The following is a 288,358-nucleotide window of genomic DNA, read 5'->3' on the forward strand; positions in this document are numbered from 1 at the left end:
CCCATGCACCAGTACTGGCTGGGGGCTTTTCTGTGGAGCTCTGCAGAAAAGGACCTGGGGGTTACAGTGGACAATAAGCTGGATATGAGCCAGTAGTGTGACCTTGTTGGCAAGAAGGCTAATGGCATACTGGTCTGCACTGGTAGAAGTGTTGCCAGTAGGTTAAGGGAAGTGATTGTTCCTCTCTATTCAGCACTGCAGAGGCCACATCTGGAGTACTGTGTTCAGTTTTGGGTACCCCACTACAGAAAGGATGTGGACAAATTGGAGAGTCCGGTGAAGGGCAACAAAAACAGTTAGAGGGCTGGGGGACATGACTTATGTGGACAGGCTGAGGGAACTGGACTTATTTAGTCTAGAGAAAAGAAGACTTGGAAGGGAGGGGATTTAATAGCAGCCTTGAACTACCTGAAGCAGGTTTCAAAAGAGGATGGAGCTAGACTGCTTTTAGTGGTGGCAGATGACACAACAAGGAGCAATGGTCTCAAGTTGCAGCAAGGGAAGTTTAGGTTGTATATTAGGAAGAATTTTCTCACTAGGAGGGTAGTAAAACTCTGGAACAGAGTTACCCAGAGAGATGGTGGAAACTCCATCCTTGGATGGTTTCAAAACCCAGCTAGACAAAGCTTTGGTTGGGATGATCTAGTTGGGGTTGGTCCTGCTTTGAGCATGGGTTGGACTAGATGTGACCTCCTGAGGTCCCTTCCATACCTGATTTTCTACGATTCTCTTGATGCTGCGTTCTGCTGGGGTGAGATTGGAGCCCATTCCCTCTGCTCTCAGCTCCTCTGCTGATCCTGCCATATGTGTTGGTGGTTTTGTGATGTCAGGACCAATCCCTTGAGGAATCATGTGGAAATACCACTTGCCTGTGACTTTCAGAGAGTCTGTTCCAAGGAGCCGGCTACCATGATGGCCAAAGTGGAGGGATCACTTCTTTAATGGTAAAAGATACATCCTGGCTGCATCTACACAAGACACTAACTGCACAGTAACCCGTGACTACTGCGCAGTAGTGTCGCGTGGCAGAAAGCACGACATGATGTTACTGCTCAGGAGTTTTGGGCTACTGCGCAGTCAGCATCACAAAAAAGCTGTTCGCTGGTGCTATTGGCAGCAACAATAATTCCAGTTGCTGCACAGTCATTTAGTACTTGTTTGTACAAGTACTAAATGATTGTGGAGTAACAACTGCACAGTCAGCATCTCGTGTAGGCATGGCCCCTGCTCCCCAAGAAGGTTTAAGACTCATGTAATTCAGCAAATTATCAATAGGGCAAAAACATTATTTGTTAGGCTGTTTTCTGAAGCAAAGACAAAGCAAAGATGTTCAGGGCTGTAATGAAGGGCCCTTGAAAAGAAAGAACAACGTAGCTGAAGAAGTTGTAGACCTATGTTCTAGCTCCAGGCCATCTTTTGTTTTGTTTCAGCAATGACAAATAATGAAAGGTTTAACATGGCAGGCAACTAGCATGAATAGTGGGGCTAGAGCAGGGCAGAAACAGGGTTATTTTGCGAGTTGGCACTTTGATTTGAAGCCTTCCAGTGCTCCTTTGGATTCCACTCTTCTCCCGGCTGGAAATGCCCGCATGACTGGACTCTGTCCTGGTTACGCTAGAGACAGGGGCTCGGTTTTATGGAGTCCTGGGCTGACACCGACTGGCCATTCCCCTCTATCTCAAGGACCCTTATAAAATTAAATCAGGCTACCTGATACCCTGTGAGGCAGGTGAAGGATCTAGAGAGATCTAGAACACCCTTCCTGTTCTGCAGGAGTTTCCAAGAGTTCAGGTTTCCTATTTTGCATTAAGACAAACCTAAGACCTTTGGAAGACTTTCTTGTGGATGAGAGATACCAGCCATTGCCTATTCCAGAAGGGTCCCTAGCCAGTGGTATGGGTGCTTCCCTAGCTTGTAGGAGTCCTACATCCAAGACCGTGCTGGGTCACTGAATTTTAACTCTTCTTCACTTAGACTGTGTAAAGTTGGAGCTGCTCCACTTCATAGTAATATATAACTATTCAGTAAAGTAGGGCCTTGAAACTTGGTCTCTCACATCCCAGGGGGATGCCCTAACCAGTGGGTGGTATCCACCCTCTTCTGTCTCTGCCCCAAATGACTATTTAATTATTGATGCAAAGTAGGATATCTCAGAGGAGAAGCACCCTCAGAATAGCACAGTGGTGAAGGCCCACACCTCACAGAGCAGAGAGGGGATCCTGGGTGTCTCATCCTCCAGGTAAATGTCTTGGCTACTGGCTGGACTGGGGTGGATGACAGTCTGTTTCTCTGAGGGCCTTGTTATGCAGTACTTTTAGGTGGCTTCTGGACCTTTGAACCCTTTGATTGGCTGCACATTAACACCTTTTAAATGACTTAAAGCACCTGCTATTAGGCTTAACATTATGTCACTCCAGGGCAGAATTATCTCTAATTTTGCTCTTGTTCCATTAACTTGTGGCCAGTCTCCACAGTTTTTCTGCCCAAGTTGAAGTCCTCCAGCATCCCAGGAGGCAGTGGGTGAGCGAGGATGGTGGGGCACAGTGGGTTGTGCACAGCACCTCACTTCCTAGGGATATCTGGCAGAGCAAATACCACAGCCCAGGAGCACCTGGCACCATGGTGCCTCCCACTGCCACTCTCACCAGCTGTGCTCTTGGCTTTGCTCCCACTGGGAGGAAAGTGAGCCAGTTTGAATGGGGTGAGGTATCACCTCTCTGCCACTGCTCACACTAGCTCTGCTCCCAGCGGAAGCAGAGGGAGCTGATCTGAGCCAGGGGGCAATGCCTGCCCACTGCCACACATACTGGTTCGCCCCCGACCCTGCTCAGACTGGCTCCCTCTGCTCCCAGTGGGAGCAGAGCCAGTGTGAGCGGCAGTGGGAAGGCGGTGCCCCCCTGCTCACACTGGCTTGCTCTGCTCCCAATGTGTGCAGAGCCGGTCCAAGCAGTGGTGGGAGGCACCGCAGCTGCCAGGCACTCCAGGGCAGCAGCACTTGCTCTGCCTGGTGGGAGCAGCAAGTATGTCCTTCCCCTAGCTCTTAGTCCTGCCCCTGCTCACCAAGCCTCTAGTGTCAAGTCACAGTGGTGCAGGTGAGGTGTCAGCATTGCTGACAAGTAGGGAGTGCACGCGGGTGCACATGCAACCCCTGAGATTGTAATGGGCACCAGTGGCCAGGACCACTGTCCTTGTGTCATGGTGGTCCATGTCTTCAAACCTTAATGTTAAAATGACCTGGCTGTTAGAGGTGTGGGATACTGTCAGCTCCCATTAAAGAAGATGGGAGCCCTGAAGGGGTAAAGAATCTCACCAAAGAATGTAACCTGCTGAGTCTCTCAGAGGCACTTAAGGAGCCTGAGGGATGTTTGCAGCCATTATATTTTCTTCCAATGTGTACTGATCACCAAATACCAGCTGGGCTCTACTGGTTTGTGCGGGAGCATCACAGCCTGCATGCAGTGCCCTGGACTGCTCTGAGCTGTGATTCGAACTACAAGGTTCTACTTAATCTCCTGAAATCAAGAGCCAGCCCCACTGGTTGGGGCACTCCCCTGGGATGTGAGAGATGTAGTTTCAAGGCCCCGCTCCAGTGACTAGCTAAATATTTCTATGAAGTGGCATTCTCCTGCCCTTTGCATCTTACTCCTGTGATTTTACAATGAGTCTCACTCACAACAGCTGATGTGTTGGCTCTGATTGCTGGGGCCCTGTGATTTAGTGAAAAATCTCAGTTTACATTTCAAAGAAACCTTTTGGGCTGCTGCTTGCAAACTCAAGCTTGAAAAGGTGATACCGAAAGGCATGTGCACAAATAACATATACTCAATATTTTAAAATCTGCTGAGGTTGGGCCACCATGACCTTCTGGTGCCTTACTCATGATATTTGGACCCCACATGGATAACGCTGCCGGGCATATGAACAGCGCCCCACTCTGATTCCATAGTGCTGTACACTGAGCTTGTGTTGGTGTATATGGGTGTACATCATGCAGGGCCAAGGTGAATGAAACACCAGACTGGCAAAAGAAGTCTGTGAAGCCAGCCCTGACAATGGGCTTCTCATTAGGACCAGCATAAGATTATTGGTGATAATCCATTTCAGGTTATCAGTATCAGAGAAACACATGCACCAGGAAAAAACCTGAAATTGAAGTGAAATACCCAGGAGTGGTATTTTCTTGAGGGCAGCAAGGGACTCCCAGCTGTAGTACTGTGGGAAGTCAAGAACAGGAAGGAGCTTTACCTGCAAGTTCAAAGCATGTGAGAATGCTGCTGCACCAGATGCTCAATTGGGAACTTTCTAGCTCACATGCTGGGTCAGACTGGCAGGGCAGTCAGGCTCTTAGCCATAGGGACTCTCCCCTGGGGAACTGAGCAGGGAGGAAACTGCTTATCTACTGACTTGTGCATGTACCAGAAAAACACAACTTTGATATTAAGGAACACACCATTTAAATTCTGTGCCTTTGAAAACCTACTGAAAACACCTCCCATGACCAAAATACCTCCCACAATGCAACTCTGCCAATACAAGGAAAGTATTATGATCCCATCTATACAAAGGGGAAAAACCGAGGCCCAGAGAAGCCCAATGACTTCCCCACAAATAAGTCTAGGTCCAAATAAAGAATTTAACCCATGTCATAGGCTAGTACCATAACCACTGTGCCTGTGATTCTCAGGTAGGATGATGTTATACCTTGGAGTGCTTTGAGATTTTTACAGGGGTGCCATGAGATGCCATGTAACATTAGCACGGTTAGGTGTGCAAGCATGATTCACAAGAATAAACCCCACATGTTAAAAAATTCTGCCCTGCTGTGGTCTTTCTGAGTTCTTTGCAATAGAAAAATTGCTCTATTACTTTTCCATAATCATAATAAAAGTGAGTGCTATAAATCTAAAAAGGTTGAGAAGCATTATACTATACTGTGCTTTTTCTCTTGTCCACCCCTAGCTCAGCTACTCCACCCTGGTGATGCAAAGTATGAAGAGCAGATGGTCAAAGGAGTCCGTGGCCTTTCCGTACAGCTGGTGTGTGGCGACGTGGTCTCACCCATGGTCGTTTTCTGGAGCTTCACCAAGCAGGGCTCGCTCATCCCCAGGGCTGTTGCTATCAGCAATGGGATAGAATCCAAGGTAGAGAAGGCTTCTGTGGTCCTGGGGCAGGTGAGCCTGAGAAATGGCACCCTGGAGGTGAGGGACCTGCAGACAGCTGCTGAAGGGCACTTCATGTGCCAAGCCATGTATGAGGAAGAAGAAGAGATCAGAGTTGGCTACTTCTACATAGAGCTGGTGGTTTTGGGTAAGTGATGTGGAGACAGCATCCTCTCTGATCCTGCTTGGCCGAATAAGTAGAGGCCCCAGTCAGTCACCAACCAAACCATTAATCACATTGGGCTTCCTTCTATAGTGTTGTGTTCTGATCCCAATAGCCTCATCCTTTGGAAGTGAAGTAGCATCCCCATGGTGCAGACAGGCAAACTGAGGCTGTGGGAGGGGAAGTAGCTCATGCAGGGTTTCAGAGTGGTCAAGACAGGAACAGATTCTGGACTCCAATTCCTAGTCATCTCCTTCAACTGCCTCACACAGCATCCCCACTTGTCTGTCCCTCATATACTTCTCTGGATCCATGCTGCACCTAACAGTGATGGTTTCTTGAAAAAAGTCAGAGATAGAGAAGTGTCATAAGGTCCCAGGTGTCTCAACTGCATTCTTCAGTCTCATTCTCAACACCTCCGAAAACAGAGCTTGCACTGCTGCTTTCTGGAGACTGCTCTCTTAGGTACTCTTAGGGGGTGAAAACTGCAGGGATGATAGCCCCTGCTGAGGCCACAAAGCCTGCCAAGTGTCAAAGTCCTTGCATAATAGTAAAAGTCCTTGCATAATAGGTCGGTGCGAGTAGGGAACTATTCAATTCGGATTTGGATTCAGCCAATTCAGATGCCAGAGATACGATTTGGAGAGCCGAATCATTTTTCTGATTCAATTCAGCCGAATTGCTTCAGAAGGTTCGGAGATTCAGCCATAGAGTATAACGGGGAATCAATGAAATATCTATAACTTTGTTGTCTTTTGGTTGATTCAGATGAAACTTGCAGAGATAATAGCCTCTGCTGAGAGCATGACATGTGCCAAGTTTAAAGATAATAGATGCAGGGATTTCTGGGAAACTACACCTCAAATTCTGAAAGCAAAACTCATGTTGTGTGTAACTCGTAATCTTTTCTGAATCGATTCAGAAAGCCTAAAGCTTCCAGAGATTCAATTCAGATTTATAGATTCAGCTCTAAATCATCTGAATCATCTCTGAATCTGAATTATGATCCAAAGCTTTGCACCGCCCTATTGCGTAATGCTGAACAATCACCTAGAGCAGGCTTGTCCAACATGTGGCCCGCCAAACCATTTTCTGTGGTCCACGGTGCTGCGATGGGAAATGAAGGTAAACACGGTTTACTTTCATTCCCACCCCTTGTTCCTCCTGCAGCCCCTCAGCAACTTCCTAATGGCTTCTGACAGGCTGGGGAAGGGACAAGGTTCCCACACGCACCGCGTCAGCTTGACATTGCCAATGCAGTGCATGTGGGAAGAGGAGTAGCCATGTGCCGCTCGGGACAGGATGAGCCCAGCCGGAGCAGCAGGGGCTCAGCTGCACTGTCCCCCTACCTGCGCCGGTCAGTCCTGAGCAGCACACAGCTCTGCTGCCACTTCTGCTGGCTGGTGCCGACCCGGGTGGGTCTGTCCCATCTGGAGCAGCATGCAGCTGAACCTGGATTCCCACATGCTGCTGGGGATGGGAGGAGCCCGGCTGGGTCTGCACCGGCCAGCAGATTGGTATAACGTGACAAGCCTATGGCTGGGGAGGGGTCAGGCTCCCTAGATCTGAGATCTGATGTGGGCTATGGCACAGAGACTCGCTCTGGAACAACGTGCTAGTAAACTTGTGTCTGTACCTGCCAGGAACCCAAGTAGCAGGTGGTTGATACCTGGTAAGCTCATGTGAGTAAAGACTGCTTATTGCTTTCTGTTTGGCTTCAAAATGTTTTTATCCTACTAAAATATGCCATTCTTTGTGAGAGTCATTGCCTCTGTATGAGAAGCCGAATCATAGCCACTGAACTAAATTGCTGCCCTGTGGGAATAATCACAATTCAGCAAAATGGGTGGGAAGGAAAAGCCGGAGTTCTAGGTGTGCACCCGAAAAGGGCCATGAAAGAGTCAGAAGCACAGCCTTAGAACCGGGACAGCTATCCGGTGATGGCAGTCCAGGAGGCATGATGGGAATCCTCTACTCTCGTGAGATTTAGGAAAGCAAGAGGACATGAGAACAACATGTAGGCAGAGACAGTGTAGGGCCTTGGAGCCATGTTAATAAGTGAGGACAACTGTGTTCCCACTCTGGTCAGTGACTAATTCACTACTTCACTAGCTTCAAGCCACTCAAACCTCCTGCCAGAAAATAAGCCCTTCCTACCCACTTACACTTTACTTGCTCTGAACTGGAAATGAGGCAGTAAGGGCCCTTCTAGGGTGGTCCAAGGACAGTAGAAGCAGATCACACACAGCGAGTGAGAGATGTTCCCAGAGTGTCCTCACCACCACATTTCTCCTGAAAAGCAGGGATATCCTGAGGTTCATTTAATGTTTGTAAAAAGCTTGGAGAGCCCCACATAGATGCACTGCATAGAAATGCAAAATATATTTTTACTTATTTGGCACCTTGGGCTGAGATTTTCAGAGCTGAGTCAAAAAGCCAACTTCCATTAAAATGAACGGGATTTAGAGGGCTCCAAATCTTTTATGACAACTTTGTAACATGCCTATCTACCCCTTTATGCAAATCTCAGCCATAGTTTGGAAGCTCAGCCAAAGAACATAAGAGCATAAAAAGTGCCATGCTTGGTCAGCCTCATGGTCCATCTAGCTCAGTATCCTGTCCCGAACACTGGCAGAGGTGGATGCTATAGAGGGAGAGTTTTGAACTGGTTAGACCTGTTTCATTGTCACTTCCTGCAACTTCATTGGTGTCGAAGGTCACGTGACATCACTTCCTAATGTGATACTGCTTCCTATGAGGTCTTTGAATGTAGCTCACTGGCCCACTGGGTAATAAAAAATTCATGATCCAGCCCCACATTCAAAAAGGTTGGACACCCCTGACCTAGACAAAACTGAAGTGAGACCTTTGGGGCTGGACTGTGTGAAGGAGAGTAAATGAGACTAAAGCAACTCTTGCCTGGCCCTAGCATCTTATGGACAACAGTACAAACTGGCGTTATCAGCTTGGGCCCCTGGGGTTTGCCTTCCTGTATGGGTCTGGCACTGATACTGGTTAGAGACACTGCAAGGGTGAGGACAGCAGGAGAGTCAAGTTCTTCATGGACCTTGCTGTACAGAGTATTGTTACCAGCAGCTGTGTTGCAGTCTGCCTCCATCACACATGCTGGTGCAAAGCAATGCCAGCTGATGATCCTTTCAGTGATATGAGTAGCTATGCTTGGGCCTCCTGACACCCAGGCAGGCCTGCATGCAAACCTCTAATGCTGTACCTGAACCCCTGCATTTCTGCATGTGGGGGTATGGGGGGAGAGTCTGAGCAGGGTTTTCTGCTGCTTCCTGGGGGCTGTGTGTTCTGGCATGTCCCAGGCGCAGCACCTTGTATGCCGCCTGTTTCAGTGTGGGCACCTGCATGCGCTCTGCTGCCTGTATTAGGTTAACTTCAGTTGTCACAATCTTCTTGGTTGCTGGGAGATTATCTTTCTGAAGAATGTGGCTGCACTCATTGTTAGCAAATGCCTGCACTTGGAGTGACTGCTGTGTTCCTGCTCGCCCCGGGTGCACAGCAGCTTGCTGTTATTTCCAGGATTAGCTGCTAGCTCTACCCTGTGGGAAGCGGAGCATGTCACAAATTTACTCCCAGAGTTTAAGGCCCCACATCTCAGGGACCTGAGATCATCTAGTCTGACCTGTGTATCACAGGCTAGTTCCACCAGGTTGCCCCTTAACTGAGCCCAACAGCTTGTACCCATCTTCAAGAAGGGTGCCCACTCCTGATCTGAAAACATTAAGAGAAGGAGAGCCCCCCACTCCCCGTGTTAGTCTGTTCAAGGGTTTAATCACCCCTGTTAAAAACCCATGCCTCATTTATAGTTTGAATTCATCCCACTTTGGCATCCAGCCACTGGTCTTGGTTCTGCCTCCTCCACAAAAGCAAACAGTCCTTCAATAGCAGGTGTCTTTGCGTCACTGTCTTCCAGTTATCTTGTCCCTCTGTAGTATTTCATGAGCTCCTAGTGGAAGGCTGGAAAGTTACAGGCCATATTAGGTGACAAGCCCCCATCCTTGGTGTTTATTCAGACTAAAGTCCAAGTATGCTATAAACACCAGAGAGGTAACAAGGGGGGCCGGGGGGAGGGCTTCAGGTCTAGTAGAGGAGTAGAAGAGAGGAGAAAGTAAAAGTGGAGGTAGCAGTTAGAGCTGGAAAAGTAATGCCTTGTTAGAGACAGATTTGCAATTTGTTCCCTTCTATAGTTTTGGGGATGGTTTATTCATCAGTCAATGGGAAAAATAGACTGCAGGAAGAGCTGGTGGATCTGGCCCTGCTCCAGGAATACTCACATGCAGGGTGCCTGCCCCACAGGAGCTCGCAGAACTTGGCAGCCCTCAGGGAGGGAAGATCCATATCCCTTTTACACAGGGAGAGTTCGAGGCAGCAGGTTACAGCCAAGATTTGCAGAGAGGGGCAGCTCTTGCTGTGGTACCCGGGGGACCCATCGTAGACCAGGGCCCGTTATGCTAGGTGGTGCCAGAACAGAAAAATGGTCCCTCTCTGAGGGAATTTAATATCAAAGTGTTGGACGCAAAACAACAGGGGGATACGGGCTGAGAGAGGACTTAAGTTAGACTGACTTGGTGCATGTGATGGGCAGTGGTCTCAGCTCACCAGCTGCCTTGTACTCATCATGGCAAAGGAGAACTATGGGTGTCTTGAGGACTCTACCTGCAGCTGCCCTCAGCTATGTTTATGAGTGCTGTTGCTCAGCACCTCTGAAACCAGGCCCTGAGCATTGGGAACTGAGGACCTAGAAGCAGAGTCCTTGCCAGCAGGAGTGGCACTTTTCAGCAGAAGGGAGATGCTCATCCTTTCCCCCTTCCACCTACCCACACAAGCACACCTCTGCTTCAACCTTGCTGAGGTTTTCAGTGTGTTGTGGGCACTCAGGCACTGATCGCAGCAGCTGAGTGATGCAAAGCTTGGTCTCAGCACTGGAAAACAGAGGTACCTGTGAGCCTCATGCTTGTGACTGTGTGCAGGGAAGGGCCAGCTGGAGCTGCACCCCATCACAGACACCAGCTTGTGTGATGTGGCGCTTGTAGCCACACTGCAGTTTAAACTAGGTACAGGTACCAGGAGCAGCCAAGCTGCAAACCCTGTCTAAGAAGCTGGGTAAATTTGTCTGGGCTGAGCTCAGTGCTGCCATGGGTAGACTCCTACTGATGCCTGTGCTAGCCAGGTAGTGCTGGCTCAGGAACCCCTATGCTATGCTGAAGTCAGTGCTGTGACATGTGGAGAGTCACTGTCAATGTCATGATATGTGCTTGTATTCTCAGGGTTTTTAGCTCTCAGTACAACCATATTGGGCATACCGACAGCTCCCAGGGACATTCCCTGTAGCCAAGGAATAATGAGAAGTTCTGTGCCACTTTATATCTGCCAGGTTCAGCCCAGCCTAGCAGCGCTGCCATCCATTTGTATTTAACATCCAGTTTCTGGGGCCCCATGACACACATTGCATTTACCTCACAATTAACTTGTCAACTATGTGATAAATTGCAACATGCCACACATGCAAGAAATTTAATGTGGAATATCTTTGTGACTGGTTAGTATTACAGTTTAATTTAAATGTGTAGCATGCAAGCACCTTGGAGCCTGAGCCTGGGGAGCTGTTCCCCTTTCTTAGGCTCCCAGGAGGCTGCCACATTGTTCCAGATAAGGTGTTTCCCCTTGCCTGGGTCCCACTGATCAGCTGATTGGGGGGACTGGCAGGGGGCAGCCCCCAGATCCAGGATGCTGCCACCCGGGGTGCATTGGAAACCTGGTACTGGGATGTGGCTCCATGGGGTGCTGAGCACCCCACTGGCATGTTTAAAAGCAAGCTGGGCAGCCCAGCATCAGGGACTGGTTCCCTGATATGCTTTTGAATGTCTGAGCTCATGGGGAGCCCAACATCAGGGAATGGTTCTCTGATACCAGGATCTCCACACGCTGGCAAATTGAAAGGGTGCTTTGGTTTCTGGTGTGGTGTTTCTCATGGTGCCCTTTGAAGGTCTGGGCATGCACCAGGGATCTGACAAATTTTATCCTGGACCCCATAAATTTTGTGTCCTGCGTGTCTGGCAGGGCAGGACATGTGCATGTTGGGCTCCTGGATAGAATCTGTCAGATCTCAGTCGTGCGATTGAATTAACATCTGCCAGGACCCGAAGTCTCTTGAGGCAAGTTTGCAGGAGTTGCTTCTCAGCTCACAAATGAGGCACTTACTTTTGCTAATGAAGGCTGAGAGTCACATGTTGTCTGACTCCAAGAGCTGGTGCTTTATGAGAAACACCAAATATCACAAGACTGTGAGTGTTGGCAACCCTGCAACCAGACAGTGGGCCCCTAGGATCTTACAAGGACACCAGGATGGTGGCACGTTACCAACAGTCAGTCTTTGTGATGCCAGAGCACAGGGGGATGGGCTGGATGCTAAAAACATCCCTCATGGAGTTCTGTGGTTGAGGGGCTGGGCAGAGCAAAGTCCAGCGAGAGCAAGCACCAACCCTGGATACAGAGCTCTGGGTGCCCTGCAGGAGTCTCACCAGGTGAGGCAAGATGGGATTAGAGTTTGGCTTCCCTGAGGGGGTCAGGGCAAAGCTGTCCCCTACCATACCCCACACAGTCTTTCTCTGCAGTGCTGTAACAACCCCTTCCTGTTGCCCCATCCTCCCTCTCCCCTGCGACCTCCTAAGCCACAGTCTGTTGGGGAGACGGGTTCTTCAGTGGCTGCAGTGTAAAGGGCTTCTCCTATGAGGACCTGAGCTGCGCCTGCCTCCTGTATGCCCCTCCGAACCTTCCTGCCCTTGCTAGCCAGTGTCCTCTCTCTAGCACCTTGTCACATTGTGTAGAGAGGGCCCTATGTGCAAGTAACATCATTATCACTGGTTGGTTTAGAACAGTAAAGGCTAGATTTGAAAAGAATGGACTGGAGAGCCTGGAACGGCCCATCCTGGTGGGTGGCAGAGCAGGCAGGGGCAGGCTGGTCTGGAGTCAAATGGGCTATGAGAATGAAGGGCCTGTGGGCGCAGCAGGATGGGGAGAGGTGGTTTGGTGTGGCAACATGAATAAAGGGGCCACATTTGATGGGTTAAATCACATCTGAACCCTGTTCTTGGTCTCTCCTAGTTCCTGTTTCAAAGCCCTTCCTCCAAATGAACAACTCTACACCAGTAGAAGGTATGGGCATCGTGATGACATGCTCTGTGAAGGAGGGGACACCCCTGCTCAGGTACTCCTGGCACCACTACACCAGTCGGGACAGCACAGGGACTGTGGCTGAAACTGCCAGTGGCCTGCTGAACCTGATGTCAGCCAACCGGACACACATGGGCTGGTACACCTGCACTGCCCACAATGAAATCAACAGCCAGACCAGCGAGCCCATGTATCTTGATGTCATTTGTAAGTTGTCAGCACTGACAGTGTCAACAACCCTCTCCCCACTGTATTTCTGGCAAGATCTCAAATTATCCTTTCTAGGGCCCATTCCTGCAAATTATTTGTAAGTCCTGCTATGGCCTCTGGGTCCAGAGCATGCTCAGGATCTCCCAGAACTGGGAAAATAACCCTGTTATGAAGCAGGCCTCTCCAGCCCTCTCTCCCGCAAGCCCCTCAGTCAGCTTCTGAGGCATGACCCTTTGGGCTGGCTTCCCAGATGCTTCTTGGCACATGGCACTAGCATCATCATGTCAGCCTGAGGCTCTTTGGGCATCTGAGGGGGACTGAGGATTTAGAACAAGAGCAAGAATCTGGCCCACCCACACTAGGCATAACCCCGCCTTGCCCCAGCGCTGCTAGGCCATGCTTTCCAAAGGGTCTCATGAGGAACCCACCGTGTCCCACTCACGGACCACTGCAATCCAGTTAAAAAGCCCAGTTCCTGACCATTCATCTGAGCAGAGCTCCTGCCCTTCCTTGTCCGGGGCCTATTGCTACTGGCCTCCTCCTTTGCTTTTCAGATGGCCCTGATGAACCTGTGATCAGTATTGAGCCATTTGCTATTAACCATAACGGCTTCTCAGCTAACGAGCAGGAGGAGGTGATCATGACCTGCCTGGCCTCTTCTAACCCACCCAGCCACTATCTCTGGTTTTACAACAGCTCTCAGGTCTACTCTGGCCAGAAATATGTGATAGCCAAGATCTCCCGGGCTCAGACAGGCACTTACACTTGCCTGGCCCAAAACATCCACCTCAACACACGCACTCAGACCACCATCATCCTCACCGTCTACTGTAAGTACCGTGTGATTCTCCCAGGGGCCATGCATCCTGCCCACATGTGTTTTCTCCAGAGTGCAGCCACATTCCTGCCTTGTCTCTTTTCCTCTGTCTGCTGCATCTTCCCCCACTCTTGCTTCCTTTCTTTCTGATGCATCTAGCTGGCTATCTGTTAGGTAAGGAGGTACCAGGAGAATGCTGAAGGGATTTAGCAGATGGCATAAAGAGGGCCATCTGTCCTCTTAAATCAAGATATTTCTGTCTGGGGATTTGTTCAGTGAGACACCAGAAAAGTCCCCTTGTGAGAAAAGCCAACAATATTCAAGGTGTAAAGCATGTGGAGAGAGCAGGGGATCCCAGTAGCCCTTTGGCAGTGGTGTTCACTGTGCTGTCTTGCATGTAGGTGAAGGCATTGTTTTTTTCAGGTCAGACTCCTCTAGCCTGCCTGGGGCTGCCTGGCAAGAGCAGAGGGGTTGTGTTGTGAGTGACCCCAGCCGGTCATCTAGCCATTTATCACATGGAAGAGGGAGTATTCAGTGATATTTGCAGCACCTGCAGTGTTGGATAGCTGTGCAGAAGTGTCCACTTGGTTTGTAGCCCAAGTTTTTGCCTGGAAGGGCTCCTTTGATGCATCTCTGGGATGTGCACTGCACTTAGATCCTCACAAATCTAGTCAGATTGTCTAGAGACTGGGGAAAATGTGATCCCTTGTACGTCCTGAGACCCCTTTTCCAGCAGCTTTGTTCTTGGTCTCTTCTTCCTTCACATAGACTGGGCCTCAAACACTCCCCAGCCATGTGAAGGAGCGGATTTTTGGAGAGAGCCCATTGGCACCCTTTTGTGGTACCTACTGGGGAGGCCGGGGGACAGGTTGGGTAGCTGGGGGTGTGGGATGGAAGAATTGTTGTGTACGGATCCTAGGAAATGGGCAGGAAACTCGTCCCAGAGCAGAAAGCTGGAAGGATCAGCCATGGGGACTGGGTGAATGGTAACAGGCAGGGGATCATGAGGGTGAAGAGAGTGGTGTCAGCAGAGGAAGCTGCTGACTGAATATGATACTCACAACTTGTCAACTGCCTGAAGAGCTGCTGTTGGATTACACTGTCAGCAAGTGTCCCTGGAACCATGTGCTGGGCAGAGCAGACCCTTTTTGGGCCGGATGTGCTGTGACAGAGAAGCTCAGGGTGTTGGGTCCAGCTCTCTGCCCCTTGTGTCCTTATGGCAACATTGGGCAGGAAAGCTGCATTGCAGGTGGCCCCCATATTATTATTGGCATTGCTAGCTCCTTTTGCTGTTGATTCAGTGTTTGCCCATGCACAGATCAGCCCCATGGGAAGCCCAGCTGCACTCCATTCCCTGCCTCCAATTTTCAGGACATTGCTCTGCAATGTTTGTGGCCTGGTGGGTTCCCCCCAGTGCAGCTGCGGTGGGTGAAATCCAGCCAGGAAGCAAACACCGGGGTGGCCTACTCCAATGCCACCAGCATCCAGCGAGGCATGGACATCCAGAATGGCAGCATGTACACCTGCCTGGCTTTCCACCCAGGAATCGGGGAGAAGGCTGTCTGCAAGACCACTGTCTGTAAGTACCATCACCCTTTGTACCCAGCTAAGCCCAGGAAAACTGCACTGTGGGTAAAAATAACACCATTGCTACCCAGCCCTGTAATTCCAAAATCACTTTGCTTTTAAGGAGCTCTGTTTGCAAGGTGCTGACAGGCCCCCAAATCCTGTCCAAAACCTGCAGAGGCCCCCTTGCTCTGCATATCACATAGTCATCTTGCACAATGCAATGGTGGCTCTCAGATGTTCTCCATCATGTTGCCACAAGCCAACATGGTGCTAAGAGATAAATACTTGTGGCTTCAGACGAACAGACTGGGTGAAAGGTTCTGTGAGCCAGGCATGTCCTTGGTGTAAGCTGCAGAAGCTGTTATGTGCACCAAGCAGGTACAAGGCCACCAAACTGGGGCTTGGGATCCTCAAAGGACAGCCAGGGGTGTCTCCATGAGTGTGAAATAAAGCTGGTTGGGTTGGGGCCCCTGGCCCTGGGACAGGACACCTAGCTCCTGTGCTGCAAAGCAGGGAACACTGGAAACTTTGGGACCCCAGCTATTTAGAAGTCCTCTGGAGGGACTCTTCTAAAGACACAGGCCTTGGAAGCAGGGCTGGCTTGCTTGTCGGTCTCCCTGATGGTGGTGCAGCACTGCTGTTTCACTGTTTTCAGAATGAAATTGTATCGGGATTTCCCATTCATGGGAAACGTGAAACAGTTTTGGTTCTGAAGAAAATACTGTCTATGAAGCAGATGCCCTGCACTTCAGGAGCACTAGGGACTTTGGGTAGTTTTCCTGCTCCCTTTATCACCAGGCATTGCCGTCATGACAAGATAACTCAAGTCCTGAGGGACTGTGCCATACACTGCCTGTTGAGGCCTGGATCTGTAAGAATCGAGTCCCACATATGTTTGGCTGAGCCTTGGCATCTTGTCTTTGCAGTGGTCTGAGCTTTGGACCCATTTCTACTCTCACAGGGCACTCTGAGCAAGCTCTAGGAGCATTAGGGGCAGCTTGTAAATCAGGGCTGTACATTGTATGGCTCTGCCCTTGTCACCAGAGGTTTTGAGCTGGCTTAGGCCACCAGCTGTCTGGGCTGAGCTGGGGTGAGCAGAAAGCTGGGGGTCCTACCTGCCAGGATGCACAGGGTCTGTTCGGGTCAGATTTGGACATGGTCAGGGATGTTTGTCTCTAAGATACTGTTTGCTCTGCCCCGGCAGGGGCCCCTGGTGGGAACCCCACCTGTTCTGCTATGGCCACCAAGCAGAATGAGTTCCTCATGCTATCCTGCAACTGGCAAGGGGGGATGCCCCGTGTCACACTCTGGTGGAGAGATTGGAGGAACCATGTGCTGGGAGGCTTGAAACAGTCCAGCAACATCTACGTCATGAAGTCCAACAGCAGCCTGGGTGGCAAGGAGTTCACCTGCATCGCAGCCCACCCTCTCCGGGCCAGAGCAATAGAGTGCCGCATCCAGCTGGGTAAGCAGGCCAGCCCCGGTCCAGAGGTGCTCACAAGGAATGATGTGGCATGACAAGTGCTCATGTCTCATTAGTGAAATCACTGGCAAACCACATGCTGAGAGGATGGGGGGAGGCTGGATCATCAGGGAACAGATGAGGACATTAAGGGCAAAGCAGCCAAGGCATGTTCTAGTTGAGTGAGTGGCAGTGTATGTTCACCACAGCACTGAAAATGGAGCCCCCGTGGATCCAGCTCACAGCCTGCGGCATGAAGCCAATGGAGTTTTGGAGAAAGCTCCCTCAAGCTTGAGTGATGCTTATGTGGACCCAGCTCCACATTTATGGCAATGCCAAAACTCACAGGCTCCTGCAAGCCGAGTGAGGGCATGATATGAGATAAACACACAAATTACTGATGCAGAAAATTCATTCCTCCAGTACAAACCACCCTGCCTAGGCCCTGGCTTTCTGGATTCTTTATTTCTGCTTCAAACACATTTCACTGGTGGAGGTGAACCAACTTCCCAGGGCTGATGTGGTGCGCATGTGGGTGGTGTGGACACCGGCAGCAGCAGAGAACAGGGACCCTTTGTAGGAGCATGGAGTTTGGTCCTTCCCTCGTGAGCCAACAAGGATGAAATACAGCACAAGGGAACAAGTAGCTTTTAGGTAGAAACCATGCCATGAAACCAATCAAATTCTTAGGCCAACATTTTTCCCCAGCACTCGGGGCTTGTACTAAGTGTAGCTGCAAAGACAAGTCTTGAGCTGGATGCTGGGGTCACTGTGATACTCATGTAATGGGAGCACTCACTCCTTCCAGCACGTCCATGTGTGCATGCACACGCTGCTGCCCTGTGCTGGAAGCAATCAGGTCTGCTCCCGTGTCAGGAAGTACAGGGCTCTCTAGTGGCTGGAGGCTGCCATGTGAACATAGTACAGCAGGTGGGGGCAGCTTGCCAGCATGCTTGACACCTGTGCATGTGCCGCTGGCTATCTGTCACGTGGCAGAAGGGAGGGTGCATTTGGGCTGAAGTTTTAAGTGAAGCTCTGCTCTATACAGCCACTGTAAGAACAGTTACAAGGCCCTCCACATCAGTTGTCTCTCACCACACTGCAAAAGGGGGTACGCCCATATGCTCTGGCCACAGTCCTGGATCTGCCCATGTCTCTCATTGATTCCCAAATTGTCATGAGGGCTCAGTAGGCCCCTCCTTCCAGTGACCCTTGCTCAGAAAGTGCAGGGGTTGGCATTCGTCCCCTCAACTGGACATTACTGAACAAACCCATTGCTGACTCCAGATCCAGAATTCACCGCAGATCCCTGTCCCCAGGCTAGACTAGCTCTTCAGAGGTCCCAGGGACAGAGGCTAGCCTCTCTCCTTAGCATGAGTTTGCTTTTACAGGGTCATAGGGACAGAACCCAACTTCTTCCCCCAGGCCAGGTTGGCTCTGCAGACCTCATCTCAACCATAAGATAGTACATATGACTTCTGGTTGCTGAAGCTGTCAGCTCTGAGTGACATGCCCTAGTCCCATGTGATAAGCAGGGCCACCTTTACCCCAGCTCTATTCAGACTGAAATGTACTGCCCCAGAGACCCCTTCTCACCAGAGCTGCTCTTCCCTTTCACCCTCTTTTTGTACAGAAGTCCCCAGGCTGGTGGCGGAGAGCACTGAGGTGTCGCTATTTGAAGGTGACGAGGTCCAGCTGGGCTGCATGCTGCAAGGGCCCCATCTGGGCTCTGAAGTTTTCTGGTACAACAACAAGAACCAAGTGATCAGACCAGATGCTCAAAAATATAGGCTGCAGCAGAGTGGCACCTGGTTCAAGCTGACCATCCGGGACACGGAGTGGCCGAGTGACAGTGGCACCTACCGCTGTGCAGCCGTGAATGCTGTGGGCAACACCAGCCTCCCCATCAGCCTCCATGTGAAAAGTAAGAAGTCCCTGGGAAACATAGAGCCATGTCCAATAGCTGGGGCTAGAGGGACAAGGGACAAGAGCAGGCTGGGAGCTGTAGGGAACAGAATGCGGTGAGGGCAGGCAAAGGGGAAGTGTATTGAGGCTCTGGGGCTGGAGAATTGGGTTACATTTGTGCTGGGGACCTGTGAGACAGGATGGAGTCAGGGGACAGAAGGAGCTGTCTTGGCTGGGTTAGTTGCTGGTCTGTTTTGCATGCAGCTTGCTGGAAGTTTGAACAATGACAGCATCCAGCTGCTGGACTCCCCAAGGACTGTGGGGTGATGGGGACTGCAAATCCCAGGGTTTCCTGCTCCATTTGCCCTTTCAGTTTCCATGACAGTGAGTGAAGTCATGGGGGCTCTGGCACTGCCCAGGCTCCAGGGACTAGGCTGAGCCAGGCGCCTCTCACTCTGAAGTCAGTTGGGCAGGTGCAGCATTTTATTGCCTAATCTGCTAATTAGACACTGAACTGAGTAAGTGTGCATGCATGTTGATGAGAGAAAGAGAGACTGAGAAGAAAGAGAGAGCCTGTGAGAAAGCAATAGTGTGTTTGAAATGAAGTGTGCATGCTGTGCACATCTGCATGCCATGTATGTGCAGCTGTGCAGGGTCTGTGTGTGCCTGTACAAATACACGTGTGTGTGTGTGTGTGGCTGTGTGTGTGTGTGTGTGTGTGTGTGTGCATGTCTGTGTATGTAGCCCATGAATGACAGTATAGGGTCTGTGTGGGGATGTTTGTGCAGGGCTGTGAGTATCTGGATGCAAAGCTGATGCCTGGTCTACCTGCAGAGTACCCGGTGCCCCCCAACGTGACAATCAGCAAGCTGATGTACACCCGGCAGCGCACCGAGGTGCAGCTGGAGTGGGTGACGCAGGGTTCAGGGAACCTCACTGGCTTCATGGTCCAGCGGCGAGACACAAAGAGAACCTTCTCAAACTCGTCCAGGTCAGTGGACAGCCTCTGGGAAACTGTGGCCAGCGACATCGAGCCTGACATCCGGGACCACCGGCTGGGCGGCCTGGACCCGGCAATGGTGTATGCCTTCCGCATCCTGGCTGTCAACCACCGCACCACCGGGCACCCCTCCGAGATGAAGACACCAGGTGAAGTGACTAGGGCAGTTTTGGGTCCCTGGACCTTCTGCCAGGGCCCCTACTGCAGCCCTGATCCACAGCCATAGGTCAGGTGTCTAGAACCCCATCCCGTCCCATGGGGCTGGGATACCTGGTGGGGATCCTGTTGGGTGGAGCATGTTGGACTGTGGAGAGTGAGGTTGTGCCTGGAAGCCCTGTTTCTTGTTCCAGTTGGACAGAAAGAAAGAACCTAGCAGGTTTGCATCTGAGCCCTATTTATCTGAACACCCCTCCCCTTCCCTGAGGATCCCTGTCACATCAAGATGAAAGGACAGGAGAGCATACCGCTGTGCCTTCATGTGAATTGCAACAGGTAGGACAGGCTGAATGGGATATCCAGGCCTGGCCTTCTCCCATTACCTGGGAAGTGTTGGGAGCTTGGGGCATGGGCAAAGCAATTGCATTGGTGTGCATGGAGTGGTGTAGCTCAACTGTACAGGTCAGTGTGGTGCAGGGCCTGCTGTAGGTGAAGTGTGGGAACAACCTGATGTGACAGCGCTGATCTGTTCATCAGCCTTGCTACATGTTGTCAGGAACAGGATCCTTTGTGGTGCTGGGTACAACTGCTCACAGACACCAAACGCTTTGGACTTGGAGAATGTCGGGTCCTTGCCAACGCAGCGCAAGGGGTCTGGGAGAAGAGCCTAGGGCTGGAATGACAGGGGCAGCTGTGAATTAGGACTGAGGGATGGCAGTGGATCAGTGAGAGGAGCTCCATGAGTGCAATACCAGGATGCTGTTGGTTAGGACAGGATCCCAGCAGAACATTTAGTCAGATGCCCTGAGGCCTCAGAATGGTACTGAGAAGGCTGGGAAGCCAGGCTCTTCCTGGAGGGTCTTGAGCAGGGCGAGGCGGCTTCTCCTGAGCATTGCTAAGAGGGCTCAGGCCCAGGGCTCTGCCCTCCAGCAGTAATAGCTGCTGGGGAGCAGCACCAAGCAGACTCACCTGGAAGTGGGTAGTTGGACAGGGCGCTACATGGACCTCTAGAAAATGTGCTACCCCAGAAACAAGGGCATGCTACATGAATGTGAGAGCTGGGCTGGCATGTTTCCTGGGTTGAGCACTGATGCCTCATGGAGTTACAGGTCAAGGCTTTTCTCTCAGTTGTGAGGTTCAGTTCAGTACCTGTTTCTTTAGCTCACTCCTAAGTCATGGCTGGATAAGAGGAGATCCAGGGCAATAGGATGCCAGGGCTGGGAAGGAGTCAGGATAACCAGGAAGAACTCCTGCTGCCTTCTCTTCTCTCCAGGCCTCTGCCTTCCACCCTCTGGGCTTCATTCTGCTCTTCTTGCTTCTCCCTCTGCTTTCTGCTTGGCCCAACCTCCCGCTCTCATCCTGTATTGTCCTAACTGCTCCAGATGCATACGAGATCAGGAGTGGATTCTGGTCCCTGGAGCTGTACAGTGTGATCTGGAAGAGAACTTTTATCTGAAGGTTTAATATGATTGTCATTTCTGTTCCCCATCGGTTCATTATCTTAATTGCACGGCAGTTTGGTTAATCTTTCCTGCCAACTATAATCCCTTCCTGGGAAGTGTGCCTCACCCCGCATCTCCAGATATCGTCACCAAGAAATTACTCTGCTTGCTTGTCTGACTTCTGAAAGCCCTGATGCTGGCTGCAATTTGGTTTGGTGTCACTAATGTGCAACATACCATCCCACATGCTGCATTTGCTCTAAGCAGGAAAGAGAACAGGAGAATGCTCTAAGTCACTTTGGCTCAGAGAAAGGTCTGGGCATTTCCTACCACACTTGGCTCCATTATTTAAAGGATTGGTTTAAAGTCCCTTGCAACCCCTGGAGAAGGACAATCGTTTTCAAGTGTAGCTCTGCCCTGAGAAGTGACTATAACATGTTGCCTCCCTGCTTCCTAGAAGTGAGTTCTGTTCCAGATCAAACCCTTGGTGAAAACAAAGAACATGTTGGTTTCTGTCAAACTTTTCCTTAAGTTTTTGGGGAAGGGGTTCATCAAAAAACAAACAAACATTTCTGTTTTGACAAAGAAATGTTGTGCAAATATTGTGCTGGATTTTCACAAAAATACTTAATCTTTGCTGAAAAGCCATTTTAAAATTTTGACGTAAACTTTTCAATTAAGTCACCTCCAAGTATCTTCCCCAGCACCTGCCACTCAAATATGATGGCTGTAGAGACCAAAGAAAGGCCTGAGAAGTGTAACAATTAATATTTGTATTGTGGTAGCACTGAGGAGCGAACAGCCTGACCCCAAAGAGCTGACAGCTCAAGTCAGTGCCCCTGCTAGAGCCAGCTCAGTGCTGGAGAGGGAGCTGCAGCCTGCTCCACAATCATTGCACCAGTGTAAAAAAATGTAGCAGCAAGATTACACTCATGTGGTGTAGAGTGCCTCTTACAGGGTCAAGGGTTAACTCTCCACAGGGCAAATTATACCAGCTTAGGTGTTGTCTGTCTACGTTCATCCTCACATTTCAGGCAGAGTTTGCAGGGAGGGCAGTTAGGGAAACCATCCTCTTACCCATAAACTGAATACAGACCGCTGTGCTGCAGTGTTGACCAAGTCACTTTTCAGGATAGGGACATATTTTCAGATCTTTCTCAGCACCATGACCCTAGGGAGCCTCCAGCAGGGAGCTAGTTTGAATCATAGAATCACAGAAAATGAGGGTTGGAAGGGACTTGGGGAGGTCATCTAGTCCAACCCTCCTCAAAGCAGGGCATCCCCAACTAGATCATCCTAGCTGAGTGCTCATCTTCACCAGTGTATCCTGGAGGTGGAGGATGTGAGCAGGAGAGAGGCTGAAGCAACAGCTCTTTACACAAGAGAAGGAAGAGCAAACCCTTGCTTTGCAGATGGAAAACATAATGATGCTTTGTCCTTCTCTGGTCCCTTTCATGGGCAAGCTTTAAACCAAATGGCTCTCTCCTCCCTGAAGGTAAGAGTCGTTGTGCAGATGGGGACACTGAAACATAGGCCAGGAATTTTACTGGCACTCCAGCCTGCTCTTCTAGTCAGTGGTAGAGCTGGGAATGGAAATCAGAGGTCCTGACAGCTTGGTGCTGTAAGTTCTGGTCAGACCATGCTGAAGCCATGCGAAAAGCCGTGGCTGAGCTCTCCACAAGGACAACAGCTGTGGAAATATGCCTGAGTTCAGCTGGGGACGGCTCATGTAAGGTGCAAAATGAAAATGAAATGCAAAAGAAAACAATGAGTGATTTTTCTGAAAAAACAGCTGATATTGAAACCAGATGGGGCCTCTGCAGCAAGGAGCCCACGGCAGAGCAGAAGGGCCAGGAGCAGCTGCTGAAGAGAGTTTATTTAAAATCGCAGTAATTCTCTCGCAGAGGGATCCTCACTGCAGGGAGGGGACGCAGTGCCTCTGAGATGCTCAATATGCACCATGCAGGACAGTCCTGCCTCAGAGGGCTCCCCAGTCGGAGCAGAGCAGAGCAGGCAGCAGGAGGTCGGGTCACGGGAAGATTCGGTCATCTGTACAGGGCTGCCCGGGGTGCTCCAGGGCAAGAGAACCATGGCTTTGAGTGTAGAGAAAGACCTGAGCCACCACTGTGTCCAGCTGCACCACTAGGCATGGGAGCCATCTACAAATGCCTTCAAAAGGACTTCTCTTGACCATGTAGCTGTGCAGACTGAACCCAGTGTTTCAGTCTGATCTGGCCACTCCCTCATGTTAACAAGAGTTGGAGGAGCTGGGGGAGGTTTGAGTGCTCTGCAGGACCAACCATGCCATCAGAGATGGCTCTTGTTTGAAGAGATATGAGCTACAGTGAAAACTAAACACTCTCTCCTTTGGCTGGTGCTGGGTGTGGTGGCTGCTCACCTGAGTCTGAGATAGAAAAAGAAAGCAGCTGATGATTACTCTTCTCATGGCAGGGGATACAGGGGCAGCTTGCCCTGCACTGCCACCGCTATGTCTGCCAGTCCAATGGCATCACTCCTGCCACTGATACCCTCATCTTTCAGCCAACAGGCCATGTGGGCAGGTGGCACCGCAGAGAGGCAGATGGGCTGGGAATCAGGATACCCATGTTCTCTTTATTCCCCAGCTCATAAAATTGCCTAGCACTAACTTGCAAGCAGCCCTCAGGGAGAAGGAGTGAGTGTCATGCACTGAATTATCTTTGCACAGATCCAACCTGTTGCATTAGGTTTTAATCAAAGAATGGGGCAGGAGCCCATGGTGACCCCAGCTGGCATGAGGAGTGACCTAGCAATTTGAACAAAATACCCACTTTCAATGTTGGGGTGCTCTTTATGCATCTGAGCTCCCACAGGAGGAAATACATGCCCAGAATCTCTTCCATGTTGTGACCTCTGACCAGCGCCCTCAATAGGACTAGCTTCACTCCAGTGGTTGAAGCACAGGTCTAGGGCGGGCTTGATGCCTGGGGTCTGTGCTTTGCCACTGACTCACTAAATGGCCTTTGGCAAGTCTCCTTGCCTCTGTGCTTCAGGCTGAGGAGGAGATTATACCATTTCCTTCATGGAGGGTTTGTGAGGGTTAATTCCTACTGGTGATGTGCTGAGAGGTCCTTGTTCGGGGAGGACATTGCTTCCACTGACACTGCAGCATAGCAAAGCCTGGACAGTGCTGCACGCTGAGCTGGGGGTGCCTCCTGACAGGAGAGCTGGAACAGGAGCTCAGTGAAGCATTACACCAGTGTGTACAACCAACCCCTTTAGCTGGCCTGAGGCATCTGAGGCTGAAGCCGTTTGCAGCAGGGAGCTGTACAGCCTGTGTCATGGCCCTCAGCTGGGCAGTTAAACCACAGCTCTACCACCCTCCCCATTCGCATGGGCTTCTGGCACACCGACCTCCCTTGCGCCGGCTGCACTATGCTGAGCACTAGCCTACTCTCTTCCAGCTGATCCACCTTTCAACGCCTACCCTGCCGTGATTGGGGCCGCGGTGGCAGGGATGATAGTGGCGACAGTTCTCTCTCTTCTGGTGTTTCAGTACATCATCCGGAACCGTGCGAACAACCCAAGTGAGTGGTGGGCTTGGCTGGGGACCCCCCTGCAGCTGGGTGAGGGGCCCTGGCAGCCATCCTGTGGGGCCTGCTTGTGGGCAGAGAGCGATGGGTCAGGGAGGGCAAGTGCAGAGGAGGGCATGGGGCTAGGACAAGGGACATAGCAGGGACTAAGGGCAAGTGCAGCAGAGGGCATGGGGCTAGGACAGGGGACATAGGGGACTAAGCTGTGCAGCTGGACTGGGCCACTAGCCATGGTGTCGCAAGGCCACATTATAAGGCAATTAGACCTTGAGGCTGACCAGAATTTGAATGGACAGGAAGCCAAGTGAAGGTAAATAGGCAGAGGGCTGCTGCTCCCATGACACAGAGCCAAGTGCAGGGGCTGAGGAGGTAAGTAAACTTCCCCATCATATGGCCAAAGAGAGGTGTCAAGGCTTTCATGGCCCAGGACAGGGATGCATGGCCACTAGCCATGGTTTCAAAGGATTGTGCCCTCACTTCCATGGAAGCTTTGACCCCGTGCCAGGCAGGACTCTAGTGCTGACCTCAGGAGTGCGGCCAGGGAGGGGTATGTGGCCAAGGGTCTGTTGTGACCAACAGCTTCTTTCCCTATGTTATTCCCCAGGGCTGCACGACATGCTCCTCCGAATGTAAGTGGCACAGACAGCCCCCACCCCACCCCCCCCCACCCCTCACAGCTGTGCCCAACCTCACTGTGACCCTCTCCCTTCCAGGCCTCCCCCCCCATGCCTCTTCCTTCCCCACCCCATGCAGCCCCTTCCCCTACTGCAGCCCCTCTGCCTCATCGCCCCCTTCCCCACTGTGCTCATGCCCTTGCTCCCACTTAGCCCCTCCCTGCCTTCAAGATACTGCCAGGGTCCGGTTCACTGGCGGTTCCTCCCCTGCCCCATATCCCTCCTCTTGCATGGCTGGAGCGCCAGGAGGGGTTGTTCCAATAGCTGCATATGATCCACTGCTCTCCAGGGCTGGCCTGGAGGTACGTGAGCACATCAGCACACCAGAAGACGCTGAGACTGCATCAGGCGTGGAAGACAGAGGAGGCGAGGGGCTCAGCGGCACAGCAGCCTCTGCTGCCCCTGTGGTAGAGGCATCAGCAGGTAACTGGGGAGCACACATGTGTGAGTGATGCTGATCTGTTTGGAGACAGGGCTGTGCGGGGAGGAGCCTGTCTTTCACACATATCCACGTCTGGATCCTCCTGCTACCAGGACAGCTGCAAATGGTAGGCAAGGAGACTTTGGGTCCTTTGCATGGAGGTAGCTGCGCAAGTTTAGTGCCCTGCCTCCCTGAGGAACCAAGATCAGATGGGACAGGAGACCCAAAAGCAGGGACCAGTTATGGAATAACCTTAGCCCCAGGAAAGTGGCTGATTTGGGCCCTGGAGCAGGAGGGTTAAAGGTGCTTATGCCTGGATGCAATGCATGGTCTAGCCATGGGCTAGCAGAGCACCTGGGCTGCTATAGGAGGGCAATAGGGTATACAGCGATGCCTGCTAACTCCACAGCTCACCAAAGCCCCTGGAGGTGCAGCAGTCTGCTCCTCGAGTGACTCCCTGAGCATGTGTGTTCCTACTTTTTGCAGAGGGCAGTTCAGCACCATCTGCCATGACAAAGGAGACTCCTTCAGCTCCAGAAGTCGCTGCTGAGGATGCCCCAGTTGAAGTTACAATCACCGTGACCACTACTTCGTGAACACTGGTGGGAACCCTGCCAGACCTGCCCAGCAACACCTCCTGGAAGGTGGTCTGCAGTCAGATATGGGGAAGGGGAGCTGGGAGGACCTGAGAGCAGGACTGGGATAACTTGGCTGCTGTAGGAGGAGGAGGGTGAAACAGCCCCATCTTACGGAGATGCTGGCTCTGCCTGGGACACACCACAGGTGGGAACCAAAGCACAGCCTAGAGGTGGAGCTCAATGCATGGAGAAACCGCCAGACAGACACTGTAAGATGCCTTTCTCCCCTCTGATCAGCAGGGCAGCGCCTTCCTGGCAAGCCAACTGCATAGCTCAGCTCACTGTGCAAAGCACCGCAGTGCCTGACCCAGGTCCTGTGCAGAGGGTTTGGAAAGCACCTGCTCCCCTCTGCAGGCTCTTGAGTGATGATGGGAAGCTGCATGTGGACATGCAGACTGAACCTGTAGGGCAACATGGGGCTTCATTGGACAATAAAGCAGGGCCTATCAACTAGAGCCAGGGTGCGTTCCAGCCCCCTGTACTGACAGAGACAAGCACCATTTGGCACCAGTGGCATTTCTGTACCCCCATTACACCAGCAGCTGCTTCCTACTCCAGTTCTTTGCTTTGCAGTCTAGTGCTCTAGGGTCACTGAACAGATCAGAGGAGGGACCATGTGGGCAGGCATCTGGGTCCAGGATGGCAGCAAACCACACCAGCACTCTGTAAAAGCCCTTGAGATTCTGCAGACACCTCCCTCCCTTTAGGCCCTACAGGCTGTCACATGCTTAATGGAAGCTGAGTGGAACCTGTTATAATCTGGACCTGTGAACCTTTCCAGCACAGAGCAGGGGAGATAGGACTGAGAAGGTAGAAGGAGCATGCCCCAAACTCAGCCACATATTGCACGCAGGGCAAGGGTTTTATTCTTGAAAGCACACCTTGCAGATGAGCTGCCACCAGCTCCTGCAGCGTACAGTATGGTCCATCCCTCCATGCTTGACCAGAGCCAGGGTGGGACAGGCGCACTAGGCCTAGCTGGGGATGGGGGGAACAGCCTGTGTATGTTCACAAATCCAGCCACTCACCTAAAGCTGAACTCTTGGAAATCTGCTCCCTGTGCCTGCAGAGCTGTCCTTATTACCTCTGCAGACATCTCAGGAGTCCTTTCTTTCTTAAAGGGCAGAGCTGAGTTCCCATTCTGGGGTCTCCTGTTACATAACCCCTTTCCCCCAGTGTCTGCCATGGGCTTTTGCTTTTTGCCTTAGGAGTCTAGCGGATACAAAATAGCTGCCTCTGCCTTCTCCTCTGGGGAGCTGGCTTTAATTTTCAGTTAATTTTTATTTAACTCTGATGTGTAAGCAACACTTTGGAGAAAGGCAGCAACCCCTTCTCCTTTACCCTACCCAGGCCCAGTTCAGCATATCTGGGCAATGTTGACATTTCTATGGGGAAATGCGAGCAGAGGAAGAAGCATTTCCTTCTCCAGCAGGAAGGAGCCAAAAGGATGCAAGTGAGAGTGGAGGGACCTGGAATACATATTAGTATAGCTGCAAGGCCTGAGGGAGGCTTGCTTGCCTGTCAGTTTGCTGCGGACAGGATACAGAAGCAGAGAGGGAGATTGAAAAGCTCCGTATCATCAACAGATGTGTGCACTGCACCCCCTCCCCTTGCCTCAGAGTGCTAGCAGGGGACCGGGGTCTGGCAACACTCCCACTCCTTGAACAGCGAGCTGGGAAAAGCCTGGGACTGCAGGCAGGCTGGGGGTTTACACTCCTCTATAGTCAGAGCCCTGCTGGGGCCTGGCCATACCCCACTCAGCTCAGCTCTGCAAGGGAAGGGAGGGCTGCTCTAGTGCTCCCCTCCCCTCTGGCTTCCAGCCTGAGCCACTGCAGGCATGTGCCTGAATTTCCTCGGTCCAGAGAGAATGTCTGTATGGTTGGAAACTGGTTCAGCCTAGCCAGGTTAGACTAACCTGCAAAGGTTGAATCAATTCAGGCTCAGGCTTTTTGAGTTTATCCCTAGCCTTACTTAACTTCAGACTAACACAGCTAAATATGGCTCTCAGCCTTGCAAGGCTAGTACAGCAGGAAGCCAACCAGCCCCCTGCTCCTTTCCTAACCACTGCTTATCCCAAGCCCCTAGTGCTGCCAGTGCCATCACAGCCTGGGTCACTCAGGCTGGAGCTGGAGAAGGCAGACAATAACCTTCTGTGGCACTGCCAAAGAGCCACTTGCTTTGTGCTTGTTAACTGCTGACCCAAGTACCGTCCTCCACCACCCAGCTGCTGAGCCGGGGAGGGATGTCCCAGGGGGCTGCCTGCAGCCTGCCAAGCCTTCACAATGCTGGGATCTTCCAGCTGAAGAGGACTCCTGGAAGGGGTTGCTGCCACCAAGTGTGCTATTTCATGCCTTTTACCAAGGTGGGCACTGTTATCTCCATTGAAGGAGTGGCCAGTCTAAAGCTCTGAGAAGCAGTTACAGGCCTGGTGCTCATCCTGACTGTCAGTCTCCACAGGACCCATGTCTCTAAGGAGTGTTTGTGCAAGAGATGCCTGTGTGTTCACCGGACAGGGCTAGGGGCAGCAACCACCCACAGCCAGTATGGCCAGTATCCAGCATGCTCCAAGGTTAACTCAAAGGCATTTAAAACCCATGTGGGAATGAAAAGATATCCAATACTGTAGCACAGTGAATAACAGGGACTAGCTCAGGTTCTTCAGTGCAGAGTGAATCTGCTGAAAGAAAAAGAGTCAAAGATGTGGAAAAAAACTGGAACACAGATAGTGGTCTCATGCTTCAGAGCATTTGCTGGTTGCTTGTAGTGACAAGGAAGGACTTTTCCCCCTTGTGAATGAAGTTGACTTCTGTTGGTTTTATTTTCATTTTATGCTTTGCTCTGAAATTTGGGATGTTGGTCACCGCTTAGGTGGGGATTTGGACTGAGGTGCACCAATGCTCCTGCTGGTACTTAGTAAACTCCAAGTGCTTCCACTCAGGGTCAGTCCGATCACCAAATTTAGGTTCAAGGAGGAATTTTCTCTCCCTAGATTGGACTGACAGTGACTGTGGGGGTTTCACCTGTCTCTGAAGCCTGGGCATGGTCCTCTTCCTAGGATCCTCTGAGCATCTCTGAACCAACAACTTCCCTGCTGGCACAATGGCAGTGCCCTAAGCTCCCTGGAAGGCGTGAGGGTGCTCCTGGTGTTTCGAGTGCTGAGCCTTGAGGTTGTGTGGGAGGTTTGGAGGGGCAACACGGGGGTTCCTTGCATTAGCGATTGCCTCTGAGAAGGGGATTGGACTCTGTGGCCCAGGAGGCCCCGGCCAGTTCTACACTTCTATATTTTGTCCAACCCTGGTTGGCTCAGGCCCCTAAATGGAGGGCAGTTCCTCTGGGCTAGAGGTGGGGAGTGGGAACGGGTCTGCACCTGCATCCTTGTGAACAGCTCAGGCCAGGAGCAAGGCTCCTGAAGGGGGCTGGGTTTCAAGTCCTGATTGTGGGGTGTCTGCTGTTACCCTCCAAGAAGGTGCCAACCCATCTGACACCACACACATCTTTCATTTAGCACTCGGTGACTAATAAACTCCTCCCAGTGTTGCTCTGTCCCACCACACAGCAGCTCAGCTCCACACCGTGCTGGGGAAGCATCTCCAGGCCCTGCCACTAACCGCTCTCCTTCCTCCAGCCATTCTGTAAACTCAGGTGGAGCTGCCCCTGTGTCCATCAGCCAGTGGAGCTGTGCAGTTCTCAAGTTAATTAGAGCCTGGCTTGTGTGGGCACAGAGGGGAGGCTGGGACTGCATCCTCCTGACGAAGGGGCAAGGGGAGTGGGCTGGGTTGATGAGGATGCTGTTTGTTCAGCTCTTTGTTTGAAAGGTTGGAGACAGAGGCTGAGGGGGGATGCAAACAGTGCTGCTGACTGCATCCTGGTAAGTCCTAATGCTCCTAATCCACTGGCCACTGAGCATGGGACTCCAGCAGCCACCTTGCTCTAGGAGACATTCCTTTCATTGTCTCCTACAGACGCGCTGCGGGAACCAACACCCTGCTTGGCTCATCTGCCGAGGAATCTGGGGCCTCCCTCAGTTTCTGTGAACAAGCACAGTCTGATAAAAGACTCAATAAGTAGCTGGAACAAGGAGCCCTGTGAGCAAACAAGACCCTGACCGAAGCTGAGAGCTCCATCATCACTCGGGACTGGGCTGGGGAACAGCGTCCGTCTGCCATGGAGCAATGCACTGTTTTCTGGCTCTAAAGCTTTCCAGTGGGAGTGCAGAGACGTTTGCCATAGCTTTCAGCATGGAGCCCTTCCCCACCTCCCAGCGTGGAGAGCCCATGCGTAGAACTGGTCACTGGGGTATTTACCCAAACAGACAACAGCCTGAATCTGCGGGCAGGGACCCCAAGAGAAGGGGCCCTGCCTGTTAGTTATCCACCAGAAGGAAGCAAGGTGACCAATTCATGTATCAGACAAACACATGCATGCACACTTTGCTTTCCCCTTTACAATTTCAGGACTGGCGACTGAACTTCCCTTTTTTGCAGAAAGTCCCAGTGCCGTGGACTGAGAAATTAGTAAATAAAAATTAATACGAGCAAAGCAGACACAAGGGTTACATTATTTTCCCCTCCTGACTGGCTAAGTGTTCAGATTTGGTTGTCTGCAGGGCACTTGTGCCATGTTGCCCAAGTGCCAAAAACGCCATGTACATACAGGTTGGCGTTCTGTTCCTGGTCATGGAGCCTCCATGTATGGAGGACTGCATGTGAAAATGCAGACACATAGGCCCCTTCTGGACATGTAGTGGCTTTAAATGCCCCAAAACGGAGTCAGTCAAAATTCATGGCTGCTGGGCCTAGACTAGACAGGAAAGGGCTGCACAATTAGGCCTGTGCAAAGCGGCTAGTATTTGCTTTAGATTCGGATTCAGATTTGGCCAATTCAGGGGACAGTGATTCGATTTGGTGAGTCGAATCACTGTCTCGAATCGATTCGGCTGAATCTGATTTGGAGATTTGGCTGCTGCTGAATCAGCCGAATCTCTGAATCGAATGGGCCCCATCCCCCACCCACCCCAGCTCCTGGCTCTTTGAAAAAAAAAAGCCTTGACTCATCGGCTCCTGCCCAGCAGGGGTGTGATCCCTGCTGCCCCCCACTGCCCCATGCTGCATGGGGGGCTCTGCACATGCCCCCAGAAGCCCCGAGGGCACTGCAGAAGCTGGTGAGTTTGGGTATTTTTTTTGGTTTTTTTCTTAAAGGGCGGGGGCTGAGATAGTTGGGGTAGCCATGGGGGGGCTAGAAGGAGGGGGTCAGGGGGTTTGTGTCAGAGCTCCCCATGCAGCATGGGGCAGTGGGGGGCAGCAGGTATCACCCCCCCCCACACGGCAGCAGCCAGTGACTGGGGGCTTTTTTTTAAAGCACCGGGAGCTGGGGCGGGCAGGGCAGCCATGGGGCAGGGGTGCTGGGGGAGCAGGCAGGGGATGGGGCCAGGCAGGGGTCCCCCCATGGTCCCCTCCCCCCTCCATCAGCCCCCCACTTACCAGCTCAGAGTCTAGGTCCAGTTCCCTACTGCAGCGAGCGGGGACTGCCTGAATCTCTGAAGGTCTCCGAATCTTTTCCAAATCAATTCAGAGAGCATTGAATCAAATCGGCCCTTTTAACTAGTCCCCTGATTTGATTCGGAGATTCAGCCACCGAATTGGGCCAAATTTCCTCCAACTTGAATCAGCACCCGAAGCTTCGCACACCCCTACTGCACATCTCCATCTTTCTGCCCCTAGTAGCCCTAGGGCATTCACCTGTGAAGCTGGCGATCCTGGCTGGGTTCTAGGCTCTCCTGGCCAAGGGTGAGAGTGTGAACCTGGGTGTCTCTAACTTCCCAGCACAGCACTGTAACCGCCATGCACAGGACAACTCTTAGTCACTCTCCTCTCTGGCCAGGAAAAGATGGGAGCTCTTTCTACTCCCAGGTGCATATACCCAGTCTGCACTCATACGTAGCTGCCCACACACACAGGACACATGGCCAGGAATAGACATTTACTCAGTATGTAAGCAGTATTTCTGACACTTAGATACTCATGTGCATTGTGTTGTTCACAAAAGACCAAGAAGTTAAGCTTATAGAATGATAAAGCTTGTTTTATTCAGAGAACAGTACCTTGCCTACCGCACTGCTGTTCCCTCCTGCAATCCCCTGGAAAAGTAACAGCTTACACATAACACTCTTAAAGGTATCCACACATCTTCCCTCTTTACATGTGACATATCCTCATATAATACTAACGTGAGCAGTTTAGTTCAACCCATTGTTAAAGCACATTTACAGGTCACTATTAGTCTTTGTGTTGGCTTTTTACCCCTAATGAACTTCTCAGTTTCTCTGCATTCTCAGTCCTTATTGGTTCAGTCCTTGTTTGGTTTCTTTGTTCAGATGTCTCTGCTTCTGTGTCATTGTGAATCTCCTCTGTCATTTCTTGTTGCTTTGATGGTAGCTCTGTTTCCTTTGGTGAATCTCATGATGCTGCTTCTTTTCTCCCCTTTACAAGCTGCAAGTGTCATCTGTTCCTTCTTAACACCTGTCCTTCTAGTGTGACTGCTTTATAGGATCTGGGAGCTACATGATGGGAAACTAATGCTTTTTGTTTCCACGTTCGTCCATCTGAAATAAGCACCATATCTTTGTTGTGCAGTTGTGGAACCCCTGTCATAGTACCATTTGTGTTTTGAGTTTGTTGAATTTTTTTAATGTTTTCACATCTTGCTTTTCATTCTGATGAGCATCATTCACAAGATTTGGTACCATGGTTTTGAGTTTCCTGTTAAACAACATTTCTACTGGGGACAATCCATGTTTCATGCGTGTTGCCCTGTAATTTAAGACTGACAGGTAAACATTAGTATGTGAATCTAGAGCTTTTTTCCACAATTTCTTCACTATTTGTACTCCATTTTCCACCAGACCATTGGATTGTGGGTATTTAGGACTTAATGTGTTGTGACAAAATCCAAAGTTGTTTGCAAACTCTTTAAACTCAAGACACTTGAACTGAGGGCTGTTGTCTGTTCTCACAATTTGGAGAATGCCACATCTAGCAAAAATCAAATTGATGCGAGTTATGATGTGGTTTGCTGTTGTGCTTTGGAGCAATACGGTTTCAGGATGGTGAGAATAATAATCCAGCTCTAATACATATTTTTTCCTGCTTGCATGAATAAGTCAATGCCCACTTGATACCGCAGAGCTACGGGCTCCTCCATGACCCTCATGGGCTCTTTTCTTTGTGCCGATCTGTACTTTAGGCATACTGTACAGGCCTTTACAGCATCTTCTATGTCATTATTTATGTTGGGCCAATATAGAGCACTCCTTGCTCTCCTTTTGCATTTTTCAAGGCCTAGATGCCCCTCACGAATTCTGTTTAACATGTCTTTCTTTAGCACTGCTGGAACAACAAGTTGTGAGCCTTTGAACACAATGCCATCTAGTACTGACACTTTTCCTTGAACTGGGAGTAGGGGCTAGTATATGTTTTCCAGGCCAACCAGCACAAATAACTGTTATCACTTTTTGCAATGTGGTGTCCTGAGCAGTAGCTTCTGCAATTAGTGCCCACATTTTATCTGTGACAGGAATCTCGAATCTGCTAAGTTAGGTAGATATTTCCCTACAAAACTGATCTTTGCACTCCTTTCTTATCTGTCAGGGGGTGGCATGTTTATAATGGCTTTAACCCTTGCAGGATCGATTTGCACACCTTTCTCAGAGACCTTGTGTGTCAAATACACTCGGGCCTCTCTTCATGAGAATTTGTTTATATTCAACTACCTTATTCATACCAGAAATTTACTCTGTGTGAGAAAAATATGATCTTATGTGAAGTCATTTGGCAATGAGCTCCCTGCAGGCTGGCAGAGTTTCATCCTGCAGGGAGCTGGGAGGAAGCAGCAGAAAGGCAGCGAGACGGTGGGTGCCATGTGCATGTACAGTACATGCACGTGGCCCCAAGTAGTCTTGAGGGCAGCTCCGACGGGTAAGTGGATGCAGCTATGACAGAAGAGGGCTTTTGTTGGCTCAGCCTCTGTTGTTTGGGAGGTGGCAGGGCCAGGGTAGTCAGAAAACCCCTCCACTATGATGCATTCCAGGCAGATCTGTGCCAGCACAGCTGTAGTGGCAGAGGCTGCACAGCCTTCAATAGAAAAGCATCCTCCCTCACTCAAATGATTGGTTAGCTGGGACTATCTGAATCACATGAAGTAGCGTGTTGAGCAAGGGAGAGATGTTTCCGAATTCTCCCACGGAACTGGTGTTGGGATCAGTCTAATACCTTCCAGAACAGCGTGGATGGCGCCAGGAGGGGGGGAGAAGACAGCATCACTAAGAAGTTAATCAATAATTTGCAACTGGTCCTTCTGCAACAATGACTACAGAGATATTGTACTGTTCAGATCACCAGCTGCTAGGACGATCTTGGCAGGCAAAGCAGTCATGTGAGACCACAAATCAGAGCGCAGGGCGGGACAATTCTCTGAGAGATTAAACAGGTATATTTTGGCTAGATCACAGCTAAGGAGACATGCGACAAGCCTGCAAATACCTGAATGGCATAAACCTGAATGAATGGAATGAATTCAGTGCAAAGTCTGAGGCAGGGTGTGTGGCATTAGAATACATCAGGTCCTTCTGAAGTGGTCCAGCAGAGAATCATATTGAAACACCATAAATCTAAAGATTTAGGAGCTTAAGAGCTCTACATTAAATGATTTATCAGGTTGTTTCAGAGCAGTGTTCTTTATCCATGGCATCTAGTTTATAAAAACATTCAGCTTGAAGGAGGGTGTTCTCCCCAGACAAGTATAGCCAATGGATATTCTTCTATAGATGTAGACTCCTGCCACCAATATCATGCAAATCCTAGCAGCAGAATAGATGAACTTTTAATTAGTCTATCCAGGGAGAGGTGAGTTAGCAAAGCAAGCCAATTTGCTCTTACAACCGAGCAGTTTTTTTTGTTTAACTTCAAGAAATCCTGAAACCTTGTCTCCCAGGTATTTAGTCCTGACAATCCTATAGAAGACCCCCAGGATTCCCAGTTTAACCTTACATTTCCCACATGCATCGTCATTACCATCCTTATTGCCATACATTCCTTAGCCAAACATTCGATGTGAACATCTGGAATCTCACATGAATGGAAGTGGTTATAGCGTGCTTATATATTTAGCACCAGTCTTGTGACTCATTGGTTGCAATCCTTTTCCTCCTTGATGTAAACTTTCCTTCAGCTTCTCCCTGCAGACTTTTTACGAATAGCTCCTTATTAACTTGATATGATAATGTGACCGTTCTCCATAAAGAAAAGTCAATATTTTAGAGGAATAAACTTGGGGCTGTTACAAATTTGAGGCCTCTCTATCCCATGCCTTATTTGTCAATGCCTATTAATTAAGCATCATTTTGGTATATGCTAAGTTTTCATTGTAGTCTTAAATAATATAAATGTTCCCTCATCACATAACCTGGTTTGTCATAACAAGTTTGGCTTACAGTGATAGATTAATTGTAAGCATTTAAGATTATTGGCAAGCAGCCTAGGAGGAAATTCCTTGGGCTGTTTTAATATGCTTAAACATGACCTGCGAATTTACAAATGAGTGAGCCTGTGTCTGGTTTTGCTTCTTTCGAACTGATAAAGATGGTCTGTAAGGTATATGTAAAATAAACAGATTAGTATTTCTTTTGGCTTTACAGGCCTGGAAGCCTATGGTGACTGGAGGACTAGTGAAATAATGCCACCCAAAAGGTACAAAAGTGAACAGGAGCAACTGGGAAAGGAAATGACTTTAATTTAAACTCTTTAAAACACTTTTTTGTTAAAACCTAACTAAGCTTAATGAACACTTGGGAGAAAGGGTGTCTGTTACAACATAAGTAAGCCACCCTTTTGATTAAGGCATCCATGCTAGCTCACAATGCACATATGCTGCAAGAGACACCCCCTTCCTCCCCCAGAAGACCCGACTTGATATTCCTGCTATATATGAAGTAAAGAAAACAGATTTTAAATGCTCTGCACTGAGACTTCCTGATGGATCAGAAGCAGGATAGAAAGTAGAAACCCACATCCTAAAGAACTTGTGCTACGTGGAGATGTCAATATGGCATAAGGCTTAGTGGAGAACTCAGATGGGTGTCTCAAATCTAACAAAGGGTGACTTGAATGAAAAAAAGTTGAGCACCACTGGTTTAGAAATCCTGTTTTGTACATTCACAAAGCACCAGCAGATCATGAGCAATGGTAAATAAAAAGGATCCTGCTGTGTTCTCTGCTATGCCCCGTTACAGAGGAAGGCAACTCCCCCCTCCCCCCACCCAATCCATACTAATATCTGACCATGAGCTCAAATTCCTTCCTGACCTCAAATATGGTAACTTGTCTGCCCCTGAGTGGAGGCGCAAGACCCTCCAGCCAAGAACCACTGGCTTTGGTCCCAAAAGGAGCACTGGTACCCCCCGTCAAAGTCTCCTGCCTTGCCTGTAGCCAATACACAATGTATCATAGTATCATAGTAGCTAGGGTCAGGAGGGACCTGAACAGATCATCTATCCTGACCCCCTGCCACAGGCAGGAATGAATGCTGGGTTCACAAGACCCCAGACAGGTGATCGTCCAACCTCCTCTTGAATTTGCCCAAGGTAGGGGCGAGGACTGCTTCCCTGGAAAGTTGGTTCCAGATTTTGGCCACCCTAACTATAAAATATTGCCTCCTGATCTCTAACCTAAACCTATTCTCCATCAGCTTATGACCATTGTTCCTCGTCACCCCAGGTGGTGCTGGGGAGAAAAGAGCTCTGCCTATTTGCTGTTGATCTCCCCTGATGAGTTTGTAGGCAGCCACCAGGTCCCCCCTCAGCCTCCTCTTGCCGAGGCTGAACAGGTTCAGGTCCCTCAGTCTCTCCTCGTAGAGCCTGTCCTGCTGCCCTCTCACCAAGCGGGTGGTCCTCCTCTGAACTCTCTCCAGGCTGGCCACATCCCTTTTGAAGTGCGGTGCCCAGTACTGGACGCAGTACTCCAACTGCAGCCTGACCAAAGTCACATAGAGGGGGAGTATCACCTCTCTGGACTGGTTTGAGATGCGCCTTTGGCTGCACGACACGGTATGGCTGGTCTTGCTGGCTGAGGTCTGGCATTGGTGGCTCATGTTCATCATGCAGTCAATAATGACTCCAAGATCCCTTTCCGCCTCTGTGCTTTCAAGAAAGGAACTCCCCAGCCTGTATGTATGCTGTGGATCCCTTCTCCCAAGGTGCAGCACCCTGCATTTGTCTACGTTGAACCCTATCCTATTCTCATCTGCCCACTTTTGTAGTCTGTCTAATTCTAGTTGCAGCCTCTCTCTCCCTTCAAGTGTGTCCACCTCGCCCCCACATCTTAGTGTCATCAGCAAACTTGGACGGCGTGCTTTCCACCTCCTCATCCAAGTCACTGATTAAGATGTTAAACAGTGCGGACCCGAGGATCGAGCCCTGGGGTACCCCACTGCTCACATCTCGCCAGGTTGAGTACAACCCGTCCACCACTACTCTCTGGGTGCACCCCATCAGCCAGTTTTTTACCCATCCAAATGTGCAGGCATCAATGCCACAGTCACTCAATTTATTGATGAGGAAGGGGTGAAAGAGTGTCAAAGGCCTTCTTAAAGTCTAGAAAGACTACGTTCACAGTGACACCATCCAAGGATTTAGTTACTTGGTCATAAAAGGCAATCAGGTTGGTCTGGCAGGACCTGCCTTTGGTGAAGCCATGCTGATTGCCCCTGAGCATAATCTCCCCTGCAGGCCCCCCACAGATGTGCTCCTTGATGATCCTCTCCAAGAGCTTCCCGAGCACCGAGGTGAGGCTTACAGGCCTATAATTACTTGGGTCCTCCTTCCTCCCCTTGCTAAAAATAGGGACCACATTAGCCAGTTTTCAATCCCCCGGCACCTGGCGAGATGACCACGAATGCTCATACAGCCGGGCCAAAGGCTCCGCGAGGACCCCTGCCAGCTTCCTCAACACCCTTGGGTGGAGGGCATCTGGACCTGCAGATTTAAAAATGTCTAGCCCTTCCAGAAGATCCCTAACTATATCTGCACTGACTGAAGGCTTGATAGAGCTATCCCCAAGATTGTCCCTACCTCTGGTAGGTGGGATATCCCGATCCCTGCTCAGGAAAACAGAGGCAAAGAAACTGTTAAAAATATCAGCTCTCTCATCTGGCGTGGCCACTAGATTACCATTTCTGTCTTGCAGGGGCCCTACATTGCCTGGTGCCCTCTTCTTGCTCCCAATGTACTTGAACAAGGATTTTTTGTTGTCCTTAATCCTGGACGCTAGCCTGAGCTCCATTTCTGCCTTGGCCTTCCTAATAGCTCTCCTACGCTCCTGGGCCGAGGAGGAGTACTCCTCCTTGGTGATAATTCCTCCCTTCCACTGGTTGTACGCCCCGCTTTTAGTCCTCAGGCATTGCTGAATGCCCTTGCTGAGCCAAGGGGGTCTTTGAGCGCTCTTACCCCCCTTGCTTCTCTCAGGGACTGTTATCCTTTGGGCCTGGAGGTTCGCCCCCTTAAGGTACGGCCATCCCTCATGGGCTCCCATCTCCTCTACCTTCTGGGCCCTTAGTGCCTCCCCCACTAGTCTCCTAAGCTCATTGAAGTTGGCCCTTCTGAAGTCAAGGGCTTTAGCCTTGGTGTGAGCCCTAGACACCCTGCGTTGGATAGTGAAATCCAGCAGGTGATGATCGCTATTGCCCAGGTGGTCAAGGACCTGCAGTCCCCTCACCAGGTCATCTCCCGTGGCCAGGACCAGGTCCAGCAAGGCGTTACGCCTAGGGGGGCTGCACCTCCTGGATAAGGTGAAGGTCCTGTAATACAGCCAGGAACCTACGCGAGCGGTCAGACCTGGCTGTCTGCTCCTCCCAAAAAATGTCTGGCTAGTTTAGGTCACCCATGATAATAACATCCCTTGACCTAACCACCTCCATAAGCTGACTGGAGAAGTCCTGGTCTAGCTCTTCCCCCTCTATGGGAGGCTTAAAAACACCCTGACACATGCATCAAAAAAGGGGAAGTGAGACAACCAGCAAGGCCCAGGAGGATGGGAAATACCTATGGTACAACATAGGCATAGCTGCACCTAGATCATCCCTGACCAATGGCTGTCCAACCTCTTCTTGAACACCTCCAGTGATGCAGAGTTCACAACTGGCCCAGACTCCAATAAACATTGCACTGCTTCACTATTCTCACAGTAAAAAAGTTCTTCCAGATAGCCAATCTAAATTTACTTGGCTGCAGCTTCTAGCCATTGGTCTATATCCTCCTCTCTGCGGCAAGAGAGAAAAGCTGCCTTCCCTCTATGGCAACCCTTCAAGTATTTGAAGGCAGATATCATCTTGAAGACAGCTTCGTCTCCAGGTCCAGAGCACACAGAGCTAGGACCACTCCTCCCCTGGCTCTGCATAACAGGTATGCTCACTGCACTATGCATGAGGAGACTCCAACAGAGACACCGGAGGAGGAGGTAAGTATTCAGGAGATAAGTATCCCCCCCACTAGGAGGAGATGCTGGGTGGAGGTGGTGGGGGACTCTTTCCTGAGGGGTATGGAAGGACCCTTTATCCTGAGAGGTCTGCTGTCTCCCTGGGCCCACATCCAAGATGTTGCGGAGAAGATCCCCAGGCTCGTCCGTCCCTCTGGCTATTACCCCTCCTCATCCATGTGGGCACGAACGACACAGCCAGTGGTAACCCGGACCGGGTCATGAGTGACTATAGGGCTCGAGTGTTTTTGAAAATGCTAACCAAACAGTTCTCCCACAGCGTCTCAGGAAATTGAGGGTGTCAGTTGGGGGCCTCAGCTGCCTGTACACCAATACCAGGAGCATGGGGAACAAGCAGAAGGAGCTAGCCCTCCTGCTCTCTAGCAGGCAATATGACCTGGTAGGGATCACGGAGACCTGGTGGGACTCCTCGCATGACTGGAGCGTAGCTGTAGAGGGCTACACCCTGCACAGAAGGGACTGAGTAGGGAGAAAAGGCGGAGGGGTATCTCTCTGTGTGAGAGCAGTACACCTCTTTGGAGGCTGACATTGGCTTCAAAGATAAGTAGCTTGTAACCCTCTGGGTCAAGCCATAGGGGGAGGGGCGAGGGAGGAGAAACCTAACTGTGGGCATTTACTACAGGCCACCAAACCAAGGGGAGGACTGGATCTGGAGCTCTCTCGAAAACTGACAGAGGCCACACATGCAAGGGACTTGGTAGTCATGGGTGACTTCAATTACCCAGACATAGACTAGGAGGAACATTTGGCTAGGTCAGATCCTTCATGCAGTTTCCTGACTGTGATCAAGGAGCTCTTCCAGACCCAGCCAACCAGAGGTAATGCTCTCCTAGACTTGGTTTTGGCCAAGGAAGATGATCTGATGTGTGGCTTGAACATCGAGGGTAACCTGGGTGACAGTGACCATGAAATTATCAGGTTCACCGTCTGCCACGAGGTTGACAAATAAACCAGCAGGATTGAAGTCCTGGACTTCAAAAATGCTGACTTCAACAGGCTCAGAGTGTTAGTAGGGGAGACGATGTGGGACCAGGAAGGGAAGGTGAATGGAGTGCGCGAAGAGTGGTCGTTGCTCAAGGATACATATTCATAGATTCATATTCATAGATGTTAGGATCAGAAGGGACCTCAATAGATCATCGAGTCTGACTGCCTGCATAAGCAGGAAAGAGTGCTGGGTCTAGATGACCCCAGCTAGATACTCGTCTAACCTCCTCTTGAAGACCCCCAGGGTAGGGGAGAGCACGACCTCCCTTGGGAGCCCGTTCCAGACCTTGGCCACTCGAACTGTGAAGAAGTTCTTCCTAATGTCCAGTCTAAATCTGCTCTCTGCTAGCTTGTGGCCATTATTTCTTGTAACCCCCGGGGGCACCTTGGTGAATAAATCCTCACCAATTCCCTTCTGTGCCCCCGTGATGAACTTATAGGCAGCCACAAGGTCGCCTCTCAACCTTCTCTTGCGGAGGCTGAAGAGGTCCAGGTGCCCCAGTCTCTCCTCGTAGGGCTTGGTCTGCAGGCCCTTGACCATACGAGTTGCCCTTCTCTGGACCCTCTCCAGGTTATCCGCATCCTTCTTGAAGTGTGGCGCCCAGAATTGCACGCAGTACTCCAACTGCGGTCTGACCAGCGCCCGATAGAGGGGAAGTATCACCTCCTTGGACCTATTCGTCATGCATCTGCTGATGCACGATAAAGTGCCATTGGCTTTTTTGATGGCTTTGTCACACTGCCGACTCATGTTCATCTTGGAGTCCACTAGGACTCCAAGATCCCTTTCCATACGATTCTCAAAGCACAGAAGAAAACCGTTCCTGCAAAGAGGAACGGCAGCAGAAGGGCTGGCAAGCCCTCCTGGCTTAATAGGGACATTGCAGTCCTCGAAAAAAAGAGGTGTACACACAGTGGAAGCTAGGGATGGTCTTCAAGGAGGACTATACAATAGTAGCCAGGACTTGTAGGGAAATGGTCAGGAAAGCCAAGGTGAGGATGGAGTTTAGGTTAGCTCCTCGGGACAGCTGGTCACTGACATTCAGGACAAAACTGAACTCCTGAATGCCCACTTTGCTTTGGTATTTCACCAGACCAAGGGGAAAGTGAAGCGAGATAAGGCTTACAGGGGACATGCCAGGACTGACAGCCTCCCCACTGTACATGCTGAGCGGGTGTAACACCAACTAGAAAAGCTAGACATTTATAAGTCAGCAGGACCGGATGGACTCCATCCAAGAGTGCTGAAGGAGCTGGCTGAGGAAATTGCAGAACCCCTGGAAAAGCTCTTTCAGCATTTGTGGTGCACAGGGGAAATCCCTGAGGATTGAAAGAGGGCCAAGGTTGTGCCCATCTTAAAGAAGGGGAAGAGGGTGGATCCAGGTAACTATAGGCCAATCAGCCTAACCTCTATCCCAGGGAAAATCCTGGAAAAGCTCATTAAAGAATCTGCGTGCTATACGCTCGCGGAAGGTAAGATTCTGAACGACGGCCAGCATGGCTTTGTCACGGGTAGGTCTGGTCTTACTAAACTCATCTTCTACAACCAGGTCTCTTGCCACCTGGTCATGGGAAATGTGGTAGATGTTGTATACCTAGACTTCCAAAAGGCTTTTGATTTAGTATCCCACAATATCCTTATGGGAAAACTGGAAGATTGTGGGCTCAGCTGCTCAATGGTTCAATGGGTGGGAAACTGGCTCCAGGGCAGGACCCAGAGACTTCTCATGAACAGATGTGTCATCCTGGCACGAAGTGGCCAGTGGTGTCCCCTCAGGGGTCCATGCTTGGACCGGTGCTTTTCAACATTTTTCAACATCTTTATGTAGAAATGATTTGGATTGGGGGGGGGGGGGAGGGGGAGAGGGAGTGAAGAGCTCACTGGCCAAGCTCATGGACGACACCAAATTAAGGGGCAGCGTGGCCATGTCAGAAAATAGGTTGCAGATACAGGCAGACCTGAACAGGCTCGAGAGTTGGGCAGAAAGGAACTAGATGAAGTTTAACACTTCCAAGTGTAAGGTGTGCTATCTAGGGGCACGTAACCCTCAACATGTATACAGGCTCGGTGGTGACAGCTTGACTTGCACCATGGCCGAAAAGGACCTAGGGGTAATGATTGACCATCGTATGAGTATGAGCTGTCAGCGTGAGGCGGTGGTCAGCAGGGCAAACAACACGCTGGCATACATCAACCGATGCATCTCATGTAAAACTAAGTGATACTCCTGCTGAACTCGGCTCTGGTGAGACTGCAGTTGGAGCACTGCATCCAGTTCGGGATGCTGCACTTCAATAAGGACGTGGAAAAACCTTGAGGGGGTCCAGAAAAGAGGCACTTGTATGATCAAGGACTTGCAAGACAAGCCATGAGAAAAGGCTGAGGGACCTGGGCCTCCTTAGCCTGAAGAAGAGAAGGTTGAGAGGGGACTTGATAGCAGTTTACTGCTATGTCAGAGGAGTGCATCAGGAGCTCGGTGAACAACTGTTCACCAGGGCACCCCTGGGTAAGACCAGGACCAATGGATATAAACTCCTGGAAGGCTGCTTCAGGCTTAATACCAGGAAAAACTCCTTCACAGTCAGGGTGTCCAGACTGTGGAATAAACTCCATCTGGAGGTTTTCAAGAGGAGACTGGACAGTCACCTCTATGGGGTCACCTGACCCCAGTTGTCTTCCTGCCTAGAGCGGGGGGGGGGGGGGGGGGGGCTGGACCCAATGATCTGCAAGGTCCCTTCCAGCCCCTAAATCTATGAATCATGTCCCCTCTTAAGCACCTGTTGTGCAAGTGGATCATCCCTAGCTCCTTCAGCCTCTCTTCCTACAACTTGCTTTCTAAGCCCTTTATCATTTTTGTTACCTGACACTAAACCCTAACTTCTCCATATCCTTTTTAAAATGTGGAGTCTGAAATTGCATACAGTACTCCAGATGTGGCCTAACCAATGCTGAGGAGAGAGGCACTATCACTTTCATCTTGCACCTAATGCTTCTATTGATGCATCTCAAAACCGTATTTGCCTTTTGTGCAGCTGCAGCACACTGTTGACTTATATTGAGTCTGTGACCTACTAAGTCCTTTTCCATAGTGTTGCCATCCAGCCAGGTGTCACCCATTTTATATGTTTTTGATTATTCCTGCAAAAGGTGTAGCACTTTGCATTTGTCTTTATTGAACTTCAGTTGGCAGAAGTGGATGCTATACAGGGAGAGCATCAAACCATTTATCTAGAAATATCTATCCCTTATTTAATAACCTCCCTGTTAGCGGAAACATCTCCAACCATTCTATTCAGTAACCATCTAATAGAGCTATCATTCATAAATTTATCCAGTCCCTTTCTGAGCTTTGCTATGCTATATGCCTCCAACACCTCCCATGGCAATGAATTCCACAAGTTAACTACATGTTGCATAAAAAAGTACTTACTATCATCAGTTGTAAACCTGTCACCTACTAATTTTAGCAGGTGCCCCTAGTATTCCAGGACTTGGTGAACAGATCCCTGTTCACTTGGTTTATACCCTTCATGATTTTATAAACCTCTTACCATATCCCCCCACCCCCGCTTCAGCCTTCTCCTTTCCAAAGTGAAGAATTTGGACAAGGGGGATCCAGCTGACATAATATATTTGGAATTTCAAGGCATTCAGCAAGGTCCCTCAAAATAGGCTTTTAAAAAAAACTTGCCATAGGATGGGAGAGAAGGTTCCTTTGTGCACTGAGAGCCAGTTAAAAGATAGAAAGCAAAGAGTAGGGCTAAATTGTCATTTTTCAGGGGGGAGGGAGGTCAAAAGTGGGGTCCCATAGGGATCTGTGGTGGACCCTATTTTGTTCAACATTTCCATCAGTGACCTAGAAATAGGGGTGCACGGTGAAATCTCCAAGTTTGCATATGATACTAAATTCTTCTGGTAGTCAAGTCCCAAGCTGGAGAGAAGCTTCAGAAAGATCTAAGTGAGTGGGCAAAAAAAAGTCCACAGCTGTTGGTTAAGGAGAACTCTTACCCGCTACAGATTCAAGATCAGACAATCCGGCAATCACCACATTAGTCACGCTACATAAAGCAGCAGCATTCTCTTTAATATTAATCAAACCACCAAAAAACCTGCAAAAACTACATCATTTAAAAATATGTACAATTTCAAAAGGAATATTACAACTTTCTTTTAGGAAAATATAGCATATTTTTTCTATGTGATACAAAACACATGCATTTAAGTCATTGCTTTCAAAAACACAGGTGAAAGAGCAAAAGGAACATCTTCCTTGGGCAGTACTGGAGCTGAATGGCATTTACAGAGGTATCTGTATCAGGAAGACAATTACTGACTATAGCACGTACCATGAGGAAAGGTATTGAACAAAAGTCTTAATTTTAACTCTTTTTTTCCCTGTAAGGTAAAGATTTGGCAAGTAATTACCAGAGGCTTTGAAGTGCCTTACTGTTTCAGAAGAGAGTGAAAAAAGGGGAGTATGCACATGTCTGACTTAAGTGAGGCCTTTCCAGGTATGGGTAAAATTCAGTGCCTATGGATTCAAAGAGCTAAGCACTGGCTAGAATCAAGTGTGACAAAGGCAGTTACACCAGTTTCCTCCCCTCTGCTGTGGCAGTGCACCTCATTCCCAAGGTGCCAAAACTCTTGCCAGCAAGCCCAGAACTCTAGGGATAGCAGGATCTAGAGAAGCTGATGCACAAAATCTCTGGGCCAACTAGCTTTCAAAGAAAAATAATATAATATGTCCAAACCAAGCTCCTCTAAGAGTGATGCTAAAAGATCCAGCTTGAAAGGCAATGAGGCTGTTATGGGAGCAAGGCCATTCAGTATCTCCTGGGTAGGTGACCTCAGTTAAAGTTTAATGGCGGGAGCTGAATGATTACAAGATCTGGGGATTGCAGCACTCATTGCAGAATTTCTAGAGAGATTCATAATTACGCATCTATAATTGGGAGAACATGTCCCCTAAAAATAAAGGAAAACATATATTTTTATAAATAAAATACAATAACAAGAAAAACACTTAAAACAGTGTCACTCAATATAAATAAAGCAGTCCATGATGAGATTCTGCTAACAAGGCAGATTACAACAGTCTCTTCCTTGAGTAGAAACTCCCCTCCCCACCCATACCCCCAAAGTTGACTCTTTCAAAGCAGTTTATGACTTAAGGGCTCTTACCAACTAACCTATGGATTCCCGATTCAAACTGGCTCCCAACTACTGAACTCTTATACCAAAGTTTCCTAAATCAATGTCAGACAGAGGCACATTTTCAAAACAAACAAGGTTGGACAACATTGCACTCAACAATCACACTAGATCACAGGAATCTGCCTCCCTCTGATGCTTGTGGGCCTAACAAACATGAAGACTAAATCCATCACACATGCATGGACATCAGGAGTAGAGAACTCACATTACAGCATCTAGTAGGGCACCCTCTATCACTCTATAGTCATCGAATGAAAAACTGCATCAACTAATTTCCTACTGAAATAAAACTCTTGCATAGTAACCCAGATCAAACTCAGTAAATTCTCATTAATGTATTTAAAAATATAATATACATATATTATATATAATATTTTCACACACTGTATATACACACACTGCATGTGACATTTGTTGCAATAGTTTGAGAAGTAGGCAGCCTGTTTCTGACACAAATTTTACTATGATATACTGCACCTGTAAGAACCTTCTCACTTATTCCGTAAGGAGTTCGCAATCTTAAATAAGGCAGTTTTGCTTCCCCACCACCCTCCAAAGGGGTGGTTCTGGCTTCAACTAGGAAAATACTTGTTCCATTACAAGGAGCCTGCACATGTATTGCTTCAGGGCAGCTGTAATTGTAATTTATGTGCCTCATTTCTTGGGTTCTTTGCTCTGATTTCTAGACAGGATGCTTTACAAGCACAAGGTTATTTTATTTATTCTGATTAAATTAAAAAAAATGCAGTTAACACTGCAACACCTACATCATGCTCCATCTGTTATTTCTGGAATATGGGCAAGCTTCTTAAAGCTACATACACAGCCATGCCATCAGTTGTGGCATTTTTGACAGCACCTGCAACAGAACTGGATGCAATTTGCTAAGACAGAAAACATTCTAGCTTTACTTAGACAGCCAGAAAGGGGGTCACTGTACAAATGATACTTTTTCCTTTTTTCTCACCCAAGGAGTTAAATAAAATACATTTGAGCCCCCTAATCCCTAGGAAATCCCCTAGAAAGCACTGAAACTTGTTATGTGCAAGTGAACAAAAAAATAGGGATAAAGCATCAGAATCTCTCTTCTCACTTTAATTCTGTAATTGTTTGTTGGGCAGTGTTAAGAGTTTAGGAATAAAGCATCATCTCAGTCCCACCTCTTCTTAATAGTCAATCTTTTGCTGGGAAACATGGGGCTGCCAGCACTATTAGCTAGTGCGCAGATTAATAAAGTACAGACCAACAAAGATTCCAGTTTAGGGCTGCTAGAAATTAAGCCAATGGAATTAACAGCAATTATTTACTAATGAGCTGTAAAGACTGAAGCAGCTGAACCTCATGGAGTAAAGTTTTCTTTGTACTGCCTGTGTTTACTCTCAGCATGTCATTCCCAGCTGCTCTTAAGGAAGGTCTGTGTATAGATAAGCAGGTTTAAGATCTGAAATTAGAAAATTCAATCTAATTTATGTGCAGATAAATTTACATGCACAGAAGGCAAAACAACCAGCTAATCAGAGATGGTCACTGTGAATACTTATTAGCAGTTTAGTCCCTGTCTTTTAAAAAACAATATTTTCAGAGAAGTACCTGCAGTAGAGATTGGATGACTAATTCTCAGACTATGGACTATTCATCTTGATTATTCCTTATTTATGAGAAAGGGGTGGATCCAACAAATCGCTCAGAATTTTTGTTTCTTGACAAGGTAATTGAAATCCTTTTAAAAACAGGAAAAATAGCAACCTTCAATGTGGAAGTCCAAAAAAACGACTATTGCTAGGAAGCATGAGAACGTTGGCCAGTAGACTTTTTTCTGAATACTGGCAAACTACTAAAACCCCAAAGAACCACCAACTGACCTCTGAGCTCAGACTCCACAGTTGGGTTAATTACTATCTAAACAGCTGAACTGGATGAAAAATGGAGCACCTGAAGTTCATTAATTTGCAGAGGTTCGTTTACCAAATATCTTTCCAAATCTCAAGCTCCCTCTAGATAAACTGAAACAAGCTAGAACATATACTCAGGGAAAAACAGCTATAAAAATACTGCAACAAATGCCAGCGATGCAGCAATTCTCTACGGGGTGGCTATAATCTGCCATGAACCTCAGAACCGCTCAGGTCTGACTCGCTCAAAGAAATCTGCATACTAAACATTCAGGTTCCTCTGCAGAAGTGCTTCTTGCGCTGGTAATATCCATGGAAAAAATACTACTTATTTTCAATCATTGTTTTATATTATTACAAAATTTTACACATAACCAGGCTAGTCCACAGAATGTGGAAAAGCTAAAGAAATTTCTCAGGGCATAAATAATATGAAAGAAAGGAAACAATTTACACAAGATACATTCATATGACACTACTACAAAAAATAAATAGCAACTCTCTGTTATAATTAACATCCCTCCATCAGTCCCTTTCAGTGATTCTGCTGTGCAGTTACTGGCTTCAAGTGGGGAAAATGGTCACATCCTCAGGCTTCCTGTATTTGGAGTTGTCGAAAGTCCCCAGAGCTGTTTAAAGTGACACCAGATGAATTCCAACTTGATTTTTCATTACAATCCTTTGAAACAGGCTGCAGAATAAGGGGACTCCAGCTCAAAATGTGATTTGATGTTTCTGAATGTGCACAGTTGTTACCTGCAAATCAAAAGCAGTTCATATTACTGTCTTGCAGCGTCAGCACACAGCACCCCCAAACACTAGCATTCAGATGAACGGACTAGATAAAACTTTCAGCTTCCAGTACCCACAAAGGGTAGATTGAACTCTGCAGGGTGCTATGCCTAGGAAAAGCATTACTAATTCTCTGGGGTAATAGATCAGAATATCCAGGTCTCTCCTATTTTACTGATCACAATGTGTGCAGTGACTTCTGTCTCGGAAGACTCTGGACACAGTGCAGGCAAAGGGACATTTATCCACTAGAGAGAATTCTAGTTTGACTGCATGACACTTCCCTGAAACCAAACAAAATGTACCGATGCCTGCACACTGAATAATACAGAACGCATTTAGATCTAAGCTATGGAAAGTTCAAACAGGCAGAAAGGCAAAGTGTTTGATGTGGAAAGGGACCAACTGGGCCTGTGCTCCATTTTCCCCAATCCCCGCAAAGCACCATGTTGATCCAAGCTGGCTGCTCTAATGGGAAGCTCGAAGTGCCCGCTTTCTAGGACAAGCAGGGGATAGAAATAATGTTATGCTTGTCATTCAGCTTGTGCCAGTGACTGCTTTGAGTCCATGTCCTGCAGTGTCTGGGATTCCCCTAAAGCAGAGGTAAGTAATTATTTGGGCCCGAGGGTCATATGGGAAGTTTTGATGAGCCGTTGAAGGCTGGGTCAGCATCCCCTCCCCCCACAGCAGCAACTCACCAAAACTCCCTATGGGGCTGTGGGCAGGCAGGGAGCAGTGTTCAGGACCAGGAGTGAGCGAGGACGGGGTCACAGGGCTAGGATGGGCTGTGTGTGTGTGCGTGTGTGTGCGCACGTGTGTGTGGTGGGTTGGGGAGATGTAGGCATGTGTGCGCACATGGCTGGGGGGGAGGATGCCTGGGTGCTAGGTCCCAGGAATCTGTTGTAGATGAGGGGAGGGAGTGGGTGGGGAGCACATGCAGCAAAGCTAGCCCAGGTGATGTGGTTCGCACTGCCCCTGTGGTATTTCGCCTGGGGCCGAGTCCTGCTCGTCCGCACTGGGCAGCCCATGCCACACTCCCACGCTCCCCCTGCCACCAGTGGCAGCTCCTGATCTTGCACCTGCCATGCCACGCTGCTCTGGGCAGGTGAGCAGCTTCAGCCAGGTGCCTCCCACCTTGCCACGCAGACTCCTGCTACAGCGCATGGGGCTCTGGCTTCAGCTCCCAACTGCCTTCCAGGGAGCTGGAGCCAGAGTCCTGTGTGTTGGAGCAGAAGCTACCCAGCTGAAGCTGCTCACCTGGAGCAGTGCAATGTGCTGCCAGGGAGCAGAGCAGCCACACTGTGAGCACTGACCAGGTCCATGCTGTGGGCACTGGTAGGAGTCCATCGCAGGCTGCCCTAGCATGAGTGGGTGGGGTTGGCCCCATGTGGGGACAGCTGTGGGCCAGATCCAGTCACCTGGTGGGCCACATCCAGCCCACAAGCTGTATTCTGCCCACCCCTGCCTCTAGAGGTGTCTCATCTGTTATGACTGAATTCTTATCTGTGATCTGATAAGTGAAGTAGATGACGGTTGTTAAAAGAATTAGAAGCATTCAAAATAAATCTGAGGTAAACATCTTGGACAGGTTCTATTTAAAAAACACTCCTGACTTTAAAATTTTAAGCGTTTTGGAATATCTTCACTTCCATTGTTTGAAGCTGGATGTACCAGCTGTTTAGTACTTCTCAGGGTCTGGGCCTTCATTTCTGATCCTATTTACTAGTTTCTGCATGTTGCTTGCAGAAGCCATGTTGCTTGGAAACCAAGAATTTCTCTCTCCCGGAGCAGCATACCTTCTGTGCAATCTGCATTGATCTGATTCATATTTTCTTGACAGCAAGAATGCTGGGGAGATGGTTTCTCCACTTTTTCTTTGCTGTCCTCTTCTATCTCGGCACTGCAGTCTGGAACTGTGGAGGCTAAGCACATGGCTACCATCACATGATTCAATGGTTTCATCTCTAAACTGTCCTGCTGATAAGGTGCCACGACCGGCACTACAGGAAGGGTATTGCTGCTAAAAGTACCATTGGTTTTGGTGAAACATCTGTGAATTGAAAACAAACAAAAAAAGAATCACTTGTAGCCCTGCAACACTAGTTTTTTCTGTTCAATGCACTTAAAGTAATTTGACAAATTAAAGTTTTAAAACACTTTACCAAATAAATCCCAATTACTATTTAGTACAACAAAAACAATCAAGTCGGTTGAACACGTTGCAAATACTGGTTGGGCGAATTTGGACTTTTTGGAAAGTGATAATCACAATGAAATGCTTCCATTGTCTGCCCAGCGCTACAGATGGCTGAAAAACAGTCAGTGAATCATTTATTCCTTGATTCTTCCCTTCCTCTGTGAACTATGTGACTTGCAAATATATTTCTTCATGCAGCCAGCTGGGCAAAACAGTTTTTGAACCACATGAAAAAGATCTTCAGTTACAGTCCAAAGAGTAAATTGTGGTAACTCATGGCAAAACACTCATTGCTAAGACAATTAATATGAATAAGATAATTGCTTCCAACATTTTATTCTAAGCCATTTTAAACAAAACCTTACAGTAACTTTTCAACTTGCTTGTTTCATGAAATAAGATATTCATTTTGGGTTACGCAAGTGAAGTTGAGCTGGGAAGTCCATCCTTACAGCTGAACTACTTAACCTTTGAACAAAAAGATGCTTAAAGCTAAAGCTCTTTATAGATATGCACAGCATTAGCTTACAGGTAGAAAAACATTCCTATAATGCAAAGGCCCCTGACTTTGTGGATTCTGTAGTATTATCAGTTCAATTTGCAACATTCATATTTAACATTAAAGCCCAGGGAAGACATGTCTGGTCTGACGGCATAAGTAATCATAATTGTTACACAGCTAAAAGGTTCACAATTAGAACTGTCAAATAAATTTGGAAACACCAAAAAAAGTGTCCTGAAAAAACTGTTTTGAAATGTAGACTGGAGAGTGATAACAGAGAAAAATCACTGTTCCAGTCCAGATAAATTAACACAGAACTTCACTAAAACTTCAATGCCCGTTATCTTCTTTCTGTGCTCCATTTAAACATTGATCCTAGTGATCAAAATAAACTATTTTTCTACTGTAGCATTCAACAATTAGTGACAGCTTGGATTGTGATATCACAACTCAACAACATCTCTGTATAAACATAATTAACCTTGACCACCAGTGTTTGGGAGTGCCCATGAGAAAATTAAAAACAGACTTGCCTAATATCACATAGAACATATAGTGATGTACTATAAGGACTGAATTGATAGGATGCAGAACTATTTTTACTGCCAATCTAAATAAAACCCTTCCTGTTACATGCACAATGACAGGAACATCCCATCTCATTTCAGACAGTGTTAGTCACTACACTTTCTAGGCACTGACATTCTGGGTTGGCACCAGCAACTGCACATAATTGCATCAAGATTAGAGATACATTTAATTGATTTATATTACAGTGCATTTCATGTGATAAACTATCCTTTCACTGATGGAAAGGCATCAGTTCAGATGAGTCTTTAAGTACTTCTTTCTAAACATAGGAGCATATTTATAAAATTATCTATGTGATCAAAATAACCCAGACCTAGCACACAGACAACTGGAAGCCTGAATTTCACAATGCCAATCACCTCTGGGTTCAACAAGGAACTTCTGAGATGTTAACGTTTTACAAATAAACATATAAAATACAAATTGGAGAACCACTAGTTTGTGATGCATTGAACTGTGGTCATTCAGATGCTCTGTGATTTTTTTGATAATGAAAAAAAAGCATTCTTTGAGTGGCTCTAGCCCAAACCATTTATTTCCACCTGTTTTAAATAAAAATATAAACAAACTATGGATTTAGTATATCCTGCCACACACAGATCTAAGTTGTTTGTATGAGAACTTGCTATATATGGCACTCTGCTCAAAATAACATTTAAGTAAACACAGAAGTCCCTATCTTACCACCTCTAAAGCACTCAAGGCTTTTTGGGGGCAGATTTTAACTAGTAAAGTATTCTTCACGTGCCTAAGAACTAACTTTTCTGTCCTGGCCGAGTCTTTATTTCCTATTTCATTGCATACAGCGGTGACATATGAAGACCGAACTCCACAGGGCACTTGATGTCAGAACAGTTCAATTTTCTTTTAACAATGGAAAATACAAGATGGTCTAACTTGTCTTTCTTAAATACATGCTTCAGCTTAGAGATACTGCTTGTGAAAACTGGCTATAGGTTTCTGCATTATTTGCCACATATGTCAAAGACATTTTATTATTGAGAGCTGACAGTGTGTTCAGAAGTTTAATGCCTATTTTAAGATATCTGTGACCAGATAAAAGAACCTAGGCTGTTTCAATGTTTTCTCTCTTTCCAGAGCCTCCCCCTCTTCCTGAAGAATATGCAGTTCAGAGGAGTGAAATATGTCTATCACATATGGTCTTTATTGATTACTATTGGAAATGGAAGATGACTACACATGCTGTTCTGTGCTAAGGACAGCCTATCTGTATCCAAAAGCTATAACTTGCAGTAACTCATCTTTTATCATGTAAGTATTAAAAGCCCTAAAAAGGAATTATATATATTTAAATTCTCAATGTCTGTGAAGATATTAAACTTGGCAACTGGTTTTTAGCAACAGTTACTCTAGTTTCGATCCTCTAAAACATTTCCGGCTCATTAAAAAGAACATTCTGATTAGCAAATTCATGATGTTTAAACCTAATGTTTATGAGCATTCCTTTTAAAATCTTTGAAATTAAGCCTTTGGCTAAAATAGTTGTAATTCTGCTTTTTAAGCACGGTTCTCTTCCTTGCAAAGCTTATACTCAGCTCTCTCACAATACCAAACCAAGACCAGTATCAATAGGAGTAACCAAAGTCAAGACCATTCAGGGTTAATTTAATATAAATTCATCTTTTGGGACACAGAAGCCAAGAAATGGAGCAGTTGGTATGGAGAGGTACGACTGAATTACGGGTTGGTCAAAACATGGGCTTTGAACACGAGTTGTTTCTATGGATATCCCTAAAACTGGTGTGAAGCAGCCTCAGGGAGATCCCTGCCCAAAGGTTTCCATGACAACAACACCACAGATCCAGAGAACTGCAACGTCTACGTTTTGTCCATCAGCTTACATTAGCTGCCTCCAAATCATTATTTCTCAAGTACTAAAATACTACAAAAGCCACTGAAAGAGGCACATAAAAAAATCTGGTCTTCAGACAAATCCATTTATTAGCTTGCATTGCTTTCAACAGAGGTTGTTTGACTACAATCACTTTTTTTATAAAAAAAAATCCTTAGTGGAACTCATTTAACATGCTTGTTTTTTCCTGCTTTATTTGATTTCCTTTTAAAGACAGGCCAATATCATCCCTGGTATGACTGAACGGGCTTGAATGGACCTGCATAAAATTAACTGGGTTTATTAAATAACATTTATTATGAAATTCTGAATTTAAGATCAAAATGAACTTATCTGTTTAAAACAGCATGTGCAAATGACAGTATAACAACATGTGTCCAGTAAAAAATGCATTTCACACAAAGTCTCAGTGCAAAAAGCCAAAATAAATCCCTAGCCTTTGGGACCTTATTTCTGTGTACTTTAGATTGAGGACTGCATGACTATTGTTTTGCTGGTTCATTCAGAATCCATATTCTGCTAATGAATGTCATCACAAAAATGAAAACACCCTCTTGTTCCAATAGGCAAGGGAAGGCTAGAGTTGAAATTACTAACAAGGGAGCTTGCTATAACATGTTCTGTGCATACAAATGTAAATATCGAAATGTTTAAAAAATCTGGGTGCCCGCTGCAGAACAGATGCATGGTAAATTAAACTGGCACTAGTAGCACACTTTGCAGTCTTACCTCACTGGCCTTATCCACAGTAGCAATGAGAACCCATAGGCCACATCTACACCTGGTTGTATGGCACCTTTGTTACTGTGCCATCATGTAATACTTCCTTCTGGAAGTACTAAAAGATGGCACAGTAACAGCCCATATTGCAGTGTGCTGGCTGTGCACGGTTATTTTTGGCCACTATGGTGCCATAGCAACGTGCTATAATGAGGGACTGCTTTGCTATGGCACCATAGCGTCTTGTGTAGATGTGCCCGTATTTTAGCAACTACTAGCACTGGGGCAACTCCATCAGCTGTAGCAAGAGAGTAAGTATTAGTTTAGATAGAACATCAGAGGTTTCTGTCATTGTATTATGAACACCTGCTTTGAGAAAGCAATTGCTGAAAATACTGTTAGCTGCCTGCCATTAAATATGTTAAATCTTCAACATCTGTTCATTTATATTGGGCCTGAATTTAACCATAGCATTTAAAATCATCAAAAAAACAGCAGAAATTCCAGCCAAGTGTATAGAAGCACGTGAATTCAGGGATCAGTGGCACTGAAGTGATCCATGCAGTGAAACCAGACACAGTCCAGTGCCAATGTACCAGGTGGATTAAGCAGTAAACGCTGTAGGTGTTGTACTTAAACCAACCTTAATCCCTTTCAAACTAGTTTTTGAAGATGGAATTTCCTATGCTTTTACTCAGTATTTACGTATAGTTGGTAGAAGGGAACAGGGGTTCACTGTCACTTGGCAAGGTCTTTACTGCATTACAGCTAGATCAGGCTCTCCGGGTGGGGGCGGGAGAAAAGTCTCATCTGTTCATTTTAGCTTAGCAGGTGGTTCATTTATCCAGGAGCCAGACAACCATGTGATTATGTTTTTACTCACTATTATTAATAAATTGGTACACAAATAACAGCCTCTTGTTTTGCACAAGGTAATGGAAAGGTTGTACAAAGTCATTTTCAGCAGAGACATGAACAGAACTGAGGTCTAACATGGCAGACTGCAGACCCATCCCAATGCCGCTTTTTGGCACAGGTATTATAAATTAGCCCCACATCCTACCCAGGTGCCACTTTGATCCTCTTCCTCTGCCAAAATGCCTGCTCTGCTTTCTGCTCCTAGCTCTGTGCTTCCTACCTGATTTGCTTCTTTGCTTTTTGCTTCCTACCGTATCTACCATTTTGCTACCTGTCCCATCCCTGGCATGCCATACAGATGCTGCCCATAACACCTGTGCTGCAGGTTGGCCACTTAGGTTTTACACTAAAGGAATTTGTAAAACATTTTAATGTTTGTCGTCATAACTAATCAGGTTTGAAAGAGAAGAAGATGGATTGTTTCCGGAGTGGTAGCCATCTTCCCTGGGAAGTATATATGGCTTCAGTTTAAGTTCACAACGGGAAACACTGGTCATCTCAGTCAAGGGAACCCCCTTCCAAATGCTGATTTGGTGGTACATGTGTATCAAGAGATGAACAACTTGAAGTACATTAAATTAAGAAAAGTGGTAGTTATTTTGAGCAATGAAAAACACGAACTGAATGGGAATGGCAGGAGAAATATTAATTATTCATCACCTAACTACAACTAGCTATTTCTAGTGAAAGGGGACAAATAAATAAATATCTGAATTAAGATCCCATTTTTAAACTAAATCAGAGTTCCAAAGCTCTACTTGGAGTGAAAAACTATAGGAGACATTACTGCACCCCTATAAACCAATTATTAGAGAATCTCCTTTCCCATGCTGGAATGAATATCACAAGCAGGAAGAAGCTGGCAACATTTCTAACAAATGTCCTGCCGCACTCTATTCTGTCTTACAAAAAGACGTAATGTGAACCCAACATACCTGTTCAGATTTATAGGTGGCAGAAAATTTGTAACAGAACACAGAATTAGGGCCTTGTTATGCATTACATGCAGCAATTAGCCGGGTGTTCAAGCATTAAAACACGTGTTAAGTGCCATCTTGGTGTAGTAAAGAAGCACCCAGCAAGAAGCATCTCCAGATCATATTATCCAACATACTGAATTAGCATCAGAGGCAGTATGACCATGAGACTCCAGTGTGGTGTGGGGTGGAAGCCCAACAAAGCTGTCAGTCTGGCTCCCAGCCTCCTTACTGCATTGGACCTTGAAGCAGCAAGACTCTGGTCTGGCATGAAGGGGGGGGAGGGAGGGAGTGTTACCTGACAAACAGCTGTTTGTTGGACTCTCACCCCCTGCACTGCACCAGAGCCTGGCCAGCTTGAGGCTCCACTGTGGTGCAGAGGTCAGGAGTGGCACTGGCATGGCACGGAAATTAGTCCCAGCTCCTGCACCACACAGGAGCTGGTTCAAGCCGAGTGATGTGGGGGCTGGGTTGTTAGTGGCATTCCCAGCTCCTTGAACCACACCAGAGCCTTGAACCAGTTATGGTTAGATCCCAGAGCTGAGGCTGAAAGGCAGCTGACTTTTGGTTTCAGCCCTGGGATCACACTGGAGCTAGTTCAAAACTCTGGTGCGGTACTGCAATCTAGACTTAAGGCCTTTGTACATGCCACAAAACTGGCCTTTAAAGCAGCTTAAATACCCTTCTGCACTGCTTTAATGAAGTTACTGTTTGCACACTCAGTAGCGTATTGTGTTTTAAATGACTTTGGTACGTAGCAAGATAAAGCACCTCCAAGGTGTTTTAGTTTGCTACCTAACAAAGTGCAACAGTGCACAGGGCACTGGAAATGGACGTGCTCAGGGCTTGGTGGGCCCAGCGCAGCTCAGGGGCTGTGGGACCTGGTGGCAGCCCATGCAGGCAGGCTCCACTGAAGTAAAAAAAAAAAAAAAAAAAAAAAAAGCAAGCCTGATCTTTTTTTTCCCCCCTCCCTAGAGCCTACCTGCCCACCTGAGCTGTGCAGGGGCCCGGTGCTTCCCTCCACGGCTGCAGTGCCACCCGGGAGTGCCTGGTCCGGGTGCTGCCTGGGGGGCCCCCATGCAGCTCAGGGACCGCTCGGCCCGTTAGCAGCTTGCACCCTCCCCTGCCGCTGAAGAGGCAGGTAAAGATCAGGCCCCCAACCCTTGTGTACACACCCAGGTTTACTTCGGTTTAATTCTCCCTAAATTGAAGTGGTGTTTTTAAAAACCCACCATTTCAATTTAGGGAGAACTAAACTGAATTAAAACCTGTGGTGTGTACAAACAGCCTTAGGTTGTAGGGTTCATTAATGCGTGACTTCTAAGAAAACTTTCCACATCATATTAATGCTTACTATGTTCTAAATATAACACGTGCTTAGTGAAACAAGGTCCTTACCATGAAAATACTATAGGACCAATGAGCCTTTTAACTATTCAATTTGAAATGAGATCTGTAATGTAGCAGAGCACACACTATTGCACAAAACTGAAGGGATCATGGAGGAAAAAGGTCAAAACTGAATGACTCATTTGTCCAAGCCCAACAAAAACAAAGAGGTTTAGGCTAATGATTTGAACAAAAGGAGGTCCAAGAGGCTTAACACCAAGTTTATTTTATCCTATTCATGCTGTGGAGTATGTATGCGAGCTGGCAGTGCGATGCTATAGCCAGTATGCCAAATAATACTCCGGTATGCATCAATCGATGCATCTACAGCAAAGCCAAGGAGGTGATTCTTCCACTCTACTCAGCACTCGTGAGACCACAGCTGGAGTACTGTGTCCTGTTCTGGGCACCACGCTTTAAACAAGGAAGCCTGAAAGAGTCCAAAGAGCCATCTGTATGATCAGAGTCTTAAAAGGCAAACCATACGAGGAAAGGCTGAGGGATCTGGGACTCCTCAGCCTGAGCAAAAGAAGGCTGAGAGGGGACCTGATTGCAGCTTACCACCACACTAGGGGAGTACATCAAGGGCTCGGTGAGCAACTGCTCACCAGGACACCCAAGGGGAAAGCCAGGAGTAATGGCCACAAACTCCTGGAAGATCGATTCAGGCTCAACATTAGGAAAAACTTCTTCAGTCAGGGTGTCCAGACTATCGAATAAGCTCCCTCCAGAGGTGGTGCAATCACCTACCCTGGAAATCTTCAAGAGGAGATTGGACGGTCACCTTGCTGGGGTCACCTGACCCCCAGTTATCTTTCCTGCTTGGTGCAGGGGGCTGGACCCGATGATCTTCTGAGGTGCCTTCCAGCCTTACAATCTATGAATCAATCTACTTCGTTTCTTGTCTCACTTTCAGAGCCATCTGCCAAATGCACACTCTCATGCTGACCTCCTTTGTGTCACTGGCCAAGAATCTACCCAATTCCATTTTCCAATCCGTAAAACAGGATAATGTGCAATTTCCCCTCGCAGACATACTGCGATGGCTGCACTTTGTACAGGTCTCTGAAGATGAGCTCTAAGTTACCTGTTATTGTTCCGACAATTTCGGCAGTTGACGCACTCAGAAGGGTCAACCTGAGGCACTGCTGTGTACATTCCACCACCCTGAAAGAATGAAAAAAGAAAAGCTCAGAAATCAACTGCGACAGGTGTGCAAGATGCACTCTATGATAAATGAACATATAACTAAGTGTATGTTAATCTTCAGGACCTTTCCTTTCAGCTTGAAATCTTAATCACTTTATCAATCTTCTGCATTTTGTGATGTGGCATGGCAATACTGAGCCTGTATTATACACAGTCAAGGTACAGTCTTCTGCCAGCATGCGAGAAAAGTAAATAACTGTAGCTTAGACAAGTATGTAGTAATTTCCCTGGCCTGCTTTTATCCCAATATGCCCACATTTAATTTAATAAACACACTATAAATATGTTTAATACTGATGACAGACATGAAAGCAAATTCCTGTTTGTTAGAGAACTGTGCCTGTTTGGGGAGACAGGGCGTTAAATATGCAGAGCTGATGTCACAACAGAAACCCATCCCACTTTCCTGTCATTACTGCGATTAGATCAGTTTACTTCACTAAACTGATTTTTGAAACATTTTTTATTTTTACAGATGGGGTAATTCCTTAGCCAGCAACGAGCCTGGAGTGAGAGGGATTTTGTGCTGTTGGTTTTGGCTGAGGGGACCCTCTGCAAGTAAGTAAAATGCCCAGATTAACACATACCTCATTGTCAAATACTGGGTGGACACTGATGTGAGAACCATTTGAAAATGGTGCTATACAGTTGTGCTATAATTCTGTATTTTCATAAGGGGAGCAGGTTTGGGAAAACTCATTTGGCCCTTTGAGATCAGAGCTGCTTGGAAAAATGCTTCTTCTCCAGCACTCCTTGTTTTTGCATATCTTTGTAACAGGCACTACTTTTTGCTGACCTGCATGCTCTCATATGTGGACCTTGGAGGCTACTCATTCTGAAGTCTTTCACCTTCCCCCACCAATTTATTTTCTTCACTACTCCAATCACTGAAACAATAATAGAAATTCCAGGGAGTCAGGACACCCAGTTCCCCTGCTACGGCCATGCAAGGAGTTTCTTTTGTTGCGTGGAACTGGATTCAACTACTGATTCCCTTCCTTAGTAGCCATCAACAGCATCTCAGCTGAGGAGACAGTCCTTCAGATATTGGAGATCAAGCGAGCGATTGGAGAAGCACATATTTTTGAATGCTTATCTGAACCAAACTATCATTCTGATGGTCTCCCCATGATTAGGTTGGCTAGTTTTAGAACAAAAAAGTTGGCCTTCAAGGAAAAGCAAAAAACTGCACTTATTAGTTAAGATTGGCACAAAAAGTAAACCATGTGATGAGCTGAATGGTCCAGACTCAAAGCTCAAGTTATCTGAAGTGGCAACTACTGTACAAGTGGCAATTTGTTGTTCAATAAAATGAAGTACTTGTGTTCAATTACCAAAGCAAACAATAGCCCCATTTTTCCCCTCTAGAAACAGCATGTGTTACTGAGACTTTGAACTTTTTCCTTCAGTTTTCTTGGGCAATGTTCACAATTTTGAGTACGACTGGTGACAAAAAAATTAGTAAAATTTGAGTGCAAGCTGCCTGTTTCCATAGACAATATTGAAATCATTATCCTCTCTTGGAAATGGGACACAAATTAAGTACTTTTCCATGACACACAAAGGCTGGATCAGTCTCAGGCCATTTTTTTTTTTTTACTTCAAGAAATTCGTCTGAGTCTCTGAAGTCGCAAACAAGGGACTCAGAAAAGCAGACTTATTATGTTGTCGTATTTCAAGGCCAGAGGCACAGTTTATTTTATGAACTCCCAGCTCTGTGCACACTGTGGTATAATTAAAAGCAGTGCTTAAAGTTACAGATCTGAAACAGGTGGAGGAAAACAGTTGGATAAACAGAGCATAACTGAATCTATTCAACTCAAAGATGAAGTAATACCATACGTACAGTTCAGTATCACAAACTATTATTGCACAATTCCCAACATTTATACACCTCTTGCAAAATCTGAAAAGATGAAACCACAAAGTAAATAAAGTTCTTTTTGTCATCTAGTCATAAGCAGGGATCTGGGTTTTCCGTTTCCCACAGAAAAACAGAGTAAAACGCAGATTTCCCACCCTTATTGGAGTAAAACGCGGATTTCTCATTGTAGCAGAGAAGCCTATAGATTCTGCAGTTTTGCAGCGAGCCCTCTGCAGGCAGGCAGAGTTCCTGCAAGGGGCTGGGGGCAGCAAGAGGAGGGCAGTCAGGCAGGAGGCACCATGTGCATGGACATGCACATGGCTGCCAGGCAGCCTGAAGAGCAGCTCCCACAGGTAAATGGGGTGGAGATACGAGGCCCCCACAGGGAGGGAGGGAGGGAGGGAGGGAGGGAGGGAGGGAGGGAGTTGGGCAGGGCTGTGGCTGGGGCTGTTGCCCAGCTGGGCAGCATGTGGGGTTTGGGACATGGGGCTGCAATGGACCACTGGTGGCTTGTTCGGGGGTGGGGCTGACTCCCTGCTGCTGTACACACTCCTGGGGAGAAGCGGGGGGGACCTGTGGCCCCCCCCCCAATCTGTGCACGAGGTAGGGATGGGGTAGGGTGCACGCTGCAGGCTTGGCTTCCCACCCTGCTGCCTTCCCAAGCCAGTAGGTGTGAACCAGGGCTGCAGGGCAGTATGACCATGTAGGAAAGCTGTTTGCAGCTGTGAGCTCTGCACTGTCCTGGTAATGGGGCCCCTGCACGCACGGGGGCATCATGGGTTGTGCCCCTTGCTGCAGCCCTGCACATAAGGGATTGCCAGGGCAGAGCGCAGCCCGCAGTTGCAAGCCACACTGCCCTGCAGCGCTGGGTCACACCCGCTGGGGCTGCAGGGGCCCCAGGGTAGGACAGGGAGCCAGCGCCTGCAGCATGCACCTGCCCTGTGCACAGATCTGGGGGACATAGGTTTCCCCTGCCTTCCGGGAGTGCGCGCTGCAGCACAGAGCCAGCCCCACTCAGCCAGAGCCCACAGCAGACAGGCAGCAAAGGTGGGAGCTGAGCTAAGCACCGCTGCAGTAGCCACTGCCTTCTGTCAGGGGCACAGGGCTGTGGGCCTGGGTCCCTGGACCTATAGCCCTGGCAGAGCTGTAAAGGCAGGGGGGCCTGTGGGGGGGGGGGAGTGAGGGGCATCAGTAGGGCTCTGGCTTTGGATAGCCTTTAATCTTACTCACGAATTTGGGGGCGGGGGGGGGGGGGGGGGGGGAAGGAAGGGAATCAGAATTCGCAATTTTTTTTTAAATCAGGGAAAACCAGGATCCCTGGTCATAAGTTAATATGAAATCCGGAAGATGAAAACATTAGGAACATCAAAAGCAACTCACCTCAAACGAGACAAAGTTGGTGTAAGGGAGAGTTAACGCTTATTATGGGACTCACTATTGATCTGACTAGCCTAAGTTTCCTTCTACAGCTTTGAATACATTCTAAGGTAAAAACCAGGATGTACATTATCAGTGAAAGGTCTCTTACATTTACTAAATGGTGGGGGTGTTCATAATCCACGTGTGTCCTGGAAAGTGAGTTGGTGTGCCCTGGGTAAAGTCCAGCTCCTCCATTCATGATCCCATTAACTCCATTAGAAACCTTATGATGGATGTGTGGACAGCCATTATTGTGGCTACCATTGCCAATGAAGTTTCCACGTATGCTGCCATTGACACGACTTGTGCCTGGTAATGTAGTATACTCATTCATTTGCCCATTCATATCTGCCCCTTGGTAGAGGTAACTAGGAGGGTCATACTCTGAGAAGAGAGATACAGTGACAATTAGAATACATTGTTAGCAAAATGTTGCTACATATTTAGTATAAGACAAAGAATTATTTTTTTATTTGAAAATTACAAGCAAAGTTGGAAGAGTGTCTCAGGGACAAAGTAAAACCATAAACCCCTTCCAGGCTCTCTATTACCCCCAAGCTGTAGTACTTAATTGTCTATTATCACTGAAGATAGTGATCACTAAAAATACTATTTTAAAATACAGTCATTTGCTTGATCAACAGGTGCACAGTGGAGGCTGTTTAACTTACTCTGTCTAACATTTCACACAAAACAAATTTGGAGTAAATTAAAAACAAAAACAAAAAAACCCTCCCTTCTGCCTTATTCTACAAGAAGTTTTGTACAAGTTTGAGTTGTTGAAGGGAATTAAGAATCGTATTTAAAACTAACTGGAAACTGTAGAAACAAAGCTAGTTAATGTACCAGAAAAGAGGTAATAATTTAATGTACGATTCGGATAGATCAGAGTATTTTTCTGGGAATAGAATTTCGTGTTATCCATTCAGCATTTACAGGAGTCAAGTATTTGAAAGTACTTTACAGAATGTTCCTAGTTGGGAACTGGCAGGTTTTGCTTATTAACTGCCCTCCCACAGCTTTAGAGATCAAACAAAATTTTGCTGGCATGGAGAATACTGGCCAACACTATGGTTATCCTCGGGGGGGGGGGGGGGTTCTTTTTCCCCTTTTTTCCCTCCTTTCTTTTTTCTTCTTTTCTTTGCTTTCATTAATGTGCCACAGGATATCTGTTGTTCCAGAAGAAAGTAAGAGATAGACAAAATATGGGGTTTATGCTTCTATCTAGGAACATGCGTTAATCAAGTGATGAATATTAAGCATGTGAGTACTGCCACTTAAATGTAAGGAGATTGTCCTTGTGCTTAAGGCCAAACATAAGCCTAAGGCTCTTTGCTTGTTCAGGGTATTAATTGATCCACAGAATGGCATCTCTAAAAGTGAAGTAATCCAACAGTGAACAGTAGTTTGTATGAGTCTCAATACAGAGAAACAAAGAACATGATTGTCATAAATAGTCTTCACTGTTTTTCAATAGGAACTGAAACTTCCATTTGCATTCCTAATCAAATCCCAGCTTATCATGAAAGAGGATGAAACGTTCCTCATTTATAGTACTTAAAATCTGAATTCTCTCTAATTTTACTCTGATAATATATCTATATATATATATCTATATATATATATATCTATATATATATATATATATACACACACACACACACACACACACACACACACACACACATTACATTTACAGAAAAGAAAACCAAGAATAACTTACTCTGCATGGTGGCTTGTTGACGATTCTTCCATAGACACATGGCAATGAAAACTATGAGAATAAGGACCATCACACCGAGGACACAGCCCACAATCAGATACAGCATGTCACTGCTCCGAACAGGTCCATTTGACGGACCAGCATTGCTCCCAACACCACGAACAAGAGAATTAGGTGGTGTACTCAGGTCTTTCACTGGATATTCTGAGGCTCCAGGTGTGCGTTTCACTAATTGAAAGAGACATACATTTTCTTATGAACACAACTGGGAACAAGAAGTCTGTGGAAGAGGTATTCCATAGGTTTATATACTTGCAATTAAATCAGATACATTCTGTTCACAAATTTAGAAACACTGGAAATTAGCGCTCCAATATTTTGTAGATAAAAAAAATATCCGACTCAAAATATATTGAATGTTTTCAATATATTTTACACACACTGATGAGGTTGGATATTACAAGCAATTATTTTCCTTGGAAAATGCTGATTATCCACCTACCTAGCATACTCATTTAAGCCATATGACACTTCCAATGAGCAAGTGAACCTAAGCATTACGAGAGACCACCAAATTTCCAACACAGAAAAAATCTCAGCTCCCAACACACACAAACCTTTCCACTTTTGAGGTCAGGAAAAACCACACTGTTCATTTCTACCAACCAGCCATTGCCAGATGACCTACTTTTGTTTGACATGACTGCTGCTAACCTGGTTTCTAAAATGTCATTCTTTAAGAAATTATTAAGAGTCAAATAGAAATCTTACCTGGTTCCAGAAAAGCAGCAGGAAGTCAAAATGATTCCAGTCAAGCAAAAGACACCATCACATCAATTACACACTTAACAGCTACTTAGCACACCACACGCATACTGTATTGCAGCTCGGTCGTACTGTTCAAAGAATCATTGACTTGTAATTATTAATTTTCTAGGACTAAGCTTTTGATCACCAGGTGCTGCCGCCAAGGTTTTAAATGAGCTATCTATATTTAACATCTGCAAAACAGATTCTAGCCTACCAGGTTTAGAAAGAAATATTTAAGAGATAAGGAAACTTATATTACATGGCAATGTAATTCAGTAATTTTCTCTCGGAGATATATAGAGGCACTGCCTCCTCACCTTTAGTTTCACAGATCATCACGTTGCTGTACTCACTCTCACCACCTTCATTATAACACTGCATTTTAATATCATAAGATGTTTCTGGTTGCAGATGGTTTATCAAATGCCATTGCTTTGTACCTAGAAAAAAAAAGAAGGGATTTTAACTGTTTTCTTGTTGGACATAAGACAGAACTAAATGTGTGCAACTGTGTGGCTGTGGCAGTGTACCCTTTAAGTCACAGAAGAAAATACAGCTTCTGGCTCTCTTCTTCTGGCAAAGAAAAAGCATTGGGTTGTTGCAGTTTTGCCTTGTAGTACAGAAGGAATATTATCTTTATAATATTTTACCTGTGCGAAGAATGTGTCAGTTTTGATAAAACGTTGTTTTGGGGAGAAAAATAAAAAGGAGAAAAAGGCTTTAACAAAACTGTAATCTTCCATTTTGACATTTTTTGGAATAGAACGCAGCCATACATGTTTCTGGAAACTTTATTTATGGGAAATTTTAAAATGGCAGAATTTCCCACAAAAATAGAAGCTCCAGCTTCCACAGAGCTTTTCTTTTGAGGATATATTGTTCTTCACATGTTTTACACATTTAGAATTACTGGTATATTTTTTTCCTAAAAGAGTCGAAAACACTTGACAAATTAATGAGATACTATCCATAACATTTCCTTCATCCATCTGATATACACACTGCTGGATTGGAATATGTCATCTGCTTAAAATACAAATTATTACAATGTTTAGAGCAAGCAGTCAGGACAAAAATATCACTGAAACAAGAGGACGAGGTAGGGAAAATGTAATTACTTTCAGTTCAGAATTTGGTCAAAGCACTGTGATACCACCTCAGTTCTTGTAAGAAAACCAAGGTGTCTTCAAAATCTAAAAATGCTGAAGTCCCAATTAAACACATGGCTGTTTTCTATGGAAAGAATGAGCTGAAGCTGATGCTTGGGCTTCTCAGGTAGTAGAAGCCACACGTAGTTTAATATATTTTATTAAATACCCTAGGAAACACCCTTAGATAACAGATCTGCCTTTTTTCATTCTGCTCATCTCAGAGGGCATGGATTCCAATCTAATAAAATGATTTTGTTGACTCTGGCTCCCAGCCAAGGTTTCATTTAGACTCCCTCCTGAAGTACCAAGCACTCCAGTATAAATCACTCTCAGTTTTTACTTTCACAGACTTGTGACAAATTTTAATAAACAGGCCTTTTTGGTGAGTTTAATTAACTGTTTGAGAACTTCTAATCCCTTTTAGAAAATACTACCTTGAACTGTTTCCACTGTTTCTAAGAAACTGTCACACCACCACGATTTAAGCATTAATTAAAAAAAAAAAAAAATAATAAAGTCCACTTGACCAGCAGGGGTGGCACCAAGTTCCATTCTAACTCAACACAATCAAAGTGAAGGTACAAATCCTATGGCTGTATAGCTAAAATACCCTAGAAAAGATAGTGACTTACACTATGACTCAAAGAAAAATCCTTTAAACTGCCTTCTTTTAGAGATTCAGGAGATGAAATACACAACTGAAGTTGAAGATCTCACACACACACTAAATTAAACAGATGGCCCAAATAACAACTTATTTAAATATTGCTTGAAGCTGGAATTGGCCCATCCCTAAAGCACACATTTTTCCAAGGCTTACTCCTGTCTCCTCTCTCCTTCCACCCCCAAACATTCCTTTCAGTAATTACTACACCAGGTTTTAGGTTTCCGCTTTAAACCATTAGTGGAACTGGAATCAGTACGGGCACTTTAACTGTGCTCTCCATGCACCATTAGCAAGGAAAAACATTTAAACAACTGACATCAGACTGAATTTAGGTTTAAAATTCAATCTCCAGGATCCAAGCAACAAGGAAAAAATCTCAGCAGTGAGGATAAGTTTTAGTTTGCTTCTGCTGAAAGGAGAAGACTCTGGAGAGCTGCATGATACAAACAAACATTTTTATAAAATTCATATAGTCTGTGACAATTTTAATAGGGGAAAAACATTCTGTAAGCTTTTGTCTCTCCTCTGAAGACAAGATTTACCAGGAAATGGTAATGAAAGCCTCAGGCAACTAGTTAGCTAACACAAGCATCACAACAGTTTTTTCCCCCTCTACTAGTGACAGAGCCATTACAAGACAAATTCCCCTGTCAAAAATCAGACATCGATTTGAGGGTAACTGAGGGAAGATAAATAAGGGCACATTAGTCATTTGTAATGGGTAGGAGTTAATCCAAAAGACAAAGCATCTAAACTAATGATCATATGTTTCCATCTACATTCTATGTATAAAAAAAAAAAAGCTCATATTTTAATTGAGACTAGGTTTAGCTATTTTAGAGAAAAGCTTAATGTTTAAAGTTTCTACCGTGTAAATTTTAGTTCCAGGCTTTGGCACAACAGACCAGCTGCTAATCATTTCAGACTGCTACAAAGATTTCAGTATGCATAAACGTGAAAATCAGAAATAAGCAAATTTCACAGCACAGAGGAGCCCACTTAACTAACTGCTCAGTGCATAACATTTATAAACACACAAGTTGTGAGTCCCAGAAAGCCAAAATATATTTACAGACAACGCTGCTGAATGCATAAGCTTCTTTTAAGCAATCCTCCCAACACAAACAGTAAACTTTCCTGCTCTATAGTCTGCTAAAGCTTATGTCACCTTGCAATACTGTGCGGTCTATGTCAAGTATGGAGCAATTTTCTAAATAACGTCTTGATCCTGTTACGTTAACAGCAAAAAAACCCCTCAAAAAAACAACTCGCTCACTTCACTTGAACAGAACAAGGCCTCAATTTATTTAGTTCAGACTATTAAAAAGATTTTCCCCTAATTTTTTTGTATAAAAACGTGTAATAACTTCTTCCATAGAAGTTGCAATCTAAAGATTCACAGCCTGATCCAGTGAACCATTTGGTTACCCAGTTAACATGTTTAAAAGGCAAAATATGAATCATGGTAAACTGTCAAACAAGCTAATATTTGAAGGTAGAATATATTCCCTATATTACAAAATAAAAGGCAATTAAGCATCTACAGCAAAGTAACTGGAAAATGTTTTCTAACTTGCAAGCAAAGCTAGAGGGTTTATCTATTTTGGAAAGCTCCAATCCATCCATCTATCCAAAATCCATTTAGTTAAACAATTATAAACACCTAATGGAAATGTACTTAAACTGATTTAAAAGTCATTCATGTTAGCTAACTATGCTTTAGTACAGGGGCTCCCAAACTGTGGTAAGTGTACCCCTGGAGGTATGTGGGAGAAATTGTGTAACGGTGGATTTAATTTTCATTATAATAATTAGCATTTAAGAGGTTAAAATATATAATGCATACTAGTAGGGGTACGCAGGCAGCTGGTAAATATGGAAGAGGGGACGCAATAAAAAAAAAATGTTTCAAAACCTCTGTTTTAGTATACTAATGGATTAACCTGAATTTATACATTTTCATCTGTATCAGATGTTTTCAGTACACAATTCATTGTAGCTACTGGTATAACTAGATAAATGTAAAAGTAAAAATTAAACCCATCAAGTTCCAATATAGTCACGACCTAAAGAAGGAAGAGAAAAAAGCTCATGTGTGGCCAGAATTTGAGGCCAAGTAGTTAAGATATGCAAACAAGTCATTAAAGTGTGCAGTTTGTTAAATAAACAAATAAATAATTTTGGGAAAAGTAAATTTAGATTTATATGCAATGCAGCCATCATGGCTATATGACGTTTTCCTTGAAAAGTAACTAGCGTACGGTCTCTAATCACATGGGATGTTTGTACACGCCAAGGGGATTTAATTTGGTTTAGTTCTCCCTAAATTGAAATGGTGGGTTTTTAAAAACACTGCTTCAACTTAGGGAGAATTACACTGAGCTAAACCCCTGTGACGTGTACACGAGGGTGGGGTCCCAACCCTTACCTGCCTCTTCAGGCTCGCTGCTTTTTTTTTTCCTTTAGTGGAGCCTGCCTGCATGGGCTGCTGTCGGGTCCCACAGCCCGAGCTGCACAGGGCCCATCAAGCCCTGAGCACGTCAGCTTCCAGCAGCCCGTGTTCTGTTGCTCTTTGTCAGGTAGCAAACCAAAACACCTTGGAGGTGTTTTATCTTGCTACGTACCAAAGTCATTTAAAGCAGAATATGCCACCGAATGTGCAAACAGCAACACCATTAAAAATTGGTGCAAAAGGGCATTTAAGCCGCTTTAAAGGCCAATTTTGTGGTGCGTACAAAGGCTTGTGTATACTATGCCATACCTTCCACAATATCCCTCTTGTAATCGCTATCATTGTCGCTGTCCGTTGGGCGGTAATATATATAAAATCCTTGGATGGGCGTGTTGTTGTTACTTGAAGTAATATACTAGAAAAGAGAACCAAAATAATGCATTATAAAATAAACCTGATGCTTTTATGATGATTGAACAATATTAAACATTGAAAGAAATTTTCCTCAGTCAGAAATAGATGCAAAAGACCACAGAAGTTCCTGTTGTATAACGATTTTCATTCTTTTCCCATTTTCCATTCCAAAGTGTTCATAAGTCTCTGAAACTGCCCAATTTGATAGATAATTTTTCTGTGCTAGCCTGTCCAAGGTTGAATTTCCTGGAATCTTTGAACTGAAAGTACAAGAATAATACCTCCTCCCTTCCCTCACTCCCCCCAAAAAGCACAACCTCCCTACCCAACACCTTACCTACCGTAAAAACATTTTTAAATCTTACTTTGAACATCCTTACAACTGAACCAGATGAGGTTTAAAAACTAAAACGACTCTATGTAAATTAAGTGACATCCAGTGCTGGAGAAATATCATACTGGATTTGACAGAGGATTATGAAGCTGGAAAAACACAGAAAAACCTAACAACCCCCCCCACCAAAACCAAAACCAAAACCAACCCTCAGAATGCATAGTAGAATTTTTTCATATAAAAGTTGTACAGAATGAAGTGAAGGAAGATCTACTGCATCTATAGTTGTGGCTAAGGTGAAACAGTAAAACATCCAGTCAAATAAAATGTTGTGAATTGTTAGAGCACATCTTACCCAGTCTCATGTGTACCAAAGAATGAGGAAGGACTTGCAATTCTGAGCTGAACAAAAGAGCCCCATGCTGTGGCACTCATAAGAAGCACAGGAAGGAATGTGGATCTGGTGCCAACTTTATGATTCAGTGGGGAAAGGCACTTTCATGCAATGTCATTTTTAAAAGTGACAACTCAGATAATTTTCAAAAGCACTTGAATCAATAAAGCTAAACCAGAGCCATCATGATAATGAAATCAGTGAGATTAAGAGGAGAAAAAAGTCTTATAAGAGTCGCTGTATTTTGAAAACAGACTGTGGTCATCCTTCCAACAGCTGAATGTAATGCAGAGCTAAATGTGCACATACAACACCAATTTCAGGATTTCACAACTTTTGAATTCAAATCATAAAATTCTGATTAAAATGTTTTTTCTTTGCATTTTACAGCTGGATTTCTTTAGAAAATTGTAGAACTAAAGATTCTGCATTTAAAATTATCCTAAATACCTTGTGTTCTATAATTCACAAACATTGTTATTTTTTGTTTGCATATACTGGATTTCAATAAGGACGTTAAAGTATTTGTTTAAGAAACATGAAATTACAGGAAATGGGGAATTTTTTTGCAAGATGGAATTCGTATTGGCTATATTTCCTCATCAGTTGCAGCTCACAGAAAATTCTCAGTTGAAAATAAGATTTTAAGAATTGGTTAGGACTTCCTGGAGTGTACATATCAATAGCAATCTATCACATAGCACCTTCTGACTCTTTGGAAGAGTTAAGGTTGTTGCTATCAACATCCGTTAGAAGAAAATTCATATTCTACATTTTAAAATGTCAAATATACAGAGAAGAAAGCGGAGTGTTCTTTTCCTGTATCACCCATGATCCTCAAAATAATAAATACTGCTCAGTATTGACTGAAACAATTATTTTGTTAAACTTGAATGCTTTGTTCTTTATCCTGCGTAAGAGTGAATTGCCAAAGCAGCAAGAATCAATCCATAGGTACAAAACGAGCAAAATTAGTTGCACTTACAATCCATTTTAACATGATTTGAGTGTCACTGATTGCCTCAGTGTAGGCAATGTGAGGTCCTGCGACAGGCCGATCTGAGAAACGGTTGGTAAAGCCAGCTACTTGATAAGGTCGAGAAGCTGCACTTCGTGGGCTTTCTCCGTAATTGTTAATAGCGATCACACGAAACTTATACATGACCCCTTCCAAAGACAGAGAGAGAAAATTAGGTGACTTAAATCCCCCACCCACTAAAAAAGGCTTTAAAAGCATTTCAAACATTAACACAGAAAGGCCTCTATTTTCTGAGTTTCTAAAAATTATTTGATAATTAATAGATCTCAGTGGTTTCAGATGCTTAACTATGGTACAACATTCTTTCATTGTGTTCTGAAAGACTGAAAAGGAATTTTCTATCCGAAGGCTAGAACTGGTTATTTTTCTCTTCTAAAGCAGGTATTATCTGTTACAATTTAGGCAAGTGGATCTCACAAAACCATTTGCTTGCAATTCTGTAGACTGTAGACACTTGCCTACTTATAAAAAATCCCTGCACTTCTGTCTAGTTAGTAGTAAATGATGTTATTTTGTACTTTAGCCCAATAGCACTAACCAGCAAACAAAAAATGAACAATGCAGGGAAGCACATTATAATCATTATGTAAATTTAATTGTTACTAGGGTGTACCAATTAAGATTTTCTGGGCTGATACCGATGGCCAATTATTAATTCTGATCTGATTGTTAATATGCAGCCTGGGTGCTTGGAAAACAGCATCCATCTGGTAAGTCTGCTGCGGAGGAAGGGGCATGGAGGCCCCCCATGATGAGGGAGGGTGTAGGGCTGGGACGGGGGCAGATCGCGGGACAGTCACAAGCAGCTCGTTCAGGGAGTGCGGAGGTGGCGTGGGCAGCTCCTGCCACTGTATGCACCCCCAGGGGAGGCATGGGGGCATGTGCCCCCCCCGGATCTGTGTATGGGGTGAGGGCGGGTTGTCTGCTGTGGGCTTGGGACTGGGGACTACACTGGGTTCTTCCTGGTGGGGGGGGGGGGGCTGGGCCAGGTTGGGCAACGGTGTTGCTGGGAGGAGGGCTACAGGGAGGGCTGTAGCCCACCACATAACCGCCACTCCCAGTGCTGCCGCTGCCCGCCCTGAGCGCAGCCCCATTCCAACCCCCTGCAGGGAAAAGGCTGGCACTTCCCCTGGCCCCAGCCTCCAGCAGCAGCCTGCCCTCACCCTGCACGCAGCAGCATGGAGCTGCCCCCCCGCAACCTCCAGATGAGCCACTCAAGGCTCCATCCTGTGACCTACCCAGGCAGTGCCTGCCTCTGCCCCACTCCCTTCCTCACTGTGGGGGCCTTGATTTGCACCCACTCCTGATCATGCCCCTTTCTTTCCCTCACCCCTTCCCAACAGATTTACCAGCCCCATGCCTCTCTCCAAGCTGCTGGGCTGGCCGTGTGCATGCTGCAGCTGTGTACATGCATGCAGCACTTACCAGCGACATTATTGGCCACATCAGTCAAAAAAAGCCGATTGCCAATAATGTCAATTTTCCTTTTAATCGGTATCGATACGACATGGACCAATGTATCAGTGCACCTCTAGTTGTTACTAGAAATGACAATCAATGGAAAAGCTTAAAGCAAGTGTATACCAATCACTAGCAAACCTCAACAAGAAAAATATTGGGGCCAACAGTTTCCTTTTTAAAAAAGCTAAATCAGCTTCAATTTGAGTAACTTGAATTCCCAGCTAAAGGTAAGCCAACTACAGGTTAAAATGTAATCGTTATTACATGATTAGTAATCTTAATCTTAAACAAGTATCACCCGCTGGATTGATATTAAAAAAATTCAGATCAGCTTTTCCTTACAAGAGAATGATCATTAAGGAACAAACTATACTAATGGGAGTGTAAAGAGAGTTTAATACCTGGCTCCAAGTTACGAACTTCCACTGACAATTTAGAGGGAGAGATATTATCAGCTGCAATTAGCCAGTCACTGTTTCGACTCATACGCTTGTACTCTACTTTAAAAGCAGTGATAGGGGAGCCACCATTTGCTCGTGGGATCCAGGTGACATAGACTGATGTTTCAGATGCTGTTGAGATAGTAGGCCTATCTGGAGCCTCAGGAACTGAAACAGGAAATTGAAGAATATTCACACAGGAGTTAGAAAAAACACAAACTTGTTTTCCATGGTGAATATCTACGATTAGTTTAATCAAATGTGAACAACTATGTCAAACATCACAGAGCACAAATCCTTTATTTCCAGACACCATTATACAAAATGAAAGGTACATCTGAAGTTATCCCTTTATAATCCTAAATTTTATATAAAACTTAATAAATGGCAATATGTATGTCCATGTTGATTGCTTTGCAGACCAACAATTAAATTTTGTATAAATAAACATTCTTAAATAGTAGTATGTTACTGGAAAATAGGTGACTTCCATCATTTTGTTGACCAAATATATAAATGGACATGCTAGTATCTGAATCCTTTGCTTGGTACTACAAAAAGATGTACACATGCTAAATTAACAATAACAACTTGATAACAGTAAAAACTTGAAATTTCAAGACTCGGGAAAACATTAAATCAGAAATGGTACTATGGACTGGATTGTTTTTAATATTATTTATAGGTAGCAAGGGAAAAAGCAAAGTGAGAAAGCATGCAACAAGAAATATTAATACTTACTGCACTCACTTGAAGTTACAGACAGCAGTGGGAACAGAGAGAATGGAAAGAGGCGGTGTTAGTATATCTGATCAAAAAGACATTTTTAAGTCTTCACTACACTGGTTGATATATATTGTTAAAACAGCGTGGCAGCAAAAAGGGAGGAATTTAACATGGAACAGAAAGGCAAAAAAGTTTTTCAAGTATTAAATGGACTGAAATTCTTAAGAGCTTATTTGAGTAAAAATTGTAAAAAGTGCCTAAGCCGCCTAGGAGGTTAACCCTCATTTTCAAAAGTGACTTGTATATTTGTGAGAGTTGGACACTTCTAAAGTGCTGTACTTCTTGTGCTCATATTATTTATCATCACTAACAACTCCCCAATAACCAAGTCATGTTCTACTGCAGGGAGCTCAAGATGCATTTAACTGCAAGATATTTACAGGAACACCTTTAACCTCTATATGCCCCTATAAGAAAATGTATGTGTTATGGTTAGAAACCCAACTCGACTATCACTAGTAAACTACAGAGAAGACAGATTTTCAAAAGGGCATTTACTTTCAAAATGACATTCAATTTCTTCTGTTAGAAAACCAGCCAGAGAGCTGAACTGTACAGATGTTCCTCGAGCCCCTTGGATGGAGAGCTTCACAGGCATGCTTTCCAGCCATGGGGTATGAAAGGGCTGCTCTCTGAGCCACCCTCACCTTTAGGGGAGTCCATTAATTGAAAGCCTGTACTCTCCCTTGCCATGGAAAGGAGTAGGCTACCAAGTGGCAACTGGCAGCTGGAGAAAAGCAGGAGAATGCCCCTCCCTTCCTGCCAATCAGATGACTGGCAGGACAAGTCTCCCTGGTGGGAAACCTACTTCTCCCCATCAGAGTAGTTCCCTGGTTGCTCTCCTCTACATCAATAGCAGCAGAGGGAGCACTCAGCATAGTGGCAAGGCTCCAGGTGTCCTGCTTTGCCCCACACTGCTCCATATCAGTTGAGTGGCAGAAGCAGTGACTGAAAAGCCAGCATGGTCAGGAGCTGGGCGTATGGAGGCTTTCTCCAAGCCGGACTCCTGACCCCTCTGGCTTCTAAATTGCCAGCAGGAGGAGGCAAGGGAGAGCTGAGAACAGAGCTTGCTTGGCTGCCAACTGTGTTGGCTTTTGAATCGCTGCCCCTGCTGCTCAGCTGAGTGGCAGGGAAAGGGGAATGGGGAAGCAGGCAGGGTGTAGCACTCTCTTCTATCAGCTCCTGGTGCTTGGCAGCAGAGTAGAAGGAGCAGCACAGCAAAGCCTCTGGCTACTTCTCACATCAGGAACTCTGGGATGAGAAGTAGGCCAGGAGTAGCTGGCAGCTGTTCCTGACCTTCCTTCCTGGTCTATGGGACAGGTTGGAGCAGGTGCCCCCTGCCATTTCTTCTCTAAACCAGTGACCCCAGTCTTGGAAAGGCACAAGAGCCTTTTTCCCAGCTCCACTCCTCCTGCTCCTGAGGGGGAGTTAAGCTATGCGAAAGTGTGCAGACGTTCAGTCTCCTGGGAGAAACTCTCCTAGGAGCAATTTAACCTTGGTTGCTTTGGAGGCTATTTTTCTCCCAGAACAGCCATTTTTGTTCTGTAAGAAAGTTTGAACCTTTGCACACTTCTGTTTTCTACTGGGGGAACAGCAATTCTGGTAAAAACTGAACACCTATATGTAACTTATTTCCCTTGCTCTTATACACGTGGGCTTTTTGCAAGCTAGTTGAGAGAAAACCATAAACACAAAAAAAGGTATCATAGATTATACAAATTACCCATGAAGTATGAAACTAATTAAAAAAAATGAGTTAAAACTAACTGAATTAAAAGTAAATGCCCTTTAAAATGTTCACTGAGTTAAACTCCTGCTTGCTGGCTCCAATGTCAAACTTCTCAGTGGGTGTATCTACATGTACTCTTTACTGCAGAGTAGACTAATTAGCTAAAGCATCATGGTCTACACATGTGCCAGTATTAGGATGCAGTAACCTAATTAACTCTGCCATAAGATAGTGTTGAGGAGAGTACTATCCTATGGCAGAGTAAATAACTGCACTGAAACGCACGTGTAGATGTTGACTGTGTGCATAAATTGTACCGTCAGCCCAGCCATCTGAGGGCTTCACCCAGATTCAAACTGCTGCTGTCCTAGGCACACAAAGATGTTGCGCCTGGGAGCAGTTTACTCTGGCTTAAAGGGCTCCAGGGGTTTTATTGCTTCACCCTAAATGCATGTGTAGATGTTCCCAGTATTTAACAAATTTTTTCATTAGAAATGCACCACATTTTTACAAACTGACTGTTAAATAACAATGACTGGAGACACTTAGGCTGCCTATACATGTGGTCAGGGGTGTGGACATTTTAATTAGAGTAGCTCCCAGATAGCTACTCTAATTAAAACAGCTCACCATCACATGTATTAAGCCTCTGTACATTTTAAAATGGCCATGGGACACTTTATCTAATCTTATCATTCTACAAGAGGTTTAGTTAAAGCACTACACCCGCCGTTTCAAATGTGTAGGGGCTTAATACACGTGACGGTGAGGCAATGCTACAGCGTTCTAATTACAACATGGAACAGACTTGATTAATCTGACCAGGCCCTGGATTAATGGGCTGACTGGGCCCCCGGTTAATCGGGTCTGCTCCAAAGTGTTCTAATTAGAATGTGAACAAGCACATGTATAGGCAGCCCTAGGTAGCTACTTAAAGGGACTCCCTCACTGACTAGGGATGAATTTATTAGTTACTACTCAAAAGCATAAGCCACATGATCTTTTACTCTATAGCTGAACTTTACTAACCATGTTTCAGAAGAGAAAAAACCTGCAGGAGGAAGACAGATCTAAAGAATAAACAGAAATAAAAACAGACTTCTAAAAGTAGAGAACTGTAATATTGGGATTAAGAAGTTTCTTAAATATATCTTGCTTTGCATTATAACATTGAATACATGAATAAGGCACAACCTGTACACTTACCTCCACTATGCCGAGATAGATCTGGAAGGACCACACCAAAGTTACTTGTCCCCTCCTGAATGACAGGATGTTTAGGAATGCCAACTGGTGGAGATGGGGCCTGAGTGTTTTTCGAGGATGGTGCTCTTTCTAATAAATGTTTGATATACAATAAACAAGCTTGGTGATTTGTTAAGACACTGCTAGAAAAAAAACCTAGTCACAGCTTCCTCTCACAGAACACTCACTTTCTGCATTTATACAAGATGTAAATCCTTGACTGGAATACAATAATGGCACCACCTCCCAGTCTCATTTGCCAGGCCAGCTGGGCACTGAGGAGCTCCGCAGAAGTGGACAAGAAAGAAAATCCTCTCACCACTTTAATCCACAGATCTATTCAAGCCTCAGGCCAGAGCAGCCTACATAATTACTGCATATCTGCCTAGCAGCGTATGGTTGTTCCACCTCTATATCTTTGCTTTGTATAATAGGTAAGAAGTTCAATTATTCCTGCATGACTTTCCAGTGATTTATACTGCACTGGAACTGCCAAGTCAGTGAAGAAGGGGGCAGATAAAAGTACTATAGCAACAGAATAGGTCTAACAAAAACCAAAAAATGGTAATTAAAATGGATACTACTGACCACAGATGGCTATGCATCTGGAAATAAATTAAGGATTTTACTGAATTTTCTGTTATTTTGTTTTTTTAAACTATAACATCTAGTTCTTTCATCTTATGGCAAGTCATTTAATCCTTTGCATTAGTAATGTTTTAAGTAGAGTGGAAAATAAACACCTGGACCCAAGTTTAACCCTGAACTTAAAAAAAAAAGTTATTTAAATAGGTTTAGTGTTCACAATTTAATGCGTCTCAGAACTAGCACAACAATTTGTTATGCACATTTCTGCTCAAGAAAGCTAAGGGCTCTTTTAGAGGGAGCTCACAGTTTGAGAAAGAAGTAACTACATTCATTTACACGTGGGCAGCCAGAATAGAATGATCAATCAGGACTGAGTTTCTTTGCAATACTACGAGGTGAAGACCAACTGTTGGCTGGCTGCTTTCTGACTCCAGCTTATCTACTTTCAGCAAAGAAATCAATAAAAAAAAAGAAGCTGCCTTTGCTACAGTTTGTTTCAAAAAATCATCTGGGAACAAGTAGCACAACACAATCAAGACTTCAGTGCGTTTTGCTAAACAACTATGGTGACATACCATCATCTATGTACTAGAATAAATTATTAATAGCCTTCATTGTGATAGATATAAAATTAAATATGAAGTAGAAATTAAATTAAATATGAAAGGAATGGCCTGTTTTCACAAACAGCTTTACCGACTCCCACAGACATTTTAAGCTACAGAAATGTTTGTGTGATAGCTAGGCAAGATTCTTTGGGTAGATGTGATATCTTTTATTAGCTCAATTAAATAGGTGGAAAAAAGGTCTTTGCAAGCTTTTGGGCACAAACACCCTTCGTCAGGCATAGGGAGGCTCTGCTGGTGTCATGTGTTATCCAAAGTAGGAAAGAAGCTAAATTTACAGCAAGCAAGTCTATGAGAAAATGCAAATGAGTGGAAGTTTGTGATAGCTATTATGCATGGAGAGTATAATTGTACCTACCTTTGCTAGTACGAAATGTAAGCATAGCAGGCTGCCCTTCACCAGCAGCACTCCTTGCTACCATTAGAACTTCATAGAGGCTTGAAGGCTCCAATTCTGTGAGACGAAGTTCATTTTCACTTCCTGGGACACGAATTGTATTCCAGCTTCCCATTACATTGTTGCTGTCATCCAGCTAACCGAAACAGAACCACAAGGTGACATGAGAGTCTCTCGAGTTAAATTTTCTGGGAACTCATGCCAAAGCACTGAAGTATGATAAACTAGTTTTACTTAGTTTATGTGCTTTTGACAGCGTCAAGAAGAAGGTCTTTAACCACAGGGCTAGCAGAGCGTAAGCAACAGCTCTGTATACTCCTTCACAATGACTCTTCAATAAACCTGATCTTTGACTTGAAAGAGCAACCCTCTTCCATGTTTAGGCTTGAGAAATTGTCTCCCAATTTGTTCAACCTCTAGCTACTCAGCTGAGACAGCTATCTATGATAATTAGTGCAAATTACACTGGGCATTTACTGTGAATGCCTGTGTAGAAGAAACTAGAATGAGATCAACTGATTTTAAGCAGCATGCCACATAGCCATTAGATGGGAGTGTCTCTTCATAAGACAATATCCTAAATAAGAACGGTCTATGCCCTGAACTATCCCAGCTGTTCATGCATTTAAAGATCTTTAAAATGTTTACTGGATACAACACAACAAAACAATTTTAACTGCTTGATTACTTCCTGAGGTGGAAATCAACAGCAGAAAGGTTAATAATTTAATGTTACATTTGCTTTTGTTTTACAGGGAATTCATCACCTACATCATGCAAAGGAGAGAGAATACTTGACCTTCTGAGAAGGACATTAATTCAAATCCAAGCCAAAGAGAAAGGCTTCAAGTCTATAAAACAGCAAGCTAAACAACATAAAACTTTAACAAAAATATGGAAGGATAATTTAAATATTATTGATTATGAAAGCTGTTCCTGGAGGTCTTGGCTTGCTTACTGACAAGTTCTTTTTCCCCAATTATTTTAGTAAAAAAATCTTGGAAAAAGAGGAAATCAACTAAATTACAACAGAAGAGTGATGTCCTAGAAATCATGATAAAACTTCTTGCTAAGAACTACGTAATTTTAAAAAGTTTTCAGTACGGAAAAGAATTACTAGTGATGGGAAACCCTCCAAAAAGGTCAGATTTGTAAGCCTACAATTTACATAAATCAAATATCTTCGATTAAGATATTATGTAACCAGGTCTTCGCATGCTATTTCCACGATTTGACCAGATCAATATCTTGTGACATTTCCTCTCTAGACTGGGACACAAATGAGAAAAGATTTAAAAACTTTAATTTTCTTTCACCTGCTAGTTCAGTTTTAAAATATTATTTTACATACATAGCAAACACTGACATAATGGTCCAGATTCAGGTATCAAATCTGATTTATAACCAGACCCACCAAGTTCAATATTATTTAGCATCACTAGGGTTGTATATAGGTCATCCAAATTCAATTTCACCCAGAGAATCAGAGACAGGCAGGGCCTGAGGGGACCTCCTAGGTCATCCCAACCCTCTGCCTGAGGCAGCATCCCAACTAGCCTATGGAAATCCATAATCTAAACATTGTGTAAAACTACCATGAACCCCGACACAACGCAAGACATAACACCCTAACCTGCCACAGGTAAAAAGGTGTTAATATATTGCACTCAAGAAATCCCAGGTAGAGGGCCATGCCCCTACTAACGAGGAGGGCAAAAACCCCCATGGTCTGTACTGATCCGACCATGGGCTAATATTAGGGGGGCACCAACAGAGATCTTTGAGGCCAATATCAATTAGAGCTGATTTTTAAGGAGGCATAGTGGCTGATACCGATCCAATTTCCGATACGCAGCCCAGCAGCTTGAAGAGCAGTGTCCAGCTGATAAGTCTGTTGTGGTGGAAGGGGAGGGGGAAGGGACGTATGGGTGGGAGGGCAGATCAAGCCGGAGCAGGGCAGGATGCGGGACAGAGCCACAAGCAACTCGTGGGGTGCGGGGGGGAAGAACGGGGATGTGCAGCTCCTGCCACTGCATGTACCCCCAGAGGACATGGTGGGGTGTGTGCCTCTGGATCTGCCCAGGGCAGGGTGGGCTGCTGTTGTGGGCTGGGGCCAGGGCTGCCCCAGTTGCGCTGCACTTGGGGCAGGCGGTGGCACTGGGAAGGGGAGTTGGGGCAGCCAAAGCGAATTTTGGGGTAGCTGCAGCTCCCTCCCCCCTGGACAAACCATGGCTCCAATCCACACCCACCCTGGCTGGGCAGCCCCTACCCCTGCCTTAATGCCAGCCCCACTCCCTCTCTCACCGCGAGGGCCTTGACTTGCCCCCTCCACCACAACAAACTTACCAGCTGCACACAGCTTTCCAAGCTTTTGGGCTATGCTCCTCACCATCTATGTGCTGCACTACAGCTGCATGCATGCACAAAGCATTTAATGGCCTTAATATCAACCACATCAGATCATTTCCAAGACAGTCGATTTTCTTTATATCACTGCCGATCCAATATCGGACCAATGTATTGGTACACCTCTAGCTAAAATTCCTTCCTGACCCCAAACATGTTGATCAGTGGAGGGGCAAACTCTCTAGACAGGAACCTCTGGCTTTAAGTCCCAGCAGAAGCACTGGCACACCCTAGTCAAAATCCAGGGCCTTGGCTGCAGTCAACACCCAATGCCTCTGAGGAAGGCTTAAAAATACCCTGACAGCAGCAGAAACTGGGGGAGGGGGCAACCAGCGAAGCACAGAAGCATGGGAAATACCCATAGTACGGCCCATGTAATAATCATTAGCCACCTGCCTGTCAAGAATGACTGGGGGGGGCAGGGGGGAGTGGGCAGGGATGGAGCCCTGTGCCACCCCCCTTCCCTCTTGCTGCTTGGGGTCTGGGCCCGCTCCCCCCCTACCGGCCACAGTGGCAGGGGGAGGGGAGGAGTGGGCCCAAGGGTGGGGAGAAGCCGGGTCACTGTGGCCGAGGGCGGGGGGGGGGGGGGGGGGGGGGGGAGAAATGGGCCCAGCAACAGCAGGAGGATGGGAGGAACGGGCTTGGGGCCAATGTGGGGGTGGAGGAGGAGTGGGCCCAGGCCCAAGTGGGGGGGTAGGAGGCCCGTTCCTTCCCTCCCCCCACCGCTGCTGCACTGGGTCAGGGTGGACCTGCTGCTCCCCCCTCCCACCGCCACAGCAGGCTGGCTTCTTCCCCTGCTCGGGCTTGTTCCTCCTCCACGCCCTCTCGCATCAGGCCCAGACCCACTCCTCCCCTCCCCCCACCACTGCCATGGCACACTCACTCCTGCCTCCCCCACTGCCGTGTCAACCCTGCAGGTGGCGCTGATGGAAGGGGGAGGGGCAAGGGGGCCTGAGGCCAGCACCAGTGGCCTTGCCACACCCCCCTCCCCCCTTGCACAGCTACCATCATCTCCAAGGAGCAAGGGGGCGGGGCCCCCAAGGCCATCTCTGGTGGCCTCGCCCCCCCTCCCCTCTATCGTTGCCACCTGCAGGAAGTGGGGGGGGGGGGCAAGGCCAGCACTGCTGGCCTCACCCCCATTCTGTCCACTCCGTTGCCATTGCGTCCAGGGAGCAGGCCAGGGGGTTCAAGGCCAGCTGTGCTGGCCTCACCCCCCCCCCCCACTCAGTCCCGTGTCCCCGCCATCATGGCAGTGCTCTGCCGTGCCACCACCACCTGTTCAAATGCTTATTTGCACTGTGATTGGCTGTTTCAGTCAGCCAATCAGAGCACAAATAAAGCATCATGGACAGACAGACTGATACTGAAATAACAATAACTTGAGTTCTGCTAAGTAAGTTCCGAGTGAATTCAGATAAAGCAAAGTTGCAACCAATGTCAATCCTCCCTGAAGAGACGGTTTGTAGGACCGAAGTAAACCATGTTTCAATTATATTTTCATTTCTTTCTGGCCTGATACCGCTACCTTTTTTCAGAAAACCTAAAAGTAAGAACTGCACCTGCTTTGGATTCTTTATTTGTAAAGGAGCATTACCTTGCGATATTTCACGAAGTAAGCATTGACAGGTAACCCGCCGTCTTTTCCAGAACGCCACACCAAGTTGTACATGTCTGGCTTGAGAGTCTGTGGAGGACTGAGGATAATTGGTGCTTCAGGAGGGGAAGCACCACTAAGACTTTTTTCTGTAATAACTTCATCAAGATGCAGGTTTGTTGGAGGCAAACTCGAAAACCCAGTTTCTGTATCATAATCTCTGCCACCTTCATCACTTTGGGCAGTCTCTGGAGTAGTGATTTCTTCAGCTTTTGTACTAGTTTCAAAAGGAACTGTAGAAGAAAGGTCCTAGTTATTTCTACAAAACAACAACTATTTGCATCACAGAGTACATTAAGGGCATTCTGTTAATGCAATTTAAATGGCTTCAGATGTGAACAATTTTTATCAGTAATAACCATTATAGAGCCAAACAAAGCCCAATCAAGCTCATCTGAAAAAAGAATACTAACAGTAAGGTTAATTTAGAGTCAGTCTGTAGTAAGAAGCAGTATTTCTTAAAAAAAAAAAAAAAAAGCATATGCCCTTCCCATTTTGCAGCTCTCTCTGAAATAAAGAAAGAGCTGAGTAAAGGAAAGCATTAGAGACAAATAGTACTCTCAAGGAACTTGGGTTGACACCGCTTGTCAAAATTCCCAAAAGCAACGGGTTGGCAGGTTAGGTATTGGGAATCCTGAAAGAAATGATGCAGCTTTTTGAGGTTACACACTGCAATTTAAGATTACCAGATGTTCTTAGTCTTGTTCATTCTTTCACAGATTTGTACAGATTTATGTTACTTGCCAGGGTCTGGAAGGGGGAAGGGAATGAGGGGAACTTGGTTTACAAAACAAACAAATTCCTTGGTAATGTAAAGCCTAAGCAATGTTAGCTTGGCTGCCTGAGATTCCTTTAAACCTCCATTAAAATACCAGCAACAAGTGTGGCTGCTATTTTTGGCCACTTCTTGGAAGTGGAGGGGGAGGAAAGGTTTGCTTTCAAATTGAAGACATGTTCTCCAAAAGCATTTGGATTTTTACTTAGGAATGCTACAAAGTTTGGAGACAGAAGCATGAAGCAACACAAGGAGAAAATCTTCAGGGCCAGACCTCAACTTGCTTAAGACAGAAGAAATATTATCTGATATTCTCATTATGAAACACCATCTAGTACAATACATAAAACAGTGAGAAAGGTAATGCATACTACACTTTAATATCAGAGAAACACTATATTTGATTGAAGAATCTGACAGCATATTGTATTGTGATGGGTAATCAGGATTTCTTGGTAGGCACGATATGGTCTGATACCTACTAAAACAAGGAAGTGGACTGTGGTGCATGAGAAAATTACCTGCCGTTTACACTGGTGTGGGTACACCTACAGTCATGACTACTTAGTCCTGAAGCTTCAACTCATAGACAGACAGATACCACAGGATAGCAATTCTTATTAAGGCAATTCTGATCCATGAATTATTTCTGACTTTACACCACACATCACAACACTTAATTTTTCAATTAATTTGTCAAGAATCTGCATCTTACATTTCAGTATGCACAGTAGGGTTCTTTCATTACCTCTTTCACTCTCTTAATCAGATTAACTTTCTCCTCGGCTTTCTAATCACTGCATCTCTATTTTATTCCCTTATCCTATTTTATTCCTAGCATTTAAAGGAAATTAACATGCAATACTAATCATGGTCAATGCTGGATAGCACGAAGGAGGAGAGGGTGTACACTAGTTAAGACTGGTAACATTTCAAAAGTGCTGAAAATGATTTAACTAGATTAATGCCAGGCCTACAATTCAAAGCCTTAACATCATGTCAGCAAGGAGTGTGGGCATAGGGAGAGGGAGAATGCACTCCTTAGCTGACATACTCAAACCCCTGGAGTGAGCAGAGCTATGCCAACAGGAAAACCTAATGCCTTGGATTGAGGACCCTAGGTCACTTGGTATACATTTGATATATCTGCCCAAATAATAGCTTTCTTAAATTCTTTATTTGTAAGCATCTTCTGGCCTTGACTTAATAGTTTTTAGAAACCTTATGATTCAATAGGCAGCAAGGTCCCACAGCCAGAATCAAAATCAATCCCAAAATCTCCATCCAAACACTAATCAGAAACCAGTGCAACAAAATTCAATAAAGAGCAGTATATAAAACATTTAATTTTTTGAACTCACTGGTATAAGATTTTTAAGGCAAAGTCACAGGATTTTTACCACCCCCCCAGGTCGAGTTCTGGAATAAGGTTTAACATTTTGATTTCATGTTTAAAATCCTTTAGTGAATTTAAAAAAAAAAAAATATGGCCCTTAGATACTTAGAAGCCTAAATCCCACTGACTTTCAGTTATATTTTGTTATCCAAGGACAAGTCTTTAGAAACAAATATGGAAGCAAAAGCAGATTAGTGTAACTTTAAACAGAGCCCTTGTTCTGGCTGTTACAACTCTGTTCCTGTTTTTGGAAGCTTGCATATGTCATATTATTACAAACGCATACAATTACAATAAAAGAACAAGATCTCTCTTTACATTGTGCCTTCAGTGCAGGAACAATATTTTCACAATAGCAATTTTTGGGAATAAGGAACCCAGGGTCACTAGATTATGCTTTTTATATATTTTAATTTCTTCCCTCTTCAGCAGGTAGGGGAAGGGGAACATGCCACAGAAGAACAGAGGGCTGCTCTGTTAAACTTCTCTCAGGTAACAACACTATTTCTGCTGTAAACCAAGTGACTTCAGAAGTGCTCCTAAAACCCTGGATCTCTGATAGAAAGCTGGGCTGCTACCATGCTTTATATTAACAGCGGATTCTAATTAAACTTCTTTGCAAGACTGCAGAAATTCTGAAGTGAAAGTTGTGTTTGTGAAAGGTTCTGTATTACCGTTCCTCTAGCTACAGGAAGAGGCTTCTCTATACCAATCTCTTCTTAAATGCATGCCCTTCTACTGACAGAGGCACCATACAGGAGGTGGGGCACTGGTGTAGGCCACAGAGCACCTAAACTAGTTAACTCTGCAGACTAGTTAGCTTGGGTACTGGCACCAGTCTTGCCAACAGCACAGAGCTCAAGGGACGCTCATTTAAAATTAAAATTACATTTATGCCAATTAAGGCACCCTTACACTGGGTGGTGCATCAACACATGTGCTTTACTGAAGAGTTGATTAATTAGTTCAGCTGTGAAATGTCACTGTCTACAGAGGTGGTGCTATTAGGCTACAGTAAAGTACCTCCACTGGAGAACTGCCCAACCTGTGTACTATCCTGTGATGGAGTTATTTAATGTGGTGCAACGCACGTGTAGACAATGACCGAGGCTGGCTGGGACATGAGGGTGCTACAGAGCAAGGGCTGCCTGTCAACTAGCCCTGCACTGCAGCACCCTCACCTCCAGCCAGCCCCTCTGCAGCATGCTGAGCTAGGGTGGAGCAGCTCTGTGCTGGCAGGCTGACCCTGCAGACCCTCTGCCAACCAGGGCTGCACTGCCCTGGCTGATGCATGCAGCACTTCCAGGCGCACATGTAAAGGCTATGCCTGGGAGCAATAAACTCCAGCATGAACTGCACCAGAGTTTATTCAGGCATATTAATAGCACATATAGATGTGCCCACTGTATCATGCTGCAGCATAGACCTATCCTAATTAGTCTTTCCTGTGAGGTGACCAACACCTCAAGTGTGGATAGCTGTTCACTGAGAACTAAGCTAAGGCATTTCATATGTGTCTTGAAACAGCAACCTAATTATCCCAAGCTGAATTTTAATAAACTGACCAATTTGCTAGTAAAGACAAACATTTCACTACAAACCACTTGGCAGAGTATTGAAAATGTTAAGAAGAGCGATGGCAATATTGAAGCCAGCTTACCAACTTTAAGGAATGCGTCTGACAGTGCTGAGCCATGTTCATTTGTTGCTTCACAAGAGTATTTCCCAGCATGCTCTGGAGTAACAGCCTGAATATACAGGGAGCTTGAGCCTGCTCGAGACATAGTGAAGTAGATTGGTTCTGACACGGTGCTACTTATTCTTGCTTGTGAAGATTTTCGTGATTTTGAATGAAGGACCTGGGAAGGGTGGCTGGTAATGAGTCCACGGCTGTTGTACCAACGAATTACTGGAACAGGCAGCCCAGTGGCATTACATGACAACGTAACACCACCACCATCTACTGCACTGGTACTCGCTGGTGGAGAAACTATAACTGGTACTGAACCTTTGCCTATTAAAAATATAAACAATTAATTGTACTATAGAACGTATTGCCTAGAACATGGATGAGTTAGTATGTTAAAAAAGTGGCCCCTTATACAATTCTTTGGTAGTTTGGATACTATTCACACTATTAAGGAACAAGGGCTTGAAAGACTTTAGCAGTTTATTGAAACCTCTGCTCAGGAGAGGCAGATACAATTCTATAAGCAATCTTGTTATTGAATATATAGAACACTGACCCCAAACCTAAAAAACATGAAATCATGCAGCATTGATCATTTCAGATTCTGGGGACAATGGTAACAGATTCATTCTTAGAACAAATTTAGTTATAAGCCAGTTTAACCTCAACATTTAAAGTCAGAGAATCGATGTAATGGAACTATTATCAGGTATATTTGGTGTCCAAATGCTCATCGAAACATAGCTAAAGCTGTCAGAGACACAAAAGTGCACGGAAAACAAGACTTTTTTTGTCTTAAATCCTGAATTCAACTGAAAAAGGTAATATTTCCCAATCTCCCGTTAACCTTCTACCAATGCAGAAAACTTGCTTAATTTGCTGCTTACTGTGGTCAAAAATCAACAGTGTTTCATACCTAAATAAAACAAATTAGCAACAAAACTTAAATACGACTGAAAACTTAGTTTAAGATCCTGAATACTGTAAGCTGTTCCTACCTGTCTGGACAGTAAGTCTCCCAGTGGAATGCATATATCCAATCCCATTGTTTGCAACACACTGATACAAGCCAGAATCCTCCTTGGTAATGCCACTGATTTGCAACTTGTTTCCTGTGGATAGGTGATGTGTAGAGAGATGGATAGGAACTGCATTATGGAACCAGGTGAGATTTGGAACAGGATTTCCATGAATGTCGCATGAAAGGTATACAGTTACACCCAGAGACACTGCCTGGTCCTGCAATCCTTTAGAAATTGAGGCAGATTCTAAAAGAAACAAAGTGAATATGAAATCCTACAAAGTATTCTTTTGCAAAACATGCAGCCCATACACTTCACTGTAATATAACAACTTATACAAAGTTACCATACATATGAAAGCCAAACTTAGTCTTTTCTAGTTCAGTACAGGATTAACTTGTTTCTGTAACATCTTTCAGCACTTATTTTAATGGCATTTTCCTTCCATTCAGAATTATCACTCATTAAAATTACAAGAATCTTTTTCATTTTAAACTAAAAATAGTTGCAATGAAGGACTTCCTTGACAAAAGTTATTTATTTTATAACTTTTGCAGTCATATGCTGAATCTCTACTTTGTTTCTTCTTTTGTTTTTGTTCACTGGTCAGCAAGTTTTTCAGAATATGCACATCTTTAAATTCTATCATGTTTACATTTTAGTGATTGTCATCTCCCTGTGATTTCAATGGGCGAAGCATGGAGCAATAAAGGAGCATCTGAAACTCCTGTAACAGGATATGTATAAAGAAACATAATAATTAATGTTATTATTAACATTAATTTACGGATGATGAACAGCTTGAAATACTGTAACTGGAAGTGTCTGATTAATGAAGACCATGTAAAAAAATCCAGGTCTTTTGCCAGAATTATAATTTCACTTGAAAAGTAAAGAAAGAAAAGTGTGCTATATTCTGAGCATGCTTTCCTAGCTGAGTGTGAAGACTACTTTGGCTGCCTTATATCTTAGGCAAGAGTAGGAATTTAGGAATGGATTTGGAATGAAAAATGATGAAAAGACAATTCTTTCTACGATACCAGGATATGTCCAGGCTCATTAACTTTTACTAACATTAATCAATGCCTGGAAAAATCTGCTACAAAAGGAAAGAGGAATAAGGATAAATTACAATGGCTTAAAGTGGCCAGCTGTGTACCAAAAAGGAAAAATTTTAGTGCCGTCCATTCCAACTAACTTTTTAGTCACTCACTGTAAACCTTAGTAACCTTACAATTACCTTAGTAACATTTGTTACTATCACAGAGAGAAGGAAGAAGACATCATTTATATTGTACCAGAGGTGTACACAGTGCTTTGTAGACAAAAACACCCAATGACCAGCTGTTTTGAGGCATTTATACAATGAAAGAGATCAACAGTAAATGTGGTACTGGACCTGAAAAGACTCTAAACAGTTATCAGGATTATAATCTTGGAGGGTTCATAAAATATGCTCTTTAAATACACATTTTGGTTATTTTAAAATGCATCTTCCCTTGTCTGGATGGAAAGAGCATGAAGGAAGTGCAGGTTAGATAAATATCCATCTGGAACGCACCTGCCTGGAGTAGGGGTTTAGATTAGATTAAATGACTTCTTGAGATCTCCTCCAACTTACTTTTATATGATCCTATGAACTTGTAATAAGTTGCCTGAAATAGCCACTATTATAATCAAACAAAACATGCAAAGAACTTAAAATAATTGCATTCTTTCCTCTTTCTTACCAAGTACATTAAGTGAATAGTTTACACGCTTCACCACTTCAGACTCATTTGCCACTACACAGGAGTAGTTTCCAGAATCTGATGCATCAAGTCTGTCTGTCACAAGATGAGAATGCAGAAGTCTCCACCTGCCTCCAGGCAATACATCCTGCCCATCCTTCAACCAGTGGACATGAGATGCAGGCAACCCACTAACAACACATTCTAGAGTTAGGGGACTGTGCTGAGGTACTGCAAAGGCTTGAGGAACAGTGGGGTGAAGTATATGTATACCCCCAGAGGAGGAACCTGGAATAAGATAAACAGAGATGCAGGAGTCAAACCCCCTTAACAGTTTCAATTGGTTAACTGCATCGTTATTTTTCCTTAGTAATTTCTGCATGTCCCTTTCAAGCCTTGAGATTCTGCATTTTAACAAAATTTAACACATGCATGACACAACCACTTATCGTATAGCTGACTACAGTTCTTTTTGATTGGTATGGCTCCAAAATCAGATGGGATGGTAGCTGCTAGTACCAGGGCATTCCCCATAACCACTACTTTAAAGTATTCTTTATTTTTACAGGGGTTTATCATCTGTCAATATTCTAATCACTGCCATTAACACAGAGAACAAACTGTACGCAGCAGTAATTACTCCTCTTCAACATGGGAGAAAATAAAAATTTCACCACAGACCACAGAGTAGACATCATACACCGGGAGTAGGCAGGACAGGGTAGCACTTTAGAGCAGTGGTTCTCAGCCTTTTTAGAGTCAAGGCAGCTTCCACAACCTGTTTTTGAATTTGCCTGCTCCCCATTTGAGAACCACTGATAAGCTGCCTCAGCTTACCTGGGTGGTTCACAACCAGGTACTGCTGCAGCAGCAAGGTAAAGGTGCCCTTGGTGTTTCATGCACAATCACACTGCAGCACGCTCACGTTCTCTTGCCTCGTTACTAGGGACCTACTTAAATCATGGTTTCGTGTTTCCTGCACTCGCTGCAAAAAATGGTGTTTCCCATGCTCACCACATAAAAGGCGTTTCCTGCAATTTTGCATGGAATTGCCGCCCCAAAATAAAAGCTTACTAAAATACAAAGAAAGCGCAGCAATCCCTGCAGCCGTTATCATGTAGTTTGAGAGAGGCTGAGCTAGTGACAGACTCAGTGGAGACGCTAGTCAGGAAAGTGAAAAGGTTTCAGCGCCATCTTTTAAGAAGCCAAATGCAATGCTGCCGTCTGAACATGCGAGATTGGCCTCTTGGCCAATCAGCAGCAAGGAGCTGGGCCATAGATTTATGGAATGTTAAGAGCTGGAAGGGACCTTGTAGATCATCGGGTCCAGCCCCCTTGCACTGGGCAGGAAAAGACAACTGAGGTCAAGTGACCCCAGCAAGGTGACTGTCCAGTCTCCTTTTGAAGATTTCCAGGGTAGGTGACTGCACCACCTCTGGAGGGAGCTTATTCCACAGTCTGGACACCCTGACTGTGAAGGAGTTTTCCCTCGAATTGAGCCTGAAGTGGCCTTCCAGGAGTTTGTAGCCACTGCCCCCAGGGGTGCCCTGGTGAACAGCTGTTCACCGAGTTCTTGATGTATTCTCCTGATGTAACGGTAAGCTGCTACCAAGTCCCCTCTCACCCTTCTCTTCTGTAAGCTGAAGAGGCCCAAGTCCCTCAGTTTCTCCTTGTATGGCTTGTCTTGCAAGTCCCTAATCATATGGGTGGCTCTTCTCTGGACCCTCTCAAGTTTTTCCATGTCCTTGTTCAAGTGCGGCACCCAGAACTGGACGCAGTACTCCAGCTGCGGTCTCACCAGTGCAAGTACAGCGGGAGTATCACTTCCTTAGTTTTGCATGAGATGCAATGGTTAGTGGATGCCAGCATGTTGTCTGCCCTGCTGGCCACAGCATCGCACTGCCGGTTCATGGTCATGTGATGGTCAATCACTACCCCTAGGTCCCTTTCAGCCGTGGTGCAAGTCAAATTGTAGCCACCGAGCCTGTAGGTATGTTGGGGATTGTTTGTCCCCAGATGGAGCACCTTATACTTCTGAGTGTTGAACTTCAACTTTCAGACCCATCAGGCAATCAGAGGTGGGGAGAGGAGGGGGCCTTGCTGCAAAAAGACCGCAAAATTGGCTCTGCACGCTGAGCAGCCTGCAAAAATCCCTTCATCTCACTGCAATTTAGGTAGGTCCTCCGATAAGCCGACAGCCGGCAGAAGAACCAGCTTGTGCCACAGCCCTACCTGGTCTGGCCCTAGCCAAGCACAATGGGCACTTTTACCTGGTTGCCACAGCAGAAGCAGCACCTGCACTACAGCACTTCTGAGGGTGTCTTACGGCACCCCAGTTGAGAACTACTGTCTTAGAGACTAACTGGTATGTAGAAAGAAAGCATGAAATCAACAACCTATATTTCTAATCTTTGCGACAGACATACTGCCCTGGTAACAAATTACATGTAAACACAAGATAAACTTGACAGAGCTAGAGATTTGTAAAAATACTAGGTAATCATGCTGGTATACTAGGAATCTTGTGAAGAGATTATTTTTCAAAAATTAAAAAAAAAAAAAAAAACACTAGAAAATAAAAAAGTGTTCTGCAACACTGACTACAGATTGTAGAGGACCAGAGTTAGACTTGCAGAACAGTGAGGCTTTAAGATCCAGCCAAGTTTATGAAAAATATTAATTTGAGATGAAGTAATTTATTCTGTAAATCATCCTCTACATACATTAAACACTTACGGCTGACTATAAGCTTATGTCCAATGGGCTCTACTTTGAGATCATGAGTGACTGGGTTATACGCTGCACACTTATAGGACCCTTTGTCTTCTAGAGTTACATTCAAAATCTGCAGGTTTCCAGATGGAAGAATTAGGTAGTTATCTGAGGAAGGGAAGAGGGTTACATTTAAAATACTTCCAAGGACACATTTTCAAAAGATATTATGCAAATTGAGATAGCTCATTTCTCTTAAATTTATCATTAAGCAACACAAAAACTCATTACTATAAAAAAAGAACTACATATAAAAATTAATTAACTAAGCTAGAGGTATCCAAAATTAAATTGTATGATGAGCTTTGCAGTACAAGTATCTCATAGTTATGGCTCCAACAAATATTTGGGACATTAATACTGCTTACTAGCATCATAAAATCTCTCACCGGTTGATTGTTCCAGCCATTTTCCCCGTACTCGAAAGCGAACCTGTGGTTTAGGGTTACTTTCTGGTACCTTGCATCCAATGAAAGCAGAACTTCCTTCTTCTACTGTGACTATACTTTTCACTGAAGTATCAAAATCATCAAGACCTAGAGTTGTTTAGAAAAGTAAAGAGGGGTTGAGAATTTTGGAGGACATGAGATGAAATTCAAATGTTATGGTTTTCCAGGTACTGAATCTAATTATTGCTGGGTTTTTGGTTGTATCTGTATTGGTCTAAGGACATAGGGAGGCGAGGTTTACTGAGTAGATGTGATGTCAACTTTTTTCCAACTGCTCAGCTGAATCTAACTATTGGGAGTTTTCCATGAATCTGTCCCTTTCCCCTTTGCCCTCTGCAACCCCTTCCCCATCTCCTTAATGTCAGACCATGCTCTCCCTGATCACATAGAAATGAGGGGTAAATTTGAAAACAAGTTACTGCAGGTGACCACAGACTTAGTTACCCAGAATAGATACATTTTACCTTTTTTGAAAATGCTGCAAGTTTTAAAAACAGGTACTCCATAAACACACTTTAAAGCAGCATTTTTACCTACTTTTATATAGTACTATGCATTATTAGATTTGGATTGGATTTAACATATAGCTCATTGGGCTGGGCCCCACCAGTCAACAGCGTTTCAAGCCATGGTAAGCCCCAAAGCTCAGCCCTTCTCAGTATATTTGCATACTCCAGATAACCCTCACAAAGAGTCCATATGCTAAAGTTGGGCCCTACTCATGACTGGAACTTGGTCTTGGGACTTTCACGAGCGCTGGGATCCTCCCCAAAATTATATGCAGATGAGCATAATTCGGTTAGTCTATAACAGGGGTAGGCAACGTTTTTTGGCCGGAGTGCCGAAAAACACTACAATGCCTACCTCGGAAGGTGCCGGAGCGCCGGCATGGCAGAAAAACAAAATGATGGCAAGGGGTACATGGCAGGATGCCCTGCTCATGCCCCTTGCCCCCCAACCAAAGCCCCTGCCCCTCAGCCCTGCTACCCCGTGCCCCCCACCCAAAGCCCCTGCCTCACAGCCCAGGCTCTGCGGCTGCCAACAGCTACCCCGGCTCTGGGTAACAGCTGGAGCCTGGGCTGCTCCCAGCACAGCTTGCAGTGTCCCAGCTGCCTGCTGGGAGCAGCCCAGGATCCTGGCTGGCAGCAGCTCCTCGGAGCCAGGGCCAGCTGCAGCCGGGAGGCTCCCCTGCTCCCGGCACGGAGGTGATGAGCCCAGTGCAGCTGTTTCTAGCCTGCCCACTGCAGTTGCCCAGAGCCCGGGCTGGCTACAAACAGCTGTACTGGGCTCATCACCTCCGTGCCAGGAGTGGGAAAGAGATCAGGGCTGTGCTGCCAAGGCGCACCTGCACATGCCAGTGCGGAGCTGATGCCAGAGCCTGGCACAGCTGTTTGGAGCCTCCCGACTGCAGTTGGCCCTGGCTCTGGGGAGCTGCTGCCAGCCGGGATCCCGGGCTGCTCCCAGCAGGCAGCTGGGACACTGCAAGCCCTGCTGGGAGCAGCCTGGGCTCCGTCACTGGCAGCAGCTACCCAGAGCTGGGGCTGGCCATGGCATGCCAAGCAAAATGGCCTCGCGTGCCACGGGGTTGCCGACCCCTGGTCTATAAGGTCCTTCTCTACCTCGCCTTCTACCTAACTTCAGACTAACATAAGACATACAAGTTAATAGATGCCAACAAAGCAAGGAACTGAGATGTCGACAGCAAGCTATTAATGTAATGCAGAAGACAATTTATGATACACAAATAACAAGCAGTTTTGTAATGCTAATTCTTGAAATAGAAAGGAGTTATTTTCAATTACAAAGACAGATTGACAATGAGCCCAGTAGTAAGGAATGCATCAATTGCAGTTTGCTGCCTGTAACAACAGGAGTCAAACTTCAGCCTGCAAGTCGCACCTACTCCTCATTTTGTTAAAACCTGGAAAAACACACACATACAAGGAACAGCAGCAGTATAGTATAGTATAGTATAGTATAGTATAGTATAGTATAGTATAGTATAGTATAGTATAGTATAGTATAGTATAGTATAGTATACAAACTGCCTTTTTTTTTTAATCATCTCTTGCGATGAAGCTTATTACAGCATGTAAACTTTGCTAAGCTGACTACCCTTATAGCTCTCTTGAGAGGGTCTTGCAATGGATCAGCACTTTACCAAAACACTTGTACTTCTCAGTTATGAGAAATTTTCCTCTCATGGGAATTCTGGACATGCTTCATAGAAAAGGCATCTTTATAAAGGAGTTACTCAAACCTTGGCTGACAAAGGCCCACTTCAGTTATTACTCTAATCCAGTACAGCTAAAGCATGCTTATAGAGGAAACAACATTCAGTACTCCCTATGCCTTTCATTATGGACAACTGGGCCCATATCCTCTTTCTTCAAGCCTGGTTTTATTGGGGTTTTTTTCTTTTTTTAATTAGGCAATTTATGGCTCAAGAACCAAAACAACAACAACAAAATATTCAGAAGACTCAGAAAAAGTAAAATAAAAAAATGCAACTAAGAAAAAAAAAAATCAACACCTAGTCAGGTAATTTTGACCAGATAGAAAAGAGCATAGATGACATTTTGCAATTTTTTAAAATGAATTTCTTTTCTCCTCTCCTGCCCTAACTTTCCAACCAGTTCACATGTCCAAGCAAATGTGTATGAAAAGTCTATTAACTGTAGTAAGTAGATTTAAAAAAAAAACCCCTGAAATAAACCACATTTGGGAACTCTATGTGAATATATAAATTACCTGATCACAGTTTCTGTACAAAAGCTAGATTTTATTGTAAAGTAGTCACAATACATAAAAACACTGCAAATATTGGTTTTATTAGTGCTTTCTCCAAAGAATATTTCAAAGTAAAAAGTTACAAAACAGTGATTGCAGACATGAGAATGTTCTAAGATAATAAAAGCCTTCGTCTGTCTGTCTGTAATGCTCCAGGCCAACAGTGCATGTGTTGCTGAGAGGGCGCATGCTGATTGGCTGCGAGGGTCCAGAGTGTTATGGGCAGAGGGGGCGAGGAAGCTGTCCCCCCAACAACAGCCAGCAGGGAGGAGAAGGAGGGAGGGAGGGAGGGAGAGGGGGGTTTCCAGTGGCTGTGCCTCCGTGTTCCCTCTGCTGCAGCCTCCACCCGACCCTGAAGACAACCAGCAGGGCAGGGGAGGTGGTAGGGAGGCGGGGCGGGTAAGTAATGTGAGAGATGATAAATATCCAACTTACCAACTTACTATAATTCTCAAAACACATTAGTTGTGCCAGCGATGTCAGCTTTAACATCAGTCTACTCAGAATACTGCTACTAAAAGCCATGTCCATGGCTCACCACACTCAGACCACATGAATCTCATTTTGATATTCTTCACCTCTGTAGCAAAAGAACCAAGACCTCCTGCCTGCCTGCCTTTGAGGCCTTCATAATTTGACCTTATTTAACCCTTGTTACTTATTATCTATCAATCAGTTAGGTCGCTTTTCACTGGACTAAAGAAGCAGTAGAATTTGGCAGCCCCCTGGGTGACTGAGAAGCCTTATTTAGGATCACACTGCTCACCTCCGTAGTATGAGGAAGGGGCTAGAAAAGGTGTCCTAAACATTGTCTGCTTCACCTCAACCTTGGTCAGCACATCACAGCTGATGGGATCCCACTACAGCATTCAAAGACCACACAAAAAGACAAAAAAGTAAAAGGTGACACCACTCACCATTAGTGCTTGGAATGTGCGCATGCTAATGGACTGTACAAACAGCAGCTAGACCAGAGAGAAGAGCAGCTCTAGGTGGTAGAGAACTGGCCAGGTTCACCAGGCCCCGAGTGAAACTCGCCTAGCTAAAGAAGGACAACCAACTGAAAAGGAGCTGGCTACACACCTTTTTCTGGAGTGCCTGTAGTAAAGGAGAGTAATGTGAAGCTGGTGTTGGGTTTGCTATCAAAACACAGCTAGCCAGCCAGCTTAGAAATCTCCCAAAGGGAGTGAATGACAGACTTAGGCTAATGAGACTTCCACTGCCTGGGAAAAGATGCGCAACTAATATCAGTGCCTATGCACCCACTACGACCAACCCCGATGTAATTAAGGACAAATTTTACAAAGATTTGGAGTCTCTTATCACAGAAGTGCCACAGGCAGATAAGCTCATCATCCTTGGTGACTTTAATGCTAGACTTGGCACAGATCAGTGGCCAGGCATCATCAGAAAAAATGGCCAAGGGAAATGCAACAACAATGGGCTTCTCCTGCTGAGAAAATGCACTGAACATGACTTACTTAACACCAACACAGTCTTCTGTCTGCCAAACCAGAACAAGATGTCTTGGATGTACCCACGCTCCAAGCATTGGCATTTCATTGATTATGTCATCATCAGGAGAAGAGACAGACAGCATGTCAGAGTGACAAAAGAGAGAAGTGCAAAATGCTGGACTGACCACAGGTTCACAGTCTCCAAGCTGAATATTTGGATACATCCGAGTAGACAACCACAAGGCAAAAAAGCATCCAAAAAGTTCGATGTCTTCAAATTGCAACAATAAATGTGAAATAGGCATCTGTTGAAGAACTATGCAGCCAACTAGTAACAACTGATGTAAATTCAAATAATATTGAGGAAAATTGGGCATCCTTCACAGACTGTCTACTCAGCTGCATTCAATACATGTGGTGGGACCAAGAGTAAACATCAAAATTGGTTTGATGAAAACAATACAGACATAGGGAGACTACTGAATGAGAAATATCAGCTTCATAAGGCCTGCTTAGAAGACAGCACTTCAACATCTAAGAAGGTAACCTTCAATAACATCAGGAGGATTGTCCAATGCAAATTCAGAGATGCAAAACTCATGGCTCAGCAACAAGGCAGATAAGATTCAGTCCTATGCAGACAGGAGCAATATGAAGAACTTTTATAACGCTCTGAAGGCGATCTACAGGCCATGGTCATCAGGAACATCTCCAATACTGAATGCTGATGGCACCACATTGCTCATTGATAAAGGAAAGATACTGCAGAGATGGGCAGAACACTTCAACAACATCCTCAATCAAGAGTCATCTATTAGTGAGGAGGCAATCTATCAGTCTCAGGCAGACATCAACATCTCTCTTGCTGATCCTCCAACGCTGACTGAGACTGTGAAAGCAATTAATCTGTTGTCAAATGGTAAAGCACCCAGAACAGATGCTATACCACCAGAGGCCTACAAGGCCAGAGGCACACGCATGGCTTTGAAACTGACTGAACTCTTCCAGTCAATGTGGACTCAAGGTACTACACCCCAGGAATACAAGGGTGCATCGGCACTTGTACAAGCAGAAAGGCAATAGACAATCATCGGGCCATCTCCTTGCTGTCAATAGCCAGTAAAATCCTTTCCAGAATTCTGCTGAATAGCTTTATACAACACATTTAACAAGGGCTCTTACCCTTGGGTAAGGTGTGGTTTCAGGAAAGGATGCGAGACCATAGAGATGGTGTTTGCAGCTTGTCAACTTCAGGAGAAATGCCAGGAACAGAACTCCAACCTATACGTGACTTTCACTGACCTGATAAAAGCATTTGATACATTCAGTTGGGAGGGCCTTGGGAAGATCATGGCAAAATTCAGTTGCCCAGAGAAATTCATCACAATGGTTTGGCAATTCCATGATGGCATGCTTGCTCGCGTTGTAGATGACAGAGTCATCTGAACCATTTCCAGTCATCAATGGAATCAAGCAGGGCTGTGTGTTGGCCCCAACTCTCTTCAGTATGATGTTTTCTGCCATGCTTACAGATGCCTTTCATGACTGTGACACTGGGATTGACATCAGCTACTGGACTGATGGTAAACTCTTCAATTTGAGAAGACTACAGGTGAAGGCAAAAAGTTACAAGAAGTGACTGTTTGTGATCTTCTGTTTCCTGATGACTGTTCCCTGAATGCCAAATCTGAATCTGATATACAACCGAGTATGGACCATTTCTCTTCAGCTTGTGACAACTGTGGTCTCGCAATCAACACTAAGACGACAGAAGTGATGCACCAGTCTGCACCAGGAAAGCCTTACACAGAGCCTACCATGACAGTGAATGGCCAAACCCTCCAGGCAGTGGACAAATTCACCTATCTTGGCAGTACACCATTATGTGCAGTTCACATCAATGATGAAACCAGTGCCAGAATTGCAAAAGCAAGTGTAGCCTTTGGCAGACTACATCCAAATGTGTGGGAGTGCAGGCATCAATCATCAAACAAAACTGAAGGTCTAAAAAGTGATTGTGATGCCAAATCTGATGTATGCATGCAAAACCTGGACACTGTGCAGGTACTATGCTATGAAGCTGAACCACTTTCGCATGGGCTGTCTGAGGAAAGTGATGAAGATAAGATAGCAAGACAAGATCCCAGACACCAAGGTTCTTTAATTGGGCAGGCATCCACATTCTGTTGATGAAATCACAGTTGAGATGGGCAGGCCATGCCACAAGAATATCAGATGAGTGACTGCCAAAGATTTTTTATGGTGAGCTAAAGAAGGGAAAGCGCTCTCAGTGAGGTCAAAAGAAACACTTCAAAGATTCCCTCAAGTCACACCTGAAACATTTCAACATTGACCCAAAGTCCTAGGAAGATCTTGCTCATAGTTATTCCACCTGGCAAAACCTCATCCATATGGGAGCTACCATCTATGAGCAGAGAACTGCTGAGGCAGAGAAGAAGCACGAACAACATAAATCTTGCAACAGCCCCAAAGCAGCATCTCTTGCTCAGTGTGCCATAGACAGTTCAAAACACAAATTGGCCTGATCAGCTATTCACATGTTCACAGAAACCAAACCAAAAAGTGATGTCATGGTCATTTTTGAATTTGAATGACAAACAACAACAGTCTTTACCCTACCCTCCTCCTGTTCTACTGTTTTTGCCATCCCTCAGGATGTTCCCCTAGAAATACCTCCAAGCTTTTTCACAAGCTGTTTCTCATACAAGGGGAATGGGGGGATTTTACCTCCATTAAAATCTGAACTAACTTATTTTCCTTCAAATCCCTCATAATCCCTCTTGCCTTTGCCAAGATGCCTATATAATCCATCCTGCTGATCATAGCTGGATTAGTGACAAATTGCAACTCTTCTCTTATCCCAATTTTATCTTCCTACTTTATTTTTCCACCAAGTAACAACCTGCAAATTACTAAACACTTCTAACTAGGCACTGTCAATTCTTCACTAAAATCTTTTGTTGCTTCAGTGTATTCCTCACAAACCCTAGTCTGGTTGTGTCTAAACTTGTCAGACTTTTGGGCAGGTAGACTCTCTGTATAGTGGCCAGCACAGCAGGGGCCCAATTCTGAATGAGACTTCTGTGCACTACAACAACAGACACCAATACCACCACCAGTCCAATAATTCATTTCTCCCGTAAGTCTGTCCAAGCTACTTTTAATACTAGAATTTTCTTCTCAATCTGGCCCTTCAAACTATGGCATTTAAAGATTGACCATTATCACCACCATCTTACTCAAAAGATCTCCAAAATAAACAAGTCATTAATATTCACCATCACCCTTATTAGTCAGATAAACAATAAGTGAACCCTCAAAATGTGCTCACACTCAAAAGGAGCAAAGGATTTTATTTTTGTAGCCCATCCTTCCTTGCCACATACTTCATATGCCACTCTCGTTAGTTGCATATGATCTAAAATTTATACTGCCCTCTCTTTAGAGCAGAGTTAGTATTTTTCTCCATCTTCCCTGAAGCATGAATGGATGCTAAAATAATGCCCAGTAGTTACTGAAGTCACTTGATGGGTACTCAGGTTTGCCATGGAGTGAGGAATAAAAAACATTAACTTACGGGCTATGGATACTCTTGCAGGCCTGCTCACAATAGCACCAACACTGTTATTGGCAATGCACTGGTACTGCCCAGAATTTGAAGGGCTGAGAGAGAAGATTGTCAAAGATCCTGGATGGACTTCTACTTGCTCCACCCTGCTGTCCAATTTCTCTCCATTAAACAACCAAGAAATGCGAACTGTGGAGGGTTCAGCCAAGCAATGTAGCTTTACAGGCCCACCAGGCTTCTGAACAGTGGACAGGGGCTCAGAAATAAAACGAGGAATCAAATCTAAAAGGAAAGAGACATTAAATGATTTAACATTAACTTAACAGCATTATCTCATTTGAACATTCACTGAAATCTTGTCCAGATAAAGTTAACCTTTGACTTATGAAAGAATGGACCAAGTTTGTTTCATACGACCATAGGACAGTAGGGCTGGAAGCGACCTCATAAGGTTCTAGTCCAGTCCCCTGCTCGAGGCAGGATCATCACTGACTAAATCATCCCAGCCAAGTTTCTGCCTAACTCCTGAAAGTTTCCAAGCCTGAAGAATCCACAGCTTCTCTAGGTAGCCTGTTCCAATGCCTGACCACTCAGACAGGAAGTTCCTCCTCATCTCCAGCCTACTGCAGCTTGATGCCATTGCTCCTAGGTCCATTCCCTACAGCCACAGAGAAAAGCACACCCTGTTCAGCCACAGAAAAAAGCCCACCCTGTTCAGTCCTCTTCAGGCTAAATGACCCTAGTTTTTTCAGTCTTTCCTTGTAAGTCCTGCCTCCCAGGTCCCTATTTTTTGTTGTTCTCTGCTGGACTCATTCCAAATTGTCTACATCTTTCTTGAAGCGTGGGGCCTAAAACAGGACACAACACTCCAAGGGAGGCCTCACCAGTGCTGAATAGAGCAAAAAATCACTTCCCTTGATTTGCAAGCGACATATCTGTTAACACAGCAGAGAATGCTGTTGACGTTTTTTTTCCCCCCCACAACAAGAGCATACTATTGGCTCATATTCAGCTTATGGTCTACTGTAACCCGCAGGTCCTTCTCTGCTGTAATGTAGCCTAGTTGGTCACTCCCCAGTCTATATTTGTGCATATAGTTATTCTGTCTGAAGTGTAGAACTCTGCACTTGCCTTTACTGACTTTCTTCTGGTTGATCACAGACCATTTCTCCAGTCTATCCAGATCATTCTGGATCCTAGCCCTGCCCTCCAGAGTGCCCACAATTCCACCTAATTTAGGGACATCTGCAAAGTTGTGAGCATGCACCTAATCCCATGATCCAAATCCATTAATGAAGATATTGAACAATACTGGATCCAGGACAGAGCTCTGGGGAACCCCACTTGATACCCCCTCTCAACTAGATATTGAGCCACTGCAGACTACTCGCTGAGTGAGATGATCCAACCAGTTACATATCCACCTTACAGTACTTTCATCTAATCTGTATTTCTTTAACTTTTTAATGAGGATATTGTGGAAGACAGTGTCAAAAGCCTTGCAAAAGTCAAGGTATACCATGTCCACTGCTCTCCTTTCATCCACAGAGCTTGTCACTATCACAGAAGGAATCAGATTGGTCAGGCACGACTTGCTCTTGGTGAATCCGTGCTAACTGTTCCCGATCATCTTGTTTTCCTCTAGCTCCTTCACAATGTACTCTTTGAGGACCTGCTCCATGATCTTTCCATGCATAAATGTCAGGCTGACTAGTCTGTAGTTCCCCAGATCCTCCTTCTTCCCCTTCTTAAAGACAGGCACTATATCTACCCCTTTCCAGACATCTGGGAACCCCCTCACCTGACCTCCACAAGTTCTCAAAAAGGAGAGCCAATGGCTCCAAAATTACCTGAGACAGCTCCTCCAGAATCCTTGGGTACATCCTGTCTGGCCCTGCTGACTTTAAAGTATCTAGCTTCCGAGTAATTCCTAATCTGGTCTTCCACTACTCTAGGTTGTTTGTCTCCTTCCTTATCTCTGGTGTCAACTGCAATCACCTACTGCTCGCTGCCCCTATTTGTGAACATGGACATAAAAAGGCATTAAATACTTTAGCCTTCTCTGTATCATCTGTGATTAGACTGCCTTCCACATTCCCTAGAGAGACCTACAGAATTTCTTGTCTTCCTCTTACTTTTGACATACGTATAGAATCCCATTTTACTACCTTATGTCCCTTGCTATGGGTTTCCTAATTTTCTCCCTACATGTCAACGCAGTGCTCTTAAACTTTTACCTAGTACCATGACCAAGTTTCCACTTTTTAGAGGATTTGTTTCGAGTTTCATCTCCTTGAAGAAACTGCTGTCTAGTCAGGATGATTTCCTATTGCACTTGTCATTCTTCTGCCGCACTGGGATAGCTTGTTCCTGCACACTTAAAAAGGGCCTACTTAAAGTACAGCCAGCTTTCCTGGACTCCTCCTCCCATCAGACTTGCCTCCCAGGGATCATGCCCCTCAGGTCCCTGAGTTTGTTAAAGTTTGGTTTTCTGAAGTCCAGTGTCCTTATTCTGGTGCTCTCCTTCCTTCTTCCCCTTAGGAACTTAAACTCTATCATTCCATAGTCATTGTCACCTACGTCACCTTCCACCTTCTTATTCTCAAACAATTCCTCCCCGTTTATGACCAGTAAGTCAAGAAGAGAGAGGATTTCTCCCTCCCCTCCATATTGGCCTCTTTACCATCTGTATCAAAAAGTTATTCCCAACACTTGGGGAACTCTCCAGGAATTTGCTGGACTGCTTGTGTTTCCCTCCCAGCAGATGTCACAATAATTACAGTCCCCCAGGAGGTTCAAGTCCTACGATTTGGAAGCTTCCATCACTTATTTAAAGAAAGCCTCATCCACCTCCTTCTCCTCGTTTGGAGGCCTTGTTGCCCACCATAAGCCCCGCTGCTGTTCTCCCTTATGACCTTTACCCGGAGGCTTTCAATAGGTCTACCTTGCACTTCCTTGTGAATCTATAAAAAAGCACTTCCCTGACATCAGTCAACTATGAAGAGATGCATCTTGGCAAATGCTCACTCTGAAAGCCTAGGCCAGGGTGCACAAACTTGACAAATTCTCTTGTATCTAAGTGCAGTGATTGGTCACACCAGCGTGGTCAGTTTTTTGCAGCCAGAAAATCAAGTACCCACCAAATAACAACCAGTTAAGGGGAGGACAATAAAATTACATATTTTACACAACCTTTAGACTCTGTGGTGGGGTGCAGCAGTGCCAATTCTTTCAGAATACGTGTCTTTAGATAGCAGTAACATGTAATTCTCTCTTTTTCAAACGTTCTCTTGACAGATTTCCAGTACTGGAGATCAAAAAACCTTAGGGAGATCTTTATAACAAAGAACAAAAGCTTGTAGCAGGCAGTCTGCAACAATAAGTTGCATCTACCCAGATATATGTAAAGAGGTAAGATGGCATTCAATTCATGAAAATGGAGAATGCTCTCTGAAATACCGAAATCAAGGAGCTGGAGAGTTTGAGTTCTCAAAGCCCAGGAAGCTTTATTTATTTGTAAATAACAAAATACTAGATTTGACCTCCAGATTGATTCTCAAACATATTGGACTTCTTGAACAGAAGAATGTCTGCAGGGCTCCTGAAGAGACAATCCAGTAACTTGTAGTTGCAGCTGATTTGCCCTATATAAAATGAGTCTTGAAATAACCAAAATACTAAGTCTGCTGAAATACTGAAGAAAGTTGCTGAAGTTGATTTCCAAGGTTCCCTGCTAACAACAGGGAAAGGAAGGAAGAAGCTGTTTTCTTCCACGATGGCTGACTTGCTGGAGAGGGCTTTAAACTAGGTACGTCGGGGGACAAGTGTGCAGGCAGAAATGCAAGCCAGGGGACAGCCAAGCAGAAAGGGCGGTCAGGAAGGTGGTGAGAGGCTGGAACATCGGGGCTGTGAGGAACTGGGACCTTAGGTGTCTATACATAAACAGTAGGAGTATGGGGAATAAAACAGGAGGAACTGGGACTTCTGCTAACCAATAGGGAATATGATCTCATCAGAATAAGAGACCTGGTGGGATGCCATGCATGTCTGGGCTACAGGCTGCACAGAAGGAATCGGGTAGGGAAGAAGGGAGGAGGTGTAACTCTCTATGTAAAGGAATGGTATGCCTCCTTGGAGACCCAAACTGGTTCAAAAGAAGGGCGACTCAAGATCCTGTGGGTCAAGATACAGGAGGAGGGGTGGGGGGATGACTAGAAGCTGGGGACTTGATGGTAGGCACCTACTACAGATTGCCACACCAAGAGGAGGAGCTGGGTCTGGAATTTTCCAGAGAACTAATAGAGGCTGCACATTCAAGGGACATGTTTGTCATGGGTGACATCTGTTGAGAGGAGTACTCTGCCAGATCTGATTGGTCACACAGGTTTTTGACTTGCGTGGAAGAACTTTATTTAGTATAGGAGGTGAACAGGCTGACTAGGGGGCAGGCTTTGTTGGATTTGGTTCTAGCAAAGGGGATGACCTGGTGGGAGATATGAGGATTGAGGGTTATCTGGGAGATAGTGATTGTGGCAGAAGGCCACCTCTGTTTCTCCACAAAAACTCTGCTCTGTGACAATTTGGTTAGGATGGGCCCTGCAGGGGGTACACACCTTACCCTATCTCTTTAGGTAACCTGAGCTGGATACATTCCTGAGGGAGGGGGAAACCTGCTCCCTCTGCCTACATGACAGGCATCACATACCTGGTTGAGGGGCTTGGGCTCCCAGGTGGGCTAGAGACTGCCTGTCTGCCCAGCAACCAGTGATGCATTTCAAACTGGCTGGCTGACAGCCAACAGGTGCTGGCCTCCATTGGACCAAGTAAATGAGGTCATAAGGGCTATATAAAGTTAAGGACTGCCCAGAAGGGAGGCAGCAGCCATGAGGAAAACAGAGCGAGAGAGCGAGCGAAGACTGGACCATCTGAAACTTGCTCTCTCTCAAAACTCATGATCAAGGAATTGCCTGCCTCCAGAGGGAATCTCCACCTGCCTCTGGATACTTGTGAGTAAGCTACCTGAGATCTAACATGATATATAGTTTGCAGTAACTCAGATGTGTGATCAAAGGCTACTCCAACCACCCTGTTTGCTATGTGGGATTTCTCTGATACTACTCAACTCTATACTCTATTCCAACCCTGCTCCTTGTAACCAATAAAGATCTCCTTTGTACCTAGCATGGGAGACTTATTGGGAGCGTGTCTAGATTATGCCTTGGGGTCCCCTTGGTTTGGCTGACTAAGGGAGACCACTACTTGCGCTTCTGACTGAGGGAAGCACCCCAAGTTCTTGAAGTGAGCCAAGTACCCTCAAAGGCTACTATGCCTGTGTTTCCAGGGGGCACAGTGCCAGAATCAAGCCCCGTCCCTGGGTGATGGCAGGCTCTACCCCCAGGTTAGCGGGTGTGCTCCAGGAAGGGGGTCAGCCAGATGCAAGGCACCCCCCGGAAGGCACTCAGAGCCTGGAAGGTGCTCGGGCACAGTGAGGTGGGTGACTCAGCGCAGGAGCACCCCCAAGTGGCCTGCCACAATGATCAGTAGGCCTGTGCAAAAAGGGAAGTATTTGATTCAGATTCGGCCGATTTGGAGGACAGTAATTTGATTCAGAGATTTGGATCACTGTCCTGAATCGATTCAGCCGAATCAGCTTTGGAAGATTCAGCGATTCAATCATAGGCTATAATGTGGAAAACAGTGAAATACCTAGAACTTTGTCATTTTTTTGCAGATTTGGATGAAAACAGCAGGGATGGTAGCCCCTTCTGAGCGCATGTTTGCCAAGTTTCAAGGAGATAGGTGCGGAGGTCTCTAGGAAACTGCACCTCAAACTGCTGAAAGCAAAACTTGTGTCACCTGTGTGTGTTACAGCAGATTTGGATGAAAACAGTAGGGATGATAGCCTGTAACAGGGGGCCTTCCCGGTGCTGGTTAGATCTCTGCCTGCCCACCTGTTTCTGAGCCAGCTGTCTTTTGCTCAGGCAGAAACAGCTCACAAAAGGGACAGAAAGGCTGCAGAAAGAGGCTTATATGCTTTTTCTACATCCCTCCCCCAGAGCACTGTGACTGGAAGGGGACTCAGGAAAAGATCACAGTTACTGGCCAGCTCCAGATGTCAGTCTTTTCCCCCCTGCTTCCCCTCCCTCTTCTCAGTTTCATTCCCCTGAAAGACTGCCTTCTGAATCTCCAAATCTTTTTCTGAATTGATTCAGAGGTTATTTTGGTCTCTTAATTCTATTCAGATTTGGTGATTCGGCCTCTGAATCGAGCCAAATCTTCTCCAAATCCAGTTGGTGACTGAAGCTGATATAGGGAGCAGGAGGAAGACCAAGGGAAATGTGGGGCCCTTGCAGAATGTGACAGGACAACTGATAACAGTTAGGAGAAAGCTGAACTCTGTAACAAATACTCTGTGTTGGTGTTCCTGCATACAAATGGTGGTCACCTGCCTAGTGGGATACTGGATGGATGGTGGGGCGCAGTTGCCAACCAATGGTCAGTGTCGAACTGGTGAGAGAGCGCTTAAGAGCGGCTGAATGCCTTCAAGTCAGCAGGATCAGATGGACTACACCCAACAGTGCTAAGGGAATTCACTGGAGTCACTGTGGGACCACTGTTGAAGGTATTTGAAAACTTGTGGTGCTTGGGAGAGGTCCCAGAACACTGGAAAAGGGCCAATGTGGTGCTAAACTTTAAGAAGGGGAGGAGGGAGGATCCAGAAAACCATAGGCCAATCAGTTTAACTTCAATACTGGGTAAAATTTTGGAAAAAATTATCAAGAAGTTAATTTGTGAGAGGATGGCAGAAGGCATGATGCTGAAGGATAGCCAACATGGTTTTGTTGTGAGCAGGTCATGTCTGATCAACCTTGTCTTCTTCTATGAAGAAGTAACAAACCACTTAGATGTGAGATGCAGTTGACGTCATATACTTGGATTTTAAAAAGGTCTTTGATATGGTCTTCCATGACACACTTATAAAAAACTGGGGGACTGTGGGCCAGCAGAGTCCACGGTCAAGTGAGTTGGGAACTGGCTAAAGGGTCGAATCCAGAGAGTGTTAGTGTACAGGTCCGTATCATCTTGGCAGGAGGTAGCCAGGGGTTCTTGGCCCCATGCTGTTCAACATCTTTATCAACAATTTAGATGAGGTTTTGGAAAGCATGCTGGCCAAGCTTATGGACAATACTAAGTTATGGGGAGAAGCGGTCATGCTAGAGCAGGAATTCTCAACCAGAGCCACATGTACCCCTGGAGGTACTTGAGAAGGCCCTAGCAGGTAGGCACCGGTGGGCAGGGATGGAACACTGCCATGCACGATCTCACGCTGCTGTGCAGGCACTGCCCGCCTGGCTGGACCCAGGGTGGGGAGATGGGAGAAGCTCGCATGCGGCAGCTGCTGCTCCACACCTGGCCATGTGCCACTCTCTAATAATGATTAAGGGCCTGGAGGACAAACCTTATGAGGAAAGACTAAGGGATCTGGGACTGTTCAGCCAGGGGAACAGCAGACTGAGGGGGGTAGCTGTCTATATTTGTGTAAGGGGTAAATATCAGGAGCTAGGAGAAAAAACTGTTCACTAGGGCACCCCAGGGAAGACAAGGAGCAATGGCCATAAAACTGTTAGAGGATGGTTTCAGGTTGGATGCAAGGAAGGTACCCTTCTTTATGATAAGGATAACCAGAATCTGGAATAGACTTCCGAAGGAGGTGGTGCTGTCCCCAACCTTGGAAGTCTTCCAGACGAGACTGGACAGATACCTTGCTGGGATCATTTGATCTCAGCAGTATTCCTGCCCAGAGCAGGGGTATGGACTCAATCTTTTGAGGTCCCTTCCAGCCTTTAATTTCTATGAACACAGTGGTACACAAAAGAATCCTACTGACTTCAGTTCTGTTAGAAATAAAGAGAAAAAAGAAATGTTTGCCAAGCAAACAAAAATGCCAGAGAAAAATGTTTTGTAGCTTGTAAGTGTGCTGTAAATAATTATACTATATAGTATGGTTCATACTGATATTAAGTGACACCTGGATAGAAAGGAAGCTTCCTATGAGTGGTTCCACTCAATACAGTTTCCTTCTAAAATTGGCCCACTCCCACACTGTTAACATAGATCATTTTCAGATGAAAAACTGCAGTTATTTTCACACTGAAAAACTACAATGACTCTACATGTAGTTAGCTTTGAAGTACAAAAATGCTTTATCTAGCCCCCTAGTGCAGCAAATGAGATGGTCTTTGAGAGAAGAGTAATGGTTGTTCTAAGCTGTGAATGTCTACCAGTAAAAGTCTGCCAGCAAATAGTGCCAACACTTAAATCTTTGCAACTCCCTGTCTTTAGCTTCTTCAATTGTACATATTCAAATTGTAGTTAAACATTCAGGAAGGTTGGGGAAGGTTAGATAGAGTTAAAAATGGCCACCCAATCAAAGTAAGTTGGGATGGGGGGATTGCAGGAGCTTGTAGGCAGGGGGGTGGGAAATTGGTCAGCAAGCAGACTCAGGATGGACGAATGGATTACTGATGGGGGCAAGCAGGGTCTATGGAGGGGTTGGGGACTCTCTCCCCTAATCCCCAGGAACAGGAGCGATTTTTAGCTCCCAAACTCCCCCACCCCCAGATGACATCCCCCGGAAAACCAATACCCCTCTCCCGGCGAATGCTGGTAAAAACTGTAACTTGCAGCAGCTTGCAGGACTGGGGGGGAGGGAGGCAGGCTCAGGGGGGTGGCGGGGGGCAGCAGGGGGCTGGCTGATCCATAAGGGGGGTGGTATCCATTTGGGGGTGGTGAAAGGGCCAGGGAGCTAAAAAATAGCCTGGTGCAAGGGGGCTGGGTAGGGAAAGCACAGTCCTGAGACTGGAGGCAATGGCTGGGCTTTCCTAGTCCTGGGACTGCACTGGGAACTGTAGAGAAGTTCAGTTAGATGCGTCTTGCCAGACCCAATCTAAAGTTAGACTACCTTGGAGGTACAGTTAACTTAGATCAGGTCAATAATTTTTAGACCGACCTAACTGCCCTGAACTTCTGTACAGTTTGTACTTAGATGTACCCTTAGAAAACCTTATTTTCAATGTGGATTCATTTGGCACAATTCGCAGCATCAATGATCTGGTAATATCCATTCTACTCTTATACTGCTTCAAGAATGAAATCTCATTCACTCTCATTGAAGTGTATTCGCTGTTCACAGTAAGCTAGTAATTACTTATTCTTTGTTCAGTTAAAGGAAGCTGGCTACACAGAGAACAGATCTGTTGTTTAAAACAATGTTTTGGGTGGGGTTTTTTTGTTTTTTTTTTACTCAACTTCCACTTGATTCATTCATTCATCATAATTTAGTTAGAATACTAAATTGATTTCCCAAAGAAGGAAAGTGATAATCCTAAGTGATCAAATATTTAGCCATGCTAAATATTCACTTAGCCTAACATTTTTAAAAATGACAAGTAATTTGGGTATTCAGATTAAGACATTTTACAGGCACCCGACTTTCAGATGGCAAGTGAGATTTAAAAAGGGATGCATGAATGCATAGGCTTTCATTTCCAAGTTAGTGACCTACTTCAGAATGAAGCCTTACCTGAACTTGTAGTGGAGAAGAGAACTGTAACGGTGAGGAAAAAGAGTGCCTGTATGGGTCCAGGATCCAGATGCATAGTGCCAGATTACAGAAGTTGAAAGCACAGAGCTCCAGACTATGACAAGGCACTGAAACAACTGTAACAGAAAAGAAAGAAAATCTAAAATTTACTGTAGATTTTTTTTTTTCTCCTTGATTTCTTCTTATATAGACAGAAACACGGCTGGAAACTGGAATCAAAGTACATTCACACCTTCAAGACCAGGAGACTTACCATCACTCAGTACATAACAAGACTTTAGGAGAGTACTGCACAGAGACAAATAATAAGTTTATAGACTTAAAAAATATTAATGTATTACAAAGACTACAAAATTATAAAATGGGGGGGGGGGGGGGGGGGAGGAGAACAGGGATGGAGTTTTTGTATTATTTACCAGAGTTATATACAGTATTGCTATTTTACCAACAGAACTGCCAGGACACCCATGGCAAGAAGATACTAAGCAAACAAAAAATATGCAAAGGGGTATGTAAATTCATTTTGAACTCTACACAGTAGAGCTGTGCAAAGCTTTGGGCTCGATTCAATTTGGAGGAGATTCAGCCCAATTCGGTGGCCGAATCCGAATCGAATCAGAGTACCAATTTAAAGGTTCGAATCTATTCAAAGCTCTATGAATCTATGGGAAAGATTCGGACAGCTTTGATGATTCGGGCAGTCCCCAGTGGTCGCAGCAGGGAGCTGGACCTGGACTCGGAGCTGGTAAGTACTAGGGGCAGGGAGGGCTTAGGGGACCATGGGGGACCCCTACCAGCCTCCCCTGCTCCCCCAGCCCCATCAAAGCTGCCTGCCTCCCCCCCTAGTTCCCAGCCCTTTAAAGAAAAGCCCCGGTGCTCACCAGGTGGGTGGGCTATCCCCAATGACCCATGCTCCACAGAAGGCTATGCCATGAGTTCCCTGACCCCCCCCCCCCACACACACACACACACACACACACACACTCTCCTCCAGCCCCCTCACGGGTCCCCCAACTGGGCCAGCTCCACCTCTTTAAGAAAAAAACAAAAAACAAAAACACCAGAGAAAAGCCCCAGGACTCACTGCTCCTGCAGCAGCCTTGGGGCTTTGGGGGGGCTTGTGCAGAGCCCCCCACATGGCATGGTGCAGCAAGGATTGCCCTCCACCAGCAGGAGCGGTGACTGTGGGGGTTCTCTCTTTTTTTTTTTTTCTTAAAGGGTCAGAGCTGGCCCAGGCAGGGCACCCGTGGGGGAGGGAGGGGGGGGGGGCTGGTGGATCAAGTGGGGGTCAGGGGGTTTGTGAAGGCTGCCCAATCAGCATGGGGCAGTAGGGGGCAGCAGGGATCACCCCCCACCTGGCAGCACCCGGTGAGTCAGGGCCTTTTTTTTTTTTTTTTTTTTTTAGTGCCAGGAGCTGGGGCAGGTGGGGCAGCCATTGCCAGGCTCAGGGGATGGGCCTGGCTGATTCAGAGATTTTGCAGCAGCCGAGTCTCTGAATCAGATTTGGCCAAACTGATTGAGGACAGTGATTCGAGTCACTAAATTGAATCACTGTCCCCTGAATCATCCGAATCCAAAGCAAATACTAGCCGCTTTGCACAGGCCTATTACACAGACATAAATGTCTCCCTGGGTGGAGCAGCATATAAGTTTATGGACAACAGCTGCCAAGTCCCAATCATTACATATTCCTACTGCTTAGCTGAATTTTACATTACCTTGTGACTAGCCTCAAATGCTTGGGTTCTGTAATTTCAAATTGTCGAATTTATGAAGTTAACACAAGATTTCTAACGTATTAAATACTTTAGATGCCCCCTTGTATTCCATAAGTACTCACTCTAAATGGTAGGATGTTCTTTTTTGAAGTTTCAGACTTCACAGAGACTAAAAAGTGGGAGGGAGTAGTAGAATATGGAAAATAATTCCGATATAGTTAACTATCTTCAGGTTTTCTTTCCAGCCCAAGGCATCAAAAACTAAAGCTCATTACTGAAGGCATTAGAAAAGGTACTATCAGAATAGAGCCAATATCCTTTACAATGTGGGAAAATAATCTGTAGAAACCCTTTAAGCCAAAATGGACCAGAGATTCAAAGAGGTCTCAGTTTTGTGTTTCACAGTATAATTTATGTGCTGAAGAGATCAACTGAAAACTGCTACAAAAGCTGAAATCTCAACTCTGAAGGGTTTAACGCTTGGGTATCACATAAGGGGGCTGTTTAATCAATTTACAAAAAAATTCAGATCACCTCTCCCCCGAAAAGTCAGGTTTACCTTGTTTTTTAAACAAACATAGACACAGCAACTGTTTGTTTCATTAGAACTATAACTATATTACTCTATCACAGGAAAGCTACTCCAGCATGAACATGTAAAAAAAAAAGTATTAAAAGAGTATCAGAAACAGCTAGAAGCAAATCACTCCACATTTCCAAAATCTATTTACTAAATGCTGTTTGTCCTTGTGTCTCACAATTCACTTCATAGTGCCAATCTGAAAAGCTCATGGAGAATTTACAGGGTTCTGTTAGAAATGATACAAGATTGAATTGCTGGCAACTTCTGAAACCCTCGTACAAGAATTATCCAATAATTCCCAGGGCCTAACTAACATTTTGCCAGTTCCTTTGCAGAATGCTTACAGAGGTTCTCAGTAGCACAGAAATGGCAAACATATTAGCTGTGTAGAAACTGCTTTGGTTTATTTGAATTCTCACTCGGTTCAAGGGCAGGAGATCCACCCCACTAGCAAGCACACAGGACAAAGTAAACACTCAGAGAACTTGTTAACATAAAACACTTTTCCAATGAGGCTGGGGGACAGTGTTTCTTTTTACCAAATCGTTCCTCAACTATTTATTTATAATAAGCAATGAAATGTATATTCTAGGTCAACTTTAACCCCAGCCAGCACATGGGGCTACTGGGTTACGCTGCAGCTGTCTTTTTAAAGGAGGCAAAGCTCATTAGCTTTTAACTAAACCTTATCTTAGGGGATCTCCTTTATCCAGTCTCTGATTTCCTTTGGTTTTAATCTTGCTCTTTCCATGTTCTCAGCAGCCAGTGGCAATAGCTACTCTTCTCTTTTGACCCACCAATCTGGCTCTTAGCAGGCTTGCAGGACAGCAAGACCAATTACAACATACCTTGGATACAGAGAAAACTACATGTGTGAATAAGGATCTTCTGCTGGAAACTTGCAAGTGGGACAACAATTTTAATGAGTCTTCAGTATTTACATATGAAAGCAACATTCATGCTTAGGTACTTGCTTTTAATTTAGTTTTGAGACCGTAGAAATTGATATCCAAATATATTAGCATCTGCTCAGCTCTTGCCATAAGCATTAGCTAAACAGTGCATAACACAAGTGTGAAATTTAAGCTGATGATGCTTCAGAGAAAAATGCAAGACCAATTATAAACAGCTGCTGTATTTCCTTTAGAAAACCAGATTTAAAGCTGGTTTCTTTAAACTTAAGCAGGGGTGCACATACAGAGAAGGATAGATACTAGAAATTCTCCAGAATGTGATATCCATAAATCTGACTCCCATGGAAAATGCTATTTTAAGAAACCTGCTACTTAAAAACCAACACTCTTGGGCGAGGAAAAAAAACAACATTCTGACATAACTGTGAAAACAATTATTATTAAAAGCACCAGAAAGCAGGATCAGAGAAAGATGGTTGATCATCAAGAGTAGCCACACATGACAACAGTAAATTTTTTTTACTGCTCAGCAATAAACTATTATTTAGGGTGTTGGCAAAAGTACCAGTTACCACTTACTTTACCACTTCCTGGTGCAGAGGGCACCTGTGTGAAGTTTATTTGAGATATTATTTTTCTTGGCCATTTCTGTGGCAGGTAGGAACACACTATGAGAAAGAACAGCCGTACAAATGCAGAACTTCTGTATACAAGAGATTAACCTGCAGGTTTTTTTATTTCTACACGGCACAGTGGTTCTAACCCTTTGATTCATGACGCATCTTCAGAAAATTTTTTAATTTGATGGCCTCCTGATTAATAATCACTGTTATGCTGCCTCAGCTTTTGTCAGTGGTCCTCAACCAGGGTGGTGCTGACACAGCCACCTTTGCCACCAGGTAAAAGTTCCCCACGCACCTCGTGGCCTCAGATAGGGAAGTGATACATATGCTCTTGCCTCCATTAGGATTATCTATAGGCTTGGCAGGATTTGATTTTTTAAAAAATCACTAAATGTTGATAAATGCCAATTTCCCCTCACACTCTCAGACTGCCAAAAAATATTTCCAATGTTAATGATCAAAATGTATAGAAAGGGGATGTAAGAAAAAAAATGGCTGATGAATTGTGTGACAACAGGGGAAGAAGTCCTATAGACCCATGCTGACTAGTTTGAACTGAAACTCCCAGAAACCCCAGGGGACCAGAAACAAAGGGGGAGGAAGTAACAAAGCAGACAAGGGAGCAGAGCTGGGACTTCCCCTCCCTAAGTACAGATAACAGAGATAACTACATGAATGAGTACTGAAAAGAGCTGAAGCAAAAGATACACTCCCTGTAGAAGGTGTTTTTGCTAGCCACGGTCACAAGGAAACTAACTCAAAGGTTGAGAAAGCAGAATTTATACTTAACACATGATGATGGTTCCTGGTAGACATTCACTTAATAACATGGTGGGATCTGATCCTGGATCCCAATTCATGCATCCTGGGATAAGAGATAGATCCCATTGTACATCTGATTGCATAGGGAGCCCAGCACTGGGAACTATTCCCCAAAGCTGTGTTTCCTGCAGCACCCTTTCAAATTGTCATTATGGTTGGAGCCCAGGATTGCTGCCCCAGCTTCACACATACCAACATATGTGTTTAAACCCATATACTAGGCAACATATGGAACAGCCTACCACCCCAAAACTCCCTCTTATTTGTGCTGGTTTGTCTTGTATTTTACACAATAAGACTATGAGGTAAAGCTTGTTATTTACCATATGCTACAGGCTTTCCACTGATATAAGACCTCTAAATGCTACTGCAATATAAACATTATAACAGACAGTTACCCCTGCTCACTAACCGTTGTATGCTCAAGTGCTATCACATTTAAGTACTACTTTGACATCTACCTAGGGCGGCCATTGGTCCTGTTTTATACCAGACCATCCTGTTTTTAAACCCTTTGCCCCCTATCTGTTACTGAATGAGGAACGGATTGCAAAAAGTTCTGTTTTTCAGTTCACCGGTGAAAATGCATGTCAATCATTTGTCCTCACAATTCTGTTGGCTGTGCCTAGAGGTAGGACAGTGCACAGCCAGGAGGAAAGGGGTCCCAAGCCAGTCAGGGCAGAAGGGAGGGAGGCGGAGGATCTCAGGGGCTGGTTGCTTTGCACCCATTTGACAAGCTGCAGCTGCAATGCACGTGCAGGCACAGTGAAAACCGGGGCACTGTTGCATGTCTGAGCTCCCTGGCATGTGTGGATGGACCTGGGCCCTGGGGGAGCTGAGCTGCTAGGGCTGGGCAGTTGGTCTGAAACGACACCCCCCTGCACTGCCTTAGCACAAGGTAATGGTTTTGAGAGCAAGCAGGTGGAGCACTGCATTTGTATCTGCTGGAACTCCTGTGGAACTGGGGCAGGTTCTTGTCACCGTCTTTGCACCCACAGAGCAGCCCAGCGAGTCCCTGGGTGTCCTGCTGTGCAGGGAACTGGAGCTCTGAGCAGAGGGGCCCCTGGGTGGCTGGGCCAGCTCTTTAAGCCACTATTTCTCCTGTCTGCCTCCTGGGGAAAGAAAAGAAGGCCCTACTCAGCAGCTGGCAGTACTGCCACAGGCATCCAATGCCCACTGATCCCACTCAGCCCAGCTCTGACCAGTACGTGGTCAGGGCAGATTCCTGGGTGCCCAGTGTCTGTACTGAATACTGACTGGGGGGAGGTGAAGTCCCTGTGCAGCACGTGCCCTGGCTTCCAAGTGTGGAGCTGGGCTGGAGTGAGACCGGATCCCAGTGCAGGGAGGGGGTGCTCAAGCCTCACACCTGCTATGCCCCGTTCTCAAGGCTGGACTGTCTGGAGAAACCAGCAGAGCTGTGGGATATGTGAAACAGTGATATAGGGGGAGTGACGTGAGACTCCCTGCTGGCTGAACTGCAAAGGCTCACAAACTTGCTGCTAATCCTAGCACTTGCTCTCCCACGTTTCACAGGATGCCACACGTTCATTGGCATGGGGTTTATGGACCAAATAGCAATCTTTTTGTGGTGGCTCCTCCCCTTGCTGTTGATTGTCCAAGTGGGCTGGTGGTCCCACCCCTCACCAAGGAGATGTCCTGTACTCTGGAGATGCGTTAGTGGCCACCCTACATCTATCCTGATGGCTGTAATGAAATAACAGAAAAGAGGGAATTTCCACTAGGGATAAAGTATCTATTTTCTTCTCCAGTGTTCTAGTTTGTTATGTTACTTTACTACCCAAGACAAACTTCTCCATGTCATCCATGCTACTTGTAAGAACTGACAGGTACTCCTCTTTAAATAAGATGATGATTTGCTTTTTCTTAGTCCCAAACAAAGCCTCCATACATGTGGGAATGCTAAGGTCAGAAACGACAGCAGAGCCTACTCTTTCACTGTGAATAAACTGGCGTTGAGATTCCAAGGACTTCTGGTTTCTGCCCAGGAATGGCATCTCCCACTTTAAAAACTAAAGTCCAGTATAGATTGCCATATCATATTTTCTATTTTCTCACAGTTGAACTATGTTATGTTTTTCTAGCCCATACAAAGTTTCAGAAATATTGTCTTTTTAATTTGTTCTCTAAAGTTTTCACTGTATCAACACAATAGACCAAATTCAAAAGAAACTGAATTCAAGATTTTCACAAATCAAATCCCCTAAAATCAAACAAAACACTACAGCTGAAGTGTAAGCAAGTTGAGTGGATCATTACATTTCACACTGAGGCATCTTTAAAAAAAAGGAGGGGGAGGTATTGAAGCTGATGGTACTGCAAGAGAAAGTAAGCAGACATTCCTTTGGCAGTCGACTCCTCAGTGATCAGCAGAGCCTTTGATCATTAGCTGTCCTCATGCTGTCCTCCTGGGGTCTGGCAAAATGAGTGTAACAGCTGGCATATACACTTCACTAGCTGCTTTTTATTTGGAGTGTGGTAAGAAACTCAGCAGCAAATGATACTCTGCACATCAGTTTTAACTTCTAACCTCTGGAGTTTATTCTTTTCGTAGCTATGAAATCCCTTGAAGCAGTGTACAAACAACACTGATGAATTCTCATACATACTGTACAACTAATACATTCACTACAGAAATGTACAGGTTTCCCTCGCTTTATGCTGAACACACGTTCCTGGAAAACAGCACAACTTGAATTCACAGAGACAATCCACTTTACAATGCAACAAATAGGGATACGTTCCAAGACCTTGACTGTACTGACCCCCAGAGCCATTTCTACCACTTTTACAAAACAATTTTGGTACTCACCAAAAGCAGACAGTACACACAAGCACAGTACACCCCTATCATAATGGCGATGGCAACTGCAGAAACACGTGTCGCAGACAACGAGTGAGGAGCACAGATCCACACAGGAGGCTATATTGTGGTGCGCATCAAATGCAGCACAAAGCAGCGGGCTGTGGGCTTCCACCACACTGATTGCGTAAGAGTGATTTTACCTCGCATATAATGGATTTTTGGTATAAAAAGGGTCATCACATAAGAGCAAATTCACACAAACAGAACCCACATAAAGTGAGGGAAACCTGTAGCCTGCAAATCTTGGGGAAAAAAAAAATACTGTGGCTGTTCATGGATAACACAGTCAATAGGTTTTATGCTGACAGGAAGGTCTGATGTCGTTGGAAGGGAAATAAGCTTACTTAAGCATCATTTTTAAAGAATGCCCAGTGATCACTCAGTCATTAGCATCAACCTTTAATACACAAATGTACATCTACAGTGTTCATTACCCTTCCTCCTTCTCCTCCAGGGTCTCAATCAAGTCAGCCAAGCATGCAAACTGATCCTGTCGCCAGCAAAAGCATTTCCTTTTACTGTGGTCAGCCAAAACCAGAAGAAGAAAATGGAAGTCACTTGGAATTATGGCACCAAAAAGGCCAGACAAGCAAGGAAATAATCAACTCCACATGAGCCACTTTTAGCCCATAACAATGAAAAGGGCCCACAACTAACCCCAGGAAAGGTCATCAGGACCACGGGGGTCACAAACAGAAAAGGGCAACAGTGAGTGGCTGCCAGCTGTAATAAGAATCACTGTGCTCCTAATTATACTCAGAAGCGAGCTGGAACTCAAAGACAAAATTCTATTATGGTGACTTTTTTTGCAAAAAAAATTTAAGTGCTCCTGTTTTACCCCATTGCAAAGCAGGCACTTCAGCTATAATGTGTGTGTGTTGCTAAATGACAGGAAGTCAAACAATGCAGATAAGAAGTTGGACATCTACATAAATGTGGACAGAAAGAAATAATTCTTTTTTTAAAAAAGATTATTAGACATCTGTGTTTGGAATTATGGAGTTAGGAAAGAGAGGATTTTGACATTACAAATAATGAGATTATATGCACCAAAAACTATTTTTTCAAAGCTGAATCCACCCTATTCTTGAACATTCAATATTTGTTCTAGTTAAATTTTTCAAGTGTGCCTGCATGACTGGGTGAAAACCTGAAAGATGATATGTAACAGTATCCCTCCAGGAACAAAAGCTGTAAAGAGGCAAGAATCCAGTGAAAGTAGAAGCCTGACTACACCTTTAGACAGAAAAAACACCCCACACTGGGCGTGTCAACATGTGCATGAATGTGCTTTTCCTAAAGCACATTAAAAGTTAGTACCTCCAATGTGAGGACTAAATAAATGCGCATTAGGCTGCATTTATTTTTAAGTGATACAATGCACGGTAACCTATTGTAATGCACATTAAAGTAACTGCACGGTTTTTTATGTGATGCTTTAATGCACAGTAATATAGGCTACTCAGGCACAGATCACATGGAAAATCCTTTAAATGTAGAAAATATTTCATGGTTTCAAATTTGTGGTCTTACTAAGAAGTCATTGCAAAAAAAATCTACATTTTCTAAATGCGGATCACCCCAATCACCCAAACGTAAGGGGAAAAGCACAAAACTGTATGAGAGTTAAATTCTTAACATTTTTCCACCCCACTGTCTTTAACTTCACTAAATCCCTTCCACCTTCTTCATTCTCATTCAAAGTAACCAACATTGATCTATTACTTACATCAGGTATTGCTAAATGCTTGTTTTAATGATTAAATACAGGACTGATCTTTGTATATAACGTTTCTGCACAGTTTTGTATGTCAGTGAGGGAAAATATGAAGTTGCAAATTGCTGCAGCCAGACACATTTTCTCTGCAACATTTAAAAGAATCCCTATGAATGTGTGATGCATTACCACAGACAGTTTGAAATTCGGTATTAAATTATGTGCACTGAAATTACATAATTGATCCTTTTGGCACATTGTATTTATGATCAGACTGAAAAGTGTCCTAAGAATAAAAAATGGTAGATGGTGTAAATGCAGTACTGTTAAAAGTGAATAAGAGATGACACTGGTCTGCAGTCTCATGAAGTAATAGTAATAAGCAACATTTTCAAACACCAATGCTTTAGTAAAAACACTGGGCTCTTCACATTTGAAGTTCCCCATAAACTTGATCCTGACATCTTCACTAATATTCATGCACACACTTGGAAGGGGGGGGGGGGGGTTGGAATTTAAAGGTAAAAGTGACTGAAATAAATTTCTGCTATGTTCAACTACAGGTAAGATTTTCAGCAGCACAGAGTGTCATGTAACAAACTATAAGTGGGGAAAAAAAGGACATTTTCCAGCTTCTAAAACAACAAAAATCTGTTGTTTTGACTCAGATTCTTAATCCGACTCACTCCTACTTAATTAGAAATCAGGATAGATTTGCATCTCAGAGATTAACTGAAGTAGATTTTACATAGTACAAGGTTTTGTGAGTTGAAGCTCACCTCACTCACAATTAATCCCATTTAAATTACCTTGGCCATGAAGAAACAGGCCTTTCAACTTCATCTGGTTAACAGCACAGATGTTCATTTAAACTGGGTTGATACAATCATTCCAACACAGCCAACAAGCAAAGATGGCCAAGTACTCTTCCAGGACATAGACCATATTTAGAGGAGCGCAACTGTCATCAGCAGCAACCCCTTGCACTCAAGGATGAGGGTCTTATCTGTGGGTCTGAAGATGGCTGACAAGGCCAATCCGGGATCAATAGGTTCTACTTCCTAATAGGTTCTACTTGTGAAGGAACATCTTGAGAAGCTGGATACCTTCAAGTAAGCCGGCCCTGACAATCTTCACCCCAGGGTACTCAAGGAGCTGGCGAGCATCATAGCCCAGCCTCTAGAGCGGATCTTTGAAAACTCTTGGCGCTCTGGTGTAGTGCCCGAAGACTGGAAGAAGGCCAACGTGGTGCCTATCTTCAAGAAAGGGAGGAAAGTGGATCCGGCTAACTATAAGCCCATCAGCCTGACTTCTATCCCGGGGAAGATCTTCAAAAAGTTTATTAAGGAGGCCATCCTTAATGGACTGGCCGACGCCAACATCTTAAGGGATAGCCAGCACGGGTTTGTTGCGGGTAGGTCTTGCTTGACCAATCTCATTTCCTTCTACGACCAGGTGACCTATCACCTGGACAAGGGAGATGAGATTGATGTCATATATCTTGACTTCAAAAAAGCCTTCGATCTGGTATCCCATGATCGTCTCTTGGAGAAACTGGCCAATTGTCGCCTTGGCTCCACCACGATCCACTGGCTGGAAAATTGGCTCCGTGGTCGGACCCAGAGGGTAGTAATTGATGGAAGTCACTCATCGTGGTGTCCTGTGACCAGTGGGGTCCCCCAGGGCTCTGTCCTTGGACCCATACTGTTCAACATCTTCATTAATGATGTGGACACTGGAGTCAGAAGCGGACTGGCCAAGTTCGCCGATGACACCAAACTTTGGGGCAAAGCATCCACACCAGAAGACAGGCGGATGATCCAGGCTGACCTGGACAGGCTCAGCAAGTGGGCGGATGAGAATCTGATGGTGTTCAATGCCGATAAATGCAAGGTTCTCCACCTTGGGAAAAAAAACCCGCAGCATCCTTATAGGCTCAGCAGTGCTATGTTGGTTAGCACTATGGAAGAAAGAGACTTGGGGGTCATCATTGACCACAAGATGAACATGAGCCTGCAATGCGATGCTGCGGCTAGTAAAGTGACCAAAACGCTGGCTTGCATCCATAGATGCTTCTCAAGCAAATCCCGGGACGTCATTCTCCCCCTGTACTCGGCCTTAGTGAGGCCGCAGCTGGAGTACCGCGTCCAGTTTTGGGCTCCACAATTCAAAAAGGATGTGGAGAAGCTTGAGAGAGTCCAGAGAAGAGCCACGCGCATGATCAGAGGTCAGGGAAGCAGACCCTACGATGACAGGCTGAGAGCCCTGGGGCTCTTTAGCCTGGAAAAGCGCAGGCTCAGGGGTGATCTGATGGCCACCTACAAGTTTATCAGGGGTGACCACCAGTATCTAGGGGAACGTTTGTTCACCAGAGTGCCTCAAGGGATGACGAGGACGAATGGTCACAAACTACTACAAGATCGTTTCAGGCTGGACATAAGGAAGAATTTCTTTACTGACCGAGCCCCCAAGGTCTGGAACAGCCTGCCACCGGAGGTTGTTCAAGCGCCTTCATTGAACACCTTCAAGATGAAACTGGATGCTTATCTTGCTGGGATCCTATGACCCCAGCTGACGTCCTGCCCTTTGGGCGGGGGGCTGGACTCGATGATCTTCCGAGGTCCCTTCCAGTCCCAATGTCTATGAAATCTATGATTCCAGGGCAGGCAAAATACAGCCTACGGGCCGTATCTGTCCCACCAACTGGATGGATCTGACTTGCAGCTGCCCCTGCAGCGCTTCACACAGGGCCGAGCTCCACCTGCTCCCACAAGGGCAGTTTGCGCCTCCACTCCCACCAGCCCTGGCCCCCAGCCAGCGCATAATTTCCAGTGAGGCTGTTCCCAGTCCAGCTGCAGCTGGCTGGATGTTCCTCTTCTCCCCTTCACCTCTAGCAGGAACAGCCAGGCTGAAACTCCCCCCGCCCCAAAACAGCACAGCAGGGGCAGGAGGAGGAGCATCCACTGAAGGCAAAGGTAGCACAGCAGCACCCAGCTGGCTGCAGCCACACCAGGACCAGCCCCACCAGAAGCTGTTGGGGCTGGTGGGACTGTTCTGCTCCCCTTCCTTCCAGCTGTGGCTCCTGCTCCTGCCCCTGCAGCACCACACCGGGTGGCAGGGAAGCTTCAGTGGGAGGTGCATGGAGCTCTTGCTCCAGCTCTCAACCGCCTTCCACCACTCCGCCCACCTGCATGGGTGCTCATCGCGCCTGGCAGGTGGAGCAGATGGAAGGTAGCCAGGAGCTGGAGCTCCATGCACTGGGCACAAGCCACCTGCTTAAGCTTTCCCCTGCCCACCCCAAGTGGCACAGTGTGGCAGGGGCAGCTGCAACAGCCACAGCTGGAAGCAAAGGAAGCAGAACAGCCCAGCCAGCCACAGCCAGTGCACATTGTCTGGCACAGCTGTCATTGTGCTCCCCTCACCTCCCAATAACAGGCACCATTGTACTCCCCTCACGTCCCAATGACAGTGTGAGCCTGGCCAGCTGCAGCTCCACTTGCAACAGCCCTGCCAGAAGCTGTGCACTGGCTGGGGCCGGGGCTAGGGCTGGCATGTGTGGATGGGAACACAGCACGGGCTGCCCCGGGCAAAATTCAGCCTCATGTGTAGCACTGCAGGAACAGCTGCCAACTGGGCAAGCTCTGTGGCACAAGTCCCCTGCATCCCCCTCCCACCCTTCACCCCCAGCTAGCTCCCAGGCAGCCCTCTGCCTCCACCTCCTGCCATCCCCACCACAGAGCAGATCACACCTGTCTCGCTCCTGAACACTGCTCCCCACCAACTGAAAGCCTCATAGGACATTTTGGTGAGTTGTTGCAGGAGACAGGAGTGGAGGGACTTGGGCAGGAGCACTATGGGGCAGAGCCAGCCTGGCCCTGCTTGCTCACAGCACATGAAGCTCGAGGGACTCACACACTCCAGGGGCTCTGAGGACCCTGCCCCCTTCACATATACATACACCCACATCCTCCCACATATCCCATCCCTCACCATCCCCCCAAACACACCTACAGCCTCCCACCCCAACCACATACCCCACACCCACAACCCTCCACACCCACCCCGAGTGCATGCACACACACACCCCTCCCCCCAAAAAATGCAAGAGTAAGAGTGTATTTTGAGCTATGATGCAATTGCTTTTAGATACACTATGCAAACAGACATAAATCAGGACAAAAATATATTTTTAAATAAAATTAAAATAAAAGTTACAGGAGACGTTTGATTTTTTTTTAGTATACATTTAGTTTTTCTCCAGTTTCAAAGTGACAGCATCCTCCCTCCCAAAGAAGTACTTCCAGGGCAAGGGGATGGACTTCCAGTGGCAAAGGTCAGGGGTACAACTTCTAGTCTCAAAATGGCAGCCAGGGGGTGGGGCACCTGTCAAGGGGTAGGGCTACACTTGTGGACCTCAATAGCTCACCAAAACTCACTAAGCAGCCCTCCAGCTGAAATAAAATTGTCCACTCCTGTTTTACTCCAACTCAGGCATGTGTTTCCATGCGGGGTGGGTGGCTCTGGATTCCTGATGTGTTCTAAAACATGCTGTTTCTGCCATTCCCGCTTTTTTGTCTCCTGTTGTCATTGTGAGGTTTCAAAGAACTGAGATCCTTACAGCAGACTCTTCCTTCACTTGGAGCAGTTCTGGACGATAGTTTCCACCGAGTTGATGTTGATTGTTGCAGTTTTTCAAGTTGGCGTTGAGGACGTCCTTGAAGCAATTCCTCTGCCCTCCTCTTGAGCATACGTGTTGACAGAGCTGGGAGAATAAAACTTGCTTTGGTAGTCTGGAGTCAGACATCTGGATGATGTGACCAGCCCAGAGAAGATGATGCTGAAAAATCATTGCCTCAAAATTCATGGCGTTTGCTTGCGAGAAGATGATAACATTAATGCATCTGTCTTCCTACTGGATTTAAAAGATCTTCCATAGGCAGCATCAATGATAGTTCTCCAGCAACTTGAATTGTCTCCTGTCAGCGAGTGAAAGGAGACAGTTCAGGAGGGTTCTCGCAATGATCTTTCCTGTAGTGGACAGCAAGACAATACCTCTGTAACTTCCAGAGTTGGGCCTGTCTCCTTTCTTGAAGATTGTCATGATCATGGTGTTCCTGAGGTCATCTGGCATTTCCTCATCATTCCAGATCCTTAAGATGAAGGTATGGAGCTATGATGTAAGTTTCTCTCCCCACTTTAAGATTCCAGCAGGGATTCCACCTACTCTAGATGCCTTGTCACTCTTCACTCTGTGACAGGGGGCAATCTCCCAGGCCTGGTTACAGTACTGGCTCGCCTGCCAGCCTAGAGCAGTCTGCCCATCTCGCCTGCCATGCCTTTGATGTCAAGTAAACTGGTGTTACAATAAGTTGGAGGCTACCCATTTTAAGACCCTGATGTCTAAGGGTGTACACAAGGCTCCAACCTTCCCTTATGTCCCATGCCTTGCAGATCTCTTCCCTGAGTTGCTGTTTGAGCAAACTCAGCCCTCTGCTAGACCTCATACATTCATCCTATCATTCCACCCCAACAGGCTCCGTTCACACACCCTGTTCTTACTAGGCGTCTAGCACTCCACCCACTCTCACTGGGCCTTTCTTGCCACCCCACACAGGACCACATTTGACCTGCCCTGCTCCCTTCAGTGGCTCCCATAGGCCATGAGGCTTGCTTACTTGCACTCCCTGACTGGCCCTGGTGCAGCCTTTCGGGCATCTCCTGCAGCCCTCATCTGAACAGTGACCAGCCAATTCACCTCACCCTGGGCGGAGTTCTGACTTGAGTCCCTTGCTGGGTAACTCCTCGTTTGCACCCTCTAATTAGGGCCAATTACTCACCCTCTTGGTCTCAGGCCCACTGGTGGCCTCAGGCATCCGAAGACTTACCTGGGTCTAAATGCCCCCTTCCTGGGGCCTCGACACCATACCCTTTTGCCAGGGTAACTACTCCACCCCATCCACTGGGGCCCACACTCTGCCTCCACTATACTAGGGCCTCTGGGTATTACACCCCCCATGGGCTCAGGTGCCTGGCCCCAATATTGACCAGTCAAGGGTCCCTCTGGTCAGGTCTTTGAGCAACTAGCCCACTCCCTCAAACAGGTCCATCTTCTTAGGCCTCTCCAAACACCGGCCTTACACCCCTCGAGTCCCAGACCTCCAATATCAATGCCTGGATCCCTTGCCTGTTCCCTCTACAGGGTAACCCACCAGGTTTTGGGGGCTGGGGTTATAAGGCACCCCTACCCGCCTTTCACTGGGAAGGCAACTAACCTGGCATTTCTGGGGGACTGTCCCACCAAATCATCCTTCCCCAGCAGTGTGCAGTTTCCATACCCAGGACCAAGCAGGTCTACCTCCAGTTCCCACATCATCCACCCATGGCATGCCAACATCTTAGAAATCAAGGTTGCGGGTATTTTTGGCACCCTGCCCAAAAACACTGCTAATACCTGAACTATATGGTAAATCATGAACCTTTTGCCTAATGTACTCTATATAAGTAGGTGCCAAAGTGCCTTTATGGAGTACCTGTGCTAAAACTTGCAACAGTTTTAAAAAAGGTAACATGCATCAATCCTGGATGAACTAAGTCTATGGGTACTATATGCAAATTACTACAGCTTTAATTTCACGGTCAGTGTTTTCAAATTTGCTTCTTAATTTCATGTGCTCAGGGAGAGTAGGATTTGACAGTAAGGAGGGGAAAAAGGGAAAAGGTGGGGGGGAAGCAAAAGGCAAGGTGGATACCTGGCCCTCTTCTCCAGATTTATTTTCCCTGCTGTAGCAATGGGAAGGGGACAAATTCAAGGTCAATCTCCAATGAGATTCTATACCTGGAAAAATTATAAAATTTCCCATATATAAAATCTAATTATTGGGGAATCATCTTGTATTTGAGTAAATATGGTAAAAGAAAGGTAACTAGACTTGCAGGAACCACAAACTAAAATCTTAACCAACAAATGCAAATAACTGAAAAAAGCTTTCAGGAGCCAGATCAGAAAAGGAATTATTTATTTATGTTCTACAGTCCTTTCAAACTTTTTCAGAAGACATATGTGCACCTGCCACAGAAATATAAAGATTTTTTTTGCAGCAGCAGCACCAAAATCCAGGCATGCTTTTTGAAGCATTTTACATACCTTGAATAAATGGAATTATGGTTTGCCTTCAAATTCCAATCATCAGCATTCAAAAATTAGTTGCATCTTAGTGACGAAATTTGATGAGAGAGAGGGGGAATGACAACAATAAGGTCAGCATACTGACACCAACACAATTCACCTAGATTTTTCCCTCAAATCTGTGCATCTGTTAGGGACTAATTAATGTTTACATCATACCTCAGAATACCAAGTTAAACCCAAAAATTGGGCGCAAGAGTACACTTAATCTATCTACAAGGAACTGTGGCAAGAACCATTTTTATTATTGCAAGAGTATTTGGGCATGTTTTGACAAGTGCACATGTGCAGGGGTGCATGTTTCTCATGGGAAAAACAGCGCTCTGGCACATGGCAAATTGCCCCGGGTTGGGGTAGAAGAGGCTGGGGCCAGCACAGGTGCTCACCCCAGCAGCTTTGCCTTGAGTCCTGGGAACCTCCCAGGGCAGCAGTGGCACTATACCAGCCACTTGGAGCCTGGCCAGCAGCCAGGCTTCATTTCTAGTGGCTCATGCTGCTGCCACATGTACCACACCACTTTTTATTTTTTTATTTTTAGCAGTGGGTTATTTTTTACACCAGGATTTCCCAGTGTCAAGAAACCCTACTGTGCTGCAGGTGCGTGTGGATCATGTGCAGTTTGCTGCACTTCAAATGGGTTTGAAGCACTGCAAACCACATGTGCATGCTTGTTGGGACAAGTCTTTTCTGTTCATAATTTTTCAATCCCTTTCTTATCCTCTCTTTCCTTCCCTCCCTATACTCCACTCAATACTCCCGTTTCATGCAAAATCTCACATTTTAAAGGGGGGTGGGGGGGGCGGTGGTGGCTAGCCAGGAAAGTTGTAGAACAAATGCACATAATATTTGCAAACAATTATGCTCCCCAGCTCACAGTGTGGTGGCTCCTTTAATCTTGGAGTTCCCCACATGTCCCCCTTCCCCCTGCTGCTGATTGGCAAATAGGCCCAGTTGGCCACACCGCTTGCTCCTGATGACTGGGAGGGGCAAAAACCGTGGTTTTGAATATGCTGCAGTTTTTGCCTCCCATCTGGTCAGCAGCAAGTGGCAGGTGGCAAAAACCACGACATATTTAAAACTGTGGTTCTTGCCTCCAGGCCATAAGAAGCCAGCAAGCGGTGAGGTCAACTGGGCCCCTCCACCAATCAATGGCGGGGGGGGGGGGGGGGGGAACGGGACTCCAAGATTAAAGGAGCTACCACACTAAACTGTGGGCCCAGCTTGCAAACTAATCCCTACTTATAGCCCTTTCCCCCTACTCTGTTGCATTTGTTCAACATGAACAGGGACTCTGGAAATCTTCAAGAGGAGACTGGATGGTCACCTGGCTAGGGTCACCTGACCCCCAGTTATCTTACCTGCCTGATGCAGAGGGGCTGGACCCAATGATCTTCCAAGATCCCTTCCAGCCTCTTACAGGGAGAAAGTCATAGATTGTATGTCATATGGTTACTAACACAATGGAGCCCCAGCTTTACCCATAAGTAATTTTCTTCGTTGGTGATATTTTTATATAAACAAGAGACTTGCATTGTTTTTCTTGTCATATTTATCATTTCAGCTTACTGCATCTGTTCCTACAGCTCTAACCCCAAAACAGCCCCTAGTCTTCTTTGTTCCAGCAATAAAGCTATGAAGATGCATCTGTGAGATTGTCATTAGTTATCAAGAAAATTTATCTCAAAGCAAGTTAATATTTTCCCTAGAGAAGGATTTTTCATTATAGCTTTACTTCTATTCAACCAAAAATGTGCTTTTCCCCCACTCAACAAGCTGTTCAGTGAAAAGATGCTGTCCACTAGTAACTCCCATGTATCTTTTACATCTACATATCTTGCTCTATAGAACTTGGTTTTGGTTCTCCATTTGAAAGACTTGGAGGGAGAGGAGGAAGGAGGAGGCCAAAAAAGGGGAAAAAAGTAACGTGAAATGATTTCTCAAAAAAATTAGAGTCATTACTTGGTACAATTGGGATTTGCTCCTGAACAGGACAAAATGCACAATGCCACAAGCTATGCTCCTTTCTTCCTTTCACCATCCTCCAACGTACAAAGTACAGGGTTTTTTTATTCTGTCATTCAAATGCTTTTTCTGACAAAAGGATATAGAAGTTAATCTTTGCTATTCTAAGCGGAAGATGACTTAACTTGAGCTCAGGTGGTAGATAAGCATGCAAACCACTTAGGCACACTTAGACCGCTACAAACTAAAGCTAAATGTAGAAAGCAGTTGTCTGTTTTCTTCACAGTGCACACTAAGAGAAATTACTATGAACTGGCTTAGGTAAATCTTCAGGTGATATTTTTAACCAAAGCCCCATGTGACATGGTACCTGCCAGGTTGTGATATTCCAAGTAACAACAGCTGATGGTAAAAGAGCTCAAGCTTACTTGATGTAAACTAGAGGGAAGTTTCTAATGGGCCCTTCAACTTTAGAATAGGTACCTCATCTTGGTCCAATGTAGTCTGAATCTGTAGACCTTCAGGGCATAGAAGATGCTTGTTTTTCCAAGCTTTGGGAAAGGGTATGAAGCCATACTAGACCATACTAGTCTATTTATTCTGTTGGTCTCTAGGGCTGTGTTTTCTAAAACTAATCTGAACTATTTTCTTGCCCTGGACAATTATGTGTGCGGTTTTATTGATGAAAAGACATTAAATGTTAGGAGGTTTATTAAAAAAAGAAAAAAAATTAATATTTTCGGGTCTGGTTGGAGACCAGTCATTTACCATGCCATATTGTCATTTTTCAGTTGTGCATCAGAATTTACTTAAATTTTACTTTTAGGCCCTGTACTTGCAAAGCTTAATATTACCTCATAGTGAAACAGAATCAAAAGGATCATAGAAAATTAGGGCTGGAAGGGACCTGAAGAGGTCATCTAGTCTAACCCCCTGCTCAAAGTAGGACCAGCCCCAACTATCTCAACCCAGTCAAAGCTTTGTCTACCCAGGTCTTAAAGACCTCTAAGGACAGAGAACCCACAACCTCTCTGGGTAGCCTGGTCCAGTGCTTGACTACCCTCCATGTGAGAAAGTTTCTTCCCCAATACGTAACCTCAACCTCCCTTGCTACAACTTGAGATTATATCTAATTGTTGTCATCTACCACCACTGAGAACAGTTTAGCTCTGTCCTCTACATAACCACACTGGAGTAGTTCCATGCTATTAAATCCCTTCTCAGTCTTCTCTTCTCCAGATTAAATAAACCCAGCTCCCTCCGCCTCGCGTCACAAGTCATGTCCCCCAGGCCCCCAACCATTTTTGCTGCCCTCTGGCTGGATTCTCTCCAATTTATCCACATCCTTCTGTGGTGGGGGGCTAAAACTGGACATAGTACTCTGGATGTGGCCTCACCAGCGCCAAATAGAGGAAATAATAACTTCCTTCAATCTACTAGCAACACTCCTACTGATGCAGCCCAGTATGTTGTGAAGAAAGCTAACAGCAAGGGCACATTGTTGGCTCATATTCATCTTATTGTCACTGTAGCCCCCCCAGGTCCTTTTCTGCAGAGCTGCAGCTTAGCCAGTTGGTCCCCAGTCTGTACCAGTGCATGGGATGGTTCCGTCCTAAGTCCAGGACTGTACTTGCTGAACTTCAGGAGATTTCTTTTGGTCCAGTCCTCCATTTGTTTAGGTCCGTCTTAATCCTAGTCCTACCCTCCAGCATATCTGCTACTCCCCCCAGTTTGGTATCATCCACAAACTTTCTGAGGATGAGCTCTACGCCATCTTCCAGATTGCTGAAGAAGATATTGAACAAAGCCAGCCCAAGGACCGACTTCTGGGGCACTCCACTTGATACCAGATGCCAGCTAGAGACAGCCATTAATTACTACCTTTTGAGCCCGACAATCCAGTCGGTTTTCTATCCAGTTTACAGTCCATTCGTGCAACCCACACATCCTTAACTTTCTTGAGAGAATGTTGTGGGAGACACTATCAAAAGCCTTGCTTAAGTCAAGGTACACCACATCCACTGGTCTCCCCACATCCACAGAGCCAGTTATCTTGCTATAGAAGGCAATCAGGGTGGTTAGACATAACTTGCCTTTGGTGAATCCATGATGACTTTTCCTAATCATCTTCAAGTGCTTAGAAATAGATTCTTTGAGGACCTGCTCCATGATTTTATCAGGGACTGAGGTGAGGCTGGCCGGTTTGTAATTCCCCAGATCCTCCTTTTTCCCCCCTTCTTAAACATGGACACTATATTTGCCCTTTTCCAATCATCTGGGACCTCTCCTAATCACCATGAGTTATCAAAGACAATGGCGAGCAGCTCTGCAATCACATCAGCCAAATCCTTTCAGCACCCTTGAGTGCATTACATCTGGTCCCATGGACGTGTGTGTCCAGCTTTTCTAAATAGTCCCTAACCTGTGTTTTTTTGCCACTATTGCCTGCTCACCTCCTCCTCAAACTGTGCTGCCAGTGCAGTAGTCTGGGGGTAGTAGTTCCCCTTGTCCCCTGCTAATATACTCTGCATGGTTCACAGCATCGCAAATTGATCTCATGTTGCCCAACTTTCCAGCCCCAGAAAACAATTAAGGACACAACATTTGCCTTAACATACAGTTTTTCTGGATTACAAGTATTTTTAAATCCCTAAATAACAACTATTTATTTAAATGTGGTTTATAAAAATAGTAATCTGTAAAAACGGATCTTTAGAACACTATCATCTGGATACAGTCACTGGTTTTAGCACTACACTACTGGCTCCATAACAGCGGGTATAAGCCTCAAAATACAAGATTGCCGTCCTCTTTCAAAATTTTAGATAATCTTAAACTGACACATCCTGTTCTCATTTCTTCCTAATACAAAGCTACGAAATGTCCTGGTTTGGCTGTGATACCTTCACCTTGAAAAAAAAAAAGTGCTCTCAGCTTCCTGACAGAGTTTTTTTTAAGGCAGGATTTTGTCTTAGCTTAAACTTCTGTTCCAAAAGACAAGCACCTTTCTATGGTGGTGCCAGGTAGCAGCACCACAGTGACAGGCTGCAATCCCTAATAGGACACTTGCCCTGCTACACTAGGAGCATGTCCACCTTAACATTTCTGTACATGTATCAATAAGCTTTGGCAAGTTCCTCCACAGCCATCTTTGTGCAGCACTGAGCAAACGAGTATTGGCACACACCTGAGGCAGTACTGTCCCAGAGCATATTGTCATCATTTTAGTGGCCCTGTATACACAGCTTAAAGTTTTCCATTTCTTCCACTATTGGTTTTACATCTATCATATGACACTTATACTTAGGGAAGACTGTTTCTTGAATACAAATGCCCTCTCACCTCGTGTCAATCAGTCCTTAAAAATATTACGAGGAATACCATCTTCTCACTAATAATCCCATCTCCACCCTGAACTACTGAGGTGAGCTTTGGAGTATATATACTTTGGTATGGGAATTACATTTGTTAAGCTCCAGGTAAATTTGCAGCAGTATTAAAGCAACTTGTAAATTATTCAACATGAAGCAATCCCCTATTTCTCAAACTACTGTAATTTTGAAGTGGACTTTTTATAAAAAATCCTACAAACAATGCACCCAATTATGAAGCTATATGAAAATGGTCCAAACAAGAACATACTTTTTCACAGTTGAGCTACATTTCCAAAAAGCCAATGATCAAACTGTACATACATGTTACCACAGATTTCAATACAGTGGATAAGGCAGACTGTTTTCAAAGGAGGCCTCATATTTAACTATCAAGGTTAACCTTCTTTGTAACTTTACAGATCCTACCAACAGAATCAATGGAGTAAGTAGAAATGAAAAAAAAGACTGAAATGATCAGCTTAAGGCATCAGAAAAATATTTAGGGATACATCCTCACACATTGGAAGTACATTAATTAGAACTAGCAGAGGGTTTGGCTCTCATGGAATTACCTCTCATGGATCTGAATTTAATGGAAAACTAAATATGAGTTCATGTGGTTGCAAGTGCAAACTACTACAAATACAACAAAACTTGGTCAATTCACTGCAATTTCAGAAAGTAGTTTAATCCTGCGTGTCCACTAACATCTTCCAACAACCCTCACAGGCAAGAGGTATTTTCAACTGGCTTATCAACAGCTTCAGATTGTTCTGTTGCAACTTGTAGTGATCTATTCTACTTGTGATCTATTTGATGGAAGTACAACTATTAAATCCACACCTGCAGCAAAAATGTATAGCAACTCAACCTACTGCTATCTTATGGGTTAGTTGGAGTCTGTAAACTCATGGCTACGGGGGATAGGAGGTTCCCTTGAGCCAGAGTAAAGCTTGAATGCTGAAGCGCAGGTAGGATTCCTGTCTAGATCCTACAGCAATGAATTACACAATTTCACTAAAAACCTTGTGGAAAAAAGGAGCAACTGACCAGTTTGGACTATCACTTTCCCTAAGTGTAAATTTTGCAATCAAACCTCCTTACCAGGCTAAATAATGTCTTTTCATTTTCTTGTTATATTGGGAATCCTGGCAGTCTGTCTTTAATCACCCTTTACTATTCTATTGCTCTTAGTCTAAGGGGAATAAATAACAAAAACATTCAGAAAAATATACTAAAATCACATATAGTAAGCAGTCAAGAAAGCATGAGGTCATGCTGGGCTCATTCTTGCCAATGTCTAAGGGCCATTATTCCCTCTCTGGTTAATGAGATGGCTGCCCGTTCCATTCAGACAAGCTGGTGCAGCAGTGGGGGGGTGGGGCACACACCTCTGTAGTACTTGCCCAGGTACGGCCCACAGACATGTAGCCCAAATGGAGTCCAACCTCCTGCCACTTAGAAGATGGACAGCCCTGTACTAGTGAATGACTGCTAGGTGAATGGCAGTTAGTTGAAAAGAACAGAGTTTATCTTCCAGTTATTTATGCATTTTCAAAGAATTATCATTTGGCTGTACGATAGACTAACAGAAATTGTTTTTATTACTCTCATCTTTCTATTTCTGTCCTACATGCATGTACTGAGGCTGGTTTCAAAATTAGAGATTCTAGCCTCTAAGGGACTACGTACTTGAATAGGTCCCAAAGTAAGCTTTAGTCCAGATGAGACTTTGAGCACTACCTTAATAAAACAAAACAAATAACCTCTTGCTCTCATAAGGTCTAGATAACAGTTATGAGGAAATCATAAAGCTAGCACACATCACAAATATTTAAAGCTAAGCTTTGAAGCATTGATCTGTAAAGCTCTCAGTGGAACAGGACCATGCCATCTCAGAGATAAAACTCCTGTGATTTACCACGGACGCTATCATTACTAGCAAAACAGGGCAACCAAGACCAGTTCAAGGGACATAAAGATTATTAAACAGCAGCATCACAAATATTAATGGAAGTTTTCAATCAAGCTAACTGGATACACAAACTCCTGTTCTGCCCACACAGCCACATCCTATGTTTAAGGGAGCCCAAGTATAGAACATAAGGGACCCCAAATGAGATCCTTCAAAGCAAGTCTAAGTCTCTAGAAGATGCTTTTGCAAAGAAATGACTGAGATTTATCTAGCTGCAATTTCAGGTAAACTGAAAGAAATCAATGATCAACCCACAAATCTTCTGTCCTACACTGCCATGGCCTTTCAAAATACTTACAGAAACCATTTAGAATTTCTTAGAAGTCTTAGTTATACTGTGCACAAAACCTATAGAATATTACATTTTCTTTCAACACATCCACTTAATTATCTTCTTAATGCTGCACCGCTAACCACAGTAAAGGGGTCAGAGTTTCATGGCACTTGAGACCCGAATTAGGCCTCAGCTCCACATAAATGCCAGAAAGGCCCTCTACAAGGAGAGCAAATTTCACCTTATGTGTGTATCAGCCAGCTGCGATGAACAACAAGGTTAAGCAGAAATACTGCTATATGTTTTTGTTTAAATTTGTTAAAGAGGGTGAATGTTTACTTTTGTTTTTAAGGACACCTTGTAGACTGAGACAGTAACAGAGAGGTGAAAACCTTGATATTATATTACTATTGTCAACTACAATCAAAGGCTTACCAGTTCCTGAATAAATAATGACTAACTTATGTTAACCAGGCTAGCATTTACCTTTTGCAGTGTATACATTTCTAGAGTGAAAACAGACAGAGCTTACATTTATAGCTGAGAGTAGGGCTTCACTCCTGTTATGGTTTCAACCTACAACCTATGGGGGGGAGGGAAGGAGGGAGTTAAAAACTTGGCATTTATACATCAGTTCCCTTAGACTTTGCAAGGGAACAGAGGAAAGACCTTTATAGAAAGCTTTCAATCTTCAACTGAACATACTGGCCTTGCTAATGTCTTTCCCACAGTAATTTCAGGATTTTGGACCACAGTGGTTTTTAAAAAAATATAAACTTGTCTTGGTTTGGAATGTCTTATATCCATGCATATAAAGAATACATACATACAAGATGTTCATATCCATAAAATAAGTTTACTTCACATTAATTTCTCCTGCCACAGTAAATAATAATGATAAAAACATATCAAACAGGATACAGGCTAATTTCAAAGTCTAAAAAACAAACCCAAACTGCATTGGCTCATTTTTGCCCTCTAGAAACCCAGATAGTAAGTGTCCAGAACATAGTAAGCTATTGCTAATTTTCCATTACTTGAAAGATTCATTCATTTGCTCTCATATGCTCCAGCAGAGGTGAACTTACAGTGTTAAAGAAACCTGAGACCAATGCCACACTTAACTCTTGGCACTAGACTACCACCACATCATTTAAACTTGCAATCCTAAAATCTACTCTTATTACATCTGGACTGCACAACAATTTGAAAGCACAACTTAAACACAAGAAGCCTTAACCTCAGAATCCATTCCCAGCAAAATCCAACTTCAGAATGATTTAACTGAGCCAAATATTCCTTTATAGACAGGTTTACTAAAAGATCTTTTCACTTCTTCCATTACCACTGTCCTTATTACATGCTTACACAGTACACCTTCCTATTTCATTCTGCAATAAAGATTAGTGCCAAGAACAGAAAACTTCTTTTATTCCAAGAGTCTTGTCTTTTTTTTCTTTTGCTTAGCTTGCATTTTATTAGAGGTAACTCAAACCTCTGTCAAGCTGTGATACATTGTCATTGCAGAATGTTTAGGCAGTAAGCATCTAGAGTGCTAGAATATTTTGAAAAGGTTGTTGAGAAACAAAAGGCTCCCCGAAGTGAATACTAGCATAAAATAGCCACTTAGAAGGAATGGGCTCTAACAAACTTTAGGAGAAGTTTGGCTTACATTTTACTGTGTAATACAGCAGCAGTCTTTCCCTAGTCTCAAAATGAGAACATGTAAAGGACTTTTGAGAGGTTCATCTTATTTAGGACAGAAAAAACACTTCTATTTAGCTTAAATATTTGGCAAGAGTAGATAATTGAATGCGATCTGCAACAGCTGTGAGAAATTATACCAGCATATCTGACGGGACAAAAAACATACTTTCTCCAACCAGACAAAAACAGTATGTATGCATTTTAAAAGGTCTTCTTTGTGTATGACAGGGTACCACAGTTAAACAACTCTCCTGGAGAAGGGGTGCATCCTCCCAAGAAATTTGTTCTTGGGAAAAAGGCATCTACGAGAGAAAAAGCCTTCCAGAAGTCCCTTTTACACACACATGCACCCCCTTGTCTCTAGCGGGTTATGGAATAGAGAAAAGTCCCACACAACTTACTGATTCGTTTGATGCACTGGCTGGGGAAATTTTTAGCTCCTTGCATGATTTCACAATGATTACACACTTAAGTCATACAACACAATTTTATTTTAAAATTCTTTGCTATGCATATAACATTGCTTAGCTTTAAGAAATACCACAAACATTAAGACACATGTAGATACATACACTGTGAATCAATACTATTATTTTTTATAGTATACTTACAATCCTAGAATTCTGAGAAACCAAATCCCCAGGTACACCTTCATTCTTTAGTTATGGTTTTAGGGTTGGTCTCAGCAGTGATAGGAATGAGTCCCCTTCCTTCAAGTGTTTTATCGTGTACGTGTTTGATAGAACAGACTGCAAATCTGTTCTGAAGGGGTAATGCAGTTCTATGCAAGTAGGGGTTGAGCAGCAAGATATTCTTTTGTTGCTCAGCTATTAAAACCAGCCTCCATCTGTTTTATTCTCTTCTTTACTGAAAGACAGGAGTGCATCAAGTACATTCCCCTCCACCTAGAAAAAGAGAAGTGATCTGGAAGTGCAAATGCCAGTATGTAGGATTGAGGAGGGACTTCTTGGACAAACAAATTGCAAAATAATTGCCACAGACATCAAAGGGGTAAGGCTTGGCCATAAGGAAGTGGAGAGGGCAGAAACTTTGAGGAGGACAGGTGACCAAGGAAGAACAGAACTAGGATACATTCAACCCACTAAAGAGCATCTAATCATTAGCAGATAGTCAACCACCTTTGAACTTCACTTTGGAGATATGAAAAAGCCTTCAGGGAATATACCTTAAAGACATCCTTGCAGTATATGCCATTACCAAGAGTTCTTAAAGAAAGTAAGCTATTGTCATTGGTAATTCTATAGTAAGAGGAGCATACAGAGAATTCAGAAAGGCCCACAAAGATAACAAAAGAAACGGACTGCTCCCCATTGTACAAGTGAGATGTAATGACAAAATCTTGTAGAATGCTGAAGTCATCAGTAGGGACCTGTCAGGTGATACTGAACTCTTAAGAGAGTCGATACAAAATTTAGAAAAGCATAAGAGATTTCATTTCTATTCCAAGATCCCAGAAGCAGCAAGTCAATGTAGTCTTCTCCACATCCTTCTATTTCCCATAAATAAGAACACAGAAGAATATTGAAGGGTTAAACATTAGCTACAGACCTGGTATAAATAAGGAAGTTTTGGCTTAACACAGGGTTACTTTCCAGTGACAAAGGGAGCTCTAATACAACAGCATGCAGTAGGGTGGCTAATCTCTGTTGCAGATGAGACTTACCTGAAAGGAGACATTAAGGTAGCAATTCAAGAGGACACTATTCAGAAAACAAATACAGAACAACCCCAAACTCAGACATAGAAACTGAACTTGTATATAGTACATGAAGATAGTCATTTTTCCATGCTTAAAAAACAAACAAACAAAAAAAACAATCCCCCCCCCCAAAAAAACCCCAATACTAGAACTTCCATAACAACCAAGGGAATGCAGAAATTCTCATCTGTGAAAATGTGAACGTGATAGTACTGAAGATGGAAGAACAATTCACATGAAGTATGTTAAAAATTCTAGTTATCATCTGTTTAAGGATGACAGATTGGGCACACAAACTGGAGGGGGAGGTGGTGCACTAAAGAAACCTCCACTTGTTTTAGGGTATTGAAACGCAACAATTTACTGGCAGGGAGGAAGAAAGCAGAGCGGGCAAGAGGGAACCTCACTGAAAGAGGTATAATTTACTATAGTATACCTTCCACTTACTGAAAGGTAACCATATGCAGTGCACATAGGCACTTGCCATGGAGGAGGCAACACATTACATAGGAAAGCCCTCACAGCAGATTAAGGATATGAACATGCAGAGTTATCACTAACTCCAGAAGAGAAAACCTGAAATGTGTGTGGCTCAAAGTACTCAAGTCTTAAGGGTATGAAAAGAAGCCTGTTACAGATTAGGGAGAAAGCATGAGAAGTTACTTCGCTCCCCCACTCCCACCTGCAGTATGTACAAAGAAATAAGGGACATTAATTTGGGGAGACATATACTGGAAGGACAGGCATGCAGTTCATGCCAATCAACATAGTTGTGGAAAACAAAACAATTTATGTCAAACAGCCTGATTTCATTCTTGAAGATGTCGCAACTTTAACTGATAAAAGCAAATGTTTAGACACAACAGACTTTTGTATGGTATCTGAATTTGTACCTTGCAACATTTTCATTAAAAAGTGCGCTATACTACATAAAAAAAAATAGACAATGTTAATCTATTTCCTTATCTCAAAAATTAGTCTAGAAATTAATTAATGGAAAGTCTTTATTGAACAGGGATACAAAGGTTTGAAGGGATATGTATTAGTCCCAATTTTATTCCACATCTTTACACCGACTTCCAGATCATTAATAAAACACATTTTTAAAGGAGCACTCTTGATAATATTTATGGATAATAAAAATCAGTCGAATCATAATTTAAGGCAGTACATACTTGTACAGCAGTCTGAATCCCATCTTTGACTTGACCCAAATCAAAGAAATTCATTTTAACATAGTCAAATCAAAAGTCAAACATCTGGGGGGAAAAGTCACATCTGCAGGCAGTACCATCCAGAAGGACAGACTGTATCCTGGAAGGCAGATTCGGAAAAGGATTTGATGGTTAAAAAAAAACCTCAATATCAAGAGTCATTGGATGCTTTGGTTAAAAATCACTAATGCAAGCTTTGGATAAAAACATAGGGGGATGGCAAATAGAGAAAAGGAGGTCATTTTTATCTTTACAAAGCATCGATGAGACTGATGTTAAGAGGTCTACATACAGTTCTGGTATAGAGGCTTGCACAGGACTATATATTTAATCCCATTTCTAATCCACCCCACAGAAACTTTCTGACTTGTTTCCATCCATGTGTTCCCACACCTCACCCCCGCCCCCCAACCCCCTTGGTATTTTTGTCCTACACCCATCTGCAACTTAAATCCCACTGAATCCTGCACTTAGAACAAACTGCCTGACTTTATTTACTTATTTATACCAATCTGTTTCTGCAAATTCCCACAACCAGAATTTTGCTTCCACCCAACCCAACCAACAGCAAAATGTACTTTCCAGCTCCTGCTAACTTGTTGGTAAGTCCTGTGGGTCCCAGTAATATTATGCTGTTGTTGTAAGGCTCCATTTCCATGTTCCCACTGTTGAAAAATTGGAGATGGTGCAGGAAAGAGCCACAAAATAATTCAAGGGATGGATAAAAATGGCTTACATTGAGCTCCTTAAATCCCACAATCCTTTAAGCTTATCAAAAAGAATACTGATATGTGACTTGATTACAGTGTTTGAGTAAATTCAATGAGGAAAAAAAAGAAGACTTTAATCTAGAAGAGAGGCATAACAAAAACCAAATGACTGGAAACTGAAGTCAGGCAAATTTTCATATTAGAAATTAGGCATATTTTTAACAGTAAAATGAATGACCACTGGAACAAACTACCAAGAAAGTAGTGGCTTCTCCAACTCTTGATTTCTTCAAATCAAGACGCAATGCATTTCTGGAAGGTATGCTTTAAATCAAATGTTACTGAGCTCAATGAAGGAGTAGGCAGGTGAAATGCAATGGTGTGTGACATAAGAGGTCACGTTAAGTGATCAAATGGTCCTGACTGGCCTTAAAAACTATTAAATTTGTTTTACAGTGACAGAACCTGAAGACTTGACAGAGAAAGGATGTACACATATGTATAAAAATAATTCATAAAATCATTTAGAAATGTCAGCACTTCTGCTGCTTTCTCTACTTCACTTCCCACTGGTCATGTAAATCATTTTTCTATTAAGCATCGAAGACTATCAAAGAAATTAAATTTTCTCTACTAGAGAAAACACAGAAATTCTGTTCTTAAGTAGTTGCCTGAGTAAGTTTAGTGGGTTTGGTACTACAAGAGGTCTTATTGAACAAGGAAGGTTGAATCTAAATAAAGCAGAATTCAAGAGTCAGATTACAAGGATTTTATTCCCAGTTTTGGTACTACCTGGCTGTGCTAGTGTTAGTGAACTACAGCCTCTTTCACTTGCATTTTTTCAGTCTATGGAATGGACATTGCTTAATCTGTAAGGGTGTTTTGAGACTCATTGTTTAAAAGCCTCGGATGATTTTAGTTGAATTTACATTACAGCTGCATCTTGATACAGCCTGCCACATCAGGATGAGTCACAGTAGGAGTTATGGATTTACAGCACTTGAGAACAGAAAACCATACCTTTAGAAATTATGTTTACATCACCCCAAAAAAAAAATTGGGTTTTTATGCTAGGCCTACTAAGAAATGTATTTAAACCCCACCTCCACCCCACAAAAGCCTAGCAGCCACTGTTCCTCTGGAATACTGGATTTCACCGCAGTACTGCACAGCGTAAAAGATGGCCACCAGAGGGAGTACACAGTGACTAACACTGTCCCCTAAGAGCATTGATAAGCATGTGTAAGGGCTAGTGTACCAAAAAAGCATAGCTAGTCATTTGTGTTCTAAGAAACAGTGAAAGAAAAAACATGAAGTCCAAAGACTGGAAAATGAGAGGACAAGAAAAGAACCACAAGTTTCTACAAGTCAGTAAAAACAAAAGTAATAGATCCAGGCTATTTTTCAAGAACTTACTTTTCAGTGTCTGTTAAATGTGATTACCAAATTCTGCTAAAGCATCGCAGTGAAGCAGGACGCTCCAACAGCACATAACGCAATCTGAAGGCAACACCCAATGTATACTGCAAGCACATTTTACTAGTACTCAAACATGCTTATTAAAAAAAAAAAAAATCAAATTATGTCATAATTCAAGTAGCATCAATACAGCAGTACTCAGTATAACAGACTTCCTTATTTTCTGGGATAGTTCCAATTTATTACCATCTGCCCCTTAGTTCCACTCTGTTTTTAAGTATAGGTCAATGAGTGTTGTTTTAGTAGTTCTATTTTCACCTCTAGCTTCAAAAGTAAAAGTAAAAATCACTGAACAAAATTTAAGCATTAAGTGACACAAACTTCTGCTTGCTATATCACTTCATAAGTCTACAATGTCCTTTCTGCAATAACTGTGGAATCAAACAGGTGGAAGTCTCCTTTCCTATATCCTCTCCAATGTAAAAAATGCACTTACTGATACAGCAGTATGTGTACGTGTCCTGTTTTGAAACCTGTCCGGGTAGCAACCAGTCTTACTACGCTTTACAAGTCACCTTGGAATCCATTTTAGCCCTTAAAAATACCAACACTCTCCTTATAGTTATTTATACTTTAAAATTTAGCAAACCTTCTGATAGATTTATGCCATAAAAAGTTTAAAAATACTCCTGAAAGGTTCAGCTTGTGAATATCACAGCAATATTAGGAAACAGACTGTGGCCACCATCAACTAAGTTGTCCTATACAAAAACACAGCTTTTCCCTAAAGTTACTTTTTTTAGCAGGAAGTATGGTATTTCTTTGGTGTTCAGTTTATCTTAAAAGTACATTTTCAAACAGTCTGTACAAATGCAGCTTTATATTAAAAGACACAAATATCAAGGTGACCTGTTTTTGTTTGAGTTCATGAACTGAAAACATCTGTAAGGAAACCAGCACACCTGAAAAGGTGCATATACCCACCAAGTAATCCTAATTACAGATGACTGCAAAATGACAATTTAATACATACATTTAAATGATGTGTATAACCATGCCATTCATAGAGTTGTGTGGTTACAAAATTAGACATAAAATACTAAACTGACAGCTTAATTATAAGTATATGCATTTAATGTTATTCTTTATTACTTGTTTCTAAGAATGTAAGAGAAAGCACTTACATAGTAGCTATATGCTTCGCATGATGCAAGCAATATATAAGCAATGCAACTAAAACGCAAGATACCTGGCAAGATGTCAGATTTATAAAATTAACAGCCCTTTGAAGTCATAAGGAAATGACAGAATATGGAAAATTATATTTTGCTTTTCTTACGTGTTCAAATGAAATTTTAAAACTTTCCAGACTTCCTAGTGACATAATGCCTTAAAAAAAAAAAAAAAAAAGCACAGGGAGTGCCATATGTTTAAATGCTTACATTCATATTTCTATTTTTGATCAAATTAAAAGAAAAGAAAAAGAAGAAAAGGAACACTCAGAGATGCAAGAGCGTCCTGTTCTAAGAGCTTAAGGTTGACTGAAATGGTTCCATTAAAATGTATCAGTCATATAGGGGGAAAAAAAGCCATAAAGCTAGTTAGCTAGTATCAATTTTAAATCAAAGAACAAAAAATGACTTTGATAAAAATCTACTTAACTGCATCAAGAAAAGATTAATATAAAATACAAATTTATGAAGTCCCAAAGAGTTTTAAAGCATTAAAGCAGGATTCTCAAAATTATACATTCATATTTTGCTTTAGGGGCTTGGAGGACACTGATCGTGGAGAAAGCTTTATTAGATAAAACAGACATTAAAGCTTCCAGGCAATAAAAATAGTACACAACGTGTTTAAATTCTTCTAGCAGCACACTTTAGACCTATGCAAAACTGAAACAAAAATGTAAAAATTAACATTTGAGATGACAAGTTAACAGAAGATTCAAGTTTCCTTTCATGGTCAGACCACAGTAAACCACCAGATCATTAACAGTTAAATTCAAGGCAAAAGAGCTAACATTTTAAATTGTATTCTAAAGATGCTTTAAAAAAAAACAAACCAAACAAACTCACCCAGTCTGTCACTATGTGCTTGTTTTAATATTTGTTTTCCACCAATCTGTCTTGCAGACTGAATAAAGAATCAGATGGTTTCAAAAAGCAGTGTGGATGAGTTAAGTTTCTGTGCCCAAAATACACCACAGTTCTACTTTAAATATGAATCCCGACTATTAGTGTGCTTTTGGGTTGGGCTTTTCTCTTACAAAGATAAGCTGTTAAGTCATGCCTTGATTTTAGATCTTCCAACATATAGATTCTTCTAATGTATCCTCCCCGCCCACAATCAACTCCGCAATACTACTTTTCTCCCCCCACTATCATCAAAAAAGGCACTGCAGGGCAGACATTCCTCAGGTGCTCGCTAATGGAATTCCCAGGGTCTCTGAGCCGCTTCGGGGATCAAGAGATCTCATAGCCCCTGCTGGGGTAAGGAGCAACGAGTCTGTTCCATTTAATCAAATACAGAATGAATTTTCAGCCCTATTCACTAGGCTGTCTCCAGGGCTCCAAAAAGGCATCAGGGAGCTAGAATCACACTAATGTGGCTCTTTCAGGCAAATATAATTAGTTTGATTTCAAAAAGCCACATTAATAATATCACCTCAGTACTATTATTCAGATCACGAGGGTGATACTGTAGGGATTGAAAAAAGAAATCATGGAACAGGTTTCATTTCCTTGTAAGTTATGACTTTAAGAGTGACAATCCATATCATTCTATACAGGAATGTGCTTTCCTTTTAACTAAGGATAAAAATCCCCTTTAACCCATTCCACTTAGATACAAACAAGCATTACAAATAAAACTGGCAGCAATCCATGCCCCCCACCCCAATTTTAGAATGCATGTTTGAAAAGAAAAAAAAAATCTAGTTACAATATTAAAACATCCATTATAATTTTAAAGATGCTTTTTAATTCTGGAAGTATTGAGACTAATAACAAAGTAACAACTTCATTAGTTTTCAATCATTTTTGTTTACAACTTTGTTTACACCTCGGAGCAGACAATCAGCATTGTTCTACAAGTGTGCTGCTAGAAGGGCATCATTCTGTATTGTAATCCTGACATCCAAACAAGGACGGCATCCAAGAGATTCTACTACGTGCGCGCACTGCAGAATTTAAAGAAAAGAATAAACTGGAATACTTTTACTATTAAAAATGTAATACAATGCAACTTCTGGGATCTTCCCCAAACTCCCATTAAAACAAAAACACAAACAGAACCACAAATTTCCATTCTTCAGTCCACACGACTAGTTGTATAAGGGAAAAAAATTCTAAGGAATTGCAACTTTTGCCACAGCTTCCATTAAAGTAAGAATCCAGCATGTTAAGTGCCATCTACCTAATTTAACATGAGCAAAGGAGGTCATGGAAATGTTTTACCAAACTGGCAACCATGCCTGATGAGACACCGCAGACACTGGAACAAGAACAATTCAATCAGGTTTACCTTTCAATGTTAGGGGGGAAAGCACTGTGACAAGAGCCCGCATTCTGTTACACAAGAGTTCATTCAACCCTGCCTTGCTGACCTGCATAAAGCAACTCATTTAAACAGTCAATTTAATTAGATCACTTCAAAAGTCAAACCACCTGCAACAGTAGGCAAGAAATGAAGCAAGCCAGAAGGGCTGGATCAGTATGTTCCAAGATAGTAAGTTTAACACCCAAAAAATATACCCGAGTATTTTTTCTAAAATATTAAAAAAGTCTGAACAGCAGCAGTTCAAACAGGGCAAGAATAAGGCATTACCTCACCAATGATCTTCTGGGAGCTCTGCTAAACTTCCTTCATGAAACTGGGTCTTCCTCTGATGGTTAAACCTTAACTAATGCAGTCGAACAACAATAAAAGCCACCTCACACAGGAGCAGAAATTAAAAAGTAAGTATTACTTTGTTTTTAGTAGTTAAAAGTACTCCACCTAAACTCAGCCTCAAGAGGTGTCCCCCCTCTTGACAGTAGCTGCCTACTTCTCCAAGCTGCTGGAGATGTGTACACTACACATTTTGGACACGTGCGTGCGCACCAGCGCGTGCTCGGGGCAGTACGAGTGCTGCTGGTAGAGCAGTGGTTATAATCCAACAGCAACTTGCTCCACGCGGAGCGTGACGTGCCCTCGCCCCCGGGGCGGCCCCTCCCAGCACCCTGCTCCACGCGCCCGCCGCTCCGCGAGCGGCACGCGAGGACCCCACCCCGGGTCCCACTTTGACAGCTGCGCGCCAGCCCGGGCCCCGCTCCGCCCCGCGCCAGTCTCTGCCGCAAGACACAAGTGTATGCTTGTCTCTACCACACGGCGACGAGCCCTGGGGCCCGTGTCTGCTGCCCGCGGGCTGGCCCTGCGATCGCGCCCAGAGGCCTGGAGCTCCCGACCCCTGGCAGCAGCTCGAAGCTCCCCGCCGCTCGGCGGAGGCTGCGGGCCCCACCGCTCCCACCTGCCCGCGCGTCCCGGCCCAGGCTCGCGGCTGCGGGGCGGGCGGTCGCCGCCACGAGCCAGCGGCCGCCTGCAGGCGCTTCCAGCCGGGGCACAGCCCCGCACCCCGCCCCGCCCCGGCCCGGCCCGGCCCGCCCCTACCTCTCCGCCGCCGCTGCCGCTGCCGCCGGGCCGGCCGTGCCCACGGAGCGCGCGCGCCCGGCAGCCGCCTCCCAGCGCATTCCAGGGGAGCCGCCGATCCGGACCGGCGCCTCCATCCACCCCGCCGGCCCCGCCCGACCGACTCGACCCGACCCGGCCCCGCCGCAGCCTCGCGCGCACTGAGCGGCTCCCGGGCCCCGCGCCCGCCCCGCCCCGCCCCGCCCCCGGCCCCGCCCCAACCGCCGCCGGAGCCCCGCCCCCGGCACGTACCACCGCTGCAGCAGGTGGGGGGGAGCGGGGGGAGTGGCACCGCGTGGGAGCAGCGGGTCCGGGGGGGTGCGAGCCTCGGTCTCGGCCGGCAGGGTGCGGCGGGCTCCTGCCCCGTCCTCGTCCGTGTCCCCGGCACCTCTTCACGCCGCTCCCACATCCCTCCTCAGTACCCGGCCCTGGCCCGCAGCAGACCCGCCAGGCTGATGAAGTGGAGGGGCCTGCACTGGTTTGCCTCGGATCGGTTTTGTTCCCCACAAAGGAGCGCAGCGCAGCGCCCGTGTAGACGCCGCCCGCTCTCACCTTGCGGGGACGCCCCGCACGTGGGTTTCGTACAGACAGATTTCTGTAGCCTTTTATATGGTGAACAGGCAGGGCTTTACGGACCCAATTGACTAAACCTATTATAGCCAGATCGTCTACCTCGTTACCGAGCGTGTGATGCTGGATTAATCTACCGATGAAAACTATTTCACACGTTTCATTTGCATGGCGGAAAATGTGATGTTGTCTCCCGGGAAAAGGAGAGCGAGCCTGTGATTAGAAAGAAGGCATCGGCTTTTGTGGTGGAGCGCAGCAGTGCAAATGTGAAGGGCGGGTTTTACTAAACAGTGGCAAAAGTGAAGGAAGATACTGTGAGGAAACAAAGGCAAAAAAGTGTCTTAGAAGTCCGGCAACTGTCAGCGCAGACTCTAGAGAGGGCTTTTTCTCTTAAGGCAGGTTAATCAACTATGACTAGCAAAATTAAATGTAATAGAAATAAGTTAATAACAATTGGACGTAATAAAGATACCAGGAACACGGTGTGGTGTGGTGTGGTGTGTGAAGGGCCCTAGAGGCCATGGTGATGGAGCGCATGATAAAGAGCGAGGCAGAGTTACACAACAAGAATCCCTGCCCTCAGGGAGTCCCCAAGTCTTGAAACGAATACCATGAGCCTCGTTCTGATTTTACACCGGTGAAAATCAGGAGTAAATTCACTGACATCAACCGAGTTACAGCATCGCAAGGCTGGTTTGAGAGCAGACTAAGTAAGGCCTGTGCATTGGAGAGTGACTCAGTTGGAGAGCAGAAGAGTAGCATCATCATGTTGATTGTCTGCTTAGCTAACTGAAGCTGCCATTTGAAGACTGCAGGTCTCCTGAGGTTTGCCATCAGTTTATGGTTGGGTTTGTTTCTTTTTTAATTTTGTTTCAAGGCCCAAATCCGTTCCAAATTCACTTGGGCAAATCCCAAGTCAACTTTCAAATTTTGACTGAGCAGAGCTCAGTTGTTCAAGTCTGTGTGGCTCTACCACCCTGGGCAAGTATCTTTCTTCCCAGACCCATTAGTCTGGCGCTTTGGATACTCCTCAAATCTGTGGCAGGCAACCTATGTTGAGCCCAGGGTGCCCTAGTCTCACTTGCACCTAGCCAAAAAAATATGCAGTCAAGTTTCCTACATTTAGAGAAACTCAGGGGTCAGCCTACCTGGAGTGCAAGGGACAAGCCTCGCCCTGGGAAAACTGTGATCATGGGACTTACAGGGTTCAGCCTGCCCACAGTGCAAGGGACATGCCTTGGCCTGGGTGAGCACGGTGTTTATGCACAGAAAGATCACTTCCTCAGTGAGCTGAACTTCTAGACATTTAATGTTTGAAAACCAAGTAACTTAAACAGCTTGGGAAGCCAATGTGAGTAGAATGGGTTGCCTCTAATATTTCTATTACAATTGCAACTGTAGGCTCCAGCCAAGATCAGGACTTCAGTGTGCAGGGCACTGCACAGACAGATTTAAGACTTTATTAGAAAATGTTAAAAATTGTAGTTAAATTGGAGTGGAATCAAAGCACAGAGAATCCAGTGGCATGCCCAAGGTCATACAGCAGGTCAGTGACACAGCCAGAAACAGACACAGGTCTCTTGAGTCCTACCCCAGTGTCTGACCTGCACTTCTGAGCTGTGCCAGCTCCCATCGTCTGGAGAAACTGAGTTACAGTTCAAAGCTTTTGGTTCAGGAGGGGCTAACTGTGCTGTGGGGCACCCTGCTCTGGCTTCAATTTCCTTATAGTTTAGTTCAAATGTCTCCTTTGTAATTTAAGTTTTGCATAAATTGTTGGCTGGTAACCAGTATGGAAAGGATTTTCTTGAGGACAGGTGTTGATGAAGTTTTAAACTGAAAAGGCCTAACAAAAAGAATTTCAATCCAAAGGCAGTTTTTCCCAGGAACTTTGTTTGTATTCATGCTACTTAATTAGGTCACTCAGTTCATCACATTTTATAATGGCCGGGTAATTTATAGTTCTATTCACCCCCAGTCACCCACTTGGTTCCAGTGCAGTTTTGGGATAAATCCTTTGGGTGACCTGTATGAAGTGAGTTGCCAGTTTCAGCCTGGCTTCCAGTAGCAGGTGGCTGTATCATAAAGGCATCACCACAACGGCCATCCTTTTTAGCAGTCTCAGCAGAGAAGCCAAGTATTGAATAAGCCAGGGAGAAAGGCTTCATATTGCTAGGAGTGGGCACAGTCTGTGTGAATCAGCTAAGGACAATGTGGGTTCATACTTCCTTGGGTCCCATGGAGAAACAGAAAACTTGAGTCTCTAGGTCAGTCCAGAATAATAACTTACCACAAACACTAGATTTTTATAGTCTTTCAAGTTAAAATCGAAGTGAAACAAGGTAAACTTTGAGTGCAGTTGGAAAACACACAAAATACAAAGGCCACAAGGCCTGTCATCCTCTAATTGTGTTTTAAAGAGACTCTTCTCTGCAGGCACAAGTCACTGAGGCAGCTGAAACTTCGCAACGTTCAATGATCTCTTGGCAGATAACCTTTGTCCTCACATCAGGTCCAATTCTGAACCAACCTGTGCATGCCTAGACTTGGGGTAGTAAACACCTGCCTTCTGCTACGTGTTCATTGCATGCTAACCAACTGATCAAAGAACACAAAATGCTGGCTCAAGCTACAGTCCACAGGGTAACAATCAACTGGATGATATCTCCAGACAAACTGTTTTTTTCTTGGCTTGAGCTGTTATAAAAGGTTAACTGTACTTTCACCCATTTTCTTGAGGGACACATAAAAATGATGGCTAGCACCTGTTTACACACTGCTGACAGCGCAGAAGAATTCATAAGCATTTTATGGTCAACTCTCCAGTTCAGGAGTCTCTATAAATGTACAGTCATTGCAGAAGTGAGAGGCCAAAAAATGTCCTGGCATGTTTCTAAGCTAAGTGGAAAAGAAAGAATGAGTACCAAACTAAACTGGGACCATAGCAGCTTTGAAATTGCAGCCAACTTGCTTTGCTTTTCAGCATAAAATGCAATGCTTTTAATAATAAATTGGTATTTCTAAACATTTTCCTTCTTTTGTTCTATGTTCTAGTCTGTTCTGTTCTCGCACTCATAATTTGTTTTTTTCTCAGATGTTCCTTTGAACTTTGTGTGCTGAATCTCAAGGTGTGTAGAATGGGTTACTACAGAAAGCAGTACACTGGTTTATATAGCACTTCTGACATGCGAGGTGGATCCTATTCCCAGCAATCTGATATATTCTAGTGGACAACCAGAGATGAGGAATTGGCAGTGGGCTCATGTCTTCTCTGTACAATTGCTGGCAACTTCTGTAATCAAAAATTAAATTTATTTTGGGACATTTCATATAAAGCATCACTAGGGAAAAGGCCAAGGCTCAAACCATTAGTATTGAAAACATTACCAAGTCACCTGAAAGGATGGGTCAGAGTTTGCTCAAAAGTTTGATCAATATAGTAGAGACTCGTTTTGCTAAAAATAAAGAATTGGAATATCAATTTCTGGACTGAGAAAACTTAAAGCTGTCAAAGTTCATATTCTGTTTGCTTGGCTCAGTTTGTGGGAGCTATTGCATTTTTTACTATTTCTTGATAGTCTTACAAGCTGAAAAATAATTGTTTTCTAAGAACTGTAAATGAAGGGGGCATCTTTCTGTTAGCAACATAATAAAAGATATCAGATTCACCCAAAGAACCTTGTCTGCCTATATACTTGTAAAATGCATTTTTTTTAAAGCAATTATTTAAATTAGAATGATGAAAGTTTTGGCAAACCCATCTAATGAATGATTTTGAGGACTTGAGAAATGCCTAGACACCATCATGCTATTATTTTCTGCTTCTCAGCCCGGATTTCATCCACAAAAAGGTTACCTGGTGGACAGGCTACTTTCACAGGGATAAGTGCAGAGGGAAAAACCAAGGCAAAACAGAAGAGGAATTATAAATATAGGAAGGAAAAAAGATAAGGCCCCTTAGAGCGGCAAATGTTTAACTAGCCCAAATTTTGAGGGACAGGAAAGACTCCTGTAAAAGAGTAAACCCATGGTGGAGAGTTCAGCAACGAGGAATCTTTCCTAACAAAGGGGTCAAATCTCCACCTGTTTGCAATGCTGGCTCCTGCTGAGAAGCCAGTGTGAGGCTTTCTGTGTTTGAAAATTCCTTTTGGCTTCTTTCTGGTACATTATTATGATTTTCTAGGAAAATATCTAGATGCCTCTTACTGCTATTGGTTAAAACTGTGAGGTGACTAAACAGAAGCCTATTGTTAAGCGGCTGAACGCTGCACTTGTAAATTGCAAAAATCACGTTACTTGTCAGATCCCCTGAATACCCATTTTTTTTTTTAAACGTGTCATATTTACCAGGTCAGAACAGGGCTGGGATGAACATGAAATAAACACTGGACCAAAAATCTTTGCAACAAAAAAAAATGTTGCAAATAGGACTCCCTGAAAACAACAAACCAGGAAGCTAAGCACAAGATATAAAACAGATGAGACCGGCATGTTCTTCCTGTCAGGCTTTTGTTAAACTTGCTTTTTTCTCCCCACATTTTTCCCTCTGGTCTGTAGAGAGTAGCAAAGCCTGGGGAACCATCCTAATCCAGTCCCCCACCAGGATGGACTCTATACCCCAGCATGGTGCTCTCTCTCTCTCTCCTTCTCTTCCCTAAGGGAAGGATAGTCCTGCTGACAGCAACAGCTAAAACCCAGGCTGGGGCCCTAAAGACAGGCTACAATGCAATTTTCTATGGTCTCAGATTAAACTTCCCTTATCCCGGTACCTGTCTGGCTAGGCACAGTAGTAAGGATATATAAGCGGCAAAGGCTATTCATTCACCTCCATTCTTTTTCTGCTACCTGCATTCCTGGATGTATCCTCCCCCACCGTTGTATTAATTTCAATTGGATTTGTCAGAAGCTTAACTCCGAGCTAATTAGCACCCTATAAGGCCTCTCCTTTCTACAGTACCTCCACAAAAGATTTACAATGTGATTAAAGTTAGGTGCCTGAGGACAGCAGTGTTCAACAGTTCCTCTGCATTCTTGGGGAATTAAGTCAGAAGGGGAAGAAAAAACACTTTTTTTTTGTTTTTAATCCAAAAAGAAAAAAAAACCCCACCAAACAAAACAAGAACAAAATGAAAGCCGTTTTAACTCACTTCTAAAGTTAAATCACTTAACCCCATCCTATTGTCATGAAAAAGCGGGCAGGATTAATAGAGCTTCCCTCCATGATCCAGCTCATGAAAGATCTGTTTCTTTTTTGCTCTGTTTTTATTTAGGGTGAAACACTCAGTTCTGTCAATACAGCAAGTGCTCTGTAGAGGGTCTGAATTCTCAGTTGGTTGACAGTGTTTCCATGCTGAATATGAAGAAAGTAAATCAACAAAAGGACCTGCTTCCTCTTTAATGTAATTTCTCCTTTGTCCTTTTTTCTTTTTTTTTCTCTTTAATTTCATAGAACAATGAGGAAAACAGGTTTATTTGGTGAGCTCAAAGAGAAAATAGCAAAGATGTTCTGGCTGCATTCTGATCTGCTCAATATGAAGGATCCCCTGCGCTCTGGCTTACTTTTTTCTTTTAGTTGTACCCTTCATCTGAAGACTTTAATGGTCATTTTTGTAATCGCTACTTAGTTATGGTATACAATCCTCTTGTATGTTAGATAAATGTTAGCATGGAGAAGTCAACTGAGGCACAGTGACAAAATCAAAGGTTTAGGAGTCCTGGTTGCCAACCTGCTAATTTGGTTTCTAGCTCTCACTCTTATTGCCACTGTATAGAGTGCCTTGCCAACTCATTTCAAAGCCAATAAAAGGGCTTCCAGTGACCTCCACCAGAGTAGAAGGACATTCATTAACATCTTCCAAGAGTTCTTAGCAATGTCATTTGTTTTTTCTGTTTCCTACACATGAACAAGAGTTTCTGCTGTTCTTTAACAGGTGTATGCCCAGAACAAGGCTTGCTTTGTAGTTTTTCCTGAAGTTTACAATGAGGAAGGGTTTATGAAAGTACATACCAGTGTACCTCAGCTCTCAGTTCACTGAAGTCAGAGGAGTCCCCCCAGTGTAAAGGTATAGGTCTACTCCCTCCTGAGTCAGCAGGAGTTTTGCTGTTCACTTTAAAGGGGCATGGTATGATTGTGTCATAAACCTGGGTTAAGTCAGGTCAGAAAACAGATCCTATTTGGGACAACAGGTACTGGGAATAGGAAGATTTCCATGATAAAAGTTAGCCTTGTTGAAACACCCTGGATGGGTTTGACCTGATGGAACCAACAGTATTTTGGGTTGGGACAGGGACAGCCAATATAACACTGTCTGTGTTGTACTGGGTACAGAGACTGGAAGGCTGAAAGTGCAATGGTCCTGTCTCCTTGCAGCTGAAGGATAAAGCTGCTGTTTTAGCTGACAGCTAATGGAGATTTTCTTTTTCTCAGCTGGTAGAACAGCTGCATTTGGACTGAAGGGTTCAAGTGTCAGATGAGTATATTATTTGTAACATAGCCAAACCCCTAATGTGGTGAATTTTGCTGTGATTTTTCAGGGTCTATTATACAGTGATTCCCAAATCCATAGGGATGTTTTAGAGAGAGGCAAAAACTGAAGTAGTTGATGGAGTGAAACAAAGTGCTTTAATATATTTGGGTTTTGCTTTCTATGTCTCTTTATTAAAAAATCTGCTTCCATTGGACCAACCACAAACTTGCTGTCATGACAAGGGCACAAGATACAATGTAAAAAGAAAATATTATTTTGGCCAGTTTCACCAGGTGGCTCTCTTCTAGCCCACAGTCTTCCAAGTTATTTTTCCTGGTGTATGAGCAAATGTTCAGTGTTGGGAGGATATGTTGTGCTGTCAATAATTTTTGTTATGCCATGTTCTATGCAGAAGCACTGGTCATTGGAAAGAGGGCTGTGAGAGCAGCGGGACAGCCTGCTCTTAGCATTAAGCCTGATCAGAGTCAGTTCTTGAGACAAGAGTTGCTTTCTGGGACTTGCTGGGGAGACAGTTCTGGAAGTAGGGACTACCCTGCATGCTGTCTCACCATTTCTGCTCCAGGATTACTGTATACATAGAGAACAAAACACATGGCACTTATTCAGAAAACCTGTCATTGATTTCTTCTCCACAGGGCTGACTGGTGCAGCCATAGCTGTATGTGCCATTAGGCAGAGGGCATGACTAGTGAAACAATAGGGCAATCGTTTGGGAATAGACGCTATAGTACAATGCATGCTTTGGCTTCAGATGAACACATTACAACTCTCAGGACAAAAATCTGGAGAATTGGGGAATGATCATGTGCTGTTCCCCAAGGAATAGATTAGACATAATCTAAGAGACTTTTTATCACTGTGGTCTATTATTCATTCAGCAGTGAGTCACACCAACTAGAAAGACTCATCTGGGGTTTGGAAATTGTATTACATTTATAATTATTAATATGGGATTGTAATTTTTAGGAAATTAAAAATAATCCCTCAAGTATCTAATGAAACAGATAAGTATTGCACAGGGATTAAATAGATCTTCTAATGTTTAAAGAATCTTCTTGGAATAAACTGATCTCAAACATTAGCTGTACCTAGCTGCTGACTGCTTATTGCACATCACACAGCAGAAGGCTTTCTAATTACCTACTAATACATTTCTAAAACCTACTAAAACCTTTCCTCAGTGCCCTGCAAATGCAGCAACTGTAGGCTGCTGACATAAAAATGGTAATCAGTCTTTGTCCTTATCTCTTGGAGATGTGCACCAGCATCTTAGGGCACCTATACACGTGGTCCAGGGTGGGGCTAGGGGAGCATTTTAATTGGAGTGGCTGTCCAGAGTGCAGTGCTTGGAGAGGTTCATCCCCAGAATAGTCTTTTGCATAGCTGCCATGAAGAGGGGCCTCAAATTGTTACATTCTGACTCAAATGAATCCAGTCTGAAGCATGCCTCTCATTTTAGGTCAGGGTATATAAAGTGCAGAGCTGGCCTTAGGGGTGGGCAACATGGGTTACCACTCATGGCATTGTGGTCAGGACGGTGCCCCACACATGCACACACATGGACACTGTGAGTGACAGGTAGCGGTGCTGGCCTGGGACACTACTCAGGGCCCTGCTTGATGCTGGGGCATGGAGGGAGGGGGCCTCAGCAGGACGATGGGCTGCCTGGGATTTCATGCATGAGGATGGCAGCAGCACCTGTTCTTGCCCAGATGGGTCAGAGAGGGGCAGTGCATGCAGGGAGCACTGGGCTGGGGCCCGTGGCCTGCAGAGGTGTGTGTTGTGCTCTACAGCAGCTCTGTGATGGCCTTAGGGCACTGCAGCCCTCCATGCCAACACTCACCAGCAGCTCATCGCAGGGTCCTGCTCCCTCCACTTCGGCTCCACGGGACTGCAGCTGGCAGTCCCTGCCACAGGCGGACACCCTGCCCAGCTCCCCAGCCTGCCGGATGGAGACCCTCTACAGCAGGATAGCAGTGCCAGTGACTTGGGAGGGGAGTGTTGGGAGGAGTGCTGGGGGACACCAAATACAAGTTCACCCAGAGCACCATTTTCCCTAAAGCCTCTGATAAAGTGCAAATAAAACCAAAGCAGAGATTCAGACTGAAGGAACCCAAGCTCTCCAAGTAACACAGGACCTCAATCATATGCTGATAGCTGCCCAAAAGGATCCTGAAAGGGGTGTTTTAGGTCCAGATAATGGGAGTGTCTGAGCTCAAATCTGACCACAGGTAACTTGCCATCAAATCTTCAGCTCAGAATCTCAAAGTTTCATATGTCATCTCAATGATAGCATCTCCAGCAACCACGGAGCCTGTTATACCCTGCTAGGGCATTGTTTCAAAACATTTCACAGCACCTTCTTAAAACTCCATGCCTCTTCTTTTATCAACTTGTGTTTTCTCTTGGAAGATTCTCCCATTTAAGCACTGACTCAGGCCTGCTGTCGAGACACTATGGTACAGAGTGCTCTACAAATACCTAGGTAGATTAACTTACATCAAGCCCAAACATGCCTTGCTAACAAGAGCATGGCTCAAGATGATGCGACTGCATGTGATAAAGAAATCAAAGGTATTCTAAGCCCCAGATGTTCTGCAGATGATGAGAAAACAAGAGAAGCAATAAAGTCTGCATGCCTGTTGCTTTGGCTTACATTCCTTACCAAAATTTTATGTTCTCCTTTGGTTTTTGGTAAATGTGAAAGGCTTTGATGGTGAAGAACATTATTTTCATTTGGAAACACAACCAAGTGAAAGTTTTCTTGACTGAGCAAAAACCTGCATGAAGGCTTTCAAAAAAACCTGCAGAACACTATGGCAGGTTTTATTTAGTTATAGTGGTACAATTTACAGAACAAATTCAAAAATCAATGTAAAAGTATGTATAGTATGAGTTACTTGGTTTTGTTTGATATCTTTAGCAGTTGCACCCATAGCAGTCTTTTGACTGGTGAAAATGTTTTGTCAACAACACCTGCTGCTATTTTCCTTTGGTCTGCTCCCAGTACCAGATATGGACTACTGATTGGCACAGGGTTAACAAAACTGGAAGAATTTTTTTAGATTATATCTCATGCCTGTTGTAACACAAAACACTGTAGCAAGTGAATGCAATACTGTTTCGTGTCCAACATTTCTCATCAGACTGAGAGCTGTTCTCCCCCCCCCCCCCCCCCCCCTTCTTAGGATTATTTCACAAATTATACAAAAAAATTCAAACATGTAGCATAGGTATATTGATATATATGTATTTTTTAATTGTCATTGGTGTTTTCAGAACACCTGGTACTTTATTGTTACAAAGACATTTCATAAAGGAGAGAAGGAAAGGTAAGAAGAAATGGCTAGAGGGTAGAAGCAGCTTATCCATCAACCATAAAACAATAAGAATCACTCACTGCATGCCAGCTAGCAAAATAAAAGGCCATCGCAAGGCACTTTAGAATCATATTACTTTAATTTCTTGAGGCAGCAATAGCTCTTCTAATATATATTGCCCACATTTTACTAATTTTGTGTATTAGAAATGGATTTTCACATGCAACAGAATGAATGTTACTGATTCTTCCGTACAAACTGCTATCATTTTGAAGTATTTATGAGAAACAGTGAGCTTTTCTGACATGTTTAAGTGACTTTGCAGCTTTTCCAGTGGATTGTATACTCCTCTATCACACAAACGCTTTGAAGACTGCACTCCAGATGTTTAAACCTGGGTGCCTAAAGTTAAGCACCAAAATATATGGACTGATTTTCAAAGGTACGGAGATAGCATCAAGCATGTCCTAATGATGCCTGTAAAAACCCTTCTTTTGTGAATAGGCCTAACATATATAAGTAGGTTCTGAATTCAAAGCACCCAATTTTGAATTTTCTCCCCCATGGACAAAGATGGACAAAATGTAGCCAAAAGCAGCCCACCACATTTTATGACATTCATCAATCATACTCATACAGAATTGGGGCATATGAAGACTGTAGGTTACATTATATAATGTTCTATCTTTATCCAACCTGCCTAGACCTACGGAGTCCAGTCCTGGCAAGTGGCATCTCCATTTTCAATATGTGGTGACTGCTGCAATTACAATTTTGTACAAATTAGATGCAGCCACTTGACAAATTGTTGGTGTACTATCTTGCGGCTTGTAAGATGGAGACAATTCTTTATTACACACATAAACTTCTATACAACTATTTACAGTGAAGAGGTAATAGGTTTTATAGTTGCCTTATGTCTGGCTTTTTTCCTGTTCTCTCATCTGAAAGTTTCTGCTGACTTTACCCAGACTATCTCCTAGGCTGCCACCCTTCCTGGACATCCTACAGATCTAGAAGGACTTACTTTATTTCACTTTTGGTGTCACTACTCTTTTAGGCAAAATCTGGGCATCCCTGTTCAGAAAATAGATTAACATGAATGATTAGAGCATTTATTTCAGCAGAGATGTGCCCAAGCCACTTTATTTAGATCCAAGGCCAAATGCTCTGAGAGTGGGCCCTTCTCTAGTTTTCATGAGATCCCTGAAAGCTCTGCTGATTCCCCATTTGAATTTGCCAACTAGACTACCCTGAAGCTGTTTATGGATCTCTGCCTGCTCAGTATGAGGAGGTAAAAATGGGCTGGGTCTGTAGAAGCCTGTTTTCTTCCTTGACATCCTCAGCCTTTTTTTCACAAGAGCCTCAGATTCCAAGGATAGTTTCAGAGGGAGGGTGATGTTTAACATTAATGGTCTAGAATCTCGAGGTATAATATTCGTAGCATGGTTCTGGGATCACCAGTTACCCTAATTTGTTGGGAGCCAACTCATTTCATTTGCCTCCTGTTCTAGGAAACAAAACAGAGCTGGGTAGCAAGTCAATGTCTGCATTCATCATCAGGGAAAGCACTTTGGCGCCCCCAAAAGCACTAATGAACAAGGCAGCCGGGGCAATGGGAGGCATGGGGGCAGCAGTATTGCTGGCACTATTCTGTGGCTGTGGCAGCAGCTGCTGTTTTGCTGCCCTTCCTACCCTCTCAAGTGGATGGCTGGGGCAGCAGCTGACTAGCCATGCTTCAATTGTTCATATTAAAAACAAAGAAATAGGAGGGAAACAGAGAGTAAAACACAAAGTTTCTTCTTGTTGGGAGTTACCATCAGCAGAATTAAAAATAAAGGAGAGCGATGGGTGAATCCCCTCGAAAGACATCCTGGCAAACAATCGGGGCAAGTTTCCACTAGTGTTTTATTCACATCAACTAAATGACAGGCCCATCCGCAGGGGGGTTCGCACTATGTTATGCGTAGCGCAGATTCTCGCGTTTGCCATGTGCCTGGTACCTGCCACAAAGGCACCAGCTCCAAAGCAAAGTCTACACCTCTCTCGTCACGAGAAGATTGTTGTATTTTTGATCTACAATACAACTCTATGACCTCATACACTTTCTCCGCCAGCTTTGTCTGGGTCTAAACTCGTGTTTCTTTTCTTTATTCAGCAAAGTTCAACGAACACAAATTCTTTAGGGCCCAGACATCCAGGGCTGATAAGAGCAAGAGAGAGTCAACAACGTTTCCATGGAAGCAGGAAGTGGCAAAAATCACAAGAACATGGCTGCCCTGTTGTGAATGGAGACAACCCCGGCCATGTATGTTTACTCTGTGTGCAGCTATATAAATAGCTACTGCTGGTCTAAGTTTTCCTGTGAAAGGATTTCACCGGCCAGGAATAAAATAAACACAGCCGCGGCTTCGGGCCTCTTGTTTTTATTTTCTTCTTTAGATAGCACACTGGTTCTCGGCCTTCTGGGATTACTCCCAACTCCCCGCTTCCCATTACATTAGTCATTCAGATTGTTAGAAAGCATTTTCCACTCATATAAAAAACAGATGCATTTTGTCACACTCAATTTGCCCTAGGATTTTAAAAATCATTTATCTAATAAATGCTGAATTTCCAAAGGGGATAATTATTCTTCATGGGGAAAAAATAATAGCAGAATTAAAAGGGTGAATCTATGGAAATAACTCATGCTTAAAGAGGATAATAAAATACACTTATGCCTGTACATGAAGTGCCGTTCTGGAGATTAGGGTGAGCCTTCACTCACCTGAGGAGGTCTATTGATTTCAATAGTAAACATTATAAAGTTTGTAGAAATGGGCTCAGGACCATACTTTTTTTTTTCCTTACACGTGTAGACAGAAAATACTAATTCTAACCCCAGTAGGTACCTTTTCTAGCCTTAAGCATTCTCTCTTTCCCACTCAGGAAAAAAAAAGACATGTAAGCACTTTATGGCTACAAATAGATATCAACTTGATGATTTTTTGTAGTTTGGACAGAAACAGGTCTGATCTACACTTGAAAGATGTACCAGCACAACTCCGTTGGTTAAAGGTGTGGTATTGACTTATATATTTGTATTGATACATCTCCTAGCATAGACACAATCAGAGACGATCCTAGCAGGGTGCGGGGCCCAGACACGAAGAAGCCAGCAGCGGCGAGGGAAGCGTGGTGAGCAACAGGACACGAAGCCAGCAGTGGCGGTGGCATGGAGTCACCAGCACCAGGTGAGCTCTGCAGGAGGGGCCACGGCTGCTTCACCTGGCTCCATGGGGCCCCCAAAGCATGGGGCCCGGGGTGGTCACCCTGATTCACAACCCCCACCCCCCCCCCCTCTCGGGATAGCCCTGGACACAATTATAGCAATATGAAGGGGCTTTGTTCTGTTAAAACCTAAGACCTTCCTATATGGGAATAACTATCTTTGCATAAATTCTATGTCTGCCAGTTAAAATGTGTCCTTTCATTCCATCCAGGAAGAGCACACACCAACTGCTGAAACTTCCTTAGCCTGATGAAGGGTTTTTGAACCCGAAAGCTTGCTTAATAACTATTCACCAACTCTTTGGGTTGGTCTAATAAAAGATATCAAATTTACCCAAGGAACCTTGTCTGCCTCTGTCCTTAGACCAACATGGCTACAACCTAAACCCCTCCTCACTAAGGAGGGTTTTACCATTTCAACAGTATCAATGCAGCTAATTTGATACAACTTTCTAGTCAAGATAAGGCCAGCAGCAGAACCAGGACAAGCCGTGTTTGATATAAGTTCTGCTGTAGCAATGAAAAATGGACAGACATTAAATATTTGCCACCCTCTGCTGCACACTAGTACTGCCCCCCCAATTCTTTATTGCCCTGACACCCACCCAGCCTTGACTCCCTAAACATGTAGAACAATGATATAGGCAGACAAGGTTCCTTGGGTGAATTTGATATCTTTTATTAGACCAACCTAAATGGTTGGAGAATAGTTATTAAGCAAGCTTTCGGGTTCAAAAACCCTTCATCAGAATAATGATATGCAGTTTGGCTACAATGTTGAGACTCAGTTGGACCAGGGTTTTGGCAAGTACTGAGAAATCATCTGTGGAAAATCATGAGGGTACCTAAAACCAGCTATTTCAATCATTTTGAACTGAGCCCTCCTCCTTTTTTGAGCTAGGGACAGACATTACACATAAACCGGTTCAAGTGATCAGAACCTGGTTTAAACCTGTAACAGAACAGGTGTTCAGTGCACATAAATCAGTTTGAAAATGGCTGAAACCAGTCTGAGATAAACCTGGTTGAATGTAGTATCAGACTTAACTGATTTGGGTCAAACCAGTTTATGCAGTGTCTGTCCCAGGAACTGACGCAATGTCATCCTGTGCTGAAGGAGCAGCAGTCTGGGCAGAAGAAAAGTCCAGCTGTTCACCTCCATGTTACTGTTTGGGGCACTTGACTTAGCTGTGCCCCTTGTACTTGTGCAAGGTCAAGTTTTCAGCCCAACGCTACCCACACAGTTCTTGAGTCACTTACCCTATACTGTATGAAGAGCAGCAGCAGCTGGAAAGCTGTACTCTGGGCTGTCCATTTGCTGAGAATCTCACTGTACAAGAAAGAAGGCTTACTCCACTTTCTAGCAAAGCCTCAGGACAGCAAATATTGTGGAAACTGCTGTTGACAGATTCCTGCAAGATACAGGTGTCTGACCGAACTCCTCTCACGGGGAAGAATTTTCAAATACTTCAGATTTTTCTGCCATTGCAATACCTATTCACATTGTCATAGGATGCAATGTGATGATGCGTAATAGCTTTTCTGAGAGAAAAGATTTCTTTCACAGTTGTCAATGGGAGTGAGTCATGACTGCCAAACATCCATAGGTCATGGTGTTCTCATCAACAGGGATACAGAAACCTCCACTGTGTACATTTGCAAAATACACAGTATTAGACAATATGCCGAATATGCACAAAACATTGTAGAAAAAGATTCCTGGCCCAATTCTTAGTTTTGTATCCAAGGTTAATTTGATTTGATGACGATGTCAGCATAACAAACGAAAAAAGGTTTGGGGCATATTCATTTTACATGTGATAACAAAGCCCTGAGAAACAGGGTGACAGTATCTCATAATAGAAGATACCTCACCCCTCTACAGCAGTTGAAGAATTGATCGTAAATGGAGGCGCGCTCTCAGTGGAATTCCAACAACATTATAAAAGTGAGAAGCTCCTGGAACAACAGAAGGCTGGGGGAGATCAGGGCGGGTAGCTCAGGCTATCTCAGTTTATTTGTACTTCTAAATATTATTATAGTTTCTAACAGGGCTGTGTGAAGCTTCGGGTGGTGATTCGATTTGGAGGAGATTTGGCCCGATTTGGTGGCCGAATCTCTGAACCCAAATCGAATCAAGGGACCAATAAAAAGGTCTGAATCGATTCAAAGCTCTCTGAATCTTTGGAAAACAACTTTGATGATTCGGGCAGTCCCTGGTTGCTGCAGCAGGGAGCTGTAGCTGACTCTGAGCTGGTAAGTACGAGTGGTGGGGGAGGTGGGGGCTGGGGGAGGGTGGGAGGGTGCCCTGGGGGGACCCCTGCCTGCTCCCCCAGCCCCCTTGACCCCCACCCGCTTCCCCAGTGCCTCCCATGGCTGCCCCAACGGGCCCAGCTCCTGACCCTTTAAAGAAAAGCCCCGGTTCTCACTGGGTGCTGCCTGGTGGGGGGTGATCCCTGCTGCTCCCCACTACCCCATGCTGCATGGGGGGCTCTGCATGAGCCCCCCAATGCCCCCCCACAGGCCCCTCCATGGCTACCACAGCTCCAGCCCTTTAAGAAAAAAAAATGGAAAAAAGCACCAGGACTCACAGCTCCTGCAGCAGCCTCGGGGCCTTGGGAGGCTTGTGCAGAGCCCCCAACGTGGTGCGGGGCAGTGGGGGGCAGCAGGGATCATCCCCAACTGGTGGGAATAGCGTAGCCGGAGTTTTTCTTGGGTTTTTTTTCTTAAAGGGCCAGAGCCGTGGTGGGCGGGACAGCCATGGGGGTTTGGGGGGCTCGTGGAGAGCCCCCCGTGCAGCGTGGGGCAGTGGGGGGCAGCAGGGATTGCCCCCTGCCCGACAGCACCGAGTCAGGGCTTTTTTTTTTCAAAGTGCCAGGAGCTGGCGTGGGCAGGGCAGCCATTGCCGGGCTGTGGGGGATAGGCCTGGCTGCTTCAGAGATTCGACAGCATCTGAATCTCCGAATTAGACTCAGATGAATCGATTCGGGCCAGTGATTTGAATCACCGAATCAAATCACTGTCCCCTGAATCAGCCAAATCCGAAACCAAAGCGAATACTCGCCGCTTCGCACAGGCCTAATTTCCAACTGTTTCATTAGCCCATTCATTTCCACAGCTTGAACTCCCAGAACTGATGAAAGATTTTGATAAGATCCTTCAGAAAAGTTGGTTGCAAGCCAGAGGCAGCTAGTTTGGTCTGATCTAGCACCGTTATTATCATCTACTTCAGATGTTGCCATGGGAAAGAATGGCTGAAGAGACCTCATTTATGTAGGTCTCCACCATGCTCCCCAACACACACTCATACTCACATACTTATGCTCTGCTGATCTCTAACTCAACTCAGTTCTTCTTAGCCCATACACTCAACCATTCATTTCACTTTAACGCATTTAAACTGGGCATGAACTAAATCCCCAGTTCTGGACATAGTGAAAGTTTTGAATCACATCAGATTGCTGTGTTTCAGGCTCATGCATAAGTATATTCCCATGAGCGATAAGCCCACTTACTTGATGCCATTGTCCCATATCAAAGCCCTGTACGGCAAAGGCTTCAATAAAGGAGACAGAATCTTATTTCCTCTGGTTTATAATCCCAGCAAATGCATTCTGGATTAATGCACCCTCAAGCCTATTAGAGAGGCTCAGCTGTTGCCTGAAGCCCTTACATCACCTAAGTGGGCATTATTTGCATGATAATGGCCTCTTTGGGGGGAATTACTGCTTAATTAAAGAACAGCAGTCACTTTAATTAGCATGTCTCCATGCTCCCTGGTACTTTGCATGGATTCAAATGAGTTACTCATTAGGCATTGGCATTTATACAGGCTACGCCCTTTAGCTGTGATCTAACTAAATTAACATCATGAAGACAAACTAGTTCATGCATCAGAGGGAATGACAGACAGCTTGTCTCTGTGTTTCTCAGCAAAGACAATTTACATGGGAGATAGTTCTCTCCCAGAGGGGCACTTATTTTCTAATGAAGAGAATAGTAGGCTTTGAAGTAACATGTACTGGACACACCAGAGAGCACCTGCTCTGTTTGGATTAGTGCGTGATGGGTGTCCTCAGCATGTACTAAGATGAACTAAAGGGGGACTAGAGTGAGCCAAATTCTGCTCTCAGTTACTACTATATACCTCAACAGTGGTCAATCATCGCCCTGAAGAACAGGAGAATTAGGCCATGTGTCCTGGATGTAAACAAGAAAAGCAAGTTGGCCAGGTTATGATCTTAGTGCACCAGAGACCCGGCTCCAGCTGCGCTTGGAATCTGACTGGCGTGGTGAGCAATGACATTCTTCTGACCTTGCCTTGACGGTGCTGCTGTAACTCAAGCAAAACTGAAGAACAGCAGGTTAGAGCCACAAGCAGGAGATAAGGATGTGATGGATGAAAACCATTCCCTGTTAAAACATTATTGAAAGGACACTGTGCCTACTTTGCATTTTAACAAAGGACTTCTCTAAGTTTGCATAAATCTGATGCTAATTTGTATTGTCCATGCCACTTTGAAAAGGTAGGCTATCTGAGGCTGCAATAGACTGTTCATCACTCAGATGCATATAAACTATTTCTATATTAAATTCTTGCCCGAAAGTTTAAAAAGTGTCCAATAGGAGCCAGTGACAGGGAGCTTTGACATAGTAAGTGGCATTTCAAAGTAAAATGCTCCACAGCTTTTACAGACTAGGGACCACTCACTCATCACTGTGACTCTCTCTGAGGTGGAACAAAGAAGCCTTTAAATAGCACACAGGAGCATCCCACTGCAGTTTGGGATAAGAAGCAAGGAATGCTCCCAGCAGACATGCAGTGGGAATTTTGTTGGGCAGAATGTAATACAGTTCAGGCTCTTGTAAAATTTTTATGTGATCTTTGAAAACTACAAAAGAACAGATGCTCTGCTTCCCATTTTATCCCAAAGATGGCTCCTCCATCAACAACCTGGAAGATGGGAAGGAGTGCACCCTCAGCAAGTTTGCAGCTGACACCAAACTGCTGGGAGTGGGGTTAGTACTCGATACGCTGAAGGATTCAGAGATACCTCAACAAATTGGAGGACTGGACCAAAATAAATCTGAAGAGGGTCAATAAGGAGAAGTGCAAAGCCCTGCACTTAGGACGGAACAATCCAGTGCACCGGTACAGGCTGGGGGCTGACTGGCTGGGCAGCAGCTCTGCAGAAAAGTACTGAGGGGTTACAGTGGACAATATGGTGAATATAAGTCAACGGTGTGCCCTTGTTGCCAAGAAGACTAAGCGCATGCTAGGCTGCTTTAGTAGGAGTGTTACCAGCAGATCAAGAGAAGTGATTATTTCCCTCTATTTGGCTCTCATGAGGCCACATCTGGAGTCCTATGTCCAGATTTGGGCCCCCCATCACAGAAAGGATGGGACAAATTGGAGAGAGTCCAGCAGAGGGCAACAAAAATGGTTCAGGAGCTGGGGAACATGACTTGTGAGGAGAGGTGGAGGGAACTGGGCTTATTTAGTCTGGAGAAGAGAAGATTGAGGGAGGATTTAGTAGCAGGCTTTAACTACCTGGGGGTGGTTACAAAGAGGATGGAGCTGGACTGTTCTCAGTGGTGGCAGATGACGGAACAAGGAGCAATGATCTCAAGTTGCAGCAAGGGAAGTTTAGGTTAGATATTAAGAAAAACTTTCTTATGAGGAGCGTAGTAAGACATGGCACAGGTTACCTGTAGAGGTCGTGGAATCTCTATCCTTGGAGGTATTTAAGACCCATTTTTGTGCTGCTTTTTGTAGGAGTTTGAACGAGATGACCTCCTGAGGTCCTTTAACCCTTAGTTTCTATGATTCTGTGTGGTTTTCATTAGAGATCTCCCATTCAACTCCTCATCAGCCCACCTCTGCTTAGCTGAATGAAGTCATAGCCCAAGTTGGCATGTCTGCCTGGCAGCACCTTGCTGGAGTGGTGAGCACTAGAGTCCTGCTCCAGTCAAAGAGCCCTGTGGCCAGCCTGAGACACAGGAGTGCAGAGCATATTATACTTTCTTGATAGTCAATTCAACACAGGCTGTGCAGCCATCAACTCACATTTATTAACAGGTGAATTGCAACTAGCTGCGCGACATCATAAAGTCTGATCAGAGTTTCTGTTTGTTGCTTAGCTGCACTGTGATCAGGTAGCAAGTGAGAGGGGGGAGCTCTATAATGCACCTGTCTTCCATTCCCTCCTGTGGCTGTGCCTTTAGCCATGCCATGTCTGCTGTCACCCAGTCAATCACAATTCATGCCTTGTGTGCTGACCTAAAGCAGTGTAAAGGAAGGCTCCCACCTGGGGGGGGATGCTGCTGTGAGACAGAGCTTGGAGCAGCTCATAAAGAGAGTTCAGAAACAACCTTGAAAGGCCCTTTAAGTGTGCCCTTTTCTTTGCTTCTCTTTCCCCGGTACTCTCATTGCTAGCCTGAACACTGAAGTGGTCATGTTTTATCAGTAAGGTGACATCAGGCACAATGCTGATGTCAGCCGCCAGCCAGCCAGAGGATGAAAAACACACTTCTCTGTTCTGAAAGGCAGTGGCAGCGCTGGTCTGCAGGGAGCTGGCCTGGCACCAGGGGCTTTTTATAACTCTGTGAGTAGGCTGCTTTCTTTCCCCTACAGCTGTGTTCTGTGCACAATGCAGCAAAATGGGGATTGTGGGGCTTTGACTCTGCTCTTTAGCAGCAGTTTCTGTATTGAGGACCAGCTGGTGAACCGCACAGTTGTGTGAGAGACTGTAGAAAGAACTGAGAAGTGGGGGCAAGATGCTGTAGTGGATAAGTTAGTACAGTAAGCACCAGTGAGAAACATCCAGGCACCTTCCACATACACATCTGAATCACAACAGAAATAATTTGGCCCTCCTTGTCACAAGACAGGTTGGTTTAATCCAATTCAGATCATTCAGAGGGGATCTTGGAGACCAGGGTCTTTCCTTCTCTGCTTTGGACAATGGAACAGGAGGATTGTCTAGGGTTTACAGAACAGAGCTACAGGACAGGAAATCAAGGCAGTAGAGAGGCATTTCATAAGGCCATCAGAGTCAGTAAGTTGATTAAAGTGAGACGGGTAACTGCCTGCCATCATCTTCCCCACAGAGAGATTCATAGGTTTTTGGAGCAGAAGAGACTGGCAATCACTTCTTGTGTAAACCAGGCCAGAGGATTCCACCCAAAGGTTCCTTCCCCAGCTCCTGAGTTCTGGTTGAGCTGGAACAGCTCTTTCAGAAAAACGTGTCTTGATTTAAAGACTCCAATGGACACAGAATGCCTCCAGTGGAGGCAAGTTGTCCTCCTAGTTAATCACCCTTACTGCTAACTATTTCTCCCCTCTTTCTAGACTAAATTTGCCTGGCTACAGCTTCTCTATGGCAGGGATGCTCAACCTGTGGTATGCTGGCCAAATGTGGAGCCTTGGCCTTTGGCTGCGGGGCTCCCCACAGGTGGGGAAGTTTGGCGGTGGGAGGCAGTGCAGCCCCCTCCCCACTGCCACAATTCCAAGCCCTGTGGGGCAGGATGGAGCTGGGCCACGACCTCCCCTGCCCCCCTTCCCCCACAGCCAGATGGGAGCCAGGCCATGCCGCTTTCCCTCCTTGCAGCCAGGATGTACCCCTTTCTCCCCAGAGAGCTGGGCCACACACCCTCCCCCCTCCTTACAGGGCCAGGCCACAACCCCTCTCCTCCACCTGGTCAGGATGGGGCTAGGCCAGGCCTCCTTTCTCCCAGGGGGCCAGGCAATGCCCCCACCCCATGAGGCTGGTTCCAGACTGGGTTACACTCCCTTTTCCCAAATCTCCGCCACAAGTCAGCTCATGCCCCCTTCCCTCTGTGCACTGCCCCCCTCCCCACTCTGTGCAGCTGGATGGGGCCCCCCAGATCTGGCTCGCGGAGGGACCAGACACTGCCCATCCGGCCTATGGGTCACTAATCTATGGGATCTTTTTATTCCTAAATGCTAATCAGGTGATGCCACGCTGATCTCCATTATGCCAGTGTAAATTGGGAGTAACTCCCATGACTTCCAAGGACTGACTCTTCACTGCTGTGTAAAACATCAGAATCTGGCCCTTTTCTCTACCAAAATGTATATACACCTAATACATTCCAGTTATTTCCATAAAATGCCAAGAAGTGTCCTGCCAGCGAGAGTTACTTAGGACCTGACTGTCCCCTTCTAGCAGCACTAAACTTGTATAATTTCATGAATCTCAATGGACATGTTCTTGATTTACCCTACTTCATGTGACAGCAGGTTGGCACTCTAGTAATCGATCTGATTTTGTGATCAGCATTTGTAGCATGGGGATAATTTTTGGTAAGTCACAAAGAGCAGGAGCTAATCTGAAGCCTGGCAAATCAAGCTAATTAGAAATGCTAGGAAGCATCCTAGGGTCGGGGGTGAGGGAGAGGAAGAATGAGACTTTGCCATATTTGTTTAAATAATGTTCGCACTGAGCAGTGTGCCTCGCCCCCTCCAACAAGCCAAGGTGGTTGTAACAAATCAGAAGTAAATCTAATTACTGGAAGGGAGCAGGGCCATGAAAGTGGATGAAGTCATATAGTTTCAAAGGCACAAAATGACACCCAAACAACAGGGCGCCTTCTAATCCTTTTACAAAGATGCAAATGGGTAAATTGGACTCCACAGTAAGACTGGTTGCTTTGTTTAGTGGTGATTTAATAAACAGCCTCATTGAGACAGTAAGACTATGACCCACAAACCTCCACATTTTGTTGCCAGGTTTCTGGTAGCTTTGGGCAACCAGCTCATTTTAGGGTTGGCCCCTGGTGCTCCTACACTGGTGAATGTGGCAAAAGGGCTGGACTTTCTACTACTTAGGTCAAGAGATTTGATTCTGTAGCAAAACAGTACTGTGAAATGGCATGTTTGCACTCTGGTCCAGAGAATCAGGTGCCATGGATACAGGTCTCAGGGCCTGTCAGTTCCAAAAATACTTCCTCTAGAGGCAAGCTGTTAAAAATCTATATCCCCAACTCAAGCTGAGATCCACTGCTGTCCAAACTCAGTGTTAGCCCAACAGGGTGGAACTCCATTAAGTCTTCTGCACTGAGTCACAACCCAGGCAGCTTTAATGAACTTAAGCAGAGTTACACAATGCAGAATGCAAGCCCTTGATTTCAAGGATATTGTGCCATGGTTGACTCTGGACTGAAGGTGCACAGTTGTGTTATGAAGGTAGTTAGTTGTGCTGAGGCAGGTATCCAGCCTAAGGAGTAGTTTGGCTGGATACATTCAGTCTTTGCTCTTAAAACAATTTCATATCATAGTAGGCAGTTATACCACATTGGGGCATTTCTTCTCCCCTCAGCACTACAGATTTCCATCATGTGCTCTGTTCAAGCAGTTACCTGGGGTTTTGCACAGGAGCATGAATGAAGGGTGTGATTCTGATGTGATAGCAATCAGGGGTGACTCTAGTGCAGATACTCTGGTCTAGTGTACAAGTGATGTGAGATCAACATGAAATAGCAATAAGGAGTGAAGATCAGGGAGGAGAATTCTGTTCAAGTGGGAGGCCAAATGGTGCAAAGGTAACAGGACACAGCTCTCTCCTTGGGCTTAAGCCTCCAAGATAGGTCATGTATAAACCATCTGTTCTTACATTTATATATGAAGGTGAACCTGCAAGAGAGCCATCTGTCATCTCCAATATACATATCATTCCTCCTGTAAGTGCAAGGAGCTCTGGGGACTGGAGGAGTCCAGGCTAGCAGAGAGGTGGGTCATTTTCTCTGTATATGATCCTTGGTGGTTCTGCTGCTCTTATCCATGGAATTCTTTGCCCTTCACTTCCATGACTAGAAGCACCTAGCATAGCCCCCACATCACAGCCAGGTGCATGCTGCCATTCTCTGGGAATAGGTAACAAGGAAGGCTGCAGGCTAACCAGAAGATTTACAGCTGTGATCCCTGATCCCCCAAATGCCATAAATCCAGTAGGAAAGGGGATGGCAGAAGCAGTTAGTTCCTTCCTGTAACAGGGAGCCTATAGCTCCTGTTGCTTTAAGAGGGAAAATCAGTAGTATACAGCAGTCAGGCAGCCAAATGAAGGTTAGCTGCAAACAGACATCTGCTGGGAAGAGCAGTCAGCCAGGTCTGACTGCTCATGTAGGTTCCTAGCTGAGATACAGGACCTCCATCTATCCCAGGAGGTGTACAGCCCCACCAGGGGAGACGCCTTGTTGGACCTGGTCCTGGCCACGGGCGACGACCTGGTGAGGGGTCTGCGGGTGCTCGACCACCTGGGTGACAGTGATCATTGCCTGCTGGAATTCACCATCCAGCGCAAGGTGGCAAAGGCCTGCAGCAAGGCAGCAGCCCTGGACTTCAGGAGGGCGGACTTCAACAAGGTAAGAAGGATAGTCGGGGAGGCACTGAGGTCCTGGAGGGGAGAGGAGTCAGGTGTCCAAGAAGAGTGGTCATTCCTTAAGGAGATGATCCTCCAAGCCCAAAGGGAGGTAATCCCAACACGGATCAAAGGGGCGCAAAAGCCCCCATGGCTCACCAAAAGCATACGGGAATGTCTCCTAGCTGAAAAGGAGGCGTACACCCAATAGAAGGGAGGGGCCATCACCAGGGAGGACTATACCTCTGTTGCTCAGGGCTGTAGGGTGGCGGTCAGGAAGGCCAAGGCGGAGATGGAACTGGGACTAGCTACCTGGATCAAGGGCAACAAGAAGTCCTTTTCTAAATACATAGGGGTCAAAAAGAAGGTACCAGGTAACATGGGGCCACTTCAAGACACGCTAGGAAATCTGGTCATCGCACCAGACAACAAAGCTAACCTATTTAACAATTTCTTTGCCTCCATTTTTCTGAGCAGGGACCGAGTGACCCCCCCCACCCCCACCGGGACCCCTGTAGGCCCCGGGGGAGGCACACCCAGGCCTAGGGTCAGTGAGGACCTCGTCAGGGAACTTCTGGAGGGACTGGACATATTTAAATCAGCTGGTCCTGACGATCTCCACCCCAGAGTGCTGAGGGAATTAGCAGAAGTCATTGCAGGACCCCTGGCACGGCTTTACGAGCACTCGTAGTGCTCTGGTGTGGTGCCAGAGGACTGGAAAAAGGCCAATGTGGTCCCCATTTTCAAAAAAGGGAGGAAGGAGGACCCAGGAAACTATAGGCCAGTTAGTCTTACCTCGATCCTGGGTAAGCTTTTTGAGAGAATTACCCTGGCGCATGTCCGCGAGGGGCCAGCAGGGGAGGTTATGCTCAGGGGCAACCAACACGGGTTCATTAGAGGCAGGTCCTGTCAGACCAACCTGGTGGCCTTCTATGACCAGGTCACAAACTCCTTAGACACAGGGGTAGCAGTGGACGTAGTCTTTCTGGACTTTAGGAAGGCCTTCGACACTGTCTCTCACCCCATTCTTATTAAAAAATGTGGGCACTGCGGCGTCGACACCTACACAGTTAAATGGGTCAGTAACTGGCTGGAGGGCCGCACCCAGAGAGTGGTGGTGGATGGGTCTTATTCAACCTGGAAGGATGTGGACAGTGGGGTCCCCTAGGGCTCGGTCCTTGGGCCTGCACTGTTCAACATCTTCAACAGCTACTTGGACGCGGGTGTAAAAAGCACCCTGTTCAAATTCGCAGACGACACTAAGTTGTGGGGGGAAGTGGGCATGCTAGAAGGGAGGAATAGGCTGCAAGCGGATCTAGACAGGTTACAGGGGTGGGCGGATGAGAACAGGATGGGTTTCAACACTGACAAGTGCAAGGTACTGCACCTAGGGAGGAGGAACCAGCAGCATACCTATAGGCTGGGGAACTCCCTTCTTGTCAGTGCAGAGGCAGAAAAGGATCTTGGAGTCATTATTGATGCCAAAATGAACATGGGCCGACAGCATGGGGACGCAGTCAGGAAGGCCAGCTGCACCTTGTCATGCATCCTCAGATGCATTTCAAGCAGGTCCAAGGAGGTGATTCTCCCCCCTCTATGCGACACTGGTCAGGCCGCAGTTGGAGTACTGTGTCCAGTTCTGGGCACCTCACTTCAGGAGGGATGTGGACAATATGAATAGGGTCCAGGGGAGGGCCACTTGCATGATCAGGGGGCAGCACGGCAGGCCCTACAAGGAGAGGCTAAGGGACCTGAACCTGTTCGGCCTCCACAAGAGAAGGCTGAGGGGGGATCTAGTGGCTGTTTACAAAGTAGTCACAGGGGACCAGCAGGCACTGGGGGAGTCCCTGTTCCCCTGAGGACTCCCAGGAGTGACTAGAAATAATGGTCACAAGCTGGCAGAGGATAGATTCAGACTAGACATCAGGAGGCGTTACTTCACTGTCAGGGCGGCTAGGATCTGGAACCAACTTCCAAGAGAAGTGATGCTGGCTCCTACCCTGGGGTCTGTAAGAGGACGCTGGATGAACACCTTGCCAGGGTCGTTTGACCCCGGTACTCTTTCCTGCCATGGCAGGGGGGTCGGACTTGATGATCTGCTCAGGTCCCTTCCGACCCTACCATCTATGAAACTATGCCGAAGCAATAGAGCCACTGCTACAGCAATCATTGTAACAACAAGCTGCTCATTAGAATGAGAGAAGCAGCTGTGCCAAGGCTAACAAGCTACCTTACCAGAAGTGGGCAGGGGGGCGCACATACCCCTATGGCTGCAAGTGGCAGGGGACCCTGTGGGCTATTGTGGGGCAGCATGTGTCTGCTCACCCAAGATGCTGGCCTGGTGCCGGGCGGCAAGGTGGCAGGGGCTCAGTGCAGGGCAGCAGGAAGAGCAAGAGGGTGGGCAGTAGGGCTGTGCAAAACAACACCATTTTGTTTTGGCTTCTGTTTCACCGTTTCAAAGGGACAGTGTTTCGTTTCGTTTCGTTTCATTTCATTTCGAAGCACTGTTCCATTTTGTTTCGTCATAACTGTTTCTCTGTTTCAACACGTTTCAATGTTTTGCCCATAGGCTATAATGGGGAATCATGAAAATGCCTATAACTTGGTCATTTCTTGCCTGATTCAGATGAAAATTGTAGGGATGGTAGGCCCTTCTGAGGGCATTAAGCCTGCCAAGTTTCAAGGAGATGGTTGCAGGGGTTTCTGGGAAACTGCACCTCAAACTGCTAAAAGCAAAATTTGTATCACTCACCGGGCAGCAGCAGCCTCCTGTCATCCCTCGCACAGACCTCGGGACCTGCGCCCCCCAGGAGGGCTGTGGAGCTGTGCCAGACTCCTCCTGAGGGTGCAGACCCCAGATCTGTGCACGAGATGACAGGAGGCTGCCATTGCTGCTGCTGTTGCTGCCTGGGCCAGTGGCTCCCCGCTGCCTCCTGTCACCGCACTGAGGTCCATGGGGCTGGTGGGGCCATCAGGAGCACAGCCTTGGCTTTCACCCACCTCCTGCCACCGGGCTGCTTCGAAACTCGAAAAGTTTTGAAACTTTCAAAACATTGTGAGTGTCCTCATTTTGTTTCGAAGCTGTTTCAAAGCCTTTTGTTTTGTTTTGAGCTTGAAACGCATCGAAACAGCTTCAAAACAAAACACCCCTCGAAATTTTGCACAGGCCTAGTGGGCAGCAGGCAGAGCTGCCTGCACAGGAAGTCCAGCCCCAGTGGCAGGACATCAAGTGCTGCCTGACCACCTGCGCCCTCACCCTCCAGAGTGGTGGCAGTGGCTAGGGGCCTGCAGATCAACTTCCAGGCTCAGCAGGTTGATGATGGAAAAGCCCTTGGCAGTCAAGGCAGGGCCACCCAGCCATGCCACCTTCTTGCTGGGCATCTCTGCCTTGCCCTTGGCTTGGCCCTCAGCGCCCTCCTCTCAGCCTGTCACACTGCCTGGCAGTGCCTACCACTGCTGCCACCACCACCTGGGTGCTTTTTATCTCACTGCCCTGGCCAATTAGCTCCAATCAGCTCTGGGTATGGCTGGGGGTGAGAGGTGGAGGGGGGGCTGGACCCTGTTGCCAAGCCCCTGGGATTAAGTGCTACTGGAGTCCCTCAATAGATCTCACCCAATACAAGCAGCACAGCAGGGTAGGGCATTTGTGTGGGGGGGGCGGGGGGGGGCCTGCCCCCTGACTACGGTGCCCTGGGTGGTCGCCCATGCCACCCACCCCTAAGGATGGCTCTGTATCACAAAGCTCACTTTCACATTGCAGTCAGTCTAAAGGAGGACCCTAAACAATTACTCAAGATAGAAGGAGGTTTCTGAGAGCTGCTTGGAGAATCTGGATTGGGCCAGGAGATCATTTCAGCTTCAACCCAAGGAGAGATGAGATTTAGATTGGATCCTACCTAGCTATTAATGCAGGGGGTACTTGGAAAGGCCCTAGGGGGTATGTGTGGGGATGGAACGCTGCTACCTACCACCCTGTGCCACCACCTCCCAAGGACAGGGCCGGGGGGGCGAGAGCAGCGGCACCCCTCTGGGCCACACAGGCACTGCCTGGCTGGCTGGACATGATGGGGGTGGGGAGCTTGCATGCGGCAACCACTGCTGCCACCCACCACCCTGCATTGCGGCCGCTCCACATCCAGCTGTGCACCGCCCTCCCCTACCCCACCGCTGCGCGTCGAGCTGCTGGGGGTACACTTATTAAAAAGTTTGAAAACCCCTGCCTTAATGAGTAATATGCTTGCAGTGCCTTGGATTTCCAAGTGGGTGTCAAATGCACTAAGTAATGTTAACAAACCTCATCCTCCAACATTGTAGATATATTTTATTTCCAAGTATTATCAAAAGGAAAGCTGAGAAGTGGGGGAGGGAGAGGATATGAATTTCCAAGGGCGACACAAGTCAATGGCAAAGCTGGAGGTTGTTTAGTGATAATGGTTTCAAAGGCACCTCCGTGGTTGAGCAGTGAGTGGCAATGGATTCACTCCCCTGTGGCTCCGGAGTTGAAGCTGAGCTGCAGGGGGTTAAAGAGAGGAGCTTGCCTGTCTAGAAACCCTGGATCCAGCCCATGGGTTGATGCCTACCAATTGATTGTATCTGGCTGACAACTGCTTCCATGGTGCTTTGCATGTGGCTGAGTCCCACCTGCTCCTGCCCAACAGCTCACCCTGGCCAATGTGCACAGCTTCCTGGCAGGGGTGCTCCCAAAGCAACTGTAGCTGCCCTGGTACTGCTTGGCTCCCTCCACCTCCAGCAGTTCCTCCTCCTCCTGCCCCTGCCACTCTGGGCAGCAGGTAATGCAAGGAAGCTGTGGGGACGAGTGCCAGGCAGCAGATGCCCAACCAAGTTGGGGAAAAGCTGCAGCCAGGCAGCTCCTGCCCCAACACTTGGGGTTCCAGGGCCAGCTCCCAGCTTCCTTCCATCCACTCGGGAGTGTTTCTCAAACTTTTGATGCCTAGTGCACACTTTTTTTTTTGTGGATTATATTTGGCAGCGCACTTTACTCTTACACACACACATTTTTAGGTGTAAGATTTACACATTGGTGCTCAAACCTTTGACCCCACAGGCCAAATGAGTGGTGCTGTGTTGGTTTGTGGGCTGGATCTGGTCTGTGGGCTCAATCCTGCTTGGACGTTTGGTGGCATAGAATCACAGAATGATAGAACAACTCTTTAGGAAGGCACCTCAAAGGAGGACAAGGACCAATGGGCATAACCTAATAGAGGGTAAATTCAGGCTAGACATAAGAAAAAACTCTCTCTCTGTAAGGGTCACCAGAATCTGGAACACACTCCCAGCAGAGGTGGTGCAGTCACAGTCCTTCGAGGTGTTCAAGATGAGGCTGGACAAGCAGCTTGCTGAGCTTGTCTGAGCCTAATAAATTCCTGCCCATTTGATGATCTTACAGGTTGGAGCTGCATACACAGGCCCAGGAGAACAGGGCATTCAAAGGGCAGCCTCCCATCTAATTAAGACCCTAATCATTTAACAACAAGGCATGGCAGAAGAGAAAGGCGGGCGGTGTTCCCAGAGGCAGGTGGGAGACAAGCACTGTGGCCTGTCAGGGAGTTCCCACTTTGCCACACGGTGCCATCATGGTTAGTGTCCACCAATGCTACATTGCAGTAATGACAAGCTATGTCACTGTAGCTTGTCACTACAGTGATATAACAACTTGTGTAGATGTGCCCAGCATGAATTTGGGGGAAGAGACTGCTTTTCCTTTTGAAACACAAAAGACAGTTGGAAAGCTCCAAGTGGTAATAGAAAGCAAATGGGCACTAGTCAGACTGAGTTAGAGTCTCCTTCTGAAAAGAAAACCAGGCTGCCTGCAGACAGCCCCACTCCTTAGCTCTCTCACATTAATTCTGGGGAAAGGGGAGGGACAATTTACCATGTAGAGAATAAAAGTATTAAACAAGAAGGGTATGAAGTTAGCTCTGTGATTTTTCTGATTCAGTTCTGGATGCAAAAGGTAAATCAATGCAGAAGCAGCTTTCCCTCCCTGGGCATGGTTAGTCTTCAGGTTAAGGTTCTACAAAGACAGGGGCTTTGTGTGATTTCATCTTCTCTGTAGGGGCTTTCACAGCAAAGAGGCTGGATCTTAGAAATAGATTCACAGATCCTGCAGGAGAGACCACGAAGGCCCCATTGACTCCTGGGCACTCCTATGGTGCAGAAAGTATATCAGTAGAAGAATAATCAGTGTTGTTAGTATAAAGAACTATATGAGAGAGAGAAAAAGAATTTATCCTAGAAAAGAGAAGACTGAGAGGGGATTTGAGAACAATCTTCAAATACACGTAAAAGGTGGTTATAAAGAGAATGGAGATACACCAGTGCTACTCAACCTTTTTGCTTGGTTCCGTGGGCTGGATCTGGCTGGTGGTCCCAATCCAGTGTGTGGCAAAGTGGGTCTCCCCAACTAGCCACAGTGCTAGTTGCCCTACTTGCCTTTGGGCACACCCCCCACCTGACTCTCCTGCCATGCCTTGTTCTTAATTAATTCAGATGTTAATTAAGGCGGGAGGCTGCCCATTTGTGCCCTGATGCCAGGGGGCGCTATCTGCAGCTCCGTACCTCCCCTACACCGCAGCCTATGCCTTGCAGATGGCATCCAGGTGTTACAGTGCTCCTGGCCTATAGCCGGACCAAGGTTAGGCCTTGTTGTCAGGCCTCAGTCACACACACATTCATACCGCCCTCCTCTCACTAGGGCCTCTTACACTCCACCCACTCTCACAGGGTCTTTCATGCACCAATGACTCATCCTGCCTTGCTCCCTCTTGAAGTAGGCCCCTTAGGCCTTAGGCTTAGCTAGTCCATTCCTTGGGTGGCAGATGTACCATCTTTTGGGCCTCTCCCAAGACCCTCACCGGGGTAGTGGCCAGCCAATTACCCGACTGGCCGACTGGGTCTAAGTTTGCTCTGGCCCCTTCTGGGGGCAACCCTATATATATATATATATATATATATATATATAACGTACTGCGCCCTTGGCCCTCAGCCCTCCGGTTGTTCTCCCCCACACTGGGGTATCTCATCTCTGCCCCTTTTCTGGGGCTACCCCTCACAAGGGCATTCTTATCCAACACCATGACTGGTATCCCAGGGTCTCACAGGGACTCTCACTCCCCACCTGGAGCAGCATGACATTGTGCTCTCTATAGGGCTTGCTTTTGACCCACACAGCCTCCCAGCGGTGGAGGACTCGCCCCTCTCTCTCAGGCTGAGCCCCCTCCACTCGGCCTCTGGCCCAAATTACACCTTCTGACATCTAGAAACATACCTTGGCCTAACCCCCTTCACTCGGGGCCACGGGGCTTCCCTCCCCGGTGGGCTCAGGTGGCCATAGCCATGCCTGGCCCCAACTACTTTTCTGAAGGGTCTTGCACTCCACAGGGCTCAGGCACCCATAGCTGCACCTGGCCCCAACTGGCTCCAGTGTTATGCAAACCCACCCGAAGGTGAGGGCTAGGGTTAAGGCTCCCCGATCCGCCTTTCACCAGGGTGATCGCTGGCCTGGCATTTTCTGGGGGCTCCCATGCCAGTGAGAGCCCCACTAGGACACCCACTCCCAGCACGGGGCAATTTTAGGTTATGCCCAGGACCAGGAGCCTCCTAGCCATCCCATACAGCTCCTCCCTTACCTCCAGGATGATATATGAGGCCTTGTAGCCAGGTGAGGTTGCAGCCTTCCCTGCCAGCTGCAAAATACTCTGCTTATATAGCCTGAATCTAAAATGGCTGCCGCAATCAGGCACCTGCTGGCTGCCTGGCTTAGGTCTTAAAGTGGCAGGCACCAACAGTGCCCTGCCATACACCTTCCCCCTTAAAATGGTACCTGGGGGAGTTTCCCCCTACTGCTCCTCCAAAGCAGGCTCACCTCAGAGCCTGTGAGAGCCCTCAAGGGGCAAGCACCCCCAAAGGTGCTCCACCACACAGTGCTCAAAGCAGCTGGTGCAGGTTCCCATCTGGCCGTGCAGATGGAAGTGGGGGACAGCCTGGCCCCAATCCAGTTGCATAGGGAAAGGGGCTATGGCCTGACTCAGATCCAGCCAAACAGTAGGGAGGAGGCAAGGCCTGGCACAACAGAAAGGAGGGGGCTGGAGCTTGGGAATTTGGCAGCTGAGAGGAGTGGCATTATTAATTGCTTATGCTTCCCCACCACCAAATCAACTTGGGGGGAGCTCCATTGACCAGATGCCATGGCTTTGTGGGCTTCAGGGTGAGTAGCTTTGAGATAAATTTTCTCTGCTACAGTTAGATAAATAGTCTAAGTTGAAGATTAGAAAGAACTTTCTGACTCTGAAGGTAATCAAGCACTGGGACAGACTGCCCAGAATGGTTGTGGAATGTCCATCCCAGGAAATTTTCAAGAGACACTTGGCTGGGATGATTTAGTTAGGGATGATCCTGCCTGGAGCAAGTGCTCGACTAGATGCCCGTGTGATGAGTCTTTTAGCTCTACTTTCCTATGATCCTATGGTTATGTGTGTATATGAATGCACATATGCCTCTGTAGATTACTGAGGAAGCTAATAAAAATATTTGTATTGCCCTTATGTCCAAAGATCTCTTTATAAATGATAATGAATACATCCTCCCATTCCTTCAGAACAATGCGAGTCCATGGTAATATGAGAGACATAAGAGATCTTGCACCTTCTGGGATATTCAGTATTGCACAGCATTGACTATGGGTTAATTTATCAATGCAAGTTTGGAAGATCAAACCAGCACAGTCTATTGATTAGAACTATGAAAAGCCATAACTAGTATATAACATAAAACATGTCATAAAGCAATCTTGGACTGTTGGGGGCTGCAGAATATTCTTATGGAACAAGCTCTATTAGACCTGTTTACAACATAGTATCTTGTAGAATTAGTTCTTATACATGTGCTAATCGGAAAGAAGACTCCAAACATACCACAATACCAGGTCCACAAGTCACTTTTGTTTTTGGGTAGAGGAATTAGATCCTTACCAGACAATTCCCCCTCAAGGTAATTAGATTAATAGCCATTCAAAGTTCAGCTAAGCTATGGCACCATAAGTATAGTAACAAAGCACTATGGTACTTTGACTAACTATTTAACATAGCACTACAAAAGCCTTCTCTTAAGAAGCACTGACACTAAAACAAATATTGACAGGGATGGATCCAGCAGGGGGTGCAATGTTGCAGATGCTCCCCTCCTCCCTTTGATTTCTGCTCCCAAATTTTAAAACAAACTGCATGGCAGGTGCAGTGGTATTTCTATTCAGGCAGCTGAGACAGTCAATTGATTTTATGACTCATTATCTCCCTAATTCCTGCTAATCTCTTTCCACTCCACAAGTGTTTTTTTTTTTTACTTTCTATCCTTTTTATAAAAAAAAAAAAAAAAAAAAAAAAAAAAAAAAAAATCTTCACTTTCCACTATTCAAACTATCCTTGCTTCTGCAATATAGCTGTCTTTTAGCCATTCCTGGTCATGTCTCTCTTCTATTTCACAGTCCTGCAGGCTGTTTTTAGCTCTAGGTACAGTCATAACTCAGGTGTAATAATATTAGCTCAGGTGTAGAAATGACTGACAGCGAAGTATTGGAGACACCATCAAGATGCTCAAGAAGGCTAGATTCTGTTTTATGAATCTGAACAAGAGATGGAAAAAGGAATCAGAACTCATGGTAAATGTAGTTGGTCTAATAAGATATTACCTCTACCATGAGTTCTGATTCCTTTTGCCCCTAGATCAATATGGCTACAATCTGAATAAGAAATGTACATTTAACTATAATAACCACAGCAATAATGACAGAGTATACTTTGACAACTTTTACTATTTTTTGCCTAAATTGTTGCAGTTTTTAAAATGTAATATATAATCTAGCAAATTAGTGCACATTCCAATAATTATTTGGTTTTTGCTTTGATCTTAAACTGAATAATATAGTGATAGGCCCCTAACATACTAGTAAAGCTTCAAATGTCTCTTTAATTGGAGAAAATATTTGCTTTGTTACATATAATGATGTGCTACACCATGCATACCCTCTTCAAAATCCTAGATCCACCCACAAATATTGAATATTATATATACCAAGCTTTTTGTAGCTATATTCCTGTCTTACCACAAACACTCCCAACTGTATTCCTCTTTCACACTAGAGCCATTTTAATTCAACTGAGTTTCCTTCCATTTCCACCAGTTTCAAGGATTCTGGCTCCACTGATTTGGAATAGTTGGACATTTCAGAGTTGACAGTTAAAATGTGCAGACTCAATATTAATTGCATTGCACTCTTTGGACTCAAGTGACTCAAGTATTTTATGCCTTATTCACTGTGCTGGTCACTTCTAATTACCAGTCCTACACTGAGCTATTCTGGGATTGGCACCTGGAGCAGTGATTAAATCATCTAGTATATCTACCAGCTCCATTTCCATGGTGATGCGTGCTACAGAAACTCAAATGTTGAGTTAGGAACAATGAAATCACTCAAACACAAAATGTAAGATTGTCATGATCTTACCATGCAGACAGTTTTCCACCTTCCTGCTCCTTCGTCTTTATGGGATTCCCACTCAGGGACTGACTTTGGTCATTTGGCCTGTGATAGCAGATACTTGGGCTAGTTTTGTGGAGCTGACACATGTATGCAGATGGGCGATTCACTGTTGTGTGCATGTTATCACACGGCTGGTTGAGTGGGCAGTAGGTTGTATTATTACTCTTCTTTAACAGATAGGGAAATTATTGTCATGTTTACATCATGTTAATTAGCCCACCTATAGCATCACAGATACAACCTCACTGCTTCTGGTCTAGGAGGGAGCCCTCCTGAAGCAATATGATGTGCTTGAGGGCATTACTGTTGGCCCTGGACATGACCTGAGATATTTAGGGTGAAATTTACTTGTATGCAAAGGGCCTGTGGAATATTTGTACATCACATGTCCTCAAATGAGGGCTCAAGAGGGACATGGGTGGTATGCTAACATTGCACTGAACACTTTACATGGTGTGACTCAGCTTCCAGGAATCCCTTGGTGTTACCCATGGTTTGTACTAACCTCAACTCAACAGCACTTGGGAATGGGATTAAACTTTCCCATATTTTCTCTTGGGTTCAGCATTCATCTTCAACCTTCTTGTATCTTATTCATTTTCAGAGCTTGACTGGCAACCAGTCTCCTGGCCTAACATTCCCTAGCTTGAGTTCTTGTTTAAATATTGTAAGTGTCCAGGTCCTTCTCTCTGCTCTCATTTCCTTTGCCTGTGAGAAGAGTTCACTTGGATTTACTTTCCACTTGTCTTTCCAGAATTCATGTAGGTCAGCACAAAGAGTCACCCCTTGTGCAGTAAAGTTGAGCCCAGCTACTTGGCTGTCTCTTTCCGAAAGGGTGTTGACAAATCCCCCCAGACTTTTCCTGGACACTTTCTCACAAGAGCAGCACCAATTGCAGCCAAGGTTTTTTGAGGTTATTGTTTGTTTGGGGGTTTTTTTTGTTTTAATTTTTTTATGATCATAATGTGCAACAGTTGAAAAAATAAAATTACTATGACAGCAGAATAACAAGGAAAAGCAAATACTGGAGCTTTCATTCTAGCACCCGGAGGAACAATACATTGCTCAGATAACAGCACAACCTGCCCATATAACATCTGTGGGATGGGAGGGAGAGGACTGCAGGGCTACTTCCCACCCGCCTTTTGGGGGTTGAGCCTTGGCACCCTATTGACTATGTAGATGAGACTTGGTTTCACAGAGATGGTTGAATGAATTTGCATCTAATTTAGACAGTGGGCTCCAGCCACATTGAAATGTCTCTGAAGAACCTAACTTGACTTCAGAGTTGAGCTGTTTTTTAACATCACCGTCACTGCAGGGAGCAGTAGGCCAATAATGCTGTTTCCTAGTGATTTGTGATCGTTGGTATGACACCATCCCACATCCTCACACCTCTTAGTCTCTGCTCCCTCAGAGGTTTTTTATTAGATCTCCAGTCTGATTTTACTTTTTTAAAAGTTTTAATCTGAATTCAGTTTTTTTCAGCAGAAATTACAATCCCTGCTCCCACAAAAAATCTAACAAAAACCAGCAAATTTCAGCCAAAAACTAAACTGTGAACACTGAAAACCTGACCTATTGACATTTGAAAATTCTGCCATAATACTTCATTATGAATTCTAGTTTAGGTGCTTCAAGCTCTTCTCTTCTGTAGGCCATTAGACTATAACGTAACATTACAGGAGTCCCAAACCAGAGTGCATCATGCAAAGGAAGGCTGGCTTGCAATAGCAGTCAAGCAGAAGAAAGCAGATATAAGGCAAGTCAATTGTAACTCTGCTGAGGCACCCTGGCAACACTGTAAAATAAGGAAAAGTGGGTTGTGGTCAAATGTTTTTAGATGTTCTCATTTTCAATGAAAAATTGACATTTTACGTGGAACATAGACAATATTATAACATTTTTTGCTCAATCATCTGTAAAGCAGCTCTGACATAAGATTTGCAGCCAGGCCTAGTAAAAAACCTTTTCCATGTTTGACCTGTTCAAAATTCAGTCTTTCCAATGGTCTCAAAAACAGTGGTACTTTTGCCTCCCTAAATACTTTGGAGAGTCAGTTCACCTGAAATAAAGCCAAAGTTTTCACCCTCCCCACCCTGTATTCCGAGTTCTCTTTCTGATGAACTCAGCAACTCAGAGTAGGATCTATTTCACAGGTGTCTTGAGAATCCCAGGACTTCCCAACACAGAAGGTTTATGAGTGTGTTTAAATTACCCCAATTCGTTCTATACCTCTCTGCACCAACTGGGTCCATGACTTGTTATTGACAGTGCACAAAACTGTCTTTGCACCCAGAATGTGCTCCGATATCTGCCTCCGGGTTAAATAAGCCTATTGCCCTTGTGGCTTCACAGAATAAACTTTGCCATATGAATATAACCTCACTCAGCAAAGAACATACAATGACTAATATTTAGGTCAGTTCTAGATTGTTATATATATTATTGGCCTCACTGGTTAGGGGAGTCAGATATTACTTCAATGCAATCCTGTTTATTTACCAAAAAGTCACATAAACTCCCATTTGCCTCAACATAATAGTAACAGGAGGCAGCCTCCTCATCCCAGTGTCCAACTCTGTTCCTACAGTGAGTCCTGTGCCCGCACAAAGCCCTGTCCCACTGCTCCCTCCCAGGCCCATATTCACTCATCACTGTGTGTTGCCTTTCTTTTCTTTTCTGCTCCCAAATATCCAGACATTCCCAGAAACCAATCAATGCCCTAAGCCCTGTGTTTGTAGTCAGTCTCTGGGAAACTCCCACCCCACAAAGAAGTTACTCTGATCTGCCTTGCCACATAGCTTGTTTCCGCCACCCCTTATAATTGAAGTTCCTTTCGTTTCCTGGCAAATTGCAATGCCCCTCATTCAGTTTTGAAATATCAAGGCTTCTCTGAAGCCTTCTTGCATTCAGCAGCATCACTGGAGCCAAATCCCAACCAAAACCTGGGATGGAAATATCTGGAATTTGGGGAATGTTTGGGCCTGGAATCAGATTTTATAACTTGAAGCCCATCTATGATATCAGGACAAATGTTAGTGGCCCAACCTGAGGTCTGGAAGTCATGGGAGTCTGCAAGCATTTGGGTCATCCCTGCTTCTCTCTGTTTAGAGTTAGACTAGAAGTGCCCAGACAACAGCTGTGTCTGCCTCAAAGCACACAAAATGGTAAACCCCACTAGACATGTTCTTCTTTCTAAAAAGCAGTGGACTTAGTGGCAGTAACAGACCCAAGGGGGGATGCTGAGGGGACTACTCCACTCTCTTGGAATGGGGCCTCCATCTTCCTCTGGTGTATTAGACTGGGCTATTTTTCTGGGTACTGCGATTTCTTGGGTGTCCTGTTTTTGTTAAAGTTGACAGCCAGTGCTAAAACAGAACAAACACATCACAGCACCACAAATGAAGTGATGAGGGTCCCATCTCAAGGGTTTAGTTCTGTACTAATGCCAGACATTTTCTGGCCATGCACCCCAATGCCCAGAGCAAAGTGAGCCTATAACAAAATTCGTATTGCAGCCCTCATCAGGAGCAGACCTTTCCTTCCCTTGTCTGACTGACCTTATTACACTACAGCATATCATGCCCCTCAACCTCCTGCTGTTGGCTGGCATCTCCTTTTAGGTGCTCCAGGAAGGCTAACAGCCTCCCATAGCACTGAAGGTTAATGCTTGCCTTCCTAGTGTATGGGGCTCCAAGGTTTTCAGACATGCCCTTTCCTGTTTTACGCGCTAACAGCATGCTGCCATGTTAGGAGACTAGCGAGTGACTTTTATTTACTAAATTGTTCATTTATTTGCTTTCAAATATCTGTCAAGTGGGGATTTTAGAGAATCTCATGGAAATTCTCCAGCTTTTTGGGGTTGTCAGAAAGCCAGTCTCTTCAGACAGCTGCATTTGGGGCCAGTGTTTTTGTCACCCCTTTAGAGATTTATCTTTTAACTCTTCTTTTCCTTGGATGCGCACGTTTCTTCTACTAGAGCCCAGTTCTACAATTGATGTTACCTTACTTAGGGCTTTCTGGGGCTGATTGTGCCCAGACATGCAATGTTGCCCTGCTGATGAGTCTCTTAGAAGCAGGGTAAAGAGAGAGTCCCATCACTTGATCTTATACCAATGGGGGCTCACTGCTCAAGGAGAGATCTGAGGGGCATTCACAGGTTATGTGATGCATTTCTCCAAGGCAAGAGCTCTCTGCTGCAGGATTGATGGCAGCTCCCCTCTAAGGGACCACCGGTGGCCACAGTGACTACACAATGACACCCTCCGGTAAAAAGGAAGCAAACTCCATTTGACTCGCCCTGTGCAGGTCAAAGCAAACCGACTTAGCGTAGAGTTTGATTTGTAAGCCCTTCCAGTATAATATTTCTGGTGTGGTTATAGATAGACAGCTTGCTCTGAAAGAACTCTATGGAGGCATGTTCACCAGGACACTCCAATACAGACGCTTTGTGTGTCCAGAATGGGGTCAGGGCAGGGCAGCGCAGCTGGAGCAAATGGGGGAATCTGGCCCATGATTTTTTTAACCTGCCATTGCCCATTCAAATAAAGTCCATGTTCAGGCTCTCACAAAGCTCTCTCCTACCATGGGGAGCAAAGGTGACTGGTCTGCAATGGATTGTCAGAGAACCAGCCTGTCACACAGGGGCTGGGAGTGCAGCACTGCTGTCCAGCATTGCGCCCAAGTTGGAGCCCTGTGTTTTCCACCCAGGACTCATCTAGTGTGTCCCAATGGAAAGCGAGCAGGTACATAAGTGCTTTGTCCTTCCAAGGAGGGACATGCCCCCTCAAGTCATAGCGAGGATAATTTTTCTCCGGATGACCCTCTATTTCAGTAATATGATCGTTCTGTCATGGTTCCAAGCACTGATTTTGGCAGAACAAAGCGACAGTGCATCTTTCACTCCTCCAGCCAGGGAATGCAGCTGCGGGTCAGAGCGTGACCAATCGGGAATGAACATTTGGAGCGCATCTAATGCAGTTTGTACAGGGAGCCTTTCATGCATTCATGGGAGTGAATCCCACAAAGCAGAGCTGACATGGCCCTGCTCCTCCAACTTTGATATCTCACACCCTGCTCTGGGATAATCCTGCAGGACCTGATCAGCGTGGCTGAATAACAGCAGTGTCCCTGCCTGAGGGTTTTGCACAGAAAGCTGCTCCCAACAGTCAGTATGCCTCTCCCTGCATTTGGTCCTGTATGTCCCAAACTGGCTCCCCCTCCACCCCCTCCCTAGGAGAAACAAGGAGCCTGAGAAAGCGCCCAGCCCCAGCCCAGCCAAGCAATGGAGCGAGCTAGAGTTTGTTGCAGTGTTTCCGCTACCTTCCTGGGGAGAGCAAGATTGATGAGAACAGGAGTCTATAATCAGCTCGATACGACCCCATCCTGTACGATGGGGGCCTCTTAAAGAAACACTGTCACTCTAGAATTAATGATTTTTTTGTTGAGGGGCTGGCCTGCCATCCTTAGCAATTTAAAAGCATGCTGCCTCACAAGGCCACTTTTTAATTAGCCAGCAGAGGGGGCGGGCTTTACACACACACACACACAAAATAATCAATTGCAAATTGCCAGGCTGGAGCAGCATGGGGCGGCCGGGGGAGGCACGACAATGCCACTGCTCTGCGCTCCCCATTGCCCTGTCTCGCTCCCCTGCCTCTGGGAACGGCCTTGGCAGGGCCGGCTTGGCCACAGGGTGCCCGCCACGCCCCATATGCGGCGCACGTAAAACCGCCTGGTGACATGGCCTTTGTTCGCTACGGACAGGTCACTTTGTCACTCCTGAGAGCGAGCTGTAACGTTTCAGCAGATTGTAAACGGGCGACGTAAATTTCCTGGCCCCTCCCCCTGCCGAAGCCCTCCATGGCCACGACAACGTTCTCCTGGGGCTTGTATGTGGAGTTTTGTGTTTCATGACCTGCAAGGGCGAGCATGTCTGAGGACCCTCCAAAATGAAAGGGTTTCAGCATTCCCACTGGGAAGAGGAATATTATTGCTGGCTCGCTGCCTGTTACATTATGGCATTCTTAGGGGAGAGATCTGATAGCTTAATGATTGAAACTTATATTCTGCCTTGCTATTGGGCAGAGAGGTGGTGGTGGGGGCTGTGCTTATGGGGTCAATAGATCTATCAGTTCAGCCTTTCTTTAGGTTTTAAACATTTGACATGTGGAATATTTTCTGCAAGCAACAGGCTTTCATTTCAGGAGGTGTCACCTTTTCAAATCCTCCCTAGATATATTAAGGTTAATATCGGAGACAGCAAGGTCTATAAAACCCTAATGTAACATTTACGTGCTAACGGCTTCTGTGGTAGCAATAAAAACCATATCAGTCAAATCATTGGTGCCTAAGAAAACACAGCTGCTTTCATACTGTACCAAAGTACTTCAGCTGGAAGATTTATCATGGCTCTAAAACCCTGTGGGGCCAAGCTCATTGCTGGTGCATATCCCCTGTCTGCATTGGAGATGAATTTGGGCCAATATTTTTATTTATATGCTTGCCAGATATTTCTGATGAATAAGAAATAAGTGGGGATAATAGCCTTCACCATTTTGGCCTTTCAAGGTGCTCTGGCCGAATATTAAATAATAAACTCTTCCACCTTTGACTTGGGTCAGCAGCATCATGCCCATTGTACAGACAGGGAAACCAAGGCACAGTGCAAGGCATGGAGTGGATGGCTAATCAAGGGTAGAGGCTAAATTAGAACTTGGCACTTTCGGCTTCCAAGCCTTTGCTCTACCTACTAGACCCTACAATCTCACTAGAGCCTCCCTCTTGCCAGGTGCATCCCGGGACCGTTTGTCCTGGAGACACACACATCTGTCTACAGAAGCTCAGCTCACTGAAGAGGAGAGCAATCTCCAACCTCAGATATGTCTCAGCCTCTTCTTAAGTGGAGCAGAAATAGTCAGCAGGGCTAGCCTCAGGCCTGCGCATGTAAGGAAGGCTTCCATTCATATACACAAGCACAATTCTAGTTGGAGGTGTGTAGAAGCACATCCTGGGAACCACAGGCTGGACTGCAGTAGCCAGCAATGTACATGTTTGAGCCTGGGGTTACTGCACCCTTGTCAATGTATTAAGCAATACTGGAGGCACCACTCCTTTGCCAGCTCTGGATTCTGAGCAGAGGCTCTTGAAATGGTGCACATACTACAAGACCGCAACCAGAGTGATGTCTGCTTGGAGAAGCAGACCACACTTTAATGGCAAAAGTGATTGCCCTGACTGCACCCATTAACTCTGGCAGAGGGAGAGCACATGCAGGCTCTCAAGTGATGCTGTAACAGGGGGCCTCCTCAGGGCCAATCTCCATGGCCTGCCCACCTGTTCTTGGGCCAACCGCCTGCCTTCTCGCTCGCCCGCCACTCCTTGATGTCAATTGATTCTCTAATTGATGTCACTCAAGCGGGAGACTGCCCATTTGGTGCCCCGATGCCAGGGGGCGCTCTCTGCGGCTCCTTTCCTGCCTAATACCGCAGCCCAAGCCTTGCAGATGGCATCTTGATGTTTACATAATCACCGGCCCCACGGTGGGCCCCCAAATCCTCCTAACAGGACCCCTCCATGATCCCTCCAATCAGACAGCCTCTCCGCCTTCATTCAGGCTACTAGCCCCCCAAAACCATTTTCCCCTTTCAGGTGTGGTTCCCCCCCCGGGACCTCCGGCTACCAGCCCTGGCCCACCTCCAGGCCAGTCAGGACACCAGGCTCCCGGCTCTTGGTCATCCCTTGCGGTGGGCCCCTGGCCCTTTTGACCCTCCTGGTCCTGGCCCCAGCATGGGCCAGTCGAGGGTACTCTCTTGTTCGGGTCGGGTCTCTAGCCCCTCACTCTCTCCCAGGGTCCACCCTCTGGGCCCTTCACAAACACAGGGTTACCCACCCAGTGGTGGGGGCTAGGGGTTAAGGCACCCTGACCCACCTTTCACCAGGGTGGTAACTGGCCTGGCATTTCCTGGGGGCTCCCACGCAACTGAGAGCCCCACCAGGCCACCCACTCTCAACAGGGTGCAGTTTTAGGTCATGCCCAGGACCAAGGAGCCTCCTAACCATCCCCTACAGCTCCTCCCTTACCTCCAGATGATCTCAGCAACCCTCCAGCCAAGCAATATTGCTACCTGCCCTCCAGCAGCCAAACTGCCCTGTTTATATAGGCAGTCCTTGCCTCCAAAATGGCTGCCCTTGTCAGGCACCTGGTGGCTGCCAACTCCAGGCCCTTAAAGTGGCAGGCACACACAGCGCCCTGCCACAGATGTCTACTGCTTGTCGGGTGCCAGGTTGTTCTCAGGCCCTTGTGTGGTAGGACAGGCCCATGCAGAACCTGGAGCCGTACAGAACGGACCAGCTTCAGGGTGCATTACAACGTTGAAGCCCAAGAAAGGAGGCTGTCATGACAGGAGCCTGGGTTTAAATTAATGAGAACTTCTAGCCCTTTTCATCCAGAGAATGATGTCATCATCTACAGCCCATAACATCACCACAAAGTTACACAGGAGAAACTGAGGCACTGAAAGGTGAAGTGATTTGCCCAAGGTCACACAGCAGGCCAGGGATAGGCCTGGGAATGGAAACCCTAGGACTTCTGAGTCCCAACCTTCTGCACTGTGCACTGAGCAATACTATCACCAATGTTTGGCAGCATGATCTGTTATTATAAAACTTAGGTGCCAAGTGGCAGTAATATAACCAGGGCCACTATGCTCATGAATGTCAGTGCTTGCTGAACCAGAATCAAAGAAGAGGTGTTCCCTGGTCCAGCTGATCCAATGCTGTAGGGAGGGGTCTGGGTAGAAGGAGCTGGATCCTGAATTCGCTCGAACTGGAAGGATCTGGGTTGGAAGCTTCATCTCTAGGCCATCTCCAGTGTTTCCAGTATAGGTGGCCCATGTTTTGCCACTGAAGGAGCTGGTGCCTTTGTCTTTCCTTTGACAGGTAGGGTGGGACTCAGTGTAATGTCACTAACAGCAAAGGAATTACATCAAGGGCCAACTGGGTCCACAGCATGGCTTGCTCTTCTATTCCCCATTCCAAATCCTATTGTTTGACTAAAACCTCATTACAAATCCTGGGGTTCCCATTATTTGAATCTTTGAAAATGAGCCTGCATGGAGCTCTGGGCAACACAGTGGGTGCGTCTACATGAGACTTTTACTGCACAGTTGACTAATTAAGTGTGCAGTAAACATCTTGGCATCGGCATGTGTGCCCCTGTTAGGGTGCACAAAACTCAAACTCCGCAGCAACATAGTACTTCTAAAATACAAGCATTACCCTGCTGTGGAGTTTTTTTGTTCACAGCAGCACACATGTAGATGTTGCCCTGGTTGGCTGGGGCACAGGGCACTTCAGTGTGGGGCTAGCTGGCAGGCAGCCCCCGTACTAAAGCACCCTTTTGCTTGAACCAGGCATTCTGCAGCACGTGAAACCCAGTTGGAGCAGCCCTGCTCTGAATGGGCTCCAGGTGCTGCAAAGCAGTTGGCTGAGGCATGAGAGTGCTAGCCCCATGCTGAAGCACCCTCATGCCTCAGCTAGCCCCTCTGCAGCACATGGAGGCTAGCAGGCTGACCTCCCAGGTCCCCTGCCCTCCCAGGCTGCTCCGACAAATCCAAGTAATATGCTCTAGAGTTTTTGTTCCTAGGCGCACATTCAAATGATGCACTCAGAAGCAAAGAACCCTGGAGCAATAAGCTCTGGATTTTATTCATGCACATTAATTGCATATGTATACGTGCCCAGTATATGGAACAATCCAGGCTATTTCCCAGAGGGCAAGGGCAGGCCCTAATTTCCTTTTTCTACCCCAATTACCCATTATTCCTGTAGCAGCCATAATAGACACACTTTACTGAATGAGAATAAAAGAATACTCCCAAAATGACTGCAAGGTTTGAGGAAGATATGGCTTAAGCAAGGGGCCAGGGGCCTAGAACTGGATCCCTTTGTCCCTCTGTGCCTTAGCTTCTTCATCTGCACGATACAGGTAAAGCCCCCTCTGGCACGTTTCTACCTGGTGACATTCTGCATTAACGTACAACCCAAGGTGGAGGCACCAGCACATTGCATACCCAGGCCCTTGGAGCATCAAAATGGCTCTCAGTAATCTTCCAAGAGAACGCTCCTGCACAGATGAGTACAATCTGCCCCCTGCAGCCTGCCCTGGATCCCCACAGCACAGGAAAAAAGGCCTGGCAAACAGCCCTTACCCCATGCAGCACTGCACTGCCAAATACTGCCTGCAAATGACATTTCATTCCACTCCTTAAAAGCTTTTAGCTGATCACTCTGGTGCGATAACATATCAGGTGATATTTCATACATGCCGGGCCTTTCCTTAATGTACAGTATACATATGAAGTGCTTTTTTACAAGCATCAAGGGCTCAGAGCCCTATTGTTGGAGAAATTTAGAAAATGATGCCCAGGACACATTCCTGCAGCTGAAATATTCCAGATGCTGAAGGCAGAAAGGTTCTCCGTAACAAGTTTCACCCTTCACCTTCTTAGCCCCAGGGCTCTGCTTCTCTGGACTGTAGCATGAGTTACTATATTGCAGGCAGGAAGGAGCCAGCTGGAGGCAGACACAACATCTCCAGACCACTCTGAAGTACAATACAGGACAATGAATTGCACGAGCAGAATGTGTCTCAACGTAGCTGGAGTTACTGGAATGCTTTTGCCTCTGACCCTGTTCTACTGAGGGTTAGCCAGTGCAGTGAGCTAAAGTCTAGACTGGCTTCTGCAGACCTGCCAGATCTCTTGGAAACTGAGGTATCTGGCACTCAAGAGTGAAACAATATTGCTTGTGTATTAATATGGCTAATGAAGACCCAGAACCCCCTGAGAAGTAGGTTTCAGTGGGGGAAAGTGAGCCAGAAAGGGACAGAGATTTGCACGGACTCACAGAACAACTTAAAGCAAAATCAGAATGGGCACTGGAGCTGTGACTACCAGTCTGCTGCTCTGACCAATGGACCACACTGCCTGGTAATGAACACTGTGACAAGGTTGGCTAACAGCCTCAGAAGCTGTGAGGGCACTTGTTTGACAGAGACTACTCCCCTGTCTTTATAACACTGCTTTGTGCCCAGAGATGCTTTAAGCATCAGGCTAGGGTAGACGATGCAAAGTTGATAATACCAGAGCAGTAAATCACCAACTCCTGCTGGCGCCCAACCCTGAGCACAGAGGAGACCTCCAGCACTGGAGAGTTTCATCTAGCCGGGGCTCACAGGGCACTGAAGGTCAGAGTAGAGCCAGCCCCTGAAAGTCCATGCTAAGGAGGATTTGGCAGGATGCTGGGAAGAAGAGAGCTCTCATAATGGTTTGCTCTGCTGCCTGCTGTTTTCATTATGAGACGCTCTGAGGGGCGATCCGAGTTTCTCTTTGGGAGCTCTGCAGGCCAGGAACAAAGGCCTTGAACCCTCAGTCATTTCCAGTACAGCGACTGGGGAAGGGAATTGTTATTGTAATGAAGTGGCTAGCCCCCACTTGGGTTGCAGGTCCCGTACCCATTGGAACAGCCTGGAGGATGGGGTTGGCTGGGAATGAGGTGGGGAGACAAAGGTGTTACCCTGTCAGGAACAGGAACAGGAACAGAAAAGCAGAATATTGGTCAGAATTAAGACTGTGGGCCAGTCCCTTACTCTGCAGGGCAGTAATTAGATGGGCTCAGGGTCCAGTTGGATTTCTCCATTGCTGCCAGTCACAGGGCTGTGCACCTAGGCTAAGTACAGACAATGAAAAAGCCCTAGGCTGAACCAATTCAATCTTCACAGGTTAGCCTAAACTCCGTAAATTGAACCAATAAGCAAGTGAACAGATATTCACTTTTGATTCCAGAAATGCAACCACATGCCTGCAGTGTCCCAGGCCAGAAGCTGGGGGGCGCTAGAACCCACCTCCCTGCTCGGTTGGAGCCAACCACTTGGGCTAAGGCTAGCCTGCCCACCCTGCAAGTGTGGGGGTTGCTGGGGAGAAGCAAAGCATCCTGGGATGCTGAGGGACTGTGAGTTAACTTGAATCCAGAGGGGATCTGGGACAGAAGTTCAATAAACCGATTTAATCTAAATCAGTTAAATCTGATACTACATCCATCCAAGTTTACCTTAAATCGGTTTCTGCCATTTTGAAAGTGATGTATGTGTATTGAACTGCTGTTGTATTACAGATCTGAACCAGTTTCAAGTAACTTGTACTGACTTATGTGTAATTTCTGTCCCTAGCCCTGATGATCTGGCTCTGTTGAGAATGCTCCCCAGGAATGTGAGTGACATGGTGTAGACATACCTAAAGAGACCTCAGAGGCTTTTGTGGAGAGATAAGGAAGCTGACAAGAAATTCTCCTAGGGCAAGGATGGGTTCACAAGTCATGCTTACATCTGGCCAGCCAGGACACTCCACTTTGCCAGCTACCTTCCTTCCACCCACCATGGAGCAATATGGTCTCTGGCCAAGGATAATAACCCATCCCAGACTAGGGTGCTCTGTACCTGCCAAGTACCATACCCCTTTATTCCAGGGCGCTTGGGTGTCCTGGGTCATAGGTAGGAAGAGCCAAAATCAGGTTCTCTGCTCTGAATCTTATTCCTGTCTCAAAGCCCAATTAAAACTGTTCTTTGTGTGAGTCTGTAGCATGGCAAGGAGTTGTACCTGTGTTAGGTCGCAGTGGGGAGCTGAGCTCCATCAACCAGTCTGGTCTTAAAAGACTACTAGCCCTGATGGAAGTAGCAGAGATGACCTGAGATGAATGTACTCAAGGTTCAGGCACTGCAAGGAGGGAAACACGTGTCTGGACCCCGCTGCCCACAGTGAGAGTATTACTGCAGAAAGGCCATGCAGTTCCTGGGGAAGGATAAATGCCTGGCTGAAGTAAGATGGAGCCAACTGTGTCATGACTGCTGTTGATGCTATCCTGGGGACAGGTAGACCCAACTGACTGTTTGAGCAAAGTTGGCCCACAGTACCAGTACTGCTGCTCTGATTTTGGACCTTGACCTTCCTCCAGGTCAAATTGTATTCTATCCCCCAGGTGTTTCTTGCCATAGATGATCCGAGTTTCACTCACTGCTCAACTTCTATTTCATTTCCTTATCTCCAGAACTGCTTGGGGTGCATCTGTCCTGCAACTCCCACCTGGTTTCCCAGAGCAAACACAGACCCAAGCTGCTGGGACCCGGTGGTAGGATTTCAGTAGCCTCTTCTCAGAGGTTCATCTCACAGTATTCATTTATCATTAACAGAGAGGGAAGGATCCTGTTTGCATAGCCCTGACTCCAGAGTCAGCAATTTACCCAAGGTCAGGGAAAGGGCCTCATGGACTCAGTCCTCTTCCATTTCTAGGGGCCTCATCTGTATCAACAAGCAAGGAGTGTGCACACTTCCCCACAATATCACTGACCTTGGCCCAAAATGCTTATTGCTAGATAATTATCAGCAATTACCACTTGTAGCCAGGGAGATCATCAGTTTCCCTCCCAAAGGGCAGGAGCACACAGAACAGATTTCAGGGGGGGGGAAGGTGGTGGAAGGAGGCGGAACAGCACAGGGAAGTCCTGTAACCCACCGGTGAGCGTGCACTACAGATCCACATCTGCACTGATCTACAGCAGATATGAGTCATTACAGCCATCAGCTCACTTTGCAGCAGTCCTGCTCTTAGATCTGGAGGGTCCTTGTGTCAACCCTATGATAGCTGCTGCTCTCGTTCAGGTGTTAAAACCCAAGAGAGATTGGAAGGAGAGGAAGAAAATTAGGGGGGAAGTTTGCACTTACCTTCCAGGGAGCTGCAGGTACTGAACAGCCAGACCACCACCAATTAGGATCCTGTAGGAGGAAAGATAAGTGTAAGGTATGTGCAGTCATGTGGACATACCATCTTGTACTGGCCTGAATGCCTTTGCATATCTTAATAAAGCACAGTGAGTGCTTGCTCCCCAGGGTGGCACAGCAGGTTAGTAGCTGGGATTCTGTCACTGAGTCCCTAAACACCCTACAAGCCTGTGGTAGCAAAACTAGAAATAGCTAACAATTCTCTGTGCCAAACTATGGAAGAAGCACGTTGATTAATTTTATAGTGCTTGCTTGCTTTGTTTGCTTGTATGTGCTTGGCTGTATGTTCTAATATAATAAAAGGCTTGGTCTGTCTGTGTGTGTGTCTGTCTGTCTGTCCGTAATGCTTCTGGCCAACTGCACATATGCTGCTGAGAGGGTGGGCAGTGATCAGCTGGGCGGCCTGGGCTGTCCGGGCTCAAGCTTGCACCCCTGCCGGGGAAGTTTAGCGGTGGGGAACATGCCCATCTGTCCGAGCAGGGAGTGGGGCTTCATAAATTCACAGATTGTAAGGCCAGAAGGCACCTTGGAAGACCATTGGGTCAGGCCACCAACACCAAGCAGGAAAGATAGCTAGGGTCAGGTGACCCCAGCAAGGTGACTATCCAGTCTTCTCTTGAAGATTTCCAGGGTAGGTGATTGCACCACCTCTGGAGGGAGCTTATTCCACAGTCTGGATACCCTAACTGTGAAGTTTTTCCTAATGTTGAGCCTGAATTGGTCTTCCAGGAGTTTGTGGCCATTACTCCTAGTTTTCCCCTCGAGTGCTCTGGTGAACAGTTGCTCACCGAACCCTTGATGTACTCCTCTAGTGTAGTGGTAAGCTGCTACCAGGTCCCCTCTCAGCCTTCTTTTCTTCAGGCTGAAGAGTCCCAGATCCCTCAGCTTTTCTTCGTACGGCTTGCCTTTTAAGACTGATCATACAGGTGGCTCTTCTCAGGACTCTCTCAAGCTTGTCCATGTCCTTGTTAAAGCATAGTGCCCAGAACTGGATGCAGTACTCCAGCTGCGGTCTCACCAGTGCCGAGTACAGCAGAAGAATCACCTCCTGGGTTTTACTGGAGATGCATTGATTGATGCATGCCAGAGTATTATTTGCCCTGCTGGCTACAGCATCGCACTGCCAGCTCATACTGCAGTCTGTATTACCCCCAGGTCCCTTTCATTCATGGTGCTAGTCATGAAGTGGGGGAGATCATGGTGGTGGTGCCCCCCAGAAGAGCCAACAGGGAGGGGGAGGCAGCAGGCAGAGAGGGGAATGGGGAGGCAAGTGAACTCAGGCCAGGTGGACCTGAAGCAGTGGGGGGTAGGGGGGTGGAGCAGGGTCAGACCCGAAATGGCAGTGGGGTGAGAGGGGAGCGGTGTCAGACCTGAAGTGCTGGTGCAGGGGGGGAGGGGGTGGATCAGGGTCGGATCCATAGTGGTGGGGGAGAGAGGTGGTGAAGTGGGGTCAGACCCGAAGCTGTGAGGGGATGAGGGGGGAGCAGAGTCAAACCTGAGGCAGTGTGGGGGTGCAGTGGGGTTGGACCCAAAGCTGCGGAGGGTTGACGGGGAGTGGGGTTGGACCTGAAGTGGTGGGGGAGAGGGGGGGGAGCAAGGTCAGACCCAAAGCGGCAAGGGGAGGGGGAGGGAGCAGGGCTGGACCCAAAGCAGTGGGCGGGGCTGGGTGGCTTTGTGGTGTAGTAAGGATCTCTGCATATGGAAAAACTACGGAGGCAGATGATAAACTGAAGAAATAGTGTTTACCCATTGCCCCTAGTATGTCTAGTTTATGGTTCAGGCACTTGTGCTACAGGTTTTCCACAGGGTGGTTTGCTGAACCAATATTAGGTGAGACTGGGCTGGGGTCAGGCTTATACTGGAGGCACAACTGTTAACCCTGTGCAGTATCAAAAAGGAAGAAGACTTCCTGGATAGGAGTTATGAGAGGATGGTGCAGAAGAAGCTGAAGAGCAAGGAAGACAAAGGGGAGCTGGAAGCAGGATCACCAGAAGTCACTGTTAAAAGTAAGCAACTTTCAGGCTCTATGTATGGGAACTACAGGTTAGATTGCTGCAGAGGAAGCAAGGGATGGCAGAGATTAGAGGCATATCTCACAGACCAGGAGGCAGGAGTTGTATGACCTTAAGGATGGGGATTCCATAACCCCCACGTGGAAAAGGAGGATGTCACAAGCCCCCATCTGTCATCCAGACCTCAGATCATGAAGTACACTGCCTGCCTGGAGCCTGAATTCAGGACACGGTGGAGAGACTGCTGGAACGTATCTGTCATTTTGACCACTAACCCTTTCCTGCTTATCCATGTGGGCTGCATGGACTGACCCTGAACAGATCAGAGGTGACCATAAGGCTGTGGGCAGGGGAATATATAGGTCTGCAGTGCAGTTGGCATTCACATCTATCCTCTCTTTCATAGGGAACGGCCAGGCAGCAATCATTCCATCATGATTGTGAATGTATGGCTTAGAAAGGGATACTGATAGGAAGACTTTGGATTCTTGAATTAACAATGGACAGAGCTTCTGGGAAACAGGACTGTGTGCAGAAATGGGATCCATCTGACAAAGACTAAGAGCATCTTCAGGCATTATCTGGTAAGGGAGGCCCTCACCTAGATTCTACAGGGAATGGTGAGGAAAACCCACTGGCCATAGTAGGATTAAGAACAATGATGAGGACCAGAAGAAGAGGGCTAATTCTGAGGAAGGGCCAGGGAACCACAATACTGGAAAAAAAAAAAAAAGATGAAAGAGGAAAATAGTGTGATAAAGTGCAAAATATCTTTTATGAATGTATACAAATGCAAGGGGCTGGTAGAACAAGCATGGAGGACTGGAAGTCATAAGATATAAAGATAAGTAGGACTTAACTGGCATTACAGAAACTTGGTGGGATAACTCCCATGACTGGAATATTAACACTGAAGAAATAGTATATCTTGTTTTGGAAGGACGGTTCAAGAGAAAAGGAAGCAGTACTGTACAATATGTCAAGAATACATAAGCTTGTTCCCAGGTTCAAGAGGAAGAAAACAGAAGATCTGTTGAATATATTTTGGTGAAGGTAAAAGGAGAAAAAAACAATGGCGATACTAACACGGGGGTCTTCTATCGGATGCTAAATCAGGAAGGAGTATACAATGCATATATGATGCATTCTGCAAAAAGGTAACAAGAATATCTAAAACTTTTATGTGATAGAACTAATGAGGGACTTTAACTTCTCTGATACTTGCTGGAAGAATAATACAGCAAAATCCAAAATGCTTTCCAAATTCTTAATATGTATAGAGGACAACATTCTGTTTTAGAAAGTTCAAATTAAAACCAGGTTGTCATATGTCTTGGATCTTGTTCTGATCAATAAGGAAGAATTGGTTGTGAAAGTAAAGGTGACCAGAAACACTAAAGTATTCATAATATCATTGAATTCATGATTCTAAGGAAGAGAAGGCATGAGGTGGGCTGAATGAAACCACTAGACTTCAAAGGGGTTTGTTGCAACAACTGAGAAAAACAGTAGGTTATGTAACATAGATGGATAAAGGGGCTCAGGAGATCTGGCAGTTCCTAAAGGATGATGTATTGGAAGTTCAACAAGAAACTATGCCAACATGGTTGAAAGACAAGAAGAACCAGAAGAGACCCAGATGGCTACACCAGGAACCTCAAAATACATTTTTTTTTTAATTGTGCAATGGAAAGAAGGGCGAGTCACTGAGGAAGCATACCAAGAAACAGCAAGAATCTGTAGGAACAAAATCAGGAGGCAAAGATAAAAAATGAGATACAGCTGGCAAGGGATTTTAAAGGCAGCAAGAAGGGGTTCCATAAATATGCCGGACATAAAAAGGCCAGGGAAACTCTGGATCCACTGCTCTATAATGCAGGTGAACTATTAAGTGAAGACACAAAGAAGTCAGAGCTGCTTAATGACTTTGCCTCATCTTTACAAATACTAAACAGTGACCAGACAGCTAACAAAACTGATATAAACAAAGATGGGGAAGGGCTGCGGTTCATGATAAGTAAAGGGTGCCTTAGAGAGCATTTAACGAATTTGAATGAATTTAAGTTGGCAAGACTTCATGAAATTCATCCCTGAAGGGTGAAAGGCACTAGCTGAAGACTTTTCGGTATCACCAGCAATATTTGCAAAGTTATGGATGACAGGTGAAGTCCCAGAGGACTGAAGAAAGGGTAACATTGTATTTGACTTTAAAAATGATAAAAGAAAGACCCAGAAAACTACAGAGCAGTAATCCTGACTCAAATATCTAGGAAGTTGGTAAAGCGAATTATTAAAGATTCCATGTATAAATACTTGGAGGAAAAAGATAAATGTTAGCAGCCAATATGGATTTGTTAAGAACAGATAATGCCAAAACAGTTTGATATCCTTCTTTGACAGGGTAACTAGCTTAATGGATGAAGAGTGCATATAATATACCTGATCTTTAGTAAGGCTTTTGACATACTCCCACACAAAAGTCTCGTAAGTAACATGGGTTAGATAGAATTACTGTTAGGTGGATACGTAATTGGTTAAATAACCAAATGGATAACCATAAATGGATTAATGTCAGAATGGCAGGAGCAGTTCACAATTCTGGGTCTGGCATGCTTTGGTGTTTTTAATACTGACTTGGATGTGGAATACAACTTCCCAGTCCAGTCTGGAGATGAGGGCTTGTGAGCACTTTGGAGGACAGGATCAAACAGGTCTTGATAAATGAGTGAACTGGGCTCGAGGCAATGAAATGAAATTCAATGAAGGCAAATGTCAAGTATAGCACTGGGAAGGAAAAACCAAATGCACAAATACAGAAAGGGGCAAAACCAGGTAGGCAGTACCACTGCTGAGAGAAGTTGTCGGGTATGGTGGATCACAAACTCAATATGAGTCTACAATGTGATACCAGGAAAAAATGCAGTTTTGGCCTATATTAGCAGTGAAATAGTGTATAAGATAAAAAAGGTGATAATATCATTCTACTCAGGACTGGTTAGGCCTCAGCTGGAATATCATGTACAGTTCTGGACTCCAAATATTAAGAAAGATGTAGTAAACTTGGATCCAGAAGTGAGTGACAGAGATGATAAGGGGATTAAAATGCAAGCTGCATGAAGAAAGAGAGACCTAGGTATGCTTAATTTGGAGAAAAGGACATTAAGGGGGAAGGTGCAATAGCAGTCTTCAATTCCTTTAAAGACTGTCTTGGAAAGAAAAAAGGAACAACAACTGCTCTCCTTTCCCATAGCTGGCAAGACACAAAGCAGTGGGTTTAAATCAGAGTCAGCTTTAGGGGTGGGTGGTGAGGGCCTATAGACATGCTGGGAGGCTGTTCCAATGCGCTCTAATTACCGCGCTTCAGCAGCCTCCTGCATGTCGTGCATCACCGTCTCCATGCTTCAAAATGGCAGCAGGGGCGCTTGAACTAAAGCTCATTGAACAAGCTTTAGTTCAAGTGCTCTTGCCACTGTTTTGAAGTTTGGGGACACTGATACACGAGATGCTGCAGTGTTTTAATAGAAGTGGCTCTCGGAGCTGCTCTAAAGTGCCCCCCTTGCCCCTCCCCCCCCACACCACCAGAGCATGGGTAAAAGTGCCTGGGGACACCACGCATAAACACACACACACGTCCTGCCCTGCTGTTCATGCCGGGTGGGAGCCATTGGGGCACTTTGGTGGTAACTAATCCTGGGGGCTGGGTGCTGGGCCCCCCCTCACAGCTGTACCTGATGGAAGTGTCTGGCTAGGGCAGCGCGATAAAAAACTCCAGGCTGGCAGTAACAGCAATGGCAGGTACTGCCAGAAAGCATGATGGGCTGGGAGAAGGGTGCTGAGAGCCAGGCCAAGGGCAAGGTAGAAGTGCCCACTGAGAAGGTGGCGTGACTGGGCAGCTCCAGCTTGTACACCAAGGGCTTCACCATCACTGACCTGCTGGGGCTGGAGCTCAAGCTGCAGCCACTGCTACCACTGCTGAGGGTGAGGGCATGGGCAGCTGGGCAGGGCTAGGTGGTGACACCCTGCCATTGGGGTGGGCTTCCTGTTTGGGCACCCCTCCCTGATGCCCACCTGCCTGCGCTGAGCCCCTGCTGCCCCACAGCCCTGCCAACTGGCATCAGGCCAACATCTTGGATGAGCAGACATGCACTGCCCCAGGATAGCCCATGGGGTTTCCTGCCACCCACAGCCACTGGGCACATGTCCCTCACGTACACACCCCACTCCCACACACATACGCACCTCCCCCAGCCACCCCCACCCTCCACAGTTGCCCCACTCCTCCACCCCCTCCCAAACCAGTCTATACCCATAACAGAACAGAAGTTCAGCACACATAAACTGGTTTAAAAATGGTGGAACCCGGTCTAAGATTTGCATGCTCCCCCTGCCAGGTGACTATGCATTCAAGACCACTCTAAACCACACTGCTTACACAAAACTACATAACTTAGATCAATTCTGCCTCAGCCTTTTTGAATGTCTGCACCTAGCCTATGATCTGGATTCTGCCCCTGCTCTCCTTGTGGTGTCTCTGTTCTTGGATGCTGGGAAAAATGCAGGGAAGAGACTTGATCTCACATTTACTTCAGCTACCTACAGCCAAAAATATGAATATAGTTCTAAATCCAGATTTCTCTGATTTGCTGTTTTTCTTGGAAGTGTTTATGAATAGCTAGAGAACTGATATGATTATGACATTGTGGGTAACCAGAAATTGAAACCCAAGCCTCTTTCTGGGAAAGACATCCTTAATGAGACTTTTCAAAACTTTGTTGTTTCCCATGGGTTCACTCATTCTTTCAAATGCCTGGCAAATATTTGGGAGGAAAGATCTGCTAAATTTGAGACACCTGCCCCTTCTGCTAAAGAACAAGAGAATGCCTAATCCAATTCTCTGTGGTTCCATGGAGCCCCCAGCAAAAATAAAGAAGAAAAGATTTGATGTTCCTGCTAGTTCTGAGATAATATTGAACTGGAATTGCTCTGCTCTGTGGGTTTTTTCTTCAACTGACTTAAATCTTCCAGTAAAATAATGACCACCTAGCCAGTACTTTCTTTGGCAGGTGACCTTTGCTTCAAAAATAGCCATCCTTCTTGTTAGGAAGGCATTCACCAAATGAAATCATTTACTCTGAGAAGGGAGAGCGCACACCTTCTTGTCAGTAATTTAACTCATCTTGTCTTTGAAGGCCAGTAATCACTTTAAAGTTCCAGCTGTCACTTTCTCTGGCATTCTCTGTGAGCTTGCCTAACCCCAGACTCACCCTCTCCTCCCAACCCCCTTAGGCAGCCTCTCACTTTGCAGCACACAAGGCAGGAAATTAAGAACTGTCTTCAAACAAAACCTTGACTCCTCCAAAACCAAAAAAGAGATAATTTCCTCAGTCTCCTCTCACTCACAGGACTGGATTAAAGTAATTGGAGGCTTTTGGCCCATGTTATCCCAATTCAGACAGGCAGAAAAGGTTGAGGAATGGAAGGGAGGAGCAGGTTTCAAACCTGAAACTTCTGGTCCCTGGCTGTTCAAAATCCAGAACTGGAAACTGAATTTTGCAGCTTTTCTGTCAGACCTCATTGAAACATTTAAAGCTCAAGATTCAGACTCCAAGGGCGCATCCAGATGAGTACGTGTGCACTTTGCAGTGTCTCAAAGGCTTTTGAGATGCCACAAAATGCATGTGGCACACATCAAAAGGTTTTCCACACTGGGATTTCCCGGCACCTGAAAAAAGTCCCCCCCAAAAGCAGATGGTGCACATGGCTGCAGTCTGGCCAGCCGCCCTGGCTGCCCACACTCCAGCTGCCAGGTAGGGGTGGTGATCCCCGCTGCCCCCCACTTCCCTACGCTGCATGGGGGGCTCTGCCATGAGCCCCCAGAAGCCCAGAGGTCTCTGCAGGAGCTGGTGAGTTCAGGGTTGCTTTTTTTTAAAGGTCCAGGAGCTGGGGCGGGCGGGGCAGCCATGGGGGGCAGGGTTGGGCCAGCAGGCGGGGGCTGGGGGACTCATGGCAGAGCCCCCTATGCAGCATGGGGGCAGTGGGGGGCAGCGGGGATAGCCCACCACCTGGCAGGAGCTGATCAGTGGGGGCTTTTTTTTTAAAAAACCGGGAGTTGGGGCAGGTGGGCAGCCATGGGGGAGGGGCTGGGAGAGTGGGTGGGGGTCGGGGTGCTCAGGGGGGGCTGGGGAAGCAGGCAGGAGATGGGGCCTGGTGGGATCCCCTCATGGTCCCTTTTCCCCTCCTCCAGCCCCTCCCCCTACTTACCAGCATGGAGTCTCGGTCCAGCTCCCTGCTGCAGCCAGCACAGACTGCCCAAATCGCTGAAGCTCGCTGAAGCTCTCCAAATCTTTTCTGCATTGATTCAGAGAGCTTTGAATCAATTCGGACCTTTTAATTGGTCCCCTGATTCAATTCGGATTCAGAGATTTGGCCACTGAATCAGACCCAATCTCCTCCGAATCAAATCAGCACCAGAAGCTTCACACAGCCCTAATATTTATGGAAATCTGAGATTCCCTTGCATTCATGTGAAGCTGGAACCTGGAGCTTCAAGAAAAGCACCTAAAACCCAGGATAAAAATCACAGGAGTTGGCAACAAAGAATACAGGTATTCTGGAAATTAGCACTGTATAGGTGCAACAGTGCAAAAAGATGTGTTGGAGACTCAAGTTCTTCATGATTTTCCAAGAAAAGAAGGCTGACATGCCAAGTCAAGTGCCACGAATTGACATATTTACACTGAGGACTACAGTTGGAAGAATATTCAGAAGTTCTGATTACTTCTGCAATGTAAATTATCATTTGTAACCTTCCCTATTCCTCTTCCTTGTGAAGTTCAAATGCTTTGAAACGGGGGCTCTCAAACTGAAGTCTGTAGCCTACCAAGTGTTGATGGAGTTCTTCTTGCGGCCTGTGAAGATCTATTTCTTCATTTGTTGCTGACTTCTCTTTATTTCAAATAAACTTGATCTTAGCCCCAAAGGCTGTGCTATAATGATTCCTTTCCCAATTTTTTTCTAAATATGCAAGTGTTGTAATTTCCACAGGAATGTTATCCATTACTAAACTGGGAAGGGCATGTCCTGAAGACAATCTCTGTAGTACATGTAATTCTCTGCTATCAAGCTGAAAATGCCTGTTCCAGACTATAAACTGTGTAGCAGGGCTGTCCCGCTCTTGAGTGGCTGGGGCCCACAGGCTCCCCTAGCCACAGACTGCACAGATGGCTTACCCCCAGGCCACATGCCCTGCAGGCTGAAGACCATGGCATATAGGCTCCACCCATACCACGCTGCAAGGGCCCCTCCTGCACCACGCAGCCCCCTGACACCTGGCTCCCCATCACGTCAGGCAACCCCTGTTGCACCATACCAATGCCTTTGGGTCATGTGGGACTCCTGGGTTCTGCCCACAGGCTCCTTCATGGCTAGGGGTAAGTAGCAGAATCTGGAAGAGCGTAGGGGACCTCAGAGACTTCAGCAGTAGCCTGAGAACAACAGTGAAGTGAAATGTCCAAATAATTATTGGACCTGGCTTTGAGTGGGTGGCAAAAATACTTGTCTCTGTATAAACCCTCTCTACATAACAGCTTCCAGCCCTGACAAAACTGCACCACAAGGGAATCACAATGACTATTTTTGCTTGTACAGACACACCTTAAACATTAAGCCTGTCAGAAAAAATGCATATTGTCACAAAGCTTCATTGTGCTCTGCTAGAAACAGTTCTCACTGAGTATGCTCCAAAGTTGCTTAATCCTTTATTATTCATCCAAATTTTTAACAAAATATTTGTGGATTGACTATATAATAAGCACTATTTTTAGGCCATAAGTCAAATCCTTCTGTTTCTGAGTTAATTGTATGGAAAAATGTTTGATTAATTTTACAGTAGTAAAATGTTTCTTTTCATTCCTGAAACAGCTGAACAGAGTTTAATGAAACTTTCCAAAACAATTAATCTTTTATCTTAAATTAAGTATGGAAAATATCAGGCCTAAAGGAAAATGTTTCAGAAGGTTATGAAAGAGTGATGACTGATGATTTTAACAGAAAAATCTCACAGAATGTTTCTCAATGGAAAGTGTTTTTTTGACCAAAAAGACGACTTTCATGGGTTACATTTTTATTGGACCAACAGTTTACTTGGAAGAACTGCTGGACAAGCTCAGAGCATTGACCCCTGAGGACAGGCACTTGATGGCCAAAAGCTTAGCCAAGAGCTCTCCCAATCATACAATTCATTCAATCAAAGACATCACAAAAAATCCTTGCTTCTTGAAAGTGGAATAGGATTTAATCCATATTCCCCTCTGTGTGCCTTGGAAACTGGACAGAGTCTACTCAGTGGCTGTATGAGTTTTACATTTTCTGGGAACTTAAAACTTCTAAAACTTTTACATTTTAAATGTACTGCTCCTTGAATCTCACTGAGGAGCTTGTGAGCAGATATATCCAGGTACATTGGATAAGGGTGGCACGTAAGTAAAGTCCCAGCCCTTTCCCTCAGTTGTGAACCTGTGTATACCCAGTACACACATGGTTAGTGAATAGATAGATACCAGTATACACTAGCATGGAGAGAAGAAGTGAGAACTGCTGGGTTCCTCAATGCACTGAGTGCAATTCTGAAAACTGCCTTACACTGACATTTTTTCCAGCTTAGCAATGGAAGTAAAACCTGCTTCATCAGGGCAGGTTGCTTAGTGGATTGTTAATGGGCCACAGAGCTTTTTACCAAGTTCCATTTTCAGCCCCATGAGAATAAACTAATATCATTTCCCCCTGATGGGTGTTTGATGGGCTGTATAGAATGAGATGGGGACTCACAGTACAAATGCACACCACATCTGCCACCAGCTGGTATATTTTTGTTCACACCAGATAGACTGGGCCATGGGTCCCCAGCCTGGTAGAATTCAAAGAAGTATTCTCGATGCAGGTGAAAATCTAAAAGGATGTGTGTTTGCCTTCAGAAGGAGACAAATAAGTGGGGTGCATGGTAGACATATGCAAAACCATAAAACGGCAAGAGAAAGGAGACAGAGTGCCTGCTCTAGTGTCTCAGAACGTAAGAACAAGCAGCCACACATGGAATTCAAAGGCAGGAACTCCTGATAAATGGCAAGAGACTGTGAAAATGCAGTGGACAGTAGAATTCATTGTTCCATTGCTCAGGAAAGTAACGAAGGACTGGGCTTTGACGTGGCTCTCCAAAATACCCAGACTGATCAAAATTCTGGGAGAGAAAATGGTCCAAGTGGGGCATAGGTGGCCAGGTCTGGGAGTCACTCGAGGTCTAAGGAGCCAACTGGGGTTGGGAGGAGTGTGCAGAATCTAAGTGCCAGGAAACCAGAACGCTGAGCAATAATAAAGGGACTCCATTTGGATTGCAGGAACTCAGATCTTTATTAGGAGAGCCATGTGCTCAGTGTTGCTACTTGCAGCCATGAGGTGCCAAGCGTGCTAAGAGCTATTGTGAAATTCTCCAAGCACAATTCTCCAAGCACAGTTCTCTTGAGCTTCCCAGTGTCATCTTCCAAGTTATCCCCACTGCAACTTGTGCTCTAACCTGCAGGAACCTGAAGGTTGTTACAAAGTTAGTCTAAGAAGCCACGTCAGAGAGCTGGAGGGGCAGGCAGAGTGCAGAATCAGAGGGCAAGCCAGGCTGCATAGCCAGGTTGAGGGAGGAAGTGAGGTTAGGAAGCTGAAGGATGAAGTGGAGCTTGGAGTCAGTAGGTAAGCCAGGTTAGGTAGGCAAGAGATCAGGCAGAGGTGTCTGAGGCAAAGAGCCATGAGGAACAGCAAGGCAGTTTGAGTAAGGGATAAGCTCTTTTGCCCAGTGGCACTTCAGAGCAGCTCTAATTAAAGCATTGCCACATCTCATGTATCAGAGTCCCTACACTTAAAAATGGTGGCAAGGGCACTTGAAGTAAAGCTCATTCAACGAGCTAAGTATCAAATTTATGCCCAATTAGTTACTGCGCAGTAATGCATGTGTAGACACCTTACTGTACAGTAACACTGTGTGTTTGGACTGACTTGGGACTAACTTTAGTCCCAAGCCAGTCCACACACAGTGGTAGTGCACTGTAATGGCTACACATGTAGACGCCAACCTAAAAACCGCTTACTGTGCAGTAACTCACTGTGCAGAAAATACATATATATAGACTTGCCCAGTAATTGCCATGCTCCAGCAGACTCAAATAATTGAGTCTACTCCGATGCACTGGAATTCCAGCATGTTGGAGCATTCTCGGCACTCTTGTATAGGTAGGTGTCCTGTGTGGGGTCAGCTGGCCCTGACCAGCCACTGAAGTGATGGGGAATGGGTGGATGAATAGGCCTTGATGGAGATTTCTAGCCAGCCTTGCCTAGTCTGAATGGTCAGTTGGAGGGTGGCAAGCTTGGATGAGGAGGCAGGCTGACAGAAATTAGACAGAGTGCTTAAGCCAAATTCCAGATGAAACCTCTGAAGGGGCTGGTTTCCTGCTACCTGCTGCTGCAGGGTTGTTATTCCTCTGCAGCATCTGGTCCTGGATGCTGTCAAAGATGGGATTCTGGGTTAGACAGACTTTGCGTCTCTGCTGCCCAAGCACTTTTCCATTCATATGCAGCAGCCAAGCAATGCTGCATTTTGGCAAAGTGAGTAGCTCAGTCTTTTTTCTTTAATCACACCCGCTTCTCTACGTTTGCCAAGTTCTATCCGTTCTGCCCCCTCCCAAACAAGTACAAAGATGACAAGATTTTGCAATCACAGAAAAAGGATGTGATATGGAAATGCCCAAAGAACAGCACATTCTGCAGATGTCAGATGATGTCCTGAGTGTTTCCAAAGGCAGATAAGGTAGTGGGGGAGTGCACTATGGTCTGATGTCTCCAAAGAGTACATTTACATGGAGTAGTTGATCTTTCCCAACCCAGTGGTTTATCTTATGCCCTGCCTGAGCCTTGCTGCTGATTGTCCTAAGAGAAAGGCTTCTCTATTCACCTCCCATTTCCTTTTAACTTATATTGAATACTTTACTGCTTTCTTCTATAATGTCATGCATTCCCAGGAGTAGCTTCAACTGACACAACCAGTGTAGGAGGCTTCTAGTCCCCTCCTTTGAATACAAACAGCAACAAACATGGCAGGCTCTGAACAGGGAGGATACAATGGGATCCAGAAATAAAAGAACAGTAATATCTGCTGGACACATAAACATTCAGATTTGGAAAAGCAATCAGCTTTTTTTTAAATCATTCATTTTATGTCTAGTGGCTATCACTTCTACAGGACCTGTCTCCCAAAGGACCCCAATGCACTTTGTACACAATGTAATTGCAAGCAAAAACCACCCAATCTTTAAAACACAGCTACCTCTGAGGTGAAACAACAGCTGTTTAGCCTTGCAAAGCAATGTTTCCCACCATTTTAAGGAAGAGGAAAAATCTGGTAAGAGACTGACTCACCCTGCAGGAGGCCTATGGGGAGGTGGATAGAAAACTGAGTTCTGGTTCCCCTGCCCCCCCACCCCCAAATGAATTTCAAAATGGAAAATGTCAGGAAAAATTATGAATATTTTCCTCTCAAAGCTGTGTGAACATGCCTGTCTCCCTTCAGACCTTTCCCTTCTCCCATTCCCTGCTCTCTAACCAAATAGAAAGTGGTTTTAAAAGCTAAAAAGTGAGAGGGAGTAAAACTTTTAAAGTTTTAAAAAGTAACGTCTTTTTTTTAACTCACTCTGTCCTCAAGGGAAAAGAAGCAACACATATAAGCAACATTAAAATGCCAAAGAAAGTGTACTCTGTCATATGCTTTATTTTCCCTTCCTACACATTGCCCTGTCTCTACAACCAGAGATGAGGCAAAACTTGGAAAGAGGATTAAAAATATGAAAACTTGGGATTTTCCTGTTCCCTCATAATGAAGTATTTCTATGTGAAAAGAACTAAAAACTGCCAATGTATTTTGAAAGAAATTATTTTTCAGTTTGTACAAGCCACACAGCCATTTTGACCAGTTTTGTCATTACTATATAATTTGTTATAGGCCTCCAATTCATAGAGCATTTGAGCATCTCACAGCAATGACTGCATTTATTTTCATAATGCCTATAACATAGGGAATATTCCTTATCCCTATACCCTTGGGGAAACTGAGGTATGGAGAGTCTGTGGCTGAGTCCTAAGTATGGTAGAGCTGGGAAGTAAAGTCAGTTTTCCTGAACTCTGGGCCAGAAAAGGCTGAACTCTGTGTAATGAAGTATATAGCAATTAAGTATATAATTTACAAAGGGTTAAACTTGAATCATGGAGCAGACAGCACAGGCATAAAAGTCCCCCATCAAGAATATACTGTATGAAGGGCTCTTGAGATGTAATTTCCTATTATGCAGAAAGCCAAAAGATACTGACTTCTGCCCTGGAATTAAAGAAGGGAGATGCTGTAATGGTTGCCCTCTCCTTCTCTCCCTTTTCTTTGGCGAGCATTCAGAAGGGGTAGAGTCCATTTTTAATCATTTTCAAGCCATTGCCAAATTGGCGGTTGCTTTTGGCTGAGCAATTCAACCGCAGCTTTGAGGTGCTTAAAACTCTAACTTTTGCCTGCAGCAGCCAGTGAGCAGACTGAGGGTGAGTGAGCTGCTCCATGGCTAGGGACTAGGGATGCGTGAAACGTCGGTCGCTAATTCAATTTGGCAGAGATTCGGCCCGATCAGGTGGCTGAATCTCTGAATCCAAATTGAATCAGAGGACCCTTTAATCTCTCTGAATCGAATCAGGACCCTCTGAATCAATTCAGAGATTCAGAAAGATTCGGTGATTTGGACACAGCTTTAAATGTTTTTTCTACACGCCTCTAGGTAGCAGGGGCTTGTGAGTGCTGTGATGCTGGAGCCCCCTGCGTACTCTCTGATGGACCTGGAAGTGGACCAGAAGTACTTCCAGTCCACTTCTGGGTTCATAGCCAAGCATGTGGAGGGCCCCCTGCACTCCTGTGGGACACTCCATCCACCCCAGCATCGCAGCTTTCATGAGCCATACTGGTACCTTGAGGTACGTAGAAAAAACTTTAAAAGCTGTGTCTATGTCCGAATCACTGATTCTCTGAATCAGCATTGAATCTTCAGATTCGGATTCGGCCGGATCAAATCGGTGACAGTGATCTGAATCAACAAATTAGATCACTGTCCCTGATTCAGGCCAAATCTAAATCCAAATTAAATAGGGCCCGCTTCACTCACCCCTACCAGGGGCAGACATTCAAAAAGCTTGAGCCTGAATTGATTCAATCTTTGTAGGTTAGTCTAACCTAGCTGGGCTGAACCAGTTTGTAACTGGACAAACATTCTCTCTGATTTAGGCACATGCCTGCAGTGGCTCTGGCAAGAAGTCAGGGGATGCTAGAGCAGCCCTCCCTTCCCTTTCAAAGTGCTGAGCTGAGGGAAGGCATGGCCAGGCCCCAGCAAGACGTTCTGATTGGGGAGGCGTGCCTGTACCATCCCAGGCTTTTCCCCGCTCACTGCTCAAGGGGTGGGAGTGTTTCCAGACCCTAGCTCCCTGCTAACACTCTGAGGCAAGGGGTGAGATGTGCAGTGCATGCAGTTGTTGATGATATGGAGCTTTTCAACCTTTCTCTCTGCTTCTTTATACTGTCTGCAGCAAACTGACAGGTGAGCAAGCCAGCAAGGGGCTGATAACAGTGTTTATCACCCAAACAGCAAAACAATAGCCTCTCTCCATTACTTCAAACTCTTCTTAAACAGTTTACCAGCTGACCTGTTGATTAGCTCCAAACAGCCCTAAGTTGTCACTGTTCTGTCTGCCTGTCCCAGTGAAATTGGAGACACACATATATGTCTGTATTAGCTAGCATACTACATGCCTAGGGTCCTTGGAGTTGGGGTCCCTGCTGTGGGAGATGGGAGGGAGGGTGGGGATTTCCTGCTTGAGCAGCACTGAAGGGAGGGCAGGGGGAAGCCAGGCAGACCTTGCCGTTCCAGCAAATCTCTGCCAGAGCTCCAGCCAGGGAGCAAAGGGGAGGGGCAGTCCTGCTGTGGAGCAAAGAGCCCCACCCAGCCCAGAGAGCACACCAGGATGCTGGGGGAGTCTGGGACAGACATTGCATAAACCTGTTTGAGCCAAATCAGTTAAGTCTGATACTACATTCAGCCAGATTTATCTCAAATCAGTTTCAACCATTTTCAAACTGGTTTATGTACACTGAACTTCCTACCTATGGGGACTTTTTACCATCTTGTACCACCTACATTTTCCCAGAGCCTGATGAAGGGACTTTGCTCCCGAAAGCTTGTAGAAAAGGACAATTTTCTTGCCATTTTCCAGTTGGTCTAATAAAAGGTATCATTTTGGAACCAAGAGTTCTAGTTTTTTGTATGTCTTTTTGTCTAAGACCAACACGGCTACCAAGTACACCCCTGAAACAATAACAAAGAAACATTTAATAACATGTAGAAACTGTCCTGAAAGACTACAACTCATATACAGAAAGCTAATACAACCAAATGGTGGAACAACATCATCTGAAAAAAGTCTACTTCAGGAATCCTCAATAAGTAAACGAATTAATATGTTAAACAACATACAGTATAGACTAGCATTTATATTGTTTTAAAACACTGTAATTGTAAAAGTTGTTAATACAACTCTGGACTATTATTTATTTATTTAAAATATTTGTATCCTGCTTTTCTGATTGCACTAAGCACCCAAAGTGGCTTAGGTTTAACAATATATATTTTTTTTAATTACGTAATAGATAAATAATGAACTATTTCAACCCAGCAGAGTGAGCTTAGTCCTCTGGCTGATGGCAGAGGCCAGACTATACTTCCCTTTGGCTCTGCAGTCCCAGGGCAACTGAGCAGCAAGTTGAGAGCAAAGTGTTCTTTCTGGCAGGGAGGGGGGAAGCATGCTCCCTGCCACTTCTCCTTCTGATGGTTGAAGTCAGACTAGAATAAGCTAAAATAATTTTTTTCCCCCTTTTGTTGCAGGAACTTGGTAGCTCAAGTGAAATAGCAGATTTGCAAAAACTGGAAATGAAAATGTTGAGCTGCCAGGTCTGGGGGAAGACGAAGCAGGATCCTTGCTTTCAGGATCACTGTCACCAGATATGCAATCTATCATGAGTAGCTGTTCAAGACAGTCAAGCTTTTTATCAAGCTTTGTGGAAAAAATGTCAAAAAAAGATCAAGAAAAAGCAGATGAGACATTAGCTCACGCTATATTTGCAAGTGGTACACCTCTTTCCATAACTGAAAAATCAGTACTGGAAGGAACATTATAACTAATTTGCCCATTATATAAGTTACCGTCGTGTTACCACTTACCACATTCTGTCTTAGATAGAGAGTATGACAGAGTTCAAACAATGGTTATTCAAAGGTTTGGTCAAGCAGAATCACTGACTGATGTCAGATGGATGGACTGATATGCAAGGGAATCCTTTATTGAACATTATGTTAGCAACACTTGAACCAATATCCGGAAAGCAACTGCTACCAATTGCTCATCATACAGGTGAATACATAGCCAAATTACTCAGTGAAGAGATTGAAAGTGCAGGTCTCTCCAGGGTACAAGCCCTTGTAACTGATAATGTAAGTAACATGAAAGCAGCATGGCAAGTATTAAAGGCAAAGCGTCCTCATTTAATAGTATTTGGCTGTCTTGCTCATGGGTTGAATCTTCTGGCAAAGGACATAGCAAGTGTGAATACAATGAAGACAATATTGGCAAACTGCAAAGTGATTGTGAAGGTATTCAACAATCATCATTGTTGCTAATCAGACTGCGAAAAAATTACAGAAAGAGAAGCAGGGGAAGGAAAGTGTACTTTTATTCCCAGGAGAAACTAGATTGGGCTTGGCTATAAAAAGTGTTTACATAGTTTGCTGTGCACAAAGAACTGTTTGCAGTGTACTTCAATAGATGAGACAGTATCCCAGATTATCCCCGTAAACATCTGGAAGCACATTCTCGATGATCATGTGTTCTGAGTTCAAGTTCAAGGATCATTCAATTCGCTACTACCGGTTTCAGTGGCTATCAAGAAACTTGAAGGAGATTGTCACAGTGGGGTCCTGCAGGAGGGCCGTGATCTCCTTGAGGCCCCCTCTCCGTGTCAAGTCAGCTCAAGGGCACCCTCTATTCTTGCCCGCCACGTCTTTGATCTTAAGTTAAGTTGGGAGGATGCCTTATGCCCTCTTGGACACAGACTCCTGGACCCCTCATGGATCTTGTCCAGCACAAATGGGTGCTTCGGGGCACCCTAGCCTTATGGGCTACGCGTGGCTCCAACCACTCCTGATACCACGCTCCAAGCCTTGCAGATGGGATAGACGTTGGTTTGTCTCTCTACGTACACTGACGCCCCCTCCTGGGGCTCTCCTTGCCCACTCCAGGCCTTCACTGCACCGTCACCCTCTCTCGGGGCCTTCTCTGCGCTGTTGCCCCCTGTCTGGGCCTTTTCAATAGTGCCCCCTCCTGGGGCCTGCTATGCCCTTACTGGGGCTTCTCGATAATGCCCCCCTTTCTGGGGCTCTCTCTGCGCCCACACTCGGGCTTCTAAAATGCTGCCCCCTTCCTTGGGGCTTTCCGTGCCCACACCTGGGCTTCTAAAATATTGCCCCCTTCCTGGGGCTCGTCACACCCACGCTAGGCTTCTCAATGCTGTCGCCCTCTCTCGGGGCCTTCTCAATAGTGCACCCTCCCTGGGGCTCGTCGTACCCACACTTGGGCTTCTAAAATATTGCCCTCTTCCTGGGGCTGTCACGCCCGCACTGGGGCTTCTCAATAGTTGCCCCGCTCTGGGGCTTGCTACGCCCTCTCTGGGGCTGGGGTCTAAGCACCCCGTAAGCTGCACCCTCACTGGCGCTAGGGCCCCCACACCACTGTGGGTCCCTGTAAGTATGCTACGCCCACTCAGGCGCTGGGGTCCTCACCCTCTGTTGTGAGTCCCCAATGAGGCCTCCTCCAACCCCTATAGCCTCACCCAAACCACCGGTGTAATAAATAACAACGCCAAAGCAGAACCACAAGCCCCTAGGCTGTAACACAAATTGAAGCCGCCTGGCTATAACTTAACTCCACGGCTCAAGCCTCCCGAGCCGCCTTCTGTAACTCTGCTCAAGCAGTGCTTGCAGTTCTCACTGCTTCTTGTGTCATGGCTGAGAGAGCTCCTGCCTCTCTGGCTGCTGGCAGGGAACTGCCTCAGGCCTCTGCTTCTGGGCTTTATGAGGGCCAGGCCCTGCCCCTTCCGGTCAGCTGACTCTCATTAGTTGCCCCAGCAACCCACAGCTGTGCTCCCTACTCACCGCTAGGGCTCCTTATGCACTGCCATAGCTTTTCCTCTGGCAGTCTCTGCCCCTCTAAGAGCAGGGCACCTCGGTGCGCTGCAACAGAGATACACCAAGCCTTTCAAATATTCCAGAGATATTCAGACAACTGAATGAAAATCTAATTGAGCTTTTGCCTTCTTTGCCTCTATCCAAAAAAAGGAGGAGGAGGAGTAAAACACATGTTTACTAAGAGATCTGAGTTTTGTTCTCATCCAGTTCATCTGGCAGCAAACCTTTTAGATCCTCACCACAGAGGACAACATTTATCAGAAGATGAATTATCTATTGCTCTCGATACAATTATGGAAGTATCTAAGAATGTCCCCAACATCAATGAAATAGCCGTGATGACAGACATTGCCAAGTACCACGCAAAAGAAAAACTTTGGAGCAAAGACAGCATTTGGCAGCAGCAGAGAATATGTCTCCTCTCACGTGGTGGAAGGGATGCTGTAATACCCGACTGCTGCGCAGGATTGCTGTAAGGATCCTAAGCGTTCCACCAACTGCAGCTTCTTGGGAATGGAACTGGATGGCTTTCAGCTCAAACAAGACAAGAAAGAGGAATAGACTAACAAATGAATGTACCGCTAAACTTGTTTCTATTTCTCAGAATTTCTTGCTTCTGGAGAATAAGTCAGAAGCACAATTAGTGAAGAAGATGAAGTATAATGATAAATTGTCTTTGCCCATAGTCTCATTGGTAAAACCATCCTTTAGCAAAAGAGAATGTGGTTCAAGTTGCTGTGAATCAGATTTGCCTCAATCTGATTCTGAAATGGAGCCAATAAGTGGTACAAGTGATTCTACAGATAGTGACGGTGAAACTGGACGTGCTGCAAAGACCTCAGTGGAAGATAGTTAAACTCTGTTGACGTAGATGAGTGGGCAACCACGGCATATCACGCACAGTTCTTTGGGTGTGCTAACACTAGTGTGTCAACAGTTTTCAGTTCCTTTGTTTTGTTCCTTAAATTTAAACAAAGAATGTAAGGGAAGTACATGCTATTGTGTATTGTCTTTACATTTTTACAAGTATTCCAATAAAATTATTTCTTTCCACATAAAGCTTCGAATTTGTTGGAATATAACATTTAAACCACATTAAGTGTGCTGTATTTAATTATTTTTCCTAATAAAATATTTCAGTTCAAATACTTGTGGCTATTGGGACATAAAATTAACACGGGGGTACGTTTTAGTTTTGTTTACTAAATATACGTCAAATAAACATGCTAACTCAGATCACGCTCTGTTTAGGGCGTTGGAAAATTTTCCAGAAAACCTACATCTCTGGTTCTGTTACAGGTTTAAGCCAGTTTCTGATCACTTCAATGTTTCTGATCAGTTTCTGACATTCAATGTGTAATGTCTGTCCCCAGCCCACGTGCTCAGAAAAAATCTTCTATTCTTTACTCCACCTCCCCCAAAAAAGGCACATTTCATATCTAGGGGCATGCGATATCCAAGGAAAGACTGTAAATGGCTCTGTACCTTTAAGTGTTTAAATGCAAACTAAGAAGGTGCTTCCCTATTAAAAACAAAGCCAAAAAAAAAATCCCAGAGCTTGTCTAGAAGCCAAACCTACAGATCCTGCTTCCTTGCTACCCAGCTGTGAGACTCAGGAAGTACTCCAGGGTGGCTTATAATGAGGAAGCTTTTTAATTGAGGTCAGTTTTCAGTTATAAATCAACATACAGTCCAATGAATCAAAGCCAAAACGCTAACCAGTTGCTTGCTAACACAGTTCAGTTTCACTGTGGAGAGCTGACCTTGACATTGAGCTGACATCTCCAGTGCTGCCAATTCTTATAATTTTATTGCAAATCTTGTGACTTTTCTTGTTTTTTCTTAAAGCCAAAGCTCCTGGAGTCAAGTGACTGAGGAACTCAGCTTTTGCATAAAAACAATGCGTCATGGAGGGGTCCTCGCGGAGGGCCGTGATCTCCTTGAGGTCCCTCGCTCCGTGTCAGGCCGGCCCAAGACATCCTCTAATTCTCGCCCGCCACATCTTTGATGGTAAATATAACGTTGGGAGGCTGCCTTGTGTTTTCCCTGGGCACGGCTACTCGGGACCTCTGTCCCCGCGGTTCTTCCAGACACCCTGGGGGTCTCCCGATATGGTGGGTGTTCCCCGGACACCCTAGCCTTGTGGGCTATGCGTGGCTCCTACCAACCCCTAATACCACGCCCCAAGCCTCGCAGATGTAATAGACGTTGTTGGGTCTGTCTCTCTCGTGCCCAGCCTCCCGCTGGGCCTCCCCTGATGGTACGGTCCCGCTCAGGGACTCCCTAGCGGGCCCCGGCCCTTCCCTGGCCAACTGCACGGGTACCCTCTGACCCCGGCTCACCGCGCTGCTACTCCCTGTCTTCTCGGGGCAACCGCAGCGCCCTGCCTCGGTCTGAGGGGTGTTGCCGCACTAGCCTGTGGCCGGGCTCGCTATGCCCGTCTCGGGCTTCTCAGTAATTGCCCCTCTCTCTAGGGCTCCTCAGTATGGCGCTCCCCCTCTTTGGGCTTGCCGCGCCCCCACGGGGCTTCTTAATCATATAGAATGGCACTCCCCCTCTTTGGGGCTCGCCGCACTCCCATGGGGCTTCTCAATCATATACACTGGCGCGCCCCCTCTTTGGGGCTCGCCGTGCCCCCCACGGGGCTTCTCAATCAGATCGCCCCTCTCCCTGGGGCTGGGGTCTATGTACCCCGCACACAATCTGGGGTCTCGGTCCCCCGTCTGCAACCTACTGGTTGCGCCCGCGACCCACTGGCCGCGCTCCTCGCTGCCAGTTGCTCCCGCGCTGGCGTGCGAGCTGCGCCTTCCCTGGCGCTATGAAAATAATGCGCCCTCTTGGCACTAGGGCACCCCACACTCTCTGGGGTCCCTATAATTGAGGCCTCCTCCAACCCCTACAGCCTCACCCAAGCCTCCGGGTGTAATATACAGAGCCAAACGTAAACTAGAGCCTCCTGGCTATAACACAAACATAAAGCCCCCCTGGCTAACCATAGTGCCCAATCCTCTCAGGGCTATCATGAGCTGTACTTGCCCATCGGGCTTTTCCCCATATCTCGGCTGAGGGAGCTCCTGCCTCTCCGGCTGCTGGCAGAGAACTGCCAGCCTGGCCCCAGCCCTGAGCTTTATAAGGGCCAGGCCCTGCCTCCTACAGGCAGCTGGTTCCCCTTGGTTGCTCCGGCAACCCGCAGCTGCGCTCATTACCTGAGCAAGCCTCAGCTGGGCTCGTTATGTCAGGCCAGGGCGCGCTCACTCGCTCCCTGGCAGTTTCTCCTCTATAGGAGCAGGGGCACCAAGGTGCCCTGCGACACAATGTCATGTCTCACCCTCCTGACTGCAGAGTAAAGTTTTCAAACGTGAACCAAAGACAGATATGAAGGCTCCCCAAGACGTTTCTTTTTTTTTTTAATTCTCATGATTCTCAAGTGATTCTACCCCAGTATCTGTGCAGGAGACAGAGCTTTTTCAAAAACTGGTCTGAGAATGGGAAATGAAGGCTCTCAGGAGTGGAATACCATCACCTGGATTCACAGTCTCTACTCCAAGTGCAAGGGGCATTCCTCCAATTAGCCTTTGCTGCTGTAAACACAGAGCAGCATGGACACATGCACAAAACAATCCCCTGCCAGATAGGGCAGTGCGAAGCTTTGGTCCCTGATTCGATTTGGCAAGATTTGGCCCGATTTGGTGGCCGAAGCTCCAAATCCAAATTGAATCAGAGAACCCTTTAATCTCTCCAAATTGAATCAGAACCCTCTGAATCGATTCAGAGAGATTCAGAAAGATTCGGCGATTTGGACATAGACACCGCTTTAAATGTTTTTTCTACGTACCTCTAGGTAGCAGGGGCTCGTGAGTGCTGCAGTGCTGGAGCACATGGAGCGCGTTCCCCGGTGGACCCAGAAGTGGACTGGAAGTCATTTGGGTGCCGTACTTCAAGAGGGACACGGAGGATCTGGAGAGGGTTCAGAGGAGGGCCACTCACACGATTAGTGGTCTCTGTGAAAGACGCTACGAGGAGAGGTTGAGAGATGTGGATCTCTTCAGCCTATACAAAAGATGGCTCAGGGGTGACCTTGTAGCCACCTATAAATTTATCAGGGGAGGACAGCAGGGAATTGGGGATGCGCTGTTTACCAGAGCACCCCTGGGAGTAACTAGGAATAATGGGTGCAAACTAGTGGAGAGTAGATTTAGGTTAGACATTAGGAAGAAATTGTTTACAATAAGGGTGGCCAGAGTCTGGACTGGGCTTCCAAGAGAGGTGGTGTTATCACCTAACTTGGAGGTCTTCAAGAGGAGGCTTGACAGTCACCTGGCTGGGGTTGTCTAACCTTGGTCCTCATTCCTGCCAGGGGCAGGTGGTTGGACACAATGATCCATTGGGTCCCTTCCAACTCTATAATCTATGAATCTACTTCTGGTTCATTTCTGGGTTTGCCACTGAGCACGTGGGGGGCCCCTCGCACTTCTGTGGGACTGTCCATCTGCCCCAGGATCACAGCATTCATGAGCCATGCTGGTACCTCAAGGTATGTAGAAAAAATATTTAAAGCTGTGCCTATGGCCGAATTGCTGATTCTCTGAATCAGCATTGAATCTTCAGATTCGGATTCGGCCAAATTGAATTGGAGACAGGGGTCCTAATCAATGCATCAAATCACTGTCTCCAATTCGGGCTAGATCCAAATTGAATAGGGCCTGTTACACACACCCTTACTGCCAGAGCAAACCACTGCCCTGCACACAAAATCCCTCCCTGGAAAAAGGATGAGAGATTGAACCAAACATAACAGGTGTTGAAATGTGCCACTGTGTAACTGGAAGGGGCTTGGACTCTATGGGGATGAGGAAACAATAAAAACATAAGAAAACCTTATGACTGGAGAGACCTGGTCCATGGGTTTTGGATTCTCCAACCTGATGATCCTTCATTTCCTGTCTAGCCCAGCAGGCACTTATATGCCAATAGAACAGTGGTGATGAAGTCATAGACACATCACTATGAGGACCAAGATCCTCCTGTGAGTAAAACAGATTCCCTCTCCAGCATGGTAGTTAGTCTCACCTCGATCCTGGGTAAGCTTAGGGTCAGTGAAGACCTAGTCAGGGAACTTCTGGAGGGACTGAACGTATTTAAATCAGCTGGTCCTGACGATCTCCACCCCAGAGTGCTGAGGGAATTACCAGAGGTCATTGCAGGACCCCTGGCACGGCTTTACGAGCACTCGTAGTGCTCTGGTGTGGTGCCAGAGGACTGGAATAGGGCCAATGTGGTTCCCATTTTCAAAAAAGGGAGGAAGGAGGACCCAGGAAACTATAGGCCAGTTAGTCTTACCTCGATCCTGGGTAAGCTCTTTGAGAGAATTACCCTGGCACATGTCCGCGAGGGGCCAGCAGGGGAGGTTATGCTCAGGGGCAACCAACATGGGTTCATTAGAGGCAGGTCCTGTCAGACCAACCTGGTGGCCTTCTATGACCAGGTCACAAAAACCTTAGACACAGGGGTAGCAGCAGACGTAATCTTTCTGGACTTTAGGAAGGCCTTTGACACTGTCTCTCACCCCATTTTCATTAAAAAACATGGGCACTGTGGCGTCGACACCTACACAGTTAAATGGGTCACTAACTGGCTGGAGGGCCACACACAGAGAGTGGTGGTGGATGGGTCTTATTCGACCTGGAGGGATGTGGGCAGTGGGGTCCCCCAGGGCTCGGTCCTCAGGCCTGCACTGTTCAACATTTTCATCAGAGACTTGGACGAGGGGGTGAAAAGCACCCTGTTCAAATTTGCAGACAACACTAAGATGTGGGGGGAAGTGGGCACGCTAGAAGGGAGGAATAGGCTGCAAGCGGACTTAGGTTACAGGGGTGGGCGGATGAGAACAGGATGGGTTTCAACACTGACAAATGCAAGGTACTGCACCTAGGGAGGAAGAACCAGGAGCATACCTACAGGCTGTGGTACTCCCTTCTCATCAATGCAGAGGCAGAAAAGGATCTTGGAGTCATTATTGATGCCAAAATGAGCATGGGCTGACAGTGTGGGGACACGGTCAGGAAGACCAAACGTACCTTGTCATGCATCCACAGATGCATCTCAAGCAGGTCCAAGGAGGTGATCCTCTCCCCTCTATATGACACTAGTCAGGCCGCAGTTGGAGCACTGCATCCAGTTCTGAGGGATGTGGACAGCATTGAGGGGGTCTAGACGAGGGTCACTTGCATGATCGGGGGCAGCAGGGCAGGCCCTACGAGAAGAGGCTACAGGACCTGAACCTGTTCAGCCTCCACAAGAGAAGGCTGAGGGGGGATCTAGTGGCCATTTACAAACTAGTCAGAGGGGACCAGCAGGCTTTGGGGGAGTCCCTGTTCCCCCGAGCACTACCAGGGGTGACTAGAAATAACGGTCACAAGCTGGCAGAGGATAGATTCAGACTAGACATCAGGAGGCGCTATTTCACAGTCAGGGTGGCTAGGATCTGGAACCAACTTCCAAGAGAAGTAGTGCTGGCTCCTACCCTGGGGGTCTTCAAAAGTAGGCTAGATGAACACCTTGCTGGGGTTGTTTGACCCCAGTACTTTTTCCTCCCATGGCAGGGGGTCGGAGTTGATGATCTGCTCAGGTCCCTTCTGACCCTACCACCAGTGAAACTATGAAGCAGGGGTCTAGGACAGGGTGGGCAAAATCTGGCCCACGAGCCAGATGCAGCCCACTAGGCCATTCTATCCGGCCCACAGGGCCCCTAAAAAATTTAGAAAATTAATATTTACCTGCCCCGGCTGCCTGTCATGCAGCCCTCAATGGCTTGCCAAAACTCAGTAAGTGGCCCTCCACCAAAAATAATTGCCCGCCCCTGGACTAGGAGGATCAGAAAGTTTTTTTCTTGGGAATTTTAAAATACCCCGAAAACTCTCCAAACACATTCTTGCAACACAAATAAATCTGTTCATAGAGTCTTTGGCCACCTATACACATGATGGACTTCTGCTCTGTTGTGTGCTAATTAGCATGCATCAGAGCAGACTCATAGATTCATAGATGTTAGGGTCGGAAGGGACCTCAGTAGATCATCAAGTCCAACCCCCTGCATAGGCAGGAAAGTGCTGGGTTTAGATGACCCCAGCTAGATGCCTATCTAACCTCCTCTTGAAGACCCCCAGGGTAGGGGAGAGCACCACCTCCCTTGGGAGCCCATTCCAGACTTTGGCCACTCTAACTGTGAAGAAGTTCTTCCTAATGTCTAGTCTAAAACTGCTCTCTGCTAGCTTATGGCCATTATTTCTTGTAACCCCCGGGGGTGCCTTGGTGAGTAAAGCCTCACCAATTCCCTTCTGTGTCCCCATGATGAACTTATAGGCAGCCACAAGGTCGCCTCTCAACCTTCTCTTGTGGAGGCTGAAAAGATCCAGTTTCTCTAGTCTCTCCTCATAGGGCTTGGTCTGCAGGCCCTTAACCATACGAGTGGCCCTTCTCTGGACCCTCTCCAGGTTATCCACATCCCTCTTGAAGTGCGGCGCCCAAAATTGCATGCAGTATTGCAACTGCGGTCTGACCAGCGCCCCCGATAGAGGGGAAGTATCACCTCCTTGGATCTGTTCATCATGCATCTGCTGATGCACAATAAAGTGCCATTAGCTTTTCTGATGGCTTCGTCACACTGCCGACTCATGTTCATCTTGGAGTCCACTAGGACTCCAAGATCCCTTTCCGCTTCCGTGCCTCCAAGCAGGTCATTTCCTAGGCAGTAGGTATGCTGGACATTTTTCCTCCCTAGGTGCAGCACTTTGCATTTCTCCTTGTTGAATTGCATTCTGTTGTTTTCTGCCCATATGTCCAACCTGTCCAGGTCTACTTGTAGTTGTTCCCTGCCCTCTGGCGTGTCCACTTCTCTCCACAGTTTTGTGTCATCCGCAAACTTGGACAGAGTACACTTCACTCACTCGTCCAAGTCGCTGATGAAGACATTGAAGAGTATCGGTTTAAGGACCAAGCCCTGTGGGACCCCACTGCCCACACCCTTCCAGGTCGATACCGACCCATTCACTACGATTCTCTGGGTGCGGCCCTCTAGCCAATTCACCACCCACCAGACTGTGTAGTCATCCAAGTCACAGCCTCTTAACTTGTTCACTAGTATGGGGTGGGATACCGTATCGAAGGCCTTCCTGAAGTCTAAGTAAACGACGTCTACCCCTACTCCTGCGTCCAGGTGTTTTGTAACCTGGTCATAAAAAGAGACTAGATTAGTCAGGCATGATCTACCTGCTACGAATCTGTGCTGGTTTCCCCTCAGCATAATTTTTCCTGCCAGGCTCTCGCAAATGTGAGCCTTGATAATTTTTTCAAAGACTTTGCCAAGGATGGAGGTGAGACTGACTGGCCTATAGTTGCCTGGGTCCTCCTTCCTCCCCTTCTTGAAAATGGGGACCACATTGGCCCTTTTCCAGTCCTCCGGGACCTGGCCCGTGTGCCACGAGCGTTCGAATATTCCCGCCAGTGGCTGTGCCTTCAGTACCCTCGGATGGAGCTTATCCAGGCCTGCCGACTTAAACACATCCAGTTCATCCAAGTGCCTCTGCACCATCTCAGGGTCTACGCTTGGTAGTCTGGCGCCCTGCTGCTGCCTCTCTACAATCCCAGTGAGAGACTTGTCTTGCCCCTCGCTTAGGAACACTGAGGCAAAGAACTCATTGAGGAGTGCAGCCTTGTCCCCCCTGTCTGTCACCAATTGCTTCTGCCCATTTAGTAGAGGTCCTATTCCACCCTGGGCCTTCCTTTTACTCCCTATATATCTAAAAAAACAATTTTTTGTTATCCTTAATTTGGGATGCCATCCTCAGCTCCATGGTAGCTTTGGCCTGTCTAACTGCCTCCCTACAAGCGCGAGCAGAGGAGGTATACTCCTCTTTAGTAATCTCTCCCCAATTAACTGAGTCCGCTACAATTCTGCTGGAGCAAATTAGCACACTCCAGCAGCCTCTGTGTCACGTGTATTTAGTGTCCCCGCATTTGAAAATGGTGGCAGGGGCACTTTAACTAAAGCTTGTAGAATGAGCTTAAGTTAAAGTGCCCTCATAGCCATTTTGAAGCATGGGATGCTGAATACACACGATGCTTTGGGCACTGTAATTAGAGCAACTCTCAGAGCCGCTCTAATTAAAGGGTCCTCCTCCCCCTCCTGAGCACATATATAGATGCCCCTTGTTCTCTGTGCCAAGGAGTCTGTTGATCTTGAAATAACACTGAAAAAGTTCAACATGAGCATGGGATGACAGGGCAGCCAGTGCAGAAGCCCATGTTCTGAGCTCCAGACACAGAGAGATGCAATTATGAACTGCAAAACAAATAACTCTGCTCTACAGGAAACCAAAGCCAAGAGTAATGGCGGGCTGCCACAAACAATTGGACTAAAGGAATGCACAGCCCTGGGTTTAAAGCTACAGGATATGAGGAGGTATCTAGTGCAAGTTGGAACTACAGCTCGTAGAGCTTAAGGAAGTGAAAAATGTTAAAAACATGGATACAGGGGCAATCAGAGACTGTCTGCATGGATCATATCCAAAATCCACAGGATTCCATGTCCATCTTTGCATTGCTTTTCTTGACTCTCCATGGGCCATGTACAACACCAGTCATATTATTATACAATTAACCAGCAACTTTATAACTGAAAGGCTGCTTAAATGGATGCCAATCACACATGCCAACCTACCAGATCAAGAAAATGCCCAGTTAAGAGACCCTTCAGAACCCTGTCTTTACCTTGATAGATCCCATTCACTGCTTTGCACAATGACCCCCACCTTTGCAGAAGCAGATCCCCCATGCTTCCAGTCATGCCATACATACCTCACAAACCCCACCCTTGCAAAATATCATGACCCACCGTGCTGGTAAGGAGTGGAAGACTGGGATCAAGGAAAATAGTTTTGTCCCCTCCACTCTGAGACCTGAAACTCAAAACAGTGTGGGGTCAAATATAATTTTTTTCCACTCGTGTTCATAGAATCAGTGAGAAGCAGGGCTGGAAGGGACCTCCAAAGGTCATCTAGTCCAACCCCCAGGATCAGTTCTTCATTGTGCTGTGACTGGTTCCAGAAGCTCCTTTCAGAAGCAGGAGTGTCTAAATCTTCCTAAGACACTCTTATGGCCTGTCTCTACCTTAGCATCTGAGTATGTCACAAGCTTTACTGCTTCCATCCTCATGACACACTGGAGGGCTTCTTTAACAGAGCAGGAATGGAGATCCAGAGACTTCAATCCCAAAAGGGATGTACGTTTGGGGATGCTGAGTGTTTGGTGATTAACTTTTAGGTGCCCAGCTCTGAGGAGGAATCCACAAAGCCAAGATACCAGTGAGTATCTAAGCTTTGAATGGAAAGATGTAAGTGCTGAGGATTGGGAGTCAAAATATTCAGCACCCTCACTGAGGGGGAAGTCTAGCATGCTAGAACTTCTGGAGAGGACATGTGTGAGATATAAGGGCCTCTTGGCTGTGCATGGTGAGGTTCACCCCAAACATGTGGAACTTCCCTGCCCCAAGCGGTGAGCAAGTGGTGGTGAGATTGCTTTACATTCCCATTGAGAATTACATTATTTTTTAATGCATATAGGTTGTGTAAAGCCTGGTTTTAATCTGCTGATGAAGTAGCGCTTGGCCACCCCAAGATCAGACACCTGGGGGAAGGTATCTCAGGACTGTGCTGATTGTTGGCTGACGGCCAACACCCCTGCTTCCCTGTCCTTCTCCTCACTATGAAGGAGGACGTGACACAGTTCTCAGCACAGCAATGGAGACAAGTCACATATGCATGGCAGTAAGATCTCTCCTTTCTTTCTTGTTTATGAAGGAAAAACAAACACCCAGCATCTTAGACCAGCCAGGAACATTACACATGATTACTTGACAAGGGACCTCCTTAGCACAAAGGCCCATGCCCAAGGGTTTGCATAGCAGTCTCTGTATCCTGGTAACCATGGTGGGAGACCCCAACTCAGTTCTATCCTTGACTTTGTCTAGACTAGGATTTGCAGGTACAATGTAAGCATGTGATAGCTGATGGTGTAGGAGGAGTCTCAGTGATAGAACATGCATTAAAGGCACTGCAGTGTATAGGCTGCTTAGAAATCCCTGGCTAGTTTCTTTTTCCATCTAGGCAGCTGTCCTTGTCCTTGTTTTATCCATTTGAAGTGCTGGGCAGTAGGGGTATGCAAAGCTTTGGTCACTGATTTGATTTGGAGAAGATTCGGCCTGATTCAGAGGCCAAATCACCGAATCCAAATCAAATTGGGAAACCAAAAAAACCCCTCTGAATCAATTCGGAGCCTCTGAATTGATTTGGAAAAGATTCAGAGATTTGGAAGGAAGTCTTTCAGGGGAAGAGAAACTGAGAAGAGGGAGGGGGAGAAGGGGGGGAAAGACTGACATCTGTAGCTGGCCAGTGACTGTGATCTTACCCTAAGTCCCCTTCCAATCACAGTGCTCTGGGGGAGGCACATAGATACAGCATAAAAGCCTCTGTCTGCAGCCTTTCCATCCTTTTTGTGAGCTTTCTGCCTGAGCAGAAGAGGGGTGGCTGGCTGGCCCAGAAACAGGTGGGCGATCAGAGATCTAACCAGCACTGGGAAGGCCCCCTGTTACAGTCTACCATCCCTACTCTACCTGACGAAGGGTTTTTGAACCCAAAAGCTTGCTTAATAACTTTTCTCCAACTACTTGGGTTGGTCTAATAAAAGATATCAAATTCACCCAAGGAACCTTGTCTGCCATCCCTACTCTATTCATCCAAATCTGCTTTAACACATGCGAGTGAAATGAGTTTTGCTTTCATCAGTTTGAGGTTTCCCAGAAACCCCTGCACCTATTTCTTTGAAACTTGGCAGGCTTCAGAAGGGGCTACCATCCCTGCTGTTTTCATCCAAATCTGCCAAAAAATGAGAAAGTTATAGGTATTTCAGTCATTCCCCATGACTGAATCTCCGAATCTCTCCAAATCAACACTGAATCTTCCGAAGCCAATTCTGCTGAATTGATTCAAGACAGTGATCCAAATCTCTGAATCAAATGACTGTCCTCTGAATCAGCTGAATCTGAATCCAAATTGATTACTTCCCTATTCACACAGGCCTACTGGGCAGGGTTTAGGGGGTAATGACTGCCTATGTATGAGAACCGGTTTTGCCTCAGTCTAAGCAATCTCTGCTAGATCTCTGAAGGGTACCATAAAGATGCTTTTAACGAATAACAGAAACAGACGAAATCATCTGATGTCATAAACTGTTCTAGAATGACTCATTCCTTCTTGTTTCAGTAGCAACCCAAGACAGGCAGAGGTCCTGCATTTCCTGCATGGGCATCGTAGTGCAACCTGATAGTGCCTAGCTTCATGATCATCCACACAAATTGCCTTTCCCTGTGTAGGTGTGGACAGTGCTCTAGCACCAGGGTCAGTGGCCTGTGGACTGGGTCTGGTCTGCAGAGCCATGGTTTCCGTGGCATTCAGCAGCTGTGGTGGGGGGAAGAGTCTGCCCTTGCCACACTGCAGTTGGGTGTCAGGGACTTTGGTGGAGGGGAAACTGCTCACCGTGCACTGCAGTCAGGAGGCAGAATGAAGTAATGGGAAGTGGCTGGGTCCTAGTGCCAGCCTGTCTCAAATCCCAGTTGGGTCACTGGAAAACATCGCCGACCCCTGATCTAGCAAGTTACTGAATCTTACAGTACCCTTGGGGACAGATTCACAGCAGATGTTAATTCATGTCAGTGGAGGTAGGTTGGTTCACAGTAACTGAAAACTTATCCTTGGCTATGGTTCTACAGTCTACCAAAGCATATCAGGGAACAGGGTACAAGACCCAGTGGTATTTATTGTTCTACAGGTAGAGTATGACTAGGTAATAATAACCTAGCACCCTGAAACAGTCTATTAGTAATAAAGGCAAAGCTCTTGTAAACTGATGACATTTGCCATCATGATGGCCTGGTAGAGGAATCCCATAATCAGGGACATTCTGAGTGCACCCACCAGACAACACTAGCCATAGACAAAGGCAGCAGTATAGGGTGTTGGGTGAGCGGTGGGGATTTTCTGGATCCCTCTGTCAATTTTTCTTCCCATAGAAAAGCCACTTCTTCCCATGGGGGTTGTAGAAGCAGCTGCTAACGGCTGTGACAGCCCCATTGGCTACACAGCTGGAGACCCTGCGTCGAGTCACCAGTGCTGCCTCTCATAACTGGGGGTGGGAATCATGGCAGATATTGAAAGTGGCCCTTTCAGGATTAGATTAAGGCAAGACAATGGTGCTGGGCTTCATCATCTCTAACTCAGGCTGACAAATACATGGCAGGCCTCTTGTCTGAAGCTGTGATATATGCAAATCCCACTCTGCAGTGCTTCGCCTGTTCCCAACCTGGATTACACTATTGCACAACTGCCTTTCACATGCAAACCCAGGGAGCAGCCCTTACTGGCAGGCTGGCCTGCCCAGCATGGGGATCTGTTCTCTGTGCCTGGGCTGACGCCTACAGAGGGCTTTGTGCCGAGGTTCCCATGACAGGCAGAGGGGAGCATTTCCACAACTGCCTCAACGTGGGGAGGGAGGGAACAAGGGCCGTGGGAAGGGGAAGAGAGACAGAGTAGGCACCGGACAGGGCAGGACACAAGCGAATGACAGACAGTGGGCATGAAAAGGAGTGTTGGCACAGCAGGAGAGAAGAGGATGGGAGACAAGGTAAGAGGAGAGAGACATGGACACACAGGGAGGGAAAGGGGCTGAATGCAAAAAGGAGACGGGTGGACAGAGGATGGAGGTCATGAGCAGTTAGGAGAGAAATTGAAGAGCTGGTAGAGAGGGAGGCCTGTGGTGGAGGGGGTGATAGGGGAATAGAGAGGGGATGGGACCAAGTCCAGCAGGGTAAGGGGAAGCCAGATAGTCCCAAATCTCCATACTCAGACATCCCAATCCTGTATTCAATGCCTTTGCTCAGAGCCTGAGTCCAGATGTGAGCTGCAGAGCAGGGCTCTGACAAGCCTGAGAACTGGGCCCATAATAGCAGACAGGAGGACACTGAGGAAGCTGGGATCCCCTTGCTGCCAGTCCAGCATAGGTCCCTGGAAAGGGCCTGGTCCCCCAGAATGTATCCTCTTCCCACACTGGGGCTCTACAACATCATCAAGGGCACATGCAGCTGTGGGCAGGGGAATTGGGAGAGGACTGCAGTTCTGGAAGCACACTTCCAGCCCTGTCTGCTTCTCCTCACTGCATGGGAGGAATGCAAGAACAGAGCCAGATACTGCTGGGCACAACCCCTGCCTCTACTGGTCAAGTTCAGGCCTGGAGCCAAGGAAAAGGCATGGCTGCTCCCCAACTCCAGGGCCTAGAGACAACTCAGCAGCAAACAGCCCCCATGTCTTTGGTGCAGCCACTGGCCAAATATCAGCGTGGAGCCTGCAGAGGAGGAGAACCCTGACATACACAGCACAGCACCAGGGCTGTGCTCCCTTCCAAGCTACAAGAGCATTTGAATGCTGGCTAGGCCTCACGCTGGGCATTTATCAGAAGTGATTTTCTCCTTCAGGAGAAGATGCTAACCATCTTCCCAAACTACCTGAGCACCTTCAACTTCAACTGTGGGATCAAAGCCATTCAACACTACTCAGGTAGCACTCAGCAGGTATGTACCATTCAGCCCTCATCTGGCCCTCTACCCCACACACCAGTCAGTTCTATGAGAACAAATTCTGTGCTACTCATCTAGGACTCTGAGAGTGTTTCACAGACATCAGCACATGCAGTTTCACAACCCAGTGAGGTGGGCACATTCCTGCATTACCAATGGGGAAACTGAGGCACTGAGAAGAGGAATAACTTAACCAAAGCCACCTAGAGCATCATTGCCACAGCTAGAAAAAGAACCCAAGAGTCCTGACTCCCTGTGTTTGAAAACCCCATGAAACTCCACTTTGCAAATGTATCTTTAATATGCAGCTTGCCATATTTGGCATGTTAGTGAAGTCAGGGATTATCCAAATACGTTTGCAGTTTAACACAGGGCTGGGCAATGGAGATCCTGTCAAAGTAAGGGACAGGACTTCAAGTTTCCTGACTCTCAGTATGAAAATCTCTTCAAACCACCATTCTTAAACAAGGGTTAGTGTGAATAGCTGGATAATTTGTGAGGACACCCCTTTCATCCTGGCATCACTATCTGGGTGATGTGAACACTGTTACTACTTCATATAGGAATCCAGGTGGAGGGATGCTTAATAGCTAAAATGTGGGTGTCCCAAGTTGACTGGTCTCTAAGTATAAGAACATAGGTGTAAACTCAACAGAATTGCTTCAAAATGCTCCTTCCACTTGAAGGGAATGCTGTATTCCACTTAACGCTGTATTCCATCTCTTTAGTCCTTGGGGGTTTACCACAGAAGAGAAGAGTAATAAAGCTTTCAGCTCAGCTCACGTTTTCTCTCCAGGCTGAGCCAACTCCAGGGCTACTCCCTCAGAGCTGCTCAGCCTTCATCCAAAATGTTCTCTCCATTCCCAACTCCATGACATTCAATATGTGTGAGGAGAGGAGGGGTTAAAACTAGTCATCTACTTCAGAGTCAGCAGAACCACTTTAGCTCTTCCCCAGCAAGATCAACACCTAATGGGGTGAGGTGCCAACCTGTATGGGTGCCCCTAGCATCTGATCTACTACCATATGGAGGTCATGGTTCCTTCAGAAGTGCTGGTGGGATTCCTCCAAAAGTGGCTTCCCGGTGAACTCACACAAAGGGGCTCCCTCAGCAGAGTGCAAAGAGCAACAGACTGCATTAACCTAAAATGAGGAAAGTGCAGGGTGCAGGAGACCCCTGTCCAGGTTCAGGCCTAGCCTCATTTTTGCTCTCCCTGTCAGATCCAAACTCATCTATTATGTAAAAGGAAAACAGATAGGGAATAGACTCTCTCAGCTATAATCCCTGTCCCATCAGCCCATGCAAAGCCCAGCAGGTGTCTGGAGTTAGGATCAATGAGCTGGGTGCAGCCTGTACAGGTGGCCTCCTGCTGTCAACACGGATTTGTGCATCAGCACTGGGCATCCATCTCTCATCCATCCAAAGTTTTAACTGAACCAGGGCATTATTTTAAGTCCTGCTGTGGCTCCCATTATGCTATGCTCTATGCACTTCCAAATTGAAAATGTCCTTTTTCAAAGGAAAATACAAAAAGGATGATTTTGGACATGGATTCCAGGTCACAGGTCCTTTGAGGGCCCAAATTCTGATGGAATGGAAGACATCAGGGGAGCTGTCACCTTCACAGTACCATAGCAAGGAAGTCTGGCACCTGGGGCAAGCCCACAGTGGCAGCCCACCCTCACCCCGCGTACAGATCCGGGAAGCGCTCGCCCTCCCATGCTTGTCCAGGGGTGCACGCAGCAGTGGGAGTCAACCCCCACCCCCAAGTACCCCCCAAATGAGCTCCTCGTGGCTCCGTCTTGCACCCTGCCCCTGCTAGGCAGCACCTCTTGGTGCCCTTTCACTTTGGCACCCAGGGAAGTTGTCTCGCTTGCCCCTCCTTTGCTATGGTACTGCATCTTCAGCACACTACCCCCAGGAACAAGGGCTATGATTGGAAGTTGGAAATGTGAATGTGTCTAACTTCCAACGAACGCAGCAGCCATCATGAAGGTATTATCTTAGGTGGCATGGCTCACCAGCTGGAAAAATACTAGTGGGAAGCAAAAGATAGAGTTCATATCTAGAGCCTCTAACAGAAAGGCATTGAGCAATGGGTGGTGGGGCTCAGGCTCACAAAGGGAGGGTGGGACTTTGAGAAAAGGGACTTTTCCCACCAGGGCAAAAATCACACGCTGGAAGGTAAACTGAGACCAGGCTGGTTCCTAGGAGTTCCCAGGTCAACTAGAAGAATGTCTTCTGGGCTTGGTCTGCTCGAGCGTATTTAACTTAATTTGTGCAGCAAGAGATTAGAGGCACCTAGACATCTATGTTGGACCTTTCTCATTTTGAAATAATTATCTTGGTGACTTTGTTCCATTTGCTGAATAAACCTTTTCATTTGGAGAAGCCTCTTGGTCACTGTGCAGCACAGGGCACAAGCCCTCGAATGGGAGTAATGCAAATGCCCAGTCAGGGTTGGCATAGGTGCTGGAAGTGGTACCTAGACTGCGCTCAGAGGGAGGCATTGTGAAATTCTGGCCCCAAGTGGCTGAGGACATGAGATCTAATATGCAGGGGAAGAGGATGCAGTTAGGAAGACCAGGATGGAGACAGAGGTGCAAACAGACCTATAACAGAGTGAATACCTCAGTGCTTCCTTCTCTGGCACAACTGACATCTTGGATTCAAACCTGCTGCTGCTCCAAGAGCAGGGCACTTTCACCACATGGGCTTGCTGAAATGAGCATGTGGGGTGCTGCCCAGTTCTCAGTGGATGAGTGCACACAGCATAAATTGTCTGATCAGACTCTGGACACAAATCCCTTCTTCCTCCTAGACTTGGGTCCCAGCAGCACAGGCCCTGCTCTGTGAGAGGAGCAGAACCCCCTCTCTGTCAATGACTCCCTTCTCCTAATTAACAAAACACCTGCCTCCTCTGTTGTCCTTCAGGAAGTGAACAAAGCTCATCTGTATGGCCCCCAAACATTACAGCCCACAGGGGAGGCTCTGCTGCCCGCCAGACAAGTGTTGATAGGCCCAGAGGCAGGGGATGGACGGGATGCACTGGGTTAATGGCATCAGCAGGACAGATCCTCTGTAACGCACGCAGGTGTTTATAGTCCCAGCAAGCAGGCCAGTTAGTTTTGCAGGTGGAGGAAATTGGAGACGAAATGCAGATGTCAGCAGCACAGATTGAAAAGTCCTTTTCCTTCTCCCTGGGCTCCTGGTTACAACAGCTCCTGATGTCTGCACCATTCCCACTCCTCCCCTGCTCCCTTTCCAGTGCTTTGTGATGTACTCAGTCCAGCAAAATACTTGCCTAGAGATTCCTGGATAAAGCTGCTGTAGGAGCGATGCAAAGTACATCACAGACAGTTTGGCCATGGCAGGCCAGTCTTATCCATACCCTGACTGCGACACTCAAGGGGCCTGATCTATAGTCAAGTGCTGTTCTCTGCAGAGAAGACAGCCGAGCCCCTGCCACCCCTCCTGGTGTTTCTTTGGCAGCCCTCATCTAAGGCTGTCCATCATGCCATATGTGAACCCGCACAGTGTCCCTGAGAGGTAGGCCAGTTATCCTTATTTCACAGGGAAACTGAGACAAAAAGAGGTGTCATGGTATACCTATGACCACACAAGAAGTCTGTGTTGGAGCCAAGAACAGAACCAGGCATCCTCAGTAGCAGATCAACACACGGGCCCAGCAGGTCCGGGCCCAGGGACCCCCAGCCAATCAGGGGTGGGCAGCATGTGCCTCCTCCTCTCTGGCTGAGCCAAGACCAGGGGCTAGGGGCAGGCGTGGGGCTCCCTGGGGGCGGCAGTGGCTTTCTGGGACCATCTGCTGCCAGGAGGCCACATGGGTGGCTCTACTTCTGCTCCCCACTGTCTACAGTGGCTGCTGGCACCAGTTCTGGGACAGCCCTGCCCCACTGGGGCTGGCAGAGTGGCAGGTGGGCAGCTGGGGGTGGTGCAGAGCGTGTGCCCCACCCCAGGCTGGCCCTGGCCCCCACCCTGGCCCCATCCCACCCCATGGCACTGGGGGACTGCAGCCCTGGCTGTGTGACACCCACTGGGCAGAGGAGCCAGGTTGGGGCTGGGGCTGTGTAACAGGGGGCCTTCTTGGGGCCGTTTTAACCATGGCCCGCCCACCTGTTTCTGGGCTAACCGCCTGCGTTCTCATCTGCCACACCTTGTTGGAATTAATTAGTTAATGATGTAATTAAGCAGGAGGCTGCCCATTCCTTGCCCCAATGCCAGGGGGCGCTATCTGAAGCTCTTTTCCACCCCTACACTGCAGCCCAAGCCTCGCAGATGGCATCTAGATGTCATCATCATCACCGGCCCCCACACTGGGCCCCCGAATCCTCCTAATTGAACCCCACCTGGATTCCTCTCCTCAGGCGGTCTAATCCACCTTCACACGAGGCAGCATAGCTCCCTGAACCGTTTCCCCTTCAGGCGTGGTCCCCCCAGGACCTTGGGCTACTAGCTCTGGCCCATCTCCAGGGCAGTCGCAGCCCCAGGCCCTCGGCTCTTGGGCGTCCCTCGCTGTGGGTCCCTGGCCCTGGCCCCAGCATGGGCCAGCCAGGGGAAGTTCAGACAGGCCTGAGTCTATGGCCTTTTCTCTCTCTCTGGGGGTCCACCCTCCAGGCCCTCCAAACAAGGGGTACCCCACCCAGTCACGGGGGCTGGGGGTTAAGGCGCCACGACCCGCCTTTCAGCAGAGTGGTAACTGGCCTGGCATTTCCTAGGGGCTCCCACGCCACTGGGAGCCCCACTGGCCACCCACTCCCGGCAGGGTGCAGTGTTAGGTCATGCCCGGGACCAGGAGCCTCCAAACCATCCCCTACAGCTCCTCCCTTACCTCCAGGTGATACCAGCAGCCCTGCAGCCAGGTGATGCCGTTGCCTGGCCCCCAGCAGCAGAACTGCCCTGTTTATATGAGCAGCCCTAGGTTCAAAGTGGCTAGGTTCAGGCATCTGGCAGCTGCCAGCTCCAGGCCCTTAAAGTGGCAGCACCCACAGTGCCCTGCCACAAGCCGTCTTCACCTTAGCAGCACTCGTGCCCTCTGGCTTGACCCGGGCGTGCCAAGGAGACTGGGTGGGGCCAGCTGCAGCCCCCTGGTGGCACAGAGAGACCCTGCCCTCGCCTGATGGGGCAGCCTCCAATTTTTGGTTTGCCCAAGGCCCCAGTAAATCTTAAGCCACTACTGGGCATCCTAACTCCTGCGTACGCCTCACTAGACAAAGGATACATGAGAAGCAACTGCTCTTTCTAATCATCCAAATATTAGATGTTAGTAAATGCATAATGCTTTTAAAAAATAAAAGCAAAGCCTCCAGGCCAGTTCAGGGAGTCAGCTTGAGTGGTTTGCAGTGGGACTGAGGAAGATTTCCCCCTCTCTGGCAGGGGTTGGGTGGAAAGCAGGGGCTGTGGCTTATTGGGCCTGTGGGCTAATGTGGAGTGGTGGATCTGAGCCCAAAGCCTACCGCAAGAGCTGCTCACACCCGCTGGAATAGGTTCCTCTCCCTTGCTGCCCCTCTCAATGCCAGCACTGCAGAGGGAATGTGGAAATCCCTTGGCAGGAATTTTACACTTCCCCACTACAGATTTGCTTCAAGCCCCCTTGTCAGCAGGTCTGCCCAGAAGGCTGCATGCCCCTGGTGTAGAGAAGCCTAACCTTGAATGTGAAAATAGCTGTGTTTACATTCCCTCCCCAGCCCGCATTGCCTTTTATAGGCTGCTCTCGCACACTCTTCCACACTGTTATTATAAACAAGGCCCTGGTCGTCTTGGCACACTGGGCACTGGCACATGCCATGACTACTTTGGATCAAATGGCTGCCTTACCCTTACATGCAGCATCTCAGAAAGGGCTGAGTTAGACCTGGCATTTCACAGCTTCACATGAGCAGCGCTCCCCTTGCCTGGCTGAAGGGAGATGCAGCCAGTAGAAGATGCCATGGCATGAATGTCTTCTACAGAGAGCTCAGGGAGACACCTGGCTGGAGCTGCACTTTCTTTCCCTGTGTGTAGAAGACTCTATATAGACAGTGAGCATAAGGACAGTGCACAGCTTCTTGTCAGAGGAAAGCTTGTTTCCTTCTTCGAACTTCTTCAGGTAACGCTGTAACTGCCAGGGCCCTAAGGAATCTCCCCTGCTAGACAAAGAATCTACCTCGTTTAAACTAACTGTGCTTTGGATTAGATCTCATGGGAAGGAGCACTGGGTAGCACTCATTGGAGAGGAAATCAGGATCCCTGGGTTCTATTTTCCAGCTCTGCCAATACCTTCTTGTCTTTTTATTAGCAAAAAATCACTTTGTTTCCCTGTGTCTGGTTTCCCCATCCACAAAATGAGGCTCAGGAGTTCAACTCATGGATATCCGCAGAGCTCTTGGAGACCCCCAGCTGGATGATTCCTGAGAAAGACTGGGCATGTCTACACATGCTATTAGTGTGCAGCAATAAACTCTGACACACATCGCACCAGAGTTTATTGCTCCCAGGTGTCACATTTACACTTGCACCTGGGACTGCAGTATGTTGAGGCAGGTCAGAGCATCCCTGGCTGGCAGGGGTCCTTGGGAGTCAGCCTGCCAGCCCAGAGCAGCTCCAACCCAATTCAATGTGCTGCAGAGGGACTGGCTGGGGCACAAGGGTACTTCAGTGCAGGGCTAGCCACCAGGCAGCCCCCGCACTGAAGCACCCTCATGCCCTAGCCAGCCACATCAGCGTCTACACATGTGGTGCTAAAGTAAAAAACTCTGCAGCAGGATTGTACTGAGGATTATTCAGTGTTATCTGGGAACAAAGAAGAGACTCTCTGCAAGCGTGGACCACCCAGATTTACATATGCCCCCCTGTGGCTTATGGTCTACTCTCATCCCTCATGATTTTAATTACAGCAGGATCAGGCCTGAAGTGCATCTTCTCTCTTTGCCATATGGATGCACTGAAGCCCCATTAGCTTTTGCACATGGAGACAGCACCCTTTCTACTTTCTCTTAGAAACATGCATTTCTTTTGCTCTCCTACTGACTGCCCCCACTTCTGAAATAAAGCTCTAACTCAGGTCTTGCAATGTGTGCCGGCAGGGGCTGAAATCTGTCCTCTGACAGGGCAAGAGGCAAACCAAAGTGCACCACAAACATCTGCAGACTCAACAGCATTTTGAGTCCAATGTTGTGGCACAGGCTCATGGTTGCTCCTTGAACATCCTCTGGGAGACACCCAGAGGAGGTAGAACTAACACTCAGGGAACTGTTCTGGCACGTAGCTGAGTGAAGTGGGTTTAAGGGCTGACATGGGTGTGGACTAAGCTAAATGGGTGGTTCTCAATCTTTACTATCTTAGACTGCCTCCAGGACCCCAGGCCTCTCTACGTGGCACCTGGCAAGAACCCCAGCCAGCGAGCACTATGGGGAGGGCAGGTGATCACAACAGCCTGACACTGGGTCAGAATCCTGACCTCATCCATCCCCAGTGAGGGCATTTCTGTCCCCATAAAGCTGTTCTCAATCCTCTCAGTGCCAAGGCAGGCATTACCCAGTCATTTTCTAACCATCTGGATGTGCTCCTGGCAGAACCCTCTCCCCATTGGTATCCTCCTCCTAAGAGACCAGAGGGAAAGTGGGGCTAGAACGCTCTCCTCAGAGACACATTCTTAAGGGGAGCTAGAAATAAAGAAGTCTAATGGAGATAAGCCCAAGCCACAACATTCAGCTCCAGTCTGTGCTAACGAGTTTTTTGCCCTGCCTACATTTGGATCGACAGTTAAAGCAATCAGATGGTCTATCTGGCTGTTTCCATGCCTTGATTTCTCCTTCCATCACTAAAGCTCTAATGTAACATGCAGCCTGAGATCTTGAAGACCTGAGCAGGGGCTTTGTGAGACCATCACACTGCTGTCCACCCTAGTCCCTTTGTTTGATACGTAGACATCACTTTCCCCTTTACCTTGAATGGCCTGTTTGGACTCCATGCTTTTTGCCTTGGGTCGTGCCATATACTCAGATGTTTTGTAGTCAGACAGCAAAAGAGCAGACGAAGCCACCTGGGCAAAGTGCATTAGAGATGGTGGATGGAGGAGAGGAATTAAATAAGTACAGAGGGTGCTCTGGAAAAGTGTTAGATCAAAACATTACCCTTCAGTGCCACATTGCTCCCCAGCTTCTGACTTCTGAAGCATTTAGTCATACATTTCACACATAAGGCCCTGTCCCTGAGGTCTGTAGGCAATGTCCCGTTGTCTTCAATGAGCTGTAGGCCAGGCCTTTTAGGGGGTGCCACCAACTGTTTCCTTTGGTGCCTTTTAGATTTGGGGTTTGCAGTGAAGCCTGGGACCTAATCTGCAGGTGAAGCAGAGCCTAAAGTGACCAACACAAGCTTCCCCCACAGCAGGAAGCACTACAGAGGACAGTTCCTGATCACTCCCTCTCTCACCCTGCCTAAGCACACATACCATTCCTCCCCCCATGACTGGCTGTTTATTCCAGCAATGCTGCTGCTCTGTGTTTGTTTTTAATATCCAAGCTATTTCATTTTGCAAGGACCATTTTCTGAGAAAATGTCAAGAGGTGTTTTCCTTGGCACCCACTCCACACCTTGCCGCTTCCATGAATCTTCTCGGTATGTTAGCCACTCAGGGACAGCAGGAGCTATTGTTTTGCCAGGAGTCCTGCAAGTAGTAACATCACATGCATAACAACGCCATAAAATCAACACCAAGGCGCTGGCCTGAAGGCAACAACACATGCTTACTGTGGGCTTGGTGTCCCAAATACCAATGTGCAGGAGAAGCTCAGTGCAGAGCTACTGAAGGGATCTGCCTTTCCCTGTCCTAGGCAGGCAAGTGTCTTATGAGCCAACCTTGCTCTCCTAGGATGGCTCCCCCAACATAAATCAATCTGTGACCAACATGTCTTGGCAATGTTTTAGTCCATCCCAAAGGCTCACTTGAAGTGACAATGATAGAAACAACACAAAACGATAGTTCTCACATTCAGAAATTATTTCTAGCCAGCTAGCTAGCCAATCCACCTCAAGATCAAGGAGGTAAAAATCTTCTTTAAAATTACAAATTCCAAGAAATTCAGAGCTCAAGAGAAAACTCTGTTCTGCAACAGCAAATCCTGTCTCCAAAATAATTGTCTCCCCTAAGTGGGAGCTTTTTGCTATCAGTCAACTTGTGTGCCAAGAATGTGAGCAACTTCAAAGATATCATGGTACATTCTTTGTGTGTGCAACTGAGTCCAGCCCCCAGAAGTCAATGGAGTGCATCAGTTTACACCAGCAAAGATCTGGTACAAGGTTCACTTTGAGGACAAGATAAAAATTAAATCCATAAAACTAAAACTTCATTGCGTCACACAGGATATTTCCAGGCTGGAGATGGGGATTTGAGAATACAAACTGGAACTTGAGTGTCAGCACTGCATGCATTTGGGTTACTTGAATATTCTCATACTTTAGGATGGATGGAAACCACTTTTGCTTGTATTTTTTTTAGGATTTTAGATTACAGGAATTATGATTCTGTGTTTCACATGAACACAGGGATGACTGCAGCAGAAGTGGTTCCCTTGATTGACAGTAGCTTTAGGGTGCCTCAGAAGAGGGTTCAGGAAATGTTGAAGCAGTTAACTATGGAATCGTTTTCCTATAGAACTTCTTTCCCAATCTCTATCCCTGAGTGAATGACTTAAGACCTGAATCACAAGACCTTATATCCTGTATATCCTTTTACTTATATCCTGTATATCCTTTTAGAGCAGGCATACAAATATTTTTTTCACTCAAAAAAGTTAACTAAAGGAAACTCATTTCTGTGGCTCTACCCACCACATTTGTGCTGTTAGATGTGCACTCTATAAAACCCACTTCTCTTCTTAACTACTCTGCCCACAAGCATATCCTTCACTCCTTTCAGCAAGCTGATAGGCAGGGTATTGCTTTGGCCCTATCTAACGTTCTGACCCACCATAGCAGTTTGATTGTTTCTTGGTAATGTTTTGTCATGTTGATAGTTTGTTTTGTCACTAAATCCTGAAAGTACGGTCCAGCTTGAGATCTTAGGTGCTCAGAAGGTAGATGTGAAGCTGTCATGCTACTTTCCCTTCACTCCCTTTTGGTTTGTTGACTGAACCAAAAGATCAAAAAAGATTTTCACTTTGGGCTCACCCACTAGGATCTTTTTAGGTTGTGCAGTTGAAACAAGCAAGCAAAAATAATCTCTTTGGGATAACCAAACGGTTTCATTTGATCTGGACAGGCAAGAGTGGCAGTGGCAGTATCCCAAGTGAATGGCTATGACACCATGCCCATGCCTCCTGACATGAGGCTGCCCCTGGTCACAGATGGGAGGCCTGGCGGGTAGCCACGTCCCCTGTGCACTGTCCTGTTTAGGCTGTAGTGGGCCTGGGCACTGGGAAGGCTTCTTTGTACCCTGAACAATCACACTGTTGAACCTCCATGGAATAACACGTTCCCAGGCACCAGCCCCCTGAAGCATAGTGAGAACTAATGTCTTGGCAATGTTTTCGTCCATCCCAAAGGCTCACTTGAAGTGGCAATGATAGAAACAACACAGAACGGTAGTTCTCACATTCAGAAATTATTTCTAGCCAGCTAGTTAGCAGATCCACTTCAAGATCAAAGAGGTAAAAATCTCCTTTAAAATGACAAATTCCAAGAAATTCAGAGCTCAGGAGAAAACTCTGTTTTGCAACAGCAAATCCTGTCTCCAAGCATTTGCTGTACAAGCATTTGATGTAGACAAGCCTGTTTAAAATCTCTTGGGCCTTGGCATCTGGCAAAAATGGCAGAACTCAGAGCCCAGCTGGGAGCACCATATGTCCAAGATGTCAGCAAAAGAGCTGGCCCTCTGGGAGATACCAGCTCCAGCAGTGCTTTGAACTGTAGCCTCATATAAATAGCTGCATCACCTCTTCCTTGCACAAACACACACACACATACACACACAAAGATGGGGATATATACAGGCATGCATTTACCTGCATGCATATAAACAAATGTGTGCACACATGTACACAAGGGAGACACATACACTAAACTACTCTGTAAAACAAGGATTAAAATAGCATTTCTGTCTGCTTGCACTACAACTGCAGGGCCATTACCTGGCCTAGCCCCCCTCTACATACTGTACAGTGGGACTGGAACAGGCTTGCATTGCACCTGCTGGCTAAACGTTTCAGCTGCTGGCAGATCTGGGCAGTTGTAAATAAATATGTTGCAATCTGACCGCATCATGTCTGAAAATAAAAGCCGTACTCTGTTCAGCATGTGCCCTATTATCGCGGACTATCTTTTGACACCTGGGAAAAGTCTTGCGGAGCCCTCAGGTCCCCACCACTTGTGGCCAGGACTGCGGAGGAAAACTGAAGTTTTGATAGCAAACCTAGCAGTCGTTCTGTGCTGGGACTTAAGAGACTTTGACCAGCCCTCTGAGGGACATATTCCTTGGGTCTGAATGAACAGGCCTTCTGCTAGGATCCAGGTTTTTATGTGAACCCACTCTCCTCACTACCAGAACAGGAGGCCCAGGAAGGATGTTCGGAGGTGCCCCTTATGAATTCAAATGAAAGCTGGACTTTCAGCTCTGCTCTCAGTTCATCCAGCCCATGACTTCCCAGACCAAATATTTTCTTAGGGTTTGGTTGGTGAAAAGTAACTTGCTTTGGAGTGGACGGCAGCCACCATCTCCCTTCCTCTGGTTAGATGTCCTGGTACTTTACAGGGTAACCCCGCAAGGCAGAGGCAGGGATTTGCCTCTATTAGTCCGGCAGATATGCCTCAAAAGAACTGAAACATCCACTTACCACCAGCTCCACCAGCCAACTCCTCTCTTCTCAGAGCCTCTCCCGTTCTAATCACGGCTCACAGGCACCAGACACTTTTCTCAATGTTTCCTCCAAAGCAGAGCCCCTGCCCCAGCGTGGCTGCCTGCCCAGTTGCTCTCCACACACAGCCAAGAAAACCTCGCTCAAGTAAAAACAAAACGTGCTGGCAGAGGAGGAGAGTGGGGAGACACAGCTCTTGTCTTGGGGCTAGGCTCTCGCCCATGTGGGACTGCACGAGACAGGCACAGACAGAGGGGAAAGAGAAAGAGCCTTAAAATTGACAACACATGGCTGTTTCTTATCCTAAGGCCGAGTAAATAGGTCTTTCATGCTGGGCCGGTTGCCATAGCAACAAACATGCAGGAAATATCCCAGATAACTAGAATAGTGGCAAAAACATATGTTTTGGATAAAACATTTTTCCCCCTTCTACAGCTTTCTTCATTCTGAGGCTCAGCACAAGCTTGTCTTTCAGAGCAAATACCTTTGCCGTATCTGCCGCAGGTCAGAGGCCAGCTCAGGAGATGAGCCCTATGCTTTTCCCCTGGGGACAGACGAGAGGAATGCTCTGTTCTTTTGACAGCCTCTTCCTCCTGCTTCTGTTAAGTAAGGTGCCCATCATCCCTCTAACAACCAGAGCATGGGGGTTGGGGGTGGAGGGATGGCAGCCCCTGCTCAGCAGTGACAAGCACACTAGCTTTCCCACGAGGACACAGTGGCCTTGTAGCTAAAAGTTCCTAAACTGATGTACAAAAGACCTGGGTTCACTTCTGTACATGGCCACAGATTTCTTTTCTGGTATGATCCTAGGCAGATTCTTTACTGTCCCTGAGCCCCTATCTGTAGAGTGGGGCAGTGACAATCCTCCTCTGCCTGTCTCATCAATTCAGACTAGAAGATCCTTAGGGGGGGGCCGTGTATGCTGCACATCTATGCAGTGTCCAGCAAAGGGGCTTTGGTCTCAGTGGGGCCTCTTGGTGGTGATTCTGCAATATTAAGGACAGTAATTTCCTGGGGAGAAGGGATTTAACTCAGATGCTTTGTCTAGCTACCAGAGATGGGAAAACTTGGGCTTTCCTTGCCAGATGCTGAACAGTATTCACTAACCGGGGGGGTGAGCAATACATGCTGGCTCTCTGGGCAGAGTCCCTAAATCACCAGGGAATGTGGAGGAAATAAGAGTTACTTGATCATCCACACTGGAACCACTGGCTCATTATCTGGCACTTGCTATTTGTTACCCTCCTGTACAAAGAAAGCTTGAGGGTGCACTGGTGCCTCATTAGGGGACCAGAGTCAGGTTCAAGCTACTCTCTGAATTAGTGGCAAGGGTTACCCCCAGGGGACCCAGCCAGAAATGGGCACCTGTCCATCAGGCTGGGACGGACCTTGGATTTGAACGAAGAGAGTTCGAGTCATCCAGTCAGAGAGTGGAAAAAACAATGTAGCCCATTGAGCACCATGAACATCATTTTGCTAACATGCCCCAGTGCTGAAATGCAGGTGAAAAGGTCTTGTTTGTGGGGATCAAGTTGGGGATAAAAAAGGGCTGAGTTTGTAATGAATATGAAACCCAGTTACTAACTGTCCCAGCTGTACTGCTTAGCTCTGGCTGTGCAGTGCTAAATGCCCCCAACTACCAGTGAGCCTATCAGCAGCAGGCACCTTGCTGAGTCAGGCTTGGCACTCCAAGCTCTAGAAAACAGTTTCCCATCCAGGACCAAACTGCGAATGTTTCCTGCTGGAAACACCACCAAAGAATCTTACCTTGGTCTGTTTCCTTCCATCTGGTCCCAACAGACACCTACAAAGTCAATACTCAGCAAAAATCATAGAATCATAGAAAATTAGGCCTGGAAGGGACCTTAGGAGGTCATCTAGTCTAACCCCCAGCGCAAAGCAGGACCATCCCTGACTAGATCATCCCAGCCAAGGCTTTGTCTAGCCCCGAGGTCTGGAGCAGCCTGCCACCGGAGGTGGTTCAAGCGCCTAAATTTCATAGACATTTCATAGACATTAGGGCTAGAAGGGACTTCGGAAGATCATCGAGTCCAGCCCCCTGCCCAAAAGGCAGGAAGTCAGCTGGGGTCATAGGATCCCAGCAAGATAAGCATCCAGTTTGCTCTTGAAGGTGTTCAGTGTAGGCGCTTGAACCACCTCCGGTGGCAGGCTGTTCCAGACCTTGGGGGCTTGGACAGTAAAGAAATTCTTCCTTAAGTCCAGCCTGAATCGGTCTTGTAGTAGTTTATGACCGTTCAACCTAGTCGTCATCCCTAGGGGCGCTCTGGTGAACAAACGTTCCCCCAGATACTGGTGGTCACCCCTGATAAACTTATAGGTGGCCATCAGATCACCCCTGAGCCTGCGCTTTTCCAGGCTAAAGAGCCTCAGGGTTCTCAGCCTGTCATCGTAGGGTCTGCTTCCCTGACCTCTGATCATGCGCGTGGCTCTTCTCTGGACTCTCTCAAGCTTCTCCACAACCTTTTTGAATTGTGGAGCCCAAAACTGGACGCAGTACTCCAGCTGCAGCCTCACCAAGGCCGAGTACAAGAGGAGAATGATGTCCCGGGATTTGCTTGAGAAGCATCTATGGATGCAAGCCAGCGTTTTGGTCGCTTTACTAGCCGCAGCATCGCATTGCAGGCTCATATTCATCTTGTGGTCAATGATGTCCCCCAAATCTCTTTCTTCCATAGTGCTAGCCAGCATAGCACTGCCGAGCCTATAAGGATGCTGCGGGTTTTTCTTCCCAAGGTGGAAAACCTTGCATTTATCGGCGTTGAACACCGTCAGATTCTCGTCTGCCCGCTTGCTGAGCCTGTCCAGGTCAGCCTGGATCGCCCTCCTGTCCTCGGGTGTGGATGCTTTGCCCCAAAGTTTGGTGTCATCGGCGAACTTGGCCAGTCCGCTTCTGACTCCAGTGTCCACATCATTAATGAAGATGTTGAACAGTATGGGTCCAAGGACAGAGCCTTGGGGGACCCCACTGGTCACAGGACACCACGATGAGTGACTTCCATCAATTACTACCCTCTGGGTCCGACCCCGGAGCCAATTTTCCAGCCAGTGGATCGTGGTGGAGCCAAGGCGACAATTGGCCAGTTTCACCAAGAGGCAATCATGGGATACCAGATCGAAGGTTTTTTGAAGTCCAGATATATGACATCAATCTCTTCTCCCTTGTCCAGGTGATAGGTCACCTGGTCATAGAAGGAAATGAGATTGGTCAAGCAAGACCTACCCGCAACAAACCCATGCTGGCTATCCCTTAAGATGTTGGTGTCAGCCAGTCCATTAAGGATGGCCTCTTTAATAAACTTTTCTAAGATCTTCCCTGGGATAGAAGTCAGGCTAATGGGCCTATAGTTAGCCGGATCCACTTTCCTCCCTTTCTTGAAGATAGGCACCACATTGGCCTTCTTCCAGTCTTCAGGCACTATACCAGAGCGCCAAGAGTTTTCAAAGATCCGTGCTAGAGGCTGGGCTATAATGCTCACCAGCTCCTTGAGTACCCTGGGGTGAAGATTGTCAGGGCCAGCTGACTTGAAGGTATCCAGCTTCTCAAGATGTTCCTTCATGAAGTCAGCATTAATGGAGGGCAGGGGATCACCCTCACCCGGACTTCCCTGTCCCGTAGCAGGCATGGGCGTCCCATTGAACACCTTCAAGAGAAAACTAGATGCTTATCTTGCTGGGATCCTATGACCCCAGCTGACTTCCTGCTCTTTGAGCAGGGGGCTGGACTCGATGATCTTCCGAGGTCCCTTCCAGCCCTAATGTCAATGAAATCTATGAAATCTGTGAGGCATGGGCATGGCCACAGGGGTGGAAGGAGACCATGAATAACCCTTAAGGCAACAGGTATCCTGGAACACGGACGGGGCCAGGAGGGCCCCACTCAGTGCTTAAGGGCAAACCTGGGAGCAACAGGGGCTGGGAGGGACCTATTGGCCAGAACATAAACAAGGGCTTGTTCTGGGAACTTTTCAAAATCAAAATAATTTGAACAAAGGCATAGCCGACAAAGAAGATGGAGGGTACCTTAGGAGCCAGGGGCAGGGCAGGAACTGTGTGGCCACCCCTGGGGTTTAATCCTGTCACAGGTGGGTATGAGCCTTGAACTGTTCCAGCCAGTGCAGAGGACCAGAGCAAGGGACTGTTATCAGTCAAGAGCTGCATGAGTATCCTTCCCCAGACTGTCTGACTGAAATCCCACTGGGCCACCAATGAGTGAGACTGTCTTTGGGACAGCTCCCATTTTACTCACATGTTGTTATGCACATATGCAGAACTGTGTCAATTTGGGGTAATAATTTATGAACAATACACAGGACAGTTTCCCCAGCACCTCTGTATTGCTATCACTGGAGAAGAATTGGCTAAGTTTACTTTGGGCAGCAGAAGTGGAAATGGGGAGAGACTACTAAAGAGGAGTATACCTCCTCTGCTCGCGCTTGTAGGGAGGCAGTTAGACAGGCCAAAGCTACCATGGAGCTGAGGATGGCATCCCAAGTTAAGGATAACAAAAAATTGTTTTTTAGATATATAGGGAGTAAAAGGAAGGCCCAGGGTGGAATAGGACCCCTACTAGATGGTCATAAGCAATTGGTGATGGACAGGGGGGACAAGGCTGCACTCCTCAATGAGTTCTTTGCCTCTGTGTTCCTAAGCGAGGGGCAAGACAAGTCTCTCACTGGGATTGTAGAGAGGCAGCAGCAAGGCACCAGACTACCAAGCGTAGACCCTGAGATGGTGCAGAGGCACTTGGAGGAACTGGATGCGTTTAAGTCAGCAGGCCCGGATAAGCTCCATCCGAGGGTGCTGAGGGCACTGGCTGAAGTCATTGCACAGACACTGGCGAGAATATTTGAACACTCATGGTGCACGGGCCAGGTCCTGGAGGACTGGAAAAGGGCCAATGTGGTCCCCATTTTCAAGAAGGGGAGGAAGGAGGACCTGGGCAACTATAGGCCAGTCAGTCTCACCTCCATCCTTGGCAAAGTCTATGAAAAAATTATCAAGGCTCACATTTGTGAGAGTCTGGCAGGAAAAATTATGCTGAGGGGAAACCGGCACGGGTTCATAGCAGGTAGATCATGCCTGACTAATCTAGTCTCTTTTTATGACCAGGTTACGAAACGCCTGGACACAGGAGGAGGGGTGGATGTCATATACTTAGACTTCAGGAAGGCCTTCGATACGGTATCCCACCCCATACTGGTGAACAAGTTAAGAGGCTGTGACTTGGATGACTACATAGTCCGGTGGGTGGCGAATTGGCTAGAGGGTCTTACCCAGAGAGTCGTAGTGGATGGGTCAGTATCCACCTGGAAAGGTGTGGGCAGTGGGGTCCCACAGGGCTCAGTCCTTAGACCGATATTCTTCAATGTCTTCATCAGTGACTTGGACGAGGGAGTGAAGTGTACTCTGTCCAAGTTTGCGGATGACACAAAACTGTGGGGGGAAAGTGGACACGCCAGAGGGCAGGGAACAACTACAAGCAGACCTGGACAGGTTGGACATATGGGCAGAAAACAACAGAATGCAATTCAACAAGGAGAAATGCAAAGTGCTGCACCTAGGGAGGAACAATGTCCAGCATACCTACTGCCTAGGAAATGACCTGCTTGGAGGCACGGAAGCGGAAAGGGATCTTGGAGTCCTAGTGGACTCCAAGATGAACATGAGTCGGCAGTGTGACGAAGCCATCAGAAAAGCTAATGGCATTTTATCGTGCATCAGCAGATGCATGACGAACAGAACCAAGGAGGTGATACTTCCCCTCTATCGGGCGTTGGTTAGACCGCAGTTGCAATACTGCATGCAATTTTGGGCACCACACTTCAAGAGGGATGTGGATAACCTGGAGAGGGTCCAGAGAAAGGCCACATGTATGGTTAAGAGCTTGCAGGCCAAGCCCTATGAGGAGAGACTAGGGCACCTGGACCTCTTCAGCCTCCACAAGAGAAGGTTGAGAGGTGACCTTGTGGCTGCCTATAAGTTCATCATGGGGGCACAGAAGGGAATTGGTGAGGCTTTACTCACCAAGGCGCCCCCGGGGGTTACAAGAAATAATGGCCATAAGCTAGCAGAGAGCAGATTTAGATTGGACATTAGGAAGAACTTCTTCACAGTTCGAGTGGCCAAGGTCTGGAACGGGCTCCCAAGGGAGGTGGTGCTCTCCCCTACCCTGGGGGTCTTCAAGAGGAGGTTAGACGAGTATCTAGCTGGGGTCATCTAGACTCAGCACTCTTTCCTGCCTATGCAGGGGGTTGGACTCGATGATCTATTGAGGTCCCTTCTGACCTTAACATCTATGAATCTATGAATCTATGATTATGAGATGATGAACTGGCATTTAGCTATATGAGCTAGTTCAAAGATGTTGTCAGGAACTGGTTTGGGACCAACAGACATGAATAGAGCACTTGGAGGGAGATAATATCTGCCCCAAAGCCGGAACATTAACTTTTAATTCCCAGGAGACACTCAGGCAAACCACTGTACTGTGCCCTACCATTTCTACCTGTGGCTATGAAACAGCCATATGCCAAAGTCTCTAGAACAAACTGTGAAAAAGAAGGATAGTGGAGGGTGGGATTAAAGTGGGATTTAAGTTTTAAAGAAATGGCGTATCTCAGTGTCTGCACAGACCTAAAGCCTTTAGGTTCACACAGGGCAACTGGCTGTGGTAGGGTGGATCCCGAACAAGGCCCAGCTTTGCCAGTTGAACCCACTGACCTGGTCTGCTGCTATCTATTTGACTGGTAAACACTGGTTTGGCTTGATAAGACTGCCAGAGGACACTGCACATATCCCTGAAGGGGGCAAGTCGTACAAGGTGCAGGGAGGCCCATTTAGCGGTTCTTGATTGTATAGTTCAAGAGCCTTGTTCTGGAATGAAAAACTCAAAGGCTTATCTGTTTGAACAAGTCAAATTTAAAGGTGGGCAGGGAAGAGGGTTCACTCAAAGAGACTACAGAGATTGAAGCTGAAAGCCCTAGCCACTGAGTTGTGGAGCTGACTCACTCCCTTGAAAAGGCCAGACTCAATCAAGTAGTAGGGCTGTTTCCAAGTGTCTGCACACTGAGCTTCCTGTGAACCTGTGACAGCTTCTCTTGGTTATTTTTGTACAGGAAAAACCCCTTCTTCCAGACTCTGCTGGTATCTGCTGCTTCACAGTCAACAGGAAGAGACGGGCAGAAATGCACCCGAATACACTGATGCAGAAAATTCACATGGTGTCCTCAGAGCAGGCAGGGCAGACAGGTGCCTGGGAATTCCTTCCTGACCAGGTGACTGGCTCCCTTATCCAAAGCACAAGATTCAGTTACTCTGATCTCATTCTGTACCACTGCCACAACCAACAAATAAAGAAGGCTAAAGCAGCAAAAGATGGGACCTAGAATGGGGTCTGGATAATGGTAATTTGGAGCTCAATTGATTCACTTCACTGGTGGCCATTCAAGCCTTCTCCCCACTTCTGACAGTGCCAAGATCCCCAACTCCAACAAGACTCAAACAAAAACCCTGTATTATTTCTGGCTTAGGGTAAAAATACAGGAATACCATAAATAGCTAAAGAAAAAGTAACCCCAAGCTTGCTGCAACTTCATCATCTGTTCTGGTTTTGTTCAACTTCCAACTGGTGGAAACAGAAAGGAAAGAGCAAGAACAGAAACCAACCACCAGCCATGCATTAAACCTGTTATAACACTTTGCATGTACATCTTACAGTATGTGTACTGATCTCTAAACCCTTCACAAACATTGGCAGTCACAGCCTCCATGGGACTCCCTCTCCCCATTCTGAAGATGAAGAAACTAAGGCTCAGAAAGAGGAAATGACTCATTCAAGGTCGCAGGGTAGAGGAGGTGAGATCAGAAGGCAAATCACCTAATATGTAGTCATAGATGCTAAACACAAGACCCAACTGTTTCCTACACTTCCTAAGGCAAATAACATTCCCCGTCAAGACAACCAGTTCATATTCTGCTACCTGAAGGCATCAGCTGAATCCTCTTTGCCCCTCATTTCTCAGGCATTTTGTTCCATTCACATGTTTGACTCATTTCCACCCAGGCCGCATCTCTGATGAGAAATAAATACAAAAGCATAAGTCAAGCCACATGGCTAAATTCTTTATCCCTAACTTGCTTACAAAAACTTGGGCTGAATCAGTTTAATGTTTGCATCTTACTCTCAATGGACTGAGCTAAATTATAGAATCATAGAAAATTAGGGTTATAGAATCATATGAATATTAGGAACTAATAGCCGTAAAGAGTTCTCCAATATGCTGGAAAGAATGTGAAGAGGGCCATTTTTTCATAAACCTCCTTCCCTTGCCTTTCTTCTTGCTTTGACTTATGCAGCTATTTCAAAATGGTTGCCAGTAATTTGTACATGGAAAAGAAATAACTTGCTTCTTGAGTAGGGAAGGATGTGTAGGATTCAGGCAAGTCTAGTCTTGAATAAACTTCCATTCCAAAAGGAAGTACTAAAGCACAGTGCCAGAGCAATGGCACCTTATGATGCTGCGTAAAGACACCCAAAGAGAAGAGTACAAGATGCAGCCCCACAGATGGAAGGGCAGGCAGGGCTGGTTCATACCTCAGAATGGAGCAAAAGGAGAGCAATAGAGTGAGAAGGCCAAGTACAAAGAGAACAGCTAAGCTTGCCTGCCTTCAGCCCACTTCCATCCATCATGAATATGGATAATAGGAGCTGGACATGGTGTCACCCATGGCTTGTCAACAGCACTTTGTACAATGGCATGAATACTTCCCAATCTCTACTGGGAGCACCTTGACTGATACATCATAGGATCACATTTGCCTTTTTCATGACCATAATCACAGTGGTGGCTTATACTCATCTGGTGATTGACCAACGCACCCAGGTCTTTCTCCTTCTCGGCCATTTTCAATTGATGAGCTCCAAATTTACAGGAAAAGATCTTCTTACTTGTCCCTTGGGGGTGACCTAGCATGTTGCACTATTAATTTCAACCTATTACAATTATTGCAGTCCTCAAGTTCATTCAGTTCTTCCCATATGAAATTATTTGCCATCAACTTTGTTGACTGTCAACTGACTTTCTATCACCAGCAAATTTCATTGGAATTTTGTAATTTCATTACATTTTGTGCCAAGATCATAAATGAAAATCTTAAGTAGATCATTTCCAGGGCCAGTCCTTGAGGAACTCCCCACCCTCCTATACTTGTTACTTCTACATTACACATTATCATCATCATTGTGTGGTGAAGCAGACCTGCTAACTCCACATCTCCTGCACTACCTGATTTCTTTCTGTGCCTTGTTCTTGTGGTCATGTGTTTCCACAGGTCACCCCCTCATCTAGGGGGACAGTACTCCAGGACCTGTGGTTTGGCAGCTGTCTGCAGTCTTGAGGTCTTGTTTACTCTGAACTCTGTTGGGCTGCACTTCATGCATAAGATGTTCCTATCATGTATTCCCCTAGGATAATGTCATCTCAGAGGTTCTGAATCCAGTCATTGTCTTTGCCGCCTCAGTTCTTGAACTCAGCACCAGCACTACCTACATACCCATCTTTGTCCTCTCTTCTTTGTCCCTACCCTTAAAGAAAGGAAAATACCTCTCCTATAAACTCTCTATTTATTGCCATCTATTTGCTGCACTCATCACTGGGCAGGGTTGCAATGTTTTTTTTCTGGTGTGGGACTAACTGACATGATAATATCTGTAGTCCCTAATTGGATGTCTGAAGTTTCTGTTCTCAAGCGGAACAAATCAAAGATGCCACCTTTCTGTGAACAAGAACCTTTTGCTTTCCATAGGCCTATAAGAAAAGTGTCAATATTTGGGTTGCAGGTGTGCTGAGGTAGTGTGGTCTGCTGAGGCAGTATGGTCATACTGAGCAGTATGGTCTATTGTGTCCTTGCACTCCTGTCTGTCTATCTGTCTGTTGTCCCTTATCTTATACTTAGATTGTAAACCTACCTCTTTGTTCTGAGTTTCCTCAGTGCATAACATAATGGGGTACTGGTCCATGCCTGAGGCACTTAAGTATTTTGACAATACAAATAAATAGTAAAAGTTTTTAAAACCAAAACGTCCTCAACTGAATATCTAATGTAAAGGAATCTGAACTTTTTATTCAAGGGAATGTGCTTGAATTTTATTTTTGTGGTATTCTCCCAGCTCTAATGAAGACAAGAGCAAATTATGACCTTCTTTACACCTGAAGGCATCTGGAGTAACTTTGCTGATATAATATACTCCAGTAGAAATTAAATCAGAAGTTGTTGTAAGCTTCTAGCCTTTCAGTCATTAGAGTGGAATGCAGGTTACATCATATATTATTTACAGAATCATTCAATCTATTGAAATGAAGGAATTGCATCCTTTGGCTCACACAGTCATATGGTATCAAGTTCACTACTGTGTCCTATTCCAAACTAATTGATTATATGAGATTTCTGAATTTAAGTATTACAAAAAATGCTGGGTAGGAGCTAATATAAGAAATAGTTTTTGCTAAAATATAATTATTAATCAAAACTGAGTATTTTCAAAGCAACGTACTAGTTGGGACTGAATTTGCTTCAGGAAAGGTTCCTAGGGTCTGCAGTGTAAAAACAGAGAATGCAACATCCACTCTAGAACAGCCAAACCTCACAGATTAGGGCATTTGCCTGGTAGGTGGAAGACACAGCTTTGAGTCTCTGTTCTACCTGAGGCAAAAGAGACTTGAACTGAAATCCCCCAGAGCGCAGGCAAGTGCCCCACCAGCCAGGTGGTCCACTCTCCCGCAGGGCATCTTTTTTTTCTTTCCTTTTGGAGCTGTTCCAGTTTGTATAATCAGTCAAGCATTCATTGGAACAGGGACTTGAACCTCAGTCTGTACATCCCTAACCACATGCCTGAACACAGCTGTCTCTTGGAAGAATGCCGTTAATATTAGTGCTTTTCCATCATTGGACCTCCCTACGTTATTTCATTCATTAAGCTGTGGATTTCAGAAGGGTCAAAATGCCCCATCCATTGCTAAGGGACCCAGTCTCTTTGTTCACCTTTATAGTAATGATTTCTGTGTGACCTTGTAATTAGAGCAGGATCAGAAATCTGGATCCTGTGTTTTCTTTTACTGGGGGTTAATTCATTAATGATTGCAGAGTGATTTGAGGGTACCACCAGCAGGCAAAGGGTTAGTTTAATCACATTACAAAAAATACCAAAAACAGCATTCCCTATGCCAGGTGAGGGATTCTAGTCTACCCTGCACTGAAGGGATGTGGTGAACAGCTATCAGGTATAATGAGGCAAACCTAGCTCATAAGGTGGGTCTGTTTTATCTAATCATAGACAAAGGAAAAACTGGAATGATGATTAGTATCGTGGCCAAGTGTGCTGGTGCCAGAACTAAATTGACGTCATTGGCCAAAGCCAGCAGGTATGTGAAGACCCTCCACCTGCAGCTAATGACCAGCTGATGGTAATAAAATTTGGGACATCTTCAGTTCCAGGCTCCTTCCCCAGCCCTTTGATCAGGCAGTAATGGATGGATGTCTGGCAAGAGCTATATCCATCTGTCTCCAGTAAAATACAGTTTAAATTTGTAGGAAAAGTCTTACATTCCTTGAAAAATATGTCCTTTCTGTACCACCAAGGAGCAGTGATGCTGGAGTGCAGGGCTGGCCATGGTTATTGGGGAGTCTGGTGACTGGAAATAGCAGCTGGATGCTGATCTCACTGTAAGGGCTGACCAAAGCATTGGCAGTCAGGTCTAGTGGTTCACACCAGGACCAGTCAGAGATTTACAAGGGTGAAAGTAGGCCAGGGTTATAGTCAGGTATAAATTTGGGTTTCAAGATGTAAAGATAAGGTCATGGTCACAGCAAAGCAGGTGATCTAGGCCAGGAGGGTCCAAGAAAGAAACAAGACTCACTAAGATCAATCAGGAAGGTCTGAGACAGCAGCACCCAACAATGCTGCTGTTGGGACAAGGCCCTGCATGAAGTGGGAGGGCATTATAGCTCTCCAGTCAAGGTCTTGTGGTTCCCATTAGTCCTTCCAGGTCAGCTGGTCCGCCACTGGAGACCTCATGGGAGAGCCCAGGCTGAGCTGCACCTTGGCCTTCCACCTGCCGGGGCCACAGGTCTAGGTTTGAATCTCAGGGATTGTGACACTTGTGTAGACACTTGTGTAAACTGTAGACATTGCTCCACTAAAGCCTGTGGAGGCAGAATGAGATTTGACTCCACTTCCTGCTACTGACCAGGGGCAGATCCAGAGGATCTGCAGTAATGCGATCACACCCCACCTTTGGCTGTACTGCACCTGAGTAGTCAGCACAGCATTTACCCAGAGTCCCTTCCTTGCATGGCTCCAAAACCCAGAGGGTGAGTGCTGCTGCTGAAGTTTGTCTTCTCCTTTGCCCTGCTGCTGAATTCAGCACGGAGAGAGAATAAAGGAAAGGGCGAACAGCAGCAGTGCTCACCCCTTGGACTCTGGAGCCACATGAAAGCAGAGACTCCAGCCAGATTCTGCCCCCATCCGCTGCTGAGCTCAGAGCTCACTGCTCAGACAGAGCTCTGGCAGAACCCACACAGGCCAGGCAGTGAGCTCAGTGCTCACTGCATGTGTGCAGCACAGCCAAAGAGGACTGTTGCCCCCTTGTCCTGTTCCAGGATCCACTACTGCTGATGACAACTTCTGCTCTCTGCCCCACCACTATCTTGTCTCCACTACTGGATTCTATACCCTTCTTCCCTGATATCACCATTTCTCCCAGCCAGCTCCTACACGCTCTTCCTTCCTTTCAGGGTTTGTCCACCCTACAAGGTTTTACTTGTGCAGCTGTGTTGATTACGGGTGTGAAAAGGTCACACCTTCTCACCAATACATGCCTATTGGCAAAACCACCCCCTGCACTTAGCTATGCTGACAGCAATGGGTTCTGCTGGGTTTGCTTGGAAGGGCAGTGTAGCTAAATCAGCAATATAACTGCCAGTTGCCTCCTTTTCCCAGTTTCTGAATTCAACAGCAACATCCATTATGGAAACTCAAAATGCAGACAAGCCCTGAGTCTCATGCCTTGTGGCTCCCTCTGCATTACTGGGTTTTCTATTGGAACAGTCCATGAAAAGCAGTTGCCCAGTGTGCAGCTCTTGCTAGCGAGAACTCTGAAATTCAGTCTTCTCAGAGCTATGTACTGGTGCATGGGATTGTTCCGTCCTGAGTACAGGACTTTGCATTTGTCCTTGTCGAACCTCATGAGATTCCTTTTTGGCCCAATTCTCCAATTTGTCTGGGGTCACTCTGGATCCTAGCACTACCCTCCAGTGCATCTACTACTCCCTCCAGCTTGGTGTCATCTGCAAACTTGCTGAGGGTGCATTCTGTGCCGTCTTCCAGGTCGCTGATGAAGACATGGAACAAAACCAACCCCAGGACTGACCCCAGAGCACTTTACTTGATACCAGCTCCCAAATAGACTTTGAGCAATTGATTACTACCCTCTGTGCCCTACGCTCATTTTTCTGTCCACCTTACAGTCCATTCATCCAGCCCCTATTTCCTTAGCTTGCCTCCAAGAAAGTTGTGGGAAACTGTATCAAGAACCTTGCTAAAATCAAGATAAAAGCAAGACGTGCAAGTAAATAATTTTTCAGTTTTCCATCAGTTCCAAAAACCCAGAAAAAACCCTGGGATCCATCCAAAACAAGATATTTATGTAAGTTTTAGTATATTAGAATTTTAAAAACATTGCAAGGCACATAAAATATTTCCCTTTGATTTTTAGCTTTTAGAAAAAGAATGAAGCTGAAGAACATTTTGAGACAAAAAAGCTGTTCTGAATAAAAAAACGGGTATATTTCAGTTAAAAAGTGTCAAACTAAACCATTTCAATATATAGCGGATTAATTTGCTTTTTTAACTCGAACAATTAAGCAAGTCAATGTAAATTCACTTGAGATTTCAGTGTTACTGAATCTGCATTTTTTTGCTGGAAATGTGTTGACCAAAAAAATGTTTGCCTGACTCTAATGATGAGTCTGTTCCTCCCCCCTGCAGTAAGTATTGAAACTCCCATTTACCTGCATGGGGCAGGATCAGCCACATAGCCCATAAGCTTCTTGTGTGAGGACTGCTATTCTGTGTGACCCCTAAAGGTTGGCTAGAAAATAGTCCAGTTTCTTTTTTCTCTGACTTCTGAGGCCTGATGTTGCAGGGTGCTTGCTGGGGTAAGTTGTGGAAGACAGAGCCTTTGGCTTGGCACTTATAGCCTTACTTACCTACCTCTTGGGGTGCTCTTTTATTGTTTTGTGTATCTTTGTCATTCTTTTCTATTTCCTGAGTTTCTGGCTTATCAGGAAACAGAGCAGAAAATCTCCTCTTCTGGCCACCTTTCTAATTCTGCAACATGTATGAAAATATACAACTGTCTGATATTTGCATATCACCTCCCACCAGGGAGATTCTAGATCACCTCATCAACCAGAAATATGGAAATCCTTTACTCTTCATTCCTCTGTTACATCATTCAATGATCATAGAAGCAGGTCACATGCTATACTCCAACTCCCTATTGCCCTCCATGATATGTGCCTGTACCTGCAGTTCTTACACTTTCCTCTTAGGCTTCTGGTACTTCAGTGCTCCAAATGGTTTTCAGGGTCCCATTCTGGTGTCCCTGTTGAGAAGTAGCAGGTCAGAAGTGGGCTCTACTAGGAGATGAGGAGAGAAGGGCACGATGTCTGGACTAGAAGCTATTTTTCAGTCTTTCTCCATTCTGGTGCTGTAGAGCAGATGGCTGTCCCCTGGCTTAATGGAGTGAATGGCTTTACAGTTACACATCTGCCAGCAGCCAAGAACAAAAAACCTGACCCCACTCCAGAGTTCCAAGTGTCCCCGGACTGTCCTAGTGCTTGGAATTCAAAGCCAGTGCTCCAGATGTTCCTTGTTTTTGGGGGGATGAACCAGACTCTGGATCTGCCATGTCTCATCCTCTGGTGGGTTTGAAATTGAGATCCAGTCCCTAGACCTGGAGACTTGTGTCTGCCTCTAAGACCCCAATGAGAGAGTAGCCATTGATTTTGTAAGAGCTGCCACCACTGTCCCACAGGACCAGCAGACAGCACATTCCTTTGGCCAAAGTTGTGTTCAGAAGCCATCTGTGCTGGAATCTGTACCCTCTAGTATAAAATACCCTATGCCAGGCTTGAGCTCAAAGGTGTTTCCTTGAGAAAACATACAGGAGCACAGACAATCATTCTTCTTCTCCTTGTGTTCTTGTCATAAACTAGATGTTTTTCCAGGTCTGAGATTGCTGATGAAAAGGTATTTAGCAGAGTTCACAGACTCATTGGAATCTGACAGGGCTGTGATGTGAGCGCTTCTGTTATGGCCAATAAAGAGTTACAAAAAGAGCTTACAGAGCATGTGTGTAAATCGATGCTTGCAGCCCCATGCACTGATCCGGTCAGTGCTCTGCCAGGAGTTGTGTAAGCAGGGAGCGCCTGGGACCGTAGAGCTGGACTGCTGAGGGCAGGGATCCTGCATGACCAGGGTGGTAGTGGGCATTGCAGAGGCAAAGCAAACCCACCAGCCTTCCTTCAGTTAATGCTGCCTTCTCTACCAAATTGCTGCTGGGCTGGATGTAGGTTATTCTGGCCCCTTGGAAGACTGCTCTGAGCCCAGACGCTCACCTGGAGGCTGTGCTCAGCTGGTCTGGCAAGGGGAATGCTGTGTAGACTACTTTTCCATGATGTTTATGTTCAACTTTTTCCGAATGTCTTAAGCCGACACCATTTCTCTGTATTTATTTATGATGCCAATTAAAGCCCTGCCTTAATTTTGTCTCAGGAAAAGTCTCACTGGTCCCTGAGGAAACCTGTCATTGCTAGTGGAAAAACCAGTCACATCACAGAGGGTTTTATTTGACTGAAATGCAATGTCCTTTCCCTTCTTTCCAGACTTATTTCAAAACCCCAGGTCTGACAAAGTTCCAGGTGCAGGATTCATCCCAGCTCATAGCTGTTGAAGTTTTCATACAAATATCTATGACCTTCATCATTTTCCATTATTATTTCCATGACTCTGTCCAGAAACCCCAGCATGAACCCTGTTGCAAGAAGCAGTGGTCAAACATGGAACAAGAAATTACACTTGGCACCAAAGGGCTTCTTGACAGCAGCTCAGCATAAAAAACATCCAACAGAGAATCATGCTCTGCCTCAATTCTATACAACATCGAATTCTCCCAACAAGAGCGGCTGAGGGGACCCTCCCACAAAGTAGCCTATGACCTGGTGGTTAGGAAGGTAACAGGCCTTGAATCAAGTCTTGTCTGTGTTGGATTCAGAGCAGGGATTCAAACCAATATAACTGTAATGTAACTGTGCTAATTCCTAAGTGCTAGGGCAGTCTGGGGCGGGCTTTCCTTTAATTCTTCCTTTTGTTGATTAGGCCATCCTATTTTACCTTGCTCAGGTCCCTGGAAGACTTAGTGCAAAAGATGAACTGGTCCTCCTGCTCCTTCTCCTCTTCACTGCTTTTTGTGACTTAATCTTAAAGGTAAGATGATGGCATTTTACAAAACTAGATGCTTTCATGGATTTTCAGGACTTGAGCAGGATAGAATAGAATCACACTTGGGCACCTAAATCCACTTAGGTGCCTAAGAAGTATAATCTGGCCCCTGGTATCCTGTCCCCACTGTATGAATATTTAATTATGAATACCCAGTGGGACTCCAGGAAACACAGGTTCAGAGTTCCTCAGGCAGAGAAGGGAGTTCAACTTTGGTCTTCTACAGCCTGGGGAGTGCCTGTGAGCTGTAGCTTTGTGAATCTAGCCCTTCATTTTCTTTGCTTTTGAGACAAGGACCCAAAACAGACTGAGGTCCAATGGGGACACCAGCATCAAACACAGTGACATTTTATGTGAAGGAAACATTTCTATTTGGCTGGATAAGAAATAATTTTTTGATGATGATGATAATGTTTAGCAACAGACCTAAGGGGTGGGAAAAATACAGCCCATGGGCCAGATCTGGTCCACCAACTGATTGGATCTGGTCTGCCAATTTATTGTATCTGGCCTGTGGCTGTGCCTATGGTGCTCTGCATGGGACTGAGCCCTGCCTGCTCCTGCTGGACAGTCCCAGTCCTGGCCAGTGTACACAGCTTCCTGGCAGGGCTGCTCCTGCCACTACTGCAGCTGCCTGGGTGGTGCTTGGCTCTCCCCACCTCCAGCAGCTCCTCCTCCTCCTCCTGCCCCTGCTGCACTGCTCTGGGCAGCAGGTAACACAAGAAATTGGCAGCAGGCAGGGTGGAAGCTGCAGCTGGGCAGCTCCTGCCCTAGTGTGCGGGACTCCAGCTCCCAGCCACCTTCCATCCACTCAGCAGCCCAGCACAATGAGCAGCCATCTGTGGGCAGCCAAGTGGGTGAATGGCAGCCCCAGTAGGAAGGCACACACACTGGCTGGCACCAGGGCTGGAATGGGAGGGTGGGGTTTGGCTTCATGCAGACTGCTGTGGGGGCAGCCATGGGCTGGATGGGGGAGAGCGGGGGGGGGGGGGGGAGGGCAGCCTGTACCTGTACCTGTACCACTGCATCCTACCTTGCCCCATCCTCCCTCCCTCCCTCCCTCCCACCACCCCTGGCCAGCTCCTGGGACCTACTGCACGGGCAGCCCCCCCATACATGTACATCCCACACTCTCCCATATACCCACACACACACTCCACCACACTCTCCCACCACATACACCCCACACCTCACCATACACACATTCCACACCCCTCCATACACACACACCCTACCCTCCCACACATACAAGATACAAGAGTAAGACTTTATTTTGAGCTATTGTACAATGGCCTCTATATACGCTACTCAAAAAAACATAAATCAGGACAAAAATATTTTTTGAAATAAAATTAAAATATGTTATAATGGATGTTTGATTTTTAATATATGATTTGTCTTTATCTATGATTTGCTAAAATTATATGTTCTGAAAATTTTGTGTGTGCAGCCCACCACAGCTCACCCAACTTATTAAGTGCCCCCCCCACACACACACACACTCTTCTCACTCTGCCAAAATAATTGCTCACCCCTGACCTACACCATCCTGGTCCAGAGTGTTACAAGGATCTCCACAGATTATCCAGCTGCTCTAGGAATGGGCTGAGCGAGGACCAAAAGGACAGGTCTTATGATGCAGTGATGAGCACTGCTGCAGTGATGTTCCCCTGCATACTAACCTCCCTATAGGTAGAGGATGACGTCTGGAGAGTTTACGTATTTCAGGGTTTGTCTAAATACCAGTCTCCCCATAGCTGTGCAAGGTAGTGGGGTTGCATACCAGATGCTATGCATTAAAGATTAGAAATCAGCAAGCAGGGCAGAAATCAGAAGGACTTTAATACAGAGCCAAAATGCAGAAGGCTGTTTTCCAGATGTTCCCTTTATCTTTTTGATTCAACATTTTTATTTGACATCCAGTGACATTAACTATCCAGACTTCTTTTTTAATGGGCTCAATGAATTACAAGGGAAAAATATCACTGAGATGTAATGTGTTGTGTAGGAGTGGGTCAGGGTAAGTAGCTGCATCATTTTAAGAAGTTTAAAGTGATTTTGTTGCCTGTGTGTATTTGCATTTTTCAGGCTTGCCTTTCCTTCTATGGTTCTTTCAAAATTCTCCTTGAACAGAGATAAGTGTATATAACACTGGTTAGTACAGGACTGGGAAGGGGAAGAAGGGAGTGAGGCAAAAAATGGATTGGTCACTGGTTACACCAAAACATTGGAAAAAATACCTGTTTTGGGGTGAAGCAAACCAGAATTTTTTTTTTTTTTGACAAAATTAACATATTAAAAAAGAGTGGCCTCGGTTCATTCTAGGACATTTTTTCCACCTGACTCTTTTTAGCTCCTTTTTTTCTGTTGTTGCCCTTTTCCAACATTCAGATCATCTTTAAACGGACAGTACTGTTCCAAAATGAAAATGTGTAAAGTGTTACATCAAGAATATTGAAATGAATGCTTTGGCATGGATGAAACAGAACATTTCATTTTCAAAAGGTCAAAAAAACTTATTTTGACTTTAAGTTTTCCCTCTATTCCTTGGCTGGAACAATTCACTGCCTTAGACCCGCGCTTGCAAATAGTTCTGGCTCCTCTGAAACTCCATTTTTCAGTGAATTTACTATTCCTCAGAAACATTTTGTTCATCTCTATTCTGTGCCTCCCTGCCTAGCCAGTATCCACCTATTTGAGTTACAGCAGTCTCAGGGCTGTTTAGCTGAGGATAGCAGCTCTTTGAGGACACATCCTTCCTACAGCAGTGCTCCTGAAGTGACCCCCTTGCTTGATCTTCAGTATTTAGGGCTGTTTTACACTGTTGAGGTTGTACCAAGTGACCTTACTTTTCAGGCACTTGAACACTGAACCACCAGGCTGCTGGCACACTATTACAATCCATCACTGCCCATGGACAGGTGGGAGAATCCTCTGGCTCTTCAAGGGGATGTTTAAAAGGGAAAACCCCAGGGTTCTCCGCATTCCTCTGTAATGCGCACCCAAGCCTGCATACCCTGTCCATCTGCATCCCTCAGCTGCACTGCACTTTCTTCAGATCTGGAATTATTCCTGATTTACCCCAGTGTAAATGAGATCAAGATTGGCTCTAGAAATCCTTGCAAAAGGCTGCTCTGGTGATTCACACTTGTTATTTTCAATTTGGTGTCTCATCCCTATTGCCCTCCCCTACCTTCTCCCCCATGCCACCTTCCCTGCTCTCTAATTCCCTTTTGGACAATCTTCTCTGATCTCCCCACCCACAAATTCATTTTCCTTTTGTACCAACTCTGTTTCCAATTTCTGTGCAAGTCTGGCCCATGGGTCTGCTCCCTGGTGGAAAAGTGCCAAGTATGTGTGTATTTGAGAGAGACCAGGGCGGGAAGGGGGGGGGAGAGCAGCATGTTTAAAATCATGTTGACAGGTCATGGCTGGTCTTAGCAGGGAACTTAGTCTAGACATGGTCAAGCAAAGAGAGAGAGAGATGGTTTGTCACCATGGGCTAGAATAGAGCAAGAAAAAGGAGCGAATGAGAGAGACTCACTTAGTGAGGGGAGGTGGCAGACAGAGAGGACAGACCTGGAGCCTGAGGGAGGATTCTCCATGTCCTCACACAACATGTGCAGGTGCTGAGCAGTAGTAGTAGGGACTCAGTTCTCTTTGGCTATTAATTTAGTCAAATCTGAGTTCTCTATTACTTTCCTGCCATGACTGTGTGCCCCACTGCAAAGTGGCAGTGGGGAGAATAACAAAACTCTTGCTCCTCTCTGACCCATGCAGGGGGACAGTGAGTGCTTGCAGTTGTAGACAAGGTGAGAATAGTTAGCTATACACACACTGCCCCTCCTAATTAAAGTAGGGTCAGGAAATCTCTGCTCCAGGGCTTGGGTTTGACTGCTTGGCCTAGCGTAATTGTAGCTCTGCCTCCCTACCCAGCCCAGATGGCTGCATTCCTCAGCTCCATAGTGTGCCCTGCCACATCCAAACCCTCTCAAAGCAGAGCTTACCATACTGGGCCATAAAAATAGTGACAGAATGAATTTCTGTCAGAGAATGAAGTTCCATTGACATCAAAAACACTTGGCAGAATGAAAATCACTGGTGAAATCATGATTTCTGTGAGGATCAGACTGAATGATCACAGCAGTCCCTCTAGCCCTCTCTGCATACTAGGACTCATGCCCAACAGTGTACTGTGCTACACTGGGAATCTCAGGGCACCCAGAACATACTTGTCTTTGTTATCAAGGCAGCCCCTACCTCTAGGGATGAGGGCACTGGACAAGGGAAGAAATGCTCCTATGAGACCAGGGCCAGAAATGAGCCAATGTCTGAAATCACTGCACACAGGAGATGTTCAGGAACCAGCTGGCTGTCCTTGGTTGGGTTATGTAGTGCTTGCTATGAATCCAGGATGCTGTGTAGGAGATAATGACTTGACTCCTTCCTATTCAATCATCTGCCTGCTTGTTCAGCCCAGTCTTGGAGTCCTTGGGCTCCAGGCTGCAGTGGGTGTTGGCTGGCATGGCAACATGCCTAGTGCGTCTCTGTACACTGCTGTCCTTTTCATTCCAAACCTTGATCCCTTCCAATCCCCAATCCAAGTTCCATGAGTTTGGCTGATTCCTTGGGATCTCAATCTATGCATCAGACCAGAGATTGAACACCTGAGGCTGTTTAATGTGGTGCAAAGCCCATGGCAGTGGAGAAACACACTACTGATGCCTGTACAAAATGGCACAAGGTCTGCAGACTGAAGAATCTGCCAGCTGGGGCAGGATGAAGATGGATAACTCCATCTGCCTGGTTCTTCCCTGCATTAGCTTTTTCAAGATGGATGGCTTTGCACAGGCCTCACTTATACATTACAAATATTTCTCTTTGATTTGCCAAAAAAAATTCTTTTTAAGGATCAACAGACCCTTTCTCATCACATCTGGCAGCCAAAGGAGCCAGAGCATCCTCCCTGGCCAGGCTCCAAGCTTCTAATGAAAAAGCTGGGAGCCAGAATCCTCCAAACTTCAAGGAATATTTCCAGGCTTCTGAGAAGAGGAGTAATGAACAGAGAAATGGATCAAAAAGTCAGGAAAGGACCCTTCTGAGCTTTCACTACAGTGATGCCAGGAAAACTGTGGTCTAGCCCAACTCACTGCTGCTCAGACACAACTAAAATATTCTAACCTGTCCAAATGCAGAACATTGGGAAAAGAACTGTTCCAGGCTTTCCTTCTCTTTCTGACTATAGGACCAACAGATCCTGCCTGGGCATGTCTACACATGCACCCACCGGTGCAGTTGTCACTGCACAGTCATTTAGTACTCACTTTAGCAAGTATTAAATAACTATGCAGTAACTGCTGTTACTGTGCAGTCGCAACGGTGTATGGGTCTTTTCTGACCTTACTGCGCAGTAGCAACAAACTACTGTGCAGTAGCATCAGCATCATGATCTGTGCCCAATGATGCTACATCACCATAACACATTGCTACGGCGATGTAGCTTCTCCTATAGATGCACCCCCTGTCACCAAACTTTTTCTACAGTGCTCATCCCTGGTGTACATCGGTGCCTCCAAACACTGTGTAGTGCCCATATAAAAGTTTATTCACCTCTGTTTTGGTTTTCACCTGCAGTGTGCGGCCCAAAAGCCCCACAAACATTCATACATTTAGCCTCCAACACACCAGTGCATTAGGAATCCTTCACCCATTCCATAGACTAGCCATGAGAGACAGAACATAATTAACTCTCTCAAGGCATCAGCAGTCAGGAACTGAACCAACATACCCAGGGGCACAGGTTGGTACCTTAACCACATGGTTAACCTTCCCTCAAGCATGGAGGGGGCAATACTTTATTTGATAAACATGTTTGTAGCAGACTGCCATCTCAAGAAGCCTGGGGGCAGTCTGCCAGCTCAAGGAGGCGAGGCCAAAGGTTCCCATGGCTGAACAAGGCTTTCAAGCAGTGGAGAGGCCTAGCTATCTGAGACTGGAGTGTAGTCTTTGCCAATGACCAAGAAGAGACTATCTGTCAGTATTACCAGTGCTGTCTTGCTTCCATGGTCAAGCCTAAAAGCCTTGCTGAGAAAGGCCTTGGTAAAAGTTGGGGGCAGGTAGGGAGAGGGGCATCTTATATTGTAGGGCAAGAGCCTAGAAGTTAGACCACTTGCCCAGGAACCAGCAGTCCCAGGTTTTAAGTCCCAAAACAGCTTGAACTTTGAACTCTGACTCCCCAACCCAGTGCTTTAACCACCAAGCAGTGTGCCTGCTTTTATCCCAAGGGGCTGACCAATTGTTTTACGCCCCTCTGGGCAGAGACTTTGTCACAATTCTTTCCATACAGCATCAAGACTTCGCTGGGCTCTAGAGGTGATAAAGAATCGTTTGCATGCTCAGTGACTGCAGGCAGGATTGTTAAATGCATTTGGGTGGGTACTGATTCGGGTGCCTTTAAAAACCCTACCGGGTGCCTTTAAGGACCCAACTATCTTTGCCAGCCTGGTGCTGTGCTCAGGGTTGCTGCACAAAGGTAATGGGGTCCCAGGATATGAAAATGTGGTGCTTGGTTTAAGGAAACCCTTTGTTGGTTGTATGGCAAGGGACTCCATTTGGAACACAGGGGTAGAGGGAGAGAGGGAGGGTGCTATCCAGAGGTCAGGGTGCAAGGGAGGAAGGGGATTCTATGCTGAAGAGCTCCAGAAATGCAAAACCACTTCACACAGAGCCACTTTATGGCTTGAAATACACCCAGGGCCACGGAGCTGCCAGCACCTGAGATACTCTCTGGCCAGGCTGTCCCAGAGGAATCTTGGGCAGCGGGGGCATTGGGGGATTGCTGTGTATCCCCTGTAAAGCCACAGGGCTTGGACCAGTGACCAGTCTCCAGAGAGTGGTGAGGGCTGTGGGACTGGCTTCAAGACAGCCTGCTTCTCCAAAAGGGTGCTTTCCCTTTAAAAGGTCCAGACTCAGGAAGGTAGCCTTGCAGTGAGCAGCCAGTGATATAGCATAGTTTAGTGGAGACACAAGGCACAGAGATAACTTCTCTGCCTCAGTTCCTATGACTGGTGCATTGCTGCACTTTGCAGGGTCAGGAAGGGTTAACACACACCTGCAGCCTCCCTCGAGCAGCAGGCTGCCAGTGGGCTGTTACCTGCAGTGGGACTCCTATTCATGCAGATGCTTTGAAATGATCCCAGCCCAAAAGAAAAGGATCTTTGTACAGCCCCCTTCTACTCTCCACTTCAAGAAATAAAAAACCTACTGCCTCTTAACTTCCTGACTCCCTACTGCACAAAACCCAGTAGACTCCCTCCCCCCACCCACGCTGGCCAGCCCTTACCTCCTTTCTTCCTTCACCTGCAAAAGCAGCTTAGCAGCAGGAAAGGCTTCTTCCTCCCCAGGCTGATTTCTATTATAATCCCTGCCAAAGAGGATTCCCGAAGTAGCTGAAAGCTAGCACTGGGCAGAGGGGGAGAGCATATCAGGAGTAGTGTAGAATGTACCACCATGCTGCAGAGTCACTGGGATCCAGCTCCAGGTTGGTGCCTGCTAGAAGAGAGGGGACAGGAAGGTTAAGATCATACCAATGAGCTGGAAGCCAGATGAGGGAGCTTGGAAGGACCTGAGACACATGAGGGAAAACAGAGATCACAGCAGGCACTGCCTAGATCACACAGGTGCACATGATATAAGTGTCCGGCAGGCCGTCTCATGTGATGGTTGAGTTAATCCAATACAGCTTACTCCCACTGATTGCACTCATTTGTATCAGGGTAGGGAGGCAGCCATATAAGCTACCACACTGATCTGTTCTGTGCCTATGCAGCATCGTGGTGTACCATCTGTAGTACGTGGGCATATGAGTGCATCTTCCCACAATTCCAGTGCTGCTCCCAGGCCCACTGCATTCTAGGAAATGTTCTCAGGGACTCCAAGATGCCTCTGGTAGGCCAGAGGGACCATGGAAGGAGGGCTCAAACTCCTGCAGTTCCCTGCCCCAGTGCACCTGGAATGCCATTTCCAGACTGTCCAGTCTGTACAGCGGAGACTAGAAGCAGCTGTGACAGAGAAGCAGCTAGTGACCTATTGGAATTCTTCAGCATGGTGCCCAGGGCAGTGGTGCAAAAGCCTACAGGGTCAGCAGGCACAGAAATGCCACAGCACAGATCCCAGGGGTGAGGGATCTCCTCTGCATTCTAGGTGACCCTTCCCAGCCAGTCTTCACGGTGTCCCTTGCCTAGCTGTTCAGACTGAACTGGCTGATACCCTACCCCATGCTGCCCAAGAGGGGGCATGCTGTAGGAGAGAGACCTCCTGCTCATGCTATCTTGGTGCCTCTCTCCCTGGATCACTGCTCTCCCTCCTGCTGACATTTTCCTTCTGCCTGTTGCCTTGGCCAAGTGGTTAGTAGTTCTTTCAGCCAGCACACCTGGGGTCTTATCCCTGACATAAAGGGAAAGGGAGTTTATATGTTGCCAGGCTCTGCCCACATACCCATAACAGGTTACATCAACCACCTGGCCACAAGGCATTGGCTGTCTCAGTGCCCAGGGCGGTTGTAGTGTCCATGCCATCCCTTTGGGGACAGAAAGGAAGTGGAGGTCTGCAGTGAGGGTGTAGCAGTGAAGGGCCTGGAGGAGAGCAGCAGTTGACATCATGGGTGGTAGCCTGGTGAACGCCCACTGCTCTGCCTGTGTCTGGAAGGGGGCTGAGCAGAGCACATGGAGGGGTAGCAGTACCTGTACACACGGCACCATTGCACAGGAGTTTGGGACAGGAAGTGAAGAATCCAGTATCTGACTGATACCAGGGCTTTTCATTGGCAGGATGTATTGACTTTTTTTTTTAAAAAGAAATTTGTCAGTCCCAAGCCAAATCAAGTCCAAACCCCTAAGTCAGTCAAGAACCATAAGTGGCCCTACAACCAGCAAACATCCTCCACCCCCACCAGGGGCTTCACATACTTCCAAAGTCTTTTGGCAGGCATCCTATGTGCAGACCCAAGCCTGGAGGCTTGGCGTTCGGATGCCCCCAAGTTTCGCCTGCCCTCAGCCATACGGCCGCAGGAGCAAGCTAGGGAGCAGCCTCCCATTTCCATAGAGTGGGCTTTAAGCCCCAACTCCTCGGCAGGTACTAAACCACGCCAGAAGAACAGTTATCCCTGGGAATGCTTAAGGAAAACTGCCTTCATGGACCCAGATACATGGTGTTTCCCCTGCCAGGACATACTTCTCTAGTCACCAACTATTGTTGGAAGTGGGCCAGGACATTGGGTTACTGCACTGCTCCTTGCAGAAAGCGCTGTGGGGTCTTTAAGCACCCCCATCAGCCTCAGCCTGATCTTCCATAAAATAAAGAGCCTCACTGCCATGGTGGGGCCTCAATCACCTGGGAGGGAAAAGTCTTCTGTGGCATCCGGGAGCATTCGTCTGTGCAGCCCCTGAGCCCTGCTGACCTGTGGAAAGGCCCTCGCGTAGCCTCTCCTTGTGCAGCGCATGAGACGCTCATAAATCAAACCCGCCTGGCTACCGGGTACCATAGCACATCCTAGCCCAGCTCCCAAGGATGGCCCCAGTCCTCACCGCGCACAAACCCCTGGGGCTTGACACACACGGGGTCTGTGCTGCTTGTCTTAAATTGTCCGGGGAAGCCTGAGCCTCGGGAACGCACAACCCTGCCGACAGAGACTGGCGCCCCGCGGACGCCGTGGAGCCGCGCTGCACCCAGGTGCGGCTCCTTGCCCCCAGCGCAGTGCGCAGGAGTAGCGAGCGCGAGGCAGCGAGAGGGCCTGTCAGACGCTGCACTTGTCTCCACTCAGCTAAATAAACAGCCCGAGCCCTTGGCCTGCTCGCAAGCTGCGCCGCCGGCAAGGCCAGCCCAGCCTCACAACGCTTCGAAAACAAACACCCGCACGCACAACCGTGGACAGGCAACCGCCTCCCTCAGACGCGCTGCCTCGCGCAGCAGCACCGGCACTTACGCACCGGCCACCCTCTCCAAATAAACACAGGCTGAAAGTATTAGCGCTAAAATAATAGGGACGGGCGAGGCCTGGCCTCCTTGGTAGACACAGATGCTGAACAGAGATCCTGAGAAGGAAGCCACCCCTTCAGAGCTGCTCTGCAAACAGAGGTCTCTCCTGGCTCTCTGGAGAGATAAATAAATAACCACCCCGAGTAGAGTTCAGTTTAGTTTGGCAACAGGACCCAAACATCTTCTCCAAGTGTTTTCTCTTGCTAGTGAGAACATTAACTTAGAGACAGGATGATGAAGCTGCTCAACGCGCTCCCTGCTGCTCGGCACTTCCCTGCTGAGGGCTTTGCAATCATCCGCCCCAGGTGAGGAGGGTTGTTTGCCTCACGCTCTCCCCACCAGGCTGCGATTCGGCTGCTGCGAGCCAGGCAGCGCTAACCTCCTGGCACAGAGCCACCCACCCGGTCAAATAGAGAAGCCTGTTTGCTCAGCAATGCAGAGCCCTGACAGCTGGAGATCCACTCCCTTGGGGTACAGAGGTGAAGTCAAGGGGTTGGTTGATATGAAAAACCAAAGCAATCATCTCTGCGTGCAGGCCTGGCCCCCATGGAGCAACAGGGTCACGTGCCACGAGAGTGAGACCTGTGAGTGCTGGGAAAAAACTCAGCTGCTGGTCCACGGCTGTGGCACTTGCTCCCAGAGCCCATCAAAATGGACAGGAACCTGTGTACCTGCACAGCAAAAAGTACTATTTGCCCACAATAAAACACCAGCCACAAATGAGGGAGGAGAAAAAGCGAGCCAGGAAACCTTGGGGACTTCTAAAACAGCCACATTGGAAGGCAAACAGCTCCCACAGTGCTGTGCAGGGTATAAAACATGAGAGAGAGACCCTACACTTTAGGTGGGTCAACACAATAATCATTGCTGTGATTGCAGTGTAATATAGACCTCCCTAAGCTACCTTTAAACTAGCCAGCTCAGGCACCAAGAGCATCTGAGGCAACACAGAGCTCAGCAGAGGCTGAAAAGCCCACCTAAGAGTTAGGGGAAATTATCCCATGCCAAGCTCCAGATACCCATGGAGTGGATAGACTGCCAGTGGACACCTGTGGAGCTAGTTGAGCTGCTGGATCAATGCTGGAGCCAGCAGGCAGGGGCACGTGGCACTGACCTTCTACTATTTCTCAGCTTTTCCAAAACACGTCTGCATCCAAGCAGCCTAAGGGGCTGCCTTTGTGGGCCAAGATCTCTGCACTTGTCCAGGACAAGCAGTGGGAGGTGCTTGATTTGGAGACTTCTATGGAGCATCTGCTGTGGCAAGCACTTGAGGGTGGGACTTCCAGTAGCATAACCATGGGTGACTGCCTGGGGCATGAGCCCTGAGCGCCAACTTGGGGGTGGCACAAGAATGGCAGCTGCTGCAGCTGGCCCAGCCAGAACTGCCACCCGGGCTGCAGAATCTGCTACAAGTCTGGGGCTTCAGCGCATTGCTCTTCTCTCTAAGAGCGCTGCAAGGACAGGTAGGGGCATGAGGGGAAGATCACTGACTCCAGAGGGCATGTTGCCAGAGCTGCAGGTGAAATAATCTTTTTAGACTGTAAGCTTTCTGGGCTAGGCCGGGCCAGTCTCTCAGGTCTGTGTTTGTACAGGCCCATCACAAGGATGCCCTGGTCTAGGCTGGAGTGCCTCAGTGCAGTTATAAAAACTCCTGGGCTCTTCCATGGACATCAAAGCACCTTACAAAGACCTGTGCATAGAGAGGTGACTTGTCTGATGTCAGCCCATCTGCAGAGTACTGAATCCAGGACTCCCGAGTGCCATCTTAGGGCTCTAGCCCTTTGCTGCCTTCCCCTGTGGGCTCAGGAAACAAGGGGGCTTGATCCATGGGTACTTGGCTTCTCACACAGGCTTCTGAGAATTGCATTAGAGGGTGGCTGTACACACCCACCAGCAAAGCCACGTCTGGGCCAGTCCTCATAGGCACAAAATCTCTCCATGCCAAAACACAGAGCGGATTTACTCCTACTGTTCGGGAACCTCCACACTCCACAGTGGTGTACAATAGCACCAGCAGAAGCAAGCATCAGGGTTAAAGTAAGCTGTGCCAGCAATTGGGAAGTTCTTTACTTGGGCACAGTATGGGTGTACAATACTATGGAGTGCTAATGTAGCCTGAACATCGGGGGAAAGACCTGACAGCAGCCATGAAGTCCTAGGTGGCCCATCCCCCAGGTACTGAGACTTGTAGAGGTTGCTTTGGTTGTTCTGTAGGCCAGCGACCCAGAGCTGATGATCGTGGTCAGGGTTTTCCAATAAAATAGAATTCCGAATATGATTCCTTAAGGGGTGGCATGGGCTCAGCTTTAGCTTTGAGACACTATCATCTGCCTTACCATACATAACCAGACATTGCTGTAAATGCTGTCAGCAGATCTACATTTTTGCTCTGTGAGAGAGAGGGAAAAATCTTTCCCTTCCCTTGGAGCAATGTAGAAAGCTCTGAGCTAATGTTATTCCAGTTTGCTCGGTTTTTTTTCCAAGCGGCTTCCCCTAGGGTCTGTATTGAACAACTCATTAACAAGAACAACCCCTTCCTGATTCAAAGAGAGCAGCTGACAAGCCAGAGTGGAGAGAGGAACTAGCTTGCTCTGTGGCTTCACAAGCCCTTCTCCTGTAGATACAATCCTGACAGATCTTAGTAGCTAATGCCAGGGAGGACAGGGAGACACCAGAGCACAGGCTGACAGCTCAAGACAGCATGCCAGTTATTTATCTGACATTAAACCCTTGAGTAAATGTAACTCATTTTGCTGCTCTCATTTTGCTGCTCTCAGCTCATGCTTTGTCATGGATTCTCAAAAAATCCCCTGAGATTATAGTTGTATGGAATATTTTCTGGAGATGGTCAAAACACTTTGCCTGAAAATAAGAGCCCCATGAGCCTCACTCAACCCCAAATCTCTTAAGGAGCCTGATTAGCATTCTCTGTCGTATTCATATCCCCGCAAGCTCTACGTGGAAAAGAGCCTGTACCACAAGAGCTCACTCCAGTATCTTCCATTTTCTCAAAGGCGTGCAGCCATGGATATCTGTGAAAGCAGCCTTGTAGATTATGCACTGGGCTGAGATTTAGCTGACCTTCTGCTTTAGGCCTCAGTTTTTCCATCTGTAAAATTGAGCTAATGTCACTTACCAAGTACCTTGAAACCTACTGATGAAAAGAGACAGGTGGGAGTTGAATCCTACATTAATTTAACTCTCATACGTGCTCGGTGCCTGCTGGGGCTACACTAATCACTATCAGTGTACATCATTTTCTTAATAGGCAGTTTCTAACACCTGCCACCTGGTCATCAGAACACTTGCAAGCACAGATTACTTCATTCTAGGAAGATGCTAGACACAAAACAGAGAAAGATGTGTACCCTGCTGTACAGACAAAGTGCAATGGCATAGAGCGGGTAAGTCACTGGATCAAGATTACACAAGGCATTTGCCATAGATCTAGGAGTCCAGAAGTCCCTCTCATAGGCCTGTGCTTTCCCTACAAGGCTGTCTCCCACTAGTATAGTCACAAGCACAAAGGTCTGGGGAATTAGTAATTGCACTAGTGAAATGGGCCTGGATTTCTCTTTGAGTGCAGCAACACAGTCAATACAACCTCCTTCATCTCACACAGCCTCACACAGTCCCCTAGACTCAGCAGGACTTCACAGAACAATTCAAGTAAAGCTCAGATATTTAGGGAATGTGAATACCAGCTCCAGTTAATCTCAGTGGGTGCATCTACACATGTGCTGTGCTGCAGAGTAGAATAATTAGCTCTGCAGTAAAGCATCACAGGGTGCATCTACACATTCATTAATGTGCCATAGTTACAGCGCATTAGGTTTAGTACTTGGTTAACCAAGTACTTAGATCAAGACATATGTACTCTGACAAAGGGATGCTGTTCACTGTGGGGAATGCATTTAATCAGAAGATAATTTATGTGCTGGGATATCTCAGGATATCATACACTACACTTGATAACAATCCAAAGAACAATGCTGAAAATCAGAGGCAATACTCCTGAGTGAAGTAATAATTGGATGAAATAAGCAAGATTAATTGCAATTTCACTCCTTCTGAAGTCATCACTGGGTTCTCACCTTGCCCCTGGCAGACCTGAGATTTCTCTTTGTGTGCCTTCATGTAATACTGCTGACCCTGGGAATGTGAAATGTTGCAGCTGACACTAAAGAAAGCATCACCCATGGTAGAGAAGAGTCAGAGTAAAAGCTTTTAATGTGCCAAAGGCATGTGTGCACACTAAACTGATTTCCCAGCAGGTGCCCACAAGCACACTGCCCTGCTCAGGCTTCTTTCTACACTGCAAGTAGTGCAGTGCATCTGTGTGGCACTGCAGGTGGGTGAATTAGCCCAGAGGCAGGCTAACTGGCCCTGCAACTCAGCAGTGCTAATTAGCTCAACTGCAGCAATGCAGAGCAATGCAGAGCTAAGTGAGGGCAACTGGGGCACCAGCGCTTGGTGCAGAGTTAGGGGGAGGCATAAAAACAACAGCTGCTGTGCTCCTGGCCTACCTGTTGCCACTGTCATGAGCAGCTCAGCCATGGACGTTGCCCCATGTGCTGGTATCACCCGGATGTCATCATCAAAATGTTCTAGTATGGCCTACACCACGGTACAAAAGTGTCCAGATACATAAAGCAGAGCAATGGCTATTCTGCTTTGGTTTAGGAGCAGCACAGTGTGCCTGAAGTCCTGCAAATAGCCCCAGAAAGTAGACATAGCCTGAGTGATTTAGGAATCTTATTCTTATTTTCAGAAATGGCCTAGGTACTTTAGAGGCTCAGTCTCATGATGTCTGAATCACTTTTCCAGTGCATATTCTAGCCCACGTGTTTCCTGACAGGAGGAAAGTTTGCAGAGGCAGCAAATTTTGCAGGAGCAATATTATTATTATTGCATTATGGAAGCACTTAAAGGCTCCAGCTGGGATCGAGCACCACTGTTCTAAGCACTGGACAAGGACATAATCATAGGGGGTCCGTCTACATGTTCTTCCCACGGCGCAGTTGTTACTGTGACATCATTTAATATTTACTTTATGAAGTACTAAATGACAGTGCTGTAACAGTGCAGTAACAGCCGGCGGCGCATGATTATTTTTAGCAGCAATGTAAGGTAGCTCATCCCTACATCACTGTAGCATCAGCATCATGGTTTATGCCCGCCAATGCTCCATCGCCATAGTGATGAGCTATGTTGCCGTAGCATGTCGCTACAGTGACAGTGTCACATGCAGACACTCCCAGTCCCAGCCTCGGAAAACTTACATTCTTAACAAGCAAGGCAGACAAAGGGTGAGATAAATCTAGTACTGCTCTTTTCATTGCATAGGAACAGACAGTGAGATTAAGTGCTTTATCGAAGTCAGTCAGGCTATGGTAGAGGTAAAGGATCAGACCCAGAGCACTAGAGCCTAGTCCAGCACTGTAGCTCTGCTTATTGATGTATATTGAAAGGTAGACAGTTTTGCTGTTGCAATCAGGTATTTGCACTGGAAACCTGATTCGAAGAGTCACACTCCCCCAGTAAGAGATCAGAAATATGCCATCTTACCTGCCAGGTTTCTACACGGAAGCTAGTAGACACAACCTGCATTTTACTCCTTTTTAGTAACAGGTTGTTACAATGATTACTATCAGAAACTTCACAGGGAACAATTTTAAATTACAACTGAATATTGTTGAAATTGTGCAAACAGAAAAAGAAGCAAAATTCAACACGAAATTCATAGATTCATTGATTGTAGGACTGGAAGGGACCTCAGAAGATCTTCAGGTCCATCCCACTGTACCAGGCAGGAAAGATAACTGGAGTTCAGGTGGCCCCAGCAAGGTGACTGTCCAGCCTCCCCTTGAAGATTTCCAGGGTAGGCAATTGCACCACCTCTGGAGGGAGCTTATTCCACAGTCTGGACACCCTGGTTGTGAAGAAGTTTTTCCTAATGGTGAGCCTGAAATGGTCTTCCAGGAGTTTGTGACCATTACTCCTGGCTTTCCCCAGGGTTGCCCTGGTGAACAGTTGTTCACCGAGCGCTTGAAGTACTCCCCTGATGTAGTGGTAAGCTGCTACCAAGTTCCCTCTGAGCCTTCTCTTTTTCAGGCTCAAGAATCCCAGGTCCCTCAGTCTTTCTTTGTATGGCTTGCCATGGAAGTCTGTAATCATATGGGTGGCCCTTGTCTGGACTCTCTCAAGTTTTACCATGTCCTTGTTAAAGTGCAGCGCCCAAAACTGGATGCAGTGCTCTAGCTGCGGTCTCACCAATGCTGAGTAGAGCAGGAGAATCACTTCCTTGGTTTTGCTTGAGATGCATCGATTAATGCATGCCAGAGTATTATTTGCCCTGCTGTCAACAGCGTCACGCTGCTGGTTCATATTCATACTGTGGTCTGTTATTACCTCCAGGTCCCTTCCATTCATGGTGCTGGTCAGTTTGGCACTGCCAAGCCTATAGATATGTTGGGGACTGTTCATCCCCAGGTGAAGCACTTTAACTTTCTTGATGTTGACCTTCATCTGGTTCTGACTCACCCAACTTGCTAGCCTGTCTAGATCCACCTGTATCTGTAGCCTATCTTCAAGTGTGACCATGCTTCTCCATAACTTCCGTTCATCCGTGAACTTGGCCAGTGAGCTCTTCACTCCCACATCCAAATTATTGATAAAGATGTTGAAAAGCCCTGGACCAAGCACTGACCCCTGTGGTACGCCCTGCTGCCCACTTCTCACCAGGATGACACAGATCCGTTTATTTGGACTCTCTGGGTCCTACCCAGCAGTCAGCTTTGTACCCACCTAACTGTCTCGCAGTTAAGCCCACAATTCTCCAATTTTCTCATGAGAACATTGTGGGATGCCAGATGAAAGGCTTTTTGGCAGTCAAGTAATACAGTGTCAACCTTCTCTCTCTTATCCAGGTGATGATTTACCTGATCGTAAAAAGAGATGAGGTTGGTAAGACAAGACTTGCCCCCAACGAAGCCATGCTGCCTGTCATTCAGAATCCTACCTTCTGCAAACCTATTGCACATAGAGTCTTTGATGAATTTTTCCAGGATTTTCCCTGGATAGAAGTTACGCTAATTGACCTATAGTTACCCGGGTCCTCCCTCCTCCCCTTCTTGAAGATGTGCACAACATTGGCCTTATTCCAGTCCTCAGGGACCTCTCTGAAGCACCATGAGTTTTGGAACAGTTTTGCCATGGGCTCTGCGATGACTTCAGCCAGCTCGTTCAGCACTCTCGGATGGAGTTCATCCAGTCCTGCTCACTTATATATGTCTAATTTCTTTAACTGATCACACACCAGTTCTATGGCAATAGTAGGGAGGCAGTCATTCCTGCCGTGCTCATTTTGTACCCTATGTGGCATGATTTTCCCCTTGGCCTGGTGAAATACCAAAGCAAAGTAGTCATTTAAAGTTCAGTCTTCTTATTAGTGTTGGTAACCAGCTGTCCCGGGTTGTTGAGCAATGGCCCCACACTCCCATTTGTTTTCCTCCTGTTCCCTACATACCTAAAGAAGGACTTATTTAGGTATCACCTATTCCTAGTGAATCCTAGTGAAACATGTCTGGAGCTCTGACCATGTCACTATTGCAACAGTTCCTTGAGGACTGAAATCACAAATAGTTGGAACTGCTTCAAGTGAAGGATCAGCCCAAAACACAGGGCCAACCCCACCTACCAACAAGCTACATACTTCTCTTTGGCTAATTACTACTATTCCCTTTTGCTGAATTTATGCTTGCTTTCAACTTCAGCTGGGACCAGAAGCAGAAACATTGGGCTATCACAGGGCTGGTTCTTATGTGCAGTGCTCACCCCAGGACCAAACCGATAGAAACTGCCGCAGGAAACCTGTTCTGGGATGCTCCATTCTGAAGTGATTCAGATAAATGCAGACACTGCTGCTCCCCAGTGTCTAAGTCATTCAGGACATTTATACACCAGAATAATCCCAGTAGGTAAGTGACAGCAGGGCCAGTGGCCTGGGTTGTGAACCAGATATAAACCCTGCAGAGGGGAATAGGGATTACCCTCTAAACTCCCATGCAGGTTATTTGGGCCCTTGGACCTGGGTGTGTGGCACTCACTCATTTCCCAGGGAGAAGACAAGTGTGGGCATGGGGCCTTGGGACTGCACCTGCTGCATGAGGTGTTATAACTTGTTATAACTGGTGTTTGAACTTGCTTCTTGTAAAAGGCAGCAGCAAATCACTCTTCTGTCACTTCCAAAGCAATGGAAAACTGGAAGGGACTTCCTACTCCTGGGGTTCTTCCTATGATGGTTAGCATCTTGCTCAGTGCCAGGAACTGAACCTCCAGTCTCCAGAACCATAGGCAATGCATGGGGGGGGGGGGCACAGGTGGGCAGCGCTGTCTGCGCTGTTGGCGGCAGCAACCGGGGACCACCTGCCACTTGTCACCACCCGCCTTCCCTCACCACCAACACTGCCATGGCTGCCTGCGGGCAGTCCCTGCTCAGCCTGCCCTCACCGCCGACGTCACCGCAGCCACCTGCGGGCGGTCTCCGCTCACTGCCACCATGCCACCACCACCGCCTGCAGGTGGTCGCCATGCCCCCCCAGCCTCAGGAGGCATGCATTGTTCATGTCCAGAACGAATAGCCATCAGGCATGCTGAAAGGTCAAAGGCTGAAGGTGAAGCTGTAATGGACTTATACCTTCTGTGGTTTGAAGGACCCAGAAACATTCGTGAACCAGGGTGTTACACGTTTCTGCTGAACAGAGGATGCTCATTCCAAGAGGCTGAAGCCAGTAAATTCCAGACCAGCACCCACTACATGATGGCTGCCATTTCAGCAGTACACCCAGGACTGGAAGGACCTCAGGGGCTAGTCAAACCAAAGATGTCCAACTCAGGGTCTGCAGGCAGGCTCCTGACCAGCTGCACCATCTGCTGCTACCAAGGCCTCTGGGCTGTCCTTCCTTCCACCAGCTTTTGCATCCTGCCCGCACCCCTGAAGCAAGTTGGTGCAGTGCAGCCTGCAGGGGCCCGGGGAGTCCATCCATGTCACTCAGAAGTTGGACAGCCCTGAGTCAGGCTCATGCCCATTGCAGAGAGCAGGAATTTACAACAAACTGGACTTCCTAGAGACTGATTCTCCTGCTCTGCTGGTATTTCCCACATATTGAAGAGGAAAATCAGTTTGAATCAATCCAGAACAAAAGCATTTTGAATTTTTTGGTGAGCTGATTATTTGAGTTTTTAGGTCAAATAAAGTGTTCGACAAATGTCTTGTTCTGTTCCTGTGCTTTTCTGAATTGAAGTAAATTTCAAAGTGAAACATCCCATTTTTTTTCTCAACATTTATTTCGGCTTTTCTTTTGCTCCAAACAATTTGGTGAAATTGATGCAAATTCCCAAATATTTGGTTGTCCCACATCTGCATTTTCAGTGAAAAAAGGTTTAGCCACAAATTTCCCTCAGCTCTACCTTTGCATCAATAACAAGCCTATGAGGTGGGAGGTGGGGACTGCAAAACAAGCATTGCCACAAGATATTACAGCTTTAAAGAATGATTTAATTCCAACAGCTGTACTGCAGATGGGGACTGAAAGCACATTTCAGAGTTCAATATCCCACTTCAGGTTTTTTTTTTAATTTTCAGTCAATCTCTCCGCCTTCTCCCCTCCCCCCTCAGCCCACGGCTATATTATGGTTTTTTGTGAGGTTTAGCAAAATAAACAGAATGTAACCATAACTGTCTTAATGTGCTAAATTACTGGAAAAGACATAACAGATTAGCAGTGCGGATTAGGTCTGGTGGAAAGTGGCCAAAACAGCCTATCTGTGGGAATTATTTAGTTTAGGATGGTTTTTGTTTGCCTGCCTCTTGGGATGGATTTCTGCATTTATCAAAAGCAGTTCAATTCTTCAAACCAGCTAGCAGGCTCTGTGTTAGGGAGAACATAGACATGTATGCTTCTTTAAATATTTAAATTATATATTCTTTTGTGTAACACTTTAGGTTGCATGATTTGGAAAGCAGCAGCATTGTAGCTTTTCAATATTTAGCATTGGAGCAACATGCTAAAGGATGATATTTTTGTTCTGCAAGGAGAGAAATGACATGCTTCTGGGTGAGCTCCAGCCCCAGTATTAAATGCTGATGGCAACATCTGTGCTCCCATCACAGATCCCAGTATCCACCTGCTTCAGATACACACTGGATCAGAACTCATCTGGAGAGTCTGTGAAGTGGCTTGTGCTGCCTCATGGCTTTATTCACTTTGGGATAAATCACATTTTTACAGTCATGAGTTACGTTCCTTACCCAGGTTGGATCCCGTGGTGGCAAAGCTCAAGTGGGGCTGATGTTTGGTGTAGACACTCCCCCAAATGTGGACTTTACTCTAAGTTGTCCAGACCTTTTTAACTCTGCAAAACTGAGCCAGAAAGGCTGGCTAGTACAGACTCAATCTCTCTTTCCTTCTCTTTCTCTCATGAGTTTTCTGATATTTCCTGTCACACCAGAAATAGAACAAGGATAATCTCCATTCTGGCATTTCAGCACCTTTGCTTCCAGACTGAATTTCCCTCCAGGAGCTGAACAACTAAAAATTCAGGAATAACAAATTGAGACTGAACCAGGACTAAACACACGAGTCTCTACCAGAGTTAGGTAAAGGGCTGTGTGAAGCTTCAGTCCCTGATTCGATCTGACAGAGATTCAGCCCAATTCAGTGGCCAAATCTCCAAATCCAAATTGAATCAGAGGACCCTTTAATCGAATCAGAATCGAATCAGAATGTTCCCAGTCAATTTGGAGAGATTCAGAAAGATTTGATGATTCGGACATAGACACAGCTTTAAATGTTTTTTCTACATAGCTCTAGGTACCAGGCGGCTCATGAACACTGTGATGCTGGGGTGCATGGGGTGTCCCACAGGAGTGTGTGGGGCTCCCCAGTGCGCTCAGCAGCAGCCCCAGAAGTGGACCAGAAGTACTTCCAGTCCACTTCTGGGTCCACCAGACAGCACACCACCCCCTCCCCCCCGGCTTGGTGATTGGTGCCTCCTGGGTCTGGGGGGGCACCCAGCATTCCCCCATGGCCAATTACCGAGCTGGAGGGGGTACCGGGGGGGCCAGCACACTGCCTGGTGGACCTGGAAGTGGACCAGAAGTACTTCTGGTTCACTTCCAGGTTCACTGCCAGGCACGTGGGTGGGGGGCCACACTGCTGTGGGATGCTCTATCCACTCCAGCATCCCAGCATTCATGAGCCGTGCCTGGTACCTGGAGGTATGTAGAAAAAACATTTAAAGCTGTGTCTATGTCCGAATCAGCATCGAATCTTCAGATTCAGATTTGGTCAAATCGAATTGGGGACAGTGACCCCAATCAATGAATCAAATCACTGTCCCTGATTCAGGCCGAATCCAAACCTGAATTGAATAGGGCCCACTTTGCACACCCCTAGTAAAAATACTTGGCGTAACTGTTTGTTGTAGTAAATGCAGATTCAGCATTGAAGAAATATTAGATGAATTTGCCTTGGTTTCACTGATTGGTTTGTTTTGAAAAACAGCTCACAAAAGGACTGAAAGAATAAACAAAATGCTTTAATTTTTTAAAATTTGAACTGGCCCACTTTCTTTCAAAATGTCTTTAAGTTACATAAAAAAAAGAAAATCTCTTGAAATACAAACACAACACTGAATTTAAGTTGGAATGAAACATTTCATGTATCAAAAATAATTCCTTCTCAATGTTTTAGTTCTCTGGAAATTTTAAGAAATACATTTCAGGTTGTTTGGGGCTGCCAGTAAAGTGATGCAGCTTAGTTTACAACATGCACTAAAGAAGTTATGTACTCCTGTAGCTATTGACTATATGGACACCTCTTCCCTATGAATCAGGGAACACACGTGAAGAGTTGGTTACACACATATTTTCTGATCTTTAGAGCTTTGAAGCATGGGTGGAACTTAAGTTTAGCTGAGCTAGATCTAGATCACCCAGCCCTATTAATGGAAACAGGCCATGCCAAGCTTGGTAAGAAGAATTTCTCTAGAAATTGAAAGGAGGTGCATCTAGCTTTTCTTCACAACGTGTGCATGTTAGTTGAGGTCCTTCTGAACCAAGCAGCCCTGTCTTTTGTTAGGAAGTTGAAATATAGTCCTTACTCTCACAGTTAACTCTTTCTATTAGGCACTGACTCTAGATTTTGGATGCAAGAACTCTTGGACTCTGCATTGGGTTGGAATCTTTCAGGTCAATTGAAGCACTAGGGGCGCTTGTCCATGGGATGGTCATGATGTACACATGTCATTTGTATAGCTTAATGGCATCACGCATTATACACGCACCAATTTTAGGGGTTTAGATGTGTTTGCATCATTGCAAACTAAATTATACCCAGCTGCATGACATCCAAATGTAGTTTAGTTTGCAGCGTTGCAAATTTCAATGATTCAGCTGCCAGCTTGCCCCCTGGCTGCAGGAGAAGCAGGCAGGCTCTGCAGAAAAAAAGATTGGGTTCTTCACCTCTTCTGTCATCAGCAGGCACCTGCTGAAGGCAGAAGCAGAAGGGGCCTGATCCTTTCTGGGTTTTTTTGGTGGAGCCTGCCCACCTTTCCTGTGGCTGGGGGGCAAGCTGCCAGTGGGTTGAGAGGGCCCTGAGCTTCAGGGCCCCTCAGTCTTTCCCTCTGCAGTGGCAGCACCCCATGGGGCTGCCTGGGCAGGCTCCTAGTGGGCTGGGTGCTGCCCTAGCTCGGAGGCAGCATCCAGCCTGATGAAACTCTTCCCCAAGCCTGCCCACTGGAAGCCTGCCCAGCACTGCTCCCTAGGCAGGCTCAGGGAATATTTGGATTGGGCTGGGTGATGCCTCCGAGATGGGACAGCACCCAGCCTGCTAACTGCCCACCTGGGCAGCCCTGGGGGGTGCCACCACCACAGAGGGAGGGCCGGGGCCCCTCAGCAGCTCACTCCATGGCCACAGGCAGGCTTCGGCTCTGCCAGAAAAAAAAAGGGACCATGCCTCTCACCATAACATGACGGAAAAATGGAAATGGTGGGTTTCAATTAAAAACCCACCATTTCAGTTTAGGAGGCATAGACTAAAACCCTGAGGACTAAACCCCCTGTCACATGTACAGGCACCCTAGAACATCCCCAATTATGACCTTAGCTGGAAAGTAGGTACTGCTATCGTTATAACAGGTCAAATGTCCACACAAGCCTATAGGGCCCTTTGAGTGACTACACTTTAAAGCTCACTAGCTTCTGTAGCCAAAAGCATGCAGAGAAGCCAGCTTCATATCTGACTGCTGCCTTTGACTCCCCAATCCAAGGGTCAAGTGGCAGAATTCTATTACATTTTGTATGCCTGAACAGCACTTACTCAGGCACGTAAATGGCATTTTTGTAGTCGCGCAGAGTTTGTGAGTCTATTACCCACCATGCAATGCAAGCATACACTGAGCATGCTGAATAGGCTACACACTAGTTAGGCAGGAGCACAGATACACATGCATGTCCGTTTCATACAGGTAAGATATGAAATTGCTTAGTCCCAGTGACTGAGAGGTTACAGGACTTGCCCAGGAAGCAAAAAATCTGGATTCTAGATTCTTCCTAACACAGGGGGGATTTGAATGTGAGTCTGTAGCTCCACAGCACCTCACTTCAACCACCATTGCACAGATTAAGTGAAGGTGGCCACCTGAGCAGCCAGAGAAGGAGATCTGTGGGGCCAGAAGAAGGTGAGCAAGCCAGAATGTGTTTGACTCAGCGAGGTGTATGCTGTCCTGGAAGGGTGCAGGTCCTGGATTCTACCCTAGACTTTGCATCCCATGAGACAAAAACTACCTTGCTACTTTCCATCCAGTAATGGAAAGTGGCTCATCTTCAAAAGGGGGTTGGATAATACCTTACCTACGGTGTGGCATTGAGGCAAAACCATCAAGAGGAGCTTCTTTAACTTCAGGTTTGTTTCAAGCAAGGGTACGGTAAGTTTCCTGTTCTTTGCACACCTGGCCACTCAGCGTGTTTGCTCCACAGATGCAATTACATTACCAACAAAAACTAAGGAGAGAGTGGTACATGTGATACGTGGTATGTCCAGAGGCCAGAGGGTGAGGACCCAGCTGCATGACAGTCTCTTGGAAAAGCAGCTCCCTCAGCCAAGAAGGGTAGAGAATAACTCAGAACTGCATGGGTCTCCCTGAACTGCTCCTCTCCTTTACTCCTGCAAACCCACATAGAAGTATAGTATATGTGTGTTTGCCTGGCTGGGATGAATAATAATGATAGGGACATCCCTTGCAAGGCATGTGGGCAGACTGCTTATCTCCCTGCTGCTATGGCCTGAGCTGCCTTTGCGGAGAACTGTGGGACCACAGCTAGGCATAGAAAGATGGGTAGGAAACATGGATTGGTTCCTCTGCATATCCATGGCTCTGACCTCTGCAGCTTTGCTACTGTGCAGTGCAGCACCACTATGTGCTGGGCAGGTGTAGCAGGGCGACCCTGACAGTACAGCTCATTGGAAACACACTGGTAAGGAGTGGGGAGAGAGATAGAAAGGGTCCTCAAGCCATCATGGAGGACCCAGGCTGGGGATCCATGAAGGCCATCACCCTAATTTAGTTGCAAGGAAGAATATGAGCCAGCAGCTGAATATGAGCCAAATCATGCAAGCTGAATATGAGCCAACAGTGTGCCCTTGTTGCCAAGAATGGCATCCTGAGCTGCATTGGTAGGTGTGTTGCCAGTAGGTCAAGGGAAGTGATTATTCCCCTCTCTTCAGCACTGGTGAGGCCACATCTGGAGTACTGAGTTCAGTTTTGGGCCCCCACTACAGAAAAGATGTGGACAAATTGGAGGAAGTCCAACAAAAATTGAAGGGCAACAAAAATGGTGAAGGACTTGGGGACATGACTTATGAGGAGAAGCTAAGGGAACTGGCCTTATTTAGTCTAGAGAAGAAAAGACTGTGGAGGGATTTAATAGCAGTCTTCAAGGAATAACGGACATAAGTTGAATGAGAGAAAATTCAGTCTAGATATCAGGAGGCGCTACTTCACGGTCAGGGCGGCTAGGATCTGGAACCAACTTCCATGGGAAGCGGTGCTTGCTCCTACCCTGGGGGTCTTCAAAAGGAGGCTAGATAATCACCTAGCCGGGGTTGTTTGACCCCAGCACTCTTTCCTGCCCATGGCAGAGGGTCGGACTTCATGCAGCTTTTCTGTCTCAACTGTTTCCTGCAAGATTCTTAGGTGAGACCATGGTGGAAGTGCTGCAGGATTCCTCCTCATTGCAAAAACCACTTTTCCTTCCAGGTGCAGCCAGAGGATGTCAACAGCAGAAGCTGAAACTGGGACCCTTGTAAACCATAGAGCAGGTGAGCTAGAAAGACGCTTCCATCTGCAGAGTTAGGAGGAGCTGTGTGAATGTGGCCTCATTGGGAAGTTGCTAGCTGTTGATCCTGCATAATGTAAGCAAGGCCAAACCATGGGGTGCCCATAAATTTGCTGGAGCTCCTAGTAGGGTGGTGTGAAATTTCACTGGCAGTTTCATTTCGACTCTGTTTTGACTTGTTTCGAGCTCAAAACAGTGAAATTGAAAGGAAACAGACAGCTTTGAAACAGCCTTAAAATGAAATGAGGAAAGTCGAAATGTTTCAACATTTTTTAAACGTTTCGAGTTTCAAAGCTCAAGCTGGGCTTGCCTTCAGGGAAACAGAAACTAAAGTGAGGAGAGGGAAGGGGAAGAGAGGGAAAGGAGTGCTCTCATTATTGTCTGTGTAGCTGGCCAGTGACTGTCATCCTTTCCTGAGGTCCCTTCCACTCTCAGTGCTCTGGGGGAGGGATGGAAAACCTGCATAAAAGGCAGCACTGTTTGAACGGCTCTGCTTTCTGCCTTGGTGTCAGTTGAGTGAGGGTGCATCTTAACACACACACAGTGTCACCCACCATGTCATGAGTTTTGCCTGTCAGCAGCTAGAGGTGCAAGGCCCCAGAACCCAGGCTCTCCCTGCACCTATCTCCTTGACAGCTCGCAGGCTTTGTGGCTGCAGCAGGGCCTAGCAGGCTTGCAATTTGCACTCCCCACCCCGTGCCCCAAGACAGACACAGTCCCACAAGCACCCATGTCATGAGTTTTGCCTGCCAGCTTTCAAGGAGATCGGTGCAGGGGGGTTCTGAGGCCCTGCACCTCGGGCTGCTGACAGGTGACACCTTTGTGTCCTCAGCAGGGGCTACCATCCCTACAGCTTTCACCCTGCTGCGCCTTAACACACACAGTGTCACCCATGTCACGAGTTTTGCTTGTCCGCAGCTCAAGGTGCAGTTTCCCCCAAACCCCTGCACCTGTCTCCTTGAAAGCCAGCAGGCTTCGTGGCCTCAGGAGGGGCTAGCATGCCTGCAAGTTTCATCCAAATCAGGCCAGAAATGACAAAGTTATAGGCTGTTTTGTGCTTCCCCATTATAGCCTATGGGCAAAATATCAAAACAGCATCGAAACAGTGAAACTGTTTTGATGAAACAAAACAGAACAGAGGTTTCGAATTGAAAGAAAACTCAAAACGAAATGCTGTTCCGTCGAAATGCAAGTCGAAACGGAACGGTGTCATTTCACACAGCCCTAGCTCCTAGGCATGACTGCAACACAAATTAAATGATGATGAGGTGAAATCTGTGAGGATTAAAACAGATCCTGAAAGTGGGAAGCTAAAGAAGGGGAAGGCCCAAGGCATGTAACCAGTTTTGGAACCTGAGTCAATGATATCCCAGTCTCTGGGTTGAGTGCTGGCCTAAGTAGCGCTACTCTTCACTGATGTGCTCTAAAGCAAAATGCTGGCAGGGCCATCCCTGCAGTAGATCTAAGGGGTGCTGCAGCTTGAATGAGCCTCACAGATGGTCTTTATTAAATGGTAATTCCAAAGTTTCCATCATGGAGCTAAAGTCATTAGCCAAGAATGTTCACTCAGCCTCTCCTGTCTGCAGTTACCTACCCTTGGGCTGTCAGTTTACACATGGTGCAGATACCTCCTGGTACACAATATCAAAACACATTCTTGATAACTATCCCAGGCTCTCTGATAGAGATTGCTGTGGTCTTGTGCCCAGGAGTAGAAACTGGGGCTGAGTGCCTGTGAGCTTGACAGCACCCATGGAGAAAGCAATAGGAGAAGGCAGGAGGGAAAAAGGTAAAGGAAAAAATGCACCTTTTAGACTTGCATAGAATTACATAGAATAGCAATTGCATTGCAAGGGCCCAGACTGAACAGAGACAGGAGAACCTTTTCTTCGGTTAAAGTATTTGACACCTAGCAGCCAGCACCCATCATATTACTTTGTCCTGTATTTGTAAAGTGCCTAGCACAAGGGAATGCTGATACCATGAAAGAGACCCTTAGATGCTACCACAGTATTACTGATCATGAATTAGGCTCAGTGATATTTTCTAACCTTCAGTTGGTTCTACACAACATCCATTTTTTATAAGACTCACTAGAAAGGTCGTGGGGAAGATGCAGTTTCAGCAGCACTGAATGTTACACAATGAGCAAAATTCCCATTGATTTCAGTGGTAGTTTTGTCCAATGTTTCTATAAATACCTCAGGCACCAGGTTCATGTGAAGAAACATGCCACTGGTAATATGTCATTCCCAGAATGCCTCTGATGCACTGAGACAAAGTTCTGTGGAATCCAATGTATTCTGTGCACTGTCTTATATTTTTGACATAAAATCCATAGACACTCCACAGATGTTACTTGAAATCACACTGTGCTGCAGTGGCAGGACTCCCTCCTGACAGTTCCCAGACTGCTTCCAGCCCTGGACCAACACTGATGTCAATAGCATAAGATTAGGGCTGAATTTGGTGCACTAGGATTTGGTATTCTCAGTCCAGTTTATCTATTTTTGGATGCATGGATCCAGGAAAATGGACTTTGATTGCCTCCCTTGTACCATTTCTAAGTTGCATCTATATCCATAATGGAGCTGAGAAGCTCCGTGCACCAAGTTTTATGATGCCCTTAATGTCTAATCTTTGCTGTACAGAGATTGACCACTCATCCCAACACTGCTGGAGCACTATGTGCTATTCTGGAATCACCTAATAAGTCATGAAACTGGCCAATCATGAGGTTCCACCAAAAGTGCTGTGATGCCATCTTGTGATGCCATGTGACAATGTGCTGAAGAAGTCTGCTCTATGGACCAAACTTGGAAGAAAGCAGTGACTTCATAGAGCCCTGCTGATGTCACTCTCCATTTTTCTAGTGGAATTCCCTGCACTCTGCCCTCCCACAGTTGAGACTAGGCGGTAGAGCTCCAGAGCCACTTGACAAATTGAGAAGACAGAAATTCCTTTCAAGGGCATGTGTCCAGAATTGGTGTCCTCCTAGCAGACACAATGCCAGGATGATTTAACCTAATGAAGAATAATCCTCATAATAAATGAGAGGACAATAGGACAGAAATAAAAAGAAACTGGAAGAAATTTGGAACAGATGTCAAAAGGGATTTGTTTTTTCTGAGTCTCATAAAACAGTCAAACAAACCAGGCAAAACTGCTGAACCACAAAACCTGAGGCTACTCTATCAATTACAACCCCCTGGGAATTACAGCATTAATCAGAACATTCCTCTTGGTGAAGCCAGTGGCTGATTCCAAAAAATGTGGCCTCATACTATTATGGCCACATTGACGTGGGCACAGATGTCATGGAGCACTTCTACCAGAGGGAGCTAGGGGCTTAAAGCAAGGTTCACTTGATGACTCCAAGGAGATGGCTGATCTATCAAGAAGAGATGGTTGGATTCTATAATGTCTTCTGGCACCACACTGGTCCCCCTACAGTTGGAAACTGCTTACAAGAGAGAGAGAGAATAGCAGGAGAAGTGCCAGCTCAGGGAATTTTTATGGCCTACAAAGCTTGCAACTCAAAATATATCATTAGTAAATCCAGTCCCAGTGACCAGTTCTATTCTCTGAGTTTGTTTATAGGCTTCTATGAAACGCACTGAGTCCTAGTCCAGCTCCTAGTGCTCAAGTATCCTTGTCATCAAAATCATTAGTTCTGTCAAAGCAGAAAAGTGAAGTAATGAACAGGGAATTGAAACCAATCAGATTCTTACTGCTAGATGTGCTCTCTGCAGTTTAAGAGCTGGGGCACTGTGAGGAGGAAGGGAGATAGGGATAGCAAGATGAAAATTAAATGGCACATTTCTCAGGTGGTGCCTGTGCCCTTCCTATCAGTGAGAGGAACTAGGTGGTGACTTTGGTTTGGGTGCTCCTGTGCTTTGCCTTGGAGCAAATTCTTGGAAGGAGAAGTGTTTGGGGCAGGCACTGACCCCATCTGAACTGGCTGGTCAGGGTTGGAAAGTGGTCAAAGGTTTTCCCTGTACTGTTGTTTAAATTGCCTCTTTCATGACTGGTTAATTGTTTTGCTTTTCAAAATAGTTCTTCAGAGAATAAGCCTTCCAGGAAATGGATTGGATGAGAGGCTCCTGGCCCCGCCCACTTGGTATGGGGATGAAGGAGTGTTGCTGGAGCCTAGGATTAGATAAATTCCCTGACCTTTCTGTATGACTTACTCAAATAAACCTTGTAAACTCTCCAGAAAGACCTAGAGACCATGGCATGTGAGACACTGTAGCTGACCGCTGACCAAGTTCTCGTTTTATCTTCCTACCTACAGCAGTTGCTGTGTTAGTTGCTGTGGATCGAGAAGCAGCTTTTGCTCAGGTTGGAATTTTCAAAGAAGCATGAGACACATTGGCACCAGTTCCCATTGGCTTCCAGTGGGAATTGGGCAATAGATCTTAAATGGTCATCATGGCTAGGGACAGACCTAAAAAAAGCCTGAATTGATTCAATCTTTGCAGGTTAGTCTAACGTGGCTAGGCTGAATCAGTTCGTAACTGCAAAGACATCCCCTCTGGACTGAAAAAATGCAGGCACATGCCTACAGTGGCTCAGACTAGAAGCCAGGGGGTGCTAGAGCAGCCCTCCCTTCTGTTGTGCAGTGCTGAGCTGAGGGAGGCGGCGTGGCCAGGCCCCAGCAAGAGGCTTTGATTAGGGAGGGGTCCCCCACACCCTTCTGACCAGCCCAGCAGAGGGTTGATAATACAGTGTTTATCACTTCTAACTCAGTGTTTACTACCCCATTAAGAAAACAACAGAGGGACATTACCTGTTGATTCTGTCATTGTCCTGTCTGCCACAGCACAGACTGTAGCCAGCATGTGGTTTGCTAGCTAATGCCGAGAAGTGTCTGTGTAAGGCAGAGGGGACTGGGAATCCCTGCTTAGCAGGGACTGGGCAGAAGAAGAGGGGAGCAGGTGGAAACCAGGCAGATGCCTGCAGTCTCTTCCAAGCTCCAGCCAGGGAGCAGAGGGGAAAGGGCAGCTCTGCTGTGGAACAGAGAACCCAGCCCAGCCCAGAGAGCATGCCGGGATGCTGGGGGAGTCTGGTTTAACTTAAACCAGCAAGGGGTCTGGGACAGACATTTCATAAACTGGTTTGACCCAAATCCGTTAAGTCTGATACTACATTCAAGTAGGTTTATCTCAAACCGGTTTCAGCCATTTTCAAACTGGTTTATGTGCACTAAACATCTGTTATGTTACAGGTTTAAATCAGTTTTTAATCACTTCAACTGGTTTAAGTGTAATGTCTGTCCCTAGTCCATGTGAGGTGGACAGGTTGCACAGAGGAAGAGACTGGAGTTACACCTGTGGGGCTCTATCTGTCCAGATCAGGTATTTACATGGCCCCTGTCACCATAGCATCAGAGTGGCTCCCAGTCTGTAACATGCTGGAGCTCAAAAACCCCTGGGATGTGGGGCAGTGCAATTATCCTCAATGCCGAGATGGATAGCTGAGGCTTAGAGAAGCAGAGGACTCATCTACACTGCAGTGGCAGCATAACCCAGGTGTGACAGTCCTGAGCAAGCCCTGCCCACCCACTCCTAAGCGTGCACCCACCCCTGGGATTATGCCAGCAAGGCCACCCCAGAGACTGTCCACAAGCAGGCCAGAGGCTGAGGGCTTGCAAATAGATACAGAGGGATGCTCCCGAGTGGCCTCACTGCCTCACTGCTTCATTTGAAACATGTCCATGAGAGAAGGTGAGCTGGGCATGCTGGGAATGTCTAGGCCAGGGTATTGTGCTGCTGTGGTGTAGACATGCCCTAAGTGGCTAAAGATGTCCCAGGAAGGCTGTGGCAGTGTATGGAACTGTAGCCAGGTCACCAGAGTCTCAGCTAATGCCCATGTCACGGACTATCCCTTCTCCTCAGGTCAGCTCACAGCAGGATACTGGGGAAACAGGAGTCCTTGTGCCACAGTTTCCCCATCTGTAAAATTAAACCATAAGCTCTTTGAGTTAGGGTTTCTTTTCATCCCTGTGAGTGTACAGTGTCTGGGACAACAGGGTACTAATCCCTGATTGGGCCAAAGCAGTGCTTATGCTAAAGTTGAGGGGTGCTACATGGATGCTGGAAGCTGGGATAAGTCTCTAACAATCTGAGAGGCTGTAAACAGCTGCTGCTGCTGAGCTGTGAAGCATGTATTCTCCAAAACCCCTTTGCCGCTCAGGGCATTTATACACATGCTCTAGTAGGTGGGGGCAAGGGGGGCACTTTAATTAGCACAGCTCTGAGAGCCGCGCTAATTAAAAGCACCTGGAGCATCACCTGTATCAGCATTCCCACGCTGAAAAAATGGTGGCAGAGTGCTTTGAACTAAAACTCGCTGAATGACCTTTAGTTTAAAGCACCCTGCCGCCATTTTTCAGCATGGGGACACTGAAACACGTGATGCCGGAGGCTGCGGAAGCACATTTATTTCCATGCTCCAGCAGACTCGATTAATTGGCTCCAACTCGT

General features: G+C 46.3%; 2 protein-coding genes and 1 long non-coding RNA gene across 6 annotated transcripts; 2 read left to right on the plus strand and 1 right to left on the minus strand.

Moving 5' to 3' along the window:
- The first annotated feature begins 3,988 nt into the window (after window positions 1-3,988).
- On the plus strand, window positions 3,989-30,953 carry VSIG10L2 (V-set and immunoglobulin domain containing 10 like 2). Its single transcript, XM_059719946.1, has 13 exons — window positions 3,989-4,001; window positions 4,960-5,307; window positions 10,320-10,409; window positions 12,454-12,729; window positions 13,287-13,562; window positions 14,868-15,128; window positions 16,323-16,583; window positions 18,214-18,504; window positions 19,320-19,634; window positions 24,527-24,649; window positions 25,260-25,284; window positions 25,619-25,752; window positions 26,237-30,953. The coding sequence occupies exons 1-13, from the start codon at window positions 3,989-3,991 to the stop codon at window positions 26,344-26,346; spliced, it is 2,523 nt and encodes an 840-aa protein (XP_059575929.1). The 3' UTR covers window positions 26,347-30,953.
- Window positions 30,954-44,983: 14,030 nt separating this feature from the next.
- On the minus strand, window positions 44,984-193,950 carry CDON (cell adhesion associated, oncogene regulated). 4 transcript variants are annotated; one of them, XM_019490097.2, is made up of 20 exons: window positions 193,904-193,950; window positions 110,047-110,183; window positions 100,473-100,745; window positions 92,568-92,714; window positions 92,143-92,286; window positions 89,407-89,694; window positions 87,653-87,922; window positions 86,625-86,978; window positions 82,734-83,026; window positions 78,695-78,869; window positions 77,084-77,212; window positions 73,324-73,530; window positions 71,408-71,589; window positions 69,590-69,695; window positions 65,328-65,450; window positions 64,201-64,428; window positions 62,587-62,861; window positions 59,073-59,152; window positions 50,615-50,868; window positions 44,984-48,782 (listed from the first exon to the last, which is right to left on the minus strand). In XM_019490097.2, the coding sequence occupies exons 2-20, from the start codon at window positions 110,120-110,122 to the stop codon at window positions 48,616-48,618; spliced, it is 3,771 nt and encodes a 1,256-aa protein (XP_019345642.1). In that variant the 5' UTR covers window positions 110,123-110,183; window positions 193,904-193,950; the 3' UTR covers window positions 44,984-48,615. The 4 variants fall into 4 exon arrangements, with proteins under 4 accessions (XP_019345642.1, XP_059575528.1, XP_006261270.1 ...); XM_059719545.1 differs by lacking the exon at window positions 193,904-193,950 and adding an exon at window positions 145,520-145,668; XM_006261208.4 differs by lacking the exon at window positions 193,904-193,950 and adding an exon at window positions 144,698-145,034.
- A 7,410-nt stretch (window positions 193,951-201,360) lies between these two features.
- On the plus strand, window positions 201,361-202,967 carry LOC132246474 (uncharacterized). Its single transcript, XR_009457796.1, has 2 exons — window positions 201,361-201,875; window positions 202,217-202,967. It is a non-coding gene; the product is annotated as an uncharacterized LOC132246474 (long non-coding RNA).
- Window positions 202,968-288,358: the final 85,391 nt, after the last annotated feature.

Source organism: Alligator mississippiensis, chromosome 16 (genome assembly GCF_030867095.1).
Source record: "Alligator mississippiensis isolate rAllMis1 chromosome 16, rAllMis1, whole genome shotgun sequence".
Taxonomy (NCBI): Eukaryota; Metazoa; Chordata; order Crocodylia; family Alligatoridae; genus Alligator; species Alligator mississippiensis.

What these genes read in the sequence shown, in the direction of transcription:
- VSIG10L2 (XM_059719946.1), top strand. An exon ending in CATAGAGCTGGTGGTTTTGG is followed by an intron (nt 5,308 to 10,319) that starts GTAAGTGATGTG and finishes GACTGTGTGCAG; the next exon opens with GGAAGGGCCAGCTGGAGCTG. An exon ending in GCAGTTTAAACTAGGTACAG is followed by an intron (nt 10,410 to 12,453) that starts GTACCAGGAGCA and finishes GGTCTCTCCTAG; the next exon opens with TTCCTGTTTCAAAGCCCTTC.
- CDON (XM_019490097.2), bottom strand. Translation starts at nt 110,122, where the DNA reads ATGCATCTGGATCCTGGACCCATACAGGCACTCTTTTTCCTCACCGTT. An exon ending in ATGGCTGGAACAATCAACCG is followed by an intron (nt 92,287 to 92,567) that starts GTGAGAGATTTT and finishes TCCCTTCCTCAG; the next exon opens with ATAACTACCTAATTCTTCCA. An exon ending in TCTATCTCGGCATAGTGGAG is followed by an intron (nt 73,531 to 77,083) that starts GTAAGTGTACAG and finishes TTCCTGTTTCAG; the next exon opens with TTCCTGAGGCTCCAGATAGG.